Below are 280794 nucleotides of genomic sequence, written 5' to 3' on the forward strand. Positions count from 1 at the left end.
TTACTATCTTTCCTTTCGGTTAGTCCTGACGAAGGGTCTCGACCGGAAACGTCGACAGTGCTTCTCCTTATAGATGCTGCCTGGCCTGCTGTGTTCCACCAGCATTTTGTGTGCGTTGTTACTCTAACTTTATCTCGCCTTTGCAGCACCTGCAGCATTTACTCCCACTGGAAACCATCCCGCCCTTTCTCCTGCGTGACGAACAGCGCCAGAACCTCCCATTGGTCGATAAGTTTCACGTGACACACAGTCGTATATAAAAGACGGCGTTCGCAGTATGCTGGCCATTTTGTGCTGCGAGCTCAGGGAGGTAAGGTATGTTTTGGGAATGGGTTTCAGTGTGTTGTGCCGGGTCTCTGCTTAGCAACGGCGCGAAGGATGATTGCGGGGCCTGCTCTGTTTGACGGGAAACAATAAGTGGGTCGCGCTGCTGTGTGGAAGGAACACAGGAAGCCGTTTGATTTAGGTGTCCTGGCTATGTGGGAACGGGTGAAAGCTCTCCGATTGGGCCCGCCGCTCTGCCCACGTGTGGACCGGGGAGGAAGAGGCCCCCTGATTGGGCCCGCCGCTCTGCCCACGTGTGGACCGGGGAGGAAGAGGCCTCCTGATTGGGCCCGCCGCTCTGCCCACGTGTGGACTCGGGAGGAAGAGGCCTCCTGATTGGGCCCGCCGCTCTGCCCACGTGTGGACTCGGGAGCAGGAGCTCGCTGATTGAGTAACGCCGGCAAATGTATTTTATGTTTAAGACTTGTCCCTTTGTGCGGGAGTGGTCCCGAATGACATCGCTGTTCTAAATGCGCAGAATAGCGTGTGGGCGCTTATGCCCGCTGCAGTGTTTCAGTATCAGCAAGGTAGGCCTCAGTGTGGCCTTCCTCCATCCTACAGCATTGCAAAATTAACCAGGGGGCCATATTCGACCTTTTTCTGTCTACATCAGATCCAGGTTGGAGAGCCCTGTACATCTCTACTGAAATGCTGCTGTACTGACTGCCTTACCTGTTCGGGTTGTGACTTGACAATTTGATCTTCCAGCAGCTTGCGACATGGAGCTCATGAAACTGCACGTGTATTGCTGGTGGAAGACTGCAGAGTATGTTTGGGTGCCAAGGTGATGACGTGATTTGACCAAGATGGTAAGTATCTCAAAGTAACTTCACTGCATTCAGTCCTTTAGGAAATGGGGTTACTAGTTTCCTTGGTGCTTGGACTGTTTCTGTGGCTCTAATTGGACTGAGGATTGTGCAATATTTAAGTTTTGCATTTTAATACACAAGTGGTGGTTTGAAATAAAGCCTTGGGAGCATTCTGTAAAAGAGTTAAAGTTCCATATGTAAAGTTTTCAGACCTCGAAAGTTTTAAGCTGCAAAGCCTGTGTGGAATGGGTCAAAACCAGCCTGGTAGGTGATGTCCACCACGAAGCATTGAAACATGTCCCTTGGCCCACGTGCTTCCTGCTGACTTTATCTAGACCAATTTCACTTTAATTTTGCTTAGTCCATAGAACATGAAGTTACAGCACAGACTTCATGGCTTAGTTTTTAAGTGCTTGAGTTACTGGGATGTTAGAATATTAGTTGCTCTTCAGGCCCCACATCTTGTCTGGTCCTGTTTACTTAACCCAGGTATGAGTCAAGTCTTGACGCAGTATTTAAATGGCCAGCGGGGCAGGTCTGCCTGTGACCTTGTCCCTTTCTCCAATACCTGCTAGATTAATGGGGTTTGTCTGAGACCTTTTTCTATGTAGAACTAGGTTATATGAAAACCCAAACACTTGTGCTTGAGATTGTTTGGCAATTTGAATCTTAAACCAGCTTTCTGTTGCAGAGTTGTCAGTACAAGTTGTGCCTTTCCACTGGAGACTTAACTTTGGACACTAAGCTGTTTGGGATACCACAGCAGGCATGTATTTATTGTCTAATTGCATATAATTGACTTTATTCTGTTGTGGTTGAATAAATCTCTTGGGCTCGATCAGTCTTCCTCCTTAATGGCAAATAGGATTTGTTGCTCAGGTACAGTAGTGTGGGTTTTTGACTGGAACCTAGACTCCTGGGCATTCTGATATGGGCAGTGTTTTCCATCTGGACCTTGACCTTGCTGCTTCTAACACCTGAAGATTAACCAGCTTCTGTTAACCATAGATATAGATTGGGAGGCTCTACATTCCTGCTAGTCTTGGAAAGTGCAGACATGGGCACCAGTTTAATTTCCTATTGCAACCACATTTAAACCTGCCTAGTGTTGAGCCTGCAGTTCTGCTTGGTGTCTTGGCATCCTTTGATCGGGAATGCAGAGCTATGTACAGGTAGTGGATGTGGTTTTCTTGGATATGAAACCATTGGGCCATTGCCTCTAACTCAATGTCTAGAATGTGCCCTCTTACTACATCGATAAAGAACCTGTTCCTGTTTCTGAATGTTTCATGCCTCACTCTTACTATTGCACTTATTTTGTCATTTATAATTTTTGTATTGCACTCCACGGCTGTTTTTTTTTAAAAAAAATTCATGGCATGTCAGTGATAATTTCTGTTGGTCAATTCCATTTGTAGGCCCATCATGGGGATTCCAATAGCCCTTGATAGTGAAATGCAGTTGTCAGATTGTAGGACACGGAGTAATCCTGGCAGACATTTTCAAACTTGTTCTGTAAGGCTAGCTGTGGTGCAAGTAGCAGCCCTTACTCAGCCTTGCAGATCTGAAATTCCTGGCGATGCAAGCTTCCCTAAGTGTTCCCTGCTGATGGGCAGTTTAATTGCACTGGCTGTAACCTTGTTCCAGAGTCATTTACTAATTGTTCAGACATGGGAAATTTGTAAATTGGCAACCTATTCATCTACAGTTGGTTTTGTATTAGGTACTCACTGCACTTTGGAAGAAACTGCTCATTTTTACTGAAAATGAAAACTTTTCTGCAGTCTAGTTCTCTACCTACATATGCATTTGTCCCTGAGTGATTCATTTCTATTTCGACTCGCTTCTGTTCACTGGAGTGTTGTTGTAGCTGTCTTGATCTAAGATTGAAGCCAGTGTTTGTAGCAGTATTCCCACACAGGACAAGCCTTGGACTGAATGGCTAAAGCTGCTGTAGGAAGTGGGTTGGTTTGAGATTGCATCTGGACTTCAACAGGATTGATTGTAGTTATAACTTGTGGCTTGGTGTTCAGTCTAGTGAATCCATCCCTGCTGATCTCCAGCTTGAGCTAGTTAGTTATGTACTGTAATTGTGCCTATAGTACAGTGCCTATACCTGGCTCTGCTCTTCAGGGCCCACTTGTCAATGTATACAACTTACCCCAAATCAGAAATCGGTCAGCAAAATTTCAGTCTCATTATTTGCCTTGATGCAGTATTTAAATGCCAGCAGGGCAGGTTTGTCTGTGACCTTGTCCCTTCCTTCAATACCTGCTAGATTACTGGGGTTTGTTTGAGACCTTGTCTTTCATATAGAACGAGGTTATAGAAAACCCAAACATTTCAATGATTTTCTTTTTGAGACTACCTGTTTGTTGTTTTGAATCTAAACCAGTTTTCTGTTGCAGAACTAAATACAAGATGTGGCCTTTCACCGGGGACGGCTAACATTGGACATGAAGTTGTCTGGGATATCACAACAGGTGTGTTTGGCACAGCTTCGTAATGAAGGGGTTGCAGTGGCTGACAAGGGAAGTAAAGGGCAATATAAAAATAAAAGTATAACATAGCAAAGATGAGTGGGAAACCGGAGGACTGGGAAGCTTTTAAAGAGCAACAGAAGATAACAAAAAAGGCAATATGCCAAGAAAAAATGAGGTATGAAGGTAAACTAGCCAAGAATATAAAGGAGGATAGTAAAAGCTCTTCAGGTATGTGAATAGCAAAAAAAATAGTTAAGACCAAAATTGGGCCATTGAAGACAGAAACGGGTGAATTTATTATGGGGAACAAGAAAATGGCAGATGAGTTGAACAGGTACTTTGGATCTGTCTTCACTAGGGAAGACACAAACAATCTCCCAGATGTAATAGTGGCCAAAGGAACTAGGGTAAAGGATGAACTGAAGGAAATTTATATTAGGCAAGAAACGGTGTTGGATAGACTGAGTCTGAAGGCTGATAAGTCCCCAGGACCTGATGGTCTGCATCCCAGGGTACTTAAAGAGGTGGCTCTAGAAATCATGGACGCATTGGTGATCATTTTCCAATGTTCTATAGATTCAGGATCAGTTCCTGCTGATTGGAGGGTGGCTAATGTTGTCCCACTTTTCAAGAAAGGAGGGAGAGAGAAAACTGGGAATTATACCGACGTCAGTGGTGGGAAAGATGCTGGAGTCAATTATAAAAGAGGAAATTACGACACATTTAGATAGCAGTAGAAGGATCAGTCTGAGTCAGCATGGATTTATGAAGGGAAAATCATGCTTGACTAAGCTGGAGTTTTTTGAGGATGTAACTATGAAAATGGACAAGGGAGAGCCAATAGATGTAGTGTACCTGGACTTCCAGAAAGCTTTTGATAAAATCCCACATAGGAGATTAGAGGGCAAAATTAGGGCACATGGTATTGGGGGCAGAGTACTGACATGGATTGAAAATTGGCTGGCTGACAGGAAACAAAGAGTAGCGATTAACGGGTCCCTTTCGGAATGGCAGGCTGTGACCAGTGGGGTACCGCAAGGTTCGGTGCTGGGACCGCAGCTGTTTACAATATACATTAATGATTTAGATGAAGGGATTAAAAGTAACATTAGCAAATTTGCCGATGACACAAAGCTGTGTGGCCGTGTGAAATGTCAGGAGGATGTAATGAGAATGCAGGGTGACTTGGACAGGTTGGGTGGGTGGGCAAATGTATGGCAGATACAGTTTAATGTGGATAAATGTGAGGTTATCCACTTTGGTGGCAAGAACAGGAAGGGGAAGTACAACGAGATCTAGGTGTTCTTGTACATCAGTCAATGAAAGCAAGTATGCAGGTACAGCAGGCAGTGAAGAAAGCTAATGGCATGCTGGCTTTTATAACAAGAGGAATTGAGTATAGGAGTAAAGAGGTCCTTCTGCAGCTGTACAGGGCCCTGGTGAGACCCCACCAGGAGTATTGTGTGCAGTTTTGGTCTCCAAATTTGAGGAAGGACATTCTTGCTACTGAGGGAGTGCAGCGTAGGTTCACAAGGTTAATTCCCCAAATGGTGGGACTGTCATATGTTGAAAGATTGGAGCAACTGGGCTTGTGTACACTGGAATTTAGAAGGATGAGAGGGGATCTGATTGAGACATAAGATTATTAAGGGATTGGACACACTGGAGGCAGGAAGCATGTTCCCGTTGATGGGTGAGTCCAGAACTAGAGGCCACAGTTTAAGAATAAGGGGTAGGCCATTTAGAACAGATGCGGAAAAACTTTCACCTAGAGAGTGGTGGATATGTGGAATGCTCTGCCCCAGAAGGCAGTGGAGGCCAAGTCTCTGGATGCATTCAAGAGAGTTAGATAGAGCTCTTACAGATTCAGGGTCAAGGGATATGGGGAAAGGGCAGGAAAGGGGTACTGATTGTGTATGATCACAGTGAATGGTGGTGCTGGCTAGAAGGGCTGAATGGCCTACTCCTGCACCTACTGTCTATTATTGAATACACAGCTAATTTTGGTTGTGGCTGAAGAATCATACTCCAGAGCTGTAGAGAATCTAATGTCTTTGGAAATTTTTCCATCTTTTAAGATTTGAGATTGTTTAATATCATTTCAGTACTCAAGTGTAGAGAACAAAATTGTTCTTCTGGATGTGATGCAGCTTTACATCCATCAATTTAAAACACAACATGTTTAAGTACACAAGATACCGTAGATTCCGGACTACAGAGCGCACCTGATTAAAAGCCGCAGGCTCTAATTTTAGAAATAAAATCAATTTTTTAATTGTAAAGGCCGCACCGCTACTTTTAAATATACATACTTATCGGTAACACAAATTACGTTGCATATACTTTTTTACTGAACAGCACGAACAACATTCCAATATCTCCTAGCGACTGGTAAAAATATATATACTGCAGCCTACCAGGAAAAGTTATTGATCGACTTTAACTTAAAAGCAGCGTTTTCGCTCGGGTCTAATCGGGTCTGACACGCTTGCGCAATGCGATCGGGTCTGACGCGCTTGCGCAATGCGATCGGGTCTGACGCGCTTGCGCAATGCGATCGGGTCTGACGCGCTTGCGCAATGCGATCGGGTCTGACGCGCTCGGGTCTTGCTTTTCTTCGAGTATTTTCCATGTTGATGAGGGCGAGTACAAATGACTGATTTACAATAATTTAATTGTGAAAGTGCGCTTGATTTATCGTAGAATTTCATTGGACCTCTGTGAACTACTCATCAATTTTATTGGTCTACTGTTACGAGGCAAAATGTTTACGAGGCGGCATGAAAAAAAACCATGTATTAGCCGCTCTGGATTATAGGCCGCAGAGTTCAAAGCTGTTCAAAATGTGGGAAAAAAGTAGCGGTTTATAATCCGGAATCTACGGTACATTGTATGCCCATTAGGTGACAGGAAATGGTGATTGGGGTCTGGAGGAGTGGGTTTGTCAGTGGTGTGCTCCTTGATGATTAGGATTTGCTGATCCGTTATGGTGGGTATTGTGGTTGGAGCTTCTGGGATCTTGGGCATTCTGATTGAGCCAGTGGGTTGCCTATGTGGACATATCTCAACGCAGTGTGTTAGTGCCAGCAGGGAAGGTCTGTGTGTGGCCTTGCTGCTTCCTACACCATCTGCAAGATTAACCAATGGGGCATTTGAGACCTGTCTCTGTTAACCACAGATCTGGGTTAGGAAGCTCTGTACATTCAAACCAATCTGTAACAGTCTGTTACCTGACTGGAATGTGACATAACATGGGGCATTTCCATGTACAACCATCCTTCATCCTGGAAGTCTGCCTAATGTCAAGATTGCAATTATGCCTCTACAATATTGGCATTGCTGCCTTTCATCAGGCAGACACTAGATATTTGGAAATGTAGTCTTGAGCTTTAAACATCAAGCATGACTGTTGGCAAAATATAACTCTTAATAAACAATTTGATCTGGTGCTCAGCTGCTTGGGGATTGCCTGAGTAATAGAGACTGCAGAGGCAAGTGTGTGGTTCATGTGAGCTGAAGGATTCTGGAAGTTGCGTATGGGCAGTTTGGTGAAAATCGGTTGAGGCTGGTGAATCAAACAAGTGATCTTCCAATGGGAGTCTGTTCAGAGTTAATGTTTGCTTTGAATGTGAGTGAGTTGTCTGGATACTGAATGTTTTCCTCTTTTATAGGTGTGCCAGCTGGAATACTGTTGAATCGGTAATGGAGCAGCAGCAGTGAATTTGGTACTCAGCTGATCCTCAGTCCCTCTGGAAGAAGGTGACAACTAAGGAATTTTGGAAGCCAGGAACATGGAAAACGACTTCAATGTCATGGAATTCAAACCTGGAGATAGTGGGCACCCAAAGTCAAAGGGGTGTAGTTATTGGGAATTTTTTTTCTGTAGGCCAGAAGGCATCTGAATGGTCCTCCCACATGCTCTGTTAAACCACCTGAACCGTGTTGCTCCAGTGTATAGGGATTGGGGGTCATGAACTAGCTCACAGGTGTAGAGAAGTGAACAATCTCCAAGCAGCTGCTCATTTGGTGGCTGTCTCTGTTCTTGTGGATGCAAGTAAAGATGCAGTTTATGGGTTGACAATGATGGTCCTGGAGATGAAGTCAATGGCCCAAGCAATCCAGTTTTAATAAAACTGCTGGCAGTTTAGTTGAGACAGATAGTGGGACATTGAATATCCCTTGCAGGTATCAGTGATTGCTCTGGAAGAACAGCTGTGGTGCAAGTGGCAGCCCTGGGAGATGCATGCTACCCTATCAGTGTTCTCTAATTTTGATAGGAAAGCTATAATCTTGTTCCAAAGCCTCTTAATAATTGTTCAGATGTGTAATTAGCAACTTGTTTATTCATCCACAAGTGGTCTTGTACACCTGTTCAAATAAATACTCACTGTACTTTGGAAGAAATTGTCTTATTTTACTTGTAATGCCCTGGTTCACATCTTTATTATGCTGTAGGTATTTCATTTAGTAGCTCTGTTCTGCTTTCAGTTTAGGTTATTGAAGATGAGGGATGATGTGCAGTGTGCCATCCAATTAACAGGTGGTTTTCTTGATGTGAAAATAGGTTGGTCTTGGGCTTTTGTTCACGGGAGAACTGGTTGTAGCATATGATCTGGTGAGAGACCTGTTTGAGATATAAGTGATGTTCAGAAGGTGGTGTGGGCGTTTATGCTGACAGAGGGTCCAGTGAGTGGCAGAAGTTCAAGATGAGCACCAATTTGTGTGTGAGACTGTTTAATTAGAATTGGCCTTTTTGTTATTTACTAACCCATAAACATAATTCCTTTCATTGTATGTAATGTACTGTCTGTTTTGTGGCACTTATTTTGCAACAAGGTGGCAAAATACCCTATATCCACACAAACCAGGGTTTGGTGGGATGAGCTGTCCCAGTCTCGAGTTTGGCAGGACTTCCTGGCAGTGTCTCCCCTAGTCTTGTGCAGCCAAGGAAACCAGGGTGTTCTGTACGCAACCCCATTCTCCTGCCTTTTTCCTGTAACCTGACATCCATTGATCAAGAACCTATTGACCTCCAATTTAAATGGCCTCTGCAGCCATCTGTAGCAATGAATTCCAGATTTGCCACCCTCTGACCAAAGAAAATCCCATCTCATCTGCTCAAAGGGACATCCTTCTATTCTCAAATGAGAAAAATCTGCAGATGCTGGAACTCAGCAAGCCAGGCAGCATCTATGGAAAAGAGTTCAATGGACGCTTCACCAGTCCTGCTGGCATCATTCTGTCGAACCTCCAGACCCTCACCAATGCCTTCTAAACCCTCAGCATTACATCCTATTTTAGTCCTTTCTAGGTGCTAACACTGCATTTGCCTTCCTTACCACTGACTCAACCTGAAAGTTAACTTTAGTGAGTTCTGCACAGATTCCCAAGTCCTTTTGGGCCTTTTTCTGGATTTGCTCCCTGTTCAGAAAATGTCCACATTATTCCTTCCATGAAAGTGCATGAGCATACGCTTCCCTATACTATATTCTACCTACATTGTTTATTCTCCCGATCTGTAAAATCTTTAAGGAACTGCAAGACCTTGATGAGAAGCTTTCAAATAGAAACTATGATATTGGGTACAATTGCACTGGGAGATAGAAAAGATGATGTTACAATTGCCATGAGGGATTTCGATATACAGATAGAGTGGGGAAAGTCAGGTTAGTGCTGCATCAAGGGAAAGAATTTGTTGAACACCTACAAGATGGCTTTTTAGAGCAGCTTGTGGTGGGACCCATTAGAAAAGGCAATTCTAGATTGGGTGTTGTGCAATGAACAAATTTAATTATGGAGTTTAAGGGAAAGGAACCCTTGAGTCAGGGATCATGATAGAAATCATCTAGCAATGAGAGAAGATAAGTCAGATGTATCAGTATTGCACTGGAGTAAAGGGAATTAGAGGCACTAGAGAAGAGCTGGCCAAAGCTGATTGCAAGGGGGCAAGACATTAGCAGGGATGATGGCAGAACACAATGGCTGGAGTCAGAACAATTCAGAAGTGCGCAATTAAAAGTATCACGAGTAAAAACCACTTGTGTACATTAAGACGATGTACATTACATATAGCTAAAATTAGTGGGAAGCTTTTAAAAGCCAACAGGCAGCAGCAAACAAGTAGTGAGAAAAAATAAAATATGAAGATAAGCTAGCCAATATTATGAGTATACCAATTGCTTTTGGACAGTAAAAGGCAAGAGTGGATATCGGACCGCCGGAAGTAACATTGGAGAGAGGCAGCAATGGGGAACAAGGGTATACTCAATAAGTATAAAGACCATAAGATAGATAGATAATTTATTTATCCCCATGGGGAAATTCAACTTTTTTTCCAATGTCCCATACACTTGTAGCAAAACTAATTACATACAATACTTAACTCAGTAAAAAATATGATATGCATCTAAATCACTATCTCAAAAAGCATTAATAATAGCTTTTAAAAAGTTCTTAAGTCCTGGCAGTTGAATTGTAAAGCCTAATGGCATTGGGGAGTATTGACCTCTTCATCCTGTCTGAGGAGCATTGCATCGATAGTAACCTGTTGCTGAGACTGCTTCTCTGTCTCTGGATGGTGCTATGTAGAGGATGTTCAGAGTTTTCCATAATTGACCGTAGCCTACTAAGCGCCCTTCGCTCAGCTACCGATGTTAAACTCTCCAGTACTTTGCCCACGACAGAGCCCGCCTTCCTTACCAGCTTATTAAGATATTGGAGCAGAATTAGGCCACTTGGCCTCATTGAGCCTACCATTTAATCACAACTGATTCATTTTTTCCCTACCCCAGTCTTCTGTCTTCCCCCCTACATATCTCTTCATGCCCTGACATCAAGAATCAACCTCTTGCCATAAATTTACATGAAGGCTTGACTCCCACAGCTGTCTGGCAACCAACTCCAGTCAGCTGTTTTTTTTGGAAGGCTGCAACAAAAGAGCAGGAAAGATACTAACATGGATAGAAGGTTGGCTGTGACTGGCAGTAAATGGAGTCTTTTCTGATTGGCTTATCAAGGTCTTGCCATTCCTTAATTCTACCCACAATGATTCTACATCTGATCCATGTTCAAAGCATGCAACTCAAATTCTGCATGCAGATATGAAACCAAGCTGCATGATTGTCAACTCCCAAATCCCCCTCTGCACAAAAAACTAGAAAGATTGGGTGAGAAACACAATATAAAAAAAAATGTAAGATTGGAGAAAAGTCCATATCCAAAATGCAGACTTTGATCATCTCTGGGTACAGCACAGCTGCAGGCTCTGCTCTCCTCTCCAGTAGCAGAGCAATCAAAAGACAGGCACACAGGAGGTGCTCAACTGCATTTGCCTCATTATTTCAATCTCCCTCTTTGCTTTAATTGGTGAAATTAAGTCAAATATCGGCTTGCAGCCATGATGATCACATACACTGCTTCTGCCTCCCAGAATCCTCTCAGACTGCAGACACACAAATGATCTCCAAACAGCAAACCACAGGCTCCAACAGATCCAGAATTACATCAAAGACAAATATAAAACACAAAAGAATTTAAATGTCTCATGATCTATCCAGAAGATCTTGACCGAGGGAGTGTTGTACACAGGTGCCATTTTGACTAAGTCACCTCTTTCTGTAAGTTGGGAAGTGGCCTGGTGTGAAAAGTGCTAGTCTTTGGCTCCAGAGTCTTCGGCGGGGAGACTACGCCAGGCACAATTGCAGAGGGTGAAGACATGACCGCTAAGCTGATTCAGTGTGCTACGTGCATGATGTGGGAGGTCAGGGACACTGATGGTGTCCCCGGCTGCTACCGCTGTGGAAAGTGTGTCCAGATTCAGCTTCTGAAGGAGCATGTTGCAGCAATGAAGAAAGAACTGGAGGACCTCAGGTTTATTTGCGAAAACGAGAGTTTTCTGGACAGGACCTACAGTGAGGTCGTTACACTGAGGGTACTGGAAGAGAGAAAGGGGGCGACGATGAGGAAGGAAAGGATGTTTGTGGAGTACAGGAGACCCCAGGGGATGTACCTCTCGTGAACAGGTTCACCTTGGAAGCTGTCAGGACAGAAGATACTGTCAGTCTGAGAGGCAGACAGGTCTGCGAGCCGAAAATTGGTGCAGAAGCAGAGACAAGGAGTCAGACATCAGGAAGAGCCGTGGTAGTAGGGGACTCCATAGTAAGAGGTACAGAAAGGGGTTTCTGCGGCAACAGGCAAGATTTAAGGATGGTGTGTTGCCTCCCTGGTGCTAGGATCCAGGACATCACGGACCGATTGCAGGGAATCCTCAAGGGTGAAGGTGAACAGCCGGAAGTGGTAGTGCATGTCAGCACAAATGACATCGGGAAGAAGAGGAAGGATATTCTGCAGCGGGACTTCAGAGAACTCGGAAGAAGGCTGAAAAGCAGGACTTCCAGGGTGGCCATCTCTGGTTTGCTTCCAGTTCCTCGTGCTGGAGAGGGCAGGAACAGGGAGATAATAGATCTGAATGTGTGGCTGAGGAACTGGTACAGGAAGCAAGGATTTACATTCTTGGACCACTGGGTTCTGTTTTGGGGTAGGGATGAATTGTACAAGAGGGACAGGTTGCACCTTAATAGGTGGGGGACCAGCATTCTGGCAGACAGGTTTGCCACTGCAACACGGATGTGTTTAAACTAAGTAGTGGGGGGGGGGGGGGGGGGGGAGGGGATGAACTGGAAATATAAGGATGGAGTTAAAGGGAAAGTGAAAATAAGGAAAGTTAAAAAGGACAACAGAATCAATGGAGTAGAAAGCTCAAGAAGAGATCATACAGTATGGCCAAGTGAAATAGGAATTGATATGAAAGGAGAGGGGAGTACCGAATTAAAAGTATTATATATGAATGCACGAAGTACAAGGAATAAAGTAGATGAGCTTGAGGCTCAGTTGGAAATTGGCAAGTACGATGTGGGAATAACTGAGACATGGCTTCAAGCGGACAGGGCCTGGGAAATGAATATTCAAGGATATACATCTTATCGAAAGGACAGACTGACTGGCAGAGGGGGTGGGGTGGCTCTGTTGGTGAGGAATGATATTCAGTCCCTTGCGAGGGGGGACATAGAATCTGGGGATGTAGAGTCAGTATGGATAGAACTGAGAAATTCTAAGGGTAGAAAGACCTCATGGGAGTTATCTACAGTCCCCCCAAACAGCAGTCTGGATGTAGGGTGTAAGTTGAATGAAGAGGTAAAATTGGCATGTCGCAAAGGTAATGATACAGTTGTCATGGGGGATTTCAACATGCAGGTAGACTAGGAGAATCAGAATGGTACTGGACCCCAAGAAAGGGAGTTTGTGGAGTGCTTCCGAGATGGATTCTTAGAACAGCTTGTACTGGAGGCTACCAGGGAGAAGGCAATTCTAGATTTAGTGTTGTGCAATGAACCGTATTTGATCAGGGACCTCGAGGTAAAAGAACCATTAGGAGGTAGTGACCATAATATGATATGTTTTAACCTACAATTTGAGAAGGAGAAGGGAAAATCAGATGTGTCAGTATTACAGTTGAACAAAGGCAACTATGGAGCTATAAGGGAGGAGCTGGCCAAAGTTCAATGGAACAATACCCTAGCAGGGAAGGCAGTGGAACAAAAATGGCAGGTATTTCTGGGAATAATGCAGAAGGTGCAGGATCGGTTCATTCCAAAGAGGAAGAAAGATCCTAAGGGGAGTAAGGGGCGGCCGTGGCTGATGAGGGAAGTAAAGGGCAGTATAAAAATAAAAGAGAATAAGTATTTTTAAAGAGCAACAGAAGATAACAAAAAAGGCAATACGCCAAGAAAAAATGAGGTACGAAGGTAAACTACCCAAGAATATAAAGGAGGATAGTAAAAGCTTCTTTAGGCATGTGAATAGCAGAAAAATAGTTAAGACCAAAATTGAGCCATTGAAGACAGAAACGGGTGAATTTATTATGGGGAACAAGAAAATGGCAGATGAGTTGAACAGGTACTTTGGATCTGTCTTCACTAGGGAAGACACAGACAATCTCCCAGATGTAATAGTGGCCAAAGGAACTAGGGTAAAGGATGAACTGAAGGAAATTTATATTAGGCAAGAAACAGTGTTGGATAGATTGTTGAGTCTGAAGGCGGATAAGTCCCCGGGACCTGATGGTCTGCATCCCAGGGTACTCCCCAATACTCCCCAATGCCATTAGGCTTTACAATTCTACCGCCAGGACTTAAGAACTTTTTAAAAGCTATTATTAATGCTTTTGAGATAGTGATTTAGATGCATATCATATTTTTTTTACTGAGTTAAGTATTGTATGTAATTAGTTTTGCTACAACAAGTGTATGGGACATTGGAAAAAAATTGGAATTTCCCCATGGGGATGAATAAAGTATCTATCTATCTATCTATCTAAAGAGGTGGCTCTAGAAATCGTGGACGCATTGGTAATCATTTTCCAATGTTCTATAGATTCAGGAACAGTTCCTGCTGATTGGAGGGTGGCTAATGTTGTCCCACTTTTCAAGAAAGGAAGGAGAGAGAAAACGGAATTATAGACTGGTTAGCCTGACATCAGTGGTGGGAAAGTTGCTGGAGTCAATTATAAAAGAGGAAATTATGACACATTTGGATAGCAGTAGAAGGATCAGTCCGAGTCAGCATGGATTTATGAAAGGAAATTCATGCTTGACTAATCTTTTGGAGTATTTTGGGGATGTAACTATGAAAATGGACAAGGGAGAGCCAGTGGATGTAGTGTACCTGGACTTCCAGAAAGCTTTTGATAAAATCCCACATAGGAGATTAGTGGGCAAAATTAGGGCACATGGTATTGGGGGCAGAGTACTGACATGGATTGAAAATTGGCTGGCTGACAGGAAACAAAGAGTAGCGATTAACGGGTCCCTTTCGGAATGGCAGGCTGTGACCAGTGGGGTACCGCAAGGTTCGGTGCTGGGACCGCAGCTGTTTACAATATACATTAATGATTTAGATGAAGGGATTAAAAGTAACATTAGCAAATTTGCCGATGACACAAAGCTGTGTGGCAGTGTGAAATGTCAGGAGGATGTTATGAGAATGCAGGGTGACTTGGACAGGTTGGGTGAGTGGGCAAATGTATGGCAGATGCAGTTTAATGTGGATAAATGTGAGATTATCCACTTTGGTGGCAAGAACAGGAAGGCAGATTACTATCTAAATGGAGTCAAGTTAGGAAAAGGGGAAGTACAATGAGATCTAGGTGTTCTTGTACATCAGTCAATGAAAGCAAGCATGCAGGTACAGCAGGCAGTGAAGAAAGCTAATGGCATGCTGGCTTTTATAACGAGGAATTGAGTATAGGAGTAAAGAGGTCCTTCTGCAGCTGTACAGGGCCCTGGTGAGACCCCACCAGGAGTATTGTGTGCAGTTTTGGTCTCCAAATTTGAGGAAGGACATTCTTGCTATTGAGGGAGTGCAGCGTAGGTTCACAAGGTTAATTCCCCGAATGGCGGGACTGTCATATGTTGACAGATTGGAGCGACTGGGCTTATATACACTGGAATTTAGAAGGATGAGAGGGGATCTGATTGAAACATATAAGATTATTAAGGGATTGGACACGCTGGAGGCAGGAAGCATGTTCCCGCTGATGGGCGAGTCCAGAACTAGAGGCCACAGTTTAAGAATAAGGGGTAGGCCATTTAGAACAGAGATGCGGAAAAACTTTTTCACCCAGAGAGTGGTGGATATGTGGAATGCTCTGCCCCAGAAGGCAGTGGAGGCCAAGTCTCTGGATGCATTCAAGAGAGATTTAGATAGAGCTCTTATAGATAGCGGGGTCAAGGGATATGGGGAAAGGGCAGGAACGGGGTACTGATTGTGTATGATCAGCCATGATCACAGTGAATGGCGGTGCTGGCTAGAAGGGCCAAATGGCCTACTCCTGCACCTATTGTCTATTGTCTTTCTAAAGATTTGATTTTTTTAACCAACAGTTGCCCTGCCCCTCTGCTGATACAATGTGTGGCTTTGAATGTTATGCTTCCAGTTCTTACTGCTGTCTGTAAGGAATTTGTACTTCCTCCTTGTGACTGCATAGGTTTCCTCCCACAATCCAAAGACATATTGGTTGGTAGATTAATTGGTCATTGTAAATTGTCCTGTGATTTGACTAGGGTTAATGAGGGGTTGCTGGGTGATGCGGCTTTAAGGGCCAGAAACACCTTAAATTATTATCCCTTTCTAAATTTTTTGTCTTTATCTATTCCAGAGACTTGTAATATCTCTTGTATTTTCCTTCTCTTACTTCATACTCACTTTTCTAAATAGTTGAACCCACCACCTGCTACTTTTTTTTTAAGACACACTTCAAACCATCCCATTGAGTGCTATTTTGTTCTATCAATTGCCTATCCTTAAATCTAGTTGTATACCAACTGCCCCATCATCTGCCCTACCACTCTGGTTCCCATCCCCATCAAATTAGTTTTACCCCTTTTACCTGTAGTTTTACCTGTTGGAGAACAGCTCCAGCAAACCGGCCCCTCAAATTTAGATGTACCCCATCCTTTATGTACAAGTCATACCTTCCCCAGAATAATCCCAATGATTTTTTTCCTCTTTCCTCTCTCCTCCAACTAGCCCCCATCACCCTATGTCTTTCCCCTCCCCACCTTCTAAATCTGTCCATCACTTGAACCAGTTCCCCTCCTCATCCCCTTCCCCTAATTTCACAGTTGATTTTCCTCTCGTCAGGTTATATAATCAGCCAATTTGTCATCTCCCAGCCTCTGTCATTTTTCCCTTCTCTCTTCACTTGTGTCCACATTTCACATGCCAACTCCTACTCCACACTTTCACCTATTTATCCTCTCTAAATGAATCCAAATGAAGGGTCTGGACCCAAAAGCTCAATTGTCACTTTCCCTCCACAGATGATACCAGACCCACCGAGTTCCTCCAGCTTTTTATGTTGTTTCAGCACCTGCAGTTTCTTGTGTCCCACAACATGAAAAAGGGCTGTAGGCTGTATGAATTTAAGAAATTTTCTTTAATAATCAATTTTTTGGAATGTTACACAAGTGGTTCTGCGTCTAAATGTAGGGTGTCATACTTGTTAATGAAATGGGGTGTCCATCAAGTACATTGATTCCCGCTGACCTTATGGGGTGTATGTAGCTTCAAACCTTTCATCAATTGATCCCCTTCCTTGCACCATGAATGTTAAGGGTCGCTCTCCCAGAATTCCTTGAATGGTGACACTGGCTTTGTATGTTTTACTGTCCCTGTGGTAACAAAGGAAATAGAAGTTACTTCCTCTGTGTGAAGGGTGAGTGTACTTTGGAAAACAATAGAACCAGTGAAATCCACTGGTTCAAACAAAATCCCAACCCATCAACTCAACCAGTCCCTTCCTAGATCTCCATCACTCACCAGCTGATCTTTTCAAAGTAATTTAATTATCCAAGCATATATGTTACCATATACTACCTTGAAATTCATTAACTTGCAGGCATTTAGAGGCATTTATATAATAAAATTTTTCAAGACACCATGCATAAATAGTCGAAGTATAAAGGAAGAAAAACTGAAAACGTGAGTTGAAAAGAATCTTTGAAAGTAAGTAAAGGGCATAGAATCAGTTCAGAGTTGTGGTGAGTGAAATTATCCAAGTCAATTCAGGAGCTTGATGGCTGCAGAGAAATAAGTTCCTGAACCTTTTAAACTCTCCCTGCCAGAGACTTAATAATGCCCATCACAGTTAAACCATTGCTAACTAGTGTTTCTAACCCTTTTCCCTTAAGGAAATGTAACACATGTTTAGGCATTCTAATGAATCTGCTCTTTCCCTCCTCCACTCAAAACACCAATATTACCTACCTGAGATAATTTCCAAGGGGCAAACACCTGGGATCTGACCAAGACTGCATAAACTCCTCCCCCATCACTTGCACCATTTTTCTATCTGTGCATTTGATCTTTCATGGATTGCTCACATAAAGCTGTCTACATAAACAGGCCCTTTAATACATGATGTGCATGCCTTTTAAGCTACACCAAGATCAATCTATTCCCCCTCCCACATAACCCTCCATTTTTCTTCTAAGTGCCTAATGTTTTCACTTCTACCAACACGCCTGGTAATGAGTTCCACGCACCCACCACTCTCTTTAAAAGTGTACCTCTGACATCCCCCCCACCCCAAATCACTGTAAACTATCCTCATAAGAGATGCTCTCTAATCCAGGCAGAATCCTTATCAAACCCTCCCTAAAGCTTCCACATCCTCCCTGTAATGAAGCAACAAGACTCACAGTATGGTCTAAACAGGGTTTTCTAGAGCTACAATATTGCCTCAGTCCTTGAATGCAATCCCCTGACTAATGAAAGCTAACACAATATACACCTTAACTACCCTATCAACTTGTTGCAGTTTAGAGGAGTCTATGGAAATATACCCCAAGATCCCACTGTTCCTCTACACTGCTAGGAATGCTGCTATTAACCTTGTTCTCTGCCTTCAAGTTTGACCTTCCAGAGTGAATCACTTCACTTTTTCAGGTTGAACTTCATCTGCCACTTCAGTTCAACTCTGCATTGTACCAATGTCCCGTTGTAAACTATGACAACTCTCTACACTACCATATGGTGTATTGGCCTTCATCAACCATGGGATTGAGTTCAAGAGCCGAGAGGTAATGTTGCAGCTATATAGGATCCTGGTCAGACCCCACTTGGAGCAGTTGTTCAGTTCTGGTCACTTCACTACAGGAAGGATGTGGAAGCCATAGAAAGGGTGCAGAGGAGATTTACAAAGATGTTGCCTGGATTGGGGAGCATGTCTTATGAGAATAGATTGAGTGAACTTGGCCTTTTCTCCTTGGAGAGGAGGATGAGAGGTGACCTGTAGAGGTGTATAAGATGATGAGAGGCATTGAACGTGTGGATAGACAGAGGCTTTTTCCCATGGCTGAAATGGCTGCTACAAGAGGGCACAGGTTTAAGGTGCTGGGGAGTAGGTACAGAGGTGATGTCAGGGGTACGTTTTTTTTTACTTAAAGCGTGGTGAGTGTGTGTAATGGGCTGCCAGCAACGGTGGTGGAGGCGGATACGATAAGGTCTTTTAAGAGACTTTTAGATAGGTACATGGAGCTTAGAAAAATAGAGGGCTATGGGTAACCCTAGTAATTGCTAAGGGACAGGGTTTGGCACAACTGTGGGCCACAGGGCCTGTATTGTGCTGCAGGTTTTCTGTTTCTATCTCTTCATACCTCACCTCTACCTTGTTCCCCACCCCCTTATCAGCCCCTTCCCAGGACACCTCCCATGTTCTCCATCATTGCCAGCTTTCAATTCCCTGTCCCTCCCCTACACGTCTTCACCATGGATGTCCAGTCCTTCCACATTCCTGTCCCCCATTATGAAGACCTCCATGTTATCTTCAAGTCTAGTCTAGCTGGCTGTGGGGGCTGGGTGAGAGTTGGCAAGTTGATGAAATTGGCAAGTTCTATATAGATGCAGGCAGTAGCACCAATGTAGCCTCTGATGTAGTGGAGAAAGAATTGGGGAGTAGTTCCAGGGTACATTTGGAGCAAAGACTGTTTGACAAAGCCAATACAAAAGGCAGGTGTTGGTCTTGGGCTGTGATATATAGAAAGTGGGAGGAAGACGAGCTGCCCAGGCTAAGCACGTTCCACCCAGTGGAGGAGGGTTTTAGACCAAATTGGGTCTATGCTCTAGAAAGAAACAAAACTCTAAGGAGGACGTCCATAATGAAGATAAGGCTTGATGGGGATAGAAGTGAAGAGAGCTGTCCATGGTGAAGCTGAGTAGGTGAAGGAATAGAAAATTGTTAAAATGGTGGGGAGTGTGGGAGGTGTCTCAGGTGTAGATAGGATGGGACTGGGAAAGGGGAGACAAGGTAGAGTTGAGGTATGTAGAAATAAGTTCATTTGACGAACAGGCAGATGCTACACACCGACCAGGGCAGTACATTGTGGGTAGGAGATAGAATTGGGAAGTGTGGGGTTGTAGACCTATCAGATGGGAGTCTGTGGAGGAAGATCTGAAGTGGAGAGCTGTATGATATGGGAACCAGTGGCTAATCAGTGTTGAAGTCACGGTCAAGGGAGAGTTATGGGCAGGTATCCAAAAGCTGCTGTCAACCAAAGTAGAGGTCAGTCGGAACCAGGAATAACACGTAGACATGGGTAAAGACAATGAATTGATCACAGAGGATATTGGTTATTTTTTAAACAAATCACTTGAGGGGCATTCAATGCATGGGGTGTGGACACCCCATGTCCATACTAACCCACTTGTGAGCAATCCAACTAGACTCACTCTGTAGCCCTCTCTCAAAAGCCAAGGAGTCAGAGTAATATATCATGAAAACAGGCCCTTTGGCCCAACTCCTCAACAATAATCAAGTTGCCTACCTGAGGCAGTCTCACTTACCTGTGTTTGGCCCATATCATTCTAAACCTTTCCTATCCATGGACCTGTCATGTACCTTTTAAAAGTTGTAGTTGTACCCACCTCCACCACTTACTCCTGTACCTTCCTCATACATACCAACCACTGCTTTCAATTTCACCTGTACCCATCCCTGCCATTTCCGACTCTTGACCTCACAATCTCCCTTGTTATGATCTTGTACTTTGTCTCTCTCTGTAGCTGTTATAATTTATTCTGTTATTGTTTTACCTTGTTCTACCTCAATGCACAGTGTGATGACTTGATCTGTGTAAACAATATGAAAGCCAAGCTTTCACCTATATCTCAATACATGTGATAATAATAAACCAATTGCAATTTTCAGTGGCCTTTCATTGTTGTCCTGATAGTTCATCATCCCTCCATTTGTCTATCTACACTTCCGTAAATTGTGCCTTGATTGAACTAATACTATATATCTAAGAAAAACAATGATTCTATTATAGACCAATGGGAATTTCACTGTAAACTTCCCTCCAGTCTAAAATAAATGAGCCTTCCCTACCACTCTCATACGATAGAAAACCTGCAGATGCTGGAAATCCAAGCAACACAAAATCCTGGAGGAACGCAGCAGGCCAAGCAGCATCTATGGAAAAGAGTACATTTGACGATTCAGGTTGAGACCCTTCAGCAGGACTGGAGAAAAGAAGCTGAGAAGTAGATTTAAAAGATTGGGGGAGGAGAGAGAATCACAGGGTGATAGGGGAAACCTGGAGGGAGGGAATGAAGTAAAGAGCAGGTAAGTTGATTGGTGAATGAGATACAGGCTGGCGAAGGGGGAGTCTGAAAGAAAGAAATGCAGGGAAGAGCACCAGAGGGAGTCAATGGGTGAGCAAGGAGATAAGATGAGAGATGGAAAAGGGGATGGGGATTGGTGAAGGGGGGGGGGGGGGGAGGGCATTACCAGAAGTTTGAGAAATCAATGTTTGTGCCATCAAGTTGGAGGCTACCCCAACAGAATACAAGGTGTTGTTCCTCCATCCTAAGTGTAGCCTTGTCATGAAAGTGGAGGAGGCTATGGACAGACATAGCAGATGAGAATGGGAAGTAGAATTAAAATAATTGGAAGTTCACCCATCTACAGACCACAGAACCTACTGTCTCTAATGCCGGCAGGCCCAGGCATCAATGGCTCTAATGATCCAGAGCAGACTCAAAGCCGTGACTCCATTGTTATCAGTGCAGTTTCCAATTACCTCAGATGCCTCCATAGTGCCAATTGCGCAACCTCCAACTCCAGCTACGGCCTTCACCTCCAGGTTGTGTCTTTACGCACTGCTGCCGGATCCACTGTCTCCATATCCCCCACCACCACTCTGCAATCTCATCTCTCTTGGGTCCTTGGAGGTCCCATCTTCTCACCCCACCAGTCCTGAGCACCCCAAATCTCCCTTCCCCTCAGACCCTACCAACCCCTTACCCCCCTCCAATCCCAGCTCCACTCATCCAAGCTGGGTCTTCACCATTCCTTCTGACCGTTCTCTCTCTGAGGCAGAACATTGTCTTCAGTAAGAGCCTCACCTTTATTCCCCTGCACCCACACCTCAGTGAGTTCCACACCCACCATGATGCTGAGCTCTTCTTCTGCCACCTCTGTCTCCGAGCCTATTTCTCCACCCCATGCCAGTGACCCCTTCTCCAGTCTTCAACCCTCCTGCTCTTTCTGGACACCATTTCCTGGTCTTCTACCTGCTCTGGACCTTTTCGTTGCCAACTGCTGATGGGACATCAATCGTCTAGATTTAAACACTGCTCTTTCCCATTTCAACATCACTCCTTCCAAATGCTCTGCTCTCCACTCCCTCCATGCCAGTCCTAACCTCACATCAAACCCACAGATAAGGGAGGTACTATAATAGTCTGGCACTCTGACCTCTATCTTGCTGAAGTCCAGCGTTAACTGTCAGACATCTCCTCTTGCTTACATCTTGAACAGGACCCCACTGAGGCACACCAGACCATCTTCTCCCACACCATCACCAAGCTGATTGACTGTGGTGATCTCCCATCTACTGTCATCAATTTCATAGTTCCTGCACTCCACACCTCCTACTCAAGATCTACAAACTCGCTTGTCTAGGTAGACCTATTGTTTCACTTGTTCTTGCCCCACTGAACTCATATCTGCATACCTCAACTTTGATTCCCCCCCCCCCCCCCAACCCAGTTCATTCCCTTCCTACTTACATCCGTGACCCTTCACTGGCTCTGGTTCTTTTCAATGATTTTAAGTTCCTTGGCCCCCATCATATTTTCACTATGAATGCCCAGTCCCTACCAGGAAGGACTCAAAGCTCTCCGTTTTTTTCTGGACACCAGATCTAACCAATTCCCCTCCACCCCAACTCTCCTCCGCCTGGCAGAACTTGTCCTCACTCTAAATAATTTCTTCTTTGGCTCCTCCAACTTCCTTCAAACAAAAGGGGTAGCCATGGGCACTCGCATGGGTCCCAGCTATGCCTGCCTGTTTGTCGGCTACGTGGAACAGTCTCTGTCCCAAGGCTACACTGGTGACCATTCTGCACTTTTCCTATGCTGCATCGACAACTGCATTGGTGCTGCTTCCTGCACCCACGTGAAGCTCGTGGACTTCATCCACTTTGCCTTCAACTTCCACCCTGCCTTCAAATTTACCTGGTCCATTTCCGACACTTCCCATCCCTTTCTCAATCTCTCTGTCTCTATCTGGTCAAGACAAATGTAGGTCCCTTATAGTCAGAAACAGGTGAATTGATCATAGGGAACAAAGACATGGCAGACCAATTGAATAACTACTTTGGTTCTGTCTTCACTGAGGAGGACATAAATAATCTTCCAGAAATAGTAAGGGACCGAGGGTCTAGTGAGATGGAGGAACTGAGGGAAATACATGTTAGTAGGGAAGTGGTGTTAGGTAAATTGAAGGGATTAAAGGCAGATAAATCCCCAGGGCCAGATGGTCTGCATCCCAGAGTGCTTAAGGAAGTAGCCCAAGAAATAGTGGATGCATTAGTGATAATTTTTCAAAACTCCTTAGATTCTGGATTAGTTCCTGAGGATTGGAGGGTGGCTAATGTACCCCACTTTTTAAAAAAGGAGGGAGAGAGAAACCGGGGAATTATAGACTGGTTAGTCTGACATCGGTGGTGGAGAAAATGCTAGAGTTGGTTATCAAAGATGTGATAACAGCACATTTGGAAAGAGGTGAAATCATCAAAGTCAGCATGGATTTGTGAAAGGAAAATCATGTCTGACGAATCTTATAGAATTTTTTGAAGATGTAACTAGTAGAGTGGATAGGGGAGAGCCAGTGGATGTGGTATATTTAGATTTTCAAAAGGCTTTTGACAGGGTCCCACACAGGAGATTAGTGTGCAAACTTAAAATAACAGTGCATAGTTCCCTGAAGGTGGAGTCTCATGTAGATAGGGTGGTGAAGAAGGCTTTTGGAACGCTGGCCTTTATAAATCAGAGCATTGAGTACAGAAGTTGGGATGTAATGTTAAAATTGTACAAGGCATTGGTAAGGCCAAATTTGGAATATTGTGTACAGTTCTGGTCACCGAATTATAGGAAAGATATCAATAAATTAGAGAGAGTGCAGAGACGATTTACTAGGATGTTACCTGGGTTTCAGCACTTAAGTTACAGAGAAAGGTTGAACAAGTTAGGTCTCTATTCATTGGAGCGTAGAAGGTTGAGGGGGGATTTGATCGAGGTATTTAAAATGTTGAGAGGGATAGATAGAGTTGACGTGAATAGGCTGTTTCCATTGAGAGTAGGGGAGATTCAAACGAGAGGACATGATTTGAGAGTTAGGGGGCAAAAGTTTAAGGGAAACACGAGGGGGTATTTCTTTACTCAGAGAGTGATAGCTGTGTGGAATGAGCTTCCTGTAGAAGTAGTAGAGGCCAGTTCAGTTGTGTCATTTAAGGTAAAATTGGATAGGTATATGGACAGGAAAGGAGTGGAGGGTTACGGGCTGAGTGCGGGTAGGTGGGACTAGGTGAGATTAAGAGTTCGGCACAGAATAGGAGGGCCGGAATGGCCTGTTTCCGTGCTGTGATTGTTATATGGTTATATGGTTAAAGCACACGGTATTGGGGGTATGGTATTGATGTGGATAGAGAATTGGTTGGCAGACAGGAAGCAAAGAGTGGGAGTAAACGGGGCCTTTTCAGAATGGCAGGCAGTGACTACTGGGGTACCGCAAGGCTCAATGCTGGGACCCCAGTTGTTTACAATGTATATTAATGATTTAGACAAGGGAATTAAATGCAGCATCTCCAAGTTTGTGGATGACACAAAGCTGGGCAGCTGTGTTAGCTGTGAGGAGGATGCTAAGAGGATGCAGGGTGACTTGGATAGGTTAGGTGAGTGGGCAAATTCATGGCAGATGCAATTTAATGTGGATAAATGTGAGGTTATCCACTTTGGTTGTAAGAACAGGAAAACAGATTATTATCTGAACGGTGGCCGATTAGGAAAAGGGGAGGTGCAATGAGACCTGGGTGTCATTGTACACCAGTCATTGAAGGTGGGCATGCAGGTACAGCAGGCGGTGAAAAAGGCAAATGGTATGTTGGCATTCATAGCAAGAGGATTTGAGTACAGGAGCAGGGAGGTTCTACTGCAGTTGTACAAGGCCTTGGTGAGACCGCACCTAGAATATTGTGTGCAGTTTTGGTCTCCTAATCTGAGGAAAGACATTCTTGCCATAGAGGGAGTACACAGAAGGTTCACCAGATTGATTCCTGGGATGGCAGGACTTTTATATGAAGAAAGACTGGATCGACTAGATTTATACTCACTGGAATTTAGAAGATTGTGGGGGATCTTATTGAAACGTATAAAATTCTAAAGGGATTGGACAGGCTAGATGCAGGGAGATTGTTTCCGATGTTGGGGAAATCCAGAATGAGGGGTCACAGTTTAAGCTTAAAGGGGAAGCCTTTTAGGACCGAGATGAGGAAAAACTTCTTCACACAGAGAGTGGTGAATCTGTGGAATTCTCTGCCACAGGAAACAGTTGAGGCCGGTTCATTGGCTATATTTAAGAGGAAGTTAGATATGGCCCTTGTGGCTAAAGGGATCAGAGGGGTATGGAGAGAAAGCAGGTACAGGGTTCTGAGTTGGATGATCAGCCATGATCATACTGAATGGCGGTGCAGGTTCAAAGGGCCGAATGGCCTACTCCTGCACCTATTTTCTATGTTTCTATCTCTGGAGACAGCTCATCTACTAATGTCTATTACAAACCCACGGCCTTTCACAGCTACTTGGACTATACCTCCTCCCACCCTTGTGTAAAAATTTGTAAAAATGCTATCCCCTTCTCTCAATTCTTCCGTCTGCACTGCATCTGCTCTCAGGATGAGGCTTTACATTTAGGAACCAAGATGTCCTTATTAAAAGAGAGGGGCTTCCCTTCCTCCACCATCAATATTGCCCTCAACCACATCTCTTTCATTTCACACATGGCAGCTCTCACCCCATCCTCCCACCACCCTACCAAGGATAGGGTTCTTCTTGTCCTCACCTACCACCCCAATCAGCCTCCGCGTCCAGCACATAATTCTCCACAACTTCTGCCATCTCCAATGGGATCCCACCACTAAGCACATCTTCCCATCTCCCCAATCTTTGCGCGGAAATAGCTCCCTGTGCGACTCCTTTGTCCATTCGTCCCTCCCCACCGAGCTCCTCCTCCTTATGGGCTCTTATCTTTGCAAGTGGAACAAGTGTTATACCTGCCCCAACACCTCCTCCACTGCCAAACAGTCCTTCCAGGTGAGGCGACACTTCACTTGTGTGTCTGTTGGGGTCATATACTATGTCTGGTGTTCCCGGTGTGGACTCTTGTATATTGGTGAGACCCGATGTAGATTGGGAGACCGCTTCACCTAGCACCTACACTGTCTGCCAGAAAAAGTGGGATCTCCCAGTGGCCACCCATTTTAAATCCACTTCCCATTCCAATATGTCCATCCATGGCTTCCTCCACTGTAGTGATGAGGCCACACTTAAGATGGAGGAACACCTAATATTCTGTCTGGGTAATGTCCAACCTGATGGTATGAACATTGAGTTCTCAAACTTCTGGTAATGCCCCATCCCCCTTCACCATTCCCCATCCCCTTTTCCCTCTCTCATTGTATCTCTTTGCCCACCCTTCACCTCCCTCTGGTGCTCTTCCCCCCTTTTGGGTGTAGCATTGGCTGGTTGGCAGAAAACAGAGAGTAAAAGTAGAAGTTCCACAGGGGTCGGTGTTGAGACTGCTGCTTCTTATGATGTATGTCAATAACTAGGACTATGGTATTAATGGATTTATGGCTAAATTTGCCGATGATGCAAAGATAGGTGGAAGAGTGGGTAGTGTTGAGGAAACAGAGAGACTTAGCTAGTTTAGGGGAATGGGCAAAGAAGTGGCAAATGAAATACAATGTTGGAAAGTGTATGGTCATGCACTTTGTTGGAAGAAATAAACGGGCTGACTATTATTTAGATGGGGAGAGAATTCAAAATGCAGAGATGCAAAGGGACTTAGGAGTCCTTGTGCAAAATATTGTATTGCGTTTGGTTTTGGGCTCTTTATTTTAGAAAGGATATACTGACGGAGAGGGTTCAGAGAAGATTCACGAGAATGATTCCAGGAATGAAAGGATTACTATATGAGGAACATCTGGCAGCTCTTGGGTTGTATTCCCAAGAGATCAGGATAATGAGAGAGGATCTCTGAATGTTAAAGGGCCTGAACAGATTAGATATGGCAAAGTTATTTCCCATGGTAGGGGATTCTAGGACAAGAGGGCACAACTTCAGGATTGAAGGATGTCCATTTAGAACTGAAATACGGAGAAATTACTTTAGTCAGAGGATGGTAAATCTGTGGAATTTGTTGCCACAAGCTGCTGTGGAGGGCAAGTCATTGAGTGTATTTAAGGCAGAAATAGATAGGTTCTTGATTAGCCAGGGCATCAGAGGGTATGGGGTAAAAGCAGTGGAGTGGGGATGACTGGAAGAATTGGATCAGCTCATGATTGGATGACAGAGCAGACTCGATTGGCTGAATGGCCTACTTCTGCTCCTATATCTTATGGTCTTTTCTTTCTTCCATGGCCTTCTGTCCTCTTCTATCAGACTCCCCCTTCTCCAGCCCTGTATCCCATTAACCAATCAACTTCCCAGCTCTTTATTTCATCTTTCCCCCTCCACATATCACCTTGCGTTTCTCTCTCCCCTTCCCCCACCTTTTAAATCTACTCCTCAGCTAGTTTTCTTCAGTCCTGCTGAAGTGTTTTGGCCTGAAAGGTCGACTGTACTCTCTTCCGCAGATGCTGCCTGGCCTGCTGAGTTCCTCCAGCATTTTGTGTGTGCTGCGTCCCTACCACTCTGTTTTCCAATATAATGCCCCTGCTGCTCCAACCCATGGGCTGCACTGTTACTTTAACATTACATACCACAGAAACTGCATTTCCCTCATCAAACTTTGCAGTTTATTTCACTTCCTTTAACAAATTTATATAATTTACTCCCATCACTCCATTGTCCAGGTGATTCAGGTTTTGGATTCAGTTATTCATCACAAGTACATTGAAACATAGAATGAGATGCTTCATTTGCCTAACAACCAACACACCCAAGGACGTGTTGGGGGCAGCTGTAAGTGTCGCCAACCAACCACGCACAAAATGTTCAGCGGAACAACAAAACAAAATGACAGCAGCAAAACGAGCCCCTTTTCCACTCACCAACACACTCACTCACTCACACACACAGGCTTTCAACCCCCGGACAGACTGCCTTCAGACCTCCACTCTTTGGTCTCAGAATTTCAGACATCGGGCCCCTGACCTCCAGGCTAGCTGACCCTGTGGCTTTGACCTTCAAGGCTCTATCTCTGTAATCACAAAGTCCAACCTCAGTGCTCCTACCTCCAGACTTGCCCACCTCTGAACCTTGCCCTTCAGTTTTGCCCTCCGGACTTCACCCCACCGCTATTTCTAGAACTTACTCAACTTCAGACAGGCTTATTGCTGTCGGCCCTTCTGATGGAATACGACAGAGTGAATTCCTATTGTGACGCTGGCATTGCCTGGATCCCCTGTGTGATGTGTTAACAGCCCAGCAGCCCCACACTCACCTGGCAGTAAAGCTGATTTGTAATGCTGTCCTGCTCGTTGATAATTGGATGGCATGTGCCTCCAGAATCCCACATGTGGGACAAATTTGAAAAACACTCTCATCCTCCTGGCCGTGGCTGGGAGCTGGAGAGAAAAGGCAGGAATTAACACAGAGTGAAACACAAAACCACCCCTCCCTCTCTGATAGCTGATACTCCGTCCATACTGCCCCAGCCCACTGTTATTTCAGGTGCTTCACCAATTTACCAACACCTTCATATACCATTTAAACTAAATTTCCCTCCTCAAACAATCTGCTGAACCCAAACAGTCCTTCCAGGTGAGACAACACTTCACTTATGAGTCTGTTGGGATCATCTATTGTATCCAGTGTTCCTAGTACAGCCTCGTCTACATCGGTGAGACCTTAAATAGATATGGGAACCACTTCTTTGAGCACCTTCACTCTGTCTGCCACAACAGATGGGATTTTCTGATGGTCACCCATTTTATTTCTACTTCCTGATCCCATTCTGAGATGTCAGCTCATGGCCTTCTCTACTGCCATGAATGAAACCACTCTCAGGTTGGAGGAACATCACCTTGTATTCTGTTTGAGTAGCTTCCAATCTGACAGTGTGAACATCAATTTGTCTCAATTCCAGTAATTCCCCCCCATCCCCTCCTTTCTTTTTCCATTCCCCGTTCTGGTTCCCCATTTCCTTCCCTTTCTCCCATGGATTCCTTCCTCTTCACCTTTTCTACTTATCATCTCCCAGCTTCTTACTTCATCCCCCCTCCCCTACCCACCCACCTTCCCCCTCATCTAGACTCACCTTCTGGCTTGTACTTCTCCCCTCCCCCACTTTCTTTTTCTGTCTTCTTCCCCAATCCTGATGAAGGGTCTTAGCCCAAAACAATGACTAATTTCCCACCATAGATGCTGCCTGACCTGCTGAGTTCTTCCAGCATTTTGTGTGTATGGCTCTGGATGTCCAGTGTCTACAGAATCTCTTGACTTTTATGTGTTGCTGAATGCTCTTGGATGAGTTCCTCCCACACTAAGCCAAGACTCTTGGATCCAATCAAAGCACCATAAAGTTGGCATTTATAGTGAATTCAGTTGAAATGATATTGCTGTGAGAAATGAACCCAGGGATATTAAAGGCAATTCCTCAGTGATTCCTCATGATACCCAAAGCAAGAAAAATGTCATGCAATAAGTTATAAAATCAAAACTCTTCATCGCCTCAGCGAGAAGCCTGTTGCCTCACCCAGGACTGCTGTCCAGTAACTCTTTGACCTCGATTTGTTGAGCAGGAAAATGTCCTTGGATCTAGTCTGCCCAACTAAACAGGTACCAAAGTCAACATCTTCAGTGGAGACCTCAAAGTTTGGCAGGAAGAAATGTGCATAGAGCGGGATGAGCTGCAGGAAAAAAAACCAGGGCAGGGCGTCTTCAGTCGCACAAATCACAAAAAGAACTTGAAACAATTCTTCCCCAGAGCAATCTCAAATCAGAAGGTGAAGTTTAGACTGACCTAGATTTGATCAAATGGCAAGGAACAGCCTCCCAGAAATAAGCACGAGCCCTGACATTTTCTAAACTGAAGAACGGTATAATCTAGATGGATTGGTCACTTGGACAATCATTCAAACAGAAGATGCTAAATAAAGGTTAACTATTCAATTCAGTTATGATTTCACGCTAAATATATCAGTGAAACAAGCACTCAGGAGGCTTAATTGTACATTTAATCAATCCCTTGTCTCTCCTGTGAATTCACTGGCTCGTTGTCCAACTGAACTCTCCAGTTGAACTTCATTACTCATGTTCTATTCTGTCATCTACCCTAGCCTTGATCACTGGCCACAACTGCTGTGAACGCTTCTACCCTACATGCTCATTCTTCCCCTCCCCTGTACCCCTTCAGCCCCTGCACTGAGCAAGGTGCCACTCTGTGTCCCTAATAACCATACAGCTATACTTCCAGTTGTCCAGGCTTTGAGCTGGAGATACATTGGCCTAGACAGGACATCAGAACATGGGCACCTGCAAAGTACTTAATCTGTTCAATTGGTAAATTGGTTTATTATCGGTTTACTTTTTGAAGAATGAGGGGAAAATTTCATTAAAATCATTGAAAGGCCTGGATGGAGCCGACATGGAGAGGATGTTTCCTATACTGGAGGAGTCTAGGAACAGAGGGCACAGCTTCAGAAATCAGGCCATGATGGAATGGCAGAGCAGACTTAATAGGCCAAATGGCCTAATTCTGCTCCTATGTCTTATGTCAATACTGAGGGAGATACTCATTGCAGAACTGAACCAGCATCTTGGTACAGTGGCTTCAGATTCATCTATTTATCATCAGTACATTGAAAATTAGAGTGAAATGCATCATTTTCATTAACAGCCAACACAAGTCAAAGATATGCTGGGATCGCTACATAGCATGCTCACGATCTTCTGCAGAACAACACAAGCAGCAACAACAATATCAAAACAGGTCCCTTTCCCATCCTTCCCACTCAAACACACACTCACACACAGACAGGCCTCCAACCCCAGGAGAGATCATCTTTGAGCCTCTGACTCCCAGTCCTTGGCCCCAGACTCTCAGCAGGAGCCTCAACAGGAAGGTTGAGAATAACATTCAGTGAATCTCTTACCTGCGTACTCTTGTTGTTGTACTCAATCACTAGGTCCTGTTCAAACACCAGTTTTGGTTCCTTCTCTGTGCACATAATCTCCCGGAAACTCAGCAACTCCCAGGAAGAGCAGAATGCTACAGTGACCTACAAACCAAGAACCTTTAACTGAGTGTATTACAGATCAGGGAGGAGGCTATCTATCATCCACACCAGGACCACCAGACTCAAAAATAGTTACTTTCCCCACAGTAAGGTTGATCAACTCCTGCACCCACTAACATACCTCTCCACACCCCCAACCACCACTACTTTATCATTTCCTGTCAGTCACCTTATGAACAGACACTCCTGTGCCTAGTGACACTTTATGGACATACAGTCTATGTATATAAGCTATCTTATGTATTTATATTTATTGTTTTATCATCATTATTATTATTATCATCATCATCGTGTTCTTTATCTTATGTGTTTTTTTGTGCTGCATCGGATCCAAAGTAACAATTATTTTGTTCTCCTTTACACTTGTGTATAGGAAATGACATTAAACAATCTTTTTTTTTGAATCCTGAATCCATATACCTGTTTAAATATCTTTTTTAATGTTGTTAATTTACTGCCTCAGCAACTTTCTCTGGTATCTCGTTCCATTTACTGACTACCCTCTGCTTCTGATTAAATCTTTCCCCTCTTATCTCAAATCCATGCCCCCAAGTTCTTGACTCCCCAACCCTGGGAAAATGACTGTGTGTATTGACCCTATCTACAGTCTCATAATTGTCTATACCTCCGTAAGAACTCCCCTCATTCTCCAGCACTCTCCTGTTCATCCTCTATGGTGTCTGTGCACAACTATATATCAATTAAATAAAAGCACACACAATGCAGATGTCTTTAAATTGTGTATTCACACTGCAGCATGAGAGGAAGATAACAATCTGCATGTGTAGACAGACAACAGATCAATATGTAATGCTAAAGGGGGGTGTTATTGGTCTAAGGGAAATAGACCCATACATTACACTTCCTCCCCCTTTAGATTAATGCAACACAAAACTGTATATGTACAAAACATTCAATTTCCCTTTCATAAATTCATATTCCAAATAAACATGCTTTAAGTCCATAACTAACTTCACAGTTCTAAAGATTCAGTCTTTTGGGTGGAGCTCTGTTTCTTTCAAGATAGCGCCTCAGGACCTGTGGAGCAGCATCAGGTTTGGTAGATGACTTGTCAATAATAACATTCTCCTCACGCCTCTGGAGAGGCATTGAGTTTGGTGGGTATCTTGTCTAAGACAACGTTCTCGGTTTCCCATGTCACACTGCTGTCAGTGACATGATCATCACTGAAAAGTAAGTCTGGTGGCTGTAATGTGTCCGTCTCTTTGGATGCAGTCGACTCAGGTGTGTTTTTCAGTTGAGCAGGCTGTATTTGTCTGCATGTCTGATCTCCAACATCCGCTGTGCACATCAGTGGTCCAGTTCTTGTAGCTATCCTACTGTGTATCCATTTGTCTTCTCGGTAATTGTGCGCTAGGACTTCCTGTCAAATCTTGAAGCTCCTTGTTGCTTCACTTGGCAACTGGCTGAACTGTTTATTTTGCACTTCCCTCCATAGATCTGGTTTCAGGAGGTCCAGGTGAGATCTCAGATTCCTGTTCATGAACAGCATTGCAGGTGTTTGATTTGTCTTCACGCAAAAAGAGTTCTACTACACAAAAGGAAAGTTGTCCACGTTGTGCTGAGCGAAATGTCTTCCTTGTCCATTGCTTTAATGGACTTCTAAGAAGGTTTGGCTAAACCTTTCAGCTAACCCTTTCATTGCTGGGTGGTGAGGAGATGACTTGAAATGTCTGATGCCATTTTCCTCCATGAGCAGTCAGAATTCTTCTGACGTGTATTGTGGTTCATTGTCACTCAATTTGTTCTGGTGAGCCATTTCTGGTAAAGACAGTCCTCAAACCAGAGACAGTCTTTGCTGAGGTAGTTGACTTTATTGGTATAGCCTCCAGCCACTTTGAATGAGTACCCACAGCAATCAGGAACATGGCGTCTGTGAATGGCCCAGCAAAGTCAATATGTACTCTTTGCCATGATGACGATGGCCATTCCCATGGGTGTAACAATGTCTGTGGGGGTGCATTTTGAACTTTTTTGCATCCTGAACAGCTTTTGGTTAAGTCTTCGATCTGTTCTATCCACTCCTGGCCACCACACATAGCTCCAGGCCAGATGCTTCATCTTGACTGTACCCAGGTGTTCTTGCAGATTCTCTAATACTCTGGTGCACAGTTTAGAGGGAACCACAACACGAGATCCACACATCAATGTTCTTTGACATACCAACAGTTGGTCTCATCTCACTGAGAACTTTAGATGCATAGGTTTACTGTGAGCTGGCCATCCTTGCATGGTGATTTCATAGACTTTTGACAATGCCGGGTCATTCCTTGTTTCTCTTTGTATTTCAGAATTTGTTACCGGCAACTGGTCCACCAATATGGTGTAGAGCACTTCTGCTAGGTCACAGTATGAAGACTTTTCTTCTTCAGTTGCCGATAGTGGACGACAAAACAAGCCATCAGAAGAATAATGCCCAAGAAGAATAACTTGGGCTGCTGTAATGACTATCGCCCGGTAACATTCACATCGACAGTGATGAAATGCTTTGAGAGGCTGGTCATGACTAGACTGAACTCCTGTCTCAGCAAGGACCTGGACCCATTGCAATTTGCCTATCGTCACAATAGGTTAACAGCACATCCAATCTCAATGGCTCTCCACACGGCTTTAGACCACCTGGACAACACAAACACCTATGTCAGGATGCTGTTCATCGACCTTAGCTCAGCATTTAATACCATCATTCCCACAATCCTGATTGAGAAGTTGCAGAACCTGGGCCTCTGTACCTCCCTCTGCAATTGAATCCTCGACTTCCTAATGGAAGACCACAATCTGTGCGGATTGGTGATAATATATCCTCCTCACTGATGATCCACACTGGTGCACCTCAGGGGTGTGTGCTTAGCCCACTGCTCTACTCTCTATATACACATGACTGTATGGCTAGGCATAGCTCAAATATCATCTATAAATTTGCTGACGATACAACCATTGTTGGTAGAATCTCAGGTGATGACGAGAGGGGTGAGATATGCCAACTAGTGGAGTGATTCCACAGCAACAACCTGGCACTCAATATCAGTAAGATGAAAGAGCTGATTGTGGACTTCAGGAAGGGTAAGATGAAGGAACACATACCAATCCTCATAGAGGGATCAGAAGTGGAGAGAGTGAGCAGCTTCAAGTTCCTGGGTGCCAAGATCTCTGAGGATCTAACCTGGTCCCAGCATATCGATGTAGTTATAAAGAAGGCAAGAAAGCAGCTGTACTTTATTAGGAGTTTGAAGAGATTTGGCATGTCAACAAATACACTCAAAAACTTCTATAGTTGTAACATGAAGAGCATTCTGACAGGCTGCATCACTGTCTGGTATGGAGGGGCTACTGCACAAGACCAAAAGAAGCTGCAGAAGGTTGTAAATCTAGTCAGCTCCATCTTGGGTACTAGCTTACAAAGTACCCTGGGCATCTTCAGAGCGCAGTGTCTCAGAAAGGCAGCGTCCATTATTAAGGACCTCCAGCACCCAGGGCATGCCCTTTTCTCATTGTTACCATCAGGTAGGAGATACAGAAGCCTGAAGGCACACAGTCAGTGATTCAGGAACAGCTTCTTCCCCTCTGCCATCTGATTCCTAAATGGACTTTGAATCTTTGGACACCACCTCACTTTAAAAAAAAAATACAGTATTTCTGTTTTTGCATGTTTTTTAAAATCTATTCGATATACATAATTGATTTACTTGTTTATTTATTATTATTGTTTTCTGTGCTAGATTATGTGTTGCATTGAACTGCTGCTGCTAAGTTAACAAATTTTACGTCACATGCTGGTGATAATAAACCTGATTCTGATTACCGTTGCTGTGTTGTTTGGTACCCTTGAACTCCATTTCATAAGAGTGGGTTCTAGGAATAGTGCCCAACATTGTAACTGGGTAGCAGTCATCACTGGAATTCCCTTCCTGGGATTGAAAATGGACACAAGGGGCTGGTGATCTGTCACTAGCGTAAACTTCTGTCCGCAGACGTAGCGGTGGAACTTCCTTATACCCCATACTAGACTAAGTGCCTATTGGTTGATCTGACGTTCTGTGCTTGTCAGTGATCTTGAAGCAAATGCAATTGGGTGCTCAGATCCATCTTTCATAATGTGTGACAAAACAGCTCCAATGCTATAAGGGGATGCATCACACGCCAGTCTGATGGTCATAATGGGTGAGCAGTTCATCGGACGTTATTAGTCTCTGTTTCTTTGAATACTTTGTCACATCTTTCTGACCATTCCCACTTTGCTCCTGTCTGTAACAGTGCATTCAATGGATGCGGCACTGTAGCAATGTTTGGGAGAAACCAGTGGTAGTAGTTTACTAGGCCCAAGTGTGACCTGTGTTGTGACACATCTTCCGGTTTGGGTGCCTGTAAAACGGCTTCAGTCTTCTCTTGTGACTAATATAATGTCCACAATATGAGATCTCATTCCTGAAAAACCCTCGTTTCTCTCTCTTTGCGTGTAGACCATACTCACTCAGCCTGGTAAGCACTTTACCAAGCTTCCAAAGGTACTCGTCATCATTTTTGTCAGTCACAATGATGTCATTGGGTAACACTGTGTTCCCCGGATATCTCAGAGCACTTGGCTCATTGCTCTTTGCCAAATTGCTGGAGTTGATGTGACGGCAAAGACAAGGTGATTATACTGGAACAGTCCCTTCTGAATGTTGATTGTGAGAAATTTCCTGCTTGTCTCCTCAATCTCCATTTATAGATAAGCTTGTGAAGGGTCAATCTTTGAAAACCTGTCAAAGATATAAAAATGTCTTCTATTTGTGGCAGGGGATACTCCACAGTACGCAGGACTGGGTCGATGCTCACCTTGAAATCCCCTCATATGTGAATGGCTCTGGCCTTCCCTTTCTTGATCATCTGGACAATGGGTGTGACCCAATCGCTCCACTTAACCTTAGAGAGAATTCACTATGCCCCTAAGCTAGGATGTAGTGCATTAGGCACTGGACATGCTTCATGGAATCCTGGTGTTGCTGTTTCATCCAGTTCAATTCTGGCCTTCATGCCTTTGAGTTTACCAATCCCCTTCTCAAACACCTCATTAGCAGAGACTGTGCCAGTCTCTGGTTAGTGCTATCAATTGGACTGCCATTGTCTGTTGATGTCACAGTGTGAACCTTGATTGAGTGCCAGTCTAGTTGGATTTTTCTCAACCATTTGCATCTGAAAAGTGCTGGCCTTTTCAATACATAAAGCTCTAACTGTTGCGTTTGGCCTCCATAGGTCACGTTCACTTTGCCTTTGGGAGACACTTTTTTTGCCTGTGAGGTCTTCTCTAATGGTATCTTAGAAAACAGTCTGTTGTAGTCAGCCCCTGGAATCATAGACAAAACTGAGCCTGTATCCAGCTCCATTTTCAGTTTTACACTAGACACATCTATTGAGATCCATATTATATTGTGATCTGCTTCAGTAAGACTATGTTGTTCTAGGCATGACAATCCACCTTTGTCAGATTCTATGTTGTCTGATTCTGCTTTACATTCAGTACTCCTCTGCAGTCTTCCCAGATTAATGGCATCTTTGCTGTAGCAGGGTAACCAAGACTGAACACAATACAGGTGTCCCCCGTTTTATAAAAGTTTGCTTTACGCCACGTCGCTTTTACGAAAGACCTACATTAGTACCTGTTTTCACTAACCAAAAAAAATCCGAAGAGGATTTTTGCTTTTACGAAAAAAAATGTGGCGCTTTAAGCTTGTATTTACCCTGAGAAAGACTACCATGACCGTGAAGCCTTGCGTGGGCAGGTGTGTGCGCATGCGTGTATGTGCCGATTTTTTTCTACAAACCAGTTTTGGGCTAAACCTTCCCGATTCTGGTAAGTGAAACTACACTGTACACATATTATTTCTACTTTATATAGGCCGTGTATTTATCATATCTTTCCTGCAATTAACATATCTATATGTTTTATGTGCTATTTGGTATGATTTGGTAGGTTATTCTTTGGGTCTGGGAACGCTCAAAAATATTTCCCATATAAGTTAATGGTAATTGCTTCTTCACTTTACGCCATTTCGGCTTACGAAAGGTTTCAAAGGACCACTCTACTTTCGGATAGCGGGGCAAACCTGTATTCAAAATACCAATGTCAACTTTGCAACATGTCATCCCAACTTCTCTACTCTGTACTGACTGATGAAGGCCAGTTTGCCAAAACCCTTCTCAATTTGAAATGCAACCACTGCCCAATGAAAGAAGCTAATACAGGCTCAGGCCATCCAAAGCACTTTGCAGTGGGATCCAAGGCTGGAACGCTGCACCTCTATGGCTTTGAGGTTCACTGCTACACTGAGCGATGTTTTCAGTCCCTCACAGTGCACGCACTCCAGGAGATAAAGCACTGGGACACTACAGATTCACAGTAATAAGAACAATAGACCACCCAGGCTTCTTCATCTGCTGTGTGCTGACCACCCATTTACACTGTTCCTGCACCACCCCCAGCTTTAAAATTCTCCCTACATTCTCATCTGCCCCGTCAGATTCTCCCACTCTAGGGGCCATTCACAGCAGCCAATTGATTCACTTGTCTTTGGGATGAGGGAGGAAACCAGAGAATGGGGGGTGGGGGGCGTGGAGGGGACTGACCATGTGATCACAGGGAGAATGTGCAAGTTCCACACCTGGTTAGGATTGAACCTGGTCTCCACAGTGACTCTACCCACCCTGCCACCTTGCCATCTTCTGTATATGTTTAAAACGCCCATTTCTAATAACTGTAAAACCTGCTCTAACATTGTCTTCCCTTCAGTAAGTTATCTGAAGAGAGGAGACAGTGGTCCATTTTAAACAGGGGTAGCACAGTAGCATAACGGTTAGTGTAATACTAATACACTACCAGGATCCGGTTCTGTTCTTGCCATGTGGATTTCCTCCAGGTGCTCTGGTTTCCTCCCATTTTCCAAAGGCTTACGGGTTTCGGGTTAGTAAGCTGTGGGCATGCTCTGTTGGTACCACGTGCGGGCTGCCCCCAGCACATCTTCAGTGATGCAAACCAGAAGTGTTTCCATTCGTTGGTATCACCATCACAGGGAAACCAAACCAAAGCGTGTCTGCAATGCCGAGCCCGGCTTAGAGGGGCGTTTGTACCTGGTGCTTGCTTCCCGTTTCAAAGGGAGCGCATTGCACATATGGGACTTACATGCATGTGCTGCCGTGGGTGTAACACCAGAAGCTTTGTGTTCTCCTCCCGGTCACTGCTTGAAGATTTTAGGGTATTTTTGGGGTCCACGTCCAAGACACAGAAGGGTCTTTGCAACAAGAAGTGGAAGCACAGAGGGGTCTCCATGGGGTTTGTCAGCTTTAAGCCGCGTGTCCTCAGGACTTCTCGCTGTATCTGGGTAGACACGTTTACATTGTTAGTGTGTGCTCCACAGTGACTCCTACAGGACAATACAAGCACAGTGCCAGGTTTGATAGTGACCACCACTACTAGGGGACTGAGATTACATGGGGTTTGAGATTGCAGGTATCAAAGGCTAAGGACCAGCTGAAAAAATGGGAGCACATCTTTACAGAACACAATGTTAGCATGAGGATGTTCCCAGGACTTGAGAACTTGACTTATAGGGAATGGTTAAATACATTAGGACTTTATTCCCTGGAGCATAGGAAAATGAGGGGAGATTTGATAGAGGTATATAAACTTATGAGGGGTATAGATAGGGTGAAGAAAACCAGGCTTTTTCTGCTTGTTGGGTGAGGCTAGAAGTGTGAGGTCATGGGTTGGAATGAAAGATGAAATATTTAACAGGACCTGTAGAGAACTTCTTCCCTCAGAGAGTGGTGAGAGTGTGAAACGAACTGCCAGTGGAAGTGGTGGATGAAGGGTTTGATTTCAATATTTAAGATAAGTTTAGATAGGTACACAGATAGTCTTTTATGTACCAATAGGCCATTCTGTGACTGCATGAACCAATGGTAGATCAACTTCTGCTGAGACCCTAGTTACTTGGGCAAGGTGCACGAGGAGCTCTTCCAACAGGAGAAGTGTACACCAGAAAAGACCAGGGTCTTTTGGAAAGGTAGAAAGAAAAGGAGGAAGAACATCAAGGAGAAGTATTTCTTGGCAAATGGTCTGAGTCTGGGGGACACGAGAGAAGTGAGGTATAGATGGAGGCTAGAAACATGGACGAAGCTTTTAAACCTGAGCAAGAATGCAATGATAGATCAGCAGGCTTGGATCAGGAGGAGAACACAGGACAGAGTGCATTAGCAGCAGAGCCTGAATATGTGAATATGGTCATAGAGGCCAATACATTTGGGACTTTTACATAGGAACATAGAAACATAGAAAACCTACAGTACAATACAGGCCCTTCAACCCACACAGCTGTGCTAAACTACTTAAACTTACCCATGGCCCTCTATTTTTCAAAGCTCCATGTATCCATCCAGGAGTCTCATAAAAGACCCTATCATTTTTGTCTCTACCACCGTCTCTGGCAGCCCATTCCACGCACTCACCACTCTGTGTAAAAAACTTACTCCTGACATCTCCTCTGTACCTATTTCCAAGCACCTTAAAACTATGCCCTCTTATACTAGCCATTTCAGCCCTGGGAAAAAGCCTCTGGTTATCCACATGATCAATGCCTCTCATCATCTTGTACACCTCTATCAGATCACCTTTTATCCTCCGTCGCTCCAAGGAGAAAAGGCCAAGTTCACTCAACCTATTCTCATAAGGCATGCTCCCCAATCCAGGAAGCATCCTTGTACATCTCCTCTGCACCCTTTCTATGGTTTCCAAGTCCTTTCCTGTAGTGAGGTGACCAGAATTGAGCATAGTATCCCAAGTGGGGTCCGACCAGGGTCCTATATAGCTGCATCGTTACCTCTTGGTTCTTAAACCCAATCCCACGATTGATGAAGGCCAATGCACCATATGCCTTCTTAACCACAGAGTTAACCTGTGTAGCAACTTTGAGTGTCCTATGGACTCGGACCCCAAGATCCCTCTGATCCTCCACACTGTCAAGAGTCATACCATTAATACTATATTCTGCCATCATATTTGACCTACCAAAATGAACCACTTCACACTTATTTGTGTTGAACTCCATCTGCCACTTCTCAGCCCAGTTTTGCATCCTATCAATGTCCTGCTGTAACCTCTGATAGCCTTCCACATTAGCCACAACACCCCCAACCTTTGTGTCATCAGCAAACTTACCAACCCATCCCTCCACTTCCTCATCCAGGTCATTTATAAAAATCACAAAGAGTAGGGGTCCCAGAACAGATCGCTTAGGCACACACTGGTCACCGGCCTCCATGCAGAATATGACCCGTCTACAACCACTCTTTGCCTTTCATGGGCAAGCTAGTTCTGGATCCACAAAGCAATGTCCCCTTGGATCCCATGCCTCCTTATTTTCTCAATAAACCTTGCATGGGTTACCTTATCAAATTCCTTGCTGAAATCTATATACACTACATCTATGGCTCTACCTTCATCAATGTGTTTAGTCACATCCTCAAAAAATTCAATCAGGCTTGTAAGGCACGACCTGCCTTTGACAAAGCCATGCTGACTATTCCTAATCATATTATGCGTCTCCAAATGTTCATAAATCCTGCCTCTCAGGATCTTCTCCATCAACTTACCAACCACTGAAGTAAGACTCACTGGTCTATAATTTCCTGGGCTATCTCTACTCCCTTTCTTGAACAACATCCGCAACCCTAACAGACATTTAGATGAATATGAGGAAAATGGAAGGATATGGACTTGGTAAAAGCAGAAGGGATCAGTTTAGTCGGCCATTTGATCACTAATTTAACGTTGTGGGCCAGAAGGCCTGTTACTCGGCTGTACTGCTCTGTGTTCTGTAAAAAGGAAGGAACACAAGCTCTGCTGTAGTTGAGTTAACTGCATTGGGACCTGAGCTAAGGTGAGGACGTGATCCAAGGTCTTATACATGATCAAATTCTGCAGGTGCTGGAAATCCAAAGCAACACAGACAAAATGTTGGAGGAACTCAGCAGGTCAGGCAGCATCTGTGTAAGGGAACAAGCAGACATTTTGATCTGAGATTTTTTATTAGGATTGGAAAGGAAACCAGAATAAGAAGCTGGGAGGTGAGGAAGGAGTAGAAGCTGGCAGGTGACAGGAAGAAGTGAGAAGATGGAAAGGGTGAAGGATTGAAGAATGAGGAATCTGATAGCAGAGGAGAGTGGTTGCCTTACTCGTAATCGATGGCTTGTGGCTGACTGGGAAGTGCATGAGGAACTTTGGATGATAACACAACTGACCTTAGCTGGGATTTGAAGGTTGAAACGGTCAATGTTACGTCAGGTTGAGTTTATTGTCACATGAACAAGGATGGTGAAGTAGAGTTACAATAGAAAAATGGCTTGCAGCAGTGTCACAGGCATATAGGTTCTAGTGCACAAAACAGTGAAGAAATAAAAAAACTAATAAAGCAACACAATAGTGCAAATTAAAGTGTAATTAGAAACAAGTCCTTGGTAGTGTAAGAGCTGGTCCATAGTTTTCCATTCTTTAAGTAGAGTTAGAGTTGGGGTGGTGTGTCCAAGAACCTGATGGTTGAAGGGAAGTAGCTGTTCTTGAACCCGGTGGTGTGGGACTTCAGGCTTCTGTACCTCCTGCCTGTGGTAAACCATGTATACCTGTCCAGACAAGCCCCTCTGCTGACTGCTCCTGTGGCTCCTCCCACAGACCCCGGTATAAAGGTGATTGGGGCACTGCTCCTCCCTCAGTCTTCAACATGGTCGTGCCTGTTTTCGCTGTTAATAAAAGCCTTATGCACTCTACTTCCAGTCTCCTAGAGTTATTGATAGCGCATCACTGCCCGATAGTAGCTGAGAGAAGACGGTATGGTGAAGATTGTTGATGATAAATAAAGGTAGCAGAAGCTCTCTGTCCTACCATGGAACGGGAGCTCAACAAGGAATGAATGCCTCTGACTCATGGGAGAGGAGAATATTTAGACCCAGGTTTAATTTCCACTATTGTCTGTAAGCAGACTGTATGTTCTTTCTGTAATTGCGTGAGTTTCCCCCAGGTGCTCTTATTCCAAAGACGTATGGGTTAACAGGTTAATTGGTCACATGAGTGTAATTGGACAGCATGGCCTCATTTGGGCCAGAAGAGCCTGTTACTGTGCTGTATAAAATAGATAAAATAAGAGGAAGCTTGACCCAAAATCTTAAATTATTGTTGGACATCTCCTCACCTTCCCATTCAGACCATCAGGAATCAAATCACTTGCTGCTGCATAAAACATAAGGTTATCGTCATCATCGTCATCAATCTCCACTGTTAGCCTGGGCAGAAAATGTTCATGAGCACAAGAAATGTCCTTGAGTGTTCTGCAATAATTTCTCAGTTCATTGAACATAAAGTAATACAGCACAGGAATTAGTCCATTAGCCCACGATGTCTGCTTCAAACACAGTGTTGAATTAAACTAAATCATTTCTGCCTTTGATATACAAGTCCTTTCATTTCCAGCATGTCCGTGGGTCTATTTAACAGCCTCTGTTGAATGTCACTGTTGTATCTGCGTCCATTACCACCCCTCACCCACAACTCTGTGAAAAAAAACTTGTCCCACCATCTCCTTTAAAATGTTACCCTGAATTCTTCCAACATTTTGTGCTTGTTGCTCCTTCTTACTTTAAATGCATGTCTTCTGATATTTGACATTTCTATCATGGGAAAAAGACTATCTATTCTTCTCATAATGTTTTCTATCTGTCAGGTTCTATAATTCTATCAAGTCAACCCACTCTTCCTGTCTGTCAGTATTTCTTAGCTTTCGGGTACTCCTCCGCCCCAGATACAATTTCTTGCTGTATCCCTAGTGATAAAGGGACCCTTTTCTTTATAGCATCTGCAGAGTTTATTGTCCAACATTAAGTCATGGTGTCACAGCACAACACAGAAACAGGCCCTTTGGCCCATCTAGTCTGTGCCAAACTGTTTTTTCCACACCTGGACCATAGCCCTCCAAACCCCTCCCATCCATATACCTATTCAAACTTCTCTTAAAGGTTGCAATCAAACCCACATCCACCACTTCTGCTAGCAGTCAAAGACAAATTTCAGCACATTGATTATACAAAGTCGTCTCACCATTGAGAGGAAGGGAATTACTGAATGTCAGACATGATTTCACTGGAAAAATGCAGATACTGAAGTGGGGAGAGACATAGAACAAGGAAATCTACAGCACATTACAGGCCCTTCGGCCCACAATGTTGTGCCGACCATGTAACCTACTCTAGAAACTGCCTAGAATTACCCTAGTGCATAGTCCTAGGTTTAGTCCTTAGCTTTTCTAAGCTCCATGTACTTATCTCAGAGTCTCTTAAAAGACCCTATTGTATCCGCCTCCATCACTGTCGTGGGCAGTGCATTCCACGCACACACCACTCTCTGTGTGAAAATCATATCCCTGACATCCCCCTCTGTACCTATTTCCAAGCACCTTAAAACTATGCCCCCTATGCCATTTCAGCCCTGGGAAAAAGCCTCTGGTTATCCACACGATCAATGCCTCTCATCATCTTATACAACTATATCTGGTCACCTCTCCTTCTCCATCACTCCAAGGAGAAAAGGTCAAGTTCACTCAACCTATTCTCACAAGTCACACTCTCCAATCCAGGCAACATCCTTGTAAATTTCTTCTGCACTCTCTCTATAGTATCCACATCCGTCCTGTAGTGAGGTGTCCAGAACTGAACACAGTACTCCAAGTGGGGTCTGACCAAGGTCTTGTATAGCTGTAACATTACCTCACAGCTCTTCAACTCAATCCCATGGTTGATGACGGCCAACACACCATACGCCTTCTTAACTACACTGTCAACCTGCGTAGCAGCTTTGAGTGTCCTGTGGACACGGACCCCAAGATCTCTCTGATCCTCCACATTGCCAACAGTCATACCATTAATACTATATTCTGCTAAAGTTAATAGGGGAAAGGTTCCATGTGGACTACAAAGATCCTTAGCCTGATTGAATTTATTGATCTCAAAAGGGCATGGAAGTAGAAAATGCACTTCGGTTTTACTTAGAATGGTACTATAGATTACACGTCTTTTAGCCTGTTCCAAGATCAACCTAACCATTCCCTTCTGGATACACATCCACTTTTCTATCATCCGTGTGCCTATCTAAGGGTTGCTTAAACGTCCCTAATGTATCTGTCTCTAACACCACCCCTGGCAGAGTGTTCACTCTGAACATAAAAACATAAAAAACAGGAGCAAGAGTCGGCCATGTGGCCCGTCAAGTCTGCTCCGCAATTCAGTAAGATCATGGCTGATCTGGCCATGGACTCATCTTCACCCACCTGCCTTTTCCCCATAACCCTTAATTCTCCTACTATGCAAAAATCTATCCAACCTTGTCTTAAATATATTTACTGAGGTAGCCCCCACTGCTTCATTGGGCAGAGAATTCCACAGATTCACCACACTCTGGGAAAAAGCAGTTCTTCCTCATCTCCAACCTAAATCCAACCCCCTGAATCTTGAGGCTACTTCCCCTAGTTCTAGCCTCACTTACCAGTGGAAACAACTTTCCTGCCTCTATCTTATCTATCCCTTTCAGAATTTTATATGTTTCTATAAGATCTCCTGTCATTTTTCTGAATTCCAGCAGGTACCGTCCCAGACGACTCAATCTCTCCTCATCTAACCTCCTCATCTCTGGAATCAACCTGGCGCACCTCCTCTGCACCACCTCCAAAGCCAGTATATCCTTCCTCAGGTAAGGAGACCAGAACTGCACACAGTACTCCAGGTGCGGCCTCACCAGTACCCTGTACGGTTGCAGCATAACCTCCCTCTCTTAAATTCATTCCCTCTAGCAAAGAAGGTCAACATCCCATTTGCCTTCTTGATAGCCTGCTGCACCTGCAAACCAACCTTTTGTGATTCATGTACAAGCACTCCCAAGTCACTCTGCACAGCAACATGCTGCAATATTTTACCATTTAAATAATCATCTCCCCTTTCATTTTTCCTTCCAAAGTGGATGACCTCGCGTTTACCAACATTGTACCCCATCTGCCATACCCTTGCCCAGTCACTTAACCTATCTACATCTCTCTGCAGACTGCGTATCTTCTGCACAATTTGCTTTTCCACTCAATTTAGTATCATCAGCAAACTTAGATACACTGCACTTGGTCCCCTCTTCCAGATCGTTAATGTATATTGTGAACAATTGCAGGGCCAACACCGATCCCTGTAATTACCAACCAGAGTAACACCCATGTATCCCAACTGTCTGCTCTCTATTAGTTAACCAATCCTCTATGATAATACATCACCTCCAACTTCTATGCATCTTTCTCTTATGGATAAGTCTTTTATGCGGCACTCTATCGAATGCCTTCTGGAAATCCACCTGTTCCCCTCTATCCACTGCACTTGTTATATCCTCAAAGAACCCCAGTAAGTTTGTCAAACAGGACCTGCCTTTGCTGAATCCATGCCTCATCTGCCTGATGGATCTCCGAGTAAAATAAAACCTACCTCTGATATCCCCTCTATACTTTCCTCCAAAAACCTTAAAATTATGCCCCCCTGTATTAGGCATTTTATTGTTTTAGTTTGGCATAAGATAGTGTTGTAGGTTGCAGTTGTTTTCTGTGTCCTTGAGGGGAAAGCAAAGGATTTGGCAGGATTCCTGCTCTTTACCACTAACCTGTGATCTTAGCTGTGTGAGAAATGGGTTAAGAAATGAGCTCTGGTGTGAAACAGAGTCAGTATCAGCCATGATGCCAATCTAAATTAATCCCTTCTGCCTACACAAGGCATCGCACCATTCCCTGCCTGTTCCTGTGCCTATTGGTGTAGATATGGTGGGCCGGAGGGCCTGTTCCTGTGCTGTAGTCTGCTCTTGTATCTTCCTTCATCACTTCCTCTGGCAGCACATTCCACCAACTAATACTCTTGTGTTGGAAAAAAACTTGCTACGTAAATCTTTACACTTCCCCCTTTTAACTTAAACTACACGCTCTTGTATTTGGGGAAAAGACTCTACATTCAGTGGTGCTTCCTGTACCTAATAAGTGGCCAATAAGTGTATGTTCGGGGTCTTCTGCTGCTGTAGCCCATCTACTTCAAGGTTCAACATGCTGTGCTCTTCTGCACACCACTGTTGTGACACATGGTTATTGAGTTATTGTCACCTTCCTGTCAGCTTGAAGCAATCTGGCCATTCTCCTCTGACATCTCTCATTAACAAGACATCTTCATCCACAGAAGTGCTGCTCATTGGATGTTTTTTGTTTCTCAAACCATTCTCTATAAACTCTAGAGACTGTTATGTGTGAAAATCCCAGGAGATCAGCAGTTCCTGAGATACTCAAACCACCCCATCTGGCACCAACAATCATTCCACGGTCAGAGTCACTTAGATCACATTTCTTCCCTATCCTGATGTTTGGTCTCAACAACAACTGAACTTCTTGACCATGTCTGCATGTTTTTATGCATTGAGTTGCTGCCACATGATTGTCTGATTAGATATTTACATTAAGGAGCAGGTGTACAGGTATGCTAATGAAGTGGTCACTGAGTTTATGTATCCATTCTACGCACCTCATTAATTTATAAACTTCTATCAGAATGCCCCTCAGCCTCCAACTCTCCAAGCATGTACAAACTCTCCTAGTTATTACTTCTAATCTTTCTCATCCAAAATGATTAATAGAAGACTCCTACTACTTCACAAATACCTCTGGAGAGAAAAAAGTGATGAATGACAGATTGAGGAAGATAGATCATAAGATGAGACCATAAGGTACAGAAGCAGAACTAGGCCATGCAGCCCATCGAGTCAGTTCTCCCATTCAATTGCAGCTGATATTTTTTTCAACTCCATTCTGTCTTTTTCCAAACCTCTCTCATACCTTTTAACCCCTTAACCAAATACCTATCAATCTCTGCTTTTTAAACACCCAATTATTTGGCCTCCACAGCCCTCTTGGCAATGAATTCCATAGGTTCTTCACCCTCTAGCTGAGGAAATTCTTCCTCATCTCAATTTTCAAGGAATGTGTCTTCATTCTGTGGCCATACTCGTGGATTTTTGTCTCTCTTACTCGATGGGCTAAATGGCCTAATTGTATTCCTGTGTCTTATGGAAACACCCCGTCTACTCTATCCAGACCTGTAGCATTCAGTAAATGGATGAAATCTTTCTCTGGGCTTTTCTGAAACACTTCCTGAGAAACAATGTCACCTGTCCCCTGAATAGTACCTAGGGACCCCACCCCCCCAAAAGGAAAGAAAGCTGGGAAACGTTGTACTCACATAGCAGCCTTAACAGTTGCAGCAAAGTCTATCCGTAAAGGCTCTGTCCCATATCCTTGGTCTCGTTTTACCTTCCCAGGTATGCCAAATGCCACCTGCAAAAATGCCAGCAAGTCAGATTCAAGTTTATTTATTACATATACATGAAAACATACAGCCCTGTGCAAAAGTCTTAGGCACATTTATATAGCTAAGGTGCCCAAGACTTTTGCACAGTACTGCATTTGTCAACGTGGAGATGTGGATTGGAAAGCAAGTTTGTAAACCTGGTGGGAGCAAACGATATTGGGAATGGTGAGGTAGAGCACCACTAGAGGGGTATGGGACAGGTGGCAGAGGAGTGCCAGGGTGGAGGTTGGCATGGGTGTAAACACACCCAGTCCTGAGACACTAGGCCTCATTTGCTTCCAAACTGCTGGTTTTTTGGTCATTACAAAACGTCTCTCTGGTGCTTCCCACTCTCCCCCACCACACTCTTTTCACAACCATGATTGTCCTTTTCCACTCTCAGTCTACAGAAGAGACCCATTTTACAATCAGGTTTATCATCACTCATGTCTATCATAGAGAAGTACAGCACAGAAACAGGCCTTTTGGCCCATCTTGTCCATGCCAAAACCATTTAAACTGCCTACTCCCATCTAGCCACCAGGACCACAGCCCTCCATACCCCTATCCATGCACCTATCCAAGCTTCTCTTAAACATGGAAATCGAGCTTGCGTGCACCACTTGTACAGGCTGCTCATTCTACACTCTCATGACCCTCTGAGTGAAGAAGTTTCCCCTCATGTTCCCCTTAAACTTCTCACCTTTCACCCTTAACCCATGGATCTCTGATTGTAGTCTCACCTAACCTCAGTGGAAAAAGCCTTTGCATGTACCTTATTTATACCACAAATTATTTTGTGGACCATTATCAAATCCCCTTTCAGTCTTCTGCTTTCTAAAGAATACAGTCCTAATCTATTTAATCTTATAACTCAGGTCCTTCAGACACGGCAACATCCTTGCAAATTTTCTCTGTAATCTTTCAACCTTGTTTACATCTTCCTGGAGGTAGGTGGCTAAAACTGCACACAATACTCAAAATTAGACCTCACCAATGTCTTATACAAATTCAATATAACATCCCATCTCTGGTACTCAATGCATAGATTTATAAAGGCCAATATGCCAAAAGCTTTCTTTGTGACCATATCTACCTGTGATGCTACTTTCAATGAACTATGGACCTTGATTCGTTTGTTCTACCACACTTCTCAGTGCTCTACCATTCACCGTGGTTGGTCTACCAAAGTGCAAAACCCTGCACTTATCTGCATTAAATTCCACCTGCCATTTCTCCTACTGACGCAGAACTTCTACATGTTATGATAGCCTTCCTCACTGCCCACTACACCCCCAGTCTTGGTGTCTTCCACAAATTTGCTGATCCAGTTAACCACATTATCAACCAGATTTCTGTTATAGGTGAAAAACAACAAAGGACCCAGCACCAATGCCTGTGGCACACCACTAGTCATGGGCCTCCAGTCAGAGAGGCAACCCTCTACTACCACACCTTGGCTTCTCCCACAAAGCTAATATCTAATCCAATTTATTACCTTATCCTGAATGCTGAGCAACTGAACCATCTTGACCAACTTCCCATATGGGACCTTGTCAAATGCCTTACTAAAGTCCATGTAGACAATACATATCCATGAAGACAATGCCTTACCTTCATCCACTTTCCAGATAACATTCTCAAAAAACTCGGTAAGATAGATTAGATGTGACTACCATGCACAAAGCCATACTGTTTCATGAATCAGTCCATGCCTATCCAAATACTCATCTATCCAGACCCTTAGAATACCTTCCAATAACTTTCCCACCACTGATGTCAGACTCACCAGCCTATAAATTCCTGCTTTATGTTTAGAGCCTTTTTTAAACAGCAGAGCAACTTTGGCTATCCTCCAATCCTCTGGTGCCTCTTCTGTTATTAATGATTTTAAAAATATTCCTGCTGGGGTCCCGGCAACTTCTGCATTTGCCTCCCGTAGGGTCTGGGGGAACACCTGGTCAGGCCCTGGGGATTTATCCACCCTGATTTGCCTCAAGACAGCAAACACTTCCTCCTCTGTCATCTGTACAGGACCCACAAAGTTGATGCCACTTTGCCTCACTTCTATAGACTCTATGTCTGTCTCCTGAGTAAGTACAGATTAGACCATAAGACAAAGGAGCAGAAATCGGCCATTCGGCCCATTGAGTCTGCTCTGCCACTTTATCATGAGCTGATCCATTCTCCCATTTAGTCCCACTCCTCCGCCTTCTCACCATAAGCTTTGATGTCCTGGCTACTCAGATACCTATCAATCTCTGCCTGAAGAATTCATTTGAGATCTCCCCCATCTGTTTTGGCTCCACCCATGAATTACCATTCTAGTCTTCCAGAGGACCAATTTGTCTCTTGCAATCATTTTGCACTTAACATATCTATAGAATCCCTTAGGATTCTCCTTCACCTTGTCTGCTAGAGCAAACTCATGCCTTCTTTTAGCCTTCCTGATTTCTTTCTTAAGTGTTCTTTTGCATCTTTGTACTCTCCACAAGCCACCTGTTAAACTGTAAATCTTCCTAGTTCTAGCCTCACTAGCACATGGCACGGGTAGTAATCCTGAGATGACAACCCTTTAACTTAGCACCTAACTCCCTGAACTCCCTGTGCAAAACCTCATCACCTGTCCTACCCATGGACCACAACCCCTGGCTGTTTACCTGAGATATCCTGGATCCCAGCTCCTGGGAATCTCATTCTTGCCCACAGAACCTCCTATCCATTCTTCTAACTAACAAATCCCCTATTACACCTCTTCTCCCTCTTTCCCTTCTGAGTCACAGAGCCAGACTCAGTGCCAGAGATTTTCTTCAGTCAGGTCATTCCTCCCAACAGTATCCAAAGAGATATACCTATTGTTCAGGGAGATGGACACAGGAGTACTCTACACTGGCTGTTTAACCCGTTTCCAACTTCTGACTGTCACCCAGTCTCTCTATATGCCCTGTCTACCACACCCTCAGCCTCTTGAATGATCAGCAGTTCATCCATTTCCAGCTCCAAGTTCTTAACACAAATTGTTAGAAGCTGCAGCTGGACACATTTCTCACAGGTGTAGTCATCAGGGACCAAGGAGGTCTCTCTGCCTTCCCACATCCCGTAAGCATTCAGAATCAGAATCAGGTTTATTATCACTGGCATGTGCTGTTTTGGGTACTACCCTACATACCCAGGACATCTTCAAGGAGCGATATCTCAGAAAGGCAGTGTCCATTAATAAGGACCTCCAGCACCCAGGACATGCCCTTTTCTCACTGTTACCATCAGGAAGGAGATACAGAAACCTGAAGGCACACACTCAGTGATTCAGGAACAGCTTCTTCCCTCTTTCATCTGATTCCTACATGGACATTGAACCCATGAACACTACCTCACTCTTTTAATATATTATTTCTGTTTTTGCATGATTTTTTTGAATTGAATTTATATTATTTCTTACATACTTCACATATATGAGTAAAAATCTTTACGTTATGTCTCCATCTAAACGTGCAATGTGCAATTTACTGTAATTTGTAATAAACAGCATGTACAACAGGATAGTCAATACAGCATGGAAATATAATTTTATCAGCGTGAACTAATCAGTCTGATGGCCTGGTGGAAGAAGCTGTCCTGGAGCTGGTCCCAGTACTGTTTCCTGGATGGTAGCAGCTGGAACAGTTTGTAGTTGGGGTGACTCGGGTCTCCAATGACCCTTCGGGCCCTTTTCACACACCTGTCTCTGTAAATGTACTGAATAGCGGGAAGTTCACAACTACAGATGCGCTGGGCTGTCCGCACCACTCTGTGCAGAGTCCTGCGATTGAGGGAGGTACAGTTCCCACACCAGGCAGTGGTGCAGCCAGTCAGGATGCTCTCAATCGTGCCCCTGTAGAAAGTCCTTAGGATGCAGGGATTCATGCCAAACTTCTTCAACCCTCTGAGGTGAAAGAGACGCTGCTGTGCTTTTTTCACCACACAGGCGGTATGCACAGACCATGTGAGATCCTCGGTGATGTGTATGCCGAGGAACTTAAAGCTATTCACATTCTCAATCTCGGATCCATTAATGTCAATAGGGGTTAGCCTGTCTCCATTCCTCCTGTAGTCCACATCCAGCTCCTTTGTTTCTTTGACATTGAGGGAGAGGTTGTTCTCTTGACACCACTGGGTGAAGCAGGGTGAAGGCCAAGGTCTCTGAGCTTCTTGTCAAGCCTGGATGAAATTATGGTGTTGAATGCTGAACTGTAGTCCAAGAACAGCACTCTCACATAAGCATCCTTTTACTCCAGATGTGGACAGTGTGTAGAGCTGTGGCTGTTACATCATCTGTTAATCGGTTGTGTCAGTAGGTGAATTGTACGGGGTCCAGTGTGGGTGATAGATTACTGCAGATGTAGTCCTTGACCAGCCTATCAAAGCATTTTCTTATTGTTGAGGTGAGTGCGACAGGATGCCAGTCATTCAGGCATGTTACCTTGGTCTTTTTAGGTACAGGGACAATGGTGAATGTTTTGAAACAGGTGGGCACTTTACACAGGGAGAGGGAGAGATTAAAAATGTCTGTGCCAGTTGTGTCCCGCAAATCCTGAGTACCCGCCCTGGGATGCTTCTGGTCCCGCAGCCTTTCGACTGTCCACTGGCTGGAAACACCTATGTACTTCAGTCTCAGGGATGACCAAGGTGCAGATTGCTTTGGCAGCACTTCCTCCAGGGCTCAGTGTTGGTAACATTGAACCAAGCATAAAATAGATTTAGCTCATCTGGGAAAGAGGCAGTGATGTTGACAGTGCCACTACGTTTAGTTATGAAGTTTATGATGGTGTGCAGACTTTGCCATAAGCTATGCGTGTTGTTGCTGGAGAGTTGTGTCTCGGTCTTGTCTCTGTATTTTGCTGCCTTGATGACTTTGCACAGATTGTAGCTGCACTTCCTGAGTTCCTCTTGGTAAGCTCTGTCTCTTGCTTGCATGGAACTGTTGATCCAGGGTTTCTGGTTTGAATGGCCTCCAGCCAATCTTTGGAGGACAACGTCCTTGATGCACTTCCAGATGAAGCTCATGACCCCTTCCGTGAACACAGAGACATCCTCATCACGAAAGACATTCCAGTTGATGTCGTCAAAGCAGTCCTGTAGCATGGAAACCAGTTGGTCGGACCAACAGTGGACGGTTTTAACTATGGCCGCCTCTTGTTTCAGCTTCGGTCTGTACATAGGCAGAAGCAAGATGGAGGAGTGATCCGACTTCCCAAACGGCCAACAGAGGAGTGCTTTGTAAGCACAGCAGAATGGAGAGTAGTAGCGGTTGAGTATTCTATCTCCCTGTGTGCTCACCTGGATTGTTGCCAAAACTTCGGAGAGTCTTCAAACAGCAACGGTGTATTAAAATCTCCGGCAATGATGAAGGCAGCCTCCAGGGTGCCGATGGTCTCGGTAAGTATCAGGCTGTAGCTGTGATAATAACAGCCGTGAACTCCCTGGGCAGCCAGAAAGACCTACACAGCATCACAAGGCACTCCAGATCAGGGGAACAAAGGGATTTGAGGGCATGCACATTTCAAGGGTTGCACCAAGCACATTGACCATGAAGCATACCCCTCCTCCTTTACCCACCTCAGAGAGTTTATTAGACCTGTCTGCCCAGAACAGGGAGAACCCAGAGGGCTCGATGGCGTGATCCGGCATCTCTTCCGTCAGCCAGGTCTCCACGAAGCACAAAACATTACATTCCTTTGTTTCCCGCTGATAGGAGATTCTGGCTCTCAGTTCCCACAGCTTATTGTCCAGGGACTGAATGTTAGCCAGGAGTATGCTAGGGAGTGGCGGCCGATTAGGATGCCGTCTCACCCTCACCAGGACACAAGCCATTATCCCTCGCCTCCAGCGCCACTTCTGAGGTAGCGACGGTGCAGTAAATGAGCCTCCCATGGATCAATGGATTAATTAAATCTATTAAATCATGGATTTAATCGTGCATACTTCCCTGAAGGTGGAATCTCATGTGGATAGGGTGGTGAAGAAAGCTTTTGGTATGCTGCCCGTTATAAATCAGAGCATTGAGTATAGGAGTTGGGATGTAATGTTAAAATTGTACAAGGCATTGGTAAGGCCAAATTTGGAGTATTGTGTACAGTTCTGCTTGCCAAATTATAGGAAAGATGTCAACAAAATAGAGAGAGTACAGAGGAGATTTACTAAAATGTTACCTGGGTTTCAGCACCTAGGTTACAGAGAAAGGTTGAACAAGTTAGGTCTTTATTCTTTGGAGCGTACAAGGTTGAGGGGAGACTTGATAGAGGTATTTAAAATTATGAGGGGGATAGATAGAGTTGACATGGATAGGCTTTTTCCATTGAGAGTAGGGGAGATTCAAACAAGATGACATGAGTTGAGAGTTAAGGGGCAAAAGTTTAGGGGTAACATGAGGGGGAACTTCTTTACTCAGGGAGTGGTAGCTGTGTGGAACGAGCTTCCAGTAGAAGTGGTAGAGGCAGGTTTGGTATTGTCATTTAAAAAAATATTGGATAGGTATATGGACAGGAAAGGAATGGAGGGTTATGGGCTGAGTGCAGGTCGGTGGGACTAGGTGAGAGTAAGTGTTCGGCACGGACTAGAAGGGCCAAGATGGCCTGTTTCCGTGCTGTAATTGTTATATGGTTATATATGGATCATGCAAGCACGGGTTCCCAGTGTAGAAAAGGCAGCACATTGTGGGTAAATGCCTTCTTCCCACCATTCAGCAGAGTCAGTCTATCATTCTGATGTGACTATCACAGCTTCTTGAACAAGAAATGCGAAGGAAATTTGCAGAAATTAGCAATACACTGTAAAGTTGCTATGGAGTTCGCAACACAGCCACCCTACTCAGTGACATCTTGGGCCAGAATCTATTCAATACACATATGCATTGATTGATTGATTGATTGATTGCTTGATCGATAGATGTAGTGCTTGATGTAGTGGCCATTACGGAGACTTGGCTGGCACCAGGGCAGGAATGGATTCTCAATATTCCTGTGTTTCAGTGCTTTAAAAGGGATAGAGAGGGGGGGAAAGGGGAGGAGGGGTGGCATTACTAGTCAGGGATACTATTACAGCTGCAGAAAGGGTGGATAATGTAGCAGGATCCTCTTATGAGTCAGTATGGGTAGAAGTCAGGAACAGGAAGGGAGCAGTTACTCTGCTGGGGGTATTCTATAGGCCCCCTGGTAGCAGCAGAGATACCGAGGAGCAGATTGGGAGGCAGATTTTGGAAAGGTGTAAAAATAACAGGGTTGTTATCATGGGTGACTTTAACTTCCCTAATATTGATTGGCACTTGTTTAGTTCCAAGGGTTTAGATGGTGCAAAGTTTGTTAAGTGTGTCCAGGATGGATTCCTGTCACAGTATGTTGACAGGCTGACTAGGGGGAATGCCATACTAGATCTAGTATTAGGTAACGAACTGGGTCAGGTCACAGATCTGTCAGTGGGTGAGCATCTGGGGGACAGTGATCACCGCTCCCTGGCCTTTAGCATTATCATGGAAAAGGATAGAATCAGAGAGGACAGGAAAATTTTTAATTGGGGAAGGGCAAATTATGAGGCTATAAGGCTAGAACTTGCTGGTGTGAACTGGGATGATGTTTTTGCAGGGAAATGTATTATGGACATGTGGTCGATGTTTAAGGATCTTTTGCAGGATGTTAGGGATAAATTTGTCCCGGTGAGGAAGATAAAGAATGGTAGGATGAAGGAACCATGGGTGACAAGTGAAGTGGAAAATCTAGTCAGGTGGAAAAAGGCAGCATACATGAGGTTTAGGAAGCAAGGATCAGATGGGTCTATTGAGGAATATAAGGTAGCAAGAAAGGAGTTTAAGAAGGGGCTGAGAAGAGCAAGAAGGGGGCATGAGAAGGCCTTGGCAAGTAGGGTAAAGGAAAACCCCAAGGCATTCTTCAATTATGTGAAGAACAAAAGGATGACAGGAGTAAAGATAGGACCGATTAGAGATAAAAGTGGGGAGATGTGCCTGGAGGCTGTGGAAGTGAGCGAGGTCCTCAATGAATACATCTCTTCGGTATTCACCACTGAGAGGGAACTTGATGACGGTGAGGACAATATGAGTGAGGTTGATGGTCTGGAGCAGGTTGATATTAAGGGAGAGGAGGTGTTGGAGTTGTTAAAATACATAGGACGGATAAGTCCCCGGAGCCTGATGGAATATTCCCCAGGCTGCTCCACGAGGCAAGGGAAGAGATTGCTGAGCCTCTGGCTAGGATCTTTATGTCCTCGTTGTCCACAGGAATGGTACCAGAGGATTGGAGGGAGGCGAATGTTGTCCCCTTGTTCAAAAAAGGTAGTAGGGATAGTCCAGGTAATTATAGACCAGTGAGCCTTACCTCTGTGGTGAGAAAGCTGTTGGAAAAGATTCTTAGAGATAGGATCTATGGGCATTTAGAGAATCATGGTCTGATCAGGGACAGTCAGCATGGTTTTGTGAAGGGCAGATCATGTCTAACAAGCCTGCTAGAGTTCATTGAGGAGGTGACCAGGCATATAGATGAGGGTAGTGCAGTGGATGTGATCTACATGGATTTTAGTAAGGCATTTGACAAGGTTCCAAACAGTAGGCTTTTCAGAAAGTCAGAAGGCATGGGATCCAGGGAAATTTGGCCAGGTGGATTCAGAATTGGCTTGCCTGCAGAAGGCAGAGGATTGTGGTGGAGGGAGTACATTCAGATTGGAGGGTTGTGACTAGTGGTGTCCCACAAGGATCTGTTCTGGGACCTCTACCTTTTGTGATTTTTATTAACGACCTGAATGTGGGGGTAGAAGGGTGGGTTGGCACGTTTGCAGACGACACAAAGGTTGGTGGTGTTGTAGATAGTGTAGAGGATTGTCAAAGATTGCAGAGAGACATTGATAGGATGCAGAAGTGGGCTGAGCAGTGGCAGATGGAGTTCAACCCAGAGAAGTGTGAGGTGGTACACTTTGGAAGGACAAACTCCAAGGCAGAGTACAAAGTAAATGGCAGGATACTTGGAAGAGTGGAGGAGCAGAGGGATCTGGGGGTAAATGTCCACAAATCCCTGAAAGTTGCCTCACAGGTAGATAGGGTAGTTAAGAAAGCTTATGGGGTTTTAGCTTTCATAAGTCGAGGGATAGAGTTTAAGAGACATGATGTAATGATGCAGCTCTATAAAACTCTAGTTAGGCCACACTTGGAGTACTGTGTCCAGTTCTGGTCGCCTCACTATAGGAAGGATGTGGAAGCACTGGAAAGGGTACAGAGGACATTTACCAGGATGCTGCCTGGTTTAGAGAGTATGCATTATGAGCAGAGATTAAGGGAGCTAGGGCTTTACTCTTTGGAGAGGAGGAGAATGAGAGAAGACATGATAGAGGTGTACAAGATATTAAGAGGAATAGATAGAGTGGACAGCCAGCGCCTCTTCCCCAGGGCACCATTGCTCAGTACAAGAGGACATGGCTTTAAGGTAAGGGGAGGGAAGTTCAAGGGGGATATTAGAGGAAGGTTTTTCACTCAGAGAGTGGTTGGTGCGTGGAATGCACTGCCTGAGTCAGTGGTGGAGGCAGATACACTAGTGAAGTTTAAGAGACCACTAGACAGGTATATGGAGGAATTTAAGGTTGGGGGGTTATATGTGTGGCAGAGTTTGAGGGTCAGCACAACATTGTGGGCCGAAGGGCCTGTAATGTGCTGTACTATTCTATGTTATTCTTTCTTCTATATTATGTATTGCATTGAACTGCTGCTGCTGCTAAGTTGACAAATTTCACGACACATGCCGGTGATAATAAACCTGATTCTGATCGGGATTCTGAGTCTGACTGCTTGAATTCCTCCGGATGCTCCGCTTTCCTCCCACATGCTAAAGATGTATAATTGGAGCTAGTGAGTTGTGGGCATGCCGTGTTGTAGGAAGCATGGTGACTCTCTCCCCTCTCCCCCTCACTAAAACCCACCCGTCACACGGAACCAACCAAACAACCCAAGGTTTCTGACTCCACTACCTCAGCAGCTTTTCATTCCATTTATCTACCACCCACTGTGTAAAAAAGTGGCCCACCAGATTCTTATTAAAGCTTTCAGAAAGATTTAAAGAGGTGAGCTTTATCTGTCAAAGTACATCAAAACGTACAGTGAAATGCTTGAGTCAATGGCCAACACAGTCCTAATATGTGCAAGTGGTTTTATTTAGAGATATAGTGCAGAATAGGCCCTTCTGGACCAGCCAGTCACACTGCCCAGCAACCCATCTATGTAACCCTCGATTAATCACAGGACAAATTACAAAGAGCAATTAACCTACTAATCGGTACACCTTTGGACTGTGGGAGGAAACAGGAGCACCTGGAGAATTCCAAATTCCAACGCATCGCGCTAACCGCCACCCTACCGTGTCAACATGATTCCGACAATATAGCATGCCCACAGCTCACTGACCCTAACCGTACACCTTTGGAAAGCCACGTATGAGGTCATGGGGAGAACGTACAAACTCCTTTCAGACAGTGGCAGGAACTGAACCCCGATGAGTGGCACGGTAAAGTATAATGATAACTGCTAAACTACCATGCTGTCCTAATCTTAGAACTAAATCCTCAAGTTTTCAATTCCACAACCCTAAAGAGGAAGACAGCTCACGCTATCTATGCCCCTCGTGATTTTATACACCTCTCAGTCTCCAACGCTCTAAGGAGTGAGTGCCCAGCCTGTTTAATCTCTCCTATAACTCTGTCTTTTGAGTCCTGGTAACATCCTAGTGACTTATTTTTGCACTCTTTCCAGTTGAATCACATCATAGGGTGACCAAAACTGAAGACAATGCTCCAAGTGTGGCCTCACCAACATTTTGTACAACCCAGCTTCTATACTCATTGGTCTGATTGATGAAGGTCAATGTGCCAAAAGACACTGCCTTGTCCACTTGTGACTCCACTTTAAGGAAACTATTTACTACAACAGTACCCAGTTCCCTTCCACTCAATGTAAAAATCCCACCTTGATATGTCCTTCCAAAATGTAATGCTTCACACTTACCTGAATTAAACTCCATTTGTCCTCCCTCACACATCTACCCAACTGATGAAGATCTATATCAGTGTAAAGACATTTTAACATTAGGCTCTATGTTTTAATAGAAATGGTACGTCACCTTGTCATCCAGACTAAGGTACCCAAACGCAAAGCCCTTGCACTCTACGTTTCTTGCTTTTCCGTTCAGAGTAAGTGGAGTAAAGGAGACGTTGATGGTGGCACAGCCACAAGCAGGGACCACCTGGGAAGCAAAGCAAACAGTTAAAACCAGTGGATGTGGCCATATTCTACCCACCAGCCAACCCAGGAATCATGGCTCTGCTTCTCCTCTTTTAGTAAACGTCCGATATCTTTTCCAGAATAGTTGAGAAGTATTTAACTGACAGTTGTCCTCCCAATGACTAGATTTAGTGCACTAATTATTTATTTTGTCATTCAAGCCTTTTGGTTACTCTCCAAATAACTCTTACAAATTTTATAAATTAACTAACAATTCCACTCTGGTTGCCTCCCTGCACTTCTAAACTGATCAATAGTTTATATTTAATAATAGACATCCAATTTTAGCATAACCTGGTCTGGGAGAAGGACAGCTAATGCAGCAAATTCATAGTCATAGAGCACTACAGCACAGAAGCAGACTGAACATATAGAGTAAAAGAAAACTACAGCACAGAAACAGGCCCTTTGGTCCATCTAGTCCATGCCAAAATGTTATTCTGCCTAATCCCACTGATCCACACCTGAACCATAGCCCTCCATACCACACCACCCCCCATACATGTACTGTACATTCAAACTTCTCTTAAATGTTGCAATCAAACCTGCATCCACCACTTCCACTGGCAGTTTGCTCCAGTCTCACCACCCTCTGAGTGAAGTTCCCCATCAGGTTCTCCTTAAATATTTCACTTTTCATCCTAAACCTACAATCTCCAGTTCTACTCTCACTCACCTTGAGGGGAGAAAGTCTGCATGCAGTTACCCTATCTATATCCCTCATAATATTGTAAACAAAATTTTTGGGTCAGATGTCTATTTTGCCCCACCCTGGACATGCTGTTAAACCCTTGCTGCAATTCTGATCAACAACTTAAGACTGGGATTCTGCCACAATAATATGGATTATAATTATTCATCTTTACAAAGATGTTGCCAGTACTGAAGGACCTGAGTTATAAGGAAAGATTGAATAGGTTAGAATTTTAATCCCTAGAACACAGAACACAGGAGGAGATTTGATAGAGATATACATAATTATGAGGTGTATAGTTAGGGTAAATGCAGCAGGCTTTTCCCACTGAGGCTGGCTGAGACTACAACTAGAGTCATGGGTTAAGGGTGAAAGGTGAAATGTTTAAGAGGAACATGAGGGAAAACTTTTTCACTCAGAGGGTGGTGAGAGTGTGGAAAAAGCTACCAGCGCAAGTGGTGAATACAATTTCAATGGAAACATTTAAAATAAGTTTGGACAGCTACATGGATGGACGGGATATAGAGGGCTATGGTCCGGATGCAGGTCATTGGGACTAGGCAGTTTAAATGGTTTGGCATGGACTAGATGGGCCAAACGGCCTGTTTCTGAGCTGAAGTTTTCTATGACTCTATATTTTCCCCCAGTCTTGAATAGAAAAGGTATGCTTCCTTCTACTTCAAAAACCTAATCAGTATATCAACAAGCATTAAAATCTGTTATGCCCAGGTCCTTGGCCGAATCCTGTCCAATTTCTTTTGTCAGTTAGAATAAATGCTTCTGGCTTGGAACATAGCTAAAGAATTTCAGAACGGGCATGAACTACAGAACTCTACCATGGACAACCCCAAGCCCGGCTGAGCATGGGATGAGCAACCCCATCCCAATGGCAACAGAAGCTCCATAGACCTCATCCCTGGAAAAGGACAGATCTTCGTTTGGAAGATAAATTAAGTCATGCAGTTAAAACCTACTAGTCCATTGAAGCTACAGGGCTGATCTCCCTTCTATCATTCAGGACCACCAGCAGATTAGTTTAGGACTGAGGACTCTGACAAGCTGCAGTCAGCGGTCTATGTCCTTGTGGGATTGATGGACTAACTAACAATGAGGTCAGACAAGCAGGGAGTGTTTGCTCTAGAGTACCAGAGGCTGAGGGAAGACATGATAGAAGCTTATATTATGAAAGGCCGTTGTGGGTGTTGATCTCCTGGAGATCAGCTGTGTCCGAGATGCTCAAACCAGCCCTCTGGCAACCATCATTCCACGGTCAAAGCCACTTCAATAACATCTCTTTCCCATTCTGATGTTTGGACTGAACAACAACTGAACCTCCTGACCATGTCTGCATGCTTTCATGCGTGGAGTTGCTGTCACAAATAATTGACTGATTAGTTATTTGCAGTAACGAGCAGATGTACAGATGTACCTAATAAAGTGGCCACTGAGTGCAAATAGAGTAGACAATCATTTTCCCAGGGTAGAAATATTAAAGAACATGCACTTAAGGCAAAAGGGGGAAATATTAAATGTTATGACCGCTTTTGTTGACACAGTGTTAGCTTCCTGGAACAGCCTGCCAAGAGCCCTGGTGGAAGCCGAGACAGCAGGGGTGTTTAAGAGGCTTTTGGATAGATATGTGAATATGCAGGGAATGGAGAGAGATGGAACATGTATAGGATGAAGGGATTTAGTTTAACAAATACAAAATATTGCTGAAGCTTAGCAGGTCAGGCAACATCCACAGAGAGGAATAAACAGTTGATATTGGGCCGAGTTCATTCATCAGTACAGTGATGTCAACTATTTACTCCCCTCCATAGCTGCTGCCTGATGAGCTGAGTTCCTCCAACATTTTGTATGTGTTATACCTGATGTAGATTGGGAGTCTGCTTCGCCGAGCACCTACGCACCATCAGCCAGATAAAGCAGGATCTCCTGATGGCAACCACTTTAATTCTACTTCCCATTCCGACATGTCTGTCCATGGCTATGATGTGGCCTCTATTGCTGCAATGAGGCCACACTCAGGTTGGACGTGCAACACCTTATATATATTCTATCTAGGTAGCCTCCAACCTGATGGTAGGAACATGGACTTCTCGAACTTTGGTAATTGTTCACCATTCCCTCGTTCCTGTTTCCCTCTCTCACCTTATCTCCTTATCTGCCCGTCACCTCCCTCTGGTGCTCCTCCCCCTTTTCTTTCTTCCATGGTTTTCTGTTCTGTCCTACCAGATTCCCCCTTCTCCAGCCCTTTATCTCTTTCATCAATCAGCTTCCCAGCTCTTTACTTCATGCCTCCCCAAATCCCAGTTTCACTTATCACCTACACTTTGTACTCCTTCCTCCCCTCTCCCCACCTTTTTGCTCTGACCTCATCTTTTTTCCAATCCCAAAGAAGGGTCTCAGCCCAAAACATTGACTGGTTACTCTTTTCCATAGATGTTGACTAGCCTGTGGAATTCCTCCAGCATCTTGTGTGTGTTGCTTTGGATTTCCAGCATCCGCAGTTTTTCTCATTTTTGTATTTGTTCCTCTGGATTTCCATCATCTTCAGAATCTCTCATGTTTGTGATTTTGTTTAATTTGGCATCGTATTTGGTGCAGATAACATGGACTGAAGGGCCTGTTCCTGTGCTGTACTATATTCTATGTAACCATTTCCTTCCTACAACCACCTTGACTAATCATTCCCATTCCTTCTCCAGCACATTCTTGTTCTTACTTCCAGTCTAATCTGACTCTATGATTAAGGCTGGGATGAAGGAGAGGTAGGCGATGGTGATGTGGGGGGAGGCGACAGGGAGAAAATCAAGAGCCCAATATTGACAATTTGACAGCGATGCTTCACTACCAGATGAACTCAATGCTTTCTATGCCTGCTTTGAAAAGGAGAATATAACTACAGCTGTGAAGATCTCTGCTGCAACTGATGACCCCGTGATCTCTGTCTCAGAGGCTGATGTTAGGCTGTGTTTAAAGAGGGTGAAGCCTTGCATGCAGAAGGTCCTGGTGAAGTACCTGGTAAGGCTCTGAAAACCTGTGCTAACCAACTGGTGGGAGTATTCAAGGACATTTTCAACCTCTCACTGCTACGGGCAGAAATTCCCACTTGCTTCAAAGAGGCAGCAATAATACCAGTGCCTAAGAAAAATAATGTGAGCTGCCTTAATGACTGTCACCCAGTAGCACTCACATTTACAGTGATGAAATGCTTTGAGAGGCTGGTCATGACTAGACTGAACTCCTGCCTCAGCAAGGACCTGGACCCACTGCAATTTGCCAATCTCCACAATAGGTCAATGGCAGATGCAATCTCAGTGGCTCTTTACACAGCCTTAGACCACCTGGAGAACACAAACACCTAAGTCAGGATGTTGTTCATCAACTATAGCTCAGCATTTAATACCATCGTTCCCACAATCCTGATTGAGAAGTTACAGAACCTGGGCCTCTGGACCTCCCTCTGCAATTGGATCCTCGACTTCCTAACCAGAAGACCACAATCTGTGGGGATTTGTGATAACATATCCTCCTCGCTGACGATCAATACTGGTGCATTACTCTCTTTATACCCATGACTGTGTGGCTAGGCATAGCTCAAATACCATCTATAAATTTGCTGACGATACAACCATTGTTGGTAGAATCTCAGATTGAGATGCAGGAATGTACCGGAGTGAGATATACCAACTAGTGGAATGGTGTCTCAGCAACAACCTTGCACTCAACGTCAGAAAGACGAAAGAGTTGATTGTGGACTTTAGGAAGGGTAAGACGAAGGAACACATACCAATCCCCATAGAGGGATCAGAAGTGGAGAGAGTGGGCAGTTTCAAGTTCCTGTGTATCAAGATCTCTGAGGACCTAACCTGGTCCCAACATATCGATGCAGTTATAAAGAAGGCAAGACAGTGACTATACTTCATTAGGAGTTTGAAGAGATTTAGTATGTCAACAAATACACTCAAAAATTTCTGTAGTTGTACCGTGGAGAGCATTCTGACAGGCTGCATCACTGTCTGGTATGAAGGGGCTACTGCACAGGACTGACAGAAGCTGCAGAAGGTTGTAAGTTTAGTCAGCACCATCTTGGGTACTAGCCTACAAAGTACCCAGGACATCTTTAGGGAGTGGTGTCTCAGAAAGGCAGCGTCTATTATTAAGGACCTCCAGCACCCAGGGCATGCCCTTTTCTCAGTGTTACCATCAGGTAGGAGATACAGAATCCTGAGGGCACACACTCAGCGATTCAGGAACAGCTTCTTTGCCTCTGTCATCCAATTCCTAAATGGACATTGAACCTGTGAACACTAGCTCACTTTTAAAATATATATTATTTGTTTTTTGCACAATTTTTAATCTATTCAATATACATATACTGTAATTGATTTACTTATTTATAATAATGATTATTATTATTATTTTCTTCTTCTAGATTATGTATTGCATTGAACTGCTGCTGCTGCTGAGTTAATAAATCTCACATGACGGTGATTCTGATTGATATTTTTCACTGGCACAGTCATCACCCCACCATCCAGCCATGCTCTCTTTTTGCTACTGGTACAGGAACCTCAGGACCTAAACCAGGTTCAGGGACAGTTTATTACCCTTCAACCATAAGCTCTTGAACCAGAGGGGATAATGTCACCCAAATAATTTCACTTGCCCCATCACTGAACTGTTCCCGCAACCAATGGACTCATTTTCAAGGTCTCTTCATCTCACATACTCGTTATTTGTTGCTTATTTATCATTATTTTTTGTTACTTTTGTACTTGCACAATTTTTTGTCCTTTGAACATTGGCTGTTTGTCTTGTGTGTATTTTTTCATTGATTCTATTGTGTTTCTTTGTATTTACTGTGAATGTCCACAAGTAAATGATTCTCAGTGTAGTATATGGTGACATACATAATATAAATTTGTATAATAAATTTATTTTGAGCTTCCTCAGATTGCATTGCATCTTCAATGGAATCCATCGCTCCTGGTACTAGAAGCCACTCACCGTCTGCCTGGGAGTCACGTAATATGGATAATCTACTGCAAGGCCCTCATGAACTCGCAGCACCACAGAAATGAGATCATCAGTTCGCATTGCATTTTCTTCATCCACAGGCTCCTCCTCCTCTTCCTTGTCCTCAAATTAATGCAGACATATTTAAAACAAAAAGAAAACCAATGTTTTTTCCACCATCAGTGCCAGTCCTGACTCAAATGCAAGCGTAGAGAAATGAGCTACGTTTTAGTGAAATTTCCTCTACTGAACTGCAATAATACAGCCTAATCTGACATCCAATATTAGGACAAATCCAAGAAGTTTGAAACTAAACTACATTGCAAACATTGGTGGAGTTGTGGACGGTGAAGGTGGTCATCAAAGGATACAGCAGGAGATAAGTCAGTTGTAGCAATGGGCCAAGAAATGGTACATGCAGTTTAATACGGGCAAGTGTGGGTTGCCACACTTCATGAGGTCAAATGTAAGAAAGTATACAGTTAACAGCAGGAAGCTTAAAGGTATGGCATGTAACAGGAGGATTAGAAATTCGGATAGGAATCCCAAGATGTAGTTCATCAGTGGTAAAGGCTGCTGGAACTGAAAACAAAGGGCACAAAGACTCAGGCAGGAGGAACTTGGGATTGCTTTGGTTGATATATTTTAGTAGAACTGAGATGACAACATTTGTAAAGAGTGTAAGTATTACACATTGTCTGAATTCATGAGCAATAGCCCCATCTTTCTGCATTTACCACCACCTACATTTTCCCCAAATGAATACTCTGTGGTTGACAAGTTTCACCCCTCTCCCTCAGCCCCATCTGCATTCCAGTTTCTCGTGGTTTCTTTTGGTTCTCCCCATCCTTAACTGCTTCTGCAAATTAAAGTAAGCTTCTTTTCTAACTTTGCCTAGCTTTGATGAATGTTGTCTATCTGATTTATTAACCCTGTCCCTTTTCCACACAAGAAAACAGAAGTGGTCTCATGGTCCCAGAACACATTCTACACAATCAGGAAAGCTCACCAATACCTCTACTTTCTGTGCAAGCTGAAGAGAGATGAACTATACACATCCATACTCACATCATTCTACAGATGTGCAGTAGAGAATATCCTAACAAGCTGCATCACTGCATAGTACAGAAACTTCAATGCAGCAGGTAGGGAAGATCTACAAGCGTACAATGAGGAGTCAAAACAGACCAATGCATCACCAGCATAACCACCACCATGGACACATATACAGAAAGATGCTGGAGAAGGGCCAGTAACAACATGAAGGGTATCACCCTCCCTGCTCATGGACTGATTGTCCCACTCCCATCCACCCCAGGACCAACAGACTCAAAAACATTTAATTTCCTCAAGCAGTAAGGTTGATCAACACCTGCACCCACTAACCCAACCCTCCACATCCCCAACCTATTTATCTTTTCTTATCAATCACACTAGAGTTACTTCATAGTTATACATACACAATCCATGTATATAAGCTATCTTATGTATTTATATTTATTGCATTAAAAAATATATTATTGTGTTCTTTATCTAATTGTGGTGCTTTTGTGCTGCATACGATCTGGAGTAACAATTATTTTGTTCTCCATAAGACATAGGAGCAGGATTAGGCACCTTGGCCCATCGAGTTTGCTCCGCCATTCAAACACGGCTGATTTATTATCCCCTTCACTCCCATTCTGCTGCTTTCTCCCTGTTATTTTTGATGCACTGACTAATCAAGAATCTATCTCTGATTTAAATAAACCCAAGAGCTTAGCCTCCATAGATGTCCGTGGAACTGAATTCCACAGATTCATCACCCTCTGGCTAAAGAAATTCCTCCATCTCTCTTCTACAGGGATATCCTTGTATGTTGAGGCTGTGCCCTCTGGTCCTAGAATCCACCACGATAGGAAACATCCTCATCGACTCTATTGAGGCCTTTCAATAGGCTTCAATGAGATCCCCCCCCCATTCTTTTAAACTCCAATGAGTACATACACAGAGCCATCAAACACTCCTCATACGTTAACCCTTTCATTCCCTGCTTTTTTTTTGCAAAACTTATTAAATCTGTGACCCCCTAAGTATCATCCCATCAGACTCTGAATTCCCTGTATTCCAAATCAAATAAGTGTGAGGTGTGACATTTTAGGAACATTATGGCCCTGGGGAGTATTACAGAACAGAGGGATCTGGGAGTAGAAGTACATAAAGTGGCATTGCAGACAGATGAAGTGGTGACCCACACAAAATGCTGGTGGAACACAGCAGGCCAGACAGCATCTATGGAGGGGAATAAACAAGTCAACATTTTGTGCCTAGACCCTTCATCAGGACTGGAAAGGAAGGGAGAACAAATCAGAATAAGATGGTTGGGGAGGGGGGAAGAAGTACAAGCTGAAAGGTGGTAAGTGAAGCCAGGTGGGGGAAGGTAGGGGTGATAGGTGAACAAGGTAAAAGGCTAAAGATGGAAAAATCTTATAGGAGAACAGTGGAACAGTGAAGAGGAGGAGGAAGGGGGCACTAGAAGGAGGTGACAGGCAGGTGAGGAGAAGAGAAGGGATGAGAGGGGAGGCAGAATGGGGCTTTAGGCCTATGCTGGCCTTCATCTGTCAGGGCACTGCGTAAAGAAGTTGGGATGTTATGTTGCAGTTGTGCAAGATGTTGATGAAGTTGTATTTTGTTCAGTTTTGCTCACCCTGCATGTTAAAGATGCCATTAATGTGGAAGAGGGGCAGAAATTTACAAGGATGCTGCTAGAATCTGAGTTTCCAAGTTGAACAGGTTGGGACTTTATTCAATTGGGCAGAGGAGAACGGAGGGTGATCTTAGAGAGAAGTATAAAACTCTGAAGGGCAGAGAAAGAGTGAATGCACACAGTCTTTTCCCCAGGATTGGGGAATCAGAAACTGGAGGGCAAGAGTATAATGTGCGAGGGGAGAAGGTTAATGGAAACCTGAGGGGCAATGTTTTTCCACTCAAAGAGTGGTCAGTATGTGGAACGAGCTGCCAGAGGAAGTGGAGGAGGCAGATACATTAACGACACTTAAAAGGCATTTGGACAGGCACTTGGATAAAAAAGGTAGAACAGGGGTTCCCAATCTTTTTTATGCCAAGGACCAATACCATTTAGCAAGGGGTCTGTGGATCCCAGGTTGGGAGCCCCTCATTTAGAAGGACATGGGCAAAGCACAGGTAAACGAGACTAGGTTTGATGGGGAAACTTGACCAGCACAGACCTGTTGGACTGAAGGGCATGTATGACTCTATTCCATCCAGACCTGTTACATTTGAAACCCATTTAGTTACTGTGTAAACTCTGCCTTGAACTTCACATCCGCAGACTTGCTATGTTCACTAGACCTTTACTGGAAGATACCAATTGGCTGTCACACAGAATTTAAATTTTTATCCTTGTTTTCAAATTCTCTCACACTTCTGTAACCTGGTCCAGCCCACAACCAAGATATTTGCATCTCATTTCAGAAATACATAATTATCCCCGATTTCTATCACTCCTGCAAATCTTTGTGCTCTGATCTCTAGAATTCACTCCCTACAATTCTTCTCCACTGCCATTACTTCTCACACTCCCCTCCTTTAACCATAGAACTCCTCCAAGCAAACTTTCTTCATACAACATCTTAACATGATTGGGCATCAACTTTTATTGAACAAATCCCTTAAATATAAAAAAGCTCCATTAACTCTAGCTGTTGCTGTGTGGCAGCACAGTAGTGTGGTGGTTCATGTAATGCGTTGCACCTCCGGCACTCACTAATCAGGATTCAATTCCTGTCACTGCCTGAAAGGGGCCTGCCCATTCTTCCTGTGACCATGTGGGCAACCCCACACACACACATTCCAAAGACGTACAGGCTAGGACAAGTAAGTTGTGGGCATGCCTCCTTTCAATTATGTACTGGAAATTACATTAACCAATCTTGAATATGAGCAAGGGGCGCTGACTCCAAATGTTGACTGTATTTTCTAACTACAGATGATGCCTGACTGGTTGAGTTTTCCAGCATGTCTGATCCTGCTTCAGACTCCAGCACTTACACGGATGTTGCCAGGATTTGATGATCTGAGTTATAGGGAGTAAGACTTTATTCAGAGTGCAGGAAAATGAGGGGAGGTATGCAAAATCATGAGCAGTGCGGATAGGGCAGACACACACAAAATGAACTCAACGGGTCAGGCTGCATCTATGGAAAGGAATAAACAGTCGAAGTTTTGGGTCAAGACCCTTCATTGGAACTGGAAAATCCTTCACCTTTGTACAGGATTCTTTAAAGATTAACTTTAAAGGTTGAGTCAATGGTGAGGAAGGCAAATAGAATGTTTTCATTCATTTCAAGAGGACTAGAATATAAAAGCAGAAATGTAATGCTGAGGCTTTATAAGGCATTGGACAGATTGCACTTGGAGTATTGCGAGCAGTTTGGGCCCTTATCTAAGAAAGAATGTGCTGGCATTGGAGAGGGTCCAGAGAAGGTTCCCGAGAATGATCCCAGGAGGAAAAGAACACACACAAAATGTTGGTGGAACGCACAGGCCAGGCAGCATCTATAGGGAGAAGCACTGTCGATGTTTCGGGCCGAGACCCTTCGTCAGAACAGTAGGACAGTCCTGATGAAGGGTCTCGGCCCAAAATGTGGACAGTGCTTCTCCCTATAGATGCTGCCTGGCCTGCTGCGTTCCACTAGCATTTTGTGTATGTTGCTTGAATTTCCAGCATCTGCAGATTTCCTCGTGTTTGCCAGGAATAAAAGAGGAGTGTTTGATGGCTCTGGGCCTGTACTCACTGGAATTTAGAAGAATGCGGGGGGATCTCATTGAAACCTATTGCATATTGAAAGGCCCAGATAGAATGGATGGGGAGAGGATATTTCCTATAGTAGGGGAGTCTAGGGCCAGAGTGCAGAGCCTCCTTTAGCAAAGAGATGAGAAGGAATTTCTTTAGCCTGAGGTGGTAAATCTGTGAACACATTGCCACAGACAGCTGTAGAGGCCAAGTCATAAGGCATATTCAACGCAGAGGAGATAGGTTCTTGATTAGTAAGGATGTCAAGGGTTATGGGGAGAAGGCAGGAGAATGGGGTTGAGAGGGATAATAAGTCAGTCATGATTGGATGGCAAACAGGGCCAAATGGCCCATTTCTGTTCCTGTGCCTTATGGTTAAATATACACCAGGCTCAAGGGCATAAGGCATAAGACCAAAAGATTCTGCCCATCGAGTCCACTCCACCATTCCATCATGGCTGATCCACGATCCCACTTAACCCCATACACCTGCCTTCTTGCCATATGCTTAAATGCCCTGACCAATCAGGAAACTATCAACTTCTGTCTTAAATATACCCACGGTCTTGGCCTCCACCACAGTTTGTGGCAGAGCATTCCATAGATTTACTACCCTCTGGCTAAAAAACTTCCTCCTACCTCTGTTCTAAAAGGTCGCCCTCCCCGCCCGCCCCCAGTCTTGAGGCTGTGCCCGCTAATTCTGGATACCCCCATCAGAGGAAACACACTCTCCACCTTCACCCTGTCTAGTCCTTTCAACATTTGGTAGGTTTCAATGAGAACCCCCTGCAGTCTTCTAAATTCCAGTGAATTCAGGCCCAAAGCTGCCAAATGCTCCTCATATGTTAACCCCTTTGTTCTGTGGGAACCTCCTCTGGACTCTCTCCAATGACAACACATCCTTTGAGATATGGGACTGAAATCTGTTGACAATACTCCAAGTCCGGCCTGACTAGTGTCTTATAAAGGCTCAGCATCATCTCCTTGCTTTTATATTCTATTCCCCTTGAAATAAATGCCAATATTGCATTTGCCTTCTTTACCACAGACTCAACCTGTAAATTAACCTTCTAAGAGTCTTACATGAGAACTTGTAAGTCCCTCTGCATCTCTGATGTTTGAACCCTTTCCCCATTTAGATAATAGTCCGCACTATTGTTCCTTTTACCAAAATGCATTATCATACATTTCCCAACACTGTATTCCATCTGCCACTTGTTTGCCCATTCTTCCAATTTGTCTAAGTCCTGCTGCAATCACAGTACTTCCTGAGCACTACCTACCCTTCCACCTATCTTCGTATCATCCACAGACTTTGCCATAAAGTCATCAATTCCATTATCCAAATTATTAACAAACAATGTGAAAAGTAGCCGTCCCAATACTGACTCCTGAGGAACACCACTAGTCACCGGCAGCCAACCGGAAAAGTCCCCTTTATTCCCACTTGCTCCCTTCTGTCTGTCAGTCATTCCTCTATACATACAAGTATCTTTCCTGTAACGCCATCGGATTTTATCTTGTTGAGCACTCACATATAGCACCTTATCAAATGCCTTCTGAAAATCCAAGTAAATGACATCCACTGTCTCTCCTTTGTCCACCCAGCTTGTTACTTCCTCAAAGAACTCTAACCGATTTGTCAGGCAAGATTTCCCTTTACAGAAACCATGCTGACTTTGACTTATTTTATCATTAGTCTCCAAGTACCCCGAAACCTCATCCTTAATAATAGACTCCAACACTTCCCCAACCATTGAGCTTAGACTAACTGACCTAGAATTTCCTTTCTTTTGCCTTCCTCCTTTCTTAAAGAGTGGAGTGACATTTGCAATCTTCCAGTCCTCTGGAACCATGCCAGAATCAAGTGATGCTTGAAAGATCATGACCAATGCTTCCACTATCTCTTCAGCAACCTCTCTCAGGACTCTGGGATGTAGTCCATCTAGTCCAGGTGACTTATTCACCTTAAGACTTTTGAGTTTGTCTAGCACTTTTTCCTTTGTAAAAGCAATGGCACTCACTCCTGCTCCCTGACACTCACGGACCTCTGGCATACTGCTAGTGTCTTCCAAGGTGAAACCTGATGCAAAGTACCCATAAGTTGGTATACCATTTCTTTGTCCTTCATTACTATCTCACCAGCATCATTTTCCACTGGTCCAATATCAAACCTCACTCCCTTTTCTCTTTATAAAAAATTTTAGTATCCAGCTTTATATTATTGGCTTGTTTGCCCTCATATTTCATCTTTTCCCATCTTATAGCTTTTTTAGTTACCTTTTGTTGGATTTTAGAAGCTTCCCACTCACTTCTGCTACATTATATGACCTTTCCTTAGCTTTTATGGAGTCGTTAACTTCCCTTGTCAGCCACGGTTGCCTACCCTTGCATTTGAGAACAACTACTTCTGTGGGACATATCTATCCTGCACCTAGTTAACTATCCCCAGAAACGTCACCTTTCTCTGCTCTGCCAGTATCCCCACCAGTATCCTCCCCCAATCCATCTGGGCAGCTCCTTTCTCATGCCTCTGTAATTCCCTTTGTGATATGATGCATATGACTTATGCTTCTCCCTCTCAAACTGCAGTATGAATTCAATCATGCGATGATCACTAAGGGTTCCTTTACATTAAGCTCCCTAACAACACACAATCTAAGATGGCCTTTCCCCAAGTAGGCTCAAGCACAAGCTGCTCTATAAAGCCATCTCGTAGGCGTTCAAAGAATTCTCTCTCTTGCGATCTGACACCAACCTGATTTTCCCAATCCCCTTGCATATTGAGGTCCCCCATTACAAATGTGATATTACCCTCATTACATGCCTCTTCTAGCTCCCTTTGCAATCTCACTCCATGTCTTGGCTACTATTTGGAGGTCTATATACGATTCCCATAATGGTTTTTTACCCTTTCAGTTTCTTATCTACACTCACAAAGATACAAAGTTCTCTGACCCTATGTCACCTCGCTCTAAAGATGTAATTCCATCTCTTACCAACAGAGCCACACCACTGCCTATGCCTTCCTGCTTGTCCTTTTGATACAAAATATATCCTTTGATGTTAAGCTCCCAACTATGGCCTTCTTTCAGCCATGACTCAGTGATGCCCACAATGTCATACCAAACAATCTCTAACTGCGCCACGAGTTCATCCACCTTATTTCACATGCTACACACATTTAAATACAGCACCTTCGGTCCTGCATTCTTCACCCTTTTGAATTTTCCCTCTGTGTTACAGTTTAACTCTTTGCTGTCTGCATTTCCCCCCGATCTTTGGGTACAAACCATCTTCTATCCTGCTATTATAAGAATATTGAGTGATCACCTTGAGTAATAAGGTGGACTCTTAACCTCACAATCTTCCTTGTTATTGGCCTGCACCCTGTTGTTTACCTGTACTGCTCTTACTCTGTTATAACACGTCAATTTCCACTCTGTTATCGTTTTCCCCTGAATTACCTCAATGCATTGATGTGATGAAATGATCTGTATGGCTGGCATGTAAAACTAAGTTTTTCACTGTATCTTAGTACGTGTGTCAATAGTAAACCAATTTATCAATATGTTAATTTACAAACATTAAGTCATGTGGCTCCAATCCCTACTAAACCAAGTTTCCACTCACTATTCCTGTTGTCATCACTGAATAATTGGATTCTGACAATGTCACACTCATTCCTCTATCATACTTTATTTTACCTGTGCACAAGTACAGCATGGCCCCCGCCACCCACACTGTTCTAAATTTTGTTGAGAAATGACATTTTTATACAGAAATTGACTAATTGTATACAAATACTGATCCAATAAACATTTTGTGCATTTCTGAATCTCATCATTTGCATATTTAATTACCAATCATAATACATACTTCAAGTGTTATTAACTAATTAAATCTATGTGTTAAAGACCAATAAAACTTCAGAATTAGTAAACTAATAGTCCAATAGTAATTTTTGCCATGCTTGTTGACCTCAGTTCCCAGGCTTCAACAGAAACGCTGGACAAGAGTTAGGCTTTCAAGGGCCACATTCAATCTGGGTGACTGCATTGTGTCTGTCAGTTTGTCACCTTGACTGTTGCCTTAGTGATCTTTCACACTTAGAGAGGCTGTACAAAATGTCTCTGCTTTGTTCTGTTAGTACATCATTTTAACCCTTACTTTGCTGCACTTTCCACATAGTGATTAACCCCAATCCACTCCGTGAATCTTACATATTGTGTCTGGAGGCCCAAGGAGCTGCTTTCTGCGCTGTTGGGTATCAAATCCCAGTTCCTGGAGGGAGCACTCTCGCTGGACAGGGCACTGGTGCTGATGATCTCATTTCCACTCTCATCCTTCAGTGGGAATTCCTGTCCGTATGTTATCAACAAGTCCACCAGCTGCAAGTCCATCGACTCTACGTTGTACGTCTCCCAGTCTAGCCTGATGTCTAGGATTTTAAATTCATTTTTAATTAAAATGATATTAAGTTAATCAATTTCTTGAAACAGTGCACAAGTTACTTCTTAGTGAATAAAGGATTGATTTTGCCATTGGTCAGGAGGTACAGGAGCCCCAGGACCCATACCACTGGGTACAGGAATAGTTATTACCCCTCAATTATCAGGTTCTTGAAGCAGATGGAATAATTCTACTAACCACAACTCTGAACTGATACCACAACCTATGGACTCACTTTCAAGGACTCTTTATCTCATGCTCTTGATAGCTATTGCTTATTTATTTATTATTATGATTTAATTTTTTTCTTTTTGTATTTGCATAGTTTGTGTCTTTTGCACATTAGTTATTTATCTTTGTGTGCAGCTTTTCAATGATTCTGTTGTGTCTCTTTGTATTTACTATGAATTCCCATGTGACATTAATCTCAGGATAGTACATGGTGACATATGTACTTCGATAGTAAATATTTTTGAACTTTAAAGTAGATGTCATCAGATACCTAAGCACCAAGAACGTATAGGCTAGTAGGCTAATTGTTTGCTGTAAATTCCCCCTGTGTAGGTAGGTGGTAGAATCTGGAGGGGTTGTTGAAAATACAGGAAGAATAAAACGTGTTAAGGTAGGATCCGTGTAAATGGGTGCTTGATGGTTAATACAGTCAGTGGACCAATAGGCCTATTTCTGTACTGTATTCACCACTCTGGGCATTTTCTATTAATATATAAATTCTTGGAATATTCTGTTCAGTTCTGGTTGCCTCTACAAGAACGACGTGGAAGTGTTAAAGAGGGTAGAGGAGAAGTTTTAGAGAGGGTACAGGTAGATGATGCCTGGATTAGAGAGCTTGTCTTACTTTTATTATTTACGTATTTTTATTTGTTTTTATACATATAACATCGTAACAGGCTCTTCCAGCCCAATGTGCTCACACCATCCAGTTACACCCAATTATCCTACTAACCCAGACAGCTTTGGAACATGGGAGGAAACATTTAGGGATGAGATTACAGAATACCTGGAGGCACATGACAAGATAGGCCAAAGCCAGCATGGTTTCCTGAAAGGAAAATCCTACCTGACTAACTTACTGCAATTTTTTGAGGAAATTACAAGCAGGGTAGACAAAGGAGATGCAGTAGATATAGTGTACTTGGATTTTCAGAAGGCCTTTGACAAGATGCCATGAGATGCTTAGCAAGATAAGAGCCCATGGAATTACAGGGAAGTTACTAGCATTGATGGAGCATTGGTTGATCGGCAGAAAACAGAGTGTGTGAATAAAGGGATCCTATTCTGGCTGGCTGCTGGTTACCAGTGGAGTTCCACAGGGGTTGGTGTCGAGACAGCTGCTTTTTACGATGTATGTCAATGATTTGGACTATGGGATTAATGGATTTCTGGGTAAATTTGCCAATGATACAAAGATAGGTGGAGGAGTGGGTAGTGTTGAGGAAACAGAGAGCCTGCAGAGAGACTTAGATAGTTTAGAGGAATGGGCAAAGAAGTGGCAAATGAAATACAAAGATGGAAAGTGTATGATCATGCACTTTGGTGGAAGAAATAAACCAGCTGACTATTATTTAGATAGGGAGAGAATTCAAAATGCAAAGATGCAAAGGGACTTGGGAATCCTTGTGCAGGATACCCTAAAGGTCAACCTCCATATTGAGTCAGTTGTGAAGAAGGCAAGTACAATGTTGGCATTCATTTCTAGAGGTATAGAATATAAGAGCAGGGATGTGATGTTGAGGCTCTATAAGGCACTCGTGAGACCACATATGGAGTATTGTGTGCAGTTTTGGGCTCCTTATTTTAGAAAGGATATACTGACATTGGAGAGGGTTCGGAAAAGATTCATGAGAATGATTCCAGGAATGAAAGGGTTATCATATGAGGAACATCTGGCAGCTCTTGGGCTGTATTCCCTGGAGTTCAGGGGAATGAGGGGAGACCTCATAGGAACATTCCAAATGTTAAAAGGCCTGAACAGATTAGATATGGCAAAGTTATTTCCCATAGTAAGGGAATCTAGAACAAGAGGGCATGACTTCAGGATAGAAGGATGTACATTTAGAACAGAGATGCGGAGAAATTACTTTAGTCAGAGGGTGGCAAATCTGTGGAATTTGTTGCCACGAACAGCTGTGGAGGCCAAGTTATTGGGTGCATTTAAGGCAGAGATAGATAGATTCTTGATTAGCCAGGGCATCAAAGGGTATGGGGAGAAAGCAGGGGAGTGTGGAAGACTGGAAGAATTGGATCAGCCCATGATTGAATGGTGGAGCAGACTTGATGAGCCGAATGGCCTACTTCTGCTCCTATATCTTATGGAAACTGGAGCACCTAAAGACACCCACATGGTCACAGGGAATATGAGGAAAGGTTGAGCAAGCTGGGGCTTTTCTCTTTGGAGCAAAGGAGGAGAGAGGTGACTTGATAGAGGTGTACAAGATAATAGCAGGCATTGATCAAGTGGATAACCAGCTCCTTTATCCCAGGGCAAAAATGGCTAATATGAGACAGCACGATTTTTAGGTGATTGAAGGAAAGTATGGGGGGATATCAGATGTAGGTTTTTGTATGGGTGTGTGGAATTCACCAGAATGTATTGATGGTGGAGGCAGATGCATTTGGGGCATTTAAGAAACTCTTAAATAGCATATTGTTTATAAAAAAAATGGAAGGCTATGCAGGAGGGAAGGGTTAGATTGATCTTAGTGTAGGCAAATGGTCAGCTCAACATCATAGGCTGAAGGCTCTATACAGTGATGTAATGTTCTATGGAACTTAGTCAGCTCCATCATGGGCACTAGCTTCTGTAGAATCCAGGACATCTTCAAGGCACAGTGGCTCAGAAAGGCAGCATCCATCATTAAGGAACCCCAATACCCAGGTCATGCCATGTTCTCATAGACTACCATCAGGAAGGAGGTAAAGAAGCCTAAAGGTATACTCAACGATTCAGGAACAGTTTCTTGTCCTTCGCCACCTGATTTCTGAATGGACATTGAACCCATGAACACTACCTCACTGCTTGTTTTATTTCCATTATTTGCGCTGCTTATTTAACAATTTAATATATATAATAATAATTATTATTATTTTTATGTACTTTTAAGTACTTTATTGATCCCAAGTGGGAAATAATTTAGTTACAGCAGCAATATTTAAAAATACACTTAGTAATAATAATATTAACAATAAAGTACAAAGTAATATACACAATAATAATTTACCAATGTGCAATAATAATGTACAAAATAATAAAACAGACTATTGTACTATGATGTGTGTTCTCCTGTTGCACAGAGATGAACTGTTGTATATGCTTATTGCATTTGGTAGGAAACTTTCTGTAATAATTCTTGTGATCATGGAGCTGAGAGAGTCTGTTCCAAAGGGTTCTCCATTGCTCATTCAGTAGGTCATGGAGAGGATGTGCCTGTTTGTCCATAATCGACAACAGTTTGTTTAGTGACCTCTCCACCACTAACTCAAAAGAGACCAGGTGGTAGCCAAGGATGGATCCAGCCTTTTTGATGAGTCTTTTAGTGTTTTTGCATCACCAGTACCGATGCTCCCCCCAACATAAACCCGCAAAGGAGCCCGCACTTGCTACAACAGACTGGTAAAAGATCTCCAGTACTTTGCTGCACACATAGAAGGACCTCAGCTTCCTCAGAAAATAGAGTCTGCTCATCCCCTTCTTGTAAACAGTCTTGGAGTTAGTTTTCCAGTCAAGACTGTCGCCAAAGTGAACACCCAAGTATTTGTACCCCTCCACCACCACAACCTTTTCTCCCAGAATGTACACAGGACTCGTCACAATCCTCTTCCCCCGAAAATCAATCACTATCTCCCTGGTTTTGGCCACATTCAGGAGCAGGTAATTCCTCCTGCACCACTGCACAAATTTGTCCACCAGTCCTTTGTACTCTGACTCCTGCCCATTTGGGATACACCCAACCACCACAGAGTCATCAGAGAACTGCAAGTGACAAGGCTCAGATCTGTACTGAAAGTCTAAGGTGTACAGTGTGACCAGAAATGGAGACAGGACAGTGCCACTCACCACATCTCAGACAGAGAACTACCTCACTGTACAAACTGGGGTCTATCTGTCAGGTAGTCAGTAATCCAGGAGATAGTGGATTTGTCTATGCCCATCCTTTGCAGCTTCTTGCTCAGAAGACATGGTTGGGTTTTATTGAAGACACTAGAGAAATCAAAAAATGTGATTCTCACAATGCCACCAGCATCATACAGGTGGGAATGAGCTCTCTGCAACAGGTAGATGATGGCATCATCTGCTCCCACATGAGGTTGGTAGGCAAACTGTAAAGGGTCCAATGGAGATCTCACCTGCGGTCCAAGGTAAGTATATAGATAGATATATAAGAAAATTCTTACCCTTGACCATTCAGCTCTATAATGAGTCAACCTATAGCTGAGGAAGTGATGACTCCCCTCCTGTTAGACTCTTTGAGGTAACTTATATTATTTCTGACTTCTCTTCTAATATTTGTATATCTGTGCACTTGTAATGCTACTGTGACACTGTCATTTCCTTTGGGATCAATGAAGCACCAATCTACCTATAGAGGCTGAATAGGATAGGATTGTTTACCCTGGAGCATTGGAGGCTCAGGGGGTGACCTGATGGGTGACATTCTCTCTTCTCCCCCCCCCCTTCCCATCAAGTAGAAGTTACAAAAGCCTGAAAGCACGAACCACCAGGTTTAAGGCCAGCTTCTACTCCACTGCTACAAGACTATTGAATGGTTTCCTAGTACAATAAGACAGACTTTTGATCTCAACATGTGCCTCCATGTGATCTTGCAACTTACCATTGTACCTGCACTGCACTTTCTCTGAAGCTGTTAAACTTTACTCAGCATTCGGTTATTATTTTCCCTTGTACTACTTGGAAGGGCCGGGTATTCAGGAAGGAGTAGCACCTCGTGTTCACTCTGGGGCAGCTCACTCATCTTTGCTCCACACCGGAAACTCAACTCTCACCTGTGGCTCCAAGTACCCATTTGCATGTGAGAGCAGCCACACACCTGTACACTGCTTTGACAGGTGGGCTGAACCAGGTGAGGATAGCTGGCTGGCCTCATACCCTGGTGAGATTGGGACATGCTTATCCTAGCATGCAAAATCAGCTCCAGCAGACAGGGCAGTTGAGATCTACAGTGAGATCCAACAGCTAGCAAGGTAGCTTTGCAACACTCCGTGGAGAGCGAAGAACCTGACAAAACACAGAAGTAGTCATGGTCATCTACTGGAACCAAGGAAGATCCCAGCTGTGACGACTACTCATACCACTGGACCTGGACCTGCGAGGTCAAGAGAGTCAAACTGCCACAGTGCAATGGCTTTTCCATTTTAAAAACTCTCGTGCTCACGTTGCCTGTCATTATCAGACGTGACTGACAGCCACCACTACCTGAATGCATTGCTTATGATCTGTATGAACAGCATCCGAGACCAGCTTTTCACTGTACCTCAGTGCATGTAACAATAATAAACCAATACCAATTCCAAAATGGAGGCATCTAAAATGATGAGAAGCATAGACAAGGTGGATTGTCACAGTCTTTTTCCAAGGGTAGAAAGTCTAAAACAGATTTAGCACGAGAGGGGAAAGATTTAAAGGGGATCTGTGGGACAAGTTTCCCACATAGAGGGTAGTGGGTGCATAGGACTGGTGGAGGTGAGTGCAGTTACAACATTTAAAAATCATTTACACAGATATGTGGGTAGGAAAAGGTTTAGAACAGGGGTTCCCAACCTGGAGTCCATGATCTCTTGGTTAATAGAGGAAGTTCATGGCATGAAAAGGGTTGGGAACCCTGGGGTTAGAAGGATATGGGCCAAATGGGGGCATATGTGACTACAAACAATTTAATTAGCATGGGTGACTAGGGCCAAAGGGCCTGTTTCCCTGTTGCATAACTCTATAGCTCTATGGCTCTGTGAATACAGGATAACTTGCAGAAGAGCAAAAGCATTTGAAATTGAGCTCTAATATTTAGGTCAGTCTCTATGGGTGGAGCGAGGGGGGGCAGGAAAGGATTGTGTTGCTGTTAGGTCATTCACTCATGTTTCATGGTCTTATTTCAGATTTCGATTTATTTACAATGTATATATGAAAACATTCAGAGAAATGTGTCATTTGCGATAACAGCCGACACACCCAGGAATGTATTGAAGGAAGCCTGCAAATTCATTCCAGTGCCAACATAGCAAGCCGACAATGTTCAGCAGAACAACACAAACAACAAAATCAAAACAAGACAACAACAGTGACACAATCCTTTCCCACCCACCCATTTCCACACAGAGACTGTCCTCCAACCCATTTGAATGACCTGGAGGACAAACGTAATGACCTGTTACGAGACGTACCACAGGGACCTGCGTTGATAAGCCGCAGCGAACGGGACACTGTGTCACCTCCAGAAATGTGGGTTCCAAACCTGCAAAACCAAGTGATACATTAAGGCCTTCCTGTTTCTGGGTCATATTGTCAATGAGTTAAAGTAAAGCTCTGATTGGGTGTTCTCCGACGATTCAGCATCTGACTGACAAGGTGACGTTTGTGCTTTCCCGCACAGGGTCCTGCTTCCTACACTCCCCACTCACTCACTGAAACCTCAGTTTCTACACTCGCCGGAACCCTGGTTCCCACATTCCCTTTTAGCTCACCATCTGCAGCCTTTCCACCTCACACCACCCAGCTTCTGACATCAATCCCAATCTCCCTTCTGACATCTGCCTATCTCCTCCCTCTCAACCCCAACCTGTATCCAGCTATCAACAGCTCTTGTTCCACCCCTTCCACCCATCTCTGTACACTGGCTATCTCACTTCTATTCTTCACTCGAGTACCTAAAATATCAACTGTCCATTTCCTACCACAGATGCTGCCTGACCCCCTGAGTTCCTCCAGTTTTAGATTATCAATGCCAATGTACATGTTGGAGGGAGGAGTCCCTGCACCTGCAGTCCAGAGTCTTTGTCTTCATCCCCATCATTAGTGAAATGCTATTATGTGCCTCTCTGACATTTTCTCTCTAAATAAGCCAGAAATGGGTAAGAAATCAAATAACAATCATAAGGTATAGGATCCTTGTACCTGACCATGGGGCCTTGCTTCTGATTATCCTTCTGTGGGCCTAAAACTTTGAAGTAAATTGGAACGCCTTTAACGGACAACTGTATGGGAATCTTTGTAGGGTCAAGCTCTGCAACCTAAGGGAACAATGTTACACTTGTAAAAGACACAAAAAACAGAATATTGAACAAGTTACAGAACATTTCTACAGTCTATAGGATTACAACATGGTCTGTAGATTTAAAGATTAGCTTTATTTATCACATGTACATCGAAACATTGAACCATACAGTCAAATGCATTGTTTGCATCAACGAGCAGCAAATTCGGAGGATATGCTGAGGACAGCCTCCAAGTGTCGCCATGCTTCCGGTGCCAACATACCATAACGTTCCAACCCTAACACACGTCTTTGGAACGTGGGAGGAAGCCGGCACTCCCAGAGGAAATATAGGTGGTCATGGGGAAAACATACAAAGTCTTCACAGACAGATCAGCAGGACTCGTATTGCTGGCACTGTAAATTGTTGCACTAACTGCCACACTACCACGGTACCATGCTACCGCGCTGCCCCTAAATGTTGTGTAGCCTGTTTTAGGTGTGGCTAGATGTACCTATCCACAACTGAAATCACTCATAATCATACACTGAAAGTGGATCACTTCACACCTACAGCTCTGGAGCTGCCCATACTGAACAGGACAGTTCCAGGTTTGAATGCTGGAGGAGGGCAGTCCAGATGCCTTGCTCCTAACCATGAGACATAGGAGCAGAATTAGGCCATTCAGCCCATCGAGTCTGCTCTACAATACCATCATGGCTAATTTATTAACCCTCTCAACTCCATTCACCTGCCTTCTCCCTGTAATCCTGAACACCCTTACTAATCAAGAACCTATCAACCTCTGCCTTAAATACAGGCAGTCCCCGAGTTACGAACGTCCGACTTACGGACAACTCGTATTTACAAACTGAGGAAGGAGAACGCTGTCCGCCATTTTTAAGTCGGATCGCGACGCCTACCACCATTTTAAGTCGGATCGCGACACCGTCCGCCATTTTAAGTTGTTGCCGTTGACACTGTTGAGTATTTAACTTCGTATTTGGCTTAAATTTTTCTTAGTAAGATTCACCCTGACCCCTGCCACACCCCCCTCCCCCCCCCCCCCACCATTCCGGTCAGCTGGTGGCGCAGTAAGATCAGCGTTGAGCTGGAGAACGGAGGTTTCCGAGTTCGATCCAGTGACAGACCGCTCCCGTGCTGGGTTGATGTCGATCCAGTGATTCTCGTACCATCCGTGTCGGGTTGATGTCGAGCTTGCTACTCAACCTCGTAAAAAAAACACTGCCACCTCCAGTTTAAATTCTCACGCGGAATATTGTGGAGGATCAAATATCCAAACCCAGCACAGCTCCCACTTGTCCCATTTAGTCAGTGCGGCGGTCCTTAGGACCCAGCGGACCTCGAGAGCCGGCGGAGCTCGGGACCCGCCACCCACAGTGTTTCTGTTCCATTGACCGGAAGCGATCTCGATCGAAAATCAAGCAGAAGTAATAAAGCGTTTGGAAAGTCGCCATTGGTCACTGGAAAAGCTTTAGGCTACAGTCGGTCAACGATCGGAACAATTTTAAAGGATAACGGATAAAGTGAGAATAATGGAGCATGTAAAAGGCTCTGCCCCGATGAAAGCTACAATTATCACTAAACAACGCAGTGGTTTAATGATTGGAATACATACATTTCTTAAGTGTTTTATATGCATAGAAAGGTAAAATATGTACTATATACTAAGACCAACGTTTGACTAACTGACGCTAAATAATACCGGATGTAGTTGTTCCGATTTACGTACAAATCCGACTTAAAGACGGACTCAGGAACGGAACTCGTATGTAACCTGGGCACTGCCTGTATACCCAATGACTTGGCCTCCACAGATTCACCACCCTCTGGCTAAAAAAAAATCCTCCTCATCTCTGTTCTAAAAGGACCTCCCTCTCTTCTGAGGCTCTGCACTCTGACCTTGGACTCCCCACATGTGATAATCACAGCTAGAAAATAAGGGCTTATTTTCAAGTATAGCCATGATTACCTTCACAGTTAAATAGAAACGTAGGTGGAGACACAAGAAGTGGGTGAGATGAGCTTTTTTTGAAGTACTTATACTAGCATGGGCAAGTTGGGCCGACTACTCCATTTCCAACTACTAAACAGATGTCTTATATTCAAAAGGAGAGCTCTTGATCTCCCAATCTCCATTGTTATGGCCTTTGCACTTTTTTTTCCAACCAGCACTGCACTTTCTCTTACAATTCTCCATTCTGCTTTTCTTTGTACTACCTTCATGTACTTACTTTAAAAAAAATTTTTTTTTATTGAATTTTCAAATAGGTTACAGAAAGAAAAAAGAAAATTATCAACCCCTCCCCCCTAACATATCCCTATAGAAAAAAAAGAAAAAAGAAAAAAAGAATGTCTAGATTCCGGAAGATCCCCACATGCTCCATGGAGTTCATAATAACTTTAATATGTATATTTATTTATTTCCCCAGATAACCAATAATTTTATCTTCTGAGCACCTATATATTTAATCCTATTTTTTGTAAATAAGGGCGCCAAATTTTCAGAAATATTTCATATTTATCTCTTAAATTATAAGTAATTTTTTCAAGTGGAATGCAGCTAAAAATTTCATTCTGCCAACGATTTATACTTAAGTATGAATCTGATTTCCAAGTAACTGCAATAGCCTTTTTGGCTACTGCCATTGCAATTTTTATGAATTCTTTCTGATATTTATTCAATTTGGATTTTGATTTTATCCCTTCAATACCGCCTAGTAAAAATAATATTGGGTTGTGTGGAAGCTGTACTCCAATAATTTGTTCCAATAAAACTCTTAAATTTGTCCATAAAGGTTGAATTTTAGAACAAGACCAAGTAGAGTTCATGTACTTACTTATGGCATGATCTGCTTGGATGGTATGCAAACAAAAGTTTTAACATAAAACAAAAGTTTCGGTACAGGTGTCAATAAGAAACTGATAATAAAGAAGTGAAATACTAACTCTACAAATGAGCCAGTCATTGTAATCTCCCCACATGTTGGCGTAGGCGGTAATTTCGATGACCTGCTGCTGGTACGGTTCCAGGATTCCTGTTGAGGGCTGCAGGACGAATGCTGCACCTTTCCTGTGGCACAGGACCGCATCTGCAAATTCTGTCAGCAGGAGGAAGAAATATTAAGCACCGTGCTAATATCACTTTGCAATTGTTTCCAAAGCAATGATTCACTTCAGAATGTATGTGTGTAATTCTATTGCTAAATGGAAGCGATGTTTTCATCCCTCTTGAGAATCAGAATCAGAATTGGTTTGTTATCGCAGCAGATTTCTCAGCTCTTTTTAAAAGAAGAATAGTGTCTTGTCTCATCTGAAAGGTGCCACAGTATCTTACATTGATGTACAAAGAACATAAATGGTACAGCACAAGAATTTTCACTATGCTGAACACAATGCCAAATTAACCTAATTACTTCTGCCTACATATGATCCATATCCCTCAATTCCGTATGTATTCCGGTGTCTATCCAAAGTCTGTTAAAATCCATGATTCTATTTAACCATATAACAATTACAGCACGGAAACAGGCCATCTCGGCCCTTCCAGTCCATGCCGACGCTTACACTCACCTAGTCCCACTGGCCCACACTCAGCCCATAACCCTCCATTCCTTTCCTGTCCATATACCTATCCAATTTTACTTTAAGTAACAATACCGAACCTGCCTCTACCACTTCTACTGGAAGCTCGTTCCACACAGCTACCACTCTCTGAGTAAAGAAATTCCCCCTCGTGTTACCCCTAAACTTTTGCCCTCTAACGCTCAACTCATGTCCTCATCTCCCCTACTCGCAATGAAAAAAGCCCATCCACGTCAACTCTATCTATCCCCCTCATTATTTTAAATACCTCTATCAAGTCCCCCCTCAACCTTCTACGCTCCAAAGAATAAAGACCTAACTTGTTCAACCTTTCCCTGTAACTTAGGTGCTGAAACCCAGGTAACATTCTAGTAAATCTCCTCTGTACTCTCTCTATTTTGTTGACATCTTTCCTATAATTCAGTGACCAGAACTGTACACAATACTCCAAATTTGGCCTTACCAATGCCTTGTACAATTTTAACATTACATCCCTACTCCTATACTTAATGCTGATTTATAAAGGCCAGCATACCAAAAGCTTTCTTCACCACCCTATTCACATGAGATTTCACCTTCAGGGAACTATGCACCATTATTCCTAGATCACTCTGTTTTACTGCATTCTTCAATGCCCTACCATTTACCATGTATGTCCTATGTGGATTAGTCCTACCAAAATGTAGCACCTCAGACTTAGCAGCATTAAACTCCATCTGCCATCGCTCAGCCCACTCTTCTAACTGGCCTAAATCTCTCTGCAAGCTTTGAAAACCTACTTCATTATCCACAACGCCACCTACCTTAGTATCATCTGCATACTTACTAATCCAATTTACCACCCCATCATCCAGATCATTAATGTATATGACAAACAACATTGGACCCAGTACAGATCCCTAAGGTATACCACTAGTCACCGGCCTCCAACCTGACAGTTATCCACCACTATTCTCTGGCATCTCCCATCCATCCACCATTGAATCCATTTTACTACTTCAATATTAATAGCTAATGATTGAACCTTCCTAACTAACCTTCCGTGCGGAATCTTGTCAAAGGCCTTACTGAAGTCTTACTATTTGTTTTCATTACCACCCCTGGCACCTCATTCCAGGCACCTACCACTCTCGGGGTGAAAAATTACCCTCCATAACCCATTTAAATTTTCTCCTTCTCACTTACATCCTCCTGTATTCAACATTTCTACCATGGGAAAAGATACCAGCTACTTACTGCAAAGGAAAAAGTTATGTGCTCAGGGTATTCATGTGTCACTGCATCACATTGAGACTGATGTTCTTTCTGAAGAAGTTGTATTTCATTGGGAATGATCTCCTTTCTGGAGAAAGTTGAATCGCATTGGGAATTATCTCCTTTCCTGAGAAGGATGTATTACTTTTGAACTGATCTAGTTTCTGGAGGAGTTTAGTAGGTTGTGGGCTTGAACTCCATCAAAAGGATTGAGAGATATCAATTAGGCTGGCGCCTGTACAGACCTGGGTGATTTGTGTATTAGAAGTGTGTGTAATTAGAAACCACTGTAGTTCCACCTGTATGTTTAGATGAATTTTAATGGCTCCGTGGCAGTGAAATACCTCAGAGCATGATCTAAGAAACTACCAATACAATTAATTTGTCATACTCAGGGGTGATTGATTTCACAAGACACCAGGCAATGTTGCAGCTCTATTAAACCCTGGTTAGACAACACCTGGCGTATTATGTTCGGTTCCAAGTACATCGAACAATACAGGCCCTTCAGCCAACAATGTTGTGCCAAAACCTTAACATGTTTGAAGATAAATCTAACCCTTCCCACCCACATAGGCATCATTTTTTCTTTTTCTTTCATTAATGTGCCTATCTAAGAGTCTGTTAAATGTTCCTAATGTATCTGCCTCGACTACCCACATACCCACCACTCTCTGTCACCTCATTATAGGAAGGATGTGAAAGCTTGAGTGAGAGTGCAGAGGAGATTTTCCAGGATGCTGCCTGGATTGAGGACAGGTTGGGCGAGCTAGGGCTTTTCTCTTTGGAGCGAAGGAGGATGAGAGGCAACTTGAAACGGGTGTATAAGACAATAAGAGGCATAGATTGAGTGGACAGCCGGCAACCTTTTCTTAGGGCAGAAATGGCTAATATGAGGGCCATAGTTTTAAGATGATTGTAAGAAAGTATAGGTGAGATGTCAGAGGTAAGTTTTTTTCTTACAGAGAGTAGTGGGCGTGTGGAATGCGCTGCCAGAGATGGTGGCAGAGGTAGATTTAACAGAATTGTAGATAGGCTCATGGGTATACATGGGACCTTCCTAGTGGAGAGGTTTAGATAGGGCAGAACTTGTTAAGCGTTATCAGGAAGGTCACTTCAATCAATACATAGAAGGTCTGATTGGGGGGGTGGGGGGCGCACACTGGAACTGGTATTGGGTTAGAAGCCTAACCAGTGACTTATCTTTCAGTAGGTGAGCAGATAGGGAACAGTGACCACAACTCCTTAACTTTCAGATAGTAATAGATAAAGATAGGTATAGTCCTTGCATGAGGGTTTTAAATTAGAGCAGGGCAAATTATGAGGGCATTAGGCAAGAACTAAGCAGAGTTCATTGGGAATGCCTTTTTACTGGCATGTCCATATCAGACATATGGAGGATGTTTAAATATCAAAAATCAAAGTTCCTTTTAAAAGGAAGGACAAGGATAAGAGAACCTTGGATGTCCAGAGAGGTGATGAATTTAGTCAAGAAGAAAAAGGAAAAGTACATTATGTAAATCTTTGGAAGTTAGGATCAAAAGGAGTATATGAGGATTATATAGCAGCCAGAAAAGAAACAAAGGAGAGAACTAGGAAAGCCAGGAGAGGGCATGAAAAATCCTTGGCAACTAGGATTAAGGTGAATCCCAAGCCATTCTATACATACATGTAGATCAAGAGGATTACTCTGGAGAGAGTAGGACCACTCAAGGATGAATAGGGGAACATTTGTTTGGAGGAAGAGAATGTGAGTGAGGTACCTTGCTTCAGTATTTACCAAGAAGACGTGGAGGTCCAAGAAGTACTACAGTTACTACCCCTCAGCCATTAGGCTCTTGAACAAAAGCCTATTTCTAGTGTTCCCACAACTGATGGTCTCACTCCAAGGACTCTTTTTTTGTTATTTCATACTCATTATTTATTGCTATTTATTTATATTTGTTTTCACACGGTTTGTTGTCCATTGTCCTGTTTACAGTTACTGTTCTACACTACACTTCTACAGGTATATTAAGAGCAAAAGGATAGTAAGGGATAAAATTGGTCCTCTTGAAGATCAGAGTGGTTGGCTATGTATGGAACCAAAAGAAATGGGGGAGATCTTAAATGGCTTTTTGCGAATGTATTTACTAAGGAAACTGGCATGGAGTCAATGTAAATAAGGCAAACAAGTAGTGAGGTCATGGAACCTATACAGATTGATGAAGAGGAGGTGCTTGCTACTTTGAGGCAAATCAGACTAGATAAATCCCCAGGACCTGACAGGGTATTCCCTTGGACCTTGAAGGAGACTAGTGTTGAAATTGCAGGGGCCCTGGCAGATATATTTAAAATGTCGGTATCTATGGGTGAGGTGCCAGAGTATTGGAGGATAGCTCATGTTGTTCCGTTGTTTAAAAAAGGCTCTAAAAGTAATCCAGGAAATTATAGGCTGGTAAATTTGATTTTGGTAGTAGGTAAATTATTGGAAGGAGTACTAAGAGATAGGATCTACAAGTATTTAGATAGACAGGGACTTATTAGGGAGAGTCAACACGGCTTTGTGCGTAGTAGGTCATGTTTAACAAATCTATTAGAGTTTTTCGAGGAGGTTACAAGGAAAGTGGATGAAGGGAAGGCAGAGGATGTTGTCTACATGGACTTCAGTAAGGCCTTTGACAAGGTCCTGCATGGGAGAATAGTTAGAAAGATTCAGTCACTAGGTATACGTGGTGAGGTAGTAAATTGGATTAGACATTGGCTCAATGGGAGAAGTCAGAGAGTGGTTGGTAGTGGAGGATTGCTTCTCTGAGTGGAGGCCTGTGACTAGTGGTGTGCCACAGGGATCCGTGCTGGGTCCATTGTTATTTGTCATCTATATCAATGATCTGGATGATAATGTGGTAAATTGGATCAGCAAATTTGCTGATGATACAAAGATTGGAGGTGTAGTGGACAGTGAGGAAGGTTTTCAAAGCTTGCAGAGGGATTTGGACCAGCTGGAAAAATGGGCTGAAAAATGGCAGATGGAGTTTAATACAGACAAGTGTGAGGTATTGCACTTTGGAAGGAAAAACCAAGGTAGAACATACAAGGTAAATGGTAGGACACCGAGGAGTGCAGTAGAACAGAGGGATCTGGGAGTACAGATACATAATTCCCTAAAAGTGGCGTCACAGGTAGATAGGGTAGTAAAGAGAGCTTTTGGTACATTGGCCTTTATAAATCAAAGTATTGAGTATAAGAGTTGGAATGTTATGGTGAGGTTGTATAAGGCATTGGTGAGGCCGAAGTTGGAGTATTGTGTGCAGTTTTGGTCACCAAATTACAGGAAGGATATTAATAAGTTTGAAAGAGTGCAGAGAAGGTTTACAAGGATGTTGCCGGGACTTGAGAAACTGAGTTACAGAGAAAGGTTGAATAGGTTAGGACTTTATTTCCAGGAGTGTAGAAGAATGAGGGGAGATCTGATAGAGATATATAAAATTATGATGGGTATAGATAGAGTGAATGCAAGCTGGCTTTTTCCACTGAGGCTAGGGGAGAAAAAAAACCTGAGGACATGGGTTACGGGGGAAGGGGGAAAAGTTTAAAGGGAACATTAGGGGGGCTTCTTCACGCAGAGAGTGGTGGGAGTGTGGAATGAGCTGCCAGTTGAAGTGGTAAATGCGGGCTCATTTTGAACATTTAAGAAAAACTTGGACAGGTACATGGATGAGAGGGATATGATCCAGGTGCAGGTCAGTGGGACTAGGTAGAAAAATGGTTTGGCACAGCCAAGAAGGGCCAAAAGGCCCGTTTCTATGCTGTAATGTTCTATGGCTCTATGGTTCTACATTTGCTAAGTAGGCCCACAGGAAAAGAATCTCAGGGTTGTATGCGGTGACATGTAGGTACTCTGATAATAAATTTTACTTTGAACTTTACATTAGAGGCTTTTAAGAGACATTTAGCTTGGCACGAGAATGTGAGGAAGATAGAGGGATATGGACATTGTGTAGGTAGGAGGGGGTTAGTTTTGGAGGGGTTTGATTTAATTTTTAGCTGGTTTGTCACAACATTGTGGGCTGAAAGGCCTGTTCCTGTACTCTATTCTTCTATGTTCTATGGATGATAGGAAAATGGAAGTCTATATAGGAGGGAAGGATTAGGTTGATCTTAGGGTAGGTTAAAGAGTCATGTCAACATCGTGGTTTGAAGGACCTGTGCTACGGTGTAATGCTCTACATTGAACGTACTTGCTATGAGGATGTAACGCCTTCTGTTCTTACCACGCTGCAGCTGGTCCTGTGACTTGCTTGGACCTTCTGTAAGGCTCACTGTTCTCTTCAGGAGAGGTGTTCTTGAGCTTTAGTATTAGCAAAGGACACAGAGTTATTCATTCACAACAAGCAGAATATACAATTCAGAATCATGGAAATAGCTTGTTCACCTGTTCTAAAACCTTTGTTTGATAACTGATTCTGTGAAGCACTTATTGTGCTTTAAGCATGTTGTAATTGTAAGTTGCTAATTGAGTACTGGGAATATCATGAGATGAACAAACAGTAATATTGAACAGAGTAATTGCTAAGGAAACCCTCCTACCCTGATGCATCACACCTGCTCTGCCTGATGCCACAAGTAACTGCAGGGTTGTGCATGCAGTGCCGTGCAGTCCTTCACAGAAACCAGCCTTCCCACTGGTCCCCCGTCTACAATTCCCACTGCCTCGGTAAAGCTGCCAAGATAATCAAAGGCCCCTCCCACACCCGACATTGCTCTCCCCTCTCCCATCAGGTGGAAGATGAGCAGGTTTGAGGGCACGTACCACCAGACTCAGAGGTAGCTTGTACCCTGCTGAGAGCAGATCCCTTACAGATGAACTCCATCCATCTTGTTGAGGCCCTTGCACAGCACTTTTATAACTGCAACACTTTACTCTGCATATTGTTCTCCTTGATGTACTGTACAAATGTATGGAATGATCTGTCTGGATGGTACACAAAAGCTTTTCACTGTACACATGTAATAGTAATAAACCAAACCGAGCCAAATTGATCAATAAATATATTTAGATAATAGAAGAATGCTCCTGGGTAATTGATTACAGGTTATCCCTTCAACTAGTTATCAGAAAATATTACTGGGAAATGGGAATCTCATGAAAGTCATAGAGCTATACCGTATGGATGCAGGACCTTCGGCCCGCCCAGATAGTCTCAGTTTCCTGCGTTTGACCTATATCCTTCCAAGCACTGCTGCAGCAACACTTGCCAGTTGCCCCCTGCACACATTCAGTGTTGGTTGTTGATGCATTTCACTGTTTGTTTCCATGTTTCAATGTGCATGTTTAAAGTATATATATGTCACCATAAATGTGATAAGTTAATCTTTATCTTAAATGATACTATTGTACCTGTCTCAGCCACTTCCTCTGATAGCTCATTCCATATACTCACCACTGCGTAAAATGAGCTGCCCCTTGGGGCACTTTTAAATCTTTTCCCTCTCATCCTAAACCTAAGCCCCTTGCTTTTGGATTCTCCTACCCTAGGGAGAAGACTGTAACCATCCATCCCTGTCTGTGCTTCTCATAATTTTAAACACTTCATAAAGTCACCTAGCCTGGCCACCTCTCCATATAACTCACAGTAGTGCAACACTTTACAGTGCCAGTGGTCAGGGTTCAATCCTGCCGCTGTCTGTAAGGAGTCTGTACGTTCTCCCCATGACCACATGCATTTGAGGTTTCCTCCTACATTTCAAACACATACAGGTTAGTAAATTGTGGGCATCTTACGTTGGCGTGAGAAACATGGTGGCATTTGTGGGTGTCTCTCTACACACCTCTTGGACTGTATTGGTCATTGCTTCAAACAATGCATTTCACAGTATGAGTCAATGTTTTGATGTACTGTACATGTGACAAAAAACATTCATTAATCACTTTATCTCATCTTTGTCTCTGACCCTCTAATACTGGCAACATCCTTGTAAAGCCTCCCTGCACTCTTTCTAGTTTGCCTATTTGTTCCTGACATTAGGGCAAACAAAACTCTACAAAGTACCAATGATTTGTACACCTACAACCATTTACACTCATTAACATTGAACGGTACTGTTGGTCACAGGGATTATCATTAGGGATTAAGAGATTATTTGGTATCATGAATTATAATTTAGTGATCATTAGCCTAACATCCAGCATGTCTTTGTGTTGAGGGAGGAAACGGGAGCATCAGGGGCAAAGCCACAGGGTCACGGGGGAATGTGAAAACTTGATACAGCCAGCTGAGAGTCAACAGAGCTTCCTGCAGCTCCTCTAAACAGCCCAATTTTATGAATGTCAACATGACTTCATGCACATGTCCAGTTCCCTGAGATGGTGGTGAGGCTCTTACCTAAACCACCAAAGTCCATATAGTTGGTGATACTTCTTGTTTCAAATGCAGGTAGATTGGGAAAATCAAGTTGGTGCTGAATTACAGGAGTGCGGATTTCTAGAGTGCCTAAGAGATGGCATTTTAGAGAAGCTCATAGTTGAGCCTACTAGGGGATCAGCTATTCTGGATTGGGTGTTGTGCAATGAACCAGAATTGATTAGAGAGCTTAAGGTAAAAGAACCTTCAGGGACAAGTGATGATAATATGATTGAATTCACCCTGGAAATTTGAGAAGGAGAAGCTAAAGTCAGATATATCAGTACAGTGCAGTAAAGGGAATTACAGAGGCATGAGAGAGGAGTTAGTCAAAATTGAGTGGAAAAGAACACTGGCAGGGATGACGGCACAGTAGCAATGGCTGGAATTTCTGGAAGCAATTCAGAAGGCACAGGATATATACATCCCAAAGAGAAAGAAGGAAGAAGTATTCTAAAGGAAAGATGATACAACCATGGCTAACAGGAAGTCAAAACCAACTTTAAAGCCAAAGAGAGGGCATATAATAGAGCAAAAATTAGTGGGCAGTTAGAGGATTGGGAAGCTTTTAAAAACCAACAGAAGGGAACTAAAAAGTCATTAAGAAGGTAAAGATGAAATATGAAAATAAGATAGCCAATAATATTAAAGAGGATACCAAAAGTTTCTTCAGATATAATGAAGTGTAAAAGACAGGCAAGAATGGGCATTAGATCGCTGGAAAATGATGCTGGAGAGGTAATAATGGGGGGCAAGGAAATGTCGAATGAACTGAATAAGTATTTTGCATCAGTCTTCATGGTGGAAGACACTAGCAGAATGGTAGAAGTTCCAGGTGTCAGGGGTCATGAGGTATATGAAGTTACCATTACTAGAGAGAAGGTTTTTGGGACATGGAAAGGTCTGAAGGTAGATAAATCACATGGACCCCGCAGTTCTGAAAGAGGTGGCTGAAAAGATCATGGAGGTATTAGTAATGATCTGGAAGTCTGGAAAATTGCAAATGTCACACCACTCTTCAAGAGCAGAGAGAGGCAGAGGAAAGGAAACTATAGGCTGGTTAGTCTGCTCTCAGTGGTTGGGAAGATGTTGGACTTGATCATTAAGGATGAGGTTTTAGGGGACTCAGAGGCACATGATAAAATAGGCTGTAAGTGATGATAATTTTTGAAGAAATAAGTAGCAGGATAAACAAAGGAGAATCGGTTGATGTTGGTACTTGGATTTTCAGAAGGCCTTTGACAAGGTGCCTCACATGAGACTGCTTAACAAGTTATGAGCCCATGATATTACAGGAAAGATTCTAGCATGGGTAAAACAGTGACTGATTGGCTGGAGGCAAAGAGTGGAAATAAATGGGACCTTTTCTGGTTAACAGCCAGTGACTAGTGTGTTGGGACTGATTATTTTTACGTTATATATCAATGATTTGGATGATGGAATTGATGGCTTTGTTGCAAAGTTTGCAGATGATATGAAGATAGGTGGAAGGGCAGGTAGTTTTGAGCTAGTAGAGAGGCTACAGAAGGACTTAAACAGATTAGGAGAATGGGCAATGATGGAATACAGTGTCAGGAAGTGTACGGTCATGCACTTCGGTAGAAAAAAATGAAAGGGTTGACTATTTTCTAAATAGAGAGAAAATACAAAAAACTGAGGTGCAAAGGAGCTTGGGAGTCCAGTGCAGGATTCCCTAAAGGTTAATTTGCAAGTTGAGTCTGTGGTGAGGAAGGCAAATGCAATGATAGCATTCATTTCAGGAGGATTAGAATATAGAATCAAGGATGTAATGTTGAGACTTTATAAAGCACTGGTGATGCCTCACTTGGAGTATTGTGTGCAGTTTTGGGCCCCTTATCTTAGAAAGGATGTGCTGAAAGTGGAGACGGTTCAAAGGAGGTTTACAAAAATGATTCCAGGTTTGAATGACTTGTCATATGAAGAGCGTTTGATGGCTCTGGGCCTCTATTCATTGGAATTCAGATGAATGAAGGGTGACCTCATTGAAACCAACGAATGGTGAAAGGCCTTGATAGAGTGGATGTGGAGAGGATTTTTCCTATGATGGACCAGAGGACAGAGCCTCAGAATAGAGGGGTGTCTTTTTAGAACAGAGATGAGGAGGAATTTTTTTTTAGCTAGAGTGTGATGAATCTGTGGAAATCATTGCCACAGGCAGCTGTGGAGGCCAACTCTTTTTGTATATGTAAGGCAGAGGTTGATAGATCCTTAACTGACCAGGGCATGACGGAATATGGGGAGAAGGCAGGAGATTGGGGCTGAGAAAAAAATTGGGTCAGTTATGATGAAGTGGTGGAGCAGACTTGATAGGCTAAATGGCCTAATTCTGTTCCTATATCTTATGGTCTCATCATCTTGCTGGGCCAAATGGTCTGTGTTTTGTTTCCTTCTGTTCAATTCTTTGTCATTCACTGGGCTTTTTGGTGAAGAGAATGGGATTAACGAGCTACTCAGACCCAAACTTCTGTAACAGTACCACTTACTGACTGGACGGAGATCCATGGGGTGACCTGCTGATGGGAGGAGGAAAGGGTGAGCAGCTGCTGAAGTACTCCACCTCCAGGCTGAACGATCCTGCAATGGCAGTGTTGTTGGTAATTAGTAGCTTTCTCTTCATAGTGTTGTGCACCATCATTTCACTGAAGTCCAGAACCAGCAAGTCACTGTGTAGAGAAGATCAGATCAGATTAACTGATTCACCCGGGTGCAGTGAAATTCCTTGTTCATTAAAGCTCACAGAGGAAACAGCATACACAAAGTAATAAGTACAATGACAAGCGCTAATGGTGCAAATATTGCAATCTGAAGTGGTGTAAACTGAAAGGCTAAAGTAATGCATTAACCAACAGCATGGTAGCATAGTGGTTAACGTAACACTTTACGGTGCCAGCGATTAGCAATCAGAGTTCAAATCTCAATTCAGATTCAGATTCACTTACCTACAGTGAATAAGTGAACCAACACAACATAAGGATGTGCTGGGAGCAGCCCACAAGCATTTTGGAGCCAACATAGCATGTCCTCCATGTTCAGCAGAAGAGCAGGAACAGAACAACAACAACAACAGGAAGACAAGTCCCTTTCCTTCCTCCCTTCCACACACACAGACAGTCTCCAACCCTAGGACAGGCCACCTCTGGGTCTCCTGCCTCCATTGGACTCGCAAACATCAGGCCAGGCCTCCAAATTCCCCAAATAGATTTGAACCCTGGGCTTCAATCATTGGGCCTTGACCTCCACCGCCGTGTGTAAGCAGTTTGCATGTTTTGTCCATGACCTTGCATGCTTCATACGGGTGCTCCAGTTTCCTAACATGCTACATAGTAAGCACACGTGTATCTTTTCTTTCTCATGTATTTTACCAACTTCGTATCTATGCTTTCACACAAGTAGTTTAGAAGAGCTACTTCCTACAAAGTGAAACTCAATAGTATGAATGGCAGCAATGCTTCACTACCAGATGAACTCAACACCTTCTATGCATGATTTGAAAGGGAGAACACAGCTACAGCTGTGAAGATCCCTGCTGCACCTAATGACCCTGTGATCTCCATCTCAGAGGCCGATGTTAGGCTGACTTTAAAGAGAGTGAACCCTCGCAAGGTGGAGGTCCCGATGGAGTACCTGGTAAGGCTCTGAAAACCTGTGCCAATCAACTAGTGGGAGTATTCAAGGACATTTTCAACCTCTCACTGCTATGGGTGGAAGTTCCCACTTGCTTCAAAAAGGCAACAATTATACCAGTGCCTAAGAAGAATAATGTGGGCTACCTTAACGACTATCACCCAGTAGCACTCACAACGACAGTGATGAAATGCTTTGCGAGGTTGGTCATGACTAGACTGAACTCCTGCCTCAGCAAGGACCTGGACCTATTGCAATTTGTCTATCACCACAATAGGTCAATGGCAGGCGCAATCTCCATGGTTCTTCACACGGCTTTAGACCACCTGGACAACACAAACACCTATGTCAGGATGCTGTTCAACAACTATAGCTCAGCATTTAATACCATCACTCCCAGAGACCTGATTGAGAAGTTGCAGAATCTGGCCCTCTGTACCTCCCTCTGTAATTGGATCCTCGACTTCCTAACCGGAAGACCACAATCTGTGTGGATTGGTGATAACATATCCTCTATGCTGACAATCAACACTGACACATCTCAGGGGTGTGTGCTTAGCCCACTGCTCTGCTCTCTGCATACACATGACTGTATTTGAGCTATGCCATCTACAAATTTGCTGATGATACAACCCATTGTTGGTAGAATCTCAGGTGGTGATGAGAGGGCATACAGGAGTGAGATATGCCAACTAGTGGAGTGGTGCCGCATCAACAACCTGGCACTCAGCATCAGTAAAACGAAAGAGCTGATTGTGGACTTCAGGAAGGGCAAGACGAAGGAACACATACCAATCCTCACAGAGGGATCAAAAGTGGAGAGAGTGAGCAACTTCAAGTTCCTGAGGGTCAAGATGTTTGAGGATCTAACCTGGTCCCAACATATTGATGCAGTCATAAAGAAGGCAAGACAGTGGCTATACTTCATTAGGAGTTTGAAACAATTTGGCATGTCAACAAATACATTCAAAAACTTCTATAGTTGTACCGTGGAGAGCATTCTGACAGGCTACATCACTGTCTGGGATTCTGACAGGACCAAAACAAGATGCAGAAGGTTGAAAATCTAGTCAGCTCCATCTTGGGTACTAGCCTACAAAGTACCCAGGACATCTTCAGGGAGCGGTGTCTCAGAAAGGCAGTGTCCATTATTAAGGACCTCCCGCACCCAGGGCATGCCCTTTTCTCACTGTTACCGTCAGGTAGGAGGTACAGAAGGCACACACTCAGCGATTCAGGAACAGCTTCTTCCCCTCTGCCATCCGATTCCTAAATGGACTTTGAAGCATTGGACACTACCTCACTTTTTTTAATATACAGTATTTCTGTTTTTGCACTTCTTAATAATCTATTCAATATACGTAATTGGTTTACTTGTTCATTTATTATTATATTTGTTATTATTACTATTTTTCTCTCTCTGCTAGATTACATATTACATTGAACTGCTGCTGCTAAGTAAACAAATTTCACGTCACATACCTGATTCTGCTTATTTAGAGGTTTCAAGAATGATAAGATTGTGGAAAGATAAACTTTGCAGTTTGTGACGGAAGAAAAACTCCCCTGTGGATCGTCACAAACCCGGAGTGGCTTTGGTCATGGGGCTACCAACTTCATCTCGCAAAAACCCAATGCTACAAAAATGCCAACAGAAGCTCCAAAGACCTCAGCCTTGGGAGAGGAAGGATACACCTCAAAGATGGGTGATACCTGCAGACCATTTGAAAGACTGGATTCCAGCGAGCTGCTGTTGGTGGCCTATGTCCCAGCAGGAGTGATGGGTTCAAGAAGCAGACAGAAGGAAAAGAAGAGTGGAAGTTTCAGAATAATTTGTCTTAATTAAAAAGGAATTGAACTCAGGTTCCATGAGTGAGTGCTACTAATACTTCTATGGGAACAATAATTCACGAAGAGTCAGGATTTACCTCTCCTCACGATCATCAGTAGGAATGCTGTAAGTTATATTCAAACCTTTTGGTTTAGCATATAATTCCAGCAAAAGTGGTTCCTTCATTTCCTCCACTGTGCACGAGACTGTAGCTCCATTTAGTTCATCCTGAGAGGCAGAGACACAAACACAAATGGCTGTAGAAGATGCACCCTACAAAAACCTACAATAACAGTTATAATCCTAATTCTTTCCAGCTGCACAAATGGTGTAAAATGCTGTTGATGGGTGACCTGTCATTGGGAGCTCTTATTCTCTGTGACCCTCTGGAAAAGAGAGTACCGAGAAAATTTACTAGAACGTTACCTGGGTTTCAGCACCTAAGTTACAGGGTAAGGTTGAACAAGTTAGGTCTTCATTCTTTGGAGCATAGAAGGTTGAGGGGGGACTTGATAGAGGTATTTAAAATTATGAGGGGGATAGAGTTGACGTGGATAGGCTTTTTTCCATTGAGAGTAGAGGAGATTCAAACAAGAGGACATGATTTGAGAGTTAGGGGGCAAAAGTTTAAGGGTAACACGAGGGGGAATTTCTTTACTCAGAGAGTGGTAGCTGTGTGGAATGAGCTTCCAGTAGAAGTGGTAGAGGCAGGTTCAGTATTGTCATTTAAAGTAAAATTGGATAGGTATATGGACAGGAAAGGAATGGAGGGTTATGGGCTGGTGCAGGCCAGTGGGACTAGGTGAGTGTATGTGTCGGCATGGACTAGAAGGGCCGAGATGGCCTGTTTCCATGCTGTAATTGTTATATGGTTAAATAGAATCATGGATTTTAACAGACTTTGGATAGACACCTGAATACATATGGAATTGAGGGATATGGATCATGTGTAGACAGAGGTAATTAGGTTAATTTGGCATTGTGTTCAGCATAGTGAAAATTCTTGTGCTGTACCATTTATGTTCTTTGTACATCAATGTAAGATACTGTGGCACCTTTCAGATGAGACAAAACACTATTCTTCTTTTAAAAAGAGCTGAGAAATCTGCTGCAATAACAAACCAATTCTGATTCTGATTCTCAAGAGGGATGAAAACATCGCCTCCATTTAGCAAATTGGATTAGTGCTGTAATTGTTATATGGTTAAAAGAGACTAATCTTCCAACAAGTCAGGCAGCATCTATGGAGGGGAACAAACAGTCAACATTTCAGGCTGAGACCCCTCATCAGGACAGGGAAGGAAGGGGATAGAAGCCAGAATAGGAAGGTAGGTGAGAGGGGAAGGACTACAAGCTGGCAGGTGTTAGGTGAGACCAGCTGAGGGGGAAGTTGGGCTGTTTGGGGAGGGGTAATGAAGAATGGGAGATTATAGGTGGAAGAGCTAAAGGGCTGAATTAGAAGGAATCTGACAGGAGAGGGAAATTTCTCCCCTCCTCCGCCTTTCCTTTTTATCCAATCCCTGTTCTGGTCTCCTTCCCTTTCTCCCATGTCTTGCTATACTCTCCTGTCACCTCCCAATTTCTCACTTCATCACCCCTCTTCCACCCACTTCCTTCTTTCTTCTTAGTTATCACCTGCCAGTTTTCACACCTTTCTGGTACTGATGAAGAGTCGGGGCTCGAAATGTTGACTATTTATTCCTCTCCATAGATGCTGCCTGACCTGCCGAGTTCCTTCAGCAATTGTGTATTGCACTCTAAGTTCATTCTATGGCGTTTCTTGTTTCATGGATGTCTGTGAAGAATATGAATTTCAGCTTGTATACTGTATACATTCTTGAATATTAAATGAATCTTTGAAACTTTAAAGTTCCCTTCCAATGTTTCAAAACTTGTTGGACAGAAATGGCAACATACAGTTTAATTTCTCGATAAAATGCCTAAATACATAAGTATGAGTGGTTTGTGACGTCAAGGGAAACTGGAGCCAACGGTGTTCCTATTCCACTTGTCTTTATAGGTGGTGTAGTTTGTGGGTATGGATGATGTCAATTAGCCAACAGCACTAACATTTTTAATAATCTTTTCTCGTTAATTATTTCAAGATAGTATTATTGTCTGGAAGGAAATTTCATGACCATTTCTTGAACTTGAGCAGATCTCTGAAACTTGATCACATTCAATGCAAATCCTATAGTTCAATTTTGCCAGTTGAAAACATTGAACAGAACAGGCCCTTCAGCCCATAATGCCTGTGCCAACTATGATGCCAAATTAAACTCATCCCATCTCTTTAAAGAACTTGAAAGAGTGCAGAAAAAATTTACAAGGATGTTACCAGGACTTGAGAACCTGAGTAAAGGTTGAATAGGTTAGGTAGGACTTTATTCCCTTGAGCATAGGAGAATGAGGAGAGATGTTATACAGGCAACACACACAAAATGCTGGAGGAACTCAGCAAGGCAGGCAGCATCTATGGAAACGAGTTCAGTCGATGTTTTGGGCCAAGACATAGAAACATAGAAAATAGGTGCAGAAGTAGGCCATTCGGCCCTTCGAGCCTGCACCGCCATTCAGTATGATTATGGCTGATCATCCAACTTAGAACCCTGTATCTGCTTTCTCTCCATACCCCCGATCCCTTTAGCCACAAGGACCATATCTAACTTCCTCTTAAATATAGCCAATGAACCGGCCTCAACTGTTTCCTGTGGCAGAGAATTCCACAGATTCACCACTCTCTGTGTGAAGAAGTTTCTCCTCATCTCGGTCCTAAAAGTCTTCCCCTTTATCTTTAAACTGTGACCCCTTGTTCTGGACTTCCCCAACATTGGAAACAATCTTCCTGCATCTAGCCTGTCCAATCCCTTTAGAATTTTATACGTTTCAATAAGATCCCCCCTCAATCTTCTAAGTTCCAGTGAGTATAAGCCTAGTCAATCCAGTCTTCCTTCATATGAAAGTCCTGCCATCCCAGGAATCAATCTGGTGAACCTTCTCTGTACTCCCTCTATGGCAAGAATGTCTTTCCTCAGATTAGGGGACCAAAACTGCACACAATATTCTAGGTGCGGTCTCACCAAGGCCTTGTACAACTGCAGTAGAACCTCCCTGCTCCTGTGCTCAAATCCTTTTGCTATGAATGCCAACATACCATTTGCCTTTTTCACCGCCTGCTGTACCTGCATGCCCACCTTCAATGACTGGTGTACAATGACACCCAGGTCTGGTTGCATCTCCCCTTCTCCTAATCGGCCACCGTTCAGATAATAATCTGTTTCCCTGTTCTTGCAACCAAAGTGGATAACCTCACATTTATCCACATTAAATTGCATCTGCCATGAATTTGCCCACTCACCTAACCTATCCAAGACCCTTCATCAGGACTGCCACTTCATACAGGTATACCATTTTGTCAAGCACCTTTGCTCCAACCACAAAAAGCAAGATTCCCCAGTGGCCAACCATTTTAATTCCAATCCCCATTTCCATTTTTGGTTTAAAATGGCACTACTGAAGTTGGGCAACAGCTTACTGGTAGTTCAAAAGGTAAGCAATACAACTAAAAGCATTATTAATAAAACCTTTTCTGAAGTAAATTATGGTAAACTATCACCACAAACAATGAAGAGGCAAGTGAAGGTGAAGCTGACGAGGGATGAGCCGTGCTGGTGTGTTGCAGAGTTAGAGTGTAACACGTTCGAGTCGGTTTCTGAGTCTGAGTTGGAGATGGAATTTGTAAGGAGTCTCAGTGCCCATCCACCAAAACAGGCAGTGAGGTTGGATTGCTCTAAGCAATGAGCTGATTTGGAGATGTCAAGAATGGTCTCAGGCTGGGCAGCGAGGTCTAGTCCCAGAGCGTACCACTGTGGCAGGGTTCAGGTCCCTGTGCATGGCACGATCCAGTGTTTGGATGATTTAAGTGCCAGCCCAGAAAGACTGAACAGGCAGGTGTCAGGATTGGAGATGAGGGTCAGGCTGACTCACCTATCACCTTCCAGTACTCTTCCCCCTCCCCCCACCTTCTTATTCTGGTTTCTTCCCCCTTTCTTTTTGGCACAATGATGGGTCTCAGCTCGAAACATCGACTGCATCCAAAGATGCTGCCTGACCTGCGGAGTTCCTCTGGTATTTTATGTGTGCTGCTCTGGATTTTAGCATCTGCGGAATCTCTTGTGGAAAAAAGAGGAAGACTGTTTACTTTCGCCCTAGTGGAGGTGGAGAAATACCCTGAACAATTCAATCCTTTCTAAATTGTTTGTCTTCTGCTAATGCAACTATATTTTTAAACCTACAGTTTTATGTTGTGAGATTATCTATGTTAACATGATGATCTATATTCTGATTATTCATTGTAACTGCTACTTGTTTTTCTGAATATAAACTTTGCTCTTTGCTTAACATTTGCAGAATGTTGTCCCATTAGGATTAATCTGAAACAGAACTGCATTTGCCATGGTTCAACAAAAGATTAAAACTAAGCATTGTCAGTAACCTGTAGCAGAGACTATGACCTACAAGTTTTTGAGGGTGGAGCTGACCTGGTCAAGAATACCTTGCAACAATAATGTCACTGTTTGCCTATAGAGAACTGACTTCCCTCCAGGACTTAACACATATAAGGGTTTTGACAAATAGTTTACTTGTTTTACATATATGTTGTTTATTTGGCACTGTTAAAATAAGTATTATTTATGTTAAATAAAGTTTATGTTACCTCAGGTTTGTCCTTGTAATGTACCATGAGGCTGCTGCAAAAAGTTAATTTTCATGAGGAGCATTTGATGGCTCTGGGCCTGTACTCACTGGAATTCCGAAGAAGAAGGGGGATCTCGTTGAAACCTATTGAATACTGAAATGCCTTGACAGGGTGAATGTGGAAAGGATGTTTCATAAGGTGGGACAGTCCAAGACCTGAGGGCTTAGCCTCAGAATAGAGGGTTGCCCCTTTAGAACAGAGGTGAGGGGGAATTTCTTTAGCCAGAGAGTGGTGAATCTGTGGAACTCATTGTCACAGGCAGCTATGGAGACCAAGTCATTGGGTATATTTAAGGAAGAGGTTGATAGATTCTGGATTAGTCAGGGCATGAAGGGATACAGGGAGAAGGCAGGAGATAGGGGCTGAGAGAGAAATGGATTGGTCACAATGAAATGGCGGAGCAGGCTTGATGGGCCAAATGGCCTAATTCTGCTCCTATATCTTATGGTCTTATGTCATTTGTACCCTGTGCATGTGTGCATATAGCAACAATAAACTTAAAAATTGAGATGCTGACATGACTCAATCAGAAAGCACAGGTTTAAGGTGAAGAAACCAAAAGAAAGTTAAATTTGCTGTGACCTCAACTATATTGTCTAAAAGGGTAGTGGTAATATTGTACTCCCTGTAGTGGGTCACTGGGTTGGATGTCTGGTGGTGGTTCTTTACAGAGTGGTGGGTGCATGGGTTGTGCTGCCTAGAGGCAGATACATTATGGACATTTAAGTGATTCCTAGGTAGGCACATAGATGAGAGAAAAATGGAGGGTTACATGGGAGGGAAAGGTTAGATTGATATTAGAGTGGGTTAAATGTTGGCACAACATTGTGGGCAGAAGGCACTGTAATGTTCTATAAGGTTCTATGTTCTATTAGTTGCTTGAGCTTCTTCATCAGGTGAAAACAGAGGTGTATGGCACAGAACCCAACAACTTGAAGTCCAATGGACTTAATCACCACACAAAAAAATGCTGATAAGAAAGATTGTTTACAGTCCTCAAGTAATGGAAACCTAATTCTGCCCCTACTGTTATGTCTTATGGAAACCTGCATTGCATCTACATCAGATTGAATGGTCATGAGATCTTGAACTGTTTGCATCACATTGTTCATACGAATAACCACGAGAGGGATATCTCTCCATCGAGGTGGTGTGATCCTGAAGACCCTAAATCCAGGGCAACCTGAAATTATTAACTTGGGTAGGATTTCCTAAACAGTTTATGAAGATAAAGGAAGTATAAGTGGCTTAAAAAAAGATTGTACAATAACTTTCCAAAAGGAATGGAAAAACATAAACAGGAAAAATTCAAGATTCAAGATTGTTTAATGTCATTTCCTGTACACAAGTGTAAAGGAGAATGAAATAATTGTTACTCTGGATCTGATGCAGGAGAAAAACATAATAAGATCATCATTATTATATGCCATGTCATATTACATGGATAATCATGGTCGACTATATTTTTTCTTGGCAAATTTTCCTACAGAAGTGGTTTGCCATTGCCTTTTTCTAGGCAGTGTCATCACGAAATGGGCCAATAAGATAAAGAACACAATAATAATAACAAATCACAATGAATAGTAATATGTAAGATAGTTTATATACATAGATTGATTATATGTCTAAAAGTGATACCAGGCACAGGTGTGCCATTACATCAGGTGACTGACAGGAAATGAAGAAGAAGTGGTGGTTGGGGGTGTGGAGGGGTGGGTTAGTGGGTGGAGATGTTGATCTGCCTTACTGCTTGGGGAGAGTAACTGTTTTTGAATCTGGAGGTCCTGGTGTGTATGCACTTTCTGACTTGACCAGTTACCATATTCTCATATACACCAGCATGCAGCGAAATGTCTTGCTTGCATGAAGCTCACTGAGTAAAGAGTATACATGGTACTAATAGAGTAATGAATATCACAATGAACAGAAAAACAACATAATGATGCAAAAATTGTAGTGCAGAACAGAAACAGGCAAAAGGAAATGTGAAAATGACAATAACTGAGAGAGACAGTCTACTCTTTAATAAGAGAGGGAGACAGAGGAAAGGAAATTACAGGCCAGTTAGTCTGACCTCAGTGGTTGGGAAGATGTTGGAGTCGATTGTTATGGATGTGATTTCAGGGTACTTGGAGGTACATGACAAAATAGGCCAAACTCAACAAGGTTTCTTCAAGAGAAAATCTTGCCTGACAAATCTGTTGGAATTCTTTGAAGAAATAACAAGTAGGATAGACAAAGGAGAATTGGTGGATGTTGTGTATTTGGATTTTCAGAAGACCTTCGACAAAGTGACGCACCCGAGGCTACTAGACAAGTTAAGAGCCCATAGTATTACAGGAAAGATGCTAGCATGGTAGAGCATTGGCTGAATGGCAGGAGGCAAATAATGGGAATAAAGGGATCTTTTTGGGATTGGTTGCCTGTGACTAGTAGTGTTCCATAGGACACCGTGTGGGGACCACTTCTTTTTATGTTTTATGTCATCAATTTGGTTGATCAAATTGATGGCTTTGTGGCCAAGTTTGTGGATGATACAAAGACAGGTGGAGGGCAGGTAGTGTTGAGGAAGCAGAGAGGCTGCAGAAGGACTTAGTCAGTTTAGGAGAACGGGCAAAGAGGTGGCAGATGGAATACAGTGTCCGGAAGCATATAGTTATGCACACTGGTAGAAGGAAAAAAAGCATAGACTACTTTCTAACTGGGGAGAAAAAAATCAAAAATCTGAGGTGCAAAGGGATTTGTGAGTCTTCAAACAGGACTCACTAAAGTTTAGTTTGCAGGTTAAATTGGTGGTGAGGAAAGCAAATACATTATAAAAGCAAGAATGTAATGCTCAGGCTGTATAAGGCACTGATGAGACCTCACTTGGAGTAATGTAAGCAGCTTTGGCCCTTTATTTAAGAAACAATGGCGAGGGTTCAGAGGAGGTTCAAGAGAATGATTCCAGGAATGAAAGGGTTATCATATGAGCAGTGATTGAAGGCTCTGGGCCTGTACTCACTGGGATTTCGAAGAATGAGGGGGGATCTCATTGAAACTATCGAATGTTGAAAGGCCTAGTTGAGAGGAGGATGTTTCCTTTGGTGGGGGAACCTAAGACCAGAGAGCACAGCCTCAAAATAGAGTAACGTCCATTTAGAACAGAGATGAGGAGCAATTTCTTTAGTCAGAGGGTGGTGAATTTGTGGAATTTGTTGCTACAGGTGGCTGTGGAGGCCAGGTTCCCTGGGTGGATTTAAGGCAGAAGTTGAGAGGTTCTTGATTAGGTCATGGCATGAAAGGTTCTGAGGAGAAGGCAGGAGAATAGTGTTGAGAAAGAAATGGATCAACCATGATGAAATGGCGAAGCAGACTCAATGGGCCAAATGGCCTCATTCTACTCCTATGTTTATGGCCTTAAGGTCTAAGTACAAGAGAACAAGAATTCGGCAGCTCTGATAGGAAAAGAGATGATCAGTTCAGAACTCTAACAGCAGTGGGGAAGAAATTTCTCATGTCTTGATACCCAGGCCAAGCTCTTTCCCAGAAGGTAGAAGTGAGAAAAGAGTGGTCAAGGTGGCAGACATCTTGTTGGCCTTCTTAAAGCAACACACACTATGAAGATGAACTGGATGGAAGCAAACTGGACTGGACAGTGTTTACCACTCTGTGACTTGGCAAAAGAGATGGAGGATTGACAATAATGGAAAGTACGGTACTTTGTGAAAGCTAGCTGAGGCTAATTTGGCTGCATGATCTCTTACTGTGATGCACAATTATATTCAGTATTATACTGTAAGTCATGCAATAAAGAAAGTTAAGTTGACAGCATCTGCTGACACAAACACTCACTGCGCTGAGTACTGTTAATTCTACGTATACCGCTGCCTCTTCATTTGGTCCCAAGGTGATGCATGCTGGGCTGATTTTGACTCTACATTGATGTGCATAGTTTTTGTGCACCTTATTAACAAAGAAAGATAATCAGACAGGGTCATTACCACAACAACTTTAATGAACTCTGAATATTACATTACTGCAAAGTACCTTCAAACCATAGTAAGCTATCCATCAGGTTTAAGAAGAGGTTGCAAATTTTCAATTAACATAACTTAATGAAGGCATGAGTACATTTGAAAGATAGTTACAGACTTCCAATTCTTCACTACCTATTCTTCTATACCCAATTAGTATTACCACAGCTATAGCAATAACTTACTTCCATCTAAGTTGGGCTAAAACAATACAACATTGGGTCTTATTCACAGCTCACTTCAGCACAGAAGTTCATTTTTTTAAAAAGTTGAGATACTTCAAATCCAATTCCAAATCTAAAATTTAAAAAGAAAACACAGAAAATGCTGGAAACACTCAGCAGGTCAGGCAGCATCTGTGAAGAGAGAAACACACTAATGATAATGGTTGTCAGAACTGCAAGGTGTAGAAAAATGATTTCTTGATTGGCCAGGGTATGCAAGGATATGGGAAGATGGCTGGAGATTGGGGCTGAGAGGGAAAATGGATCAGCTACTCCTATATCTTATGGTCTAAGAAAGGGAATGCCCATATTAGGGTGAGGCCAAATGAATTAATGTGGCAGGTTAGGAAGAGTTTCGAAGTAATGTTGCAGCTTTATAAAACTTTGGTTACACATTTAGAATTTTGCTTTCAATTCCGATGGCCTCTATACAGCAAGGATGTGGAGAGTTTGGAGATAGAGCAGAGAAAGTTCACCAAGATGCTGGCTGGCTTGGAGAACATGTGCTATCAGAAACAGCTGGACATGCTTGGCCTATTTTCTCTAGATTGGCGGGAGCAGACTGAGAATTTGAATGAAGTTTTTAAAATTATGCAAGGTATAGAGAGACACCAGCATCATTTTCCCAGCTCATCTTTTAAGGTCAGAGGGGGGAAAATACAAAGGAGAACTGCAGGGCAAGTGTTATTACATACAGAGAGGTGGGTGCCTGGGGTGGTGGTAGAAATTGATAACTTTGGAGACTTGCAGATTGGCACATAAAGGAGTGATGTGGTCAATGAGCAGGGAAAAGGGATCAGATTAATTAGGAGACATTGTGGGCTGAAGGGCCTGTCTTGTGCTTTTCTATTCTACCTAATGTGTTCTATGTTAGAGAGCCTCTAACAGTAAGTGGGTATGATGTGCTGGCTATTTCAGGTTTAAAGAGAGGTTAGCATGATAAAGGTTCCAGTTTCACTGCAGGTAGTTAACTTAAAGAAGAGTGTTGATTCTCTCCAATGTCCCATCCAATACTTAACCATCAACAAATAGAAAAAAAATGATTGCCTGCTCCTAGAATATTGTGAAATTTTGACATATACAAACTCACTTCTGCATTTCACAAGAATTTTTCATGAAGAATAATAGAGCTGATCTTAAAGAGGCGTATTTCTTCTGTTTAAAAAGGAGGTATTGAAGTTATATGCAGGGCACAGGGGTTCTTCAGACTTACCTCTCCCCAGGAGCATTTTGCAGGCAGCATCGTTTGGTTAAACAGTTTTGCCATCTTTCGTGCTGGAACACCAATGTAGATCTCATCAAAAATGATGGTACAACTCAGCAGGCAGACCTGCACCTCCTGGACCTCAGCCTGCACTGCAATGTAACTAGAGAGAGGAGCACGTTACCAGACATTCTTCCTGCTGAGTACCTCACTTGTGGCCTGCTTTTTTTTTGGATGAGATGCTAGCCTGATGTAGCTCCCTGTTTCTCGGTAGTTAGTTAGTCAGGTAGTTAGTTCAAAGAAGAGTGGTGATTCTCTCCAATGTCCCAACCAATACTTATCCTTCAACCAACATCACTGAAAAAAATGGTTGTCCTCCTATTAGCACATTGTGGGATAATGGAATGCACAAACACACTACTGCACTTCACAAGACTTTTTGCATTGAAGCATACTTAGGAAAATGAGGGTGATCTTAAGGAGGTGTAAAAAATCATGAGGAGTATAGCCACCATCCAGGTCATTCTTTCTTTCTACTCCTGTCATCAGGAAGGAGGTACAGGAGCCTTACGTCCCACACTGCCAGGGTCAGGAACAGTTATTACTCCTCAATCATCAGGCTCCTGAACCAGAGTGGATAACTTCACTCACCTCAACACTGAACTGATCCCACAACTTGCAAGGATTCCACAACTCATATTCTCTGTATTTTTTTGTACTTGCATAATTTCTTGTTTTTGCATATTGGTTATTTGTCTTTATGTGTAGCTTTTCATTGATTCTATTGCATTTCTTAGTTCTACTGTAAATGTCACCAAGAAAATGAACCTCAGGGGAGTATACGGTGACAGATATATACTTTCATAATAAAATTTACTTTGAATTAAATATTCAGAGTTCTAGAGGCAAGTTAATCACAGGAAAAATCTGTAGGAAAGATCTGTCATTCAAAATTCTGTTATCTGTACCTTCATGATCCATTCATTTATCACTGCTGTAGTCTGATGTTCCTTTAAATGGAAGTTAAGAACTTTAAAGAAAAAGGAACAGAAAACTGTACAGATAGGAAAGACTGATTACTCGAGGAGAAATAACGTGAGCATTTAAAGTTCAAAGTAAATTTTGATTACAAGTAGGATAGATAAAGGGGATGCAATGGATATTGTATTTTGGACTTTCAGAAGGCCTTTGACAAAGTGCCACACATGAGACTGCTTACCAAGTTAAAAGCCCATGGTATTATAGGAAAGTTACTAACATGGTTAGAGCATTGGCTGATTGATAGGAGGCAGCGAGTGGGAATAAAAAGATTCTTTTCTGGTTGACTGTCGGTGATGTTCCGCAGAGGTCGGTGCTAGGACCACTTCTTCTTATGCTGTATATAAATGTTTTAGATGAAATAGATGGCTTTGTTGCCAAGTTTGCAGATGATATGAAGATTGGTGAAGGGGTAGGTAGTGTTGAGGAAACAGGTAGGATGTAGAAGGACTTGGACAGATTAGGAGAATGGGCAAGAAAGTGGCGAATGAAATACAATGTTGGAAAATGTCTGGTCATGCACATTGGTAGTAGAAATAAATGTGCAGACTATTTTCTAAATGGAGAAAATCTAAAAATCTGAGATGCAAGGAGACTTGGGAGTCCTTGTGCAGAACACCCTAAAATTTAACTTGCAGGTTGAGTCGGTGGTGAGGAAGGCAAACACAATGTTAGCATTCAGTTCAAGAGGTCCAGGATACAAGAGCAGGGATGTGATGCTGAGGCTTTATAAGGCACTGGGGAGACCTCACCTTGAGTACTGTGAACAGTTTTGGGCTCCTCATCATAGAAGAGATGTGATGGCATTGGAGAGGGTCCAGAAGAGGTTCACAAGGATGATTCCAGTAATGAAAGGGTTATCGTATGAGGAACATGTGATGGCTCTGGGTCTGTACTTGTTGGAATTCAGAACAACTGGGGGGGATCTCATTTGAATGTTGAAAGGCCTAGACAGGGTAGATGTGGAAAGGATGTTTCCCATGGTGGGAGAGTCTAGGACAAGAGGACATAGCCTCAGGATAGAGGGGCGTCCATTTAAAACCGAGACACGGAGAAATTTCTTTAGCCAGAGGGTGGTGAATTTATGAAATTTGTAACTGTAACGTCCCCAAGTTTGTTCATTTAAAAATAGTGTAACACTTAATAATCTCATGCAGTCATATAACATAGTGGATATTTGGAGGCTTCTTAATCCCACGAAGAAGGATTTTTCATATTTCTCCGCAGTACATAAATCCTACTCAGGGATTGATTATTTTCTGTTAGATTCGAAACTGGTCTCGTCAGTAGTCGGTTGCACTTACCATAATATACTTATATCAGATCATACTCCTGTCTCCCTTGTACTCAAACTGAACCACAAAAGAGGTGAATATAGTTGGCAGTTAAATAATGCTTTGGTAAAGGATAAGGATTTTTGCTCTTATCTTTCAGATAAGATAGATCTATACTTAAGCACCAATGATGTGGGCGATGTTGATGATTCCACTCTTTGGGAGGCCATGAAGGTGGTTATTAGAGGTTGCATAATAGCATATGAGACAGCAGAAAAAAGATTCAAGAAAAGGTTAACTGTAATAGATGATCAGTTGGCAAATCTGGAAGCCTCTTACAAAATAAATCAGAAAGCAGAATTACTTAATAAGATTACTGCCTTACGGTATGAGTATAATTCTATGATGTCCAAGAATGTTGCAAAACCACTGACACAAGTCAGACACAGGTATTTTGAGCTTGGTGAGAAGCCCCATAAGTTATTAGCCCGTCAGTTAAGACAGATGCAGGCCTCCAGGGCCATACATTGTATAAAGGCGAAAGATGGCTTTTTATTGATGGACCCAGAAAAAATTAATGTGTTTTGTGGAGTTCTATGCTAATGTTTACCAATCACAAGGCGGTCCGGACGTTTAAGTTATGGAAGCATTTTTTGATAATCTGAATCTGTCCACGCTGTCAACAGATACACTTGATGCTGATATAAGCCTAGATGAGATCAAGAAGGTCATCTCTCCCCTCCCCAATAATAAGGCAGCGGGTCCGGATGGTTTTAGCATGGAATTCTTCAAAGTATTTGGTCCAAAATTGTCACCTCTGCTCTTATGAATGTTGAATCACTCCAGGACAGCTTTCAGATTGCCACCTACTTTATGTAAAGCCAATGTTTCTCTGTCTCCAAAACCAGGCTGTGATCCTGAAGTAGTTTCATCATATCACCCCATTTCACTGCTGCCCATTGAAACCAAAATTCTCAGGAACATCCTGGCCAATAGGTTAAAAGAATGCATTTGTTCTATTATTCATCCAGATCAAACTGGCTTTATGCCAGGTAGACATATGCATTTTAATTTGTGTCGTCTTTTCAATATTTTATATACAAAACATGCAGAAGAGACTGTAGTCATTTCATTAGATGTGCAACGTGCATTTGACCAAGTGGAATGGCCATAAATGATGTTTGCACTTAAGAAATTTGGATTTGGACCATCTTTCATCAAATGCATTGAGATAATTTATTCACACCCATCTGCCTCTATTATCACTAATCAGAATATTTCCTCCCCTTCTGCAGTTCATTGTGGGACTCAACAAGGCTGCCCTCTTTCTCCATTTTTGTTTGCAGTTATCATTGAGCCACTGGCTGTTAGCATCAGACAGAACCCTTTGATATCTGCCATTGATATGCATGGACATAAACATCACCTTTCGTTACACGCTGACGATGTCCTTTTATATATCTCTAGCCCACAAACATCAATACCCGCCCTTCTGACTCTAATTAATAATTTTGGTAGTTTCTCAGGTTTCTCTATTAATTGGGATAAGAGAGAACTAATGCCAGTCACTGCAGTGGTTAATACAGAGTATTTACAGTCTATTCCCTTTAAAATAACTTATGATAATTTTTCCTATCTTGGTGTGTCTATTACAAAAAACCCAGATGACCTTTTGCAAGTGAATTGGTGAAACGAAGTTGAACAGGTTAAATGCAATATTGACCTTTGGAAAACCCTTCCAGTTTCTTTGGTGGGGAGGGTTAATGCAATCAAGATGATTGTACCACCACGATGGCCTGAATGATACTGTTTTTCCTTCCTGGAAACAGAGTGGCATCTGTAGTGTAGGTGACCTATATATTAATGAAAACTTTGCCTCATTTGCGCAGTTACAAGCAGTTTACAATATCCCTGCATCTAGTTTTTTTAGATATTTACAAATTCGAGATTATGTTAGGAAATATATACCTAATTTTGAAGTTTTAGACAAACATGAGTCCCTGGAAACAATAAATAAATTTGATCCTGTTACTCATAGGGCCATATCCTATTTTTATCAGACCCTACATAATGGAGCTCGGGTGAATACTGTAGGTCTTAAACAGGCATGGGTGGATGAATTGAGTATAGAACTGACAGAGGAGGTCTGGGATGAGGTTTAAAGAGTATACGTGATTGTTCAGTCAACGTCAGACACAGACTTATAGTTTAAAACAATACATAGACTCCATTATTCCAAAGTTGCACAGCTTCTATCCTGATGTTTCACCAGTTTGTAATGGATGTAAATTTGAGAACAGTCACTTGTCACATTCATTCTGGTCGTGTTGTAAGTTTTATGCATACTGGAAAAGTATTTTTCACTGTTTCTCTGAGGCTTATGGGAAGCGGTGGGAAGCGGACCCGCTCATCGCCATCCTTGGAGCAACAAGCTCCCTATCTTCAGCCAATAAGTATGAAAAGGTGACTGTATTGTTTGGAATGGTGATTGCTAAGAAGTTAATCCTGCAAATGTGGAAAATGGACTCTGTGCCCACATACGATCTGTGGCTGAGAGAACTGGCAAATACTTTACATTTGGACAGACTGAGACTATGCAATGAGGACAGAGAGGTCATCTTTGAAAGGAGATGGGGCCCTGTATTGGTCTTTCTTACAGGGTGAGCACTGAGGTTTTTTGGTGGGTGCTCCTCTGCTGTGTATGTTTACTTTTGCCTTTATATTATTCTCCCTTTTGCTGCTCAATATTCAATTTGATTTTGTTATGGCTGTGGTTTTTGTGGATGTGCTGTTTTTGTTGTTGTTTGTTTGTTTAAAAAAAGAATAAAAAATATTTTTAAAAAATTTGTTACCACGTGCAGCTGTGGAGGCCAGGTTGTTGGGTGTATTGAAGGCAGATATTGATAAGCTCTTGACTGAACATGGCATCAAAGATTACGGGGAGAACACTGGGAAATGGGCTTGAGGAGGTTAAGAAAAGGACCAGCCATGATTGAATGGCGGAGCAGACTCGATGGGCCAAATGGTCTAACTCTGCTCCCATGTCTTATTATAGTGAGTTATCTTCAAATTCATATAAGGATTCATATAAGACTATCCAACCAAGTTTGAGTAGAGATTATACAGTCATTAGAGTATTGTGAGGTTAAGGGGAGGCCGGGGGTGGGGTGGGGTATGGGGATAAGCTCCCATTACCTAATAAATGCTTCCAATGGCTATTTGAAATAAAATGCCTCTGACAACCAAATCCAGCTCCTGGCCTTCACATGTGGCTTAGCTAGTAAACCCAGTGGAAACATTTCTACTGACAGGACAAAGGGCAAAGGTGGGTTACAGCACCTTAGAACCAATTGCTTCAGGCAGATGGTCTTTTCGGCCATGGGTGGCAGCTCATCTAGGAGAACGAAAACTCTGATGAATAAAATCTTCTCAGGCTTTGAGCCATTATATCCAGCAGGAAGCCTGAGAAGAGTTTATTTGCACTTGATCCTCTTTTGAAAACTCTGATCTTAAACATCCACTGTCTTGCACCTATACCAACTCATGGGGAAAGCTTCAGGAGTAAATCTGGAGGAGAAATCTGGATCTGGAGTCTCTAAGGCAGTCTTACATTGAGGGTAATGCTGACTGGCAAATCCTGCAATGCTGCTGGTGCTAAACTGTATCTGTTCCTTTGGATTTATCAGCTGTGTGGAGAGGGGGAGCCTGCTACATGGATAGCAGCTTGCTCTCTACGTTGTACTCCCTTGGCTAGCCTATCACATAGTCAGCTGGGATGTACAATCCATGGTCAACTTGACTAATGGAGGACCTCAAGTATTGTAATCAGTTTTGGGCCCCTTATCTGAGATAAGCTGTGCCGGCATTGGAAAGTGTCCAGAGGAGGGTCACAAAAAAAAATTATTCAGGGCATGAAAGGGTTAATTTATGAGCCGATTCTGGGCCTGTACTCACTGAAGTTTCGAAGAACAAGAGGGGATCTCATTGAAACCTATTGAACTTTGAAAGGGGCAGATAATTTTGATGTGGATAGGATGTTTCTAACAGTGGGGGAGTCTAGGATCAGAGGGCACCACCTCAGAATAGAGGGAATCCCATCAGAAGAGAGGTAAGGAGGAATTTTGTTAGTCAGAGGGTGGTGAATCTATGGGATTCTTTGCCACAGGTGGCTGGGGAGGCCAAGTCATTAGGAATATTTAAAGCGGAGATTGATAGCTTCTTACTTAGCAAGGGCACCAAAGGTTACCAGAAAAAGGCAGAGGAATGGGGGTGAGAGCATAATAAATCAGCCATGATGGAATAGTAGTGCAGACTCGATGGGCGAAATGACCTCATTCTAGTCCTGTGTCTTCTGGTCTTATAAACTAATAAACTTCCCAGCACCCCTTCCCCCTCTCCTTGTTTCACCAATCACCTTGTACTTCTTTCTCCCTCCCCCCTCAACCTTCTTAATCTGACTCCTCCTCTTTCTTTCCAAGTCCTGATAAAGGGTCTCAGCCCAAAGTACTGACTCTTTTCTCTTCTCCATAGATGCTGCCTGACCCACCGAGTACCTCCAGCATTTTGTGTATGTTGCTATGACCTTTAGTTCTAGGTTCAACAAAAAACCTTTTTCCATTAGACATATACCCCTTATAATTTTGTTTACTTCTATCAAATCTCCCCTCTGATGACTGGTTTTAATTTTCAGTGGACATGTGTTGACATGGGAGTGAGTAGACTTGCAAGATTGTTATGGACTTGTGCAGTCTCACAGTCTTTGTTCATGTACCTAGTTTCTACATAGGTACTGGAATAACTTACTTCCATATAATAACTTCAAGTTCAAATTCAAGTTTAATTGTCATTGCATCATACATGAATACCAATTAATTCAGGCAAATGCATCAGCATTCCTCTGGGGCCAAGGTACAAACCACAGTACTAACAGTCATAAACAGTAGAAGGCATATTTAGCACATATAAGATAGTAGTAAACATACAATCACAAAATATAATATAGCCCACATCTCTGAGTGTAACATCCTGTAGATTGATGGTGAATGGATGTTGTTAGAAAGATCAAGCCTGCAGCAGTTTCGCATCATGTGTTAGGTTAATAATTGACCCAAGATAATACATCCAAGGTGGGGTTTATATGGATGAAGGGATTTGAATCTATACACTATCCCAATTTACTTTCTTTTGGTAGCTGGAGTTAAGTACGCGGAATGATAGGATTAAAAGTTTCTACTGAGTAATGTTAGTAATGTTACACACTGAGCATCTGACTGTGTGAGAGCTAGGAAATGGGCCAGCCAAGATGAAAATGTGTGCAGTCTAAAGCCCATGCCAAAAGAGAGCACCTCCCATGAGCAGGAGGCCCAATCAATTCACTGCGTGGTTGATCAGCTGCACACCCACTTGCCACTATTTCATAAACAATCTGATACAGTTCAGGTGGGGTGATTTGGAACCTGAACAAGTCAGAAGGAGGGCAAGTTTTGGGCCTCATATCTCAGAAAGAATGTGTTGTCATTGGAGTGAGTCCAGAGGAGGTTCACGAGGATGATTCCAGGAATGAAGGGGTTAAGATATGAGGAATGTTTGGCAGCTTTGAGCCTGTACTCACTGGAATTTAGAAGAATGTAGGTCTCATTGAAACCTACCAAATGTTGAAAGAACCAGATAGGGTGGATGTGGAGAGGATGTTTCCTATGGTGGGGGTATCCAGAACTAGAGGACACAGTTTCAAAATTGAGGAGCAACCTTTTAGAACAGAGGTAATGAGGAATTTTTTTAGCTAAAGAGTGGTGAATCTGTGCATTGCTCTGCCAATGACTGCAGTGGAGGCCAAATCCATGGTTATATTTAAGACAGAAGATGATCATTTCCTGATCAGTCCGGGTATCAAAGGATATGGTGAGAAGGCAGGTGTATGGGTTTGGTTGGTATCTAGGATCAGCCATGATTGAATGGCAGAGCAGACTTGATGGGCTGAATGGCCCAATTCTTCTCCTGTGTCTTATGGTCTAAAAGGTGATGCTTCAAGGAAGTGACATCCATCACTAAGGACCTTACTATCCAGGACATGCCCACTTCTCAGCACTGCTATCAGGGAGGAGGTACAGGAGCCTGAAAACACACACTCAATGTTTCAGGAGCAGCTTTTCCCCCTCCACCATTACATTTATGAATTGCCCATGAACACCATTTTGCTCTCTTTTTGCATGACTTATTTATTTATATTTCATAACATCAGTGATAATAAACTTCCTTCTGATTCTGTTCCTGAAATGGGACATCGATTGGCACGGATGAGTTGGGCTGAACTCTGTTAATCTGTGACCGCATTTAGGAAATGTCTAGGTGAGCATTTCAATTTCTTAGGCATAGAGGGGTATGGACCATGTGCTGAAAGATAGGATTAATACATATAGGTGCCCACTAGTTGGCGTGAACAAGTTGGGTAAAATGGTTTATTTCTATATTGAACAATTCTACAACACTATGACAATGCACAATTAGTAGGGAGGTTGTACTAAACCTTTATAAATCCTTATTTATATCCCAGTTGGAGCTTTGGGGCAAATTCTGGCAACCATGAATAAGAAACCCCAAGATATAGATCCAAAATTAGACCATTTGGTCCATCAAGTCTGCTCCCCCATTCAATCGTGGCTGATTTTCTTTCTAATCACATTTTCCTGTCTTCTCCCCATAACCCCTTATCAATCAAGAGCCTATCAATCTTTGCTTTAAATACACCCAATGACTTGGCCTCCACAACCCATTGTGGCAACAAATTCCACAGATTCACCATCCTCTGGATGAAGAAATTCTTCATCTCAGTCTTAAAGGAACATCTCTTTATTCTGAGGGTGTGCGCTTAATTCCTTCTCCTTCTGGAAACATCCTCTCTACTTCCACACTATCAAAGTCTTCTAGTATCCAGTATTTTTCTGCAGTCTCTGCTTCCTCAACACTACCTGTCCTTCCACCTGTCTTCCAATCATCCAGAAAACTTAGCCACAATTGTGTCATCCAGATCACTAACACAGAGTGGAAAGTAGTAAACTAGAACTGGAAAAGAAGGAGGAAGACACCAGAATAAAAGGTGGGAGGATGGGAAGGAGGATAACTAGAAGGTGAAAAGTAATGCCAGGGGGGTAGGAAAGGTAAAGGGCTGGAGAGGAAGGAATCGGATAGGAGAGGGGAGTGGACCATAGGAGAAATGGGAGGAAGAGGGGTCCCGGGGGGGAGGGGAGGTTGTAAATAGGCAGATGAGAAGAGGGAAGAAAACAAAGACAGCAGGAAAGAGTAAGGGTTATAGAGACAATAGAGTAGCAGTGGAACAGCAGGACACAGCAAAGATGCTTAGTCCAGAGAGCAGGCAGGAACTACAAACGACATGACAGCAACTCGGAGAACATTCAGTGCATGAAGCTTTGGTGGAATTAGGCCGGCCCATCTAACTGGAAGAGAGAATTTGGTCATTGAGTTTACCTTGTATTCCCATTTTCCACTTTCAGTTCAAGAACTGTCTTCAGGCTTTGACACTTGGTGGGTGTAAACAGGATATTCACGTTGTAGTCGGACAGTGGGGGCAGTTCTCCACTGGATGGTTCAAAGGTAAATTGTGAGGCCTGCAATCAGACAGGGGAGTGGATCACACTTGCTTCACATCTACTTTTCTGAGTAAACAAACATAATGACAGGATCTGTTAGCAAGATGCAACAGACATCATTAGTCACTGACAGGTTTCCTTGCAAGTGGTGACACGAGTAGTCAGAGTGATGAAGGAGGTGTTTGACACCCACGCACACACACAGAAAATGTTGGAGGAAATTAGCAGATCAGGCAGCATTTATGGAGAGGAATGAACAATGTTTGGTATGCTCACCTTCATTGGTCATGAGTACAGGAGTTGGGGCATCATGATACAGCTGTGCAAAACATTGATAAGGTCATATTTGGAGTACAATGTACAGTTCTGGTCACCCTGCTATGAATGTCATAAAAGTGGAAAGGGTACAAAAAAGATTTATATAGACATTATCATCTACATAATGCAGTCAAGTGTGAGATTTTGCACTTTGGCAGGACCAACCAGGGTAAGTCTTACATAATGAACAGTAGGGCATGGAGGAGTGTGGTAGAACAAAGGGATCTGGGGGACAGGTACATAATTCATTGAAAGTGGCGTCACGGGTAGATAGGGTCATAAAGAAAGCTTTTGGCACACTGGCCTTCATAAATCAATGCACTGAGTACAAAAACAGGGATATGTTGAAGTTGTATATGACACTGGTGAGGCCTAGTTTGGAGTATTCTGTGCAGTTTTGGTCACCCACCTGCATGAAAGATGTAAACAAGGTTGAAATAGCACAGAGAAAATTTACAAAGATGTAGCCGGATCTGGAGGGCACAAGTTATAAGGAAAGATTCAATATGTTAGGACTGTATTATTTAGAACGTACAAGATTGAGAAGGGATTTGATAGAGGTATACAAAATTATGAGGGGTATAGATAGGGTAAATTCAAGCAGGCTTGTTCCACTGAGGTTGGGTGGGTCTGCAATCAGAGCTCATGGGTTAAGGGTGAAAGGGAAAAACTTTAAGAGCAACATGAGGGGAATCTTCTGCATTCAGGGTCGTGAGAGTGTGCAATGAGCTGCCAGCACAAGTGGTCCATGTGAACTCAATTTCAACATTTAAGAGAAGTTTGGATAGGTACATGGATAGTAGGGATATGGAGGGCTATGGTCCTGGTGCAAATCATTGGGAATAGGCAGTTTAAATGGTTTCAGCATAGAATGGATGGGCTGAAGGGTCTGCTTCTGTACTGTACTTCTCTATGACTCTACCAGAGCATTATAGCAGCTAATCTGTGCTGAAATGTTATTCCATTGACCTGTACCTGGACCACAGCCCAATATACGCCTTCCACTCATGTACTTATCCAAATTTCTCTGTTGAAATGGTGAGGGTTGATCTTGCAGAAATTTGTAAAATTACCAAGAGCATATATAAGATGACTAGCCAAAGTCTTTCCCTCAGGATAGGGAAGTCCAAAACTACAGGAACAAGTTTTAAGTGAGAAAGGAAAGATTTAAAATGGGCCCGAGCAGCAAGGTTTTTAGATAGATAGATAGATAGATAGATAGATAGATAGATAGATATACACATAGCATGGTGAGTGTACGGAACAAGCTGGCAAAAGAAGTGGTAGAGGTGGTTACAAATACATTTAACAGGCATTGGACAGGTACATGGTTCAGAAAGTTTTAGAGGAATCTGAACCAAACACAGTGTTATGTGGGGATTAGAATTTAACTACACTGCCATACAATTAGTTATCTCCATAGCCTTTATTCTATTATTTAGTAATGGAATGTAGGCTTTGCTGGTAAGTGCTTGTCCCACAGCACACCTTGCTCAAAGTGCTCTTACTAAAGGAGTTCTAAGATTTTGGCTCAGTGATGTTTGAGTAGTAGTTTCAAGTCAGAATGATTAGAACTTGGAGGAGTAACCATGTTTCTGTTGATGTCCGTGGGAGGTGTTACAAAGCATTTTATAAATTGTAGAAACAGGCATCAAGTGCATGTTCTTCTGCCTAGTCCCATTTACCTGAACCCGCACCATAGATCTCCATAGCCCTCCCATCCATGTGCCTATCCAAACTTCCCTTAAATATTTCATTTAAACCCACATCTGTCTCTTCTGCTGGCAGATCATTCCACATTTTCACCGTCCTCTGAGTGAAGAAGTTCCTGCCTATGTTCTTCAGCCTTTCAACCTCAACTCATAATCTCTAGTTCTGCTCTCACCCAACCTAAGGAGAGAAAGCTTACATGCATTTACCTATTTATACCCCTCATAATTCTGTATACCTCTAGCAAATCTTCTCTCATTCTCCTGCACTCCAGGTAATAAAATACTAACCGATTGCAGACTTAATAATGGAAGGGAAGGGTAACCCTACACTGCAGGAAAGTGGTTACATTTCTGTTTGGCTGTACTGTGATTTGTGAGATTAATTACACTCTAGTTTTGTTTCTCATCCTACTGTCTGCAAGGAGTTTGTATGTTTTCGTCATGCCCCTGTGTGTTTTCCTGGGTAATCCAGTTTCCTCCCACATCCCAAAGGCACATGGGTTGGTATGTTAATTGGTCATATGGATATAATTGAGTGGACCGGGCTTGTTAGACCACAAAATGCTGTATCTCTAAATAAAATAAATATTAGGAAATTCCTGAAGTGAGGGGGAAATTTAAATTTCAAATAAAATTCCTGATGTTCCAAAGCTGCTCCTACCTCTTCACCTCGTTCACTCAGGCAAGCAGCACTCTCTTGCAAACACCAGGATGCTGGCAACTGGCATGTGTTCTTGATGTACAGGCTGCGAGTGGCTCTGGTTCCAAACTGTACCAGGCAGAAATCCAGAGATGGAAGGTCTATACAAACCTGTGGGCCCTGAAAAAAAATTACAATAAAATATGTAACTGAGGTGTGATAAAAACCGGACTGGCATGTCAGTTGTCTACTGTGAATTGCCCCAGGCGTGTAGCTGAGTGGCCGAATCTTACAGGGAAGTAGATGTTAATGTGGGTAGAATAGAACTGGTTTGTGTAGGGTTAGTGATGGGCAGCTTGGACTTGATGGGCCAATGGATCTGTTCCCATGCTGCATGACTATGTGACTCAATGAAAAGTCATCTGAAGGCTTCGTGATCGTACATTACTGCTGTTGAATTAGAGTGGACATGGAGAGGATGTTTCTTATAGTGGGGAGTCTAGGACCAGAGGACACAGCCTCAGGTTAGAAGGATGTCCATTTAGAACAGAGATGAGGAGGAATTTCTTTATCCGGAGGATGCTGAATCTGTGGAATTCATTGCCGCTGACGGCTGTGTCATTGGGTATATTTAAAGCTAAGGTTGATGGGTTCTTAATGAATCAGGGTGTCAAAGGTTACGGGGAGAAGGCAGGAGATTGGTGTTGAGAGGATTACTAAATCAGCCATGATGAAATGGTGGAACAAACTCAATCAGCCAAATAGGCTAATTCTGCTCCTATGTCTTATGGTCTTATTTAATTTTGGTACAGTGAGAAGAGTTCATGCATTTTAACAATGAACTGACAGGGAAATGAAAATACCTTTTAGTAATTTCCATCCATCAGATACAACCTTGTTATTACACCTGCTTCTCAGAGTAATTAGGTATAGGTAATAGATAAGGTTCTGCCTGTGAGGCTCGCAACAGAAAGCAGGATTGGAGGTTACTGGAATGAGGAAATTGCAAGGATGTGAACCTATGGATGAGATTTGTTTTATTAAATCGAGGTGCAGGGAACCATTGATGACGGACGAATGGAAGCTAAGGTGGCATGAGTTTTAAGGTCCTGGCTCATTGAGTTATCTACATTTCATCGAGTTCCCATGACAAGTTAGTGCTTAGAATCTAATGTGAGTATCTTAGATATCAAAATTCCAAGTAAATTTATTATCAAAGTACATATGTCACCATATACTACCCTGAAATTCATTTTCTTGCAGGGATTCACAGCAGATACAAAGAAATACAATAGAATCAATGAAAGACTACACACAAAGATTATCAGACATATGCAAAAGAAGACCCTAAGACCATAAGATTATAGGAGCAGAACTAGGCCATTTGGTCCATTGCGTCTGCTCCTCTATTTTATCATGGCTGATCCAATTTTCCTCTCAGCCTCAGTCTCCTGCAATTTTCTTCTCAATCCTTCATGCCCTGACCAATTCAATCAAAACAGACAGAGCAAATACAAAATAGATAATACTGAGAACAACTATTTCACAGCCATAAACACAAGATGCTAGAAATCCAGAGCAACACAAACTGCTGGAGAAACTCAGCAAGTCAGGCAGCATCTATGGAGGGGATATCTTGGGTTGAGACCCTTCATTAGGACATGCTGAGTTCTTCTAGAATTTTGAATGTGTATTTCACAACCAATTTGTTTCCCCACCCCCATGTTGATTGTGAAATAATAGCTGACCAAAACCCAAAAGAAGCCCTCTGCTTTTCTTCAAAATGAGTTATAGAAAATTTTTAAAGTTTGGATAGATTGGTTTAACTTCAACCCAAATGATGGCAATTCTGCCAGAGCAACTTTCCTTTAACAGCACGCCAATGCAACAGCTCTAAGGCGCATGGTGGCATTGTATTGGAATTAAAACTTGCAGCCAGAATTCCGAGTCATTGACACACATTCCAGTAAGTATGTTTTACGCATCTTTTAACAAGATCAACTAATCAATAATTAAATTGATTAATCAATGGTAGAGATCTGGGAAACCTGAGGAAAAAGGGATCAGCAGTCCACAGAATTCACGCTTGTACATTATACTAACCACAAAGGTTGCTTCCACGCAAAGGGTGACTGGCTCTTCATGGTACCTGATGTGACACTGAAGATGGTAGGCCATTTTCTCAGGCTTGCCCCCAGTAAGTAACAGCTCCAGCTCACAGTAGCTATCAGCCTCTTTGAAGAATGCAGAAAATTACAGTCAGAATTAGTTTAAAGGCAGTCATCAAACTAGTTAAGGACTAATGAACAATTAACAATTTATAAACAATATGCTTGCAAAGAAGGTTCAGACACAAGAGATCAAAAGGCATGTTCGTGGAAATGAATCCAAAACTGGATAATGATATAAGGCAGAGACCTTAGGAGAGTCGGTGTACAGAGAGACCTTGAAGTGCAAGTGCACAGCTCCTTGAAAGAGGCAACATAGGTGCATAGGGTAGTGAAAAATGGCATTTGGTATGCTTGGCTTTATAGATTTAGGCATTGTCCAAGGGTTAAAAGGTCATGCTGCAATTCTACAAAACATTAATTAGATCACACTTTAATATTGTATACAGCTCTGGTCACCATGCTACAACGTATGATAATGCATTTTGGTGAAAGGAACAATAGTACGGACTATTATCTAACTGGGGAGGAGGTTCAAACATCAGAGATGTAGAGTGACTTGGGAGTCCTCGTGCAAGTCTCCCAGAAGGTTAATTTACAGGTTGAGTCTGTGGTAAGGAAGGCAAATGTAATGTTGGCATTTATTTCAAGGGGAATAGAATATAAAAGCAAGGAGATAATGCTGAAGCTTTGGGCCCCATATCTCAGAAAGGATGTGTTGTAATTGGAGAAAGTCCAGAGGAGGAACACAAGGATGATTCCGGGAATGAAGGGGTTAATGTGTGAGGAGAGTTTGGCGGCTTTGGGCCTGTACTCACTGAAATTTAGAAAAATGAAAGGGGAATCTCATTGAAACCTACCGAATGTTGGCAAGTCTAGATAGGGTGGATGTGGAGAGGATGTTTCCTATGGTGGGGGTATCCAGAACTAGAGGGCACAGCCTCAAAATTGAGAGGAAACCTTTTAGAACAAAGGTAAAAAGGAATTATTTAAGCCAGAAATAGCAAATCTGTGGAATGCTCTGCCAGAGACTGTGGTGGAGGCCAAGCCTGCGGGTATATTTAAGGTGGAAGTTGATGGTTTCCTCATTTATCAGAGCATCAAAAGATACAACGAGAAGCCAGGTGTACAGGGTTGAGTGGGATCTGGGATTAGCCATGATGGAATGGCAGAGCAGACTAGATGGGCTGAATGGCCTAATTCTGCTCCTATATCTTATGGTCTAACACAGAGAATGCAGAAGAGACTCAGGATGAAATATTTAAGGAGATCCTAAGGGGGGTCTTCTTCGCTCAGGGGGTGGTGTGAGAGTGAAACGAGCTATCAAAGTGGTGAATGCGGGTTCATGTTGACATGAAACCATTGGATTGCATTAAAAGCTGAACTCATCCATGATGTCTTTCAGTGGAGAAAATCTGACATCTTGTCTCTCCCTGGCCTACATGCAGTTCCAGACCCACCAATGTGGTTGACTGTTAACTTCCTTCTGAAATGGCTCAGCCTCTCATTACATTGGGGAGTTATGGATGGGCAAGAAATGTCAGTAATATCCGCAGTACATTCATTCAGTGGCTACGTCGACTTCCCATTCCTATTCTGACATGCAGGTCTATGGCCTTCTCTACTGCTGCGATGAAGCTACACTCAGGTTGGAGGAGCAGCACCTTATATTCCGTCTTGTAGCCTCTAACCTGATGGCATGAACATCGATTTTTCGAAATTCTGGTAATTGCTCCAACCCCTTCACCATTTCCCATTCCAGTTATGCTCTCTCACCTATTTCCTTACCTGCCTTTGGTGCTCTTCCCCCTTCCCTTTCTTACCTGGCCTTTTACCCTCTCCTAGCGGATTCCCTGTTCTCCAACCCTTTAACTCTTACACCAATCAACTTCCCAGCTCTTTGCTTCACCCCCCCGCTCCAGGTTTCACCTATCACCTTGTACTTCTTTCTTCACCCCCCCCCCCACTCTGACTCTTCCTCTTTCTTTCCATTTCTGATGAAGCGTCTCAACCCAAAACATCTGCTGTTTACTCTTTTCCATAGATGCTGCCTGACCTAGAGTTCCTTCAACATTTTGGCCAATTTACTCATGTTTGTGACCTGTACACCTGCCCATTAATGCAACTACTTAATGAGCCAATCATGTGGCAGCAACTCAATGCATAAAAGCATGCAGATATGGTTAAGAGCTTCAGTTGTTGTTTGGAAAATATCAGAATGGGGAAAGAATCTGATCTAAGTCACTTTGATCATGAAATGACTGTTGGTGTCAGACAGGATGGTTTGAGTATCTCAGAAACTGCTGTTCTCTTGTGATTTTCACATGTTTCTAGAATTTCTAGAATAGTGCAAGAAACAAAAAAAAATCCTGTGAGTGGGAGTTCTGTGGACGAATACACCTTGTAATGAGAGAGGTTATAGGAGAACGGCCGGACTGGTTCAAACTGACAGGAAGCGATAGTAACTCTAATAACCATGGGTTACAACAGTGGTGTGCAGATGGGCTACAGCAGCAGAAGACCATCAACAAACACTCAGTGGCCACTTCATTAGGTACAGGAGGTACCTGGCAAAGTGGTCACCAAGTGTAAACAGGTAAACTTACAAAGAGAGATGGCATGCACACAGAACCAAGGTTAATGTTTCAATTAAAGCAGACTATTTCTGAAAGAGCAGGGCAACCTTCAGTACTGCATTGATGTGTCAGCCTGGTTTGTTGCTCAGTTCTCTGGAGAACTCAGTCCATTGAATGAATGACTTCAGCACTTTCTGTCATTCCTTCTTTATAGAACTTTAAGAATGTGTAATCACATCCTAGAGTGGAAACCATAATTGTTAGCATAATTCGATTACAGTACCACCAACCTGGGTTCAATTTCTGCCACTGTTCGAAAGGAGTTTGTAAGTTCTCCTGTGACCATGTGGGTTTCCTGCAGGTGCTCCAGTTTCATCCCACATTTAAAAGACTTATGAATTAGGATTAGTGAGTTGAGGACATGCTATGCTGGCGTTGAAAGTGTGGCGACACTTGCAGGCTGCCCCCCCCCCCGCACAATCCTCACTGATTTGATGCATACAATGCATTTCACTGTGTGTGTTTAATATACGTATCACAGCCCTAGTGAAGAGTATAATATGACATTACCTACTGTGCCACAAGGTGGTATCACCTCCAAGATGTGAGTATCATGCACACTCTCCCACTCGAAGCAGATGGCTGATTTGCTGTTGTTCCACATCTACAGATAAAGCAACACACACGATAACAGAATGCTTTATTCTTTTGATATCAGTAAGTTTGTTACAAGTCCAGGCTTTTACCGACCATGTGGTTGAATTAATGGGTCACTAGTTCCAATTCTCCAAATGCTGAGACCCAGACTCACAGCCTTCAAGTTGCACAGAAGCAAGACTTTCAGTTCACCATGTCCAAGTTAACCTTTTTGCTCACATTAGGTCTATATTCTTCTATCCTTGTCTATTTGAGTGTCTGTCTAAAAGTCTTTTAAACAGTGATTGTAGCTGACTCCACTACCTTCTCTGGCAATGACTTCCAGTTACCAACCACTAATAATTTAAAAATGTATCCCTTAACAAGCCTCTAAAACTCCTTTTTTTTCCACCTTAAACATATGCCATATTGTTGTTGATTACCCCCTACTGTGAACACTGTGGCCATCCTATGTTCTGCTAACATGGCACAGTAGCACAGTGGTTAACACAATGCTTTATAGAGCCAGTGACCTGGGTTCATTTCCCACCGCTGTCTGTAAAAAGTTTGTACGTTCTCCCCATGATTCTGTGGGTTTTCTACAGGTGCTCCACTTTCCTCTCATGGTCCAAAGATGTACTGGCTGGTAGGTGAATTGGTTATTGTAAATTGTCCTGGGATTAGGCTAGGGTTAAATCAGGGGCTGCTGGATGGCGCGGTTCAAAGGGACAGTTCCATGCTGCATCTCAATAAATAAATAGATAAATCATGGGTCTCCTACAATGGTGCTAGGAAGTTTGTGAACCCGATTGAATTTTCTCTTATTCTGCATAAATATGACCTAAAATATGGTCAGATCTTCACATAAGCCCTAAAACTAGATAAAAAGAACCCAATTAAATCAATAACACAAAAACATCATACTTATTCATTTACTTATTTTAAAAAATGATCCAATATTGTATTTGTTGGAAAAGGTTTGTGAACCTCTGAGGTAATGCCTTCAACAAAAGCTATTTGGAGTCAGGTGTTCCAATCAATGAGATGGGATTAGAGGTGCCCTGCCCTATATATAAAAAAAAGACAGAGTCAGGTTACTGACAGAGCCGGCTGTTCTCAAGAAAGATCTGTTTATGTGCACCATGTTTCAATCAAAACAACTTTCAGAGGAACAAGAATTGCAGAGATACACAAAGCTGGAAAATGCTACAAAAGCATTTCTAAAGACCCGAGTGTTCATCAGTCCACAGTAAGAGAAATAGTCTACAAATGGAGGAAACTCAGTATTGTTGCTATTCTCCCTAGGAGTGAGCATCCTGCAAGGATCACACCAAGAGCACAACGTGCAATGCTGAAGGAGGTGAAAAATAAGCCAAGGATAACAACAAAAGACCTACAGGAATCTCTAGAACTTGCTAAAGTCTCTGTTCATGTGTCCACTATAAGAAAAACACCAAACAGGAATGGTGTTCATGGAAGGACACCATGGAGGAAACCACTGCTCTCCCAAAAAAAAAAGATTACTGCACATCCCAAGTTTGCAAAAGACCATGTGGATGTTCTACAATGTTTCCGGGACAACATTCTGTGGACAGATGAAACAAAAGTTGAACTTTTTGGCAGAAATGAATGTTGCTATGCTTGGAGGAAAAAGGGTGCTGTACACCAACACCAAAACTTCATCCCCGTTGCGAAGCATGGTGGAAGGAGCATCATGGTTTGGGCTGCTTTGCTGCCTCAGGGCCTGGACAGCTTGCAATCGTTGAAGGAACAATGAATTCAAGACTGTATCAAGAGAATGTCAGGGTAGCAGTCCATCACCTGAAGCTTAATAGAATTTGGATGATGCAACAAGACAATGATCTGAAAGACAAGAGTAAATCAACAACAGAATGGTTTAAAAAGAAGAAAATTCATGTTTTGAAATGGCCAAGTTAGAGTCCTGACCTTAATCCTATAGAAATGTTGTGGAAGTACCTGAAGCAAGCAGTTCCTGCTAGAAAGCCCATCAACATCACAGAGTTGAAGCAGTTTTGTAGGGAGGAAAGACCTAACATTCCTCCAAGCCGTTATAACAGTTACCAGAAACGTTTGGTTGAAATTACTGCTGTACAAGGGGGTTACACCCGTTACTGAAAGCAAAGATTCACATACTTTTTCCAACAAATACATGTAATATTGGATAATTTTTCTCAATAAATAAATGAACAAGTATAATATTCACAAACAAGAGAAAATCTGCAGGTGCTGAAAATCTGAGCAACACACACAAAATGCTGGAGGAACTCAGCAGGCCAGGCAGCATCTATGAAAAAAAGAGTACAGTCAACATTTTGGGCTAAAACTCTTCAGCAGGACCATAATGTTCTTTGTGTTATTTATTTATTTATTTGGGTTCTCTTTATCTAGTTTTAGGACTTCCGAGAAGATCTGATCACATTTAGGTCATATTTATGCAGAAATAGAGAAAATTTTACAGGGTTCACAAACTTTCTAGCACCACTGTATGTTCTGCTGAAGATTATGGGTATGCTATTCTCCACTGAATGTATTGAGCATTCTGAACATTGTGGACATTGGTTTCAAAGTACAAAGTTCAAATAAATTTATTATCGAAGTACATATATGTCACCATATATAACCTTGAGATTCATTTTCTTGCTGCGATACACAGCAAATTCAAGAATCATAATAGAATCATTGAACCACTACACCCAACAAGATAGCCAACCAATGTGTAAAAGACAACAAACAGTGCCAATACAAAAGAAAAAAGGAAACAATAAATACTGAGAACATGAGATGAAGACTCCTTAAAAGTGAGTCCAGAGGTTGTGGGAACAGTTCAATGATAGTTGAGAGGTAATACCTGCTCCTGAACCTCATGGTGTGAATCCTGAGATTCTTGCTCCTTCTTCGTGTTGGCAGCAGTGGGAAGAGAGCATGAGCTGGGTGGAGAGGGTCCCTGATGATGGATGCTACTTTCCTGCGACAGCACTCCGTGTATTAGTGTTCAATGGTTGGGAGGGCTTTACCGGTGATGGATTGAGCTGTATCCATTACTTTTTGTAGGATTTTCTGTGCAAGGGCATTGGTGTTTCAGAATTTGTTGGAGTTTTAGATGTCATGCAGTATCCTTGCAGATTTCTGCTGAACATTGTAGGCTCGCCATATCCTGCTGAACCTTGCGTGTACACTATGCTCTGCTGAATGTAATAGCCACACTATGCTCTGCTGAACGAGGTTGGCTTGCTATGTTGGCACTGATGACACTGCAGGCTACCCCAGTACATCCTTAGGTCCTGTTGGTTGTCAATGCAAACAACAGATTTCACACCATGAAATAATGTAATTTGATAATTAATGTGATAAATAAATGTGTTACAATTACTTTAAAACAAGCCAAAACCACTGAGAGGCCAAGCCATGAGATCATCACTGTATGACACGCTTCCAAAATGAAGTTCCAAAACCGAAAAAGGTTCCTTATTATGAAACCAGCAAAGACAAATGACCTTGTAGTGATAAATAAAACTAAATTAGCAATATAACATTCAAATTAGCAAAGCAACTAAATTACCAGTCAAACTAACGTATTTAAGCGAAGTAAGTGATCTAGTTAGCGTTCCAATAACATCCCAATTAATGTACCTAAGCAGTCAAACAAAATTAGCAATAAAAAACATTCCAGCTGCCTCTCTCAAATGGACTAAACTAAACTAACAAAGCGTGAATATGTAACTATGCTCATTTGCTTCTACCATGTCCCAACCCACGTGACAGATTACCATAATAAATGTGCCACCAAATATAATAGACAGAAAATAGATACATGGCTCCTACAAAAATAATCTGAATCTGAAAATAGGTTTTGAACCTCTACCCTATCTGTGTTTTTTTTATAACTTAATGTACCTCCAGCAAGTCTCTGCTCAGCTCCCTTCCTGTCAGGAATGGAAAATGTACCCATCCTATCCAACCTCCAACCACAACCAATTATAATAATCCAGGTAACATTCAGATAAATCTCTTTTGCATTCTTTCCAGCAATGCCATACCCTTTCTATAGTGTAAAAACCAGAATTGCACCCAATATTCCAAATGCAGTCCAAACAGCATTTTGCAAAGTTACAAAATAGTGTCCCAACATTCATATTTTATGCCCCAAACTATGATGGTGGGTATACTATCAGACATCTTAACAACTCCATCTATCTCTGTTGACACTTTCTGGGAACAATACACATAGTTTCCTCAAGGTCTCTGTTTATCAACCTTCTCTATTACCCTTTAGTACTGAGGTAATGGAGCCTCAGGACCCACACCACCAGGTTCAGGAACAGTTATTACCCCTCAACAGTCATATTCTTGAACCCGTGGGGATAACTTCACTCGCCCCATCACTGAACTGTTCCCACAACCTATGGACTCCCTTTCAATCACAACACGCTGGAAGAACTCAGCAGGTCGGGCAGCATCCGTGGAAACGAACAGTCAACGTTTCAGGCCGAGACCCTTCATCGGGACTGAAGAGGGAGGGGTCAGGGACCCTATAAAGAGTGAGGGGAGGGTGGAAAGAAGGCTAGTAGGTGCCAGGTGAAAAACCAGTAAGGGGAAAGATCAAGGGCTGGGGGAGGGAATTGAGGAAAGGTGAAGTAGTAATGTAAGGGGAAAGCACTATGGGTAGTAGAAGGTGGCAGAACTCTACCTCCTCCTCCAGCTGCCTATCACCTCCCTCATGATTCTGCCTTCTACTACCCATACATTCCTTCTTCACCTTTCCTGCCTATCCCCTCCTTGCTTCCCTTCCCCCTTGATCTTTCCTCTTACTGGTTTTTCACCTGGCACCTACCAGCCTTCTCCTTCCCACCCTCCCCCCACCTTCTTTATAGGGTCCCTGCCCCCTCCCTCTTCAGTCCCGATGAAGGGTCTCGGCCTGAAACGTTGATTGCTCATTTCCATGGATGCTGCCCGACCTGCTGAGTTCCTCCGGCTTGTTGTACGTGTTGCTTTGTCCCCAGCATCTGCAGTGTACTTTGTGTTTACGACTCACTTTCAAGGACTCTTCATTTCGTGTTCTTGATAGTTATTGATTATTTAGTTGTTATTATTATTTCCTCTTTTTCTTTTATATTTACACAGTTTGTTGTTGTTTGCGTATTGGTTATTTGTCCTATTGGGTGTAGTCTTTCACTGATTCTATTACGTTTCTTGTATTTGCTGAGTATGCCCACAAGAATATGAATCTCAGGATTGCATATGGTGACATATATGTAGTTTGATGATAAATTTACTGTGAACTTTTAATTATCTGTTTAGTATCATCGCTAAAAAGGATAGTCACATTGACTCATTGACTCGGAGCAGGCTCAAGGAGAATGTAGCCTGGCCCTGCTGCTATTACTTATAGTCATGATTTAAAGATTAATAAAAGATTAGTTTTATTTGTTACATATATATTGAAACGTACAGGTAAGTGTGTAATTTGCATCAGTAACCAGTCCGAGGATTGTGCTGGGGGCAGCCCACAAGAGATGCCATGCTTCCGGTGCCAACATAGCAAGCCCACAATTTACTAACCCTAATCCATACGTCTTTGGAAGGTGGGAGGAAACTGGAGCGCTCAGAGAAAACTCATGCAGTAACAGGGAGAACAAACAAACTCCTTCAGACAGCATCGGGAATTGACCACTAATTGCTGGCACTGTAAAGCGTTACACACACCGTTTTGTTACCATACATTTTTTTTTAATCCCCCACCTTCCTGGAGAAAACATCTTCCTCTTATCCCTCCTACTCAGATAATTACAGTCTCTCTGTTCTACTATCCAGAACACAAGAAAACAGCAAGAGTATGTCTCTAGGCATTATTCTGTATGTGGTGGCGGCTACACTGACTGATTGCATCACAGCCTGGTATGAAACACCAATACCCTTGAAAGGAAAATCCGACAAAAGGAAGTGGACACAGCGCAGTCCAGTACAGGTAAAGCTCTGAGCACACCCACACAGAGCGATGTCATAGGTAAGAAGTATCCATTATCAAGGATACTCACCATAATTTATTATTATTTTATTTTGTTTTTGTATTTGCATAGTTTATTCTCTTTTGCACATTGATTGTTTGCCTGTCTTCTTGTGTGCAGTCTTTTATTGATTCTATTGTGTTTCTTTGTATTTACTGTGAATAGTAGCACAACTTTTTACAGCACCAGCACCCCGGGTTCAACTCCCTACACTGTCTACAAGGAGTTTGCAGGTTCACCCCATGACTGCATGGGTTTCCTCCAAGTGCTCCGGTTTCCTCCCACAGTCTAAACCCTTACCATTTGGGAGGTTAATTGATCAATGTAAATTGTCCTGTGATTAGGTGGGGGATAACTTGGAGGTTGCTGGGTGGTGTAGTTTCGTGCAATTATCTCAATAAGTAAAATAAATGAAGTTTAATTCATACCTGAAAATACCTTTTCAAAGTCATGTTCATGTAGTTCTCACCCGGGATTAGAATGGCATAAGGTTTCAGCAGGACTTGGAATGGGTCAGTGTAACCTTTAACCTCTATCTCCATGGCAATAATATTACTGACAGATGCCGAAATGGCTTTTAGAGATCTTTCTAAATTATTTTTCCTGAAATTTAAAAAGAAAAGTGAGATTTTAGTTTGGATCAGGGGAATTTTCTGTGAGGATGTTATTTATTTGACATTGAAACATTGAGCCTCTGTACCTCCCTCTGCAATTGGATCCTTGACTTCCTAATAGAAGACCACAGTCTGTGCGGATTGGTGATAATATATCCTCCTCACTGACCATCAACACTGGTGCACCTCAGGATGTGTGCTTAGCCCACTGCTCTACTCTCTATATACCCATGACTGTGTGGCTAGGCATAGCTCAAATACCATCTATACATTTGCTGACGATACAACCATTGTTGGTAGAATCTCAGGTGGTGACGAGAGGATGTACAGGAGTGAGATATGCCAACTAGTGGAATGGTGCCACAGCAACAACCTGTCACTCAATGTCAGTAAGACAAAAGAGCTGATTGTGGACTTCAGGAAGGGTAAGACGAAGGAACACATACCAATCCTCATAGAGGGATCAGAAGTGGAGAGAGTGAGCAGCTTCAAGTTCCAGGGTGTCAAAATCTCTGAGGATCTAACCTGGTCCCAACATACCGATGTAGTTATAAAGAAGGCAAGACAGCAGCTATACCTTATTAGGAGTTTGAAGAGATTTGGCACGTCAACAAATACACTCAATAACTTCTACAGTTGTACCATGGAGAGCATTCTGACAGGCTGCATCACCGTCTGGTATGGAGGGGCTAATGCAAAGGACGGAAAGAAGCTTCAGAGGGTCATAAATCTAGTTAGCTCCATCTTGGGCACTAGCTTACAAAGTACCCTGGGCATCTTCAGGGAGCGGTGTCTCAGAAAGGCAGCGTCCATTAATAAGGACCTCCAGCACCCAGGGCATGCCCTTTTCTCACTGTTACCATCAGGTAGGAGGTACAGAAGCCTGAAGGCACACACTCAGCGATTCAGGAACAGCTTCTTCCCCTCTGTCATCTGATTCCTAGATGGACTTTGAAGCTTTGGACACTACCTCACTTTTTCAAAAGTATACTGCATTTCTGTTTTTGCACATTTTAAAATAATTAATTCAATATATAATTGATTTACTTGTTTATTTATTATTTTTTCTCTGCTAGATTATGTATTGCATTGGACTGCTGCTGTTAAGTTAACAAATTTCACGTCACATGCCGGTGATAATAAACCTGATTCTGAACATAGTAGAGGTTAGCTTATTAGCCCTTCGAGCCTATCTATCCACCCAAATGAACTTTCATGCAACCCCTTCAAATTCACAGCATCAACATTATCCCTTATTATTATCCCTAGAACATCCCTCTGACTTCAGGTCCGAATGGTGGAAGCACACCTTACCAGCCAGTGTGGGAGCTCTGGGATGAAACCCTTGGAAGTGACTTACCTAGCACCAGCGTTACATTCATTGCCATTTGCGGATTCAGGAACGTCACGCAGGACAAGGTAAAACACACTGTGATATTCTTTCAGCTGTGGAAGGAAATAAGAGCAGTAAAAATGGAGATTGAGCAGAAGACATGAAGGTTTGTCATTGCTGCAAAATGAAAAATCCATTCAACATTTCTGCTTCAGATGATCTTTCTAAAACATTACTGAGCTTGTATTATTTATCTTGTCAAATACGAGTGGGCATAGTTTTAAGGTGAGAGGGGGCAGGTTAAAAGATTTACAAGATAAATTTATTTTACAGAGAATGATAGAGATCTGAAATGTGCTGCCAGAGGTGGCGGTGGATGCCAATATAATACGAAGGATGAGGCCCGTTAAGAAGTGAAACAGCTTCTTCCCCCAGGCCGTGCGACTACCGACTTCCCTGCCACCACCCAGTTCTCACCACGTATGAAGAACCAGTAGTGTTAAACTGTTTACTTTTTAACTTGTGTCATAAATTCACCTTATTATATGTTAATTTAGCTGTGATAATATTACTTTATGCGTAGTGTGTGAGTTACATGTACTGTGTTGTGCTCCTTGTTTCAGAGGAATATTGCTTTGTTTCGTGGTATACATGTGTACGGTCAAAAGACAATAAACTTGAACTTATGTTTAAGAGACATTTAAGCAGGGAACAAAGGAATATGCAGACAGAAGTACCATTTAAATTGGCATTGAGGTTGGCACAGACAGTGTGGGCTAAAGAACATCTTGTGCTGTGCTGTTCTATGTTGTTCTTGCAGTCAAATCCACAGTTCAACACCTCGTGAAAGATGGCATTCTCTTGAATGTCTATCTGGATTATAAAATAACTCCTAGCCTTCTGCCTCACTGGGGGGAGCTGACGTCATTGGCAAAGCAACACAGTTGGTGGAATGGAAGGGAAGAATAACAAATTGAGAGAGATTTCATACAAACCAACTGTAAGAGCTGGAAAGCAGAGAAGAACAGATAATGGGCAGGATTTCTTTACCTTCCTTATTGGAATGAGCAGGAATCAATAAATAACTGTCTGGAAGAAAGGCAAGGAGAGGATGGGTGGATGTCCAATGTAGCTTTTCTACATAGAGAGTGCATGGAATGCCCTGCCAAGGACAGTGGTGGAGGCAGATATATTGGAGACATTTAAGAGACTCTTAGATAGGAGCAAGGATGATAGAAAGTTTGAGGAATCCTGGAATCATTTTCATGAACCTCCTTTGAACCCTCTCCAGTTTTGGCATATCCTTTCTAAGATAAGGGGACCAAAGCTGCTCACAATACTCCTGCCAGTCAGCCACTGCTGTACCCATGCTAGAATCTCTCCTGTAATACCATGGGCTTGTAGCTTGCGATGCAGCCTCCTGTGGCAGCTTGTCAAAACCCTTGTGAAAACCCAAGATTGGCCGGAGGTAAAGAATGGGAATAAATGGAGCCTTTTTGGCTGGCTGCCAGTGACTAGTGGAGTTCCACAAGAGTTTGTGTTGAGACAGATACTTTTTTACATTATATGTGAATGATTTGAATGATGAAATTAATGGTTTTGTTGCAAGTTTTGTAAATGATATGAAGATAGGTGGGGGAGGGATAGTTTGGAGAAAGTAGAGAGGCTACAGAGGAACTTAAACAGATTAGGAGAGTGGGCAAAGAAATAGCAGATGGAATGCAGTGCCAGGAAGTGTATGGTCATGAATTTTGATAGATGAAATGAAATGGTTTCTAAATGGAGAGAAAATACAAAAAGCTGAGGTGCAAAGGGACTTGGAAGTCCTTGTTCAGGATTCCCTACAGGTTAATTTGCAGGTTGAGTCTGTGGTGAGGAAGGCAAATGCAATGTTACCATTCATTTCAAGAGGACTAATATTTAAATGGATGTAATGTTGACACTTCATAAAGCACTGAGGCATCACTTGCAGAACTGTGAGCATTTCTGGACCCCCTTTCTTAGAAAGGATATGCTGAAACTGGAGAAGGTTCAAAGGAGGTTCACAAAAATGATTCCAGCATTGAATGGCTTGTCATATGAAGAGTTTTAGATGGCTCTGGGTCTGAATCCACTAAAATTCAGAAGAACGAGGGGTGACTTTATGGAAACCTATCGAATGGTGAAAGGGCTTGATAGAGTGGATGAGGAGAGGATGTTTCCTATGGTGGGAGAGTTTAAAACCAGAAGGCAGAGCCTCAGAATAGAAGGCTGTCCTTTTAGAATGGAATGAGGAATTTTTAAAGTCAGAGAGTGGTGAATCTGTGGAATTCTTTGCTATAGACAGCTGTGGATGCTATACCTTTATATATATTTAAGGCAGAGGTTAATAGAGTATGGGGGGGGGGGCGGGCGGGTGAAGTCCTGGCCTGATATCCCGCTCACCCAGGGAAAGTGCACGCGCAATAGATCGCCTCTCCTTTCCCAGTGTAGTGATCGCCGCGTGGTCACTGTCTGGCTTGCTGGGCAGGGGGACACTGCAAATGGCCTCTCCTACACTACTGCGTCCGTAGCAACACCTTCTCATCGGTGCACCCGCCCCCCCCCCGCCCCCCCCGTTTCCACTGAGCTTGCTACGTCATGGCGCGACCGAGTGTCCAGCAGTATAACTGGATGGGTAAGCTGGGCTCGTTAGCCTTGGTTAGCAGCCAGCCTAACAGAAAGACAACTCTGACTCCAAACCTGGGAAGATGGGGCTTGTCAGCCTTGTCAGACCATCCACCTAGGAGAAGGACACTCCGACCTAACACCTACGACCCAGGGACCTCGCTGTCACCATCCCAGCTTACTAGGCTATGGCAGATGAATCCCGGGTGTAAAGGGTGGGCCCAGTACCACGCACACTGCACTTCACCTAAAAAAAACCATTGCGCAGGACACGCCCATGTCTATGACCATTTCCCTTGCAGACGCGGACACCCCTCTTCCTAAATCTTCATTCACGAAGCCAATGCCATGATGAATAGAGTATTGATTGGTCAGGGCATGAAGGTATATGTAGAGAAGGCAGAAGATTGGGGCCGAGAGGAAAATTGGATCAGCCATGATGAAATGGTGGAGCAGTCTTGATGAGCCAAATGGCCTCATTCTACTCCTGTATCTTATGGTCTTATGGACCCCACAACTCTTGTTCTCAGTATTTTTAATTACTTATTCAGTTATTATTATTATTTTTGTATTTACAGCTTGTCTTTTTTCACATTGGTTGTTTGTAAGTCTTTGTGTGTAGATTTTCACTGATTTTATTGAACTTCTCTTCTCTACTGTGAATACCAACAAGACAATGTATCTCCGGATAGTACACAGTGGTGCTAAAGTACGTGAACCCTGTAGAATTATCTCTATTTCTGCTTAAAATAACCTAAAATGTGATCAGATCTTTACACAAGTCCTACATCTAGATAAAGAGAACCCAATTAAATTAATAACACAAAGAACATTATACTTCATTTATTTATTGAGAAAATTATCCAATATTACATTCATTTGTTGGAAAAAGAATGTGAACCTCGGGGTAAAGCCATCTACAAAAGCTATTTGGAGTCAGATATTCCAATCAATGAGATGAGATTGGAGGTGTAGGTCGTGGAGGTGCCCTGCCCTATAAAAAAAAGACACAAAGTCAGGTTACTGACATTGCTATGTTTGGAGGAAAAAGGCACTGCACACCGACACCAAGCTTCATTCCACTGTGAAGTAGGCAGAAGGAACATTATGGTTTGGGGCTGCTTTGCTGTCTCAGGGCCTGGACAGTTCGCAATTGTTGAGGGAACAATGAATTCAAAATTGTTTCAAGACACTTTATAGGAGAACGTCAGGGTAGCAATCCATCATCTGAAGCTTAGTAGAAGTTGAATAATGTAACAAGACAATGTTCCGAAAGACAAGAGTAAATCAACAACAACATGGTTTAAGAAGAAGAAAGTTCGTGTTTTGGAATGGCCCAGTTAAAGTCCTGATCTTAATCCTGTAGAAATGTTGTGGAAGGACCTGAAGCAAGCAGTTCATGCAACAAAGCCCACCAACATCCCAGAGAGAAGCAGGTTTGTTTTTTTTTAAAAAAAGGTGGAATGGCTTAAAATTCCTCCAAGCACGAGCAGAACTGATTAACAGTTACTGGGAATGTTTGAAGTTATTACTGTACAATGGTGTCACACCAGTTACTGAAAGCAAAGATTCACATACTTTTTCCAACAAATACATGTAATATTGGATTATTTTTCTCAATAAATAAATGAATAAGTATAATAGAACATAGAAACATAGAAAACCTATAGTACAATACAGGCCCTTCGGCCCACAATGCTGTGCCAAACGTACTTACTTTAGAATGTTTTTATATATTTATTTATTTATTTATTTATTCAATTGGGTTTTCTTTATCGAGATTTAGGACTTGTGTGAAGATCTGATCACACTTGGGTCATATTTATGCAGAAATAGAGAGTATTTTACAGGGTTCACAAACTTTCTCGCACCACTCTATGATGATATATGACTCAGTGGTCACTTTATTAGGTACACCTGTTTCCTGCTCGTTTCAGACAATCATGTGGCAGCAACTTAATACACAAAAGCATGCAGACGTAGCCAAGAGGTTCAGTTGTTGTTCGGTCTGAAAATCACAATGGGCTAGAAATATGATCCAAGTGACTTTGTCCGTGGAATGATTGTTGGTGACAGACAGATTGGTTCTATGAAACTGCTGACCTCCTGGGATCTTCAAGCACAACATTCTCTGGAGTTCACAGAGAATGGTGTGAAAACAAGACGTATATGATGTACATAATAAAGTGGCCACAGTGTATACATACCTTGATAATAAATGTACTTTGAACTTTCATAGTCTACCTGTAGAAGTATACTATTGCCACCCTGAAACATGATGTTTCCAATCCCTACAATCTAATTTTCAGGGGAAAGCCACAGTGATCAGGGAAATGTTGACAAGGCTGCTATTACAACAGACAGTAATTTGGAAAGCTTAGATCTAAAGGCAAACACATCTCACCTCTTGTGGGAAGTAAGTGATGATGAACTCGTGGTCGTGGTGGGGCTCCAAGTCCCCATCCTCCGGGCAGATGTGAAAAGCCGATTTTAGGTCTGGATCGTATTCCAAGTTACTGTGATCAATTGACTCTCCAGGAATAGCACACATCAGATTTGGTTTAAGTATTTGCCAACAAAAGGGAAGATTCACATGACTGCAAACAAGGGCAGAATACAGGATCTATAAAATCTTTGTGTAAGCAAATAGAACTCTCTTTGTTGCTGCGAGATGATTTAGTAACACTAAATCACCTGATCCGAAACAAATCCCGTGACAATGATATCAGGATACTCACCTGTACTGACAAGGTATGCAAACTTAAAATGAATTCTCCACCATTTAAACAAAGCCGGATTTCTGTGAGCCAGTGTGTCAGGTTTTTATCATGCAAGTTTTGAGTGGATTGGCAGGCAAGTTTTATATTGTGAGAGGACATTCAGCTCTTTTTAGATTCCTAGTCAGAGCACTACAGCATAGGAACCAGCCCTCTGGCCCATCTAGTCCATGATGACGTTATTCTGCCTAGTCCCATCAACCCACCATATCTCTTGATATCCTTGCCATCCACCTACTTATCCAAACTTCTCTTAAGCGCCGAAATCAAAACAGCCTCCACCACTTCCATCGGCAACTTGTTTCACACTCACATCACCCTCAGTGAAGAATTTCCTCCTCCCCTTTCACTCTGAACCCATGACATCTAGTTCTAATCTCACCCAACCTCAGTGCAAAAAGCCTGCTTGCATTTATCATATCTGTTGTTTTATAACTCCAGAAACAATTCAAAAGAAAAACACAGGAGCCTGGGATAATGTGATCTGGCTGACATAATCCCACACCCACAACGCTAAAGCTGACACAATCAACCTGCCAATGTGTACCAGGTATTCTTACCAACACCATGGGGCTAACTTCAGAAGGACTGCAGTGATTTAAGAAAGCAGTTTACCAGCTGCTTCTCAAGAGCAATTATGTGTGGGCATTAGAAAAGGACATTATATTCTTGTGGTAAACTATGTATACCTGTCTGGACACACCCCTCTGCTGACTGCTCCTGTGGCTCCTTCCACAGACCCCTGTATAAAGGCAATTGGGGCATTGCTCCTCCCTCAGTTTTCGAGATGTTGTGCTCCCTTTTCGCTGTTAATAAAAGCCTATCGTTCACTTCCAGTCTCCTAGAGTTATCGATGGTACATCAATTCTGTCACCATATTTCCCTACAAGAGGGCCATTCATCCTTCTAAGTCTAAGTCAGTTCTTAGAGCAAATCCATCAATCCCATTCTCCACTTTATTTCTCTGTAACCCATTCTCTCGTGCATTACCATCAACTTACCATTACACCCCAAGTCCCCACATTAAAAAGGGTGGGTGTACAAAGGACAAGAGGAAGGAGAAATGATGGCAGAGCTGTACAAGCCTAGCCTCGTGGTGGTGTTGTATCGCTGCTTTGGTCTGTAAATGAGTGGACTCGATTAGCACATCTCAGTAGTAGCCACAAACAATTGAGATAAGTTCTTGTGGGTCAATTTATACTCGAATCTCTTCAGAATAATTCCAGGCCAATATACCACTCAGTAAGGTGGAACCTGTTAACTTCTGTCTCACCAATCCTGCTCACTTATTTACACTGGCTTGCATGTGTCCAGGACAAAGAAGTGCACAGAAAAAAATCACTGTGGACACTACCCACCCTGCAAAATGCCTTTTCCCAAAAGATCCCATCTTAGTAGTGTCTTCCCTCAGATAATTAATCTGATCAACCATTCCAGCTAGGTATCCCATTCCTCTCTATCTATTACCCCCATCACTGCACTGTAAACACTTTAAACCACTTTTTAATAATGCTGTTTACATTGTAAATACATGCTAGTACTTATACAATGCACATTTTATTTCATACCAGTGCTTCTAACTATTTTAAATAATTCTTCATTATATACTATTGTTGAATGTTGTTTTTTTGTTGCATGTTGCATGCAGACCAATGCATCACAGCAAAGTCCTGATACATGTAAATATTTATTGTGAATCAGCTTTATGACTATAAGACATAGGAGCAGAATTGGGTCATCTGGCTCATGGAGTCTGTGCCACCATTCCATCATGACTTATTTATTATCCTTCTTAACAACATTCTCCTGCCTTCTCCCCATAAGCTTTGGATGCCCTGACTAATAAAGAACCTATCAACCTCCACTTTAAGTATACCCACTGACTTGGCCTCCATAGTCATCTGTGGCATCAGGTTGATCCTTGATTCTGTCTTCCCACTAATATCTCAATCCTAATGCAGGTTTTTGCCTCCACAGATGTTGCTTGACCCACTGAGTTTTCCAGCAACTAGTTTAATTTCTCCAGATTCTGCAGTCTGTAGTTTCTTGTGTCTCAGTTCTCTCTTACTGCTACAACCAAGGAGTCTCTAGTAGTAGAGGCACCAAGCTTCCCAACATCTAACCACTCTATACAAGGTAAAACCACAGTACTTACGTAGCATTGCGGAGGGTGAGCACCTTCTGAGAATAAACGTGTGGGTTTGTTGCTTCAAAGCAAACAAAATGCTCTGCTGTTATGTCTCTGCATTCTCCCAGGGCAGGCATGCTTTCCCCACCACTGATAGAGATGAAATGTAAAGCAACTTGCTGACCAGTGCCTGTGGTAACAAAAGGAATTAAGCAGAGGAATAAAATGTGCTTGATCCAGCTACACATGATTATGTGTTTCTCATGGCTACACTAATCAAGTTGGAGGTCTCACTGCCTAACACATCTCTTGACATCCAGTGGGTCACATTTGGAGAATGCAGCTCAGGTGATTGTTCCTGAGACTCAGAATGTTTTGAAGGCCCTTCGACATATATTGCATACAGGCCTTCAAAGTGTTTTTGAATGTCCCTGAAGATGACCCTGAAAATGCCTTGGGTAGCATAATAGTTAGCACAATGTTTACAGCAGCTAGCTGTAAGATCTAGGTTCAATTCCCACCACTGTCTGTAAAGAGCATGCATATTCTTCCTGTGACTGTGTGGGTTTCCTCTGGATGGTCTGCTTTCCTCCCACATTCCAAAGACATACAGTTAGGGTTACTGAGTGGTGGGCAAGCAATGCTGGCACCAGAAATATGGTAACATTTGTGTGCTTCCCCGTGCAATTCTCACTGATTTGATTTGAAGCAAAAGACATATTTCAGTCAACACACACAAAATGCTGGTGGAACACAGCAGGCCAGGCACCCCTTCTGGTCTTCTCCTATCATCTCGCATTTCCCCCTCCCCCCCACCACTTGCAAATCTCTTACTATCTGACGAAGGGTCTCGGCCCGATATGTCAACAGTGCTTCTCCCTATAGATGCTGCCTGGCCTGCTGCGTTCCACCAGCATTTTGTGTGTGTGTTGTTGTTTGAATTTCCAGCATCTGCAGATTTCCTTGTGTAGACATATTTCAATGTCTGTTTTAATGTAGATGTGACAAATAACGCTACTCTTTATCCAAGGATCTTTAATCTTTAGATCTTCAAATAGATTTGTAATAAAAATTAAGAAATACGAAAATACACAGAGTCATTTTCCCAGGGTTGGGAAATCATGAACTGGGGGACATAGGTTTAAGATGAGTGGGGAGAAATTTAATTGGAGCCTGAAAGGCAAAAATTTTCATCCATAGAGAGGCTAGTATATGAAATGAGCTACTAGAGGAAGTGGTTGAAGGAGGTCCATTAACAACATTTAAAAAAAACACTTGGATGGGAAAGCTTTAGAGGGCCAAATATGGGCAAATTGAACAGCTCAGATGGAAACTTTGGTTGGCATGGCAAAGAGAAACAATATAAATACTTGCACATATTTTTTCCATCAACTCAGATACCCCATGCAAATAAATGGGATTGTGTAACCTATGCCAGCTATCTGTAAAGTTGAGGGATTGGATATCACAAACCTGCAGCTTGCTCTATCTTCCTGTAGTATCAGACAGATGTAGAAATCAGATACAGGTTGACCCACATACATAGAGTGTATGTGTCAAACATGATGTCTGCCCCCACGTGCTCTATGCCCCTCCATTCCTTGCCCATACATGCACCTATTTAAATGAGTCAAATGTTGCTATTATATCTCCCCGGTACTGCAACCCCATTCATTTCAATGCAGTAACTGAGCTGATGGAAAAGGCATACTCTTCCCTGATGTCACTATCCTCCACGTCCTTCTCCGTCGTCAATAGAAATGCAAAGTAATCAGTACCTGTGTTGCCTGACTGGCTGTGTCACAACCACGGGATTCGGCAGTGCAGCAGATTCGGCAATTGCGCTCGTGAATATGCACGTGTCAGCTTATTATTTCAATGTGATAGTATTTAACTCCATTCATTCTGTCGTAATGTTTGTCAAGACTTGGACACAGCAATGTTTCGCTGTCTGTTTGCATTCGGCTTTGCCTGAGAAAGTGGACTGTTGAGTCAACTGACTCTGAAGACTAGCAGTATTTGTTTTATTCTTAGTTCTTTTCAGCCGCAGTGTAGGCTTTGTTTTCCATTTGAGAGTTTTAGTTAATGACCCTGTTTGACCCAGCATGTATTGCCTTCTTTTTCTTTTAACACTGTTTGCATTAAAGTCTGAACTATCGATCTGCTTCAGTGTCTCTCACTCCGCACTTGGGCCATATTTGAACCAGGCGACAGGCTGAGTTCTTCCAACAAGTTCTAGATGTCAGGGGTTATGAGGTGGGTTAAGCTACCATTACTAGAGAGAAAAACGTTAAGTCTATCCCGAGCCTTATAGGCTCATCAGACCAGTGCTTATGCCAGTTTCCGTGGCGTGAAGCTACTGAGAGTACGAGACTCCCCCTCCCCCATCCGCCCCCGGATAGGACACCAGTCTTTCGCGAGGATTAGAGTGAAGGTTCTTAGGAAACTGAAAGGTCTAAAGGTAGGGAAGTCACCTGGACCAGATGGTGTACACCCCAGAGTTCTGAAAGAGGTGGCTGAAGAGATTGTGGAGGCATTAGTAATGACTTTTCAAGAATCACAAGATTCTAGAATAGTTTTGGAAGACTGAAAAATTGCAAATGTCACTCTACTCTTCAAGAAGGGAGAGAGGCTGAAGAAAGGAAACTATCGGCCAATTAGTCTGATCTCAGTGTTGGGAAGATGTTGGAGTCAATTATTAACAATGAGGTCTCAGTGTACTTGGAAGCACACAGTAAAAGAGGCCACAGTCAGCATGGTTTCCTTAAGGAAAAATCTTGCCTGGCAAACCTGTTGGAATTATTTGAAGAAATAACAAGTGGTATAGACAAAGGAGAATTGGTTGATGAAAAAGGATCTAAAGCTTTCCCAGCGTATATGATGAATAAACTCTTCTCGGGCTTCAAGCCAGGTACAGTTATCGATTATAACCAAAGTTCTGATGATGAATTCTGCCATCTTCATCAGGTATGATGGCTGGGTATGTCTAGTCCAGTGGTATGTATACATCTGTAGTCTGTCTCCCCTGATTGGTTAGTCCTTATCCAATCAGGTTTCTGCTCTCCCACCTTGTTTACAATCGAATTCCAGTTCTTACTTAGAGTGAGAACTTCATATAACCATATAACAATTACAGCATGGAAACAGACCATCGCGGCCCTTCTAGTCTTCGTCCTTGTTAAACTTCTTTTCCTCTAGATTAATTTCAATGGCTTGCTTTAACAGGAGGTCTCAAAAGCCATTGGCACAGCACAGTAGTTTTGTGCCATCACAAAGTCTCCAGCCTCCCCAATGGCCACATCTGCACCAGGTGCAGGAAGATGCAGGTCCTTAGAGACTGTGTTAGGGAACTGGAGCTGTAGTTTGATGACCTTCGGTTTGTTAGGGAAAGTGAGGCGGTGATGGACAGGAGCTACAGGGAGGTAATCACCCCAAGGCTACAGGAGACAGATAAATGAGTGACAGTCAAGAGAGGGAAGGGAAAACATCAGATTCTAGAGACCACCCCTGTGGCCGGCCCCCTCAACAATAAGTACTCCATTTTGAGTACTTGAGTTGAAGGGGACTACCTACCTGGGGGAAGCAACAGCAGCCATGCCTCTGGCACTGGGTCTAGCCCTGTGGCTCAGAAGGCATGGAACTGAAGAGAATTGCAGTACTAATAGGGGACTCTATTGTCGGGGGGGGGGGGGGGGGGACAGATAGGTGATTCTGTAGATGCAAAAAAAAAAAAGATGGTAGTTTGCCTTCTAGGTGTCAAGTTCTGCGACGTTTCTGAACACGTACACAATATCCTGAAAAGGAAGGGTGAGCAGCCAGAAGTTGTAGTACATTGGTACCAATGACATCAGTAGAAAAAAAAAGGTTCTGAACACAGAATACAGGGAGTTAGGAAGGAAGTTAAGAAGCAGGTCCTCATGGGTAGTAGTCTTGGGATTGCTGCCAATGCCACGCAACAGTGAGGATAGGAATAGAATGAGGTGAAAGATAAATGCTTGGCTGAAGAATTGGAGCAGGGGGCAGGGATTCAGATTTCAGAATAATTGGGACATCTTCTGTGGTGGGTGTGAACTGTATAAAAGCGACAGTTACACTTGAATCCAAGGGGGACCAATATCCTTGTGGGCAGGTTTGCTGGAGCTGTCGAGAGGGATATAAACTAATATGGCGGGGGGGGGGGGGGGGGGGGAATGGCACCAGTATGAAGGAGCTGAGGATGAGCCAACAGCTTTACAAGTAGATGACGAATGTAACATCAATATAAGGAAGGATAAGACAATGACTGAGTACAAATGCAGACAGGGCAAAGAGCTAAATTGTATCACAGAGGCAAAATTCAAAAGGGTGAATAATGAAGGACTGAAGGTGCTGTATTTAAATGCACGTAGTATTCGGAATAAGGTGGATGAACTCATGGTGCAATTAGAGATTGGTTGGTATGACGCTGTAGACATCACTGAGTCGTGGCTGGAAGAGTGTCATAGTTGGGAATTTAGTATTAAAAGACATACTCTGTTATCAAAAGGGCAGGCAGAAAGGCATAGACGGTGGTATGGTTATGTTAGTAAGAGGTCTTTAGAAGGAGGTGACATAGGGTCAGAGAAAGTTGTATCTTTGTGGGTCAAGTTAAAAAACTGCAAGGGTAAAAAAACCATTATGGGAATCATATATAGGCCTCCAAATAGTAGCCAAGATGTGAGGTTGAGATTGCAAAGGGAACTGGAAAGGGCATGTAATTAGGGTAATGTCACAATTGTAATGGAGGACTTCAATATGCAATGGGATTGGGAAAATCAAATTGGTGTCAGATCACGAGAGAGGGAATTTTTTTGAATGCCTACAAGATGGCTTTTTAGAGCAGTTTGTGCTTGAGCCTACTCGGGGAAAGGCATTCTTAGATTAAGCTCCCTAACAACGCCCAATGTAAAGGAACCCTTAGGAGGCAGTGATCATCATCATACACAAAATACTCTGCAGATGCTGGGGTCAAAGCAACTTGCACAACACACTGGAGGAACTCAGCAGGTCGGGCAGCATCCGTGGAAATGAACAGTCAACATTTCCGGCTGAGACCCTTCGTCAGGACTGAAGAGGGAGGGGGTAGGGGCCCTATAAAGTAAGTGGGGGGAGGGTGGGAAGGAGAAGGCTGGTAGGTGCCAGGTGAAAAACCAATCAGAGGAAAGATCAAGGGGTGGGGGGAGGGGAAGCAGGGAGGGAATAGGCAGGAAAGATGAAGGAGTAATGTAAGGGGAAAGCACTATGGGCAGTAGAGGAGGCCGTGTATGGACATATTCAAATGGGAATGTGAAGCAGAGATGAAGTGGGTGGCAACCGGGAGATCCTGTCTGTTGTGGCAACAGAGTGGAGGTGCTCGACAAAGTGGTCCCCCAATCTGCGTTGGATCTCACCGATGCAGAGGAGGCCGCACCAGGAGCACCGGATGCAATAGATGACCCCAACAGACTCACAAGTGTTGCCTCACCTGGAAGGACTGTTTGGAGCCCTGAATGGTGGTAAGAGAGGAGGTGTAGGGACAGGTGTAGCACCTACGCTTGCAGGGATAAGTGCCAGGTGGGAGATCAGTGGGGTGGGACATGTGGACCAGGGAATCACGGCGGGAACGATCCCTGCGGAAAGCGGAGAGGAGTAGAGAGGGAAAGATGCGCTTAGTGGTGGGGTCCTGTTGAAGGTGGCAGAAGTTGCGGAAGATAACGTGCTGGATCCAGAGGCTGGTGGGGTGGTAGGTGAGGACAAGTGGAACTCTTGTCCCCTTCATATGATTGAATTCATACTGCAATTTGAAAGGGAGAAGCATGTCAAATGTATCAGTATCACAATGGAATAAAGGGAATTACAGAGGCATGAGAGAGGAGCTTGCCCAGGTGGATTGGAGGAGAATACTGGCAGGGAAGATGGCAGAACAGAGGTGGCTGAATTTTCTGGGAATGGTTTACAAGGTGCAGTATAGATATGTCCCACAGAAGAAATTGTTCTCAAATGGCAGGGGTAGCTCAAATGGCAACCGTGGCTGACAAGGGAAGTTAAGGACTGCATAAAAGCCAAGGAAAGGGCATATAATATAGCAAAAGTGAGTAGGAAGTTGGGAAGTTTTTAAGGTCCAGCAAAAGGCAACCGAAAAAAGCTATAAGAAGGGAATAAATGAAATATGAGGGCAAGCTAGCCAATAATATGAAGCAGGATACTAAAAGTTATATAAAGATTAAAAGGGAGGTGAGAGTTGATTTTGGACCACTGGAAAATGATTCTGGTGATGGTAGTAATAGGGGACAAAGAAATGGTGGGTGAATTTAATAAGTACTTCGCATCAGTCCTCTGAATGAGGTTGCTGAAGAGGTATCAGATGCATTGGTCATGATCTTCCAAGAATCATTTGATTCTTAGCATGGTCTTGGAGGACTGGAAAATTGCAAGTATCACTATTATTTAAGAAGGGAGGAAGGCAAAAGAAAGGAAATTCTAGGCCAGTTAGCCTAGCCTCAGTAGTTGGGAAAGGGTTGGCGTCTGTTATCAAGGATGAAGTTTCAGGGTACTTGGAGACTAATGATAAAATAAGTCAAAGTCAGCATGGTTTCAGTAAAGAGAAATCTTGCCTGACAAATCGGTTAGAGTTCTTCGAGGAAGTAACGAGCAGGGTGAACAAAGGAGAGGCAATGGATATCATTTACTTGGATTTTTAGAAGGCATTTGATAAAAGTGCCACACGAGGCTGCTTAACAAGATAAAATCCTATGGCATTACAAGAAATATATTAGCATGGATAGAGGAATGGCCGACAGGCAGGAGTCAGTGATTGGGAATAAAAGGGGCCTTTTCTGGTTGACTGCCAGTCACTAGTGATGTCCCTCAGGGGTCAGTATTGAGACGGCTGCTGTTCACATTGTTTGTCAGTGATTTGGATAATGGAATTGATGGCTTTGTGGCAAAGTTTGCGGATGATACGAAGATAGGTGGAGGGGTAGGTAGTGCTGAGGAAGCAATGCAATTGTAGCAGGCTTTAGACAAATTGGAAGAATGGGCAAAGAAGTGTCAGATGGAATACAGTGTTGGGAAATATATGATAATGCATTTTGGTAAAAGAACAGTAGAGCAAACTATTTTCTAAATGAGAGGAAGGTTCAAACATCAGAGGTGCAGAGGGACTTAGTCCTCGTGTAAGACTCCCAGAAGGTTAATTTACAGGTTGAGTCTGTGGTGAAGAAGGCAAATGCAATGTTGGCATTTATTTCAAGGGGAATAGAATATAAAAGCAAGGAGATAATGCTGAGCCTTTGTAAGACACTAGTCAGGCCGCACTTGGAGTATTGTCAACTGTTTTAGGCCCCATATCTCAGAAAGGATGTGTTGTCCTTGGAGAGTCAAGAGAAGGCTCTTGGGGATGATTCCTGGAATGAAGGGGTTAACATATGAAAAGCATTTGGCAGCTTTGGACCTGTACTCACTGGAATTTAGAAGAACACCGGGGTAATCTCACTGACCTACTAAATGTTGAGAGGACTAGATAAAGCAGATGTGGAGAATACGTTTCCTATGGTGGGGGTGTCGAGAACTAGAGGGCACAGCCTTAAAACTGAGGGGTAACCCTTTAGAACAGAAGTAAGAAGGAATTTTTTTTTTTAGCCAGAGACTAGTGATTCTGTGGAAGGGTCTGCTACAGACTGCTGTGTAGGCCAAGACCATGGGTATATTTAAAGCAAAAATAGATATTCCTAATTGGTCAGGGCATCAAAGGATAAGGCAAGAAGGCAGATATATGGGGTGGGATTGGGATCAGCCATGATGGAAAGGCAGAGCAAACTCGATGGGCTGAATGGCCTAACTCTGCTCCTCTGTCTTAAGCGGGTCAATAATTTCCTGGGGAATAGGTCCAGGTCATGATTCCGAGATACATGATTCCCTGTGGAGCAGCGTATATCCACCAGCAGGACGCAAAGTAGAAACCCATTTCAAGGAGCAGAGGTGTATCCATTGGGGTTACCCAGAGAAATTGGCAGTAGCAGAACACTGCACCCACAATGCCATAGGATTAACTTTGACGGCACAAAACTACTGTGCCGCACCAATTGCTTTTGGACCACCTGTTAAAGGAAGCCTTTGAAATTAAACTAGAGCAAAAAATTTTTTTAAACAAAGATGAAGATCTTGCATTAAGAACTGGAATTCAATTGTAAATAAGGTGGGAAAGTGAAAACCTGACTGGATAAGGACTAACCAATCAAGAGGAACAGACTATGGTGTTATAAATACCACTGGACTAGATTTACCCAGCCATCATCCCTGATGAAGCAGGCAGAGTTTGTCATCGAAATGTTGGTTATAATTGATATTTCTCATTGGTTGATGTGCATTTGGATTTTCAGAAGGCCTTTGACAATGAGCCCATGGTATTACAGAAACGATTCCAGCATGGATAAAGCAGTGGCTGATTGGCAGGACATTGTGAGCAAAGGGAGCCTTTCCTGGCTGTCTGCCAGTGACTAGTGGCATTCCACAGGGGTCTGTGTTGGGACAGATTTCTTTTAAGATATAGGTCAATGATTTGGATGACAAAATCAGTGGCTTTGTTGCAAAGTTTGCAGACAATATGATGATAGGTGGAGGAGCAGTTAGTTTTGAGGAAGTAGAGAAGCTACTTAAGGACTTAGACAGATTAGGAGGATGGGCAAAGAAGTGGCAGGTGGAATCCGCGTTGGGAAGTGTATGATCATGCACTTTGGTAGAAGAAATGAAAGGGTTGACTATTTTCAAAATGGAGAAAAAATACAAATAACTGAGACACAAAGGGATTGAGGAGTTCTTGTGCAGAATTCCTTAAAGGTTAATTTGCAAATTGAGTCTGTGGTGAGGAAGGCAAATGCAATGTTAGTGTTCATTTCAAGAGGACTAGAATATAAAAGCAAGGATGTAATGTTAATACTTTAAGCACTGGTGAGGCCTCATTTCAAGTATAGCAAGCAGTTTTTGGCCTCTTATCTTAGAAAGGATGTGCTGAAACTGGAGAGGTTTCAAAGGAAGTTCACAAAAATGATTCCAGGGTTGAATGGCTTGTCATATGAAGAGCGTTTGATGGCTCTGGGCCTTTAGCTTCTGGAATTCAGAAGAATGAGGTGTGACCTTATTAAAACCTATCAAATGGTGAAAGTCCTTGATAGCGTGCATGTGGAGAAGATGCTTCCTATGGTGGGAGAGTTTAAGACCAGAGAGCACAGCTTCAGAATAGAGGGGTATCCATTTAGAACAGAGATTAGGAGCAATTTCTTTAGCCAGAGAGTGGTGAATCTGTGGAATTATTTGCCATAGGCAGCTGTGGAAGCCATGTCTTTATATATATTTAAGGAAGAGGTTGATAGATTCATGGCTGGTTAGGGCATGAAGGGATACGGAGAGAAGACACAAGGTTGGGTCTGAAAGGAAAATTAGATCAGCCATGATGAAATGGTGGAGCAGAGTCGATGGGCCAAATGCTCTAATTCTGCTCCTATATATGATGGTCAAGGCGAGAAACAAACAAAATATTTAAAATAAATGAAAAAGATGGTTTCATGATTTATCCAGATGTCAATCAAAGGAACATTGTACACAGGTGCCATCTTGATGTCCCATTCCCTTCTCTATCTCACAGAAGGGTATTAAATCATACAAGGATATGGTTCCACAGATAAATTCTAAGCATTTACTAATTTCTGCACAGATAAAACTAACCAACATTTTCTATTAATTGTCTACAACCTAACCCATTCTCCAGTAAATGTTGCACAATCTAACATATCCCTTGGTGGACTTAATACAGATGATTCCATTCTAGCATTCACTTCTTACAATCTAATACATTCTACAATAAAATCTTCTCCTGCACAAAACATGTACAGTATAATCTATCCCTCATTTTAATAGATTGTATGGAAACTTTTTTTATTCATTTTCAGGAATTAAAGTTAGTATACACAGTATATTGCCATTGATGGCAACTCACCTTCTAGAGATACCATACTGTTAACTAACTCTCACAACAAACCTAATAGATCAGAGATTAAAAATTAAAATTAAAGATAAGCTTTATTTGTCATATGTACAGAAAAATGCGTCATTTTAGTCAATGACCAACATAGTCTGAGGATGTGCTGGGGGCAGTCTGCAAGTGGCACCCACATCACACTCACTAACTCTAACCTGTACGTTTTTAGAACATTGGAGGAAACTGGAACACCCTGAAACGCACCTGGTCAGGGGAGAAAGTACAAACTCCTTGCGGCAGGAATTTAATGCCAATCGCTGGTGCTGTAAAATGTTAAGCTGGCCACTACAATACCACGCTGCCATCGTATGTATCGTGCAAAACTGAGGCGATGCTAAATGGCCCTAATAAAATTAAATGGCAATGCAGCCACTTCAAAAAAAGCATTACTTATTCAGCAGTAAAATGTTACTGATCACCAATTCAGAGATGTCTTCCTTTGGTTACCTGTTAGTACAAAGTCTTTCACTTGGCAGTTGTCACAAACCATGGTAACAGTTTGGAAGAAAGCTTCTGCAGTAGTTGGAAGGAAAGCAATCTACAAATATAAAAAAAATGTAGATAAATCATCATTTCCAAACATCCAGAAATTTAAGCATCTGTCCTTCACACAAACACCCAGAACTTTAAAAATGTATTCAGACATACTTAACACCATGTCCTTTGGCGCAATGTCAGAACAGGTGATTAAAGCTTGGTCAATGAAGTAGCAATTTTGTGAAGGAGATCATTCCAGAGTTTGGAGCTTAAAGGACTAAAAGGCTTAAAGTACTGATAGTCGTCCATTCAATGATGAAAATTAGGGATGGGTTAGTCATAGACATAGAGAACTATAGCACTAGATTTGGCCCAAATAATCTGTGCCAACCTGTTATTCTGCCTAGTTCCATCTACCCACACCTGTATCACAACCATCCAAACTACTCCCATCCAACCCACATCTGCCACTTCTCTTTCAACACTTCCACTACCCTCTGAACGAATAAGTTCTCCCTCAGGTTCCCTTTAAATCTTTCATCCTAAACCTGTGACCTCTAGTTCTAGCCTCAGCCAAGCTGAGGGAGAAAGCCTGCTTGCATTCAATTCATCCTCACTATTTTGTCTGTCTCTTTCGAATTTCCCCTCATTCTCCTACGCTCCAGGGAATAAAGTCCTAACCTATTCGACCTTTTCCTATAATTCAGGCCCTCGTCCCCACAGCATGCTTGTAAAATTTCTCTGCATTCTTTCAACCTTATTGGTATTTTTCATGTAGGTAGGTGACCAGAATTGCACACTAAACTCCAAATTCAGCCTCACCAATGTCTTGTACAACAAAAATGAGTTTGGAGATTATAGAGTTGGAACTGGATGGCACAAATTCATGGACAAATTCAAATAAGTCAGTTCGAATGAAAGGCCTTGGCGGAAAATATCAACTGTGGAATTTCCTCATTCATGCTGCCTGACCTGCTGAGTTCCTCCAACACTTTGAGTGGGTTGCTTATATTAATTAGTGACAGATAAGAATGACTGTGAGTTGATAAGTAATTATAGAGTGCTAAAGCACAGAAGCAGACCTTCTGGCACATGTAGTCCAGGCTAATTAGTTTTCCTGCTTACCCTCACTGACCCCTCTGCACTCCCTCCCATCCATATACTTACCCAAAGTTCTCTTAAATTTGTCATTGAACCTGCATCCACCACTTCTCACCGGCAGCTTAGTCCACACTCACACCGCCTTCTTAGTGAAGAAGTTAGTTTGCTGACAACACAAAGATTGGTGGAGTTGTAGACAGCAAGGATGGTTACCCAAGAAGTCAGCTTGAAAATTGGGCAGAACAGTGGCAAATAGAATTTAGTCCAGACAAGTGTGATGTAATGCAATTTGAGTCATCTAATTCTGGCAAGACATATATGAAATAGGAACTTTAGAGGTGTCAGTGTATAAAGAGACCATGGGATACAGGTTCATAACTCCCCGAAAGTGGCCACACAGGTAGATAGGATAGAGAAGAAGGTACTTAGCTTGCATGCCTTCATAAGCAGAGGTATTGAGTACAAGCATTGGGACATCATGTTGCAACTGTGCATGACATTGATTAAGCTACATTTGAAATACTTGCATAGTTCTGGATACCACATATTAAAAAGGATGTGGTAGCACTAGCAAGAGTGCAGAAGAGATTCACTAGGAGACTGTTTGAATGATACTACCCCTCAATCATCAGACTCTTGAACCAAAGGGGTTAACTTTACTCAGCTTCACTTGACCCATCATTGAACTGTTCCCACAACTAATGGACTCACTTTCAAGGACTCGTCATCTCATGCTCTCAATAGTTACTGCTCATTTATTATTTATTTATTTTTATTATTTGTTTTTATTTATTTATTTACTTGCATTGTTTTTTTGTCTTCTACACTCTATTTGAGCACCCAAATTGGTCAGTCTTTCTTTGATTCTGTTATAGTTATTATTCTATAGATTCATTAAGTATGCTCACAAGAAAATGAATCTCAGGGTTGTATATGGTGACGTACATAAACTTTGATAATAAATCTACTTTGAACCTTTGAGCCTTTAAATGACTTTGTTACAAGCAGTGATTGGATAGGCTCCCACTGAAGGGCGGGAGGCTGACAGGTGACCTTACAGAGGTTTATAAAATTATGAGGAGTACAATGAGGGTAGTCACAGTCTTTTCCTGGGGTAATTGAATCTAAAACTAGAGGTCATAAGTTTAATGTGAGAGGGGAGTACTTAAAGGAGATCTCAGGGGCAAGTTATTCATACAGAAGGTAGTGGGTGTATAAAACAAGCTGACTGAGGGAGTGGTAGATGCAGATCAAATCATAGTGTTTAAAATATTTGTTTAGTACATGGATAATAAGACTGTAGCTAGAACATGAGAGAGGAAGTATTTAAAGGTGATCTGAGGGACAAGTTGTTCATACAGAGGGTATTAAGTTAATGGAACAAGCTGACAGAGGAAGTGGTCGAGGCAAATGTTTAAAAAGTAATTTATCGAGATACACGGATAAGAAAGGAATAGAGGGATATTAGCCAAATTCTGAAAAAATGGGATTAGCCTAGGTATCTCTATCAACATGAGTATGGATGAAGAGCTTGTTTCTATGCTGTAGGCCACTTTGAACATTCATTTTCCCACCACTGATACATAGTGGCTGAAATATGTGTGTCACCTGTAAAATTCTCAATTGTTATTCATGCAGTCTGCTCCAACGGAATCTTGCAATATATGCCTCCAAGAAGGTCAAGGGATAGCTTTCAGTAGAAGGTAACACCAAAACCATTCTGACTTGGAAATACATCTCCATTCTTCACTATCACTACATTGTCTTCTGATCCTTCAACTCCTTATGTTTCCATTTATTCACTTTGAGTAAACATTCTTTCCCAGAGGAACAGTGCTTCATTTAGCTGTACACATGTGTATGGTTGAATGACAGTAAATGTGAATTTGCCAAAAGAGTCAAGGATACTGTAGAACACTCAAATTCCCCCTCCCCCCCCCCCAAAGAAGCAAATAAATGGCAAAATAATGCATTGAAGGACTATAAGGCAATGTGTGTTAGTAAGCTCGGGGTGATGGGCCATCAGGATCTGGTGTGTGGTGTTTTGGTCAGACTTATGTTACCAGGGGGTGAAAGCTCTGAGATGATGGATGTACCATTAGAAAAACTGACCACTGCTTTGTAATATAACCTTCAAGAGGCGGTGCCTCAAGAAGACACCGTCCATCATTAAGGACTCCAGCATGAGTTTGAGGCCTGGAGTTTGGGCCAGGGGGTCCAGACCAAAGGTTGCAGCATGAAGGTCAATAGGAAGTCCAAAGTCAAGGCCTGATGGCCAAAGCCCTAGGTTCGAGTCCAGTGGGGTTGTTGGACTGCAAGTCTGCGAGCCAAATGGAGGCTGGAGGGCCAGAGGATGGAAGACTGTCTGTGAGTTTGTGACTGGGTGGATGGATGAGAGAATGGAAAGGGGCTTCATTGGTGGGAGGAGCTAGAAAAGATGGCACCAGAGGTTTCTGTAGGCCCAGGTAACCTCTACCAGTTGGGGAAGAGGTGGGGTCCTGTTGGAGTCCATGATCAACAACCACAATTCAAACTACAGATCTTTGTGACCAGTGGGTTCTCAGACTGGCTGTGCTGCCCAGCATTTCAGTGTCTCCAGGTGTGGCCTGGAAGACCTGTGCCTTTGGGGAGCAGCCCTGTAGATGACAGTTCCTCGCCAATGTCACTGACTGAAGCATTGTGGGAGACAGCAGGCAGTGTGTACTGCCGTTGGAAGAAGTCCCTGCACTTGAGCAGTTCTCTCCGTCTCACTCCCTCTCCCTCGTGAGAGCCTGTCAGCCCTCGAGTCAGGGAGCTCGGAGAAGTGATACAGAAGATGGTAACGTTGGAACAGAGAGCTGCTCATATCCCACTCCATTGTTGTAGGAGTGATTTCTCTCTCCCTCACTAGTAAGAGAGAGCCTGTCTGAGATAACAAAGTGTTGAGTTATAGATTGTAATTTTTGAAGACTCTAGGTCAAGATCTCTTCGGGGGCTTTTGCTATTGCTTGCATGTTGTGGGGGGAATGGGTGGGGTCAGTACAAGTGGGGGAAAGGGAAGTGCTAGGGTTGGTTTCTGCTGCTGCTTGTACAATGGGAGAGGAGGGGCTTTGGGGGTCTGATGTTTTTGTCATTCTTTGGGTCATTTGTTTTGTGAATATCTGCAAAGAGTAAGAAATTCAGAATGTATATATTCTCTGATAGTAAATTGAACCATTTGGTTTGCTGTTATTGTTTTGTTGCTGTAGTTCTGCTGAACACTATGGGCAATCTATGTGGGCATTGGAATGTATGGCAACACTTGCAGGCTGTCCCAACACATCCTTAGGTTGTGTTGGTTGTTAAAACAAAAGGCGTATTTCACTGTATGTTTCAATGTACATGTGATGAATAAATGAATCTGAATCTGCCAACCATAACCTGCTGACTTCTCATATCTCCAATTGGAAGCAGAAATCTGAAGGTCCAACTCAATGATTCAGAAACAGCTTCTTCCCCTCTGCCATCATATTCCTGAAGAGTCCATGAACATCACATCTTCATTCCTTTCCATTTGGCACTATTTACTTGTTTTATTATTTATAGTCACTTTATGTCTGTCACAAAACAGCAAATTTCACATCATACTAGACAGAGATAATAAATCTGATTCAGATAACATATCTGGCTTGTCCCATTGTGACCTTGCTCTTCCTACTACCAACATATTGCAGCTACCCCTTTATTGACATTTCACTGCTCCTTCCAAGTTCCGATTCAATTGTCATTCAACCACACACAAATACCCATGAATACAGCCAAACAAAACAGCTTTACTCTGGGGCAAGGTGCAAAACACAGTACCAACATTCATACACTGTGGTGAACTACATATACCTGTCTGGACTGCTCCTGTGGCTCCTCCCACAGACCCCTGTATAAAGGCAATTGAGGCCTGATGCCCGGCCTCATTCTCCAGGATGTAGTGTTGTTCATTCTTCCAGTCAATAAAAGCCGATACCTCGCTTCTTACGTCTCAGAGTGAGTTATTGATGGTGCATCATACACAGCACAAGACACAGATAAGATAACAAGCACAAAGAGTTCCCAAACCCTTTCATATTTGAACAAAACACTTCCCATATGAATTAGCTTCGCGACACGGAGCCATGTTCACTCACTAACCTCCAGCATCAGAGCCTGGCCTGGCTGCAGCTCAAACACAGCTGGTCTGATTGCAAAAGGAGCGATGTCCAGGAAACCAGCTACTGCCACACTCTGCAGGTCAAAAAGACACAGATTGATCAGATCCTGTGTAGATTCAGAGCTGTACTTGGAACAAGAACACCAAACCTCTTAAACATACCCACCATCCAACACAATCTTGGCTGATTTATGATGGCCTCAACTGATTTTTCCAGTTCCCCATAGCCCTTAATTCCCCAATCTTTCAATCTCAATTGTAAATCACACTTTATTAGTTACACCTGCTCACTAATGCAAAAATCTAATCAGCCAATCAAGTGGCAGCCACTCATTGCTTAAAAGCATGAAGTCATAGCCAAGTGGTTCAGTTGTTGTTCAGACCAAATATCAGAATGAGGAAAGAAATATGAGCCAAATGACTTTGACTGTGGAATGATTGTTGGTGCCAGATGAGGTGGTTTGAGTATCTCAGAATCTGCTGACCTCCTGGGATCTTCATGCACAACTGTTTCTAGTGTTCATAGAGAATGGGGCAAGAAAGAAGAAAAAAATCCAGTGAGTGGTAGATCTTTAGATGAAAATGTCACATTAATTAGAGAAGTCAGAAGAGAATGCCAGACTGATTCAAGCTAACAGGAAGGTAATGGTAAGTTAAATAATCACACATTGCAACAGTAATGTGCAGAAGAGTATTTCTGAATGCACAAATAATCAAACTTTAAAGTGGATGGGCTACAGAGAAGGTGATGAACATGTACTCAGTGGCCACAATGTACCTAATAGTCTCTTCATCACCATCCTTGGGAGCAGGACTTCCAGAGATTCACCACCCTCTGAGAGAAGAAACACTATGCATGTCAGTTTTAAATGATCAGGCCCTTAATTTTGTAGTAGTAATACCTTATCCATGAGTATCCCACTAATGGAAACAGCTTAACATCCACTTTATCAAACCCCTTTAGAATTGTATATGTTTGATATTCCCTTTGTGTGTTTATATAAAAAAAAACCTGCTTCTGACATCCTCCTTATACTTTTACCCAATCACCTTAAAATTATGGCCCTTTGTATTAGCCATTTCCACTTGAGAAAAGTCTTTGGCTGTCCACTTGATCTTTGCCTCTCATGATCTTGTACACTCTTTTCCTCTCACCCTCCTCTTATCCTCCTTTGCTTCAAAGAGAAAAGCCCCAGCTTGCTCTACCTATCCTCAGGCAGCACCCTGATAAATCTCCCCTAGGGCCTTTCTAATGCTTCCACATCTTTCCTATAATTAGGCAACCAGAACTGAACACAATACTCCAAGCATGATTTAAATGTCTTTATAGAGCTGCAACATTAACTCATGGCTCTTGAACCCAATCCCCTGACTAACAAAGGCCTACACACCATACAGCGGAGTACATTCAGCCAGACTCATTCCACTGAGCATCATAGGAAGTCATTCCTACCTGTGGCCATCAAACTTTACAACTCCTCCCTCAGCGTGTCAGACACCCTGAGTCAATGGGCTGGTCCTGGACTTTATTTCCACTTGGCATGATTAACTTATTATTATTTAATTATTTATGGTTTTATATTGCTATATTTCTTCACTATTGCGGCTGTAATGAAACCCAATTTCCCTCGGGATCAATAAAGTATGTCTGTCTGTCTGATCTTAACCACCCTATCAACATGAAATACGATATACAGGTCTGGTCTTCTTACTCAAGACACACCCATGCAATATAGGGATTGTGTACTGTAGGTTCAAACAAAACTTTTGGTTTAATGAATAGTTATCTTTCCTGTATGGAGCTGAATCAGGAACCACCTACAGTAAGCACCTGAAAGTCCTAGAACCACACCAGCAACGATCCTGATCAAAGATTTTGAGATCAGTTGGAAGGGTAGACACACTAACACCAGCATACTGGAGGAGAACAACATGAACAGCACCACGACCACCACAATAAAGCAAAACCAATTCCGATGGATAGGTCACAAACAAGAGAAGATATGCAGACAGTGGAAATCTGAGCAACACACACAAAATTTTGAAGGAACTCAGCAGGTCTGGCAGGATCTATAGAAAAAAGTACAGTCGACATTTCGGGCCGAAACCCTTCCTTTTTAGGCAAAGTAGATGAAATCGACGAGTTCTGCATGGGTGCAGGAAGCACCAATACAGTCATTGATGTAGCATAGGAAAAGTGCAGGATGGTCACCAGTGTAAGCTTGCAACGTGTACTATTCCATATAGCTGACAAACAGACAGGCATAGCTGGGATCCATAATAGTGACACAAGCAAGAAAAAATCTGCAGATTCTGGAAATCTGAGCAACACCCACAAAATGCTGGAGGAACTCAGCAGGCCAGGCAGCATCTATGGAAAAAAGCACAGTCAACGTTCTCGGCCGAAACCCTTCAAGGAACACCTCACACACTCTTGATCTTTTCAAGGATTTCAAGTTCTCTGGCCCCCCTCATTTTACTTTTACTATGCACATCCAGTCCTTATACACCTCCATCCCCCACCAGGAAGGCTTCAAAGCTCTCCATTTCTTTCTGGACACCAGACCCAACCAGTTCCCCTCCACCACCACCCTCCTCTGCCTAGTAGAATTTGTCCTCACTCTAAATAATTTCTCCTTTGGGTCCTCCCACTTCTGTCAAACAAAAGGGGTAGCCATGGGCATTTACATGGGTCTCAGCCATGCTTGCCTATTGTCTATGTTGCAAGCCTACACTGATGACTGTCCCGCACTTTTCCTACTCTATATCATCAACTGCATTGGTGCTGCTCCCTGTACCCGTGCTGAACTTGTTGATTTCATCCACTTTGCCTAAAGGAAGGGTTTTGGCCCAAAACGTCAACTGTACTGTTTTCCATAGATGCAGCCTGGCCTGCTGAGTTCCTCCAGCATTTTGTGTGTGTTGCTCTGATGAATAGGTAATGTTATTCAGATGCCTAACTCATATCTCGCCAGATCCTTTACTTCCTGTTTAAGGAAGGTCATCAAGCCCCTGTTAGCAAAGGTAATGCTTCAAAGATAACATCAAAATCAGCCTGATGAAATTCAACATTACTTCAAAAAACTGAGAAGGCATTGCACTCGATTGATACATCTGAAATCCGTTCAAGAGGGAATGAACTCCGCTGTGTCGCAGAGAACAAGCAGCAGTTGTGAAAGGAGAGGCTGAACAACCAAAAGACACAAGCAATAACCATAGCCACCACTTACTCTTGCACCAGAATATGTGGATCCTGGATCAGCCACTCCACGCATCAATAGCCAACCCTTTGGGAGAACATAATACTTGACTTGAGTGATCATGTTACCACTGCTACTAGGGAATGTAACTAAGGTCTATCACTTGTGAAAGAAACTTATTAAAAATTTCCCCTCATCTAGCTTTGTTCACTCAGATATTGGAGAATCCTTACCCTGAAGTTTGTTGTTGGCCACATTCTCTTGGGCATTATACAGAAATAGCCAGAGCTGTACCCTTCATTTTTGCACAGGAATTCTGTGAACTTCACTCCTCCCACCAAGCAGTATCCACAGTCTAAAGTACCAGGTACTGGACATGAAAGAGGACAAACAGAAAATTACTCTTCATAATATTACCAAATTTCAAAAGGCATGATTGCACTTTAATTCTTATAGCATCTGGTGTTTATTTAGAGCTTTTTTATCCATGAGTTCTCTTTGAATTCAAAGATCAAAGCAAATTTATTATCAAAGTGTGTATATGTCAATGTATACTAACTTGAGATTAGTTTTCTTGCGGGTACTTACAGGAATATAAAGAAATAAAATAAAATTTAGGAAACAACTGTATACAAATACCAGAAACATCCAATGTGCAAAAGAAGACAAATAGTGCAAACAAAAAAATAAATAATAGTGAGAACATGAGTTGTGGAGTCCTTGAAAATGAGTCTGTAGTTTGTGGAATCAGTTCTGTTTTGGGGTGAGTGAAATTATCCATGTGGGATGGGGACCCTGATGGTTGAAGTTGTTCCTGAACCTGGTGATGAGGAATCTAAGGTCCCTGTACCTCCTGCCCAATGGTAGTAGTGAGAAGAGAGAATGGCCTGGATGGTGGGGAACCTTTATGATAGTATTTATACTAGTTCCCCATTTCCCACAAACTTGCTACCTTTGAGTCCACAAGGTCAGAGTCAGAACTGAGTCTGCAGCCAGAGAACACAATGTTTGTGCTGGCCTTGATGTAAGTTAAATTAAAACTAACTCTCCATGTTCAAGTGTCTGTCTCTATGCCTCTCTACTACCACTTTTGTATCTCCTTCCACTACCAGCTCTAATAGCCTGTTCTAGGCAACTGCTATTCTGTGTAAAAGACTTACACCACACACCTCCTTTCAACTTTCCCCCTTATTTATGTATTATTATTATTTTTTTTCTCTTCTATATCATGTATTGCATTGAACTGCTGCTGCTAAGTTAACAAATTTCACATCACATGCCAGTGATAATAAACCTGATTTTGATTCTGATTCTGACCTTAAAGTGATGCATTTACTTAGTGATATAGCGTGGAACAGGTCCTTCCATCCCTTTAAGCTGCATCGCCAGCAACTCCCAACTTAACCTTAGCCTAATTATGGGACAATTTACAATGACCAATTAACCTACTAACCTGTATGCCTTTGGATTGTGGTTGGAAATCTGTGCACTCCATGAGAGAATGTACAAACTCCTTACAGTGGATGCTGGTAATGAACTCTGAACTTTTACTGCAATTGCATCGTGCTATCCACTACACTACCATCATGCTTATGGCACTCTAGTATATAACAATTCTGCCCTGGAAAAATATATAACCATATAACAATTACAGCACAGAAACAGGCCACCTTGGCCCTTCTAGTCCATGCCAAACACTTACTCTCACCTAGTCCCACCTACCTGCACTCAGCCCATAACCCTCCATTCCTTTCCTGTCCATATACCTATCCAATTTTTTTCTAAATGACAATATCGAACCTGCCTCTACCACTTCTACTGGAAGCTCGTTCCACACAGCTACCATTCTCTGAGTAAAGAAGTTCCCCCTCATGTTACCCCCTAAACTTTTGCCCCTTAACTCTCAACTCATGTCCTCTTGTTTGAATCTTCCCTACTCTCAATGGAAAAAGCCTATCCACGTCAACTCTATCTATCCCGCTCATAATTTTAAATACCTTTATCAAGTCCCCCCTCAACCTTCTACGCTCCAAAGAATAAAAACCTAACTTGTTCAACCTTGTTTAACTTGTTCAAATAATTCTGATGATCTACCCCATTCACATCTCTCATAATTTTATAAACTTCTGACAGGTCTCCCTCTTAATTGCTCTTACAGTCTGTGTGCTTACTGAAGGAGTTTGCGTCCAAAGTTCCTTTGTTGTCAGAATCCCCTATACTTCCCACCCAGTTGTGAACTCGATTCAGGGAGTCTGCAGTTTATGTTCCTTGTGTTTTTTTGTTTACTTCTTTTTGTACCATTTGCATGATTTGATTGGGGTGCTTCAGCATTGAACGAACTCTGCAGCCATCAGCACAGCACTGATGATTCACTTTTGGGGACTCTACACTTCATGTTACTTTTTACTTTTTATTCTTTGCATGGTTTGTTCCTTTTTTCATGCATTGGATGTTTGATGGTCTTGTGTGGGATTTTTCTTTGTACGGGTTCTATTCTGCCTACAAGAAAATGAAACTAAAGGTTGTATATTATATACATACTTTGATAATAAATACACTTTGAAATTTGAACTTTGAACCATCCCTTCTTCAGAAGAAGTAACTTGCGCACATGTTAGTATAGGAGGTGGTCTTCGGGCTTCAATAGGAATCACAAGTGGATATGGCATCTGTGTCTCCACCAAAAGAAAGTCTTCATATTCAGCCGGGGAGTCAGGAGCAAATCGAACTGTGTATTGGCAGCTCATGCCTGGAGCAACAATCCCACCTTCTCCTGGGAACCTACCTGTATGATAAAACAGAGTTAGCAAAGCCATTAGATTACTAGTTAGTAAGCCAGAGATCTCAGGGTACCACGGGAGCATAGTTGTTTAAGCGATACCATTACAGCTCAGGGCATTGGTGTTTGGAGCACAATTCTGGCGTCCTCTGCAAGCATGTTTGTTTGCATGTGTGCGGTGGATTTCCTCCGTATGATCTGGTTTCCTCCCACATTCCTTAGTCATGTTGGTTAGTAGGTTAGTTGGTCATTATAAATTGTCCTGTGATTAGACTAGGAATCAGAGGGTTGCTGGGTGGCACAATTCAGTGGGCCAGAAGGGCCTGTTCTGTGCGGTAACTCTAAATAAATAAATAAACCAAAAGTTCAGAGACATTAGTTCATTACCATTATGGTCCTTGTAGAATTTAAATTCAGTTAATAATCCAAAATTTTAATAATAATGACCAGAAAAAAATTACCTGATTTTTGTAAAAACCTATCTGGTTCACTAATGTCCTTCTGGGAAGATTTATGAAAAGGACTGCCTGGGCAGAAGGGCATAGATTTAAGCTGAGAGGGAAGAGATTTAATAGGAACCCAAGGGACAACTTTAACACCTCACTAGATGGTGTTCAGTATACAGAAGGAGCTGCCAAAGGAAAAGTTGAGGCAGATACATCAACATTTAAAAGGAAGCTAGACAGATATATTTTTAAAAATGTATTCATTTACAGGATGTAGACGTTGCCAGCTAAGCCGGCATTTATTGCCCATCCCTAGTTGCCCTTGAGAAGGTGGTGATGTGCTGCCTTCTTGAACCGCTGCAGTCCTGAGGCGTAGGTGCACCCTCAGTATATGAATAGGAAAGGTTTAGAGTGATATGAGCCAAATGTGGCAAGCTTAGATGGACATCTTAATCAGCATCAATTTCTCTATGGAGTATAGGTGACTCCAAACCCATCTATGTGGTTGACTTAAACATCCACTGAGGAGGCCAAGTGGGCAGTGAGAGTGATCACTGTGGAAAGCAGGAAGGAGTGGGGAGGGGAAAATGTGACTGGTGGTGGTATCCTATTGTAGATGGTGGAAATGATGAAGGATGATATGCTGAATGTGGAGTTGGTGGATATTCAGCTCCTGGAGGTCAGGCTAATATTCACGTGCACCTCCTTAAACTTGTCTGCTGCATTTGGTGCTGTGATCAGTGTACATCAGTGAGACAAAGCATAGTCTGGGCGAATGTTTTGGAGAACACCTGCCCTTTGTGCACAGTGTTCTGATGTCCCGGTTGTATTGCATTTCAACTCCCCTTCTCATTCCTTCATGAACACGTCTACTCAGCCTTCTTACTTCATATTCCACCTGGGTAGTCTACAACCCAGAATCTGAACCATCTTTACTATCACTGACATATGTTATGAAATTTGTTCTTTTGCATCAGCAGTACAGTACATACATAAAAAATTACTATGAATTACAATAAGAAATACATATATCTTTAAAAGTTAAATTAGTGCAAAAAGAGAGCAAAAATAACAGAACAAATGCCACACCTCCTCCCTCACTACCATTCAGGGCCCCAAACAGTCCTGTGAAGCGAGGCAAAACTTCAACTGTGAGTCTGTTGGGGTCATCTACTGTATCCAGTGAATATACAGTAGGTGAGACCCAACGTAGATTGGGAGACCACTTCACCGAGTACCTACTTGCCTGAAAAAGTGGGATCTCCCAGTGGCCACCCATTTTAATTCTATTTCCCATTCTCATTTCGACATGTCAGTGCATGGTCTCCTCTACTGCTGCAATGAGGCCACACTCAGGTTGGAGGAGCAACACCTTATATTCTGCCTGGGTAGCCTCCAACCTAATGGTATGAACATCAATTTCTCGAACTTCCAGTAACTGTCCCCCCAACCCCTCTCCTTCACCAATCCCAATTTCTATTTCTATTTCTCACCTTATCTCCTTACCTGCCCATCACCACCCTCTGGTGCTCCTCCCTCTTTCCTCTCTTCCATGGCCTTCTGTCTTCTCCTATCAGTTTCCCCTTCTCCAGCCCTGTATCTCTTTCACCAATCAACTTCCCAGCTCTTTACTTCACCCCTCCCCCTCTCCCAGTTTCACCTATCACCTACTATCCCCCCTTCCCCCCTCCCCCCCCACCTTCTTACTCTGACTCCTCATCTTATATCTGCAGTCCTGATGCAGGGTCTTGGCCAAAACGTCGACTGTTTAATCTTTTCCACAGATACTGCCTGACCCCTGCTGAGTTTCTCCAGCATTTTGTGTGTGCTGCAGAAATGTTGAGGTAGTGTTCCTAGGGTGGTCCACTGTCTGTTCAGAAACCTGATGAAAAATCTGTTCCTAAGATATTGCATGTGTCATTGGGTTCATGCTCGCAATGACAAGAGGGTATATCCTGGGTGATGGGGGTCCTTAATGATGGATTTTTGAGGCGTTACCTTTTGAAGATGTCTCGATGCTGGGGAGACCATGAACATCAACATTTCTGAGTAACCTGTACCAACTGAGCACCTTTCACTTTCCTTCTGATCCAAGCAGGTTCTCCCAACCCCTACCACTAGTCCCCTCCCACCATCACCCAGCTTTACTTCTCTGCCCAACCTGGTTCTATCTGCCCATCATCGCTGCCTTATCTAGCTTAACTACCACCCTTCCATACTTGTCAGATTCCAGCCTCTTCAGCATTGCTATCTCCCTTTATCACCTTCCAACCTCGATCTCTTCAGCCCCCACTCACCTGTCCCATGTGGCTCCATATTCTCCTTTACCTCCGTCCATATCTACCTCTTCCCTATCATTAACTACCCACCATCTCCTAATTATATCCTCCTCCCCTCTCCTAACTGGCTCCTCACCTGAATTCCATCAATCACCGCAAGGTTCCATCTCCCCCCTCCCTCTCATCGAATTATACTGGCGATCTCCACTCTATGTGATCTAGGGCAAATTTTATGAAGATAAGTTGAGCAAGCTAAGGCTTTTCTCTTTGGAGATGAGAGGCAACCTGATAGATAGATAGATAGATAGATACTTTATTCATCCCCATGGGGAAATTCAACTTTTTTTCCAATGTCCCATACACTTGTTGTAGCAAAACTGATTACATACAATACTTAACTCAGTAAAAAAAAAAGATATGCATCTAAATCACTATCTCAAAAAGCATTAATAATAGCTTTTAAAAAGTTCTTAAGTCCTGGCGGTAGAATTGTAAAGCCTAATGGCATTGGGGAGTATTGACCTCTTCATCCTGTCTGAGGAGCATTGCATCGATAGTAACCTGTCGCTGAAACTGCTTCTCTGTCTCTGGATGGTGCTATGTAGAGGATGTTCAGAGTTATCCATAATTGACCGTAGCCTACTCAGCACCCTTCGCTCAGCTACCGATGTTAAACTCTCCAGTACTTTGCCCACGACAGAGCCCGCCTTCCTTACCAGCTTATTAAGACGTGAGGCGTCCCTCTTCTTAATGCTCCCTCCCCAACACGCCACCACAAAGAAGAGGGCGCTCTCCACAACTGACCTATAGAACATCTTCAGCATCTCACTACAGACATTGAATGACGCCAACCTTCTTAGGAAGTACAGTCGACTCTGTGCCTTCCTGCACAAGGCATCTGTGTTGGCAGTCCAGTCTAGCTTCTCGTCTAACTGTACTCCCAGATACTTGTAGGTCTTAACCTGCTCCACACATTCTCCATTAATGATCACTGGCTCCATATGAGGCCTAGATCTCCTAAAGTCCACCACCATCTCCTTGGTCTTGGTGATATTGAGACGCAGGTAGTTTGAGTTGCACCATATCACAAAGTCCTGTATCAGTTTCCTATACTCCTCCTCCTGTCCATTCCTGACACACCCCACTATGGCCGTGTCATCAGCGAACTTTTGCACATGGCAGGACTCCGAGTTATATTGGAAGTCTGATGTGTACAGGGTGAACAGGACCGGAGAGAGTACGGTTCCCTGCGGCGCCCCTGTGCTGCTTACCACCGTGTCAGACCTACAGTCTCCCAACTGCACATACTGAGGTCTATCTGTCAAGTAGTCCACTATCCAATCCACCATGTGAGAGTCTACTCCCATCTCCGTTAGTTTGTGCCTTAAGATCTTGGGCTGGATGGTGTTAAAGGCACTAGAGAAGTCAAGGAATGTAATCCTCACAGCACAACTGACCCCATCTAGGTGAGAGAGTGATTTGTGCAGCAAATACGTGATAGCATCCTCCACTCCCACCTTCTCCTTATACGCAAACTGAAGAGGATCCTGGGCGTGCCTGGTTTGTGGCCTCAGATTCTGTATTATAGAGGTGTACAGAATGGTAAGAGGCATAGATAGAGTCCCCAGGGCAGAAATGGATAATACGACGGGGTACAATTTTAAGGTGATTGGAGGAAAGTATAGGCCAAAGGGTCTGTAATGTGCTGTAGATTTCTATGATTCTATAAAACCATAAGACCATAAGATAAAGGAGCAGAATTAGGCCATTTGGCCCATCAAATCTGCTCTGCCATTTCATCATGGCTGATCCAATTTTCCTCTCAGCCCCAATCTCCTGCCTTCTCCCCATATCCCTCATACCCTGACCAATCAAGAATCTGTCAACCTCTGCCTTAAAAATACATAAAGACTTGGCCTCCACAGCTGCCTGTGGCAAAGAATTTCACAGATTCACCACTCTCTGGCTAAACTAGTTCCTCCTCGTCTCCATTCTAAAAGGATGCCATCTATTCTGAGGGTGTATCCAGTCATCTTAGACTCTCCCATCATAGGAAACATCCTCTCCACATCCACTCTTTCAAGATATTTCACTATTTAATAGGTTTCAATGAGGTCACCACTCATTCTGAATTCCAGTGAATACAGGCCCAGGGCCATCAAACACTCTTTATAGGACAAGCTATTCAATCCTGGAATCATTTTCGTGATCCTCCTTTGAACCCTCTTCAGTTTCAGCACATCCTTTCTAAGATAAAGGGCCCAAAACTGTTCACGATACTCCAAAGGAGGCCTCACCAGTGTTTTATAAAGTCTCAACATTACATCCTTGCTTTTATATTCTAGTCCTTTTGAAATTAATGCAAACATTGCATTTGCCTTCCTCACCACAGACTCAACTTGCAAATTAGCCTTTAGGGAATCCTGCACAAGGACACCCAGGACCCTTTGCACCTCAGTTTTTTGTATTTTCTCTTCACTTAGAGAATAGTCTACCCTTTCATTCTTTCTACCAAAGTGCATGACCATACACTTCCCCTCACCATCTTCCATCTGTCACTTCTTTGCCCATTCTTCTAATCTGTCTAGGTTCTTCTGTAGCCTCTCTACTTCCTCAAAACTAGCTGCCCCTCTACCTATCTTCATATCATCTGCAAACTTCGCAACAAAGCCATCAATTCCATCATCTTAATCATTGACATATAACGTAAAAGAATCGATCCCAACACAGATCCCTGTGGAACACCACTAGTCACCGGCAGCCAACCAGAAAAGGCTCTCTTTATTCCCACTCTTTGCCTCCTGCCAATCAGTCACTGCTTTATCCATGTTACAGTCTTTCCTGTAATACCATGGACTTGCAGCCTCTTGTCAAAGGCCTTCTGAAAATCCAAATACACAGCATCAACCCATTCTCCTTTGTCTGTCTGCTTGTTATTTCTTCAAAGAATTCCAACAGATTTATAAGACAAGATTCTTCCTTGAGGAAACCATGCTGACTACAGCCTATTTTATCATGTGCTTCCAAGTACCCTGAGATCTCATCCTTAATAATCAACTCCAATATCTTCCCAACCACTGAGGTCAGAAAACTGGCCTACAGCTTACTTTCTTCTGCCTCTCTCCCTTCTTGAAGAGTGGAGTGACATTTGCAATTTTCCAGTCTTCCAGAACCATTCCAGAATCTAGTGATTCTTGAAATGTCATTACTAATGCCTCCACAATCTCTTTATCCACCTGTTTCAGAATCCTGGGATGTACACCATCTAGTCCAGGTGACTCAGCTACCTTCAGACCTTTCGGTTTCCCAAGAACCTTCTTTCTAGTGAAGGAAGCTTCATACGCCTCATGACCCCTGACACTTGGAACTTCCACCAAACTGCTGTGTTTTCCACAATGCAGACTGATACAAAATACTTCTTCATTTCATCTGCCATTTCATTGTCCCCCATTACTACCTGACCAGCATCATTTTCCAGCAGTCCAATATCCACTCTTGCTGCTCTTTTACACTTTATGTATCTGAAGAAACTTTTACTATGCTCTTTTTTCCCTTGGAGCAATGGAGGATGGGAGGTGACCTGATAAAGGTGTATAAGATGATAAGAGGCATTGATCGTGTGGATAGTCAGAGGCTAACATGAGAGGGCACAGGTTTAAGGTGTTTGGAAGTAGGTACAGAGGAGATATCAGAGATAAGTTTTTTATACAGAGGGTGGTGAATACATGGAATGGGCTGCCGGCGACAGTGGTGGAGGCGAATACAATAGGGTCTTTTAAGAGACTCCTGGACAGCTACATGGGGCTTAGAAAAATGAGGGCTATAGGTAACCCAAGGTAATTTCTAAGGTAAGGACATGTTCAGCACAGCTTTGTGGGCCGAAGGGCCTGTATTGTGCTGTAGGTTTTTTATGTTTCTATGTTTCTTTAATATTATTGGTTAGCTTACTTTCATTTTCCATCTTCACCTTAATTGTTGCCTTCCACTGGTTTTTGAAAGCTTCCCAATCCTCTAACTTCCAACTAATTTTTGCTCTATTATATGCCCTTTCTTGGCTTTTATGTTGGTTTTGACTTCCCTTATTAGACACGGTTATGTCATCTTTCATTTACAATACTACTTCTTCTTTGGGATGTATATATCCTGTGCCTTCTGAATTGCTTCCAGAAATCACAGCCATGGTTGCTCTGCTGTCATCCCTGCCAGTGTTCTTTTCCAATTAATTCTGGCCAACTCCCCTCTCATGCCTCTGTAATTCACTTTACTCCACTGCAATACTGATACATCTGACTTTACCTTCTCCTTCTCAAATTTCAGGGTGAATTGGATCATATTGACCCCTAAGGGTTCTTTTACCCTAAGCTCTCTTATCAATTCTGTTTCATTGCATATAAAAGGGGGGATATAACAGGTAAGTTCTTTACACAGAGTGGTGGGTGTGTGGAATACCCAGCCTGGAGTGGTTGCAGAAGCAGATACATAGGGGCGTTTAAGAAGTTCTTAGATAGGCACATGGATGATAGAAAAATAGTGGGCTATGTGGGAGGGAAGAGTTAGATTGATCTTAGAGCAGGTTAAAAGGTTGGCACAAAATCATGGGCTGAAGGGCCTGTATTGTGTTGTAATGTTCTATGTTTCAAACTCTCAGACCTGAAGCAGAGTCTCCACCCAAAAACATTGACTGTCCCTCTGCCTCCACTGATGCTACTTGACTTGGTGAGTTCCTCCAGCAGTTTGTTGATTAATATCCTGTTATAAGGCTAACAACCATAAGTGGAACTCACTACGCAGAGACAGGTTTGGAACATGATTCCAAAGGCATTTCTAGCATCTATTCCCCACCCAGTATGTGCCCACAGACCTATCATTATTGTGTTTACAATATATTGTATACTGAGACTAGAAAACAGCTCAGAAATATTTAACACCTGATAAGTTTTGTGTATTGAGTTCTAGTAAACAATTCTGTGAATATTGAAGAATGAAGACTGAGTACTTTTAGTATGACAATTCTTATACCAGAGAAGGCTAGGACAGGGATGCATTTAATTGGAGACACAAGAAATTGTGGGTGCTGGAATCAAGAGCTACAAACAAGATACTTGAGGAATTCAGCAGGTCAGGGGTTCCTGCAACTTTTTGTTCCTTACAACACACTTAACTACATCGTCAAGCAAGACCTCAATAAAAATAGTGCTTATTATAATATTTACAATTTGCACTTCTTAAATCATGGAGAGCATTCTATCTGGTTGCATCACTATCTGGTATGAAAATGCCTCTGCCAGGACTGGAAAGATGCCAGAATAAAAATGTACGGGTGAGGGGAATAAGAATAGCTGGAAGGTGATAGCTGAAGCCAGGTGGGTGGGAAAGATAATGAGCAGGAGAGGAAGGAATCTGATAGGAGAGGAGAGTGGACCATAGGAGAAAGGGAAGGAAAAGGGGCGCCAGGGGGAGGTGATAGGCAGTTGAGAAGAGGTAGAAGGCTAGAGTAGGGAACAGAAGAAAAGCGGAGGAGGGAGGAAAAAATTACCAGAAGGAGAAATCAATATTCATGCCATCAGGTTGGTGGCTACCCAGATGTTGCTCCTCTATCTGGAAGGTGGCCTTATCTTGGCACAAGAGGGGGCCATGGATCCACATCCACTGTTTGACTACTGGGAAATTCCGCTGTTGACAGATTGGAACAGAGGTGCTCGATGAAGCATTCCTCTAGTTTATGACAGGAGTCACTAATGTAGAGGAGGCCACATTGGGAACACTGAATGCAATAGACAACCACAGCAAGTTTGTGAGTGAGGTGTTGCCTCACCTGGAAGGACTGTTTGGGGCCCTGAGTGGAGGTGATCTTCAGGGGTAAACAGTTTTTGGTGATGCTGGTTTAAAATACAGATGTCATAATTTCTGTACAGACTGGAAACAAGCCCTTCAGCCCATCATATCAATACCAACATCATTTACCTCAGTAAAGCAGCCAACATAATCAAGAACCCCACTCACCCCAGACATTCTCTCTTATTCCTTCTCTAATTAGGCAGCAGATACAAAAGCCTGAAAGCACATACCACCAGGTGTAAGGTACAATGAAATACTTTGTTTTGCATGCCATCCATACTAATCATTCCAGTACAACAGTGCACTGAGGTAGTTCAAGGGAAAAACAATAACAGAATGTAGAATACAGTACTACAGTTACAGAGAAAGTACAATGCAGGTAGACAATAAGGTGCAAGGCAGGACAACAAGGTAAGTCAAGAGTCCATATTATCATCCTAGGGAACCATTCAATATCTTTTAACAGTGGGATAGAAGCTATCCTTGAGCCTGGTGGTACGTGATTTCAGGATTTTGAATCATCTGCTGGACGGGGGAGTGGGGAAAAGATAACGCCGGTGTGGGGGAAGAGGGCTCTTTGATTATGTTGGCTGCTTTACCAAGGTAATGAGAAGTGTAGACAGAGTCTATAGAGGCCAGACTGGTTTCTGTGATGTGCTGAGCTGTGTCCACAACTCCCTACAGTTTCTTGCAATCTCAGTCAGAGCATACTAAGTGGTGACACATCTGGACAGGATGCTTTCTATGGTTTATTGATAAGAATTGGTAAATGTTGGAGCAAAAGGCCTGTTTCCATGCAGTGTGATTCGATCACTCCGGGGGAATGTCCAAGCTTAGCGTTCTACACAGAGAGTGGTGGGTGTGTGGTAGAGGCATATTTATTGGGGACATTTACATACGAGACTCTTAGATAGGTATATGGATGATAGAAAAATGGAGGACTGTTTAGGTGTGAAAGGTTAAATTGACCATAAGATCAGCACAACATCTTGGGCTAAAGGGCCCACACTGTGCTGTAGTGTTCTATGTTCTATGTTCTATGTTCAAAAACTTGGACAGGTGGCTAAAACACAAACCCAGTATTAGTGGTTAATACTGTGAAAAACATCCAGAAATTTTTAAAAATTTTAATTTTTTTAAAACAAGCTTAAAATGTAAGGGATCTTTTTAAAACCAAGCACTAAATTTCTGTAAAAACAACGTAACATACAAAAAGTGCTGAAGGAACTCAGCAGGTCAGGCAGCAGCCATGGAAATGAATAAGCAGTCGACATTTCGGGCCAAGACCCTTAATGAGGAGTGCTGAAACACTGACGTCTATTCATTTCCATAGACGTTACCTGACCTGCTCAGTTCCTCCAGCCTGAGAACTTGCTGGGGGCAGCCTGCAAGTGTTGCCATGCTTCCAGTGCCAACATAACATATCAACAACTCACTAACCCTAACCCATACGTCTTCCGAATGCGGAAGGAAATCCACACAGTCACGGAGAGAATGTACAAGCTCAATTTAAAAAATTAGGAATGAAATTAATAGTTTGGCTATGCAAGAAATCAAGAAAAATTTCATGTTTCTGAAACAGAGACATTATGAAAGTGGATCTAAGTCTATGAAAATACTGGCGTGGAAACTGAACAAAAACGATAGCAGAAAATACCTCATAGAATTAGGGATCCAAGAACAAAAATGATAACAAAATAAGCTAAATGAAATTCAAGAAGCTTTTGAAGTGTTTTACAAAACTCTATATTCCAAAGTTCCAGGGGGAAGCATAAACCAAATTGACACCTTCTTGAATTCTCTAGAGTACCCACTTTAAGCGAAGAACAAAATAGAACGATGACTGCTGACATAACTCAAGTTGAATTAAAAGCTGCAATTAGTAGGCTTAAATTAAGCAAGTCACCAGGATCAGATGGGTATATGGCAGAGTGGTACAAAGAATTTAAAAATGAGTTAATTCCTGTTTTACTCCCCACACTGAACTGGACTCTAAAAAAGGCACAAATGCCACCCAGTTGCAAGGAAGCGATAATCTCAGCTATACCGAAAGAAGGCAAGGATAAAATGGAATGTGGGTCATTTAGACCAATATCCGTTCTTAATTTAGATTATAGATTATTTACCTCCATCATGGCCAAACGATTAGAGGAGTTTCTACCCATACTGATACGTAATGATCAGACAGATTTTATACGACAACGCCAAACACAAGACAATATACAAAGGACACTTCACATTATGGATCATATACAAAAAAATAAAATCAAAGCAATAGTGATAAGCGTGGATGCTGAAAAGGCATTTGATTCAGTTAATTGGAATTTTCTTTACGGAGTTTTACATAGATTTGGCTTCCAAGACACAATTATTAAAACTATACAGACACTATATGACAACCCTACTGCTAGGATTAAAATCAATGGATATTTATCAAATAGTCTTACCCTAGAAAGGGGCATGAGACAGGGTTGTGCATGGTCACTGCTACTCTTCACCTTTATATCTGGAACCATTAGCTCAATACATTAGACAAAAATGAAGATATCAGGGGAATTACTATTAAAGGGACAGAGCATAAATTGGCTTGTTACGCAGATGACATTTTGATCTATCTTGGGCAACCAACATACTCTTTACCTAAATTGATGCAATCCTTTGAACAATATGGTCAATTATCAGGATACAAGATCAACATAGATTTTGTGTGTGTTGTTGATAGATAAAACCCAATTACTTTCATATAACTATAGCCCACCAAGAGAAATTGAAAGTAGATATCCCTGGGCATGGCAAACAGAGTCTTTCAAATATTTGGGCATCATTATGCCAAAAGATTTGGCAAAATTATCAGAATGCAATTATCAGCCTTTATATAAAAAATTAAGGAAGATGTGGCAAGATGGAGCCAGATTCCTTTTTTCAGTCTCAGTTCAAGGATTGAGTCTATTAAAATGAATATACTGCCCAGACTGTTATATCTCTTTCAGACCCTACTAATAGAGATTAATCAAAATCAATTCAATGAATGGAACAAGATGTTATCAAGGTATATTTGGCAAGGTAAAAGGCCTAGAGTTCATCTCAAAACTTTGCAATTAGCAAAGGAAAAGGGGGGATGGGGCCTACCTTCTCTTAGAGATTATTATTTTGCAGCACAGTTGAGAGCTGTGATATGTTGGTGCAACCCATCATATGACGCTCAATGGAAAAACATTGAGGAGCAGGTACTTCCCATCCCCATACAAGCAATTTTGGCTGATAACAACCTGCAAAGGTACATAAATACTATTGATAACCCATGGGTGAAATTGGCTCTTAAAATATGGAAAACTACTATAAAAGAATATAATCTAGAGGGAGTATTGCAATTCTTAAATGGTGTGCATATGACTCGGATTTTACGCCGATAAACTGGATGCTAGATTTAAGGACTGGACAGCTAAAGGAATAACAGTTCTTTGCAACATGATGAAAGAAGGAACACTGTTCAGTTTTGAAATGCTTAAAGAGAAACACTTATTAGAAAAACAAGATTTTTTTTGGTATTTACAGATGTGACAATATGTTAATAGGACGCTTAAGAATGTAACCAAGACAAGTACATGCTTGATAGAGCTATTTAGAAAAGCATATAATTCAGATAACGGTAGTAGAATCATTTCAAGCATGTATAAGGGGTTGTCAAATCTTAAAACACATTCAACTTCATACATTGAAACAAAATGGGAGAAGGAAGGAGGGATAATTATATCTGAGGAAGAATGGACAATAATATGGAGATATCAATGGAAGTGTACCAGTTCACAGAAATGGAGGGAGTTTGGATGGAAAAACTTGATAAGGTATTTTATTACACCCTCTCAGAAATCCCATTATGATAGTAACCTCCCTGTTTGCTGGAGAAATTGTGGAAATCAAAATGCAAATCATTAACATATTTTTTGGGACTGCCCTGTTATCAAAGACTATTGGAGGGGGATACACAAGACATCTTTAAATGTGAAACACCCTTGGAGAGTAAGACCATATATTTTGGATATATACCTCAAGAATGGTTGAAAAGAGATAAATAATGAATATACTGTTGGTCGCTGGTAAAAAGACTCTTACTAGGAAATAATTATCACAGGATGGATGGAAATTACAATGGACATTTACAAAATGGAGAAGATAACAGCATCTGTTAATCATAAGCTGGAACAATTTGATTCAAACTGGGAAAAATGGTTTAACTACATAATGCCTCATAGGCCTGATTTTATTCTCACAAATTAATATGTTGTAAAAAAAAATCACTCCCTACTTGTACATAGTTTTTTCCTTTTGCTTGTTTTTTCTTTCCACTCTTTTCTATAAGTGTATACCTCAGATAAATACTTTGTGGAGATTTGTGACATATATGATTATATGATATATATGTACAATGTCTGAAATACATCTTATGGAAATGTTTGTTTGATGATGAACTTCAATAAAAAAATAAATTACAAAAAAAAAGAGAATGTACAAGCTCCTTACAGACAGCAGTGGGAATCAAACCTCGATGAGGAATCGCTGGTGCAGTAAAGCGATTATGCCAACTCCTATGCTATCATGTCACCCTGAAATGTCTGAAGTGTATAAAATTATGATGGGTATAGGCAGAGTGAATGCAAGCAGGCTTTTTCCACTGAGGCTAGGGGAGAAAAAAACCAGAGGACATGGGTTAAAGGTGAAGGGGGAAAAGTTTAAAGGGAACATTGGGGGGGGGCTTCTTCACGAAGAGAGTGGTGGGAGTACGGAATGAGCTGCCAGATGAAGTGGTGAATGCGGGCTCACTTTTGACATTTAAGAAAAACTTGGACAGGTACATGGATGAGAGATGTATGGAGGGATATGGTCCAGGTGCAGGTCAGTGGGACTAGGCAGAAAAATGGTTCGGCACAGCCAAGGAGGGCCAAAAGGCCTCTTTCTGTGCTGTAATGTTCTATGGTTCTGTGGTTCCAAGCAGTGTTAAAGCTGAATCACCCCATATCACACAGGTCATTGGATCTTAGTGGTCAGCTTTTAATGAGCATGAGAGGGAGAGCTAGCAAGTGAGAAAAAGAGACAGAGACGGAGAGCTAGAGAGTGAGAAAGAGAAAGAGGGAGAAAGAGCAAAAAAAAGATAGAGCTAGAGAGTAGAGGAAGGGGGGGAGTTTTGTTCACTCTGTTCAGGACTTTAGCAGCTATATGGCTGCCTATAATGGAAAAATAAACAGAGATACCAAAATTCTAATATACTTAAAGGTCCGACTGTTTATACTTGGACAATCAGGAAAAATAATAAAGTTAAAGAGTCTTCTTACCCAGTCCAATAGAAAAGAATGAGGTGCTTGGTGGGATGATTCGGAGGTGACGGCTATTGGATGTCATATTCCGCAGCTCAACATTTGTCTGAAGGAAGATAATGGACATGATAAGATGATCTGGGAATCAGAAATCAATTTTCCTGAATTCTCCGATTTCCAGAAAATCTGTTCCTCCTCTGTCCCTTGTCCATTCATCCCTCCCCACTAATCTCCCTCCCAGTACTTATCCTTGCAAGCTTTCAAAGTGCTGCACCTGCCCATTTACCTCCTCCCTCTCCTCCATTCAGGGCCCCAAAGAGCCCTTCCAGGTGAGGCAACACATCACCAGTGAATCTGCTGGAGTTGTCTATAGTGTCTGATACTCCAAATGTGGTTGGTGAGACCTGTTGTAAATTGGGAGACTGCTTCGTCGAGCACCTCTGTTCCATCTGCCAAATGCTGAAATTCCGATTCTCATTTCTGTTTTGACATGTTGGTCCATGGCCTCCTCTTGTGCCAAGATGAGGCCATCCTCAGTGTGAAGGAAAAACACCTTAAATTCCATTTGGGTAACCTCCAACCTAATGGCATGAATATCGATTTCTCCTTTTGGTAAAAAGAAATGTTTCACTCCTCCTCCCTTTTTCTTCTATTCCCAACTCTGGCCTATTATCTATTCTCAACTTCCTATCACCCCCCCTCCTCCTTTCCTTTCTCCTAAGGTCCACTCTCCTCCCCTATCAGATTCCTTTCTCTCCAGCCCTCTACCTTTCCCTCCCACCTGACTTCATCTATCACCTCCTAGCTATCCTCCTCCTTCCCTCTCCCCATCTTTTTATTCTGGCGTATTCCCCCTTCTTTCCCAGTCCCAAAGAAGCATTGACTGTTTATTCATTTCCATAGATGATGCCTGACCTGCTGAGTTCCTCCAGCATTTTGTGTGTGTGGCCTAATTTTTGCACCAGTTTTTCATTCAATGCCATTCAATCTGTTTCACTGTTAATACCTGTACATGAGAGTGATGGTTTCTGTGATGTGCTGAGCTGTACCCACCACTCTCTGCAGTTTCTGGCGCTCATGAGCAGAGCCGTTGCCATTACCAACTGTTATGCATCCAGACAGAATGGTGCATTGATAAAAATTGGTAAGAGTCAAAGGGGACATGCTGAATTTCTTCAGCCTCCTGAGGAAGCTGGTGAGCTTTCAAACTATCGAGCCTATCCATACCTCTGATAATTTTATGTGAATTGTTCAAGTCATCTTTTGGCCTCCTTTGCTCCTGAGTAAAAGCAGCCACCCTATCCAATCCCTTCCCACCATAGCCAAAATCCTCCAACCCAGGCAACATCCTGGTGACAGACACATTGGAGTCTGAAGCAAAAAGACAAACAAGTTGCTGGAGGAACTCAATGGGTTAAGCAGCACCTTTCGGACAAAAGGAATCGGTAACATTTCAGATCGAGGCAGAGAGTGGACGAGGAATATAACCAGCATAAAAAGGGAGGTTGGCTGGGGTGAGATACCAGATGGTGGGTGGACAGAGCAGGGGTAAAGCATGACAGGTGGATGGAGCCAAGCTGAGGAAGAGGAGAGATAGAGGTAGGTGGGCAATAGGTGAAATCTGACAAGGAGAAAGGGCATATGGAGAACATCTTGGAGAATTGCCTTTCCACTCTCTCCAACGCAATCTCAACCTTCCTAGCAGTGACCAGAGGGTGCTTTGCATCTTTGAACTTGGACTTTGAGAAAGTAAATGTTCCTGTATAGATGTTATTTGATGCATACACACATCATTGTAAAGAACACGTGCAAAGTGCCAACCTCCTATTGATAAACTTTACTCCTGTGGTCATGATTTTCCATCCAGCACTTGTGTGAATGCTTTCAAATGTAAATAGATGCATCAATCATTCCTATTTAATTTTATGTAAATATCAGTGGCATTATGGAAAAGGAAATAAAACTATGATGATATATTGAAAGAAAAAAATGTTGAACAGTAACAGATAATAAGGAGAGTACGGGGAAAACCCAGGTCATCCTCAGCCTGACTACAAAATTTAAAGTTCAAAGTAAATTTATTATCAAAGTATGTATATGTCATCATATGCCACCCTGAGATTCATTTTCTCACAGTAGAACAATAGAATCAATGAAAAGCTACACACAAAGACTGACAAATACCAATCTGCAAAATAAGATAATCTCAGCAAATACAAAAAATAACAAATAATAGACAAACAAATAAATAAACAATGCCAAGAACACGAGTTGAAGAGCCCTTGAAATTGAATCCATGTGTTGTGGAATCAGTTCAGTGTTGAGGTGAGTGAAGTTATCCACGCTGGTTCAGAAACCTGACGATAACTGTTCCTGAACCTGGTGATGTGGAACCTAAGGGTCCTGTACCTCCTTCCTGATGGCTTGAGTAAGAAGAGAACATGGTGTGGATGGTAAGGAGTCCTTGATGATGGATGCCTAAGCATGTAAGCTATAGGAAGCCCACACAGAAATTTATAAGATTTTGAGTGGCATAGATATAGCAGATGGTAGATTTTACTCAGGATTGAAATGTCTAGCCCTAGAGGATGTGCATTAAAGATGGGAGGGTGTAAGTTCAAAGATGTGTAGGTGAAGTATTTTCTTCAGACAGAGAGTACAGGGTGCCTGGAATGCACTACAATGGCGTGGGTGGAAACAAATTTGATAGAGGCATTTAATAGGTTCTTAGATAAGCATATGTATGTGCTGAAAATGGAAGGATATGGTCATGTGGGGAGATGGATGTGTGGAAAATGGAGGGATATGGACCTTGTGCAGTTAGCTTTTTAATTAGTGTGGAAAAACATCATGGGCCACAGGGCCTGTTCCTATTTACTGTATTCTATATACTAATTCAGTTGAAAATATAACTTGGTGTAATTTGGGATTAATCTGGCTCTTAGTATCACAGGGTCCTTTACTGGACATAACACCCAACATAACAATATTGAAAACCTATAACCTTTAAAACAGCATGTATTTTAATTCTATCTGAGAAAATCCATATGACCATAAGAGATAGGAGCAGAATTGGGCCATTCGGCCCATCGTTTCATCATGACGGATTTATTATCCCTCTCAACCCCATTCTCCTACCTTCTCCTCATAACTTTTCACGCCATGACTAACCAAAAGCCTATCAACCTCTGCCTTAAGTACACACAATGACTTGGACTCCACAGCTGTCTGTGGCAACAAATTCTTCAGATTCACCACACTCAGGCTAAAGAAATTCCACCTCATCTCCATTCCAAATGTAAGTCTCTCAATTCTGAGGTTGGGCCCTCTGATCCTAGACTTTCCCACCATAGGAAATAATGTCCCCACATCCAGTCTATCCACACCTTTCATCATTCAATAGGTTTCAATGAAATCCTGCCTCAATCTTCTAAATTCCAGTGAGTACAGGCCCAGAGCCATCAGACTCTCCTCATACAATAACCATTTCATCCCCAGAATCATTCTTGTGAACCTATCTGAACCCTGTCCAAAGTCAGTGCATCCTTTCTTGGCGAAGGGGCCTAAAACTGCTCACATACTCTAACTGAGGTCTCACCAGTACTTTATAAGCCCTTGGCATTACATCTTGGCTTTTATATTCTAGTCCTCTTGAAATAAATGCCAACATTACATTTACCTTCCACACCACCAACTCAGCCTGCAATTTAACCTTTTGGGAACCCTATACAAAGTCTCCTCAGTCCCCTTGTACCTTGGATTTTTGAATTTTCTGCCTGAAAATAATCTGTTTTTGTTCCTTCTACCAAAGTACATGACCGTACACTTCATGACACTGCATTCCATCTGACACTTCTTTGCCCATTCCCCTAATCTCTCTAAGTCCTTCTGCAGACACCCTACTTCCTCAACACCACCTGCCCCTCCACCTATCTTTGTATTGTCCATAAAGTTGGCCACAAAGCTGCCAATTCCATCATCCAAGTCACAGATATGTAATGTAAAAAGAAGCGGTCCCAACGCTGACCCCTGTGGCAAACCACTAGTCACTAGCAGCCAATCAGAAAAGGCTCAATTTATTCCCACGCTTTGCTTCCTGCTAATCAGCCACTATTTTATCCATGCTAGTATCTTTCCTGTAATACCATGAGCTTTTACCTTGTTAAGCAGCCTCACGTGTAGGACCTTGTCAAAAGTCTTCTGACAATCCAATTACACAACATCCACCAATTCTCTTTTTTCTATCTTGTTTGTTAATTCCTCAAAGAATTCCAACAGATTTGTCAGGCAAGATTTTCCCTTAAGGAAACCATGCTGAATTTGACCTATTTTATCATGTGTCTCCAAGTACCCCAAACTTCATCCTTAATAATTGACTCCAACATCTTCCCGAACACTGAGGTCAGGCTAACTGGCCTATAATTTCCTTTCTTCAGCCTCCTTCCCTTCATGAAGAGTGGAGTGACACTTGCAGTTTTCCATTCCTCAGGAACCATTCCAGAATCCAGTGATTCTTGAAAATTCATTACTAATGGTTCCACAATCTTTTCAGCTATCTCTTTCAGAACCCTGGGTTGGAGTCCATCGTGACTTATCTGCCTTTCAGCTTCCCAAACACCTTCTCCTTAGTAATAACAATTGCACTCACTTCTGTCCCTTGACACTCTCGAACTTCCAGCATATTGCTAATGTTTTCCACAGTGAAGGCAGGTGCAAGACACTTAGTTCATTTGCCACTTCTTTGCCCCCCATTATTACCTCTCCAGCATCATTTTCCAGAGGTCCAATATCTATACTCACCTCTCTTTTACTCTTTACATATCTGAAAAAAACCTTTGATATCATTGGCTAGCTTTCCTTCCTTATAGCTTTTATTGTTGCCTTCTGTGGTTTTAAAAAACTTCTCAATCTTCTAACTTCCGACTAATTTTTGCTCGATTATATGCCCTTTCTTTTGTTTCTATGTTGTTCTTGATTTCCCTTGTCAGCCACGGTTGCATCATCCTGACTTTAGAGTTCTACTTCTTTTTTGGGATGTATCTATCCTGCGTCTTCTGTATTTCACCCAGAAACTCCAACCATTGCTCTTCTGCCATCATCCCTGTTAGTGTCCCCTTCCAATCAACTTTGGCCAACTACCCTCTCATGCCTCTGTAATTCCCTTTACTCAACTGTAATACTGATACATCTGACATTAGCTTCTTCCTCTCAAATTGCAGGGTGAAGTCTATCATATCATGATCACTGTCTCCTAAGGGTTCATTTACCTGAAGCTCCCTAATCAAATCCAATTCATTACAGAACACCTGATCCAGAACAGCCTTTCCCCTTGACGACTCAACTATAAGCAGCTCTAAAAAGCTATCTTTTAGACATTCTAGAAATTCCCAATCTACCTGCAAAAGGAAATACTCCATGACCCATAACGTTGCCCTTTGACATGCCTTTTCTATCTCCCATTGTAATTTGCAACCCATGTCCTGGCTACTGTTTGGAGGCCTGTACGTAACTCCCATCAGGGACATTTTACCCTTGCAGTTTCTACCCACACAGATTCTACATCTCCCAATCCTATGTCACCTCTTTCTAAAGATTTGATTTCATTTTTTACCAACAGAGCCACAGCAGCCCCTCTGCCCACCTGCCTGTCCTTGGACATTAAGCTCCCAACTCTGATCTTCTTTCAGCCGAGACCCAGTAATGTCCACATTGCCATACATACCAATCTGTAACTGTGCTACGCGATCATCTACCCTATTCCATATATTTTGTGCATTCAAATATAACACCTTCAGTCCCATTTTCATCACCCTTTTTGATTTTGTTGTCATATAACACTGCAAATTATCCCACTGACTGCAGTTTTGCCCCATCATCTGCCTGTCCTTCCTGACAGTCTCACTACACACTGCATCTAGTTGTATATTACCTGCCCCATCCTCAGCCCTATCACTCTGAATCCCATCTGCCTACTAAATTAGTTTAAACGCTCCCCAACAGCTCTAGCAAACCTGCCCATGAGGATATTGGACAAAACAAATGAACAAATTTAATGTAAGTAGATTTGCAGTTTGCTGAGATTACACTCAGCAGTTGATCTTACCTCATACACTTGACCCACTTTATAATCCGTGAACAGAATAACCGGTGGATTTGCCAGAAAAACAGGAATAAGTTCAGCAGGGTCACTGTACAACAAAGAGGAACTATATTACACATTAATCATCCTAAACTTCCTAAGATTCATCTCTTTTATATTTTATCATATTTTGCCAAAAAACATGGGAGCAAAATTAGGCCATTTGAACCATCAAGTCTGCTCTGCAACTCGATCACGCAGATTTATCTTCTCTTTCAACCCCAGTTTCCCGCCTTTTCTCCAGAACATCTGATGCGCTTACTAATCAAGAATCTATTAACCTCCACTTTCAGTATACCCAAGGTCTTGGCCTCCACAGCTGTCTGTGGAAATGTATTCACACATTCAACACCCTCTGGCTAAAGAAATTCCTCCTCATCTATGTGCTCTAGATATTCCTATCTTCATTTCATTTTGCTATCAAGAAAGTTTTGATACCACCCTCAGTGGGCATGGACCACTGCTGAGTGTGCTGGCCTGAGCAGTGCAGCCATCAGCCGTCATGGGCAGCCTCTCCATACCAAGTCATAGAGCTGGAAGAGCCTCCACCTGTCAATGGATAACTTTACTCACTGCAACACTGAGCTGATTCCACAGCCTATGGACACACTTTTAAGAACTTTACAACTCATGTTCACAATATTTATTGCTTTTTTTTCATTTTTGCACCATTTCAACATTGGTTCTTTCCTTCTTTGCTGTGTACAATTTTTCATTTATTCAAATGTGTTTCGTTGTTTTTACTGTGAATGCCCACAAGAAAATGAATCTCAGGGTTGTGTATGGTGACATATACAGTACTCTGCAAAGTTCTTGGGCACACATATATTGCTAGGGAGTCTAAGACTTTTGCACAATGCAATATTTGACAATGTGGAGCAGAGAGTGAGTTTGTAAATCTGGCAGGAGAGAAGGATGTTGGGAATCGCAAGGGTGGAGCATCACAGGAGGGGTGTGGGACAGGTGGTGGAGAAGAAGTGCCAGAGGGGGGTTTGTGAGGGTGCAGACACACCCAGCCCTGAGATACCAGGCAAGGCCATTTGATTCCAAACAATTGGTTTATTGATCAATACAAAATGTTTCTCTGGTGCTTCCTGGTGCTTCCTGCTCCCTCCTCTCTCCCTTCCCCTTTTTCCCAACCATGATTCCCCTCTCCCTGCCCCCTTCCCACTCCCTGTGCACAATAGAGACCCATAGCAGAATCGAGTTTATCATAACTCACATATGTCATGAAATTTGTTTTTTTTGTGGGAGCAGCAGTACAGTACAATGCATAAAATTACTACAGGTCTTGGGAACGCTAGCTACATATATGTGCCCAAGACTTTTGCACAGGACTGCATATACTTTAGTAATAAATTTACTTTGAACATTAAACAGATCAGTGCACTATGGTATATCGTTGAGTTGGGTACATAGTGTAATGTTGTTCTGACAACTGGGTGTCCATCTGGAGCAGAATTCAATACCAAATGCAATTCCTGTTGTAAGACTGTAAGAAGATAAGAAACTGGAGCAAAATTAGACCATTTGACTATCGAGTCTGCTTTGCCATTCCATCAGGGCTAATTTATTTTCCCTCTCAACCCCATTCTCTAGCCTTCTCCCCTTTCATGCCTTTACTAATTAAGATCTATGCATGGGTTTTCTCTCACAGTCTGAAGATGTACCAAGTGGGTTAATTAGTCCTTGTAAATTATCCCATGATTTGTTTAAGGTCAATCAGGTTTGTTGGGGTTTGTTGGAGCAGTGTGGCTCAAAGGGCTGGAAGTAATATTAAAGTAAAATAAATAAAATAAATATACCCAATGACTTGGCCTCCACTGCCGTCTGTGGCAATAAATTCCACAAATTCACCACTCTCTGGCTAAAATAAATCCTCCTCATCTCTGTTCTAAAAGGGACATTCTTTTATTGTGAAATTATGCACTCAGATCCTAGACTCTCCCACTCTATCTAGACCTTTCAATATTTGGTACATTTCAATGAGATAACCCCTTATTCTTCTAAACTCCAGCAAGTACAGGCCCAGAGTCATCATCTGCACATTATATGGTAACTCTTTCATCCCTGGAATATATCTCATAAACCTCCCCAGACCCTTCTCAATGCCAGCAAACCTTTCTTAGATATGGGGCCCAAAACTGCTTGCAATATTCCAGATGGGGTCTAACCAATGCCTCATGAAGTCTCAGCATTGCATCTTTGCTTTTATATATAAGTTGTAGAAGAACTCTTCAGACTTATATTGCTTTTTAGTCATAAGAAAGTCATAGAGTTATATAGCATGGCAACAGGCCCTTCAGCACAATTTACCCATGCCTACCAAGATGGCTATCTGAGCCAGCCCCACTTGCTCACATTTGGCCATTATCCCTCTAAATCTTTCCTATCGACGTACCTGGCAATCTCTTCCCTTGCTTCCTTATGTGAGGGAAGGAAGTCACATGCCTAGAAAGCAGTCCCTATCTCAATTTTCCATGACACAATACTGCATAACTGTCCATGTATCATGAAACATAAGGTATGAAAGACTAAACTTCGTCTTTATTTATTTGCTTTTTGTCATATAAATTACACAAGAGTGAATTTTATTCCATATCTCAAAATCTGTGAGTTAATTACAGAGACATCGAATAGCATAGCATGGAAACAGGCCCTTGGTTCATCCTGACCAAGATGCCCAACTGAGCTAGTCCCATTTCTCCCATTCTCTAAACTTTTCCTATCCAAATGTCTTTTAAATGTTATTATTGTACCTACCTCAATCATTTCTTCTGGTAAGTTGTTACCACATTCTGTGGGAAAAGTTTTCTCCTTAGATGCCTATTAAATCTTTCTTCACTCACCTTACACCTGTACTATTTAGTTTTTGACTACCTTTTCCTGAGAAATATACTGTGTGACTTCATCCCATCAATGACTTTATACACCTCTGCAAGGTCAGCCTTCAGTCTCCAATGATGTTCCAATGACTAAGGTCCTGGTCAACCCAACCTCTCCCTATAACTCAGGCCCTCAAGTCCTGGCAATATTCTCATAAATCTTCCTTGCATTCACTCGCACTTCTAACATGGTAACCAAAGCTATACACAATACTCCAGGTGAAGCCTCACCTATGTTTTGTACAACTACCATAACATCCTAGCTTCTGTACTCAATGATGACCAATGACTGATGCAGCATGATGCACACCTTCTTCACCACTCAGTCTACCCACGATACAACCTTCAGGTAACTACGTACTGTGACTCCTAGGTGCCTCTGGGTTGGAGTACTCCTCAGAGCCCTACTATCCACTGTGAAACTCCTACGCTGGTTTGACTTGTCAAAATGCAACATCATGTACTTAACTGGATCGAACACATTTGCCATTCCTTGGCCACTTACCCAAATAATCAAAGTCAAAGTCAAAATACCAGGGGGAATAATTTTAAGGTGATTGGAGGAGAGTATAGGGGGAGAGGAATGTTTGAGTTAAGTTCTTTATTTAGAGAGTGGTAAGTGTGTGGAATATCCTGCTAGGGGTGGTTGTAGAGGCAGATACATTAGGGGCACTTAAGCAATTCTTAGAAAGGCAAATGGATGACAGGTTGATCTTGGAGTAAGTTAAAAGATCAACACAATATTATGGGCTGAAGGTCTGTATTGTGCAGTAATCTTCTAAGTTCTATGTTCTAAAAGCGAGTTTATTGTCAAATGCCCAAGTACACAAATGCACAGCTGCAATTCAAATCTTACTTGCAGCAGCATCACAGGCACACAGCATCTGATAAAGAGCAAATTAAACAAACAATAAATTGAGTACAACTTTTACAAGAAAGAACATAATTAGAACAAAAAGTCATCCATTTTAGTGTAAAGTGATCACAATGGTCCCTTAGATAAAGTGATCAAGCTTCTCCTGTAATTTATGATAGCCTTCTGCACTATCTAAGTGTCTTAGGGTCTAAGGGGAAATATCATTACCATAATGGCTGGAATGCAGGGGTGGCCTGCATCCATAAATGTACATCTTTTGAACTTATTTTTTGGCAAGTGGTTTGTTTTTAAATCCAGTCTTTCAGCTATCGTGATAAACATCAATATTCTGCATGCTTTACTATATCAAATGTTAAAAGAATTTGATGGAAATGCTATTGGAATTTAATCTGCACAACCACCTAAAAGTAATCATACATACACATGGTCCAGTGATGTAGGAAGGAAAAAAAAGCTTTCATCTTTACAACTCCATTCTTCTGGTCCCCTTGCACCTTTGAACCAACACGGTATGTTGTGTGTGATTACTGTTGTGATATGGGAAGCATAGCAATATATTTGTTGAAAGCAAGATCACATGACTGCTGCTGGTCAAGTCCTGATGTCAAAATCAAACCCATGATCATCGAGTCCTGGCGTCAAAGCCCAGAGGTTGAATCTGTGATTAGCGAATCTTGGGGTCGAAACTCAAAGGTCAGCTAAATCCAGAGAGCAAAGCCAAAGGTCAAATTCCAGAGCCCAAGTACAATAGGGACCTTTAAGAGACTCAGATAGGCACATGGATGATAGAAAAACGGAGGGGTATGTGGGAGGGAAGGTTAGATCGATCTTAGAGTAGGTTAAAAGTTTGGCAAAACATCTGGCAATGAAGGGCTTGTACTGTGCGGTAACGTTCTATGTTCTAATGCAACATTCCTGCTATTGCTCTGGAAATAAACTCTAATAATAAATTAAGGACTCTATACCTTTCCTCGACAAATATCTTTCTATCACCAACCATCTTCTCCACTTTCTTCTTAGGAATGATGAGTGATTTGCCTCCCTGATGAGGGGGCAAATAGCGTGGGTTCTTCAGGAAGTTGTGACATCTCTCCAACCTCATCATATCTTCTCGTGCCTGGATCCGATCGGCCATAGGTGGCTCATCTCTCCAAATTCTCTTCTTGAATTTTTCTTCCTTTCAAATGAAGGAACTCACAGTTGGGTGAAGAGTGAGAAATTTCCATTTTTGCCATTTATCCTGCCATCTTACCTTGTGCAAACTAAATGACATTAAGCATATTTTGGCTGCACTGTAGCCTAGTAGTTAGCACAATCATTTTACAGTACCAGTGATTCAATTCCAGCCATCGTTTGTACGTTCTCCCTGTGACCACATGGGTTTCTTCCAGGTGCTCCAGTACCTTCCTAAGTTCCAAAGTCATACAAGTTAGGGTTAGGGTTTGTGAGTTGTGGGCATGCTATATGGCGAAACTTGTGGGCTGTCCTCTGCACAATACTTTGACTATGTTGGTCAGTTACACAAATGATGCATTTCATTGTATGTTTCAATGCACATGTGACAACTAAAGCTCAGCTTCCCAAGTGCATAACCTCTACCATCAAAAAGTCAGTAACAAGGGAAACAAACACATCTAAGGGGTTTTACCCCTCCACAGTCGGAGAAAGGATGTTCAATGTGGCCAACATCTTTCATCAGCTCAGAATAGGAACTGAACCACAATGGTACTGGAGCATTTGCAAACTGCACTGACCAGATCAATACATCAATGATAATCCTTTCACTCTTATAAATTACTTTAAGAATTAATAATAGTCTTCTCTTAAAACAGGCCTAGTGATTTTCTGACTACCTGGAGTGATTGAACTCTTGACCCAATTCCCAGGTCTTTATGGTTCAGCACTATGGCCCTTCGACCTTATGAGGAGGAACTCCTTTAGCTGGGGAGGGTGGGGGGAGGAGTGAATCTGTGGAATTTATTGCCACAGACGGCTGTGGAGGCCAAGTCATTGGGTATATTTAAAGTGGAGGTTGACGGGTTCTTGATTAGTAGAGGTGTCAATGATGATGGGAAGAAGGCAGGAGAATGGGTTTGAGAGGGATAATAAATCAGCCATGATAGAATGGCGGAGCAGACTGGATGGGCTGAATGGCCTGATTCTGCTCCCGTGTCCTACGTATTACTTTAGTTTGAATTGATCTGTTTGGATGGCATGCAAAACAAAGTTTTCCCTGTACCTTGTGACACGTGATAAACCAATAACCAACATTCTGTTATACCTCACTGACTGTACCAGTGAAATCTGACTTCATCTTTCAGGCATCAGCAAGAGATTAGCTTCATTTGTCAAATGCACATCAAAACATGTAGTGAAATGCATAATTTGTATCAAATCAAATCAGCAAGTACTGTGCTGGGCAGTGTCACTATGTTTCCAGCGCAAACATAGTGTGCCCACTATTCACTAATCTTTACTGTATGTCTTTGAGCATCTGGACGAAACCCAAGCATCACACAAAATGCTGGAGGAACTCAGCAGGCCAGGGTAGCATCAAAGGAAAAGAATATAGTTGACATTTTGGACTGAAACCCTTCAGCAGGACTGGAGAAAAAAAGCTGGGGAGTAGATTTAAAAGGTGGGATGAGAGGAACACAAGGTGATAGGTGAAACCTGAAGGCGGAGGGATGAAGTAAAATGCTTGGAAGTTGATAGGTGAAAGAGACAGAAGGCCATGGAAGAAAGAATAGGGGGGGGAGGAGCACCAGAGGAAGTCGATGGGTGGGCAAGGAGTTAAGGTGAGAGAGGGACAGTGGGATGGGAAATGATGAAGGTGGGGGGGGGGGTGGAGGCATTACCACAAGTTCAGGAAATCAATGTTCATGCCATCAGGGGGAGGCTATCTAAATGGAATATAAGGTGTTGTTCCTCCAACCTAAGTGTGATGGCATCACAATCCCTGGTGCTCCATGGCCTTCTGTCTCTTTCAACTTCCCAGCTTTTTACTTCATCCCTCCCCCTTCAGGTTTCACCTATCACCTTGTGGTCCTCTCACTCCACCTTTTAAATCTACTCCCCAGCTTTTTATCTCCAGTCCTGCCAAAGGGTTTCGGCTGAAATGTCGACAATATTCTTTTCCATAGATGTTGCTTGGCCTGCTGAGTTCCTCCAGCATTTTGTGTGTGTTGCTTGGATTTCCAGCATCTATAGATTTTCTCTTGTTTGAGGAGGAAACCCAAGCAGTCACAGGGAGAATGTACAATCTCCTTATAAACAGGGGTGAGAATTGACCCCTGATCTTACAGGTGCCACAGTAATAGTGCTACCCTAACCACAAGGTTAACGTGCCATTTGTTCAGAAGCAACAGCTGATTCCAAGCAGGGAATTACAGTTCCTGCCAGCATCCTTATATAATCTTGAAAGACATACCTGAAGGCTGGATTTTTTCAAACTTGTGGATTCAGCAGGAGATGGTGATAAAGTTAAGGATGAGATGTCTCCCTGCAATGTCCATAGTTCCTTAGGTGGGCATATATCTAAGTAACCGTCATCCACTGGGCTTTGAGAAGTCTGCTGTTTGAAGCTGAATGTTAGCTCTGAATAATGGACTGTGGGCTTTCCTGAAGAATAAAACAAAAATGGTGGAAATTATTTAACATGATTCATTGAACATGGAGGCAGGGGGATTGAAAGATAATGACAGGGGGATTACCAGCTCTGTTCTAGATGAAAGGGAGTAGGAGGAAGGGGAGGAGTCACTAAAACCCCAATACTTGTATTATAATTGACCAGTTATGATAAAACTTTCAACTCTAATTGGAAGGTGCTGCCTGGATTAGAGGATATGAGCTATATGGAGAGGTTGAACAAACTTAGTTTGTTTTGTTTGCAGCTTCAGTGGCTGAGGAGAGACTGAAAGAAGTTTAAAGATTAGCTTTATTTGTCAAATGTACATTAAAGAAATAGAGAAATGCTTTATTTTTCATGTTAACGACCAATGCAATATGGGAATGTGCTGGGGACAGCCCACAAGTGTCACCATGCTACTGGCACAACATGGCATGCCCAAAACTTACTAACTCTAACCCATACATCATTGGAATGTGGGAGGAACCTGGAGCACTCTGAAGAAGCCCACACAGTCACAGGGAGATTGTGTAAACTCCTTATAGACAGTGGCAGGAATCAAACCAAACCAACTCTGAAGCTAAGTATAGAGCAACACAGCACTAGACAGGCCAGCCAGCCCACAATGTCCTTTTCCTGTGTATCATCCATATCCTTCCATTCTCTTCCTTCTCATGTGTCTATCAAAAAACCTCTTAAATTCTATTAAACTGACTGCTTCCACCACTCCCCTCCCAATAACACATTCCAGGCACCTGCCACTCTAAATAAAAAAACATACTGCCTCTCACATCACCTTTAAACTCACCCCCCAACCTTAAAAGCATGCCTCTGGTGTTTAACAATTCTACCCTGGGGAAGAGATTCTAAGACTCTCCCTTATCTATGTCTCTCATAACTTAAAAAACCTCTATCAGGTATCCCTTCAGACTCCATTGCTCTAGGTAGAACAACCCTGGTTTGTTCAATCTTTCCTTATAGTTCATACTCTCTAATCCAAGCAACATACTGGTAAACCTTAAGGTTGTTAAAGCCGGAGGTGGTAATAGGGACAAGATCCCACTACTTATTAAATGCTCCCAGTGATGTGCACCTCAAATAGCCTCTGACAACCAAGCCCAGCTCCTGGCCTTCATGAGTGGCTTTGATACTAAGCTCAGTTGAATCGTTCCTACTGACAGAAGAAGGGACAAAGGCAGTTTACTGGCACCTTAAAACCTGTTGCTTTGGGCAGACGGGGCTCATCAGCTGGGTTTGGTAGCTCATCTAGGAGAAGGAAAACTCTGATCTCAAACCTCCACTGCCTTGTGGCTATACCCACACATGGGAAAGACTTTAGGAGTAAACCCCAAGGGAAAAATCCTGATCTGGAGTCCTACATTGGCAACTCCAGCAATGCTGCTGGCTCCAAACTGTATCAGTCTCTGCGTTCCTTTGGATTCATCAGATGCATGGAGAGCGGGAGCTTGCTACATGGGCAACAGCTTGTTTTCCATATCGTACTGCCCAGGCTGGCGTATCTAGACAGCTAGGACTCAATATCCATGGTCAACTCTGACCAACAGAGGCTCTCGATTCAACTTGACTGGTAAACCTCTTCAGCACCCTTTCCACTGTCGATACATCCTTCCTGTAACGGGGAGGCAAGAACTGTACACAATACTCCAACTGCGATCTGACTAAAGTTTTATATAGCTACAACATGCTTCCTTACTCTTCAACACTCCTGCCAAAGAAGCCAAGCATTTCATACATACAAATCATCATCAAATGCTGCCATGTCGTATGATGTGGGTGATCATGGTCTTTATTCTGACCTCTGTGGGGAAAACCCCCTTCACACTGTTGGTCTTTCCATGACCATGATCATTTGTCACACGCACATCAAAACATGTAGTGAAATGCATAATGTGTATCAAATCAAATCAAATCAGCAAGGTCTGTGCTGGGCATTGTCACCATGTTCCCAGCACCAACATAGCATGCTCACAACTCATTAACCTTTACTGTACGTCTTTCAGCATCTGGAGGAAATTTTTGTCAAATTTTTCTACAGAAGTGGTTTGCAAATGCCTTCTTCTGGGCAGTGTCTTTACAAGACGGGTGACCTCAGCCATTATCAATACTCTTTAAAGACTGTCTTCATGACATCAGTGGTCGCATAACCAGGACTTGTGATATGTACCAGCTGCTCATACGACCATGCACCATCTGCTCCTATGGCTTCACATGACGTTGATCGGGGGAGGGACTGAGCAGGTGTTACACCTCGCCCAGGGGTGATCTGCAGGCTAGTGGAAGGAAGGAGCACCTTACACTTCCTTTGCTAGAGACTTATCTCTACCCTGCCACCCAATACATACAAAATGCTAGTGGAACTCAGCAGGTGAGGCAGCATCTATGGAAAGGAATAAACAGTCAATGTTTTGGCCTGAGATTAAGCATGTCATATGTCTTCCTAACCACCTTATCCACTAGGAGCCTAAGATACCTCTGTACTTCAGTATTTTAAAGGGGCCTGCCATTCACTATATACTTTCTCCTTTTATTTGACCTCAAAAAGTGCAACATTTTCTGAAACTCCCAAAAACACCCAAAGCATTTGGGGAAGAGAACAATGGAGACTGACCTGGAGTGTGATTGAATAGTCATGTGCACTGGCCGTATACAAGGTTTTAAACAGAAGATGACCTGAGATAAGAGTGCTACTGGAATCCATCAGTCTTAAGGATAGTGTAGAAGAGTACCCTTGAGGTCAAAGAATGTAACCAATCTCAGAATGTTGATGGGGAACTGATTGCTTTCAGTGGCTTGGGAATGGAGTTTGTGGCCGGAGCCAAGGTTCATTCATTGCTCAGTGGTTGCTGTCATGGTTAAAGCAAAACAGGGAAAACAGAACAATCTAACACATCAACATCCACCATCACCTCTAACCAAAGAGCATGCATGATAACAGTAAGGAAAATCTCTCTCCAAAGGCAGGAAAGTCAGTAACAAGTGGACAGATTCAGGATAATTGAAAATGAGGAGTTCAGATAAGGAGTGTGCTACCTGAAAGGATGATTTTAACAAATCCAATAGAAATTTTCAGAACAGAATTGCACAAGTTCTTGCAAAGTTTATGTGGGGAAAAAAGATTAGCTTTATTTGTTATACACACATTGAAACAAACAGTGAAATGTGTAGTTTGCATCAGTTAGGATTGTGCAGGACAGACCACAAGTGTTGTCACATATTGTGTGCCAATGTAGCCTCCCACAACTCACTAACCCTGACCCAAAGGTCTTTGAAATGTGGGAAGAAGCCAAAGCACCTAGAAGAAACACACACAATCACGGGGGGAGCAGAATAGATGCCATGGTCGCATAGCGGTTAACACAATGCTATTACAGCTTGGGGCATTGGAATTTGGAGTTCAATCCCAGCATCTCTGTACATCCTCCCTGTAGCATGCATGGGTACTCCAGTTCCCTCCCACAGTGCAAAGGTGTACTGGGTAGGTTAATTGGTCATTGAAGATTTGGTTAGGGCTAAATCGGGGTTGTCAGTGTTGCTAGGGTGCCACAGCTCTAAGGGCTGGATAGGTCGATTCTGTCCTGTATCTCTAAATAAATAAATAAATATGGACAAACTTCTTACAGGCAGCAGCAGCAGTTGAACCCTGATTGGTGATTGGTGGTGTTGTAAAGCAATCTGCCACACTACCATGTTGTCCCTTTTTTACAAGGCATCAGGAAAAACATGAAACACACTACTACAAGGCTTCCAGAGTCACTGTTTATCAGATAGAGTGGTGGTGCATGAATACTAGTCCCGCTGCTGTCTATCTCCCTGTGAATGTGTGGGTTTCCTCTGGGTGACCCATCTTCCTCCCACAGTCCAGTTGGTCACTGTAAACTGGGCTGGGGGTATATCGGAGGCTGCTGGGCGATGCGGCTCAAAGGGCTGGAAGGACCTACTCTGCACTGTATCTCAATAAATAAATAACAATAAAAAAAGAACTGAATTGACTTTTATTTCTTACATCCTTCATATACATGAGGAGTAAAAATCTTTACGTTACGTCTCTGTCTAAATGTGCAATGTGAAATTTACAATAAATAGTATGTATAAAAAAAGCAGAGCAGTCAAAATAACACAGAAATACAATTGTATCAGTGTGAGTTAATCAGTCTGATGGCCTGGTGGAAGAAGCTGTCCTGGAGCCTGTTGGTCCTGGCTTTTATGCTGCGGTACCGCTTCCCGGATGGTAGCAGCTGGAACAGTTTGTGGTTGGGGTGACTTGGGTTCCCAATGATGCCTCAGCTCTTTGAAAATATCTTGAATAGTGGGAGGTTCACATCTACAGATGCACTGGGCGGTTCCCATACCAGGCAGTGATACAACTAGTCAGGATGCTCTCAATTGTGCCCTGTGCAAAGTTTTTAGGATTTGGGGGCCCATACCGAACTTCCTCAACCATCTGAGGTGAGAGGCACTGTTGTGCCTTTTTCACCGTACAGCTGGTGTGTACAGACCACATGAGATCCTCAGTGATGTGTATGCCGAAGAACTTAAAGCTGTTTGCCCTATCAACCCCAGATCCATTGACGTCAATGGGAGTTAGCCCATCTCCATTCCTCCTGTAGTTCACAAACAGCTCCTTTGTTTTTGCGACATTGAGGGGAGGCGTTATTTTATTGACACCACTGTGTCAGAGTGATGACTTCTTCTCTGTAGGCTGCCTCATTATTATTTGAGATTAGGCCAATCAATGTAGAATAATCAGCAATTTAATTAGTAGATTGGAGCTGAGGGTGGCGATGCAGTCGTGGGTATACAGAGAGTAAAGGGGGCTTAGGACACGGCCCTGAGGGGCAGCTGTGCTGAGGGTCAAAGGGACAGAGGTGAGGGAGCCCACTCTTACTACCTACAAGTGATCTGATAGGAAGTCCAGGATCCAGCTACACAATGCAGGGTGAAGGCCAAGGTCTCTGAGCTTCTTGTCGAGCCTGAAGGGAATTATGGTGTTGAATGCTGAACTGTAGTCCAAGAACAGCATACTCACATAAGTAAAAATAAATAAACAATACACTCAGTGGCCTTTTTATTAGGTACCTCCTGTGCCCGCTGAATTTATTGGAGCTGTAGGTGTCTGTGGTCTTCTGCTTCTGTAGCTCATTCATTTCAAGGTTCGACATGTTATGTGTTTAGGAATGCTCTTTTGCACTCCCTTGTTGTACCGCATGGTCATTGCTTTCTTGTCAGCTTGAATCAGTCTGGCCATTCTCCTCTGTCCTCTCTCATTAACAAGGTGGTTTTGCACACAGAACTGCCACTCACTGGATGTTTATTGCACCATTCTCTGTAAACTCTAGAGGCTGTTGTACATGAAAATCCAAAGAGATCAGCAGTTTCTGAGATACTCATAATACCCCATCTGGTACCAGCAATCACTCAATGGTCAAAGTCACTTAGATCATATTTCTTCCCTATTCTGAATTTGGTCTGAACAATAACTGAACCTCTTGACCATGACTACATGCTTTTATGCATTGAGTTGCTGCTACATGATTGGTTAGTTAGGTATTTGCATTAACGAGCAAGTGTACAGGTGTATCTAATAAAGTGGATACTGAGTGTTGATACTACATTTTCCCCGTTTTGTACCACCTCAGTGTAAGTACTGTATTTATGCATGGAATGTTATTTCTAAATAACATGTAAATGAATGTTTTTCACTGTATGTGTGACAATCATAAACTAATTACCAATTACCTACCGAACACACTGAAAGCTGGAGGAACTCAGCAAGTCAGACAACATTATAGAAAAGAGTAAACAGTTGACATTTTGGGCACAAGACCCTTCTTCAGTACTCATGTGGTTTTATAGGAGGGTGAAGAAATGTGATGCTTAGCTGGAAGCTCATGGTACTCCACTGACTGGCTACCAGTGCCAGCCCAAACTACGTACTAGCCATTTGTTGTGAATCTAATATTCTTCACAAGAGTAGGTCATGGATTTTCCCAAACCCTTTCTGACATAACAGAGCCACCACAAAAGCACTTAACATTACCATAGTCACAGTTCTGATGAATGGTCAGCCAGTTCTGATGAACAGCCTGAAGGGTTAACTCTTTATTTCTCTCCATAGATGCTGCTTGATCTGTTGAGTTCCTCTGCCATTTTGTATGCATTGCTCAAGATTTCAGGCATCTGTAGGATCGCTTATTTATTTATTTTATATTTATTTAGAGATACAGCATGGAAAAGGGCCTTCGAGCTGCACCATCCAGCACCCCACCTATCTAACCTTTGCCTAATCACAGGACAACTCACAGCGAGCAATGAACCGACTAACTGGTATAGCTTTGGACCGGGGGTGGGGGAACCAGAGCACCTAGAGGAAACCCACATGGTCTCAGGGAGAAGGTACAAACTCCTTACAGATGGCACAGGAATTGAATTCTGAACTCCGACACCCGGAGATGTAATGGCGTCGCACTAACCGCCATGCTCTTGTTTCCCCTTTAAACATTTCCCTTTTAAACCCATCTCCCATCGGGCAGAAGATACAAAAGCCTGAAAGCACGTACTACCAGGTTCAAGGACAGTTTCTACCCCACTGTTATTAGACTCTTGAATGGACCTGTTGTACGATAAAATGGACTCTTAACTTCATAACCTAACTTGTTCTGACCTTGCACTTTATTGCTTACCTGCAATGCACATTCTCTGTATGTTACACTTTATTCTGTATTGTTTCTGTTTTACTTGGTTCTACCTCAATATACTATGCAATCATTTAATCATATAACCATATAACAATTACAGCATGGAAATAGGACATCTCGGCCCTTCTAGTCCGTGCCGAACGCTTACTCTCACCTAGTCCCACTGGCCCGCACTCAGCCCATAACCCTCCATTCCTTTCCTGTCCATATACCTATCCAATTTTACTTTAAATGACAATAGCGAACCTGCCTCTACCACTTCTACTGGAAGCTCATTCCACACAGCTACCACTCTCTGAGTAAAGAAATTCCGCCTCATGTTACCCCTAAACCTTTGCCCCCTAACTCTCAACTCATGTCCTCTTGTTTGAATCTCCCCTACTCCCAATGGAAAAAGCCTATCCACGTCAACTCTATCTATCCCCCTCATTATTTTAAATACCTCTATCAAGTCCCCCCTCAACCTTCTACGCTCCAAAGAATAAAGACCTAACTTGTTCAACCTTCCCCTGTAATTTAGCTGCTGAAACCCAGGTAACATTCTAGTAAATCTTCTCTGTACTCTCTCTACTTGATCTGTATGAACAGTATGCAAGACAAACTTTTCACTGTATCTCAGTACATGAGACAATAATAAACCAATTCCGATACCAAACATCAAGTAGCACCTGTGCATGCATTTAAACTCATTATTCCAATGAAGAAGTTGTGTGTCAGGTCCAAACGCTGGTTTCAACCTCCTTTGAAGGGAAAGGACAGAATATGCACAGACTCTGAGCAATGCGGCCACCTGGAGTCATAGAGCAATACAAGCGCTTTGACCAACCACAATGCACACCCAGCTAGTCCTAATGTCCTGTGTTTGGCCCATATCTCTCCAAGACCGCCCCTCCAAATACCATTTCTATCCAAAGAAAAATCACAGAAGAATCTTTAAGAACTCAATAGGTCAAAGAGCATCAATGGAGGGAAACAGAGAGTCAGCATTTCAGGACCCAAAGTGTCGACTGCCCATTTCCCTCCATAGATGCTGCTTGACCAGCTAAGTTCCTCCAGTTCCTTTTGTATTGCCCATATTTCATCATTTGCTGACTCATGTCCAGCTGCAGGTTTTCATAAATGAAACAGCAGAGGTGTTTTATGTTTAGGAAAAAACGTAGCGACTCATTTATTGAACACCAGAAACCTGAACACAAAAAGCGGTGGAAGTCTTAACATAATTACTACATCACATCAGACCAACCTCTTAAAGTGAACCCCAACCCAATGTTAGTGGTTATAAATTCTGTACGTTTCCACCAATTACGTTACCCTACACAGGCACACTCCCCCCAGAATTCACTAAAGCTGGCATTGTGGGCCAGTCTGGAGCATGGACAAGGTGCCTGGCTCGGGTCCTGTGTTCCATACGTCGAGGAACAGCTGGTGCATCTGGCTCATCCAGCGGTGTATTGAAATGCTAATGCTCATATCATGATGACAGGGGCATGGTAGCAGAATCCTCCAAATTTTAGTGGGGCGGTTTAAAGCGATATATCAAAACACAGTCAAGATTACCCCTCTTAACTATGGTAGAAGTCTTTTCTCTCTGCTCCAAATGTGGAACAGGCCAGGTAAGGAGGCCTAAGGGGATATTAGTGTGCATCGTGGCGATGAAATCAAACGAGGCAGAGTGTGGGTCAACAGGAATGCAAGACTACTGTACGCCATGATGGGAAATAGGGATAAGCGCAAAGGAATTGAATTTACTGTGGGGGGTGGAATGCTGTTGAGGGGCCAACCAGGTGGTCATGGCATCAGAAATAAAATCACTTGGCACTTGTAACAGTATACCAGTTCAGCTGCGGATGATCACAGGTCCCCTTCTTGAGCTGTTCTGTCTGCTGGCAGGACCCACTGTTGGCACCATCATGCCAACACTCATCGGTTAGGGAAGCCCTCAGAGCAGTCTTTAAGGAGCAGTAAAGCTGCTCGCATAAGCTATTGGTCTGTAGGTGATACGTTATGGTGTGATGCAGCCTAACAGCGAGGTTCTGGGCCATTGCAGTCCAGAGGTCTGATATGAATCAATTGGGGTGCCAAACCGAGCAACCCCGGTGCTGATGAATGCCCAAGCTACATCTGAGGCTGTCATTGATGCTAGGGACGACCTCTTGCCACCTGGTGGTACAGTCCACCATGTTAAGGAGGTGCATGAAACCATGGGAGGGGGGAAGAGGACCAACAATATCCACATTGACATGGTCAAACTGTTCCTCAGGGACCTCAAAAGGTGCTAATGGCACCTGGACATGACCTCCACATAGGCTGTAGTCCAATCACGCACATCCTTTCTAAGGCTGTGTCACACAAACTTTAGTACAACCAGTTTCTGTGAGGCCTTCCGGCCCGAATGCAAGAGATGGTGTACAGAGTCAAAAACAGTCCACCTGCAGTCTGCGGGCACTATGGGGCGAGGGCAACTGATTGAGACATTGCACAGGACAGAAACCCCAGCTTCCCTGAACTTACTGTCTGCCAACCACAAGCCCATAACTGCTGTTCAATAAGCCTAGACCTGTGGGTCAGTTTCTTGGTTGGCTGCCAGGCCCCTATGGCATGGCAGCCAAACCTATGATTGAATGGTGGAACAGACTCGATGGGTCAGATGGCCTAATTCGGCTCCTATGTCTTATGGTCTCGACAGCTGGCTGTGAGAGGCCATCAGCCACAGAATTATTTTTCTCCTTGATATGTTTTATATCAGTCATTAACTCGAATATGTAGGCCAGTTGGTGTTACTGCCGTGCAGCCCAAGGGTCTGATATTTTGGCTATAATGTGCATGAGGGGTTTGTGGTCAATGATATTGTGAAATGGCAACCCTCTAAAAGAAAACGAGCATGGCGGGCAGCCAGATGGAGACCAAGAAGCTCACGATTAAACGTGCTATACTTCCTTTAGTGGGGACAGAATCGGCAGCTGAAGAAGGTGAGCAGCTGCCACACCCCTCTGACCAATTGTTCATGCACAGCACCCACAGAATAGGCTGAAGGATCAGTCGTAATGGCTATAGGGCGTTGGGCAGCGGGTGCACCAGTAGGTTCGCGCTGGAAAGAGCTTGCTTGGTTTCATGAAATGCCCTGGTCATGTCTGCTGACCAGTCAAGCATGTGATTGGGGATAGTGCTCTGTACAGGGGAAGCATAAGGTCAGCAGCTCAGCTCATGGAATGAAGCGGTAATAGAAATTCACCATGCCTAAGAACTTCTGTAGTGTTTAGTAGTGCGGGCAGTAGGAAATCCATAATAGCGGCTACTTTTGATGGGAGGGGTTTTGCACCTTCTGTGGAGATGCAATGGCCAAGAAAGTCAATGTTTGACAACCCAAACTTAGCAGTGTTAATAGATAGATAGATAGATAGATAGATACTTTATTCATCCCCATGGGGAAATTCAACTTTTTTTCCAATGTCCCATACACTTGTTGTAGCAAAACTAATTACATACAATACTTAACTCAGTAAAAAAAAATATGATATGCATCTAAATCACCGTCTCAAAAAGCATTAATAATAGCTTTTAAAAAGTTCTTAAGTCCTGGCGGTAGAATTGTAAAGCCTAATGGCATTGGGGAGTATTGACCTCTTCATCCTGTCTGAGGAGCATTGCATCGATAGTAACCTGTCACTGAAACTGCTTCTCTGTCTCTGGATGGTGCTATGTAGAGGATGTTCAGAGTTATCCATAATTGACCGTAGCCTACTCAGCGCCCTTCGCTCAGCTACCGATGTTAAACTCTCCAGTACTTTGCCCACGACAGAGCCCGCCTTCCTTACCAGCTTATTAAGAAGTGAGGCGTCCCTCTTCTTAATGCTTCCTTCCCAACACACCACCACAAAGAAGAGGGCGCTCTCCACAACTGACCTATAGAACATCTTCAGCATCTCACTACAGACATTGAATGACGCCAACCTTCTTAGGAAGTACATTCGACTCTGTGCCTTCCTGCACAAGGCATCTGTGTTGGCAGTCCAGTCAAGCTTCTCATCTAACTGTACTCCCAGATACTTGTAGGTCTTAACCTGCTCCACATGTTCTCCATTAATGATTACTGGCTCCATATGGGGCCTAGATCTCCTAAAGTCCACCACCATCTCCTTGGTCTTGGTGATATTGAGACGCAGGTAGTTTGAGTTGCACCATATCACAAAGTCCTGTATCAGTTTCCTATACTCCTCCTCCTGTCCATTCCTGACACACCCCACTATGGCCGTGTCATCAGCGAACTTCTGCACATGGCAGGACTCTGAGTTATATTGGAAGTCTGATGTGTACAGGGTGAACAGGACCAGAGAGAGTACTGTTCCCTGCGGCGCCCCTGTGCTGCTGACCACCGTGTCAGACCTACAGTCTCCCAACCCGTGTTGGCTTAAGCACTCAAAAAGTGTGCAGAGATGAGATACATGTTCAGAGTTGAATGCACTAGCAACAAGTATGACATTGAGGTGAATAAAGAGAAAATGTAAACCTTTTAGTACAGAGTCCATCAGCCATTGGAAAATCTGTGCTGTATTTTTCAGCCCAAATAGCATGTGCAGAAACTCAAAGAGGCCAAACAGGATTATCACAGCCATTTTGGGAATGTCCTCCAGGCACCTGATGGTAACCCTTAACTAGATTGACTTTGGGAAAAAATAACTTTCCAGCTAAATGTGCCAAAAAGACTTGGAAGGTTTTGACCAGGTAATGATTGGGTGGGTGCTGGTAGCCTCATTAAGGCCTTGGTATTCGCCCATGGACAGCAACAACCATTGAACAGGGACCATATGGAGGGGCAAAGCTCAGGGGTTATTCAACTGGTGTACAATGTCAGGTCTTTCCATATTGGCAAAATTAGCCTTCATAGTTGTCAGCTTTTCTGGATCCAGTATATGCGAGTGGGCATGGACTGGTGGGCCAGTTGTAGAAGTGTGGTGCTCAATCCTATGTTTTGTGTCTATAGTGGAGTAGTGGGTTTGGTGAGGTTTGGGAATTTGCCCAGCAGTTGAGTAAACTTACATGCGGTGGTGCATGTGCTTGACAGAGTCATTGTGGGGAACTTATTAGGGGAGCAGGATACAGACCCAAAGCCCTTAACATCCACAAGCCAGCAGTTCTTAAGATTGACTAACAGTCCTTGGGCACACAGGAAACTTGCACCAATCAGAGGACTGACCACTTTAGCCAGAACTAAGTTCCATGTTGCCGCTGAAGCAGAGTGTCAACCCTCATGTCCCACAGGTCTAGATCCTGCTGCTGTTGGCAGCCTCCAACAAAGTTTCATCGCTCTTTGCCTTCTCATCTGTAGGTGATGCTGGCAGCACACTCACCTGTGAGCCCATGTCACACAGGAAACGTTACCCTGAAAGGGGGTCCGTAATGAACAGTAGACGACCTTGGCAGTTGGAACCCTTGATGTTCACAGAACTCTGATGTCCCGATGCGCTGGCACTGTCAAAACTGCGAGGCAGTTTGCACTTCCTAGAGTTCGTACTAAAGCAAGTGTGGTAAAAACAATGGCTCGACATCAACTAATTCACAACTATGTGTGTCCTCGTGTTGGGGGCCTTGCTGACCAAGCTTATTGAGCTAAAGAAAGGAGGAAGAATGATGCACCATTGCCTAGTTGAATGTAGACTATCAGCCATTTTAGCAAGCTCCCTATAGTCCTTCCCTGGCACATTAGTGGGGGCTATGCAAACTTGATCAGCTATTTGCTGCATGAAGGGTTCTTTGAAAATAAAACAAGGATGATGATTTCCCAGGAGAGGCAGCATGTGGTCCATTAGCTCTGATGGTTTAACATCACCAAGGCTGGGCAAGGAGAACAACTGTTTGGTGTTTTGTTCCCAAAGCTCCAGCAGTTTCAAAAGGACTGCATTGGCCGACATGTTCAATAACTCTGGAATCTTTCTACAGCATCAGGTTCACTGGTGTAAGTTTTCACAAATAAACTGGTGGAGGTGTTTTATGTTTAAGAAAAATCATAGCAACTTGTTATTGAACATCAAAAAACTCAACACAAAACACATTAAAAATCCTTTACATAATTACCTCATCGTGTCAAACCAGCCTCTAAAGTGAACCTCAATCCAATGTTGGTGATTATGGATTCTGTATGCTTCCACCAATTAGATTACTCTACACAATACGCAATTATAGAGTCATAGGAGAGTACAGCTCAGAAACAGGCCATTCATCCCATCTAGTATGTACTGCACCATTTAAACTGCCTAGTCCCATCGACCTATACCGGGACCATAGCCCTCCATACCTCTGCCATCCATATACCTGTGCCAACTTCTCTTAAAAACATTGAAATCAAGCTTGCATGCACCACTTACACTGTAGCTTATTCCACACTCCTGTGATCCTCTGAGTGAAGATGTTTCCCTCATGTTCCCCTTAAACTTAAGTTCTCCTAAAATTGTGGCATAAAATATAAAGACGTGGATCACATCACATCAGTCTGTCTGTTAAGGTCATATGTGGGAGCCAACTCATTTCTTCACTTGGCATCTCAGTAAACCACTGAATGGATTAACAGAATTATCTTCTAAGCACAAGGTTTCTCATGACATGCAGAAAATGATGATGATTCAGATAAGTCCATTCATAGCAGTACAAAAATTCCAGCAAATTGTGATTCACTCTCCTGGAATTTTTGGCAGCTCCATGATATGAATCACAGGAATAAGCTTTTACCACAAATCAAGTACTCAACAAGGTCAGAACATAAATATTATTCAGGCCTGTCATCAAAACTAAGACAGAACACACCCAATGTAAGTTCTGGTGGGGCAGATGGCAAGAGGCAACTTTGCTGCCACTTGATGGGGTGAGCCCCAGAGAAACCCATTGTTCTTTACCTGCAGGTACCGCTGCTTTTCTGATCACTGGCCTCTCTGTGATATAATCCTCAGGAACGATTAAATTGTGCTTCTTGAGTAGTTCACTGTCCACACAACACATAAACATGGACTTCTCTACAAGCAAGTAGAAGAGTAGGAAAAGTTAGCATTGGAGATGATACCTGATCTAAAACAACTTTCTCCTCTTATGTGTTAAACTGGAACTCAATCACAGAAATTAACTAATCCAACACAAAGGATATATTGTAGCTGTAAGACCATAAGACACAGAGGCAGAATTATGCCATTTGGCCTTCTGGAGTCTGCTCTGCTATTCAGTCATGGCTAATTTATTTTCTCTCTCAACCCCATTCTCCAGCCTTCTTCCTGTACTTTGACAACTTTATTAATCAAGAACCTATAAACCTCCACTTTAAATGGGATCCCCCCCCCCCCATTCCTCTAAACACCAGCGAGGACAGGCCCACAGCCATCAACACTCCTCATACACTAACCCTTTCATTCCCAGGATCATTCTCGTGAACCTTCTCTAGATTCTCTCCAATACCTACACATCTTTCTCAGATAAGGGGCCAAAAACAGCTCACAATACTGCAAGTGCTTTTTAAAGCATCAGCATTTCATCATTCTACTTATACCTAATTAATATACTTTTACTTATTTTAGTTTTTTTTTATTGAGATACGGTGTAGAATAGGCCCTTCTGACCCTTCGAGCCATGCTGCCCAGCAATCTCCCATTTTCATCCTAGCCTAATCACAAGACAATTTACAATGACTATTGAAAACCAGAGCACATGGTCGTGGGGAGAATGTACAAACTCCTTTCAGCCAGCAGCAGGAATTGAATTTAAGTTGCCTGTACTGTGAAGTGTTGTGCTAACCACTATGCCACTGTGCCATGTACAGCAGAACATTGCATTTGCACAATTAAATACAAACATACTGAGTGTTATAAAGAAGGAAACACAACGATCATATTTCACAAACCATGCTCCCATAAAGATGGATTTAGTAAAATTAATCAAGTCATAGAGTACTACAGCAGAGAAACAAGCCTTTTGGCCTATCCTGTCCAAGCTAACCATCTATCTGCACCTGGACCATATCCCTCCAAACTTCTCACAGAACCAGAATCAAAATCATGTTTATTACTAATGACATATGTCATGAAATTTGTTTTGTGGCAGCAGTACAGTGCAATAAGTTTAAAAATTACTACAAGTCACAATAACAAATGTACAAAATAAATAAGTAGTGCAAAAACAGAGCAGAATAGTGAGGTAGTGTTCATGGATTCATAGACTGTTCAGAAATCTGATGGCAGAGGGGAAGAAGCTGTTCCTGAATGACGGGTTAGCGTCCTTAGCCTCCTGTACCTCATCCCTAATGGTAGTAATGAGAAGAGGGCATGTCCAGTGAGTGGGAAGAGGAAACATCTGACATTCATGTATCTAATTTTCTGAAATCCCATAATATCAGGTTGTGGTACTTAGTAGACACAAGAGACTGCAGGTGCTGAAATCTTTGCTGGAATCTGGACCAAAATTGAACTAAGGGAGGAACTCAGTGAGTCAGGCAGCATCTGTAGAGGGATGCTCCACACATTTCGGGTTGAGACTCGTTGTCTGGACAGAAAGATAGAGGAGTGATAGTCAATATAAATAGGTAAGGGAAGGGGTGGAGCAAGAGCTGGAAGGTGATGGATGAATCCAGCTGAGGAGAGGGTAATAAACAGATAGAGACTTGGGAGGTCATAAACACAAGAGATTCTGCAAATGCTGGAAATCTTGAGCAACACACACAAAGTGCTGGAGGAACTCAGCAAGTCAAGCAGCATCTATAGAGGGGAATGAACAGCAGACATTTTGGGCCGAGACCCTTCATCATGCTGGGGGGTGATAGGTGGAGGCAACAGAATAAGGAATCTCAGCAGGTCAGGCAGCGTCCGTTGACTGCTTGTTTCAACAGATGCTGCCTGACTTGCTGAGTTCCTCCAGCTTGTTTGTACGTGTTGACTTGACCACAGCATCTGCAGTGTACTTTGTGTTTAGAATAAGGAATCTGATTGGGGAAGGAAGTTGGAGCATGGAACCAAAGAAGGAAAGTGGATTGGGTTGTAATGTGTGTTACGCCTTTCTATTTACTACTGAAATTATGCAATCAGAAAGGTTTTACCTGGAGGCAATCCCACTGATGTAAGACTGTTTCCACTCTCTTCTTTTATTCTATTCAGAGCCTTCTCCTCTGCAGCTGCAGCTCGTGCTCGGGCCTGGATGATGTGCTTCTCAACAGTGTCAGCCTCTGTGATTCGCCTCTTGTACTCTTCGTTAATCTAGTTAATGACCACCAGGAGTAATTCAGATATTTCAACAAGCTAATGTGGGTGACTTTCAAATTATTTTCATTCGATGCATGCATCAATAGCAAGACAGGCATTTATGCCCTTGACCAAATGCCCTTCTCAGGGCAACAACATTTTCATGAGTCTGCAGACGCATACAGAAGCCACATCAGATAAAAGCTACAAATTCCCTTCCCTCAAAGGCAAAAGTGAAATAGTATTTTAGGTAGCATAACGGTTAGTGTAACACTATTACAGCGTCAGTAATCACCGATCAGAGTTCAATTCCCTGCACTGCCTGTAAGGAGCATGTACATTTTTCCCTGTGGCCACATAGGTTTACTCCAGGTGCTCCAGTTTCTTCCCACATTTCAAAGACTTATTGGTTAGACTTAGTGAGTTGTGGGCATGCTATGTTGGTGTCAGAAGCTTCCTCGGACTGTGTTGGTTCAAAAAGTTCAATGTAAATCTATTATTGAAGTACGTATATTACCATATACAACCCTGAGATTTGTTTTCTCGTGGGCATACTCGACAAATCTATAATAATCTGGCTGTGTGCTCAGAGTCTGTGCAGAGCAGTTGGCTGGGGTCTTCACGGACATTTTCAATCTGTCCCTGGCAGTTGTCCCCACAAGCTTCAAGATCGCCACCATCGTGCCAGTGCCAAAGCATTCCACTGCAACGGGCCTGAATGACTTCCGCCCAGTTGCACTCACCCCCATCATTGCAAAGTGCTTTGAGAGACTGGTTCTATCACATCTGAAATCCTGTCTGCCCACTACCCTTGACCCCCATCAATTTGCCTATCGCACCAACAGGTCAACAGAGGATGCCATCTCCACGGCACTTCACTCTGCCCTGACCCACCTGGACAGCCCCAACTCTTACGTCAGAATGCTGTTCATTGACTTTAGTTTGGCATTCAATACTGTGATCCCCTCCAAGTTGATCGCCAAACTCCGCCAGCTTGGTATCAGCTCATCCCTCTGCAATTGGACCTTGGACTTTCTGACTAACAGACCCCAATCTGTTAAGTTAGACAACTTTTCCTCCTCCACTCTCACCCTGAACACCGGTGTGCCTCAAGGCTGTGTGCTGAACCCTCTTCTGTACTCCCTTTTCACCTATGACTGCATTCCTGTACAGGTTCTAACTCCATAATCAAGTTTGCAGATGACACCACGGTGGTTGGCCTGATCAGAAGGGATGACGAGATGGACTACAGGGACGAGGCCCAGCACCTGGCCGCGTGGTGTGCCAACAACAATCTGGCCCTTAACACCCAGAAGACCAAGGAGATCATTGTGGACTTCAGGCATGCTAGGAGCCACACTCAAGTCCCCATCTACAACAATGGAGCTGTAGTGGAGCATGTATCAAGCTTCAAATTCCTTGGTGTCCACATTTCTGTGGATCTCACCTGGTCCCTGAACTCCTCCATCCTGATCAAAAAGGCACAACAGCGTCTTTATTTCCTGCAGAGCATCAAGAAAGCTCACCTCGGTCCCAGGATACTGATGGACTTTTACTGCTGTACCATTGAGAGCATACTCACCAACTGCATCTCAGTGTGGTATGGCAATTGTCCCGTATCGGACTGCAAAGCACTCCAGCGTCTGGTGAAAACTGCCCAGCGGATTATCGGCACCCAGTTGCTAACCATTGAGAACATCTACCATAAACGCTGCCTGGGCAGGGCGAAAAGCATTATCAAGGATGCATCTCACCCTAACCATGGACTTTTTACTCTCTTCCCATCTGGTAGGCACTACAGGAGCCTCCGCTCCCGCACCAGCAGGCACAGGAAGAGCTTTCTTCCCTGAGGCTGTGACCCTGCTGAACCTCACATCACAGTGCTAAACAGTATTGCACCCATATTGTACTGTCTCAGTACTTCTATATTTGTGTGCTGTAGCACTTACTTTTTATTTGCAGTTATTTTGTAAATAACACTATTCTTTGCATTACTGGTTAGATGCCAACTTCATTTCATTTGGCTTTGTATCTGTACTCAGTACAATGACGATAAAGTTGAATCTAATCTAATAATAACCATAACAAAATCAATGAAAGACTGCCCAACTGGGACATTCAACTAGTGTGCAAAAGACAACAAACTGTGCAAAAACTAAAATAAAGTAATAATTAAAAAAATAAGCAATAAGTATTGAGAACATGAGATGAAGAGTCCTTGAAAGTGAGTTTTTTGGTTATGGGAACATTTAAGTGATGGGGCAAGTGAAGCTGAGTGAATCTATCCCCTTGGTTCAAGATTCTGATGGTTGAGGGGCAATAACTGTTTCTGAACCTGGTGGTGTGAGTCCTGAAGCTCCTGTACCTTTTTACTGATGGCAGCAGTGAGAAGAGTTATTAAAGTTATTAGTAGAAACAACACTTTTCTCTTTTTTCCGTAGATGCTACCTGGCCTGCTGAGTTCCTCCAGCATTTTGTGTGTGTTGCTCAGATTTTCAGCATCTGCAGGTGTTCTCTTGTTTGTGGTTTGAACACATTTCTCTGTAAGTTTTGATGTACATGTGACAAATAAAGATAATCTTTATCATTTTTAATGTTTAATCTTGGATGGTCTCATATAAGATGGAGACCAAATACAATAAGATAGACTTTTGACCTTACAATCTATGTCAATAAGACCTTGCACCTTATTGTCTGCCTGCACTACACTTTCTCTGTAACTGCAACACTTTATTCTGCATTCTATTACTGTTTACCCTTGTACTGCCTAATGAAATAATCTGTATGGATAAAAAATAAAGATATGAAAATTACTTTATTTCTTGCATGTACATTGAAAGATAGAGTAAAATATATTGTGTATGTTGTGTGAAATAAGTCACTGGAGAAAAGTTCTGGTAGATATGAAGCAGCTTCTTTATTCTGTTACGTACCCTTGTCACGTGACTGGGGTTGAAGTTATACTGGACATGAGGTAATGGTCTTGTGATGGTGGAGTGATGTCATTTTCCCGCCAGTAGAGGTCATGTGACAGGTTTTTTTTACAGGGTATAAAAGGAAGACCCACCCTGTCAGGTGGGGCAGTTCGTGGCTAGATTTGCCAAGATGACTTCATGTCACTGCATGATTTAATGTGATGACGCAGTTTAGTTGAAAAATGAAGTTTTATATAATGCCTAAAGTTTAAAAGGTCATTGCCAGTGGTTTCTTTCCTGGTGGAGAGTGAAGATAAAACTTTGGAAGGTAAAAATCGAGGAGAATCGATTTTCGACGGTGGAAAGTTCGACCTTATTTGATCCTCATTCGGAAGGATTTCGTTGACTGTTCTCGTGTTAATCTCCGCTGGGATAGCAGGAGATTGAGAATAGTGTGGAAGAAAGGTCAGTACCTTTAAGCCGTTATATTCCATAAAATTCTTCGGGGGGGAAAGTTCGACGCCGGGAATCGAAGGACATCGACGTGGAAGAGAATTTAAATCGCTTTAAAAAGTCTCTCCTTTTAAAAGGACTGTGAGCTTTTGAACTTTCGGCATACCGCCTTAAAGAACTGTGTTTTTTCCCAATACCGCTTTAAGAACTGTTTGAATTGCAACGCTATTAAGAACTGTGAGTCTGCCGCACAGCAGCTGAATTCCGTTTGAGCTGATGTTTGTTTACTTTTGGGGGGTTGGTTTTCAGTGTCTAATAAAAGTGTTATTTGTTATGAAAACCCTTGCCTAACTCATATATATTTATTGTTGCCTGAATACGTAACAATTCAACAAAACAAGGTATAGCAGGCATCACATGGAGACACTTTCGGTCGAAAGGTCTGGCTGGCCCAATGTGGTGCTCGATCTTTTATGTCCTAAATACCAAAGGACAACTCCATATTTTGAATGTATCTACAATGCTTTCTTTGCAACCACACACAAACTTCACACCTCTCAATTCATACCCACACCACAGACGTCCACATGAATTTTAATCAGCATTGTCTGGTCTAAGATTCACGGCATATAGGAACCCATTGTTCAAAGCTGAACTCCAAATTAAATCCACAATTTATACTCAGTCACGAAGACTGGTGGCCAAAGACATTTGATAAATGTAAATACACTAAACCCAAGAATTGTATTAACAGTTGCAAAAACAATTTAAAAATTGCAAAACAATTTTTTTCACTATTTTTAACCAATTTATATAGCTTTACATCCCACTGATTTATATAGATTTTTGGGTGGCAGGGTGGAGATACGTCTCTAACAAAAGTAGAGGTGAAAAGAGCTCTTTCCCTCCGCTAGCCTGCACGTCACCCTTGGGCAAGGGACTGCACCTGCTTAGCTCCCCCCGATCAAGGTCACGTGAAGCCATGGAGCAGGTGGTGGATGATATGGAAGCCATGGAGCATATGAGTAGCTGGTGATATCACAAGTCTTGGTACCACACCGTAGGCTTATTCAGAAAGTCAGAAGGCATGGGATCTAGGGAAGTTTGGCCAGGTGGATTCAGAATTGGCTTGCCTGCAGAAAGCAGAAGGTCGTGGTGGAGAGAGTACATTCAGATTGGAGGGTTGTGACTAGTGGTGTCCCACGAGGATCGGTTCTGGGACCTCTACTGTTCGTGATTTTTATTACCGACCTGGATGTGGGGGTAGAAGGGTGGGTTGGCAAGTTTGCAGACGACACAAAAGTTGGTGGTGTTGTGGATAGTGTTGAGGATTGTCAAAGATTGCAGAGAGACATTGATAGGATGCAGAAGTGGGCTGAGAAGTGGCAGATGGAGTTCAACCCAGAGAAGTGTGAGGTGGTGGTACACTTTGGAAGGACAAACTCCAAGGCAGAGTACAAAGTAAATGGCAAGATACTTGGAAGTGTGGAGGAGCAGAGGGATCTGGGGAGGTGCATGTCCACAGATCCCTGAAAGTTGCCTCACAGGTAGATAGGGTAGTAAAGAAAGCTTATGGAGTGTTAGCTTTCATAAGTCGAGGGATAGAGTTTAAGAGTTGCAGGATAATGATGCAGCTCTATAAAACTCTGGTTAGGCCACACTTGGAGTACCGTGTCCAGTTCTGTTCACCTCACTATAGGAAGGAAATGGAAGCATTGGAAAGGGTACAGAGGAGATTTACCAGGATGCTGCCTGGTTTAGAGAGTATGCATTATGATCAGAGATTAAGGGAGCTAAGGCTTTACTCTCTGGAGAGGAGGAGGATGAGAGGAGACATGATAGAGGTGTACAAGATGTTAAGAGGAATAGATAGAGTGAACAGCTAGCACCTCTTCCCCAGTGCACCACTGCTCATTACAAGAAGACATGGCTTTAAGGTAAGGGGTGGAAAATTCAAGGGGGATATTAGAGGAAGGTTTTTCACTCAGAGAGTGGTTGGTGCATGGAATGCACTGCCTGAGTCAGTGGTGGAGGCAGATACACTAGTGAAGTTTAAGAGACTACTAGACAGGTATATGGAGGAATTTAAGGTGGGGGGTTATATGGGAGGCAGGGTTTAAGGGTCAGCACAACATTGTGGGCCGAAGGGCCTGTACTGTACTGTATTGTTCTATGTTCTATGTTATGCGACCATTGATGCCAGACAATCTCTGAAGAGTATTGATAATCGCTGGGGTCACCCATCTTGTAAAGAAACCGCCTAGAAGGCAGCAATGGCAAACCACTTCTACAGAGAAATTTGCCAAGAACAATCATCATTATGGAAAGACCATAATTGCCTATGTACATCATACAACATGGAACATAAACAAACAATAAAGCTTGACATGCTACCCTTTTGCCATGACACAATTTCTGGATTTGCTGTATTTCTAATGGGTAGAAGGTGCAACATGGAATTTATCCCCTTATGGTTTCAAAACAAGGGAGACCCAAGTGAAAAACTAAAACTGAAATGAAATTGAAATAGGCCTATTGGAAAGGAGGCTGGTTTTCATGACATCTCCAGTTTTTGCATTCTCAGGCAGAGTAGTTACCATGCCAACTTGTGATACATACAGATAGAATGCTTTCTATAAACACAAGAGATTCTGCAGATGCTGGAAATCCTGAGCAACAAACACAAATTGCTAGAGGAACTTAGCATGCCAAGCAGCATCTATGGAGGGGAATAAACAATCAATGTTTTGGGCTGTCATCCCTTCATCAGGATCAGAAAGGAAGGAAGAAGAAGCCAGGATGATTTCTATGGTACATTTATAAATTAAAAAATCAGTGAGGTCCATTCACCTCCTGCATATCCTGTCCATGGTGACCAAGCGGTTGGATGGGACTAGGCTATTGGTGAAGTTTACTTCTGGGAACTCAAAGCTTTAAATCCACTCAACATCAGCACCATTGAAGTAAACAAGAGCAAGTGCACCCCTATCCTGAAATTGTCAGGATGCAGAGCTGAACTGAGACAGGACAGGTGAAATTCAACCCGAAAAAAGTGTGGAGTGATTCACTTTGAAAGATGGAATCTGAAGGCAGAATACTAGCCAGATTTTTAGTAGTGTGGAGGAACAAAGGGATCTTGGGGTCCACATCTGTAGATCCCTCAGAGTTGCCACACAAGTTGATAGCACTGTTAAGAAGGCGTATGGTGTATTGGCCTTCTTTAGTTGGGGACAGAGTTCAAGAGCTGTGAGATAATTTTGCAGCTGTATAAAACTCTGGTTAGACTACACTTGGAGTATTGCGATCAGTTTTGTTCACCTCATGTAGAAGTATGTAGAAGTATGTAGAAGCTTTAGAGAGTGTGTAGAGGAGATTTATCAGGATGCTGCATTGACTTATAAAGATAGGTTGAGTGAGCTACAGCTTTTTCCTTCACTGAGAAGGAAGATGAGAGGTGACTTGATAGAGGTGTACAAGATGATAAGAGGCTTAGATTGAGTAGATAGCCAGAGACTTTTCCTAAGACAGAATGGCTAATACAGAGGGGAATAATTTTCAAGTGATTGGAGGAAAGTATAGGGGGTTATCAGAGGCATGATTTTTACATAGAGAGTTGTGGGTGCATGGAACACCCTGCCGGAAGTGGTAGTGGAGGAAGATACATTAGGGACATTTAAGAAACTCTTACATAAGCAATGGATGATAAGAAAAAGGACTATGTAGGAGGGAAGGGTTAATTTGATGTTAGAGTAGGTTAGAAGTTCAGCACAACATTGTGTATATGATGTTGTATGTTCTTTATTTGAACAATGAAGCAGCTACTAGAAACCTAGCGTTTTAGGTACTGTATACAGCACAAACAACGTGGGCTGCAGGGCCCATTCCTGTTCTGTACATTCTCAGTTTCAGACCAATGGGTTTTCATTGAAAGTTCACAGCATGGGAAAAGGGGGCAAGTAGCAAACGGGAAAAAGATTCTTAAATGCCTCTAATGTATCTGCCTCTACCATCACCCCTGGCAGAGTCATGTACCCACCACTCTCTGTGTAAAGAACTTACCTCAGACATTTACACTTTCCTCCAATTGCTTTAAAATTATGCACTCTTGTATTAGCCATTGCCACTCTGGGAAAAAGCCTCTGGCTATCCACTCAATATATGCCTCTTACCATCTTGTATATCACTATCAAATCGTATCTCATCCTCCTTTGCTCCAAAGAGAAAAGTCCCAGCTTGCTCAACCCTCCTTCACAAGAAATGCCCTTTACATCCTAGTAACACTTCTCCTGTGAATCTGCTGAGGTCTGGTGATCCCAGTGCTGCCTCCTCTACATTAGTTAGACCCATCGTAAATTGGGGGACCACTTTGTTAAGCACCTCCACTTCATTTACCAAAAGCAAAACTTCCTGGTGGCTAAACATTTTAATTCCCATTCTCATTCCTGTTTCGATATGTCAGTCCATGGCCTCCTCTTGTGTCATAATGAGGCCACTGTCAGGATGGAAGAGCAATCCCTTATATTCCATCCGGGTAGCTTCCAATCTGATGGCATGAATATTGATTTCTCCATCCGGTAAAAAAAAATCCCTCTTCTTCTATTCCCCACCCTGGACCTTTACCTTTTCTCACCTCCCAATCACCACCCCCCCTTGGTCCCATTGCCCTTCCTCCTTCCCTTTCTCCTATGGTCCACTCTCCTCTCCTATCAGATTCCTTCCTCTAGAGCCCTTTACCTATCACTTTCTAGTTATCCTTCTTTTCCTCCCCCCACCTTTTTATTCTGTCGTCTTCCTCCTTCCTTTACACTCTCAGCCCGAAATCTCGACTGTTTATTCATTTCCATAAATGCTTCCTGACCTGCTGAGTTCCTCTAGCATTTTGGGTATGTTACTTTGGATTTCCAGCATCTAGAGAATTTCTCATATTTATGATATGCTGGTAAATCTCCTCTGTACTCTCTCTAAAGATTCCACATCCTCCCTATAATGAGACATCCAGAACTGACCACGATGTTCTAACCATGGTTAGAATGGTTAGAAGTGTGGTCTAACCATTAGCTCACTGCTCTTAAAATCAACTAATGAAGGCCAACACACCACACACTTCCTTAAAAAGCTTACCAACTTGAACGGCAGTAACTTTTATGAAAGTTCAGAGCATGGAAAAAGGGAGCAAGTGGCAAAAGGGAGAATTCCAGCAGTACCTGAAGCCAGTATTTGTCCCCAATAAACAACTCCAATACAGGACTTCTGGACATTATCACATTGCTGGAGATTGTTGTGCACATACTCAGTGCTACATTTTTTTTATTTTACAAGACTGGCTGAGCTTCCCATGGTATTTCCTGTTTGCAAAGTGCTTATGGTCATTCTGAGTTACGAGTTTTTTTTATTTTTATATTCTTTATTCAGTCACAACTCTGGACATAACAAGCCAGCCTTACACTTACTGCTCATCTCTAACAGGATGCCCTGTCAAACCATTTCAGAAGCCAGTTCATGGTACTGGTATATCTGGAGACATACTATATGTATGTCATACTGGTTAAGGACATGCAATTAATTAAGATTGTTTTTAATTACTATCTTGCAGTTTCAATATTTCTAGTTCCTACGACCTATGGACTCATTTTCAAGGAGTTTTCATCTCATGTTCTTGATATTTGTTGGTTATTTATTTTTTATTTATTTCTTTTTGTATTTGCAAAGTTTATTGTCTTTTTCACACTGGTTAAATGCCCAAATTGGTGTGGTCTTCCATTGATTCTGTTATGGTCATTATTTTATAGGTTTGTTGAGTATTCCAGCAAGAAAATAAATCTCAGGATTGTATATAGTGACACATATATACCTTGATAATAAATTTACTTTGGACTTTGAAATTTGAACTAAGGATGCAATGATTTACTCCAGATTATATTCAGGAACATATAAAAATGAGCAGGAGTAACCCATTTGGCCTCCCAAGACTGCCTCCTCCTTATTCAATATGATAAATATAAGCATGGCTGATTTGCCCCAGGCCTAATCTCCTCATGTGTGCCACTGTTGGGAAGTTCAGACATATTTCAAAAAGTTATCCACCTCCTCTTAAATGCTTCCAATAATATAACCTCCTCAACCATCTAGGTGAGAGAATTATAGCTATTCTCCACCTTTACAAGAAGCTGTTAACACAAATTTCAATTTTAGTGACTGACCTCCTAACCATGCTTGCTTGTTCAAGACTCCCACCAGTGGAAACAGCTCAATATCTCACCTGTCTTTTTCCTTTATTAGTATGTATGCAGAGAACACTAAAATTGGTGTGTAGCGGACAGTGAAGAAGGATGTCTGAGGTTACAACAGGATATTGATTAGCCCTGAGATTGATACTAAGATCAGAGCCCGAAGGTCAGTCAGAAATCCAGAAGTGAAGTCTGATGGCTGAAGCCTGGAGAATGGAGATTGAAGGCCTGTTCTGGAGTCTGTGTGTGTGGGTGGGTAGGAGGGATGAAAGAAGCTTGTTTCAGTGTTGTTGTTTTGTTGCTTGTTGTGCTCTGTGTTATTCTGTTGAGAATTGTGGGCTTGCTATGTTGATGCTGTAACTTGTCGTATCAGTTGCCGGCTGCCCCCAGAACATCCCCAGGTGTATTGGTTGTTAACACAAATGACACTTTTCACCGTATGTTTTAATGTACATGTGATAATAAGTGAATCTGAATTCTGGGGCAAATGTAATCAACAATCCACACCATTGCTTTCTGCTTCTCCTTTGCAGGCAATAATTAAGCTTTAGCACAATTTACATCTTTGGCAACTGTTCACGCTACAAATTAGTGACAGGAAAGAGTAAAAAAAGAGGCATACCTCTTGGAGCTGTTGCACAAATTTCTCATGGTAGGCATTGTCTCCACCTTTTGATTTCATAAGATTCTTCATTATATCTTTTCCAATCACATCTCCAGTATAAACCTCTTTGAAGATACTCGCCAATAGGTAAGATATATCCTAATAGTTAATAATAAGTTACTGGTGTAATCCCTAAATCCCTATAATTATTCATTTTTCATGTACAGTATATATCTAATTTCTTTTTGGAGTACAGTTATAATGCACAGTCTTTTTCCCAGGGTTGGAGAATCAGGAATTAAGGCAAGATAGGAAAGATTTAACATGAATCTGAGTGGTAACCTTTCCAACCAGAGAGTGTTCTGCTTGTTGTTTGTGCATCTAACTCAGTTAATTCCTTATATGGAATAAGCTGCCAGAGGCAGATTCATAACCAACATTTGAAAGAAATTTGGACAGGTAAATGGATAGGAACGGTTAAGAACATTATAGGCCAAACACAGGCAACTGGGACTAGCTTAGATGGGTGCCTTGATCTGCACGAAATAGTAATTCAGTGTTGTATTACTCTATAAAATGAAATTGAAATTTCTCATTAAATTCAATTGATCCAAACTCTAATAAAAGGTCTATCAGATTAACCTCTAACAATGAAAGGAGCATAAAAGAAAATTGACTTTAAAACAGGAAGCATGAAAAGAATAGGGACAGGAAAGTTTGCCATTAAGAAAAGCTGGAGTTTCTCAGAATGAGATTATGGCAATTTTTATTCAAAATTGTAGATGAACTAATCAGTGACTCCAGTGACTGACATCAAAACAACATTATGTAATGATTATATACCAGTTATATACATTATATTCCAAAATTATATACCAATTTCTTTTACCATAAGGAGAAATCAGTATATAATTTTGGTGTATTATATAGATAAAATATTCACCCCTTTGGAAGTTTTAATGTTTATTGTTTTACAACATTGAATCATGGTGGACTTAATTTGGCTTTTCTTGACACTGGTCATAGAAAAAGACTCATCTCAAAGTGAAAACAGATCTCTACAAAGTGATCTAAATTATTTACAAATATAAAGCACAAAATAATTGATTGCATAGTATTCAGCCCCTTTAATATGGCATGCCAAATCATCACTGGTGCAGCCAATTGGTTGTAGAAGTCATGTAATTAGTTAAATGAAGATCATCTATGTGCGGTCAAGGTGTTTCAATTGATTGTAGTAAAAATACACCTGGATCTGGAAGGTCCAACTGCTGGTGAGTCAGTATCCTGGCAAAAACTACACCATGAAGACAAACAAACACTCCAAGCAACTCTGCAAAGAGGTAATTTAAAAGCACAAATCAGGAGATGGATACAAGAAAATTTCCAAGTCACTGAATACCTCTTGGAGTAGTTAAATCAATCATCAAAAAATGGGAAGAATATGGCACAGCTGTATGCCTAGAACAGGCCGTCCTCAAAAACTGACTGACCGTGCAAGAAGGGACTAGTGAGGGAAGCACCAAGAGACCAACGACAACTCTGGACGAGTTACAAACTTCTGTGACTGAGATGGGAGAGACTGTGCATATAACAACTATTGCCTAGGTGCTTCATCAGTTGGAGCTTTATAGGAGAACAGCAAAGAGAAAGCCACTGTTGGAAAAAAAATCTCACATGAAATCCTAGCTAGAGTTTGCTAGAAGGCATGAGGGAGTCTCTGAAGTCAGCTGGAAGAAGGTTTTAGGTCTGATGAAACCAAAATTGAGCTTTTTGGCCATCAGGCTAAACGCTGTTTGGCATAAGCCAAACACCACACATCATCAAAAATGTACCATCCCTACTGTGAAGCATAATGGTGGCTGCATCATGCCCTGGAAGGCTTGTGAAGGTAGAGGGTAAAATGAATGCAAAAAGTACAGAGAAATCGTGGATGCAGTCTGCAAGAGAACTGTGACTTAGGAGATTTGAGAAAACATACACAACGCCAGAAGAACTCAGCAGGACAGGCAGCATCCGTGAAAAAAGAGTAGCCAACGTTTCGGACCGAGACCTTTCATCAGGAATGGGGGGGGGGGGGGAAGCCCAGTAATAGAGATAGGGGAGGGGAATGGGCCTAGAGGCGCCAGGTGGAAAACCAATCAGAGGAAAGATAAAGGGGAGAGGAGGAGGGGATAAGCATAAAAGAACTGTAGAGATAAAAAAGCAGAAAGTTGAAAGGGGAGAGAGGCAGAGAGGGACCTGGGATAGGGGACCAGGACCTGTTTTTTCCGAAGCCACAGAGGTGTTCCCGCGCAGGTCCAGCAAAGAACTTTAAAAACACAATCTCTGTGAGAAAGTCTAGTGGAGCGGTCATCTCCGAAGTAGTCTGAGGCAGAGTGGTAAGGCTTTGGCTCAGCAAGGCTTCGGCAAAAATAGGCGGAGGCAAGGTAAGTAGGTGAGTTTATTCGCAGGGATCGTTCCCTCTGCGACTACCTGGTCCACACGTCCCTCCCCACAGAACTCCCACCTGGCACTTATCCCTCCAAGCGCAAATGCTACACCTGTCCCCACACCTCCCCCCTTACCACCATTCCGGGCCCCAGACAGTCCTTCCAGGTGAGGCAACACTTCACCTGCGAGTCTGCTGGAGTCATCTATTGCATCTGGTGCTCCCGGTGCAGCCTCCTCTGCATCGGCGAGACCCGATGCAGATTGGGGGACCGCTTCGTCGAGCACCTATGCTCCGTCCGTCACAATAGACAGGACTTCCCGGTTGCCACCCACTTCAACTCTGCCTCTCATTCCCATTTGGATATGTCCATACATGGCCTCCCTTACTGCCATGATGAGGCCAAACTCAGGTTGGAGGAGCAACACCTCATCTACCGTCTGGGTAGTTTCCAGCCTGGTGGTATGAACATTGAATTCTCCAATTTCCAGTAATTCCCTCCCCCTCCCCCTTCCCCTATCCCAGGTCCCTCTCTGCCTCTCTCCCCTTTCAACTTTCTGCTTTTTTATCTCTACAGTTCTTTCATGCTTATCCCCTCCCTCCCCCCTTTACCTTTCCTCTGATTGGTTCTCCACCTGGCGCCTCTAGGCCCTACCCCCTCCCCTATCTCTATTACTGGGCTTCGGCCCTCTCTTCCCCCCCATTCCTGATGAAGGGTCTCTGCCTGAAACGTTGGCTACTCTTTTCTCACGGATGCTGCCTGGCCTGCTGAGTTCTTCCAGCATTGTGTACGTATTCTTTGATCCACAGCATCTGCAGTTGTATTTTTGTGTTTTGACTTAGGAGATTTGTTTTCTGGCAAGACAATGACCACAAGCATAAAGTCAAAGCTACACAGGAATGGCTTTAAAACAACAGTTAATGTCCCGGTGTAGGCAAGTCAGAATGCAGAATTCAATCCAATTGAGAATTTGTGACTGGACTTGAAAGGGGATGTTCACTAACGATCCCCATGCAATCTGACGAAGCTTGAGTAGTTTTGTAAAGAAGAATGGGAAAAATTACCATGTTCAGAACCTATCCACACAAACTCAAGGCTGCTGCCAAAGGTGCATCTGTTGAATATTGACTTGAAGGGAGTGAATAATTATGCAATCAATTATGCAAACAATGCTGACCAATGCCGATCTGGTCCTTGGGGTGAAACAACTGTTACAGTGAATATTATCCCAAGTATTTCATCTTTGTGGTAGATGGCCACAGGTTAATTTTACACTCTTAACAAATGATAAGGAACCAAGTCTGTCTGGTTGACTGGTTTGAACTGATGTCCTTTACCTGTGCTTTTTCTGATGTTGGTCGGTGTCTGTACATAAATGGCTCTGAAGAAGTAATCCTGTCAGTGTCATTTTTGTATAGTTTACAGGCATCCTGACAGAAAATAAAACAAAATAACAAGCAGGAAAAGAATACATTTTGATTGCTAACTGATGTTGTGTTCCAATGTTTTGAAAGTTATCTGACAGCTTTTTTTTCTTGATTATGAAGACAACAATCAAAACTATTCACAATGATGCTGTGTTACTAATTCATGATTAGAAATCATCACGGGATCAAAAAATATATATTATTGAAACACCAGTTAAATTCAAGTAGTTATCAAGAAGAGGCATTGTCATAGAGAGAGAGAGGGAGAGAGAGAGAGAGAGAGCAGAAATAAGTGTAATCAAATCCATGTGAACGGTCAAGCATCCATTTACACCTATCCATTTTATTCTCTCCACAGTCCCCTCAATGCCCCTCATCTCCATGCCAGGGGTAATTTACACTGGTTGTCTAACTCACAGCTCTTTCAGATGTGGGGAGAAACTAGAGTTCCCAGGGGATCACAGAGAGAACATGCAAACTCCACATGGACAGCACTAGAACTCCAATCGAACATGACTTGTAGCAGGTTCATTGACCCATGATGTCATCCTGACCCTTTTACCTACTCTAAGATCAACCTAACCCTTCACTCCCCTATAGCCCTCCATTTTTCTTTCTTGCATGCGCCAATGTAAGAGTCACTTAAATGTCCCTAATGTACCTGCCTCTACCACCAGTTTTGGCAACACTTTCCACATACGCACCACTTACTGTGCACAAAAAACTATCTCTCACATGCCCCCTATGCTTTCCTCCAAGCACCTTAAAATAATGACCCCTTATATTAGTCAGTTCCACCCTGTGAAAAAGTCTCTAGCAATGTACTCTACCTATGCCTCTTATTATCTTGTATACCTCTATCAAGCCACCTCTCATCCTCCTTTGCTCCACAGAGAAAAGCCCTTGCTCACTCAACCTATCCTCCAAAGACATGCTCTTTAATTCAGGCAACATCCTGGTAAATCTCCTCTGCACTCATAAGACTATAAGATATAGGAGCAGAAATAGGCTATTTGGCCCATTGAGATTGCTCCACCATTTCATCATGGCTGATCCAATTTTCCTCTCAGACCCAATCTCCCGATTTTTTTCTGTACCCCCTCATGCCAGACCAATCACAAATCTATCAACCCCTGACTTAAATACAATATACATATAAACTTGGCCTCCGAAGCCACTCACAGCAAAGAATTCCATAGATTCACCACTCTCTGGCTGAAGAAGTTCCTTCTCATCTCTGTTCTAAAACAACTCCCCTCTATTCTTAGACTCTCCCACCACAGGAAACATCCTCCTTCCCTCCAGAAAGAAAAGCCCTAGCTCACGCAATCTATCCTCAAAAGACATGCTCTCTAATTTAGATAGCACCCTTCTACATCCTTCCTATAATGACACTACCATAATTGAACACAATATTCCAGTGTGGTCAAACCAGAGTTTTATAGAGCTGCAACATTATCTCATGGCACTTAGAAACATACAGCACAACACGGGCCCTTCGGCCCACAAAGCTGTGCCGAACATGTCTCTAACTTAGAATTACCTAGGCTTTACCCATAGTCCTCTATTTTTCTAAGCTCCAAGTAGCCATCCAGGAGTCTCTTAAAAGACCCTATTGTTTCCATCTCTACCACTGCCGTCAGCAGCCCATTCCACACACTCACCATTCTCTGCATAAAAAACTTACCCTGACATCTCCTCTGTATCTACTTCCAAGCACCTTAAAACTATGCCCTCTCATGCTAGCCATTTCAGCCCTGGATAGCCTCTGACTATCAATGCCTCTCATTATCTTATGCACCTCTATCAGGTCACCTCTCATCCTCCATCGCTCCAAGGAGAAAAGGCCGAGTTCACTCAACCTGTTCTCATAAAGCATGCTCCCCAGTCCAGGCAACATCCTTGTAAATCTCCTCTGCATCCTTTCTATGGTTTCCACATCCTTCCTGTAGTGAGGTGACCGGAATTGAGCACAGTACTCCAAGTGGGGTCTGACCACGGTCCTATATAGCTACAACATTACCTCTCGGCTCTTAAACTCAATCCCACAATTGATGAAGGCCAATACATCGTACGCCTTCTTAACCACAGAGTCAACCTGTGCAGCAACTTTGAGTGACCTATGGACTTGGACCCCAAGATCCCTCTGATCCTCCACACTGCCAAGAATCTTACCATTAATACTATCTTCTGCCATCATATTTGACCTATCAAAATGAACAACCTCACACTTACCTGGGTTGAACTCCATCTGCCACTTATCAGCCCAGTTTTGCATCCTATCAATGTCTCGTTGTAACCTCTGACAGCCCTCCACACTATCCACAATACCCCCAACCTTTGTGTCATCAGCAAATTTACTAACCCATCCCTCCACTTCCTCATCCAGGTCATTTATAAAAATCATGAAGAGTAGTGGTCCCAGAACAGATCCCTGAGGCACACCACTGGTCACCGGCCTCCATGCAGAATATAACCCGTCTACAACCACTCTTTGCCTTCTGTGGGCAAGCCTGTTCTCAATCCAAAAAGCAATGTTCCCTTGGATCCCATACCTCCAAACTTTCTCAATAAGCCTTGCATGGGGTACCTTATCAAATGCCTTGCTGAAATCCATATACACTACATCTACAGCTCTACCTTAATCAATGTATTTAGTCACATCCTCAAAAAATTCAATCAGGCTCGTAAGGCACAACCTGCCTTTGACAAAGCCTTGATGATGCAAAGATCATTTCCAGAGGCTCAGCCATCTCCTCCCTCACTCCCCACAGTAGCCTGGGGTACATCTCGTCTGGTCCCAGTGACTTAGCCAACTTGATGCTTTCCAAAAGCTCCTGCACATCCTTTTCCTTAATATCCACATTCTCAAACTTTCCAGTCCACTGCAAGTCATCCCTATAATTACCAAGATCCTTTTCTGTAGTGAATACTGAAGCAAAGTATTCATTAAGTACCTCCACTATTTTCTCTGGTTCCATACAGACTTTTCCACTGTCACACTTGATTGGTCCCATTCTCTCACGTCTTATCCTCTTGCTCTTCACGTACTTCTAGAATGCCTTGAGGATTTCCTTAATTCTGCCTGCCAAGGCCTTCTCATAGCCCCTTCTGGCTCTCCTAATTTCATTCTTAAGCCTTATAATCTTCTAGATTCCTATCATTACCTAGTTTTTTGAACCTTCCATAAGCTTTTCTTTTCTTCTTGATGAGATTTACAATAGTCTTTGTACACCACAGTTCCTGAACCCTACCATCCTTTCCCTGTCTCATTGGAACGTATCTATGCAGAACACCACACAAGTATCCCCTGAACATTTGCCACATTTCTTCTGTACATTTCCCTGAGAACATCTGTTCCCAATTTATGCTTCCAAGTTCCTGCCTGATAGCTTCATATTTCCCCTTACTCCAATTAAATATTTCCCTAACTTGTCTGTTCCTATCCCTCTCCAATGCTATGGTAAAGGAGATAGAATTATGATCACTATCTCCAAAATGCTCTCCCACTGAGAAAACTGACACCTGACCAGGTTCATTTCCAGATCAAGTACAGTCTTTCGTCTTGTAGGCTTATCTACATATTGCGTCAAGAAACCTTCCTGAAGACACCAAACAAACTCTACCCTATCTAAACCCCTCACTCTAGGGAGATGCCAATCAATATTAAATCTCCCATCACAACAACCCTGTTATTATTACTCCTTTCCAGAAACTGTCTCCCTATCTGCTTCTCGGTGTCCCTGTTACTATTGGGTGGTCTATAAAAAGCACTCAGTAGAGTTATTGACCCTTTCCTATTCCTAACCTCCACTCTCAGAAACTCTGTAGAGAATCCCTTCATGACTCCTCCTTTTCTGCAGCTGTGACACTATCTCTGATCATCAGTGCCACGCCCCCACCTCTTTTGCCTCCCTCCCTGTCCTTTCTGAAACATCTAAAGCCTGGCACTTGAAGTAACCATTCCTGCCCCTGCACTATCCAAGTCTCTGTAATGGCCACAACATCATAGCTCCAAGTGCTGATCCACGCTCTAAGCTCATCCGCTTTGTTCATGATACTCCTTGCATTAAAATAGACACATCTCAAACCATCGGACTGAGCGCGTCCCTTTTCTATCACCTGCCTATCCTCCCTTTTGCACTGTCTCCAAGCTTTCTCTACTTGTGAACCAACCTCCCTTTCCTCCGACACTTCAGTTTGGTTCCCAACCCCAGCAATTCTAGTTTAAACTCTCCCCGATAGCCTTTGCAAATGTTCCCACCAGGTTATTGGTCCCCCTAGGGTTCAAGTGCAACCCATCCTTTTTGTACAAGTCACACCTGCCCCAGAAGAGGTCCCAATGATCCAGAAATCTGAATCCCTGCCCCCTGCTACAATCCTTCAGCCACACATTTATCCTTCACCTCACTCTATTCCTATACTCACTGTCACATGGCACAGGCTTTGAGGTCCTGCTTCTCAACTTCTTTCCTAACTCCCTGTAGTCTGTTTTCAAGACCTCCTCCCTTTTCCTACCTATGTCGTTGGTAACAGTATGTACCACGACCTCTGGCTGTTCTCCTTCCCACCTCAAGATATCGTGGACGCGATCAGAAACATCCTGGACCCTTGCACCTGGAAGGCAAACTACCATCCGTGTTTCTTTCCTGCATCCACAGCATCGCCTGTCTGACCCCCTAACTATAGTGTCGCCTATCACTGTTGCCATCCTTGTCCTTTCCCTACCCTTTTGAGCCAAAGGGCCAGACATGCGACCACTGTTGCTTCCCCCAGGTAGGCCATTCCCCCCCCCCCCCCAACAGTACTCAAGCAGGAATATTTATTGTTAAGGGGTACAGCCACTGGGGTACTCATTAGTACCTGCTTCTTGCCCTTCCCTCTCCTGACTGTTACCCACTTATCTGTCTCCCCAGGCCCCAGAGTGGCTACCTGCCTATAGCTGCTCTCTATCAGCTGCTCACTCTCCTTGACCAGACGAAGGTCATCGAGCTGCATCTCCAATTCCCTAACACGGTCCCTAAGGAGCTGCAGCTCGACGCACCTGGTGCAGATGTAGTCGTCCAGGGAGGCCGGGAGTCTCCAGGACCTCCCACATCTGACAGCAAGCACAGAAAACCAGCCTCACACACATACTTGAACTCAATCTCCTGACTAATGAAGACCAACACACTATACAATATCTTAACCATTCTGTCAACTTGCGCAGCAACTTTGGGGGATCTATAACATTGTTGACAAGATCTCTCTGTTCTGCCACACTGCTAAGAATCCTATCATTAACCATGTACTCTCCCTTCAAGTTTGACTTTCCAAAGAAAATGACTTCACACTTTTCCAGATTGAAGTCTATCTACCACTTGTCAGCCCAGCTCTACATCCTATCAATGTACTATTGTAACCTATGGCAACATTCTACACTATGCACCACACCACCAACCTTACTAACCCACCATTCCACTTCCTGTTCCAAGTCTGAAACATCAGCTCTTCTATCTATGTCACTGCACTATTCATACTATTCAGGGAATAAACTCTGACTATGGCATAAAACTCCACAGGTTGTATGTGGGCATTTTACCTTTGTTATTTCTTCATCTGGATTTTGAAGATCTGCGTCCGATGGCAAGGGGTTAATATTTTCAGAAGAAGGAGATTTGTTCTCCTCTACAGCCTCTTCTTCATTCATTTCAGAAATATTATTTCAGGAACCCGATCAAACTGAAGAACTTATCTTGATTGAGAAATAGAAAGGTGAAAGTGATGATACAGTAGGATTGCAGTTACGTTACTAAAGTAAGATCTAAATGCTTGGTCCAGAGCCAATGTTTCAAATCCCACTGTGCCATCTGTTAAATCTATAGTCAAATGATTAAATAAATCTGGAGTTCCAGCAGTAATGCTAATCATGAAAGCACAAGACTGTTGTAAGACCAGGACTGTTGGAGGACCTGCCCTGGGCCCAGCACGTAAGTGCAATTATGAAACAAGCACTGCAGCACCTCTACTTCCTTAGGGGTTTTCAGAGATTTGGCATGACATCAATAACTTTGACAAACTTCTACAGATGTGTAGTGGAGAGTATATTGACTGGATATATTACAGCCTGGTATGGAAACACCAATGCCTCTAAATGGAAAATCCTACAAAAAGTTGTGGATTTACCCAGTCCATCATGGGTAAATCTCTCTCAAGCATTGAACATATTAATGGGAAACACTGTTGCAGGAAAGCAGGAAACCCCACCACCCAGCACATGCTCTTTTCTAACTGCTGCCATTAGGAATAAGGTACAGGAGACTTTGGACTCACACCACCAGGTTCAAGAACAGTTACTACCCCTCAGTCATCAGGCTCTTGAACCAAAGGGGATAACTCCACTCAACTTCACTTGCCCCATCACAACCAGTGGACTCATTTTCAAGGACTCTTCATCTCAAGATTTTGCTATTTATTTCTTTTTGTATTTACACAGTTTGTTGTTTTCTGCACTCTGGTAGAATGCCGAAGTTCAGTGGTCTTTCACTGATTATGGTTATTATTCTATAGACTTATTGAGCGTGCCCACAAGAAAATTAATCTCAGGCTTTTATATAGTGACATATATGTACTCAGATAATAAATTTACTTTGAACTTTGATTTTGTTTCTTTACCAGAAGAAAATATGCCTTCTTGGTCTTTATGTAACTCCAGATCAACCAATATAATTTACTCTTAATTATATTCCAATTTAGGGGCAATAATAAATTAATGTATAAAAAATCATAATGCTACAGTGCCTCATTCCCTGCTGAGATAGGGACATGCTTGCCCTAGCATGTGAAGTCACATTCGGCAGATTGGGTGGATGAGATCAACAGTGATATCCAATTACCAGGAAGGCAGTTCTGCAACGCTTCATGGCCTACAAAATGCATGACAAAGCATGGAATAATTCTTGGTAATTCGCTGCAACCAAGGAAGACCCCGGTTGTGACGACTACTCATACCACTGGACTTAAAGCTACGAAGTTGAGAGGGTGGAACTGCACCAGTGCAACAGCTTTTCCACTTTAAAAACTCACCTGGTCAGGTTTCCTTGCTTTGTCAGACAGGACAGACATCCAGCCAATCAATCAATGCTGCAATACAATATAATGTTATTAAGAAATATGAGAAATGAAACAACTAGTATAATGCTATTCCAATTTTTGCCAAGAGCTAGCAAAGTTCACAATAACTTTATTATCAAAGTATATATATGTCACCATATATAAATGAATCCTGAGGTTCATCTTCTTGCAGTAGCAGACTATTAGAACAATATTTCTAATCCAAAGCTGTCATTTATAATATCATAATGAACACTTTGACGGTGCAGTATTATTATATTTTAATGAACTAACCATCCAGTATGTTTTAGGATATTATAATATGATTGAGAGAAGTGCAAAGTAATGCACTTTGTAAAGTATGAATTTGGAAAGGATATGCAATAAATATTTGGGCCTGGGAGTACTGCTGAACTGAACGACCTGGGGTACACATACACAACTCCTTGAAAGTAGTGACAAAGATGCACAAGATGGTGAAGAAGAAAGATGGCATGCTTGCCTTCATTACCCGAGACACTGAGTACAAGAATTGGAACCTCACATTGTAACTCTAGTGAGACTGCACTTGGACAGTTCTGGTCACCATAATAAAGGATGGTTGTGAGTTAGAGAGGCTGCAGAACAGATTCACAAGCATGTCGCCAGTACTGAGGGATGAGTTATAATGAGAGAGTTGTGGATCTGTGGAATGATCTTCCTCAGAAGGCAATGGAGGCCAATTCTCTGGATGCTTTCAAGAAATAGTTAGAGCTCTTAAAGACAGCAGAGGCAAGGGATATGGGGAGAAGGCAGGAACGGGGTACTGATTGCAGATGATCAGCCATGATCATAGTGCTGGCTCGAAGGGCCGAATGGCCTAATCCTGCACCTATTGTCTATTGAGAGTCTGAACAGGTGGGACTGTTTACCCTGATGGAGGCTAAGGGGTGACTTTAAAATTACAGTATGAGGAGCATAGATACTGTAGATAATCACAGTCTTTTCCTAGTGTAGGGAACTCCAAAACTATAGGGTATAGATTTAAGAGGGGGTTTGAAGGGCAAATTTTTCACATACATGAAATGAGTTGCAAAAAGTTTAAAAGGTATTTGGAGAGGTTCATGGATAAGAAAGATGCAAAGGGAGCAATAAATAGTATACTATCCCGATGCGGAGTTTCAGCCCGGAACATCAACAATTCTATACCCTCCACAGATATTGCTGGGCCCACTGAGTGCCTCCAGCAGACTGCTTGTTGCTCCTGATTCGAGAGTAGCACGCTCTTGTGCCTCCAAGATTTAGAGATTTATGGACCAACTGCAGGCGGAAGGGATTGTCTCAGATAAGCACCGTGGTTAGGCATGGACGAGGTGGGCCGAAGGGCCTGTTTCCGGGCTGTTAAAACTCTATGAAGAAAGGAGACGAGATGTGAGTTCACCAGTAGTGGCTTGCTCCGTGGCCCGTCTCTCCACAACCCTCCTCCCCCAACCCTGCTCACTTAAGGGGAGTGCGGGTTGAGTCCTTCTCCCCTCTCACCTTCGCTCACTCCGTCGGTCAGCCGCAAGCGGGAGAAATCCGGCTAATCTGCGCCATCTTGTCCGTTTGACAACAGTTGCCTGAGCAACCGTCCCCGGGCAACTGGTGACCAATCAGAGGAAGGGGTGTGAGTGCGTTGCAGCGCCGTCTTGAGAAGGTCGTTCCTGTCTCTTCTCTCCCTCAGCGAAGGGAGAGGGGTTGCCATCATGCGAAGGTCGCTCATTTCCCGCCGCCGCGGGTGGGTGGGGAAGAGTGAGCTTTTGGCGCTCTGTACCCGTGCGTACGCCTCCGTCGTGGTTTAATATCTCCGACATCCTTCGTGAGATTCCGAACAGGTACATGTGGTGAATTTAGAGCTTTCTGACCCTTTTAAAATCAGTGACGAGCATGAATACCGAACGTCCCCATGAAGGATCTCGGCACAAAACATTGATTTTATTCCGCTCCATTGATGCTGAGTTCCTCCAGCTTTTTGTGTGTGTTGCTCCCGATTTCCAGCATCTGTAGAATCTCTTATGTCACTGAACGTCTTCTAAATGTTGTCATTGTACCTGCCTTTACCGCTTCTTTAGGCAGCTCGTTTCATATACCCACTATGTGAAAAACTTGCCCCTCACATCCCTTCTAAGTCTATGCCCTTTTAGACTTCCCTAGAAAGGGGAAAAAAAGACTGACAATTTATGCCCTTCTCCTTCCCTCTTAGAGGCATCTGAGGGGTATCTATGCTCTTCATAATTTTTTAATCTCTCTAAGGTCAATAACTCTCGGAGACTGGAAGTGAACGATAGGCTTTTATTAGTAGCAAAAAGGGAGCACAACATCTCGGAGACTGAGGGAGGAGCAGTGCCCCAATCGCCTTTATACAGGGGTCCGTGGGAGGAGCCACGGGAGCAGTCAGCAGAGGGGCTTGTCCAGACAGGTATATGTAGTTCACCACATTCATCCCCCCCCCCCCCTTTGTTTTAAAAGAGAGTCCCCACGGGGCGAAGTTTCTTACAAGTATATTTACAGGTCAAGTCTATCAGGTGGTCAACTCCGTCGCTGCGATCTACGTAGCACCGACGGTGATTGCACCGGAGATGGTGGTTGTGCTGGCTCCAGCCTGACTTGAGGTGCCAGCCCGTCAGGCGTTAGTAACCCCTCATACGTGTGCATGGCGCCCGGTATGGGAGTGTCGTGAGGAGTCTGTGTAGGGCTTGGTGTGCGCGGTGTCAGATGGGTATACACCTCGGTGGGTACAGGGTTCATAATCACCGTGGAGTGTTCGGGGTAGGGGTCTAGTGCTCCTGCGGGCGCCAGGTCGCGGATTGAGACCGTGTCCTCCCCCCATCAGGTAAGACCACGTAGGCGTACTGGGTGTTCGCATGAAGTAGGTGAACCTTCTCGACCATCGGGGAGTATTTATTGCTCCTCACATGTTTCCGGAGCAGCACTGGCCCTGGGGACGTCAGCCAAGCCGGTAGGGTGGTCCCAGTGGCAGACTTCCTGGGAAAAGAAAAGAGTCGCTCATGAGGGGTGGCATTGGTGGACATGCATAACAGGGAGCGGATGGAGTGGAGTGCCTCGGGGAGGACCTCCTGCCAGCGAGAGACCGGCAACCCCTTTGACCTGAGGGCTAAGAGTGTGGCCTTCTCCCTCTACCTGTCCATTCCCCCGGGGATTATAGCTCGCGGTCCTACTAGTAGCAATACCCCTAGCCAGCAGGTACTGGCGCAGCTCATCACTCATAAATGAGGACCCTCTGTCACTGTGGACATAGCAAGGATATCTGAACAGAGTGAAGAGCTGGCGCAGGGCTTTTATGACGGACGTGGCAGTGGTATCGGGGCAGGGGATGGCAAAGGGGAACCGCGAGTACTCGTTGATTATGTTAAAGTACACATTGCAGTTGGTGGAGGGAAGGGGGCCCTTAAAGTCGACACTTAGTCAAAGGGGCGGGTGGCCTTGATAAGTTGCGCCTTTTCAGGACGGTAGAAGTGCGGTTTGCACTCAGCGCAGACTTGGCAGTCCCTGGTCATCGTCCTGATTTCCTCAAGGGAGTAAGGCAGGTTCCGGGCTTTCACGAAATGGAAAAGCTGGGTGACCTCCGGGTGGCAAAGATCTGCATGGAGGGCGTATAGCTGGTCGAGCTGCGCGCTGGCACATGTTCCCCGGGATAGGGCATAAGGGGGCTCATTGAGCCTTCCAGGCCGGTGTTTGATTCTCCACCTCAAAATTTTATCATTTTTGATTTTGCCCCGCTGTTGATTGCTAAACACGAACGCAACTGAGCGCTGGTCGGTCAGCAAGGTGAACCTTTTGCTGGCGAGATAGTGCCTCCAGTGCCTAATAGCTTCCACTATGGCCTGGGCTTCTTTCTCCACTGCGGAGTGCCGAATTTCAGGGCCCTGAAGGGTACGAGAGAAGAATGCTACTGGCCTGCCTGCCTGATTGAGGGTAGCAACCAGTGCAAAGTCGGAGGCGTCACTCTCTACTTGGAAGGGAATGGTCTCATCCATTGCTTGCATCGTTGCTTTGGCAATGTCCCCTTTAATGCGGCTGAAGGCCGCGTGGGCCTCGGCTGAGAGGGGAAATGTGGTGGACTTGACCAGGGGGCGGGCTTTGTCTGCGTGGAGAGGGACCCATTGGGCGTAAGGAAAAGAAAGCCAGGCACCGTTTGAGGGCTCTGAGGGTGTTGGGAAGAGGGAGTTCCAACAGGGGGCGCATACGGTCGGGGTCAGGGCCAATGACTCCGTTCTCCATGACATACCCAAGGATAGCAAGTCGAGTGGTTCCGAACACACACTTGTTCCTGTTATAGGTAAGGTTAAGAGCTTTGGCCGCTTGGAAAAATTGTTGGAGGTTGGTGTCGTGATCCTGCCAGTCGTGACCGCAGATGGTGATGTTATCCAGATATGGGAACGTGGCCTTCAGTTGGCACTGGTCCATCATCCAGTCCATTTCCCTCTGGAAGACAGAGACACCATTCGTGACACCGTAGGGGACGCGCAGGAAGTGATAGAGCCTGCCGCCCGCCTCGAAGGCAGTGTAGGGGCGGTCCTCCGGGCGGATGGGGAGCTGATGGTAAATGGATTTTAGGTCTATGGTCAAGTACACCTTGTACTGAGCTATCTGGTTGACCATATCCACGATGCGGGGTAGGGGGTACACGTCAAGCTGCATGAACCTATTGATGGTCTGGCTATAGTCCACGACCATCCTATTTTTCTGCCCGTTCCGAACAACGACCACCTGGGCCCTCCAAGGACTTGTGCTTGGCTCACTGATCCCCTCTCTGAGCAGCCGCTGCACCTCTGACTGAATGAAGTCCCTGTCCCCTGCGCTGTACCTCCTGCTTTTTAGTTACCACAGGTTTACAGTCGGGGGTCAGGTTGGCGAACAGCGGTGGGGGAGGGATCTTGAGGGTGGAGAGGCTGCAAGTGGTGTCAGTAGCGTGGCCGTTGGCATGGTGTTGGGTGGGATGTGCGGGTCGGTGTGTGTGTGGGGGCAGTAGCGGGGTATGTGATGAATTCCCACAGAACTGAGGATTTCTGACAGTGATTGCTGGGAGTGGCCCGTCATACGCCATTGTCACACTTTTTAGGTGGCTGTGGAAGCCGAGCCCCAATAGCACAGGGGCACACAGTTGAGGCATGACCAGTAATGTAAAGTCCCAATATTCTGTGCCCTGCACCACCAATGTTGCTACACAAACCCCCCGGATGTCTGTGGAATGCGATCCAGAAGCCATGGTGACCCTCTGGCTTACCAGCCGTGTCACGAGTCTGCAGTGTTGCACTGTGTCCGGGTGAATAAAACTCTCAGTGCTGCCCGTGTCAAACAGACAGCTAGTCCTGTGCCCCTCCACCAGGATGTCCATCATTGACCTTGTGAGTTGGTATGGAGCGCTTTGGTCGAGGGTCATGGAGGCCAGAGTTGCATCGCCGTCTTGGTGCCTGGTAAGCACCTGTGGATTGGAGGCGGGGTGAGGTGGCGCCGACAAAGATGGCCGCCCCCATGCCTCACACGCGGCGCTGCTCGACCCCGCTCGCGGTTTGGACGTACAGGCCTTGGCGAAGTGGCCCTTCTTTACGCAGCTGGAGCAGGTAACTTCTCGGGCCGGGCAGCGTTTTCGGGGGTGCTTCTCGAGTCCGCAGAAGTAACACTTCATGGACTTGCGACTGGCAGCAGCCGTGGTCGATTCACCGACGGGTTGCGGCGTCTGCAGCGTTCACGAGGCCGGCGAGAGATCACGTGCCTGGAGAGTGTCAGCTTTGTGCAGAGCGGCCTCCAGCGTGTCGGCCAGCTCGACCGCCGAATGTAAGGTAAGATCGGCATGTTCCAGCAGCTGCTGGCGCACATACACTGACCTGATCCCCGTAACGAAGGTGTCTCGTACCAGGAGCTCCGCATGCTGTTCCGCCGTCAGTCCCCTGCAGTCGCAGGCCTGCACGAGTGTGTGTAGGGCCCGGACAAACTCAGCACTCGACTCTTCGGCCCGCTGCCGCCGTGTCGCTAAGCGATGTCTTACGTAGACGGTGTTCACCGGCCACAGGTACTGTCTTTTGAGGGCATCCAGCGCGCCCTGATAGTCCGTTTGGTCTCTGATCATGGAGTAGACCCTTGGACTGACCCTGGAGAGGAGAACTCTGCGCATCATGGCAGGATCGGTCACTTGAATCTCCTCCAGGTACGATTCGAAGCATGCTAACCGGAGTTCGAAAGCATTGCCGGCTTCCTGGGATTGAGGGTCGAGATCCAATCTGTTGGGTCGTAAAATGCTCTCCATGTTTTAAAATTGCTGTTAATAAAATTGATGCACCACCAATAACTCTCAGAGACTGGAAGTGAACAATAGGCTTTTATTAACAGCAAAAGGGAGCAGGACATCTGGAAGACTGAGGGAGGAACAGTGCCCCAATCGCCTTTATACAGGGGTCTGTGGGAGGAGCCACAGGAGCAGTCAGCAGAGGGGCAGGTCCAGACAGGTATATGTAGTTTACCACAACTGCTCAGCCTGATTCACTCCAGGGTAAACAGCCCAGTCTTCCCTTATAACTCGTCATCCAATCCTGATGAAGGATCTTGGGGAGGAGATGGGCATAGATGATCACTTTTTCTTCACCCTGTGTAGGAGAGTCAGACTAAAAGGCATTGATTTAAGAAGTGAAAGACTTAGAAGGGATCTGAGCAAGTTTTTCCACATAGTGGGTGTATGAAATGAACTGCTCATAAGCTTCAAGACCACCTTGTTCAATTGGATCCTGATTGCAGACTTGGGCAGACTCCAGTCAGTTCAGACTGGCAACAGCACAGGTGTACCACAAGGCTGTGGGCTTAGCCCCCTGCCCTTTATACATACGCCTGGCTAAACACAGCTCCAATATTTGAGTTTACTATGGATTGTGTGCCAAATCAAAGGGGGTGCTGTATCAGCATATCAGAGGGTGATTGAAAATCTGGCTGAGTGTGCCACAACAGCAACCTCTCACTCAATGTCATCAAGACCAAGGAGTTGATTATTGACTTCAGGAGGAGGAAATCAGAGGTCCATGAGCCAGTCCTTGAAGGAGGATCAAAGCTGGAGAGGGTGGGCAACTTCAAATTACAGTGTACTCAGTTTTATTATTTCGGAGGACCTGTCCTGAGCCCAGCTTATAAGTTCAATTATGAAGAAAGTGCAGCAGCACCTCTACTTCCTTAGGAGTTTGTGAAGATTTGGCATGACATCTGAAACTTCAACAAACTTCTATAGATGTGTAGTGGAGAGTATATTGACTGGCTACTACACAGCCTGGTATAGATACACCAATGCCCTTGAATGGAAAATCTAACAAAGTAGCAGATATGGCCCAGTCCATCAAGGATAAAGCCTTCCCCAGCATTGAACACATCTACATGGAGTGTTGTCACAAGAAAGCAGCATCTATCATCAGGGACACCCACCACCCACATGCTCTCTTCCCATTCCTGCCATCAGGAAAAAGGTACAGGAGCCTCAGGACTCACACCACCAGGTTCGGGAACAGCTCAGAATCAGGTTTATTATCACTGGCATGTGTTGTGAAATTTGTTAACTTAGCAGCAGCAGCTCAATGCAATACATAATACAGAAGGGAAAAAATTAAAATAATAATAAATAAATCAATTACAGTATACATATATTAAATAGATTAAAAATCATGCAAACAACAAATATATTAAAAAGATGATGTAGTGTTCATGGGTTCAATGTCCATTCAGGAATTGGATGGCAGGGGGAAGAAGCTGTTCCTGAATTGCTGAGTGTGTGCCTTCAGGCTTCTGTACCTCCTACCTGATGGTAACAGTGAGAAAGGAGCATGCCCTGGGTGCTGGAGGTCCTTAATAATGGACGCTGCCTTTCTGAGACACTGCTCCTTAAAGATGTCCTTGGTACTTTGTAGCTGACTTTGTAGCCCAAGATGGAGCTGACTAAATTTACAACCCTCTACAGCTTCTTTTGGTCCTGTGCAGTAGCCCCCCCCACCATACCAGACAGGCTGCAGCGTATCAGAATACTCTCCACGATACATCTATAGAAGTTTTTGAGTGTATTTGTTGACTAATAAGAGATACCAAATTTCTTCAAACTCCCAATGAAGTATAGTCGCTGTCTTGCCTTCTTTATAACTGCATCAATATGTTGGGACCAGGTTAGATCCTCAGAGATCTTAACACCCAGGAACTTGAAACTGCTCACTCTCTCTACTTCAGATTCCTCTATGAGGATTGGTATGTGTTCCTTTGTCTTTCCCTTCCTGAAGTCCACAATCAGCTCTTGTGTTTTACTGACGTTGATTACAAGGTCGTTGCTGTGACACCACTCTGCTAGTTGGAATATCTCACTCCTGTTACACCCTCTCATCTTCATTCGAGATTCCACCAACAATGGTTGTATCATTAGCAATTTTATAGATGGTGCTTGAGCTATGCCTAGCCACATAGTCATGGGTATAAAGTGAGTAGAGCAGTGAGCTAAGCACACACCTGAGGTGTGCCAGTGTTGATCTTCAGCAAGGAGGAGATATTATCACCAATCTGCACAGATTGTGGTCTTCCGGTTAGGAAGTTGAGGATCCAATTGCAGAGGGAGGTCCAGAGGCCCAGGTTCTGTAACTTCTCAATCAGGATTGTGGGAATGATGGTGTTAAATGCTGAGCTATAGTTGAACAGCATCCTGACATAGGTGCTGTTGACATATTGTTCATTTATTACCCCTCAACCATTAGGCTCTTGAACTAACAGGGATAAGTTCATTCAACTTCACTTGCCCATCATTGAAATGTTCCCACAACTTATGAACTCATTGTTAAGGACTCTTCATCTCATGGTCTGGATATTATCATTTCTTTCCTTTTGTATTTGCACAGTTTGTTGTCTTTTTCACAGGTTGAATGCCCAAGTTGGTGTGGTCTTTCATTGATTCTATGATTTTTTTAATCTATTATGGACTTAGTATGCCCACAAGAAAATTAATATGAGGGTTGTATATGGTGATGTATCTGTACTTTGACAATAAATTTACTTTGAACTTTGAACTGCCCAAGGAAGTGGTAAATGCGAGTACAATTACAACTTTTAAAAGACGTTCTCTATCACAAGACATTCTGCAGATGCTGGAAATCCAGAACAATGCACAGACAATGCTAGAGTAACTCAGCAGGTCAAGTAGCATCTATGGAGGGGAATAAACAGTCAATGTTTTGGGCTGATGCCCTTCATAGTTACTGGAAACAGGGAAGAAGGCAGAATAAGAAGGTGGGGGAGAGGAAGAAATACAAGCTGGCAGATGATAGGTGAAACCAGGTGAGAGAAAAAGGTGAGTTGATGGGGGAGTGGGAATGAAGTAAGATGGTGGAAGAGGTAAAGGGTTGAAGATGGAATATAGATGGAAGACAGGGAAAGATGAGGAGCACCAGAGGAAGATGTTGGCCAGGTGAAAAGAGCTGGGTTGAGAGGGGAAACAGAATGGGGAATGGAAAAAATAGAGAAGGAGGGAGCATGTAGAAATTACCAGAAACTGGTGAAATAAATGTTCATGCCATCAGATTGGAGGATATCCAGACGGAATATCAAATGTTGCTTCTCCAATCAGAGTGTTGTCTCATCATGGCAGTAGAGGCATTAGACATGTTGAAATGGGAATGAGAAGTTAAATTGAAATGGGTGGCCTCTGGGAAATCACCTATCACCTGCCAGCTTGTACTAATGAGGAAATATTGTGGATCCAGGTTAGATTATCCATTATGTGCACACCAAGAAATGACAAAATAATGACAGTGGGTTGAATGTTTCTGGGTTACTGGAACGTTCTATATGAAGAGAAATGATTGTACAGATTGTGGCAGGAGAGATGAGATGATGACCAACAGAAGAAAGGTATAAGAAAGAATGTAAACCCGCTTACAAAGGAGCTGTTCCAAACTCAACATTGTTAGTTGTGGCATGACTCAAGCTTAAAATATGCAGAAAATATTGGACTAACTGACCCTGCCTAATCCAATCAAACATTTATTCCATTACTGGATACTACACACCTTTCCATTAATTAAATTAGAAGTTGATTATCAGTATTTTCCCATTAATTTTTTTCAGAATGCAAACAGCTCAGGCTCACATCATTTTGAGCAAGTATTTACTCATAATTACTTATATTGCCTCAGGAGCTAGGTGGTACATTCAGTTAGCCTGATGTCTTTTCATTTCTTGGTGAAAATATATGATCAGTCTATACTAATTACATGAAAATTCCCTATGTTATCGTGCTTGCCAACTTTTGGCTTTTTAAGATCAGAGTCCATTTGTCATTCTGCAAACATTCCACAGGACGAAACACCTTTCTCGATGGGATTGCAGCTGATAACTTTGAAAAGAGAAATGAATAATTACATAACAGGAGTATTTGTGGAACTGGGGGAAGAAAAAAAGGAGTGGTACTACTGTTTAAAGAAGCCATTATGGACACCATTCTTCCTGTGAGGTGACACACTACCATAGCGTTCACCAATCTGGGTTTAATTCCTGCCGCTGTCTCTAAAGAGTTTATATTTTCCCTGTGACTGTGTGGGTTTCCTCCCTTATTTTTAAGACATCCAGGTTTGGTTAGTGAGTTGCGGGCATAGTATGTTGGCATCTGAAGCATGGCAACGCTTGCAGGCTGTCCAGCACTCTGCACAGAATATTGATCATTGGTGCAAACAATGCATTTCACTGTATGTTTTGATGTACATGTGATAAATAAAGCTAATCTTATAAGATGAAATGAGGTAGATTGTGAGGTCAAGACTTGCTCCAGACTTCTCTCCCTTCTAGTGCCATTGCATTTTGTGATTCAATTAACCAATCAGATCAATTTTATAATAAAAGATTGGATAAGGTCAGACTACAAGAGCTATTGTTTAATTATTTTTCCTCCATTTATTTGATTCAGGGAAATTTGACAGTAAAAATTTTTGAGAAGACATGCTGGATCTGGAGCTTTTGGCAATCTGTTTAATATTTGCCTCAATAAAGGTGTGTGTAATAACTGCTGGGGGTGTAAGGGGTGTCGTGCAGGGGTTGTCGTTCCATTCTGGGGCAGCTCACTCACCTTTGGTCTCCATCAGGCACTCATCTTTCACCTGCAGCTTCAGGTGGCTGTTTGCATACAACAGCAGTCACCACTTCGACAGGTGGGTTAAACCAGGTGAGGGAGCCGGCAGGCTTCATGCCTATCCTAGCATGTGAAATCAGCTCCAGCGGACTGGGTGGAGGAGATCAGCAGTGAAATTCATTGGCCAGGAAGGCAGTTCTGCATTTCCCTGTGAAGAGTGAAGGGCATGCTAAGGAACAGAATCATGGTCATCCACTGCAACTATGGAAGATGTCAGTAGTAATGACTACTCATACCCTGGACCTGGACTTCCGAGGCCGAGAGAATGGAACTGCCCTAGTGTAATGGCTTTTTCACTTTAAAAACTCTCCTGCACAGGTTTCCTGTCATTATTGGATACATCAGACAACATTAAGAACTCAGCTATTAATTTTCATTTGCAAATGCACTTCTGGACACAGCACAATTAATTTCCTCATTTTTCTCTCGTTTGCTAAGGTCTTCCATACATTAGCAGAGAGCTTTATCTTTGCTCACACTCTAAAATGCTCCACTTCTCTTCAGTCTTTTCCACTCGGCCAATTATGTTGTTTTCCCTTCCTGACCAACATGACCAGCTATCTCAGACATCAAAGGTCCTTGCCTGGGGCAGTTAACCTGTTCTTCCAGCTGGAGTAGCTATCAAATGAAGGGTATCCAACACTCAAGGTTCTCCACCCTGTAAGTATATGTAAAAATACTTTCTGTGTAAATATGTCATGTACATAATCATGTTTCTACAAAGTTACACACCTACCTATGATCTTCTTCATCTACTCAATTGCACCTGTCAAAAGGTTGCCCTGAAGACAATGCAGGCTCTGGCTGAACATCTGTGCAGAAATTTGCATCTCAGGTGACTTATTGAGAGCAAAGAGACTGCATGGGGAGGGAGGAGGATTCACAAAATGCACAAATAAGAGGTAAGGAAGACTAGTGAAGGAAATGCATGGAAGCAACACATTCACCGAGATTATTTTCAACAGGGCTGCTCCACAGGAGTGTGTTCTTAGCCCCTTAACTGGATTCCCTGAACACCCACGACTGCGTGGCAGGATTCTGCTCTAACTCCATCTACAAGATAATACCACTGTAGTAGGCCATATCTCAAATAACAATGTGTCAGAGTACAGGAAGGAGATAAGAGTTTAGTGTCGCAACAATAACCGTTCCCTCATTGTCAACAAAACAAAAGAGCTGGTCATTGACTTAAGAAAGGGAGGAAGTGCACATGCTCCTGCCTACATCAATAGTGTTGAGGTTGAAAGGCCTGAGAGCTTCAAATTCTTAGATGTACTGGACAAACTACATAGCTGCCATGGACAAGGAAGCACAACAATGCCTCTTCTTCAGGAGGCTAAAGAAATTTGGTACATCCTTGTTGACTCTTACTAATTTTTATCGATGCACCATACAAAGCATTCTATGTGGATGCATAATGGCTTGGTATGGCAACTGCTCTGACAGCAAGAAACTGCAAAGAGTTGAGGACTCAGCCTAGCACATCACAGCCTCCCCCTATGGATTCTGCCTGTATTATCTCACTGCCTCTGCAAAGCAGCCGGCATTATCAAAAACCCACCCACCCCAGATATCCCCTCTCTCATCAGGTAGAAGATTCAAAAGCCTGAAAGCATGTATCACCAGACTCGAGGGCAGATTCTGCCTCATTCTTATCACACTCTTGAGTGGACCTCTTTTATTATAAGCTGGGCTCTTGGCTTCACAAGCTACCTCATTATGCTCTTTCACTTTATCATTTACCTACTCTGCACTTTGTCAGTAGCTTATATGCTCTTGTCACGATGTGTGGTGGCAATGCAGCCTCCGGTGTAGAGACAGCAACACCAGAGTTTATTCCAGGGAAGCTCTCTTCCAGAGAAGGTGACACCTGTACATAAGAGATGGTTGGCACCTAAACTGGAAGGGGACTAATATCCTAGCAGGAAGGTTTTCTAGTGCTGCACAGTGCAGTTTAAGTTAGAGTTGAAGGGGGATGGGCACCTGTGTATTAGAACAGTTAGTGGAGAGGTTGTGGAGACAGATGTTGGTAAGACCTCAGACAAAGTTAGGAATCAAAAGGTTGAGCGTAGTGCTATTAGTGTACTAAGTTGAGTATATTTCAATGGAAGAAGTATCGTGAGAAAGGTGGTGGAGCTTAGAGCATGGATCAACACCTGGAATTATGATATAATGTAGCCATTAGTGAGGTTTGGTTACAGGAGGGGCAGGAATGGCAGCTCAATATTCCGGGTTTCCATTGTTTTATACGCTACAGAGTGGGAGGGATTAAAGGAGGAGGGGTGGCTTTACTACTCAAGGAAAATGTCACAGCAGTGTTCAGTCAGAACAGACCAGAGAACACAGCTAGTGAGGCATTATGGGTGGAACTGAGCAATAAGAAAGGTATGGCCATGTTAATGGGACTATATTACAGACCACCCAACTGTCCCAGGGATTTAGAAGAACAAATTTGTAGAGATATTTCAGACTGTTGTAAGAAACATAAGGTTGTGATAGTAGGTGATTTTAATTTTCCATATATTGACTGAGACTCCCATACTATAAAAGGACTAGAGTTTGACAAATGTATTCAGGAAAGCTTCATGAATTAGTACATAGAAGTCCCAACAAAAGAATGTGCAATACTTGATCTCCTATTAAGGAATGAGATGGGACAGGTGACAGAAGTTTTTGTCGGGGAACACTTTGCATCTAGTGATCGTAATGCCATTAGATTCAAAGTAAATATGCAAAAAGGTAAGTCTGATCCATGAGTTGAGATTCTAAATTGAAGAAAGGGCAATTTTGATGGCATAAGAAATGATCTGGCAAGTGTGGATTGAAGCAGGCTGTTATCTGGCAAAGGTGTACTTGGTAAGCGGGAGGTCTTCAAAAGTGAAATTTCGAGAGTACTAAGTTTGTATGTACCTGTCAGAATAAAAGGTAAAGATAACAAGTGTAAGGAACCTTGGTTTTCAAGAGATGTTGAAGCCCTAGTTGAGGGAAAAAAGGAGTTGTATAGCAGGTATAGACAGGTGGGAACAAATGAGATGCTTATGGAGTATAAGGAATGCAAGATAACACTTAAGAAAGAAATCAGAAGGGCAAAAAGGCATAAGGTTGCTCAAGCAGACAAGGTGAAGCAGAATCCCAAGAGATTCTACAAATATGTTAAGAACAAAGGGATTGTAAGGGACAGAATTGGTCCTCTGGAAGATCAGAATGGTAATCTCTGCGTGGAGCCAGAAGAGATGGGGGGGGAGATCTCACAATTTTTTGCATCGGTATTTACTCAGGAGACGGAGAAGAACCTATAGAAGTGAGGCAAAGCTGCAGTGAGGTCATGGACCCTGTACAGATTACAGAGGAGGAGGTGTTTGCTCTCCTGAGGCAAATCATAGAACCATAGAACACTACAGCACAGTACAGGCCCTTCAGCCCTCCATGTTGTGCTGACCCATATAATCCTTTAAAAAAAGTACTAAACCCACACTACCCCATAACCCTTTATTTTTCTTTCATCCATGTGCCTGTCAAAGAGGCTTTTAAATACCCCTAATGTTTTAGCCTCCACCACCATCCCTGGCAAGTCATTCCAGGCAAGTCATTCCTCTGTGTAAAAAAACTTACCCCTGATGTCTCCCCTAAACTTCCCTCCCTTAATTTTGTACATATGCCCTCTGGTGTTTGCTATTGGTGCCCTGGGAAACAGGTACTGACTATCCACCCTATCTATGCCTCTCGTAATCTTGTAGACCTCTATCAAGTCCCCTCTCATTCTTCTACGCTTCAAAGAGAAAAGTCCCAGCTCTGCTAAACTTGCTTCATATGACTTGTTCTCCAAACCAGGCAACATCCTGGTAAATCTCCTCTGCACCCTCTCCATAGCTTCCACATCCTTCCTATAATGAGGTGACCAGAATTGAACACAACACTCTATAAGTGTGGTCTCACCAGAGATTTGTAGAGTTGCAACATGACCTCTTTACTCTTGAACTCAATCCCCCTGTTAATGAAGCCTAGCATCCCATAGGCCTTCTTAACTACCCTATCAACCTGTGCAGCGACCTTGAGGGATGTATGGATTTGAACCCCAAGGTCCCTTTGTTCATCCACACTCTTAAGTAGAAACATAGAAAAACATAGAAAATAGGTGCAGGAGAAGGCCATTCAGCCCTTCGAGCCTGCACCGCCATTCAGTATGATCATGGCTGATCATCCAACTCAGAACCCTGTACCTGCTTTCTCTCCATACCCCCTGATCCTTTTAGCCACAAGGGCCATATCTAACTTCCTCTTAAATATAGCCAATGAACTGGCCTCAACTGTTTCCTGTGGCAGAGAATTCCACAGATTCACCACTCTCTGTGTGAAGAGGTTTCTCCTCATCTCAGTCCTAAAAGGCTTCCCCTTTATCCTTAGATTGTGACCCCTCATTCTGGACTTCCCCAACATTGGAAACAATCTTCCTGCATCTAGCCTATCCAATCCCTTTAGAATTTTATATGTTTCAATAAGATCTCCCCTCAATCTTCTAAATTCCAGTGAGTATAAGCCTAGTCGATCCAGTCTTTCTTCGTATGAAAGTCCTGCCATCCCAGGAATCAATCTGGTGAACCTTCTTTGTACTCCCTCTATGGCAAGAATGTCTTTCCTCAGATTAGGGGACCAAAACTGCACACAATACTCTAGGTGCGGTCTCACCAAGGCCTTGTACAACTGCAGTACAACTCACCAGGGCCTTGTGCAATTGACCATTAATCCTGTACTTAGTCTTCTGGTTTGTCCTTCCAAAATGCATCACCTCACACTTGTCCGGATTGAACTCCATCTGCCATTTTTCTGCCCAACTCTTCAGCCTGTCTATATCCTCTTGTAACCTTCGACAACCTACAGCTATATCCACAACTCCTCCAATCTTCATGTCATCCACAAACTTACTCACCCATCCTTCTGCCTCTACATCCAGGTCATTTATAAAAATCACAAATAGCAGGGGTCCCAGAACAGATCCCTGCGGCACTCCACTAGTTACCGACCTCCAGGCAGAATACCTTCCTTCCACAACTACCCTCTGCTTTCTTCCTTTAAGCCAATTTTTTATCCATACAGCCAAGGTTCCACTTATCCCATGCCTGATGACTTTCTGGATGAGTCTCTTGTGAGGGACCTTGTCAAATGCCTTGCTAAAGTCCATGTAGACCACATCCACTGCCTTACCCTCATCAATTTCTTTTGGTACCTCTTCAAAAAACTCAATCAGGCTCATGAGGCACGATCTTCCCTTCACAAAGCCACGTTGACTATCCATGAGTAGACTGTACTTCTCCAAATGCTCATAGATCCTATCCTTTCCAGTAGTTTGAAGACCACTGGCGTAAGACTTGTCGGTCTATAGTTCCCAGGTTTCTCCCTATTAACTTTTTTAAACAAGGGAACTATATTTGCCATTCCCCAGTCCTCCAGCACTTCCCCTGTAGCCAAAGAGGATTCAAAGATTATAGCTAATGCTCCTGCAATCTCTTCTCTCAATTCCCACAACAACCTGGGGTGTATCATCCGGCCCTGGGGATTTATCAATCTTAATGTTTTTAAAAAGATACAGCACTTCTTCTTCCTTAACCTCCACATTGTCCAGCACACAGGCCGGCTCTACTTCGACCTTATCCTGATCAAGATCCTTTTCACTTGTGAATACTGAAGCAAAGTATTCATTTAGGACCTCCCCAACCTCCTCCACCTCCAGGCACATGTTGCCCTCTTTATCCTTTAGCAGTCCCACCTTCGTTCTTGTCATCCTCCTATTCTTCACATACACATAGAACACCTTGGGGTTCTCCTTAATCCTACATGCCAAGGCCTCATGCCCCCTTCGAGCTCTCCTAAGTCCTTTCTTTAACTCCTTCCTGGCTACCCTATATTTCTCTTGAGCCCCTCCTACTTCCTGCTTCTTATATCTAACATATGCTTCCTTTTTCCTCTTGATGAGTTGCCTCACGTGTTTCATCAGCCACAGTTCCCTTTTCCTATCATTATTTCCTTGCCTCAGTGGGACAAACCTATCCTGAACCCAGCTCAAGTGGTCCCTAAACTTCTCCCACATTACTTCTGGGCTTTCCCCTTTGAACATCTGCTTCCAATTTACTCTCGCTAGTTCCTGCCTCATCCCTTCAAAGTTAGCCCTTCCCCAGTTAAGCACTTTACCATTTTGTCTGATTTTATCCCTTTCCATAGCTATGCTGAAGCTAAAAGAGTTGTGGTCACTCTCACCAAAATGCTCCCCCACCAAGAGGTCCGTCACCTGACCAGGTTCACTACCCAGATCTAGATCCAGTATAGCCTCTCCTCTGGTTGGCCAGTCCACATACTGTGTCAGGAATTCTTCTTGAACACACCTGACAAATTCAGCCCCATCTATCCCCCTTGCACTCAGGAGGTGCCAGTCAATTTGGGGGGGATCGGGGGATAAATCTTCAGGACCTGACAAGGTGTTCCTTCGGACCTTTCGGGAGGCAAGTGCAGAATTGCTGGGGTCCAAGCAGAGATACTTAAATCATCCTTAGTGACAGCAAAGCTACCAGAGGATTTGAGGATAGCTGATGTTGTTCCACTGTTTAAGAAAGGCACTCAACATAAACCTGAATATTATGGGCTGGTAAGTCTGACATCAGTTGTGGGAAAGTTACTGGAAGGTATTCTAAGGGACCGGATATGTGAGCACAGTATTTGGATAGACATGCACTGATAAGGATAATCAATATGGTTTTGTGTGTGGTAGGTCACGTTTAACCAATCTTAATGAGTTTTTCGAGAAGGTTACCAGGAAAGTGAATGAAGGCAAGGCAGTGGATGTTGTCTGCCCGGACTTTAGTAAGGTGTTTGACAAGGAACCGCATGCGAGATTGGTCAAGAAGGTTCGGTCACTCGGCATTCAAAATGAGATAGTACACTGGATTAGACCTTGGCTCTGTGGGAGAAGCCAGTGAGTGGTAGTAGATGGTTACCTCTCTGACTGGAGGCCTGTGACTAGTGGAGTGCTGCAGGGATCGGCGCTGGGTGCATTGTTGTCATCTATATCAATGATCTGGATGATAATGTGGTTAACTGGATCAGTAAATTTGCAGATGACACCAAGACTGGGGGTAAAGTGGCAATGAGGAAGGTGATCATGGCTTGCAGAGGAATCTGCATCAGCTGGAAATGGCAGATGAAATTTAATGCAGACAAGTGTGAGGTGTTGCATTTTGGTAGGACTGACCAGGGTAGGTCTTACACAGTGAGCAGCAGGGGCTGAGAGTGTGGCAGAACAAAGGGATCTGGGAATACTGGTCCATAATTCATTGAAAGTGGCATCAGAGGTAGATAGGGTCGTAAAGAAAGCTTTTGGAACATTGGCCTTCATAAATCAAAGTATTGAGCACAGGAGATGGGATGTTATGTTGAAGTTGTCTAAGATGCTGATGAGGCCTAATTCGGAGTATTGTGTGCAGTTTTGGTCACCTACCTACAGGAAGGACGTAAATAAGGTTGAAAGAGTATAGAGAAAATTTACAAGGATGTTGCCGGGTCCAGAGGACCTGAGTTGTAAGGAAAGATTGAATAGGTTAGGACTTTATTCCTCAGAACAGAAGACTGAGAGGAGATTTGATAGAGGTATACAAAATTATGAGGGGTATAGATAGGGTAAATACAAGCAGGCTTTTTCCACTGAGGTTGGTTGGGACTACTACCAGTGGTTATGGGTTAAGGGTGAAAGGTGAGAAGTTTAAGGGGAACATGAGGAGAATCTTCTTCCCTCAGAAGGTGATGTAAGTGTGGAATGATCTGCCAGCAGAAGTTGTGCATGCAAACTCAATTTTAATGTTTAAGAGAAGTTTGGATAGGAACGTGAATGGTAGGGGTATGGAGGGCTGGGGTATGGAGGGCTGTGGTCCTGGTGCAGGTCGATGGCAATAGCCAGTTTAAGTGGTTTTGGCATGGACTAGATGGGGCAAATAGCCTGTTTCTGTGCTGTACTATTTTATGATTCTATTTTCCCTATGAGGAGAGGCTAGATAGGTCTTAATTTCCTTGAAGCAGAGGAAGCTGAAGATGGATATGATTGAGGTGGACATAATTATGAGAGGAGTAAACATGGGTTTAGGATAAGGAGTAAGAGTTTTAGAGCAGATCTGAGAAATAATTCTTTTCACCCTGCCACTGGAGTCTGGAGGGTGTTGGAGGCAGGCACTCAAACACAGTAGTGAAGCAGAAAGCATGACACAGTTATATTGGAGTTTAGTTCTGGCATCCTCTGTAAGCAAATTTGTACGTTCCTTCCTGTGTGCACAGGGGTTTCCTCTTGGTGTTCCAGTTTCCTCCCATGGTTGAAAGACATACCAGTTAGTAGGTCAATATGTCATTGTAAATTGTCCCACGATTAGGCTAGCTTTAAATCAGTGGGTATCTCTAAATAAATAAATAATCTTCTAAGAAATAACTAGAGGCAAACTTAAATTCCCAAAGTATAGAAGACTATAGATTGTGTGCTTGTAAATAGGATTAGAACATAAGAGATTATAAGACAGTACAGGCCCTTTGGCCCACAATGTTGTGTCAACACTTTAATCTACAAAAAGAGAGAAAAAATGATCAGGTAGTGTTTGTGGGTTCTTGGACCATTCAAAAAAATGATGGATGAAGAGAAGAAGCTGTTCCTAAAACATTGAGTGTATTCATGAGGCATCTGGACAGGTACTTGAATTGTGTGCGTGGACCAGTGTTGGAGTGGGGAGGAACACACACAAAATGCTGGAGGAACCCAGCAGGCCAGGCAGCATCAATGGAAAAGAGTACAGTCGACATTTTGGGCTGAGACCCTTCGGCGGGACTGGTCTTGAAGGACTTCGAAAGGTCTCGGTCCAAACTATCGACTGTACGCTTTTCTGTGGATGCAGCCTGGCCTACTGAGTTCCTCCAGCATTTTGTGTGTGTTGCTTGGATTTCTAGCATCTGCAGAATTTTTCTTGTTTGTGCTTAGAGAGGGAAGGCTTTGGCCCAACAGGCTTGGGCAAGGTAAGTTTCCAGTAAGTTTCTTCTTCTTCATTCTTCATCTGCAAGTGCATAGTTAGTGAAGTGAGAATGGCTCCAGGGTCTGTGTTGTTTTTTTGTGTGAGATACGGGAACTCTGGGAGACCTTCAGCCTCCTGGATAACCTCATCCACACCAGGTCCACTGAGCTGCAGCTCATATGGGAAACTGAAGAGGTGATAAATAGGAGATATAAGGAGGTAGTTAGCCCTCAGTTACAAGGATGCGTGTACCTGGATGACTGCCAAGAGAGAGAAAAGAAATGGGCAGCCAACGCAGAGTTCCCCTGTGGCCATTCCCCTCAATAATAAGTATACTGCTTTGCATACTGTTGGGGTGACCTTCTAGATAGATAGATAGATACTTTATTCATCCCCATGGGGAAATTCAACTTTTTTTCCAATGTCCCATACACTTGTTGTAGCAAAACTAATTACATACAATACTTAACTCAGTAAAAAATATGATATGCATCTAAATCACTATCTCAAAAAGCATTAATAATAGCTTTTAAAAAGTTCTTAAGTCCTGGCGGTAGAATTGTAAAGACTAATGGCATTGGGGAGTATTGACCTCTTCATCCTGTCTGAGGAGCATTGCATCGATAGTAACCTGTCGCTGAAACTGCTTCTCTGTCTCTGGATGGTGCTATGTAGAGGATGTTCAGAGTTATCCATAATTGACCGTAGCCTACTCAGCGCCCTTCGCTCAGCTACCGATGTTAAACTCTCCAGTACTTTGCCCACGACAGAGCCCGCCTTCCTTACCAGCTTATTAAGACGTGAGGCGTCCCTCTTCTTAATGTTTCCTCCCCAACACGCCACCACAAAGAAGAGGGCGCTCTCCACAACTGACCTATAGAACATCTTCAGCATCTCACTACAGACATTGAATGACGCCAACCTTCTTAGGAAGTACAGTCGACTCTGTGCCTTCCTGCACAAGGCATCTGTGTTGGCAGTCCAGTCTAGCTTCTCGTCTAACTGTACTCCCAGATACTTGTAGGTCTTAACCTGCTCCAGTTTGGCACTGTGGCTCAGAAGGGAAGGGGGAAGAAGATGATGGCAGTAGAGATAGGTGATTCCATAGTTAGAGGGGTAGACAGGAGATTCCGTGGAGGGTATGGTCATGCACTTTAGTAGAGGGAACAGAAGTGTAGACTATTTTCTAAGTGGACAGAACATTGAAAAATCTGAAGTGCAAAAGGACTTGGGAGACCTCGTGCAGGATCCCCTTAAGGTTGATTTAAAGGTTGAATAGGTGGTGAGGAAGGCAAATACAATGTTAGCCCCCATTTTGAGAGGACTAGAATATATAAATAACAATGTAATGCTGAGGTTTTATATGGTATAAGTGAGGTCTCACTTGGAGCAGTTTTGGTCCCCTTATTAGGATGTGCTGACAATGGAGAGGGTTCAGAGGAGGTTCACAAGAATGATTCCAGGACTGAAAGGGTCATCGTTTGAGGAGTGTTTGATAGCTCTGGGTCTGTATTTGCTGGAATGAGGGGGGAATCTCACTGAAACTTAACTAATGTTGAAAGGTTTAAATAGAGTGGATGTGGAGAGGATGTGTCCTGCAGTGGGGGAGTCTAGGACCAGAGGACAGTGACTCAAATAGAGGGACATCCATTTAGAATGCAGGTAAGGAGGTACTTCTTTAACTAGAGAGTGGTGAATCTGTGGAATTCATTGCCACAGGCAGCTATGAAGGCCAAGTCATTGGGTATAATTAAGGCAGAGATTGATAGATTCTTGATTAGTCAGGGCATGAAAGATTACAGGAGAAGGCAAGAGATTGGGGTTGAGGGAGAAATGGATCAGCCGTGATGAAATTGCAGAGCAGATTCGATGGGCTGAGTGGCCTAATTCTGTTCCTATCTCTTTTAGTTTTATGATCTTATGGCAGAGTATGGGAGGATATGAAGTTAATGCAGGCAAGTAGGATTAGTGTATGTAAGTAAACATAAATGTGGTGGACCCAAGGACTGTTTCTATGCTGTACAACTCACATTCCGATTTATTTATTTAATAAATGTACATTGAAACATTATAGTACAGTGAAATGCATCAATTGCGGTAACAACTAGCATTCCTAAGGATGTGTGAGGGCAGCCGGCTACAGTGGTCAGCAGAACAACACAGAACACAACAACAGCAAAACAAACCCTCTCCACCCACACACGCAGTCAGTGCTCTTACTCCAGAGCAGGCATCCAGGTCTCATCTCTAATCTCTAGGCTTTGGCTATCGAGCTTCGACGCCGGACTTCCTACAAGCTTTGATTTAAAGTATCAACCCCCAGACTAGCCAATGATGGTCCTTGAACTCCAGGCACACCGAATCAATGGCTCTTATGCCTCTTGATGTCCTGCTCACATGAACGTGCAATACCAGGATCCACCGACCTGGACAGCCTGGCTCTGAGAGGTTTGTTATTTGTCATGTGTACACCAAACTATTGAAACATACCGAGAAATGCGTCATTTTGTGTCAACAAGCCATGCAGTGCGAGGATATGCCTGGGGCAGCCCACAAGTGTCACCATGCTTTCAACAACAACAGAGCAGACTCACAATGTACTGATCCTAGCCTGTACATTTTTGGAAAGTGGGAGGAAACACACGCAGTCATAGGGAGAACATACACACTCCTCACAGACAACATTGGGAATTGAACCTTGATCTTAACAGCTGGCAGTATAAAACATTGATCTAATCGCTAAAACAACTGTGCTGCCCTTTGACTGAGTTGTATCTACCTGATATGGTGAAACATTGTTCAGGTATGATGGTTAGGATGAATGCCATCCACTTTGTTGCCATCCAATTTGCCTACTCTTATCCATCAGCAAAATGATAGACGATGTCATCAACAGCCTGTTCGTCAATGCCCAGTATGGGCTTTACCCAAATCTCCCAGTTCCAGACATCAGTACTGCCTTGCTCCAAATGTGCACCACAGAGCTGAATCCCAGACAACAGGTGAAAGTTGCTGACTTTAAGACATAGGAGCAGAATTAGGCTACTCGGCTGCTCTACCATTCCACCGCAGCTGATTTTATTATCACTCTCAACCCCATTTTCCTGCCTTCTCCCTATAACCTTTGATCCCCTTACTAATAAAGAACTTTTCAACCTCCACTTTAAATATACCCAATGATTTGGCCTCCACAGCCATCTGTGGCAATGAATTCCATGGTTTGACCACACTCTGGCTAAAAAAACACCTCTCTGTTCTAACTATTTCTGTTTTAAAGGGCTGTCCTTCTATTCTGAGGCTGTGCCTTCTGGTCCTAGACTCTCTCAATACAGGAAATATCCTCTCCACATCCACTCTATCTAGGCCTTTCAATATTCAATAGATTAGCATTGAGATGGAATTTAACTGAGTGCAGAGTCAAAGAGCCCTGGCAAAACCGATGTCAACTGAACTCAAAGGAAAAACACTCCATTGGCAGGAGTCATACCTCACACAAAGGTAGATGGTTGAGGTGGTTGAAGGTCAAGTCACCTCAGTCCCAGTACATCACTGCAGGAACTCAAATTCATTTAGTTACCAAACGTACATCAAAACACAGTGAAATACCTCATTTGCATTAACGACCAGCACACCCACTGATGTGCCGAGGGGAGCTTGCAAGGTCGCCGCAAATTACAGTGTCAACATAGCATTGAGCATTACAGCACAGAGGAGGACAAAATCACCAGCTGGATTGGTACCCTATTCAATCCTTTAAACATTCATTTGCACCACAACTCTTGCATCCTGCCTGCAGTGTGTACCTTCTACAAAATGCATCACACTTATTCAGATCGGCTACTGAAATAGCATGAGAGGCTGGACAAATTTGGGGTGGTTTCTTTGGAGTGGCAGCGGCTGAGGGGAGATCCGACAGAGGTTAATAAGATTATGAGAGACATAGATAGAGTACACCGGGAGTATCTGTTTCCCAGGGTAGAAATGTCTAATACCATTGAAGGTAGAGGGGGTAGGTTCAAAGGGGATGTGAAGGGTAAGTTTTTTACTCAGTGAGTGGTAGATACTTGGAGTGTGCTGCCTGGTATGGTGGTTGGTAGAGGCAAATACATTGGAGGCTTTTAAGAGACACTTAGATAAGCACATGAATGTGAAGAAGATGGAGGGATATGGACATGTTGTAGGTAGGAGGGATTAGTTCTTAAGGGTTTTTGATTTACCTTTTAGCTTCATCAGCACAACATTGCTGGCCGAAGGGCTTGTTCCTGTGCTGTACTGTTCTGAGTTCTAAAATGTACGGTGTTTGTGATTTGCAAACACGAGGAAATCTGCAGATGCTGGAAATTCAAGCAACATACACAAAATGCTGGTGGAACGCAGCAGGCCAGGCAGCATCTATAAGGAGAAGCGCTGTCGATATTTTGGGCCGAGACCCTTTGTCAGGACTAACTGACGAAGGGTCTCGGCCCGAAACGTCGACAGCGCTTCTCCCTATAGATGCTGCCTGGCCTGCTGCGTTCCACCAGCATTTTGTGTGTGGTGTTTGTGATTTGCCTGGATTTGATTGCTGACATCTCACCAGCAACTTTATAATTAAGAAATGTACAGTTGAATCTAATCCTGCTGAGGTTCTGTGGTAGCTGCAAAGCTATGCAGCTTTCCATTCCAAATTAGGGAAAATAGAAGATTTCCCAATTGTTCTTCCACATAAATCGATTTTTGAAAACAGGCAGTTTTAAATGTGTAGCTTGTTAAGCAAACTATTCATTAATTTATGGAAGGTGCTAAAAAGCCGGTGAGCTAGCTTTGAGACAAAGATTTAGAATGTTCAATGTTCAAAGTAAATTTATTATCAAAGTACATACATGTCACCATGTACAAGCCTGAGATTCATTACCTTGCGGACATTCATAGTAAGTACAAAGAAACAATTAAAAACAAAATAATAAAAATAAATACATACGGTAAGCAATAAATACCAAGAACATGAGATAAAGAGTCCTTGGAAGTGAGTCTACAGGTTGTGGGAAGAGTTCACTGATGGGGTGAGTGAAGTTATCCTCTCTGTTCAGGAGCCTGATGGCCAGTATGTCATTGAAAATTATTACAAGTTTCTATAATGTATGGACAAGCATAATCTGACTGATTGCATCACTGGTATGGAGGCTCCAATGCACAGGACCACAAGAGGCTGCTGAGGGTTGTAGGCTGTGCCAGCTCCATCAGGAGGACAACCCTCCTCACTATTGAGACATTGTCAAATGGTGATGCCTCAGGAAGATGCCAACTGTCACTAAGTGCCCACACCACCCAGGACATGCCCTCTTCTCATTACTACCATTGGAGAGGAGTTACAGGAATCCGAGGTTGCATGCTCAGTGATTCAGGAACAGCTCCTTCCCCTTTGCCATCAAATTTTTGTACGGTTCATAAATCCATGAACATTATTCCTTTTTTTATTTTGCATTTTATGTCTGATTTACAGTAATTTCATGTATTTTCTCTGTACTGCTGCTATAAAACAATAGATTCCACATCATATGAATCAGTGATAATAACTCTGTTTCTGAAAACAGAATGCTGGGAGTCCACAGCATCTGTGGGGAGAGAAACAGAGCTAAACAGAGTATTTGAATGTCAAAGGTAAGTTCTTTACACAGAGTGGTGGGTGTGTGGAATGCCCTGTCAGGTGTGGCGGTAGAGGAAGACATATTAGAGACATTTAAGAGACTCTTAGATCAGCATATGAATGAAAGAAAAATAGAGGCCTATGTAGGAGGGAAGGGTTAGATTGATCTTAGAATAGGTATATAGGTCAGCACAACATCGTGCACTGGAAGACCTGTGTTGCAAAGTTTTATGTTTTGTATTCTAACTTTTCATGTTGATGTCAGGCTGATAAAGCAAAATAATGTAAGTAAGTACTGAAATAACACACAGAAAAGCTGGAAGAACTCAACAGGTCAGGAGCATCTATGAAGTCAGCACTTCAGGCTGAGATTCGTCATTGAGACTGGAAAGGAAGGGGGAAGAAGCCAGAATAAGATGATGGGGAAGGGGGAAGAATACAAGCTGGCAGGTGATAGGTGAAGCCTGGCAAGGAGCAGTTTGATGGGGAGGGGGAGGGGATGAAGTGAAAAAGCTTGGGAGGTGACATGGAAAAGGTAAAGGGCTCATAATAACAGAAGAATCTGATCGGAGAGGAGAACGGGAAAGAGGAGTGGCACCAGGGGGAGGTGACTCAGAATCAGGTTTATTATCACCGGCATGTACGTGAAATTTGTTAACTTAGCAGCAGCAGTTCAATGCAACACATAATCTAGCAGAGAGAAAAAAGTAATAATAATAATAATAATAAATTAAATAAAAATAATAATAATAAACAAGTAAATCAATTACATATATTGAATAGATTTTTTAAAACGTGCAAGATCAGAAATACTGTATATTTTTTAAAAAGTGAGATAGTGTCCAAAGATTCAATGTCCATTTAGGAATCAGATGGCAGAGGGGAAGAAGTTGTTCCTGAATCGCTGAGTGTGTGTCTTCAGGCTTCTGTACCTCCTCCCTGATGGTAACAGTGAGAAAAGGGCATGTCCTGGGTGCTGGAGGTCCTTTATAATGGATGCTGCCTTTCTGAGACACTGCTCCTTGAAGGTGTCCTGTGATAGGCAGATGAAGAGAAGAGAAGGGGTAAGAGGGGAATCAGAATGGGGAATAGGATTAGAGAGAAAAGGGAGGGAAGAGAAATTACCATAAGTTAAAGAAATTGGTGTTCATGCTGTCAGGTTGGATTCTACTCAAACAGAATATGAGATGTTACTCCTTCAATCTGAAAGCAGCCTCATCATGGCACTTAAGGAGGCCATGGACATCCATTAGGAAATATCACCTGTTATGGATGGAGCAAAGGTGCTCAACACGCACTGCAATTTAAAATGAAAATGGAAATTTCCTGAAATACACAGATCAGGCAGCAGCTGAAGTGGGCACAACGGCATCTACTGGAATCCCGAAACAGAATTCGAAGCTTGTGAGTGAATCATTCTGACTGTCCGAAATACAATCTTGTCTCTCGAATGAGTTGTTGTTGAAGACTCAGAACACAACTGAGCTTACTTGAGAGGCGAACAAAAGAGTTGAAAAACAAACTGAGAAATATGACTCATTAGTTTCCCAAGTTAATACCATCTGATATTGAGAAATGGAACGTCGGTGTTATAGCTGAAGTATGTGTTACCAAGAGATATCCTGTGAAAACATGGGAAAGAATGAGAAGTGTACACATACATAACTTAATCTACACAAAAGATCTACAACAGCATTGAAGGGTTATGTAACTGAGTGTATATTTAAGAAACTAATCCAGTGAAAGTAACTTAAGTGACACATGCTTTGTCAAGAAGCAGATATAATGCCAATGATATGAATTCATTTGAGAAGGACAAAGAGACTCAAGAAACCAGTTGGAACATTAAATATTTAAGTAATATAAATATACACTCAGTGGCCACTTTATTAGGTACACATGTACACTTGCTCATTAATGGAAATATCTACTCAGTCAATCTTGTGCCAGCAGCTCAATGCATAAAAATGTGCAGATATGGTCAAGAGGTTCAGTTGATCAGATTGAACATCAGAATGGGGGAAGGAATGTGATCTAAGTGACTTTGACCCTGAAATAATTGTTGGTATCAGACGGGGTGGTTTGAGTATCTCAGAAACTGCTGATCTCCTGGGATTTTCATGCACAACAGTCTCCAGAGTTGACAGAGAATGGTGCACAAAACAACATCCAATGAGCAGCAGTTCTGTGGGCACAAACACATTAATGAGAGAAGGTTAGAGGAGAATGGCCAGACTGGTTCAAACTAACAGGAAGGCAACAGTAACTCAAATATCATGTGCTACAACAGTGGTGTGCAGAAGAGCATCTCTGAACACACAACTTGTCGAACCTTGAAGTGGATGGGCTTAGCATGAGAAGACCACAAATATACATTCATCGGGCACTCTATTGGGTACAGGAGGTACCTAATAATGTGACCACTGAATGTATGAATCTTGCTTTTGGAAAGGGGTGTCAGCATAGTACAAATACATGGAATGCACGTGTGCACAGTGTAGTTGAATTGAGTGGAATCAAAAGTTTGCAACATCCCATAGAAATTCATTATATTTCTGGCTTTACACATTAAAATATGAATCCACACAAAAGTTACACCTGGCAATTTTCTCAGCCGCAGCTCAACCCCTACTCTTCGTAACAACAATTTCCCAGGCTGATAACAAGATTCTGGTCTAAACATTTAGTGTCATAAAGTCATATAGTACCGGAACAGGCAATTCAAACCAGTGTATCCATGCCAACTAGGATACCCATCAAAGTTAGTCCCATTTGTCTGCATTAGTCCCTCTTAATCTTTTCAATCCTTTCCAAATACTATACTGTACCAGAGTATTGTCCTGGGACCAGCATGTAAGTGCCATCACAAAGAAGTCACAGCGGTGCCTCTATTTTCTTCAAAGTTTGCGCAGATTTGCCATGTCATCTAAAACTTTGACAAACTTCTATAGATGTTCAGTGGAGAATGTCCTGACTGCTTGCATCGCAGCCTGGTATGGAAACACCTATGGGCAAGAACAGAAGAGCCTACAGCCTAGTCCATCACAGGAAAAGCCTTCCCCCACCATTGAGCACATACAGAAGGAGCCACAATAAAACAGCATCCATCATCAAGGACACTCACCATCCAGGCCATGCCCTCTTCTCACTACAGGATCCAACACCACCAGGTTCAGGAGTAGTTATTAACTTTCAAGGCTCCTGAACCAACGTGGGTAACTTCACTGAATTCATTCCACAACCTAGAGACTCACTTTCATGGACACTACAACTCATGCTGTCAGTATTTATTTACTATTTATTTATGATTTTTTTGTATGTGCACAATTTTCTTCTGCATATCTGTTGCTTGTTAGTCTTTGTAGTTTTTCACTGATTCTATTATATTTCTTTGTTTTCCTGTGAGTACCCATAAGAAAATTAATCTCAGGTTGAATAGTGACATATACGTAGTTTGATAATAAACTTACCTTGATCTTTTGAATTTTGAACTTTGTAGTTATACGTGTCTCTACCAATGGCAGCTGATTTGTGTATCCACCACTGGTTGTGTGAAAACCTGCCCATCAGGTCCCCTTTAAGTCTTTCTCCTGTCACCTTAAACTTGTGCCCTCTAGCTTTAGACTCCCCTATTCTGGAGAAAAAAGGATCGTGATCAGTCATCTTATCTATGCCTCTCATGATGTATGTACCCCTGTAGGTTTGTCCCTCTGCCTCCTACACTCAAAGGAAAACAGCCCCAATCTAGTCTCGCCTAATAACTCAAGGTCTTTTTCACAAACAAAAACTTTTAAACATGAATTAATAGGTGACCTACCATTTCCAAAATACCTAAATTCAATTCAATTCAAGCTTAACTGTCACTTAACCAAACATGAATACAGCCAAACGAGACCATGTTACTGGTATCTTCTAATTAAGGAGCAATTATTTTTTGAATGAATTTGATTCTGGAAGAATTAACAGAATTAACGGGGTGAGGGTGGGAAGGAGAAGGCTGGTAGATGCCAGTTGAAAAACCAATCAGAGAAAAGATCAAGGGGTGGGGGAGGGGAAGCAGGGAGGGGATAGGCAGGAAAGGTGAAGAAGGAATCTAAGGGGAAAGCACTGTGTAGTAGAAGGCAGAATCATGAGAGAGGTGATAGGCACCTGAGTTTGTTGGGGTCATCTATTGCATCTGGTGCTCTTGGTGCGGCCTCTACATCGGCGAGACCCAGCGCAGATTGGGTGACCCCTTCGTCGAGCGCCTCCGCTCCGTGTATGTCCTTACATGGCCTCCTCTACTACTATGATGAGGCCAAACTCAGGTTGGAGGAGCAACACCTCATCTACCATCTGGGTAGTCTCCAGCCCCTTGGCATGAACATCGAATGCTCCAACTTCCAGTAATTCCCTCCCTCTCCCTTCCCCCATCCCACTTTCACTCCGCCTCCTCTTCCAGCTGCCTATCACCTCTCTCATGATTCTGCCTTCTTGTACTACACATAGTGCTTTCCCCTTACATTCCTTCTTCACCTTTCCTGCTTTCCCCCCCACCCCTTGATCTTTCCTCTGATTGTTTTTTTACCTGGCACCTACCAGCCTTCTCCTTTCCACCCTCCCCCCACCTTCTTTATAGGGCCCCTGCCCTCTCCCTCTTCAGTCCTAATGAAAGGTCTCGGCCCAAAATGTTGACTGTTCGTTTCCACAGTTGCTGCCCGACCTGCTGAGTTCCTCCCGCTTGTTGTACGTGTTGTAATAAATTGAGTTGGTCTGTCAGCTCCTAAACCCATTCCACTGTTCCACAAAATCATTTGTAGAATATTGACCATAGAACAGTACAGACCCTTTGGCCCATGATGTAGTGCCAACCTTTTAACCAAATTCAAGACCAATCTAGCCCTTCCCTCCCACACAACCCTCCATATTTTTTTCATACATGTACCTTTCTGAGAGTCTCTTAAATATCCCAAGTATCTGGGAGTACAGTTAGACGAGAAGCTAGACTGGACTGCCAACACAGATGCCTTGTGCAGGAAGGCACAGAGTCGACTGTACTTCCTTAGAAGGTTGGCGTCATTCAATGTCTGTAGTGAGATGCTGAAGATGTTCTATAGGTCAGTTGTGGAGAGCACCCTCTTCTTTGTGGTGGCGTGTTGGGGAGGAAACATTAAGAAGAGGGACGCCTCGCGTCTTAATAAGCTGGTAAGGAAGGCGGGCTCTGTCGTGGGCAAAGTACTGGAGAGTTTAACATCGGTAGCTGAGCGAAGGGCGCTGAGTAGGCTACGGTCAATTATGGAAAACTCTGAACATCCTCTACATAGCACCATCCAGAGACAGAGAAGCAGTTTCAGCGACAGGTTACTATCGATGCAATGCTCCTCAGACAGGATGAAGAGGTCAATACTCCCCAATGCCATTAGGCTTTACAATTCAACCGCCAGGACTTAAGAACTTTTTAAAAGCTATTATTAATGCTTTTTGAGATAGTGATTTAGATGCATATCATATTTTTTACTGAGTTAAGTATTGTATGTAATTAGTTTCGATACAACAAGTGTATGGGACATTGGAAAAAAAAGTTGAATTTCCCCATGGGGATGAATAAAGTATCTATCTATCTATCTATCTAATATGTCTGCCTCTACCACCACACTTGGGAGGGCGTTCCACGCATCCACCATTCTTTTTGTAAAAGAAAAACTTAACTTCAGATATCCCCCCCCCCCCCTTACATTTGCCTCCACACACCTTAAAATTACGCCCCTTTCTATTAGCTATTTCTGCCTTGGGAAAAGAGTCTCTTGGCTGTCTGCTCTTTCTATGCCTCTTATCATTTTGTACATCTCTATTAAGTCACCACTTTGCTCCAAAGAGAAAAGCCCTAGCTCACTCAACTTATTCTCATAAGACATTTCTCCAGTCCAGGCAGCATCCTTCGTCAATCTCCTCGGCACTCTGTAAAGCAGAGATTTCCAGCCTAGGGTACACAGACTCCTCGGTTAATGGTAATGGCATAAAAAAGATTGGGAACTCCTGATCTAAAGTGTCCACATCCTTCCTATAATAAGCTGACCAGAACTGAGCACAATGCTCCATGGCTGATCTGATTTTGAACTCTGCTCAAATGTGAGCTATTTTGGGCCCTTGTGTTTTAGGAAGGATGTGCTGGTCCTGAAGAAAGGTGTTGGAATGATCCTAGGAATGAAAGGCTTAAAGTATGAGAAGTGATGTCTCTGAATGAGAGGGGATCTCGTTTAATTCTCCTGGATTCTGTAAGTTTGGGACAGAGTGGACATGAAGAGATGTTTCCAATAGTAAGTCTAGGATCCAAGGGAACAGCTTCAGTATATAGGGATGACCCTTTAGAACTGAGATAAAGATGAATTTCTTCAGCCGGAGGGTGGTGAATCTGTGGAATCCATTGTAACAGAGGGCTGTGGAGGTCAAATCATTCGGTGTTTTTACGCCAGAGATTGACAGATTCACGATGGGTAAGGGACTTAGGGATTACAAGAAGAAGGCAGGAGAATGAGGTTGAGAGGGCAAGTAAATCAGCCACGATTGGAATTTGTTTATTATTGTTACATGTACAGAGATACAATGAAGAGCTTGTCTTGCATACTGTCCATACAGATTACATTATTACACAGTGCACTGAGGTAGACCAATGTAAAACAATAACAAAACGTCCAGCTACAGAGAAAGTGTAGTGCAAGTAAATGAAGGTGTAAGCTTATAATGAAGAAGATTGTGAGGTAAAGAGTCCATCTTATTGTACTAGGGAACCATTTAATAGTCTTCTAACAGCAGGTTAGAAGCCGACCTTGAGCCTGGATGTACGTACTTTCAGGCTTTTGTATCTTCCGCCTGATGGGAGGGGGGAGAAGAGAGAATGTCTGGGGTGAGTGAGTTCTTTGATTATGCTGGCTGCTTTCCTGAGGCAGCGAGAAGTATAGACAGGGGGGAGGCTTATTTCCATGATGTGCTGAGCTCTGTTCACAACTCTCTGCAGCATCTTGTGGTCACATGCAGAGCAGTTGCCATACCAAACCATTATACATTCAGATCGGGTGGCTTCACGGAGCAGACGCGGTGGGGTAAATGGCCTAAACCTGCTCCTCTATATTATGGTCAGCTTCACTTTCCTGCCTGTAACCCAAACCCCTTATGTTCAAAGATCTGTTTATCTCCGCCTTACTGGTCATTTTTAAATTTGGATACACAGTGCAGAACAGGCAGCACCACCCAGCAACCCACCGATTTAACTTCAGCCTAATCACAGGACAATTTACAATGAGCAATTCACCCATTAACAGGTACATCTTTGAACTGTGGAGGGAAGCCAGAGCACCTGTAGGAAATCCATGCGCTATTACAGCTCGGGGGCATCAAAGTTAAATTCCAATGCCACCTGTAAGAAGTTTGTATGAACTTTTTACAAACAACGTTGGAATTTAACTCTGATACCCCGAGCTGTAATAGTTCAAAGGTTCAAAGGTCAAGTTTAATGTCAGAAAAATGTATTCAATGTACATCTTGAAATGCTTTTTCTTCTCAGAATAAGAAGGTGGGGGAAGGTGTACAAACTGGCAGGTGATGTACATGTGAAAAATAGAGCTAATCTCTAATCTTTCAAAGCATATTTATTTTGAGATGAAGTACAGAACAGACCCTTCCAGCCTTTTGAGCTGTGCTGCCCAGCAATCCACCAATCTAACCTTGGCCTAATCACAGGACAGTTTACGGGAACCAGTTACCATATTACCCGGTACAACTTTTGGAATGTGGGAGGAACTGAAGCATGCCGAAGAAACCCCTGCTTACATGGGAATGAACGTACAGTCCTGCATACAGAGGACGCCAGAACTGAACTCCAATGCGCCAAGCTGTAATAGTGTCACGCCAGCTGCTATGCTACAAAGGTGCCCCGTGACTTTTATGATAAGATAGACTCTTGATCTCACAGTCTGCCTTGTTATGTCCTTACATCTTATTGTCTGCCTGCACTACACCCTCTCCGTAGCTGTGACACTTCATTCTGCATTCTGTTATTGTTTCATTTTGGCCTACATCAGTGCAGTGCGAAATAAATTAATCTTAATGCACACAAACTCATTGTTACCATTAGGATATCTGTACATATGAAGTATGCAAAACAAGCTGTACACTGTACCTTAGTACGTAGAATCATAGAACACTACAGCACTGTACAGGCCTTTCAGCCCACAATGTAGTGCGAACATTTTAACCTACTTTAAGACTGAATTCTTCCCTCCTACACAACCCTTTATTTTTCAAACATCCATGTGCTGTTCTTAGAGGTTCTTAAATGTCTATTGTTTCTGCCTCTGCCACAACCCCTGGCACACACCCATCAGAACTTACTTCTGACATTCCCCCTATACTTCCCCCAATCACCTTAAAATTATCTCCCCTTGTATTAACCACTTCCACACTGGGAAAATCTCTGGCTGTCCACTCAGTCTATGCCTCTTATCATCTTGTACACCTCTATATTGGCCAGTGCTATCATGTTTGCTGTTGTGTGCTGGGGCAGCAGGCTGAGGGTAGCAGACACCAACAGAATCAACAAACTCATTCGTAAGGCCAGTGATGTTGTGGGGGTGGAACTGGACTCTCTGATGGTGGTGTCTGAAAAGAGGATGCTGTCCAAGTTGCATGCCATCTTGGACAATGACTCTCATCCACTCCATAATGTACTGGTTAGGCACAGGAGTACATTCAGCCAGAGACTCATTCCACCGAGATGTAACACTGAGCGTCATAGGAAGTCATTCCTACCTGTGGCCATCAAACTTTACAACTCCTCCCTCAGAGTGTCAGACACCCTGAGCCAATCTGCTGGTCCTGGACTTATTTCCACTTGGCATGATTAACTTATTATTATTTAATTATTTATGGTTTTATATTGCTATATTTCTTCACTATTCTTGGTTGGTGCGGCTGTAACAAAACCCAATTTCCCTCGGGATCAATAAAGTATGTCTGTCTGTCTATCAAGTGGCAATAATCATTTCCAATTTCAAAGCAGGTTTAACATCACTCCTTGTCCAAAGGACTCAGGGCAGTTACTACTTTAGAAGAAACATGTGGTGTATTTGTTATGAGCGTAAAATCTAATCTCCACCCTTCTAAAGATGGTTATAAACTATGCATGCTTCCACATGAACTAGACTTTCCACATTCCACTGGCATCCATTCATCATACAGTGCATTATCTACATTCTTCAGTGCTATTGTCCTTATCCAATTATCAAAGTGATACATTAGAATGAGTCAATTGTGCTTTGTAACACACACACAAAATGCTAGAGGAACTCAGCAATCTACAGGAGGGAACAAACAGTCGACATTTCAGACTGACACCCTTCACCAGAGCTGGAAAGGAATGGGGAAGATTCCAGTCCTGGTGAAGGGTCTTGGCCTCAAACGTCGACTGTTTATTTCCCTCCATATATGCTACCTCCTCTAAGAGGACCACAACCTTATTGTAGGGTTTGACCTGGAGAGCTATGCTGGCTGGAGTCAGGGTCTTGTGCTTTGCCTCTTGGTAGGATCATCCATGCCAAACAGGTCAAAGGGTAGAGCCAGACTAAGAGTGGTCCACCAGTCCTCCAGGTTCAGGGGTTCAGCTCAGGGCTAACAACCCTGACAGGTCAAAAAAATTGATGCAGAAACAACAATGAAGATTCCTTCTACATGTCCAAGGACAGACAGAGATGGAAGACCTTCATTCACTCTCTAAACACCAGCAGAGTAATGGGCAATTAATTAATTAAATATATACCTCCTGACCTGCTGAGTTCCTCCAACATATTGTGTGTGCTGCCCTTTCCCAGGGTCATGGATTCATAAACTAGAGGACATAGGTTTAAAGTGAGAGGTCAAAGATTGAAAAGAGACCCGAAAGGAATGGAATATTTATGGTACAAGCTCACAGAGGAAGTCATCTAGGCAGTTCCATTAACAATATTTCTAAGTCTCTTGGACAGGTACGTGGATAGGAAAGGTTTAGAGGAGTATGGAGCAAATTTGGGCAAGTGGGAATGGCTTGGATGGTCATCTTGATCCTGTCCATAGATACTGCCTAACCTGCTGAGTTCCTCCAGCATTTTGGGTGTGTTCCTCAAGATTTCCAGCATTTGCAGAATCTCTTGTGTTTATGTTTGTGCTTTGTGCAGTGAATGGGTTGGTAGACTAGATTTGTTCTTACTGTAGCTAAGTAACCATATACCCAAGCTACATTGAGCAAGGTAGTTTCTGTACATTCTCAATGGGATACAGCCATAAAACCGTAAGTTATAGGAACACAATAAACGATTCGGCCTATTGAGTGCCCTGCCATTCCATCATGACTGGTTTATTATCTCTCTCAACACCAATCTCCTGCCTTCTCCCCGTAGCCTATGACACAACCTTAGGAATGGGATCTGAAGACCCCATTCCCAAGGCCTCAGGAGAGGTGACTTCTATTTTCATGTCATTGCTTCTTGTGAGAGAGGTAAAAATTGTCTCAGGATGTCAGTCAATAGCCAGATGGGGCTCTGAAAGGCAGACAAGCCGGGTGTAGAAACCTAAATTGATATTGTGAACTCCAAATCAGAATCAGAAACAGATTTGTTATCACTCACATATAGGACATGATGGGTGGCAGGGTGGAGATAATGTCTCTACCAAAGGAGGTGTAAGGCACTCCTTCCCTCCACGAGCCTACAGGTCACCCTTGGGCAAGGTGTAACACCTGCTCAGCCCCCCGATCAAGGTCATGCAAAGCCAAGGGAGCAGGTGGTGTTTGGTCGTATGAGTAGCCGGTGCATATCACAAGTCCTGGCTATGCGACCACGGACGTCAGGCAGACAACCTCTGTGAGGCTGGGGTCACCCATCTTGTTAAGACACTGCCCAGAAGAAGGCAATGGCAAACCGCTACTGTAGAAAAATTTGCCAAGAACAATCATGATCATTGATAGACCATAAATGCCTATGTCATATGACACGGCACATAACAAACAATAGGAGATTTGCCTATCTCCACAATAGGTCTACAGTAGGCACAATCGCATCCTGATGAAGGGTTTCGACCGGAAACATTGTCTGCTTCTTTCAACAGATGCTGCCCGACCTGCTGAGTTCATCCAGCTTTTTTGTACATCTTGATGCAATCTCATTGGCTCTTCACAGTCTTGGATCACCCGGACAATCTATGTCAGGGTTTAGCATAATCATTCCTGCAGTTCTGATCGGAAGCTCCAGAACCTGGGCTTCTGTACCTCCCTCTGCAACTGGATCCTCAGCTTCCTAACCAGAAGACCACAATCAGTGCAGATCAGAAATAACATCTCTAACTTGCTGACAATCAACACTAGCACACCTCAGGGATGTGTGCTTAGCCCACTGATCTATTCTCTCTCTATGTCCGTGACTGTGTGACTAAGCACAGCTCAAATGTCATCTATAAATTTGCTGAAGATCCAACCATTGTTGACAGAATTTCAGACGGTGACGAGAAGGCATACAGGAGTGAGATATACCAGCTAGTTGAATGGTGTCACAGCAACAACTTTGCACTCAATATCAGTAAGACCAAAGAACTGATTGTGGACTTCAGAGAGAGCACACACCAGTCTTCATAGAGGGATCAAAGGTGGAAAGTGAACAATTTCAGGTTCCTTGGTGGCAGTATCCCTGAGGAATCCTGAAGGCACACACTCAGCGCTTCTGGAACAGCTTCTTTCCTGCTGCCATCTGATTTCTGAATGGACGTTGAACCCATGAACACTACCTCACTGCTTGTTTTTAATTTCTATTTTTGCTCTACTTTTTAAATTTAGCTATTTAGCTATATAAATTTCACAACATATGCTGATGTTATTAAACCTAATTCTGATTCTGAAATGTACTATATTTAGATTAGATTAGCATTATTTTAGATGGGCATAAAGATCAGCATGTCCATGATTAAAGATAAAGATTAGCTTTGTCACATGTACATTGGGAACGTACAGTGAAATGAGCCATCTGCATCAATGGCCAACACACTCTGAGGATATGCAGCTCACAAATCTCGCTGTGCTATTGTCACCAACATAAATTATCCCATGCCTTACAAAACCCTGACCCATAAAACTTTGGAATGTGGGAGGAAACTGGAGCACCCAGAGGAATCCCATGTGGTAATGAGGAGAACCTACAAACTCTTTACAGACAGTGGCAGAATTGAACCCAAGTTGCTGGTGTTGTAATAACATTACACTAACCACTAAGCTAATATAACATGTCTTGTGGCAGCAGTATAGTGCAGAGATAAAATTACTATAAATTACTAAAGTAAATATATAAAGCAAAAAAGTAATAATGAGTTCATATGGGTTCATGGTGATGGAGGTGAAGAAACTGTTCCTAAATGAATATGAGCCTTCAAGCTCTAATACCTCCTCACTGATGCACATTCTGAATGGTGAGAGTTGTTAGTGGTGGGTGCTGCCTTCTTGAGGTTTTGCCAAGTCATTGGGAATATTTAAAACAAAAGTCGATAGTTCTGGAATTGTCGTGGTGTCAAAGATTACAGGGTGAAGGCAGTGGAATGGGGTTGAAAGGGATAATAAATTAACTATGATGGAATGGTGGAGCAGACATGATGGGTCGAATGGCCTAATTCTGCTCCTATGTCTTATGGGTGAGTCTACACCCTTCAGTAGCCTCTTGAGATCTAGATTCAAAAGTTCAAAAAACACAGAAATCATAACTTCACATTGTTAGAATCTGTAATATCCCAACTACTCATGTTTTGGATGTTGAATTACAAACCTCACCTTTTGAAAAGAGAAACAACTTTTCGGGTTGGAGAATGAAAAAAGATAAATATTACTTGCTGCACAGACACTGCCTGACCAACTGTGTATTTGCTGCTTTTTCTGTCATTAGTTCAAATTTCCAGCATGAAGTATGAGGTAATCTATTCTTCCTGTCTGTTTCTGAGTTTATCCTTCCTGTAATGCTGCCTTAAAAATACCTTAAAACCACCTGAGTGCTGATTTGGTATCACTGAATGGAATGCAAATCATAAAGAAAAAACTGCAGAAGAGAGTCATGCAATGGTATGAGATTGAAGTTATGCAGTGCTCAGACCAAAAAAAGACAACAGGTTTCCTTTTTAAGAATATTTAAAATATTTAGGCTTTTAAAGCAATCTGATCTTTTGTAGGTAGGTTTACTAATAATATTTTTAAACACTCAGTAGCCACTTTATTAGGTACACATGCTTGTTAATGTAAATATCTAATCAGCCAATCATGTGGTAGCAACTCAGTGCATAAAAGCACGTAGACATGATCAAGAGGTTCAGTTGTTGTTCATACCAAACATCAGAATGGGGCAGAAATGTGATCTATGTGATTTTGACTGTGGAATGATTTGAGTATCTCAGAAGCTGCTAATCTCCTGGGATTTTCACACACAACACTTTCTAGCATTTACAGAGAAACAAAAAAACATCCAGTGAGTGGCAATTCTGTGGGTGAAAATGTCTTGTTAATGAGAAAAGTCGGAGGGGAATTGCCAGACTGGTTCAAGCTAACAGAAAAGCGACAATAGCTCAAATAACCACGTGTTACAACAGTGGTGTGCAGAAGAACATCTCTGAATGCACGACATGTTGAACCTTGAAATGAATGGGTCACAGCAGAAGAAAACCACACCAGGTTCAACTGCTGTGGCCACTTTATTAGGTACACTCCTGTGGCAATCACTGTATTTCCAAACTTAAGAGTGAAGTTATATTTTCAGATTTCTAAGGGTGGGACTTCAGCTCTCTGAATTACTAGTCCAACCCTCTGGTTTTCTAATCCACTGCAACACCATAGCAACAAATGAGTTTATAAATATAGGAGATTCTGTAGATGCTGGAAATCCGGAACAACACAAACAAATTGTTGGAGGAACTCAGCAGGTCAGGCAACATCTATGGAAATGAAGAAACAGTCAATGTTTGGCACCAAGACCCTTCATCAAGACTGGAAAGGACGGGGGTAGAATAAGAAAGTGAGCGGAGGGGACTGAGGACAAGCTAGACGGTGATAGGTGAAGCCAGGTGGGTGAGGGAGGGGATGAAGTAAGAAGCTGGGATGTGATCAGTGGAAAAGGTAAAAGGCTGAAGAAGGAGATGAGAGTGGCGATGGAAGGAAGGGAAGGAGGAAAGACACCAGGAGAAGGTGATAGGTAGGTGAGGAAAAGAGGAGAGGTAGTAGGGGAAGGCAGAGTGGGAAATGAAAGAGGGAAGAGGGAATGGGAAAAAATTACCAGAAATTGGAGAAATTGATGTTCAGGTTGGAGGCTACCTAGTTGGGATATAAGGCGTATTTGTATTTATTTTATTTCTCACATCCAAGAGAGTAAAAATCTTTATGTTGTGTCTCCGTCGAAATGTACAGGTAATAAAGAGGGGAAATGTGGAAGGATATCAGCCAAACGCTTAAGATTTCAGTCCTATTGAAGGGCCTCGGCTGAAAACACCGACTGTACTCATTTCCATAGATGCTGCCTGGCTACTGTACATTTTGTGTGTGTGTGTTGCTTGGATTTCCAGCAGCTGCAGATTTTCTCTTGTTTAAGATTGTATACTTAATTGATATGTATACATGTATGTACAGTCAGATACACAATCAGATCAATGTACAATCAGATATGCAATCATGTCAATGTATATTGATAAATCTGATGACCTGGTGAAAGAAGCTGTCCCGGAGCCTGTTGGTACCATTTGTCAGATGGTAGCAGCTGAAATAGTTTGTGGTTGGGATGGCTGGAGTCCCTGATGATCCTCTGGGCCCTTTTTACTCACCTGCTGCTGTAAATGTCCTGAATAGAAGAAGCCACATCCACAGATGAGCTGGGCTGTCCACAGCACTCTCTCCAGTGCCTTGCAATTGAGGGTGGTACGGTTCCTGTACCAGACGATGACACAGCCAGTCAGGATGCCCTTGATGGTGCCCCTGTAGAAAGTCCTGAGGATCTGGGGACACATGCCAAACTTCCTCAGCCACCTCAGGTGAAAGAGGCACTGTTGTGCTTTTTTCACCACACAGCTGGTTTGTACAATCCAGGTGTTGCACTTCCAGCCTGAGAGTGGCCTCATCAAGGCAGTAGAGGAGGCCATGGACTGACATGTTGGAAAGGGAATGGGAATTGAGATGGTTGGCCACCGGAAAATCCTGCTTTTTGTGGATAGAGTGAAGGTGCTTGACAAATGGTTCCCCATTCTATGTCAGGTATCACCACTGTGGAGGAACCTGAATCAGGGGCCTTGAATGGTGGTGAGGGAGGAGGTGAATGGGCAGGTGTAGCACTTCTTCCGCTTGGAGAGATAAATGTCAGGAGGGAGATGAATGGGGAGGGACAAATGGGCAAAGGAGTCACATAGGGAGTGATTCCTGTGAAGAGTAGACAGTGGGGTGTGGTATAGATATGCTTGGTGACAGGGTCCCTTTGGAGATGACGTAAGTTGTAGAGAATGATGTGTTGGATGCAGAGGCTCATGGAGTGGTAGGTGAGGACAAGAAGAACTCTATCCCGGATAAGGCAGCGGGAAGATGGGGTGAGTGTGGATGTCCGGAGAATGGTGGAGATGTGGGTGGAGACAGCATCAACAGTGGAGCATCAGAGAGGAAACTAGTTGTACTATTCCTATGTATGTATCAAGTCAAAGTTAAGGTAAATATATTATCAAAGTTCATATATGGTACCATATAGTACCTTGAGATTAATTTTCTTGCAGACTTTTACAGGGAAAGAAGGAAATACAGTAGAATTCATGAAAAACTATACATAGAAAGACAACAACTGACAAATAACCAATGTGCAAAGACAGACTGTGCAATTAAAAATAACACTGACAAATGTGAGTTGCAAAGAGTCTTTGAAAATGAGCCATAGAATCAGTACAGAGTTGTGAGTGAAGTTATCCATGCTGGTTCAGGAGCCTGAGGGTTATAGGGTAATAACAGGTTAGAGAATGAAAAATGATAAATGTTACTTGCTACACAGACACTGCCTGACCAACTGTGTGTTTGCTGCATTTTCTGTCATTAGTTCAAATTTCCAGCATGAGCCTGAGGGTTATAGGGTAATAACTGTTAAAATATAGATGCTTCCAGTATGATGGTGTTATTAAGAGGCGACTCTTTTCATGGTAACTTTGATGGGAATCATCAAATACTACTACAGCTGTAATCAGCAGTCACAGCCACGGGGACTTCAGTAAGCAGAAAAAATTCTTAAGAAATTTTAAGACATTTCTTAAAATCTGTTGATGCTTAAAAGCAACCAACCTGAGACCACAGACTCAGGTTGCAAGTGCAGTACCCCTTTAAGAAAACAGAAGCAGGGACACCGCACTGGTCTACGGGTACAAGAGGATCCAGAGGAGGTTTACAAGGATGATTCCAGGAATGAAAGGGTTATCATATGAAGAATGTTTGATGGCTCTGGGTCTGTACTCACTGGAATTCAGAGGATGAGGGGGGAATCTCATTGAAATCTTTCGAATGTTGAAAGGCCTAGACAAAGTAGATGTGGAAAGGATGTTTCCCATGGTGGAGGAGTCTAAGACAAGAGGGCATAGCCTCAGGATAGAGGGGTGCCCTTTCAAAACAGAGATGCAGAGAAATTTCTTTAGCCAAAGGGTGGTGAATTTGTGGAATTTGTTTCCACATGCAGCTGTGGAGGCCAGGTCATTAACGCAGAGATTGACAGGTTCTTGATTGGACATGGTATCAAAGGTTACGGGGAGAAGGCCGGGAACTGGGGTTGAGGAGGAGAGGGAAAAGGGATCATTCATGATTGAATGGTGGAGCAGACTCGATGGGCCAGATGGCCTAATTCTGCTCCTATGTCTTATGGTCTTACAATTGAAACGCTGAGGCCCTTAGACTTCCACTCCTGAATATCCTGCTGGCAAATGTACAGAGTCTGGAATTTAAAATTGGAGACCTTACAGCAAGATGGCTGTAGCAGAGGAACATTGGGGACTACTCTGTACTCTGCTTTACAGAAACATGACTCACACTGGTAATTCCAGACACAGCACTACAGCCCAATGGTTTCACCATTCTCCATAAAGACAGGGCAGCTCAATCTTTTAAAGGCAGGGGAGGTGGAGTATGCTTTATAATTAACTCATTGTGATGCACAAATGTGGCAATTATGTCCCGGTCCTGCTCACCAACCTGGAACATCTAGCAGTCAGATATCATCCATTTTATCTGCTGAGCAAGTTTTCTGCCATCATCTTGTATTGCACTTCAGATCAACATCAGGCAGACACTGGAGAAGCTGAGCAACGTAATCAGTAGGGAGGGAACTGCACACCTGATGCCTTCCTTATCATTGCAGGAGATTTCAACCAGACCAGCCTGAAGAAGTTTCTGACCAACTACCACCAAAATATCACCTGTGGAACCAGAGGAGCCAACAATCTTAACCACAGTTATACCACCATTGTGAACACTTACCATGCCATCCCATTCCCACAGTTTGGAGAGTACAATCACCTGGCTGCACTTTACTCCCAGCCTATAAGTTGCTACACCAGTGGTGAAGTCCAAGAAGGTATGGTCAAGGGAGTTGGAAGAATGCTTACAGGACTCCTTTGAGTCAGTGGACCGGACAATATTCAAGGATTCATCTTTAAATCTGAATAAGTACGACACAGTTGTCACCAACTTCATCAAGACCTGTGTGGAGGAGTCTGTGCCTTCAAGAACATACTGGACATACCAAAACCAAAAGCTGAATGAACCAGGAGATTCATAGTCTGTTGAGGGCTAGATGTGTGACATTCAAGATAGTGATCCAGAACTGGACATGAAGTCCAGGTATGACCTATTTTAAAGGCAAAAAACAATTCCAATTGAGGTTAGAGATAGAATCAGATGCACGTCAGCTCTGGCAGGGTTTGCAGGCCATTACTTCCTACAAAGCAAAACCTAGCATCATAAATGGCTGTGATACCTCACTCCTAGATCAGTTCAGTATATTTTATGCATGCTTTGAAAGGGAGAATAAAGTACACCTGTGTGAATCCCTGCAGCATCTAGTGACCCTGAGAACTTTGTCTTGAAAGCTGAATCAGAACATCTTTAAAGAGGGCGAACCCTCACTAGGGATCAGGCCCTGATGGTGTACCTAATAGGCTCTGAAACCTGTGCCGACCAACTGGCAGGAATGTTCAAAGACATCTTCAATCTCTCACTGCAATTGGAGGTTCCCACCTGCATCAAAAGGGTGACAATCATTCCATGGCCCAGGAAGAGCAGGGTGATCTGCCTCTACGACTGTCGCCCAGTGGCACTCACATCTACAGTGATGAAGTGCTTTGAGAGGTTGTGTCAAGGATGCCTGCTTTACCCTCTGCTCTAGTGACTGCTGACACTATCCGCTATGCTATCGTGTCACCATTTGGTTCTCCTGCACTTTGCCCTCTGCTGCTGGGTCTCAGTTCTGTTGGATTCTTCGAAGGAGAAGAAAGCAAATGTTTGCCAGCTTAAAATCCATTCAACCAACTCAATCAAATGGCTAATCTTGATTAGTCAGAAGTAGTCCCTTGTGATTCAGCCCTCCTCTCCAATCATCTGTATTCTAGGAGGCTGAATGATTCCAGGGCAGCTGCAGCCTCTGATAGCTTGGAACCGTGACATGAAGCTGACCATAGGTTGGATGCAGGCCAAATGGCCACAGGGACAATGCAGACCAACAAGCCTGCTGCCAAAACCAAACAAAAGAGGCACATCTGTAAATGAATGGTACTTTCGTCATTGCAGTTGACTGCTCACAACCCCATGCTCTCTGCTTACTACATGTTATAGTAAGAGTCACTCTCGTACTACACTGGGAGGTACTGATCGTCCAAGGTAAAGATTCTTCTATTTAATTCATGGGATGTGGGTACAGTTTGAAAGGCTGTGACATTGCTCACCCTTACTTACCCAGAAAAGCTGTGGAATTCTCTCTCTTTCTCAGAATCACAATCATGTTTATTATGCAGTATATGCTTAAGACTTTTACACAATACTGTCTTTGTCAACATGGAGAAGAGAGCAAGTTTGTACCCTAGCCCAAAACGTAGGCTGTTTATTCCCTAAAAGAAGATACGAGGTTACTTTGGCAAGTAAGGTGAAAATAAATCCGAAGGGTTTCTACAGTTATATTAATAGCAAAAGGATAGTGAGGGATAAAATTGGACCCTTAAAGAATCAGAGTGGACAGCTATGTGTGGAGCCAAAAGAGATGGGGGAAGATTTTGAACAATTTCTTTTCTTCGGTATTCACTAAGGAGAAGGATATTGAATTGTGTAAGGTAAGGGAAACAAGTAGGGAAGTAATGGAAACTGACAATTAAAGAGGAGGAAGTACTGGCACTTTTAAGGAATATAAAAGTGGATAAATCTCTGGGTCCTGACAGGATATTCCCTAGGACCTTGAGGGAAGTTGGTGTAGAAATAGCAGGGGCTCTGACAGAAGTATTTCAAATGTCATTAGAAATGGGGATGGTGCCAGAGGATTGGTGTATTGCTCACGTGGTTCCATTGTTTAAAAAGGGTTCTAAGAGTAAACCTAGCAATTATAGGCCTGTCAGTTTGACATCAGTGGTGGGTAAATTAATGAAAAATATTCTTAGAGATGGTATATATAATTATCTGTATAGACAGGGTCTGATTAGGAATAGTCAGCATGGATTTGTGCATGGAAGGTCATGTTTGACAAATCTTACTGAATTTTTTGAAGAGGTTACAAGGAAAGTTGATGAGGGTAAAGCAGTGGATGTTGTCTATATGGACTTCAGTAAGGCCTTTGACAAGGTTTCGCACAGAAGTTTAGTTAGGAAGGTTCAATCATTAGGTATTAATATTGAAGTAGTAAAATGGATTCAACAGTGGCTAGATGGGAGATGCCAGAGAATAGTGGTGGATAATTGTTTGTCAGGTTGGAGGCCCGTGACTAGTGGTGTGCCTCAGGGATCTGTATTGGGTCCAATGTTGTTTGTCATATACATTAATGATCTGGATGATGGGGTGGTAAATTGGATTAGTAAGTATGCAGATGATACTAAGGTAGGTGGCGTTATGGATAATGAAGTAGGTTTTCAAAGCTTGCAGAGAGATTTAGGCCAGTTACAAGAGTGGGCTGAACGATGGCAGATGGAGTTTAATGCTGATAAGTGTGAGGTGCTACATTTTGGTAGGAACAATCCAAATAGGACATACATGGTAAATGGTAGGGCATTGAAGAATGCAGTAGAACAGAGTGATCTAGGAATAATGGTGCATAGTTCCCTGAAGGTGGAATCTCATGTGGATAGGGTGGTGAAGAAAGCTTTTGGTATGCTGGCCTTTATAAATCAGAGCATTGAGTATAGGAGTTGGGATGTAATGTTAAAATTGTACAAGGCATTGGTAAGGCCAAATTTGGAGTATTGTGAACAGTTCTGGTCACCGAATTATAGGAAAGATATCAACAAAATAGAGAGAGTACAGAGAAGATTTACTAGAATGTTACCTGGGTTTCAGCACCTAAGTTACAGGGAAAGGCTGAACAAGTTAGGTCTTTATTCTTCGGAGCGTAGAAGGTTGAGGGGGGACTTGATAGAGGTATTTAAAATAATGAGGGGGATAGATCGAGTTGACGTGGATAGGCTTTTTCCATTGAGAGTAGGGGAGATTCAAACAAGAGGACATGATTTTAGAGTTAGGGGGCAAAAGTTTAAGGGTAACACGAGGGGGAATTTCTTTGTACATTCTTTGTACAGTGGTAGCTGTGTGGAATGAGCTTCCAGTAGAACTGGTAGAGGCAGGTTCGGTATTGTCATTTAAAGTAAAATTGGATAGGTATATGGACAGGAAAGGAATGGTTATGGGCTGAGTGCGGGCCAGTGGGACTAGGTGAGTGTAAGCATCGGCATGGACTAGAAGGGCCGAGATGGCCTGTTTCCGTGCTGTAATTGTTATATGGTTATGGTTATATGGTTATAGATGCTGCCTGACTTTATGAATTCCTTCAGCTTTTGTGATAAACAATAAATAAGTAGAGTGAAAAAAGAGCAAAATAGCAAGGTTGTTTTCGTAAGTTCATGGACTGTTCGGAAATCTGATGGTGGAAGGAAAAAAGATGTTCCTAAATTTTTCTCTTCATCTCCTGCAAAACAAAAAAAAATGCCAGCAATAATAACTTTATGGTCCCTTACCAAGAAAACCTGCTGCTAATTGGATGGTACACATTCCACATCATCCCTGTTTTCAACAGTAACCCAAACAAGCCGAAACGGAGCAAGCTGAAAACAAGCAGCTCCTACAGAACTGCCAAAATGAAATACATACAGCATAACAGTAAAATTATGAACCAAGGCATTACACTCTCCCCCCACCGCAAATAGTCACGTCCTCATGACTTGGAAATAATTCGTCATCCCATCATTAACAACACCGTTTCCAAAGGAATTTCGTGATGTCAGAACCTCCAATCCATTTGTAAATGGTAGTGACATATCTCACTGGGGGATAGTTGCAACTCTCTGTTTCCCTGGTGCTACATAGTGCCAGTCTATTTGGGGGTCTCCTGACTCTTGAGACCTCCTTAACCCATCAATTAAGTCTTCAGTTTCAGACATGCCTTGGGATACTTCTGGTCTATGTGCATGGCCTCCCCCTGTCCATGATTCATGACTTCCAGCAACACAGGTCCCTCTGTCACTTAGCTGAGCTCAGCTTCATTCTCAGTTACAGTACTTTAGAGCCCAGTCCCCGTTCATGGTCCAGCTGCAAACCTGCCTGTCCACAGATAGTCCCCCTGATTTCACCTGCCTCAACGTGAGAAGGGTTGGGAATCTCCTCCTTAATTAGTGGGGAGTTAACTAAAGGCAGCATATACCACACCCTCTTTTCCTAATCCTCCAAATCTGTATCCCATTCAGGGGTGGGAACTGGTCTAATTTTTTTCCTGCTGTTGGTCCTTCAGTCTTCCCACATCGCTGCAGAGTCCTCTTACTAGGCATAGGCTCCAGGTTGGGCTCTGGGTTAACACGCACCTCTCATCCCAGAGATAGAAGGTGGTTCAGATGGAGAGCCTTGACAGGCCCATTCCTATCCTCTGGTTTCACCCGGAAAACTGGTATGTTTGGCATCTGACTCTCCACCTCACAGGGCGCAGCCACCCAGCGGTCAGCCAACTTATGCTTCCCAGGTAGCTGCAAATTCTTTATGAAGACTCTGTCTCTAGCTATGAGTTGGGAGAACCTAACGTTCTGATCATACTTCTTATCTCCTTGATTCTGCCTAGCAGTCGCAACCTCAGCTAATTCATAAGCCTATTTCAGCTCCCTTCTCATATCAGACACATACTTCACATAAGTCTTCGGTGGTAGGTCTTCCTCACCAGTACCAAAACAAAGGTCGATGGGCAAACCTACCTCGCGCCCAAACATCAGATAATATGGCGAGTACCCAGTAGCTTCATTTCGTGTACAGTTGTAGCAGTGGACTAGATGTCCAGAATGTTGACTCCACTTGTTCTTTTTGCTGATCTCCAAGGTTATGAGCATGTCTAGTAAGATCCATATAACCCCCCACCTTAAATTCCTCCATATACCTATCTAGTAATGACCAAGACTTTCTTCATGTTGCCAGTATCTGGCTCCATTGAGAGGAAATCCATACATACCAGGTCAAGGGGCCCCACACTCTACAAGTGGGACAGTGGAAAGGCCCCCATAGGCAGCGTCTTCCTCCATATACATCAAATGCATGACTTGCAGTATTCTTTGACCTCCAGCTTTATTCAGGGCCAGTAGAACTGATCTCCGAACAATCCATATATCTTGTCAGCTCCCAAATGGCCAGAATCATCATGAAGTGACTTCAGCACAATCCTCCAATATTTCTCAGGCAGAACCAGCTGGCAACACCGTGGTCAGTCCGGAGGTGACGTGATCCACTATGGGATCTATTCCTCAACTCCAATCTGATCTATTCTCTCAGTAATTGAGAAACTACAGCATGTGTCATCCTCTCTGCATGGGCCATGTCTCCTTTATCGACCACTGACCAAATGGTACCAATGGCCGGGTCACCTTGCTGAGCAACTGCCACTTCCCCAGGACTCAATTCCGGTAACTGGTTATCTTCAGAGCAGTCAGGTTGCAGTAAGCTTGTGGAATAGCACCATCAGAAGCTCCCAATTGATCTACCACTCAGTCCTGCCCTTGCTTTTCCTCTGCCTTCACCGTGATGAAAACTAGCACATGGCTTTCACTCTGGGGCAGGAATGCGCACGTCGGGACAAAACATTGGCATCAATGTTCCTACTTCCCAGCCGATACTTCCGGCTGAAATAGGCAGACAACACCACCAACCATCGATGGCCTGTGGCATCCAATTTCGCCAAGGTCAGGATATATGTTAGGGGATTGTTGTCTGACTTTCCTCAAACTTGGCACCATAAGAGGTAGTCACTCAACTTATCCACCACAGCCCATTTCAATGACAGGAACTCCAACTTGTGTGTGGGATAGTTTTTCTCAGAGGGTGACAGACTCCAGCTGACAAATGAAACAGGTCTCAACCCTGTGCCCTGATCCTGATACAGGGCATCCCCAAACCCTGTCTTTTGGCATCCGTATGCAGTACATACAGCAATCGCCAAAGTTGAATGACTTGGCAGTCAACTTTCCTCTTTTCGGAGGGGGTTTCTGCCTGGCTTGTCTCACAGGAACACTAGACATTACCGTCACTGGGAAGAGGTGGGCCATTGGCATCCCCTATTTGAGGGTGACCTGCTCTAAAGTGTTCCTGACATTCACTGTCATCCTGTTCACCTGTACAATCAAGGGCTTTTGCAGTTCGGGCCTCATCAGTACCCCAGCAGGTAAGCCGGACTCCTCTTCATGGTCCTCTGGAGCATCCACCGAGGGCGTCGGCCTCAGGTATTCTGGGAAATTTGGGGTTTCCCATCACTCTTGCTACTTCCCCAAGAATTGGTTTTGACTGGGTGAACCACACAGTCCTTGTTTACGCTCATCATCCAGCTCAGTGCGGCCACGCACTTCCTCAAAAGCAACTCTGAAGACAGGGTGAATGGACAATGCTTTCAGAAAGCTCTCTCCAACTTTCTCCTCACGGTAGGAATATTTGTCCCCATGAGATTTGAAGCTTCGTCCCTCTCGACTGGGTCCAGACAAATCAGCACTAATGTATCAAGGACCCCAGCTACTCCCACAATGACAAGTAACCATTGTACAGGTCTCTAGCTCACTGAGTAGCGTCAAGGTAAATGCGTCCGATACCAGTTGAAAAATGAAAGGCACAGCAGAGTAATCTGAGAGCCGGTGTCAAGTATGGCTCTAGAATAAACACCTTTAATCCGTAGCGATACACTGGAGCTTGGCCCCACTAAGCCTTCAGGAATAGGATTTTTTGCTTTAGGGTGTTCCTTGATATATTGCTGGGAATGTGTTTCCCCTGAGATGCCAGGCCATTCCCTCACTGGGTCTCTCTGCTAGGTACCTAGGGGCTCACTCTCCCTTTGTTCACACTCCCACCTGAAGTGTCCCTCTTCACCAGAGTTATAACAGACAGTACCAGCTGTTCCACTTCTTGTGGGACCCCAGCCACTAGCAGCCCTCTGCATAGTTCATCCCCTTAGGGGGTCCACCTCCCTATCAGCTCTATCTTGCGGGGCACACCCACTGATAACAACCGGACACCTCAATCCTAAACTCCGCCAGGAGTTCCTTTACCACTCCCCGGGTGAGTTATCAGTGGTCACCTCAACCAAAGGGACCAGTACCGAGGACTGTACCCTGCAGACGGAGGCCTCCCGCACCTCCATCGCATTCTTCTCCTCTTTTACTTCTCTGATCAGCTTGATAAACAAAGGAGGGGGGTGTCTTATGAGACATTCGGAGACCCCAAGCAATCAGATCTGACGAATGGGCGCCTTTCGCCACTTGGTCCATTCTTAACTGATTCACCTCAGCTGTTTGAATGGCCCCTCTAGGCTGCAAGCAACTTAGCTGCCTCTCTAGCTCAGAGAACATTCTCAGCCTCCGATAGCTAGGACCCTGGGCTCTGGGCCATGTTTTTGGCCAGGGAGGTAAGGGCTGGTACCAACTCAGAAGTCTCACTCTACTCTCGGGCACTTATTAGACATTTCAAATCAGACTGATCTGATAGCACAAATGCTGCTGTTTGTTTTGATGTTTCAATACACCTGTGACAAATAAAGCTCTTTTGAATCTAATCTGAAGATCTCTCTAAAACTCAGGTCTTCTGGTCTTGCAATATGTTCATAAATCATCTCTGCTCTCTTTCCAATTTAACGATGTTTTCTATAATAGGATGACCAAAACTGTACACAAGTGTGGACTCACCAATGACTTACACAACCACAACATAACACCCCAACTCCTATACTCAGTGCCATGACTGATGAAGGACAGCATGCCAAAAGCCTCAACAAAAGAGATTCTGGAAATCACACACAAAATGCTGGAGGAGCTCAGCAGGCCCAAGATGTCTGCTGTTTATTCCTTCCCATAAATGTTGCCTGACCTGCTGAGTTCCTCCAACACTGCTTGTGTGTGGTGCCAAAAACCTTTATCATTACCTTCTGATGGCACTTTCAATGAACTACCTACTTGTACTCCTAGATCCCTCGGTTCCATTACACTTCCTTGTGCCCTACCATTCATTGTATACACCCTGCATTAGCTTAACTTTCTAAAATGCATCTCGTCAGACTTATCTACATTAAAATCCATTTGATACTCCTCAATGTCAAAGTAAAATTTATTATCAAAGTAAATGTACACTCAGTGGCCACTTTATTAGGTACACCCATACACCTGCTCATTAATTCAAAGATCTAATCAGCCAAACATATGGCAGCAACACATTGCATAAAAACATACAATCAAGAGATTCAGTTGTTATTCAGACAAAACATCAGAATGGAGAAGATCTCAGTGACTTTGACTATGGAATGATTGTTGGTGCCAGATGGGGTGGTTTGAGTATCTCAGAAACTGGTGATCTTTTGGGAGTTTCACACACAACAGTCTCTAGAGTTACAGAGAATGGTGTGAAAAAACACAAAACATCCAGTGAGCAGCAGTTCCATGGGCTCGTTAATGAGAAAGGTCAAAGGAGAATGGCCAGAATGATTCAAGCTGACAGGAAGGCAATAATAACTCAAATAACCAGTCGTTACAACAGTGGTGTGCAGAATAACATTTCTGAATGCACAACATTCAAACTTTGAAGTGGATGTGCTATTGCACAGAAAACATAGAAAATAGGTGCAGGAGTAGGCCATTCGGCCCTTCGAGCCTGCACCACCATTCAGTATGATCATGGCTGATCATCCAACTCAAAACCCTGTACCTGCTTTCTCTCCATATCCCCTGATCCCTTTAGCCACAAGGGCCATATCTAACTTCCTCTTAAATATAGCCAATGAACCGGCCTCAACTGTTTCCTGTGGCAGAGAATTCCACAGATTCACCACTCTCTGTGTGAAGAAGTTTTTCCTCATCTCAGTCCTAAAAGGCTGCCCCTTTATCCTTAAACTGTGACCCCTCGTTCTGGACTTCCCCAACATCGGAAACAATCTTCCTGTATTTAGCCTGTCCAATCCCTTTAGAATTTTATACGTTTCAATAAGATCCCCCCCCCTCAATCTTCAAAATTCCAGTCAATATAAGCCTAGACGATCCAGTCTTTCTTCGTATGAAAGTCCTGCCATCCCAGGAATCAATCTGGTGAACCTTCTCTGTACTCCCTCTATGGCAAGAATGTCTTTCCTCAGATTAGGGGACCAAAACTGCACACAATATTCCAGGTGCGGTCTCACCAAGGCCTTGTACAACTGCAGTAGAACCTCCCTGCTCCTGTGCTCAAATCCTTTTGCTATGAATGCCAACATACCATTTGCCTTTTTCACCGCCTGCTGTACCTGCATGCCCACCTTCAATGACTGGTGTACAATGACACCCAGGTCTCGTTGCATCTCCCCTTTTCCTAATTGGCCACCGTTCAGATAATGATCTGTTTTCCTGTTCTTGCAACCAAAGTGGATAACCTCACATTTATCCACATTAAATTGCATCTGCCATGAATTTACCACTCACCTAACCTATCCAAGTCACCCTGCATCCTCTTAGCATCCTCCTCACAGCTAACACCGCCGCCCAGCTTCATGTCATCCGCAAACTTGGAGATGCTGCATTTAATTCCCTCGTCTAAATCATTAATACATATTGTAAACCTCGTCTAAATCATTAATATATATTGTAAACAGCACTGAGCCTTGCGGTACCCCACTAGTCACTGCCTGCCATTCTGAAAAGGTCCC

General features: G+C 43.1%; 1 protein-coding gene and 1 long non-coding RNA gene across 2 annotated transcripts; one reads left to right on the plus strand and one right to left on the minus strand.

Annotated features, from left to right (window-relative positions):
- The first annotated feature begins 281 nt into the window (after positions 1-281).
- LOC140732420 (uncharacterized) lies at positions 282-8020 on the plus strand. The gene is made up of 5 exons (XR_012100076.1): positions 282-310; positions 1033-1133; positions 1825-1899; positions 3542-3616; positions 7288-8020. It is a non-coding gene; the product is annotated as an uncharacterized lncRNA (long non-coding RNA).
- An 8571-nt stretch (positions 8021-16591) lies between these two features.
- On the minus strand, positions 16592-229154 carry dlec1 (DLEC1 cilia and flagella associated protein). The gene is made up of 41 exons (XM_073055048.1): positions 229087-229154; positions 227542-227598; positions 226058-226210; positions 220387-220479; positions 216636-216776; positions 206277-206433; positions 204097-204213; positions 190296-190486; positions 187831-188042; positions 183068-183152; positions 176983-177070; positions 162922-163095; positions 160544-160680; positions 157092-157184; positions 151818-151908; positions 141365-141527; positions 138837-139029; positions 133814-133899; positions 132268-132442; positions 125748-125841; positions 122537-122667; positions 120455-120613; positions 117642-117781; positions 107854-108007; positions 106235-106345; positions 97739-97869; positions 94670-94849; positions 90036-90112; positions 83893-84044; positions 80843-80958; positions 80113-80183; positions 73470-73687; positions 64443-64574; positions 58572-58694; positions 47320-47414; positions 42219-42309; positions 38159-38353; positions 30835-30960; positions 29436-29589; positions 28182-28305; positions 16592-16845 (listed from the first exon to the last, which is right to left on the minus strand). Exons 3-41 carry the CDS (start codon positions 226163-226165, stop codon positions 16722-16724), a joined length of 5202 nt encoding a protein of 1733 aa, XP_072911149.1. The 5' UTR covers positions 226166-226210; positions 227542-227598; positions 229087-229154; the 3' UTR covers positions 16592-16721.
- Between the last annotated feature and the right edge of the window lie 51640 nt (positions 229155-280794).

This window comes from Hemitrygon akajei, chromosome 8 (genome assembly GCF_048418815.1).
Source record: "Hemitrygon akajei chromosome 8, sHemAka1.3, whole genome shotgun sequence".
In the NCBI taxonomy this organism is placed as follows: domain Eukaryota; kingdom Metazoa; phylum Chordata; class Chondrichthyes; order Myliobatiformes; family Dasyatidae; genus Hemitrygon; species Hemitrygon akajei.

Excerpts from the sequence above, each read along its gene's own strand:
- dlec1 (XM_073055048.1), bottom strand. The coding sequence starts at position 226,165 with ATGAATGAAGAAGAGGCTGTAGAGGAGAACAAATCTCCTTCTTCTGAA. Across the intron at positions 216,777-220,386 it reads CAACATCAGAAAAAGCACAG|GATATATCTTACCTATTGGC; the intron begins GTAAAGGACATC and ends ATTAACTATTAG. Across the intron at positions 206,434-216,635 it reads TTGTGCAACAGCTCCAAGAG|ATTAACGAAGAGTACAAGAG; the intron begins GTATGCCTCTTT and ends GTCATTAACTAG.